A 288,358-nucleotide genomic window follows, 5' to 3' on the forward strand; every position below is an offset into this window, starting at 1 on the left:
ATGGAAATTATTATATAGGAGAATGAAAGAGTGTTTTAAACTTGCTGGGAGACTTTGGTAGTTTGGGAAGTTGTAGCCTAGATTAATGAGAAAGAAAAATAATATTTTAAGAGAAACAGTATTCACAAGGTTAAATATCTTGAAATATGAAAAAAAATATATTAAAATAGTACTTTCTTTGTTGACAGACTCACATAAGTCAGTAAATTAACATACAGAATTGGTAATAATATGTTAACACTGAATAGTGAACCCAAGGTTAGAATGCTTATATTTTTTATCACATACAGTATACTGTATTTCTTTTTCCTTCTCTTCTTCTTAACCTTAACCTCTAACATTGTCTGGTTTGGAATATATTACAATCTTTCTCCATGGAAGAACTGCACATGGAATCTATAAATATAAATTGTTGCTGCAACATACAGCTTATTGGTGCAACTAGCTGTAAAAGAAATGGATAATCTACCCTTATAGTATGCCAAAACAACTCAGATATAGATTGTCAGATTCTCTTAAAACACAGAAAAATGCTATCTTTCAGTTCTGCTTCAATATATGTGAGGTATTTCTACTACCTATCCTCTGAAGAGGGTCATTTTATATATAGGTTTATTCTGAGGCTATCTGGATCATTTTAACTTCCTTTTTTATTTTATTATTGTGAGCTGCTAAGAGCTGTTGGAACTGGATGGTATAGAAGTCCTTGTAATAAATGAATAAAAAAGTATAATAAATGGCAATCTAGAAAACAAGTTGACATAGGACTACCTTTGTATCACTCAGCACTTTCAAATGTTTAGTTGTTTGCTGTTTCAGCATAAAGCTACTGTTGGGAGGAAAATGCCTCCTGATGTGGATTCTTCCAGCGGGGAAACAACACTTTGAGGAATAAATGAAATAACAAGGCAGAGCTGCTGGAAAGAGGTCTTTTAATGGCAAGAAACCAAGATGAGTGACATTCAGCAAAGTTTCTTGGCTAGCTAAAAAGACTGATATTCAAATGTGATTGTTATCTTACAGCCCATGTTACATATGTCAGATACTGACCCAACGATGTTCAGAAAACAGGTTTTGTATCAGAACCATGTCATCTGAATTAGAGAAGGAAAAACTTCTCTCTCCAATTACTTTGCTTTTGAAATCCACACAACCCCCATATATTAATGTAAGTTGAAGTTTTATATCTTTTAATATTTTAGGTGAAAAATTTTTTTAGAATAAAAATAGATAAAGAATGTAGTATTATCCTGTTTACTACCCACAGAAGCCAGTGTACTGTATACTTATCCTGCAGAAAAATAAAAATAACGTTTAGGCTACATCTAAGATATGTAATACAATATATTTGATTCTCACATGTATTGTGTGCAAATGTATATATCTTGTTTTTCCATGCCTCTTGAGATTTCATACAATAAGTGTAGATTAAAAGGCACCTTCTAGCAAAATGGCTGAATTTGTGCAATTCATTGTTTTTTTCATTTTTTGCTCCTAAACCTAAAGAAGTATTAGATCTTTGGAAATCAAATTAGTTTAAGCCTAACATAAGAATGTATGTGCTGGTACCTGAAATCTTTCGGCTTTTAATATCGTTGGTTTTTTAAACTATTTCTCCACAGGAATTCTAAATTCCTCAGAATACTCCATTTGCTGATTTCTTGTCATGCATATGATTTTTCTCTTCCCATGTTCTGCAAGTTTCACAAAAAATGCATTTTAATACCAGAAAATGTATTATTCCAGGTTTATTAGCATAGGAATTAATTTAACAATGCCCTATTTTTAATAAAATATAATATTTAATATTAAAAACAGTTCTAAAACAAAATAGAAACAGATCAGGAAACATTAAGAAAAAGCTCATAAAGTGGAAAATGTATGTTGTGTTTTGGGTATTGGGTATGTCAGGGGAATATCAGGGGATATGTCAGGGAGGAAAATATAATTACCTAAATGAGCAAATAGCATGGCATAGATAACAATACGATCATTTTCACTTCCCGAATCCTCTCATTCCATCTTAGAATGTAGTTAAAGATTAATTAGATGATATTAAGAGGTTCCTTTCTGCTTTGAAAATGGGAATATGTTTTACAGTTGAATTGCACACAATGATAAATAATCTCTATAAATTAATTTAATGCCCATATCAAAATTTAGAAACAAGTCTCTACTCTCTAAAGTCTTATATTTATGACCAACACAACAAATTAATGACTCAACAAGACCATCAGGATAAAGTTATAAAGGAATTATAGCTAGAATATCAGATCTTTAGTTTAGAAGTTTCAGCAAAGAAAATTGAACAATTTGGAAGCTAAAATAGGACTAGTAAAAAAGAATTACGCAAAACCATTTTAAAGTTGTTTAATTAAAACCATACCTGAGAATTTTGGTATAAGACAATCTGGAAAGAGAAATCGAACATTTATTAAGACTGATTCTGACCTGACATAGATGATAATCTAGATAATCTTTAGATATGCAGGAAATTTACAAAAAAAAGTCTTGAGCAATTTGATGGAGAAAATTGTCATCGTATATAGTTGTTAATTGTCATATTTAAGAAAAAAGTAATGCTGATAATAAAAATAAGTGAAATTCCCTTAAAACATTTGGATATTATAACTGAGATTTTGCCAGCTATACTTAGGAAGACAAGAAACCTGAGATGTTTTACAACAGTTCCTCTGGATAAAAAAGATTAAAGGCAGATGGGCTACTTTATTAACTTTGTGGATGCAGGCAAAACTTTTGTGTACTCTGTTGAACATGCTAAGAGTCCTTATCTATAATAGCACAGAAGAATGAAGATAAAGGTTCAATAACTGGACTACTGAGCTGGTAACTCTTCACAAGTTTATTATGAATTGTTAACATGGATCAGATCAAAATATTGGGGAAAACATGTATATGTTTCAAAAGACACACATTAAAATGATCATATAAATCTGTTGAAATGTAATCATTAATTTAAACTATGTGGCTTTGGATAGAAGGAGAAAAATTGAATAAATATAAAAATATTACCATGGATGCTAGAGAAACAAATTCAGGATGATGAACAAAGATTCATACTAGTATAGTTTTAGACTGAATCTGGAACAATAATAGTTATTTCAATTTATGTTCCAAATGATAATAAAACAAACTTGTATGACAAGATCTTTTGAATCACTTCTTGAAGGAGATATCTTAATCATTAGAGATCTGAATGTGATTTTTTTCCATGCATTATAAAGTCATTTTATCTAAGAGAATATTTAAAATATTTTAATGTATATGTTACTGATATTGTCAGTCCTCCCAGATAAACCAGAAAAAAACAGGATTAAATTAATGAATTCTACTTTGTTGTAAGGCTACATGAACAGAATCTTGCAGGTCTGAAAGCAGAAATTGCCTGCTGGCACTTTTAATTCCTTGGTCCTTTAGGAATCCTATTTTTTTTTAATCTGATCATTAAACCACTATTGACTAATTGTCTCCTAGGCAACATCTCTTCCCCTATTCCCTGAGATCATTCATACATTCCATTACAGTTTTCTTCCTGGATGCATAGAAATAGAGAGATAGCACACTTATAATTTTTTTCCATTTATAAAACTTGAAGGATAGATATGGATTAGATTTCTAACCCACTGTTAATCAGTTTTATAGACATGGAGGTGGCAACTCTTGCTTATACAGATCATAATCTAATAATTACAAGATTGAATAGAGGAACTTCCAGATCAAAAGGATAGAGACTCAATAAACTAACATCATTATAATAGTATATCAAATTGAAACGTTACCAGGAATTAAGCAGCTTCTTCTCAATAAACTAAACCTCTGATCTCTCCTTGTCTACAGTATGAGATGTTAATAAAACATTTATAAGAGGTTAAATTATTTCTCTCACATGAAATAGAAAGAATCGCCATATAAAAAAACATAACAATACATTACTGAAAGATCTGAAACAATTAGAATCCAGGAATAAACTCAACACAATTACAGTTTTATAACATGTGATAAATACAGAATCATTATATAGTGAGTGTGAACAAAATATACAAAAAGCTGAATTTTACCAAATAGAAATACAGACAATAAAGCAGATAAATTGTTGGCCAATTAATTGTATAAGGAACAGGCAACATATATTTGGGATAAAATCAAAAATGTTCCTACAACAAAAGTTATTTGTTAACTAGTATTCCAAATAATAGAAACAATGACTATTTATGAGATAAATATAAACAATTGAAAGCCCAAAAGTGGTTCTGATCTTTCTTGATACAGAAAAAGCTTTAGATAATTTAGAAGCGCACCAACGTGCCTACCGTCCCTGTCCTATTGTTTCTCTTAATGGCCTTTCATAATTGCAGTTTGGAAAAAAAAAGAAGAATCGTGGCCACTTTTGTTCACATCGACATAACAGTATTTAATAAAGAACAAAAAGACAAGAGTAGATTATCATTTATCATAATGCACTATCCTGAAAGGACAAGTCAAGGTGCCTTTGCCTTTCTTTGTGTCCTTGTGCCACCACTGAGTGCAGTACTCAGTGCCTCGATATCTACCTTCCTAATGTTGAGTGGATGGTTACCTTCTACAGCATTTGTTTGCAATATTCCTCTTCGCTGAGTCTCCTAGGTTGACTACACGACTTTCTGTGCTAAGTATATCTCAAAATTTATCTCTGAAGAGCAATATTTATCTTAAATTTCCTATTTTTCATCTCCCTCTTCTCCCCAGGAAGTTGAGAAAATGAGCAAAATTGATGCAAATTTGTCTCCTCTGAGAAGCAGGAAAATAATTCTGATTTTAGGAATCTGGAGGCCCAGTATTAACAGTTAGCATTGCCAGAAGAAACTAAGATTAAGTCACAAAATGAGATAAGGGGCTCTTTAGCAGCCAAAGTGGAAGAGGGAGGACAAGGATCCTTGTCCGTGTGGAGGAGAGGGGAGGACAAGGATCCTTCAGAGTGAAATAGAAAGATCACATTATATAATGTAAGACGAAGAAATGAAATCGAATTTAGAGAAAAGGATATTAAAGGTGTGGTGTTGTAGTGCAACAGCACGCTGACAACAAGAAGACAGAGATATATGTGTTCTGCTGACATAAAGACACAGATCAATCCTGGAGAAACAGGTAAAAAAAAGAAAAGGAAGCAGTGTAGGAAAAGAGCTTAAGGAAATAAAAGCAGTTATATTTAAAGTGGGACTTTTACAGGGAAAGGAAGAAAGAGATTTTTTTAAATGAGGTAGTTTAAGAAAGCAGCATGGCAATAAGGGCAAAAGATTTGAATAAGGCAGATGTCTCCAAACTTGGCAACTTTAAGACTTATGGAATTCACTCCCAGAATTCTCCAGCCAACATAGCTGGGGGTTGAAGTCCACAAGTCTTAAAGTTGCCAAGTTTGGGGACCCCTGGAATAAGGAGAGCAAGTTACAAAGGTTTGCTCTTGACTAAGAGGAAAGGAGATAATGCTCAAAGCTTTTCCCCTGCTGTATGCACTGATGGCAGACCTGTCTGCAGCCAGAATTCCAAGGAGGCAAGGTATCAGCTGGTGAAAGGATTGAAGCAAAGAGAGTAATCAATCATGGTTGGAACAATTCATGAGAAGCCAAACTGGGATTTGGATCAGGACCAGCAATGAAGAGGCCAAAGAGGGATAAAATGGAATCCAGAAGAAAGGATAGGAAACAGTTTTGTCAGATTCTTGCAAGATAATCAAAGGTGTTAAATGGTGTGGATATATTCAAGAAGCTAAAACATTCTAGGTTTTGGAATAATGCAGAATGAGAAAGATTACACTTTCCCAGTTGACCTCTCAAGAATGAGGCTAGGATAGATATATTTCCATTTCCATTTCAGTAGCTACAGTTTTATTATCTTATATTTGTATCTTTGAAAAAAAAAAATTACTTTTATTTTAATGTAAGTGGTTAAAGATTATCTGTTTCCAGCCTTTGTTCCAAAATTCTGGAAAGGTGAGCTTTGTTGATTGTCCATTATTGCAAAAACTTCAGGAGGGTTAGAATTAGGGTTAGGGTATTATCCCTTCGATTCCTTGCTTGTGAATATTTAGCAGCAGGTTTTGGATAGCAATTTTAAAAAGAATCTTCTGGGGGTCTCAGAACTGGGCATTTCTTCCCTTCAAAGCAGTTTATCAAACTTAAAACTGGCTTCCTGGAAACCCACTCACCCCTCAACAAACTATGTTAGACTCAGTCACTATCCATGCAGCAACATCTCTGAATGCATAATCTATTAGTAAAGAGATGATCTGAACATGCAGTCTCGTTCCAGTGAATGAAGAATTTAGCAAGCTCCATTTTGTTCTCAAGTAAACCTGAATGTATCCTAAGCAAAGAAATAATACTGAAGTAAAAATCTTTGAAAATCCCACCAGAAGTATTCACAAATGTCATCATGGCAAAATGGCAATCACAACCATGTCATCAAAACCCCATCCCTTTGTCATATGTTTTACACATGTATTGTGTTAGATCTGGAGGAGTGGGCGCAATAACAGAGACGAGGCATCTATAGTGACTCAACTCAACTCTTTAATAGTGACTTCAGAACAGAGCAACAACTAGGGCAGCAGCAGCTCTTTCATAGAGCTGGCTGCTGTCACAACAACCAATGAAATTGAAATAACCGCTCTAACAGCGTCCAATCAGCGACGGCCCGTTGTCAGCCAATCAGGTCAGCCAGAATCGGCCAATCACGATTCGCTTATCCGCGGGCCAATCAGAAGTGCAGGATTACAAGCCTGCTGCTGAAGTAAGCTAGTATAGTTATTGACGAATGAGTTTATTTAGTTCGTAACACCCCTCCCCCCTAGGTTCCGTCTGAGGGGTGGGGTGACGTATTCTCATAAGTAGGCAGGCCGTTTCACCTGTCTATTCGATTTTCACTGTTCCAATGGTCTCTGCTCTGGCGCTGGCTCCGGTGAGCTGTTTGTAGAACCGGGTGGCGAAAACGGTTCCACTATTCCGCTCAGGGACTCAGGGCTGTCCTCTCTGTTGTCATCCGGGTTCCCTGGACTTGCTTCTATGGCCGGGCTGCTTTGTGGCGAAACAATCACCCGGCTCGGTCCACCTCCGGAAGGTGAGTATCCCATGGTTGGTTGTGCAGACTGCTGGGCATCAGTTAGTGGGTCATCTGCTATTTCTATTTCGGCCCCCTCGATTTCCCTTCCCCCCCCCCCAGTTTGAGATTCAGGGGTTGAGATAGGGTTAGGTGCCAATTGGGAACGAAGTTGGTCTATATGGCGCTTCCATAATTTCCCATCGCTAGTTTGTAGACGGTAAGATCTGGGGCCCGTAATTTGAGTTATAGTAGCGGGGACCCACAATGGATCACCCGAGAAGTTTTTCGCAAAGACTAAGTCGCCTACCTTGAACGCACGACACTTGCTGCTGGAACCACAAGGTTTTTCTGGCGTGTAGGTTGGGTGTAGGCGATCGAGGTGTGAGCGAAGTTTCCGGCCCATCAGAAGTTCGGTCGGGGTTCTGTTTGTGATGCTGTGCGGGGTGATGTGTTGGAGGAGAAGCATTCTGGTTACTTTGTCGTCAATGTCTCCATGTTCCATCTTGTGCAAGGTCTTTTTTATGAATTGGACCATGCGCTCAGCCCTGCCATTGGCCGCAGGGTGAGCCGGCGAAGTTAAGGCATGGCGGATGCCCCGGTCGGCTAGGTACTGTTCAAATGCTAGGGCAGTGAATTGGGGACCGTTATCTGAGACTAAAACGTCAGGCAATCCATGCGTAGCGAATAGTCTATTTAATTTTTTAACGATGGCTTCTGTGGTGGTGCTCTTCATTTTGTGGACTTCGAGCCAGTTGGAATAGGCATCCACAGTTATGAGAAAAGTGTGTCCCTTGGTGGGTCCCGCAAAGTCAATGTGGATGCGGGACCAGGGACCACAAGGTGCGTCCCATTCAGTTGGAGGTGCCTTCAGTGGGGCAGCGCGGATTTCCTGGCATTTGTTGCATGTGGCCACACAGGCTTCTATCTGTTTATCGATACCTGGCCACCACGCGTAACTTCTTGCCAATGCCTTCATTCGCACGATGCCTGGATGACCATCATGCAACAGTTTAAGAACTGTATGTTGTAATTTTTCTGGAATGACGACTCTGTCTCCCCACAAGATGCAGCCCTTCTGGGAAAACAGTTCTGTCTGCCGGTGTTTGAAAGGCGCGAAGATGTTGTTGGGTTCGTTGTCAGGCCAACCTCGTTCCACCCAGCTGAGGACTCGAGCAAATACAGGATCCTTTTTTGTTTCCGCAGCGATGTCTCGTGCAGTCAGGGGTGGTGCAGGGAGAGTTTCGATTTGGAGTGCAGTTAAAGTTGGAGCTGGATCGTCTATGGCTTCCGGTAGCGGAGAACGACTCAAGGCGTCAGCGTGGGGAATGGCTTTCCCCGGGCGGTGTTGCAGTTGATAATCGTATGCGGCTAGAAACTCTGACCAACGGGTCATTCTGGGTGATAGGATGTGGGGAGTTGGTTTGTCTCCCGCTAAAATGCCAAGCAATGGCTTGTGATCGGTTATTATGGTAAACGGTCTGCCATATACATATTCATGGAAGCGTTTAATAGCGGATACAATAGCAAGAGCCTCTTTATCGAGTTGGCTGTAGTTTCTTTCAGTCTTCGATAAAGTTCATGAAAAGAAAGCAATAGGTGCTTCATTTCTGTTTGGTAGGACATGACTTAAGATGGCTCCTACCCCAAACAGTGAAGCGTCGCAGGTGACAGTTAAAGGCAAAGTCTCGTTATACTGCATTAATACAGCATCTGAGGTTAAGAGATCTTTTACTTGCTGGAATGCTCATTCTTCCCGATGTCCCCAGACCCAGGAAGCCTTCTTGTCGAGTAGTCTATGTAGGGGCTCAGCTACAGTCGCCTTTTGGGGCAAGAAGATGTTATAAAAGTTAATGAGTCCTAGGAAGGCTTGGAGGTCTGTTTTATTCCTGGGTCTTGGGGCGTTTTTTATTGCAGTTACTTTTTTTCCAGTGGGATGGATTCCCTTTTTGTAAATAAGGTACCCCAGGAATTCAACCCTCTCAGTACAAAGTTGACACTTGTCTTTTTTTACTTTCAAACCGGTGTTTTTGAATTTCTGAAGAACCGTTCTGAGTCGTTTCTCTAATACGTCTTTAGTGGGGACAGCTATCAATACGTCATCGAAATAAGGCACGACTCCTTTTATGCCTTGTAGCAGTCTCTCCATCAGGCTTTGGAAAATGCCTGGTGCTACACTCACTCCGAACTGGAGTCTATTACATTTAAACGCACCTCTGTGCGTGACTATAGTCTGGGCCTCAGCAGTTTCTGCATCTACGGGTAGTTGCTGGTATGCCTGGGCGAGGTCCAATTTTGCAAATATTTTTCCGCCACCCAGGGAGTGAAGAAGATGTTGGACCACAGGTACCGGGTAAGCGCTCTGCTGAAGCGCGTGATTTAGGGTAGCCCGGTAATCCCCACAAATTCTTATCAATCCATCAGGCTTTATGGGAGTTACAATCGGGGTTTCCCAACGGGCGTGATCGATCGGTTCTAACACCCCCTGAGCTATTAATTTGTCCAATTGTTCATCAATCTTTGGCTTGAGTGCGAAAGGCACTCGACGAGGCTTAAGGCGGATGGGCTCAACATCGGGGTTGAGGCTAAACGATATGGGGGATCCCTTGTACTTGCCTAGCTTCTCGGTGAACACGTCCTGGAATTCCTGGACGAGGGCCGCTTCCCAATCGCTGTTCCCGGTCTGGTGAATGCCAGCTAGTTCAATTCCCAGTGGAGCGAACCACTGTAACCCCAACAATCTGGGTCGGTCTCGATCGACAATGGTAATAGGCAGAGTTGTGGTGTGGTCCCTGAAGGACACCTGGACGTGGCGGGAACCGGCAATGGGAATCCTGTTTCCCTGGTAGTCCCTTAATATGATTTTTTGGGTGCTGAGGTCCTGGTGACGGATGTCAGGGATCAGCTGTTTGAAGGTTTTCCATGAGACCATTGATAGGGACGATCCCGAGTCTACTTCCATTACGCATGGACGATTCTCAATGGCGACCTTCACTCGGACCTTTCTTGCATCCAAGGATGATGCGTGACCAATGGTAATGGTTTGATGCGCCTCTTCTCGCCTAGCTGACGCAGCAGGCGCTCGATTTCTGTAGTGATAGTGGTTCCATTGGTGATTCAGACGGTCCCGATTTACAGGTGGGCTGCCCGTTGTTCTTCGGATTGGGCTTGACGCTCGCTTGCTTCTGCAAACCTTTGCGATGTGGCCCCTCTTTCCACAGGAACGGCAGAGTGCGTCGAGGAATTTGCAGTTCGATCGCGGGTGATTGGCCCAGCAACCGGTGCATTGACGTGCAGGTTTCTGGCTCTTCTGGTCTCGCTGGTCGCGCTCTGACCTGAGTCGGTTGACCTCTTCTTCCTCACTATCAGACGAGGATTTGAGGTCTTCATGGTGAGCCGTTGTTGAATGCCTCTCAGAAAAAGGCGTAGTATCACTGGCGAGTTGGCGGAGCGGTGCGTTGGTGCGGCGCATTGGAGCGGCCGACTTCCTGGTTGCTTCTGCTGCAGTAGCGTCGGTGATGACATCTGCGAGGCCGATCTCCCTTTAGCCATGATCTTGCTCTGCGCAGTGTGGTCATCTAATCCCAGAACTATGCGGTCTCTCATGGCTTCCTCGAGGTTTGCGAAACCACAGAGGCCTCCCAGGTTCTGGAGGTCCGCGATGAAGTCCCCAACGCTCTCGTTTTTCCGTTGGTCCCTCTGGTAAAATTTGTGCCTTCGGATAAGCGTTGGTACTGCGGATGCATAATGGGCTCGGAGGATCGGTGCGAGGGTATCCCAATCCATTGTCTTAACTTCCGCTGGTTTAGCAAGTGCCTTAGCCATTTTAAAAACGGCAGGCCCGCAATGGGTCAGGAAGATCGCTCGTTTCTTGCCAGGCGCAGCGTCTTTCAGATTGTTGGTCTCCAGGAACATCTGGAACCTGTCTATATACGAGTCCCAGTCTTCGTTAGCCGGGTCAAATGGAGTGGGTGGTATGGCGCCGCTGGCCATCTTGCCGTTGTTGGCGCGCTCTTAGCCACGTGCTCTGTTCGGTACTCAGCGAGTGCTCAGTCAGCTCTATCGTCTCCGCATCCCATCCTCGTCGCCAGTGTTAGATCTGGATGAGTGGGCGCAATAACGGAGACGAGGCATCTATAGTGACTCAACTCAACTCTTTAATAGTGACTTCAGAACAGAGCAACAACTAGGGCAGCAGCAGCTCTTTCATAGAGCTGGCTGCTGTCACAACAACCAATGAAATTGAATTAACCGCTCTAACAGCGTCCAATCAGCGACGGCCCGTTGTCAGCCAATCAGGTCAGCCAGAATCGGCCAATCACGATTCGCTTATCCACGGGCCAATCAGAAGTGCAGGATTACAAGCCTGCTGCTGAAGTAAGCTAGTATAGTTATTGACGAATGAGTTTATCTAGTTCGTAACATATTGCATCTTAAAAAGTGGTGAGATTTCAACCTGTCATTGGGAATGTTATTTTGATTTTTCCTGACTCCAGTAGATGCCTGCAGATTAAGAAAAATTAACACCAAATACATACTTGGTACACAATGTATAACTGTTTCCTGTTTTCCAGATAGTCCACAAGCACTGTTTATAATGAATTCTCTTTATTAGTACATTTTAAGCATCAAGTAATAATGTCTAACATTACCTCTTTAACAATTAAAATTGCCTTGTTAATTCAGTAATATTTAAAAATTAAAAAAAAATCTGGCACCAATTAATCAAAAGATTTTTTTTAATCCACCATGCAGCAGTTTTTAGAACTTTAAAACTGTTTAATCCACAAAGCAGAAAAAGGAAAGCCATTTTCAGCATTTTTAGGATCCTGTATTTGCCTTTTTTTTTTTTTTGGTCCCACTGCTGTCAACTGAAATGCTGAGATGGGGCGGACCGGAGGAGGGAGCAGGAGTTGGACTTAATTTATGAGGAGAATGAATAAAACTAAACATCTTTTAGAGCAGCTGTTAAGCTCAAACCAACAGAGAGACGAAATAAGTTTTAAGGAACTTTTATTATTTTCCCTTATCTATTAGTTTCACATTCTAGGAAAATTGTATGTTTAAATCCTACTTTGGATCCTTTTTTAAAAATTGTACCATTAAATTATTGTATTAAATTCCATTTTTTGTTACCACTTTGTAGGCATGGTTCAAAGTCCATGCAGAGTCCAGGTAGGGAGACGGGGAGAGTTAGCCATTTTGATTAGAGGGCTCTTGAAAACAATTTGAGAGCTGTAAAAATCACTAGCCTTTCTTTTAGCTTTTCCATGGCTTTTAACCATCCAGATAGCTGCTTTGTCTTCACAATTGCAACTACCGACTTCCCCTTCAGGTTTTCAGACTTACTTCACTTGCACCAATTGCTGAAGTTACTCTGCTTTGACCTTTCTAATTTCTAGCTATCTTTGTGCTCTGGAAGAGATGTTACATTGCTACATTCCATGATTAAAGCCAAGGCCCCATGAGAGTGTCTGACTCAGAGCAGAAATGCCAAAGTCAAGGAAACATTGATTTTAAGCACAAGGTCCTATACCTAATCAAATATTGGTAATCTCAGCCACTGACCTTTTCTTGTATGAGCAAATTTATGTGTAGCTAATCCCTGGCATCCTTATCACCTGATGTGCATGGCTGCTGCCTTTAACATAATTGCTTGATCATTTTAGATCATTAATTTTGGCATGATTAAATTTTGGTCTGAACAAATCTAAGAAAATTATTTTCTATATTCTATTTACAACATATTCAAACATTATAACAAGCTAATGGGGAAAAAAAGAAAAACTTGTGTAAATTGAAATACTTTCTTCCATGTTCTGAATATAATCAGAACATGGACTTTTGATACGATGCCATTGTAAAGTACAGTTTTTCTTAAAAAGCTCTACAGTGAATTATACAAGCAGAATAGCAGATGCTGATAATACTGATATTTTAAAATTATTTGGCCTTTTTTTTTTGCAAGGAGTAGGCATTTTAGTTTTTCCTGAGAGATTATAATAAATATTACACATGTTGAGATGTGCATTTTTCAGTGAGAATAAGTAGGGAAAATGGAAGTCACCATCTTTTCTTGAAATATACATTTTAATTTATTGACAGAATGAAAGAAGAAAGCAGATGATTCCTAACCAAAATATCTTACTTTAGAACAGCTTTCCCTAACACTGGCAACTTTAAGATGTGTGGACTTCAGCTTCTCAGGCTACCTGGGCAATTGTAGGAATTTGTGTTTATATATAATAAACTTGTTGAAGGAAACATTTAAAAAAGAACCATAAAGGATTATCTGACAATACTTTTGTTCTTCTTCACTTTCAGAGGTTTATCAGTCATCTACTACAAATAGCAGCCATATTGTTGCATCATGGTCAGACAAACTATAGGTAAGTCCTCACTTAATGATGGCTATTGAGGCCAGAATATTCATTGTTAAATGATGCATTCATAAAGCATGAAGTCATTGCACTGCTTCACGATGGAAATTGTTTCCAGTTCAAGTTGGATAGCCATGGTAAGCAATAAATAGAGAAAAACAAAATTAACTCTTGTGTTATAGGCATGTAAACTCACTGACCATGTGTGTAGGAAATGACCAGAATGAACCTGAGAGTGAAATGCATCATTGGTTAGGAATCGCTATGTTCCCACAAGAGATCTCATCCCCATCTTCAAAAAGGGAGACCCCAGCCTAGTTTAAAATTACCGACCAATCTCCTTATGCTGCATCACCTGTAAAGTCATGGAATCAATTATTAACCAATCCATTATCCTCCACTTAGAGACAAACAACCTCCAATAAACAATTTGGTTTCAGAAAAAAACTATCCTGTAATCTGCAACTCTTACACTGCAAAAACATATGGACTACACAACTCGTTCAGGGCAAAACAATAGACGCAATCTACATAGACTTCTGTAAAGCCTATGATTCAGTGGTACATGACAAACTACTCCTAAAACTAAAATTTTATGGTATCTCTGGATGCTAGCTGCATAACTGGATAGAAGCATTCCTGTCAAACAGACAACAAATGGTCAAAATTGGGAGTGTCCTATCAATTTCTGTACCTGTCAATAGTGGTGTCCCCCAAGGCAGTGTTCTAGAACCAACTCTCTTCATACTCTACATAAATGACCTCTCTGATCATATTAAGAGCAACTGCGCTCTCTTCTCTGATGATGTAAAGCTGTTCAATACCACAGACAATACTGCTACCCTTCAAAAAGATCTTGACTATGTATCAGAATGGCCAAACAAATGGCAACTTCAAATCTCAACAAATAAATGTTCTGTCTTACAAAATTGGCAAAAAAAATTCAGAAAATAAAATACAAGCTGAATAGTCAAGACCTTGTTGATGATCCAAACTCTGTAAAGGACCTTGGAATATTCATCTCTAATGATCTAAGTACTAGAGCCCACTGTAACTACATAGCCAAAAAGGCATTAAGAGTTGTTAACCTAATCCTACGTAGCTTCTTCTCTGGTAATATCACACTACTAACTAGAGCATGCAAAACATTTGCAAGACCAATTCTTGAATACAGCTCATCAGTCTGGAACCCACATTATGTATCTGATATTAGCACAGTTGAGAAAGTCCAGAAATATTTCACAAGAAGAGTTCTCCACTCCTCTACTTGTTGCAGAATACCTTATGCCACCAGACTCAAAATTCTAGACCTAGAAAACCTAGAACTACGCCGCCTTTGGTCTGATCTAAGTATAGTATATCAAATCATACATTGCAATGTCCTACTGTCAATGAATACTTCAGCTTCAACCAAAACAATACAACAGCACACAATAGATACAAACTCAAGGTTAATCGCACCAAACTTGATTGCAGGAAATACGACTTCAGCAACAGAGTGGTCAATGTTTGGAATACTCTACCTGACTCTGTGGTTTCTTCCCCAAACCCCAAAAACTTTAACCTTAGACTGTCTACTATTGACCTCACCCCTTTCCTAAGAGGTCTGTAGGTGGCATGCATAAGCGCACCAACGTGCCTACCGTCCTCGTCCTATTCTTACTTTTATTTTTCTTATATGTACCCATTTCATGTATTCATAACTATGTATATACTTATACCTATTATCTTGTAAGCGATTGACAAATCAAATCAATAAATAAATAAAGTTCAGTCCCCCTTGAATTCCATTGACTCTTAACTAGCATCAATTTGCCTTGACCATTAATAGAGCAGATTTTTCTGTATAGGTAGCATGTAATATCGGTAAACCTGAAGTAATTTGAACTAAACTCCTGTTCCTGTTTACTTACACCTGTTTGCTAGCATTCAAAAATATCCTATTCCTGTATTGTGCTATTTCATATTCTTATAATATCACTTAGGCCTACAGAATGTCTTTATCTATGGTAGAATATAATAAACTTGCCTCAGACATAGATGAAAATGCTATTCTGAAAATTAGTAAAGGAAGAGTTTGCAAATGGAGTATAATTAAAATAGAATCGTACTCTAAGCTTTAATTTAAGAGAACAACAAAAATAATATATTCTTTAAAAAGATTGGGGAAATTAATTTATTGTAGTCTTTGATTATGTAAATTCTCCCAAGGAACATGAAAATTTGCTACATTATGGAGTTCAAAATAGTTTTATTTTTTTAAGGCATGTTATATGAAATAAATCATGTGTATGATTTTATTGTATTTTATTTTGTACATGATTAATTTTATTTAAAGAAATAAATCTACATTTAGTCATGCATGGGTACTTTGGAAATTTCTTGGAAACTTTACCTATGAATTTTTATGAAGATTTTTTTAACCATAAATAATTACACAGGAGGTTGAAATGATTAGTAAAGATCTATTAAATTTAAGAAGAAAAAGACACATACAGAAACACTTTCAAACTTTCTGCAGAGAAAGTATTCAAAGTTTAAATCTAGAAATGTATTTATGTGCTTATGGAAATCAGTTCTAGTAAATTCTGAATATCAAAGTTAAAAATGGTATCTCCGATGGAATCAAAAAGAAGTGAAGAAATACCTTTTCTGACTTTTTTTTTTTTTTTGCAGTTGTTGACGTTAAGAAATTGCTGAGCCTATTGCTTTTTAGGATGTTCCCATACTTTAAATGCAATTCTTATCATGTGTAGTAATACCAGGCTCACAAATTCTGCAAAAATCCAAAAATGCCATCCTATTATTTTCCTGTCAAGGATGGAAAAAAAATTAGGAAGGATAAATGGATGTTTATTCAATTTGCAGCTGCCAATGATAAATGTATATGAACTATTCTCAGATCAAGAAAAAGTTTGTCAATATAAATTATATGAACAAAGTTCTAACTGTTCCTTCTGACTACTTTAGCAGTTGATCATTTTCTTCAGATGTTGTCATCTCCCTAGGTGCTTATATATTTCATGGGCAAGAATAGATCTGCATTCACAAAGGAACAAGCTTTAGTCATTGCAGGGAAGGTGGAATTCAGAGATTATCTGCCCAGAATGGCTGCAATTAAGAGAAAAGATACTTGGAAAAGTAACATTGGAAAAGTAACAAAAGAATGAAATATTTTGGGAAATATTCAAAAAGCAGAATATTATATTTCCCTAAAGAAATGGAGAAATATGCTCTTAAAGACAGAAAGCAGCCCCCAGTCTTTCTTAATAGCCCACAGCAGATGCCAGCACTTAAGGAGATAAAGAACTTATTTGAAGAGAAAACCAACTATCTAGATAGATCTATTCATAACCAAAGCAAATAATGCTGGCAGAAATCCATTCAAAACAGTCATTTCCAAACTCCTTGCAGCAAAGTTTGACAGTTAACAAAGACAGAATGGTAGGATTAGAAAGCAGCCCCTTACTGAAGATCCAACACAAGACAAAAGTCATTAGCCACAATAGGAATTGCCCAACACCTTTTCAGAACACAAGCACCTTCATTGTTCCACCCCGAGAAGAGCTCAAACTTCAAAGTTACAGAAACCATCCAAAGATCCATCCATTCATTCAACCATTTTGTCAGCTGCACCAGAACCACAAACCCTGGTGGTTCTGTTCCTCAGTAAACTTACTTTTCAATCAGCCTCCAGCCTCTATGTTGTTTCCAGCGTCTTTCCCCCAACTTGAAACTGAACCAGATGGATTTAACTTCCAACAATGGTATCTCAAATAAATGAAAAAGGGAAATGATAAAGGAGGCCTCCAAAGCTAGAATAGTTTTTTTTAATCAATTTTCTGAATAATTGGCTTAGGTCTATATTAAGATTTCTATCCTGTGATCAAAATGTACACTCTGCTTTTTGGACCTGTGGGGTCAATTGTGCTTTTCAAATGGCAAAGTTTTAACTTGGTGGGAAGGGTTTCCATTGCAGGGCTGAGCAGAGAGAGACAAAAGTGTCCTTACAATGCAATTCATGCTTGGGTGCTACAAAGCATGCTATTGAATGGAACAAAATAAATAAATATATAATAAAGGGATGTTTGGCTTGTGAGCAGTTGATTAGTATGCAGAAAGTTGTTGCTTAATTGCAAGGAATGAAGGTAGTGAACTTTACATTTATATCAGTGCATAAATACTGTATGCTATACGAATATTAACAATTGCATGTCAGAATATAAGAACTGAACACATGTACCATCTGTAATTATACACAAAATGTGGTGCTTTCTCCTATATATGTATGGTTTTGGTCTAGTGGTTAAAGAACCAGACTAGAAAGTGACTGTGAGTCCTATCTTATCCATGAAAGCCAGCTAGGTGATCTTGGGCCAATCACTCTCTCTCTCCCAGTCCAGTGGGGCCCTCTGAGCTTGATTGTTTTCTTGCAGGCATTTTATTACCAAACTAGGTAACACCATCAGTGCTGGGATTAGCACATCAGTGCGAGGTCTGTATATTTTAACTGTGAGCTACAAATATTGTCTTCTATTGATATTCACAGGTTTTGGTGAGGAAAGATTCTGCTGGCTATTTATGTGACAGAAGTACTGTATCTATGCTGCTATATAATGAAGGCACATGTTTCTGTACATTCTCATCAGAGACTCAATTACATTGTACCTTCATCTACCTGCTTTTTACAATAATCCAACAGTACTGCTATCGTTAGAAGTGAAATCCTTTATATGTCTAGTCAAAAGTAAATCCCATTATACACAGTATTACTCACTAGTAATCATGTAACAGTTTTAATCTCCTTTTCTTAATTATATTCCTTTCTTCATTCTCAGTACTTCTTTTAACTGAGAAAGTATGAATGGTTGAATCCATAATTATCTAAAAATGATTTCTTGTAACATTAATTAAAAAATTACCTTTTATTATAATGTGATTCTTCCTTTCCTTCCATCCTAGCTATACAGTAATTTAAGACTATTGAAGTAGGGCGAAGAAATGGTATGCATTAGACATCATGCAAATGCAAATGTTACTACACTATTTTTTCAAATATTATTAAACTTTGCCCTTGTAGACTGTATTTTCTGGAAGTTACTGTAAAGTTTAAGAGCTGTTCATGCCCACTTTAATTGTACAAACTTACCTAAAACACCACTGAACTCAACAAAAGTTATTTTTATGGTATGATAATCCAAATTTTGTAATAAATCTATATTTGATATCCATAAAAGCTAAAATACTTTCAGAGGTTTGGTTGCACTTGAAACTCCTTCCACCCATCTTACCCTGAAAACATTTCTTGAAAGCATAAGCTACATTTTTTCCCAACAAAAAGTATTATCACAAAGCTGTATTTTGGAGTTTTTAATGTTGCTTAATGTTCCTAAACAGGCTATAGTGGACTCATCAAGCTTTAAAACCCAGGTTTTTTGGACCAAATCACTTTCCTTCTAAAGAAGCTGTTATGGAGTAAATTATCTTCAGAAAGTTCACATTCTGTTAAAGCTAGGTATAACAATTAAGAGCACTGTTTTTCTCTGTGATCCCATTGGTGTTTTTTTTTTAACATTTCAGAATTTAGATTCTAGTTTTGCCTGTTTTATCATCTTGTGGTTCTTGAAGAATCACTAAGGCCAGGAGAAAGTCCATCAGTATTATTAGAGGTTCTGGGAAATAGCAGAAGATTGATCACATATATTTTATTCAAAAAGGCTAGTGCCTGCAGGCAGTACAATATAGATCACTGTTGCTGAAGTATGTGGTAGACAAAAAGAAACAGGTTGATCTCTCTCCCTTGTTACAGATAGTTATGATGAAATCATTTAGATTGAATATGAGGTAAAGTTATAATATGAAAACATCTGATGAAAAAGCTAGCAGCTCTTCCACATTCAAAATTAGCATTAAACCCTCAAAACTTTTAAAACTGAAACTGAATTATTGACATCTTGTGAGATATCAAAATCTAGGGGCTCTTGGGATTTTGTGAGATTCTGGAAACAATGCCACTTTTTATGAGACTTTGCAATCTAATCAGTTTCTGAATATTTGTGAACAATTTATTTTTATTTCAGTTGCCAACCGTGCTCTAACTAATTCAGAAGAGATAGGACACAGAAACATCAATCCATGCCCCTTCGGCTATATATCTACATTTGCATATTGCTGTAAAATGTGAATAATAAATAGGAGTCCTGTGCTTCTGAAATGGTGGTCTTTTAGAAAATAAAGGACAAGGGATTTTAACTGACAAGTGTAATGTTTCATTGTAGATTAGTGAATCTGTCTCTCCCTCTTTATAAAATGTAATGCATGCTCTTGGGAAAGGAGCAAATAGATAAATTGAAGAGCTAATTAAAGGGAACCGCGAAAGAAGCTATTCTATGTTGCCTGTAGAGTTCTACTGTTCCATGTTTATTATAACCATGATGGGCTTCATTACTTGTACTCTCTTGGCTCTTATCTTCTAAATGTAATCAAAATCTCTTCATATTGATTCTTAGAACTCATTAGAATAACATCAACAAAAGAGGTTTATGTACAGGAATTTCACTCAGGTAAATATTTTGATTCCCAAATAAAAATGGCAAGCCATGTTGTTACTTAATTTTGAAACATCTAAGCACAGTTGGACTTTCTATGGAATACTTGAAGCTAACATTTGGTTGTCATTTATTCTTGGCTTAAACCAAGCTAACAATCAGAACATAGGCATCTTCCTAGATTCCTCGTGTCTAATTACTTCAAATAAAAAGTTTCCTCCTGAGAGGAACTTTCATTCTGTATTTGACAGGTAGAAATTAGTTGCCTAATGATATGGAATTGTTCTGCAAATTGAAGGAATTAAGTGAGCTTTTTTAATTTGGACTCCTTCTAAATTACATTTTAATTTGGATTCTAATGTGATGAGGTGGATGGTGTGAGGAAACTTAATTTGGATTTTCTTCTTTTTTCTAATTTGATATTGCCCTTTCCCCAGATTTCATATGTCTCTTTTATTTCCTTTGATATTTACCTAGTCTCAAAGCTATCATGCTTACGTGTGCAACCTGTTTAGTACATTGTTGCAGGATGCGGTAAAATCTGTGCAGTTTTGTGATTTATGCCTGTAATTAATTATAATGTGAGTTAATCCAATCCATGGGGCCTGGACAAAAAGGGGCATGCCATAACCGAGACAAAATGAGTAAAACAGCTCTACAAAGTCATTTAACAGAAGAATGATTTCTGGGTTTATAAATGTGAATTATTATATCTTCTGTTTATTTATTATAAATATGGAACAACTGTATTACATTTGCATCTATAACTAAGAAAATTCACATTTCCCAGATTACTATAGCCTTCTTTTTTATAAATAGTTATTTTTTTCAAATATGGCAGCACAATTCTTGGAGAAAAATATCTGTAAATGTATGTGATAAAATGTGTACATAAGATCAATTTAATCAGAAAACAGATATCCATTTAAAAAAACAACACAGATTAAAATGGTAACAGAATAAAATACCCTTTAGATTAGGAATCGTCTATTTTATCCACTCTAATTGTTATGACCAGGCAACTCACTTCTGGAGAAACCTGCTTAATTTTTCAATGAAGCTGTTTCAAATTTTACACTTGCAATCCAGTGAACTTTAGTTGAGCTTGCTATACATGGATGGACGGATGGAATTGGTCTTGAATGACTGTGGCCGCATCCAGCTTTAAGGTTATCTTCTTAATCCATCATCATGATCCATTTAATTTTAAATTTCAAAAGAAAGAGATAGAGACAGAGTCACAGGTTCCTGGCTAGAAACCGGGAGACTGTGAGTTCTACTCCTGCCTTAAATATGAAAGGTAGCTGGATAACCTTGGGCCAGTCACTCTCTCCATCCAACCCTCTTTATAAGGTTGTTGTTGTGGATGAAATGGGAGAAAGGAAGAGTATCGTGTATGCTTGCCCCTTGAATTATTTATAAAAATATTAAATGTGGGATAAAAATCTAATAAATAAATAAATACTTGCTTTGCTTGACTCCAGCAAGGCCTTTTGTAGCATAATTACAAAATTACAGTATATTTTGGATTGAAAATGTTTTTGCTTCAAAATCATTATTGATTGTGGCATGTTTTCAAGCTGGCAAGGGGCAAATATACCAAAAATAAAACTTACAGCTCATCTTAAGCTTGGCTTTATTCAAAATATGATTTAATATTGAATATTATGAGCATTTTATGAGCAATTTAATTCAAACTATAATTATTTCTATTATTTCTATATATTACTTATTTATTTATTGTACTTACACTCCTTGATGATCAACCTGCTGCTGGCTCTTTTCTTTCTTCTGCAGGAAGTGTCCTCCTTACATTTATAGAATCATAAAGTAACAAATAGATGATGTTTTATTTTGTTTACTTTATATGCCCATTATTATGTCAAGCAGTTTTCCAACATGCTTCATTTTGGTCCTCTTGTGCAATCATAAAAGCGTCTGCTCCTCCCTTTCCCCTTCCTCTCTCCCCCTCTTCCTCTTCCTCATGAAAATTCCTGTTTTCAGTTTCAACTTTCAAGTTTCAAAGCCATTTAGCAAGCTGGCCAAGTAACTAAATTCAATTACAAATGGCTATAGTGTGATAATCACCCCCTTACTCTAGTTTATTTAATGTGCTTGTTTTCTACCTGGAGCATCAGACAACTATTTTCATTTTCTCCTCCCCCCCCCCTCCCCCCCCCCAAAAAAATTATTGGACTATTTTATGGAAGCACAATGTGTTACTCCTGAGAGAGCCTTGTTCTGGCCAAAAGCGTGTTATGTGCATGCTGTCAACAAACCCTGTATTAATGTTCTCTATCATTGCTTCACCACATACTAAAATGTTTGAAATGCTTCAATTTGTTTCCTGCGTGAAAGCCTTTCAAGAACTTGATTACTTTTCAGTGTGCAACAATAAAAAAGCAGTGTGATAAACCTTTACTTTTAAACAGAACCCTTTATTCACAGCTGCAGTGGAAAGGTGTTGCAGATTAAAGAACTATTATTGTGATCATACATTTTTCTGTCTTCTGATAAAGGCTTGTAATGTATTAAAAGCCCACTGTGTTTATTAATACTGTTTGAGATGGCCTGAAATCTTTGTCTGTATGTGAATTCAGAGCCTATCACTCAGTTGGCTACTTTCAGATGTATAATGGGGTGTCCTGGGAGGTGGAGACACTTAGATATTATTTTGTTTTTATTTTGTGTCCTGAGATCAAGTTTGTGTCCATTAATTCTTCAGAACGTTTGTCCTGTTTGTCCTCTGTAGATTCCACAGGGCATTGCTGTCAGATGATAGAATATATCATATTTGAAGAAGAGCATATGAAAGCACTCCTAATCTTGAATTTAGTGGAGAAATGGGAAATAATGGTTCATTTTAGAAAAAAAAATTGCCTTTTATGAATACTAGTGTAAGTGTATTATATTCTGTGTGTACAATTTGGAGGAAAAAGATCATTCATTCTCTTGCAGAAAGTGCTGGGGCAGGGGACATGGTGGGGAGGAATGACTAGCTTGCAAATCTATCTTTAGGTCTCTTTCTTCCCATTGAACAATGAAATTAATTGACTGCTGCAATTTTCTGCCTTGGACCTGGCAGATTTCCCAGGTGGGAGAAAAAACTGTTTGTGATGTACAGTGGGTCCATTTTCATTTTAGTTTTTGTGTCCAAAGCCACAACCATTTAATGTTATTTTCATTTTAATTGCATTTGTTTCATTTCATCTTTGCTTCAGTTATCTAATCTGGTGTTTCACCTGTTTTTTCCATTGATTTCAATGGTTTCTGGCACCTGTGACTTTTGGGTCTTGGTCCAAATGATCCGAAATATTCTAACTTGCATTACCTGCCAAGATTGGACTGTGTAAAAGAAAAGTGAAAGATGGTGTGCACTCACATTAGTTTACCTAAATTATGTTAATATAAAAAGGGAATATTGTTAATAGCAATAATAATAATAATAATAACAACAACAACAACAACAACATTGTGATAATGTATTAGCTGAATTGCAGTTAATAGAGCTAAGTACCTATGAAGTGCCTTATATTACTGCAGAGCAAAATTGTATTTCCCACAGCTAGTTTTTGTTTTATTACTATGGCTTTCATAAGTAATATTGTTACTTCATCTTTTTAAGAATGTATTGGATAAATTATTCATCCAGGCAATTATTTGGGGTGGGGGTGATTAAGAGGGGGTTAATTAATTAAATACTGGTAGATACTTCCTTTCTTGCTCTTGCTTTTTCTTACATTTTCTGTAAGAATGAGGTTCTGCAATTTTAAAACTTAGTTAATTCCACACTTACCAACAACGATAGCAAAGTCATAGTTCCAAATGCAAGTGCAGTGTGGTTTACCAATAAAAGAAAATGGGCACAATAGTCAGTGAATGATAAAATGTAGTCACAAAATATTTGCTTGTTACAGCTGCTGTTTGTATGGCAAACATGCAGTAGGTCCATTTGCAAGTTCAAATATGTAAAACATTCATATTAAGTCAAATTATGGATACAAAACAGGTATATTAAGGAAAATTCATAAACATACATACCATTTTTCATTCAGACCTTTTTTGGGATGGAGGGACAGATAAGGAAAAGTCAAACCTGACCCTTTGGGGCTTGGCTGGACTTGCTTTCCCAATTTCTCCTCATTAACTCCTAATAAGAGATTTTGTGTGGTTTCTCCCTGTCTTTCTGGTGAAGAATATGTGAAAAGACATATGAACCAGATTAGACTGAGTATTGATTCAGTCTAACATCATGTATTGATTGATGTCTCCAGAGCACATGGGTGTGCAACAGGGTGGTTGATGTATAGCAATGGCATTAACACAGTCAATACAGCATTGTCTACCAGTGATAGTCAGTTGTCTATCCTTTCTAATTTACCTTTGGATTACACAGGATTGAAAATACATTTTCAGGCTGCATTTAGCTATCAGCCAAGCAAAGTAGACACATATACTGGCCGATCTCCCACAGCTAAAACTACCATTGTCTACTCTTTGATTAAACTTTTCTCCACAGCAATAGGAAGAAATAATAGCATGAATAACATAACTGACATTTCCACTAATTATGAGTAGAAATCACTCCAAGTGAAATGGAAAACTTTCTGAATTTATGAAAGAAAAAAGAAGGCTGGGTATAAAAAAAATAAATTACAGCTACTCAATATAAAGTTTGTTCCATGATAGCACTTGGAATAATAAAAAACAGTCTGGCTGCTTCAGATCTTCTATAGGGAAAGCACAGCACAGGTTGTCAAAAAAAATGATGCCATCAAAGAATTCTAGTTGTACTGAAATCCTTTTGGAAATAAAAAGAGCATGTACGAAGGATCCAAGGATGCAATTTCCTATAGTTTTCAGCAGGGACCTTTCCAATAAAATGTCACATGAAAGAAAACACTGTCCTTTTTACTTCTGTTAAATCTTTTTCCTGTTCAGAAACAGAGAACTCAAGAATTTGAAGGGATACCAAGGGACAACAAGACAGCAGTTTCATTCTAATGTGAATTTTTTTAAGGTTGCAAAGGTTCATACTGCTAGAGCTGTATTCTGATAGGGCCTATAACACATTGGATTTGAAAGCAAAAAAGTGCTTTAGAGAGCACAGAACTACACACAGAACAATTGTATGCAACTCTTTAAAACACCAGTATCGACTTCTGGTTTGAGCCTCTTCGGTGACAGACCAAAATCCACAACTGTGCGTAGTTTCGATCTATGCTCGCTGCTGGAGCACCCCGAGCCGTCTGGTTTTGGGGCTAAGCCACCCCGTAGAGGTGGTGAAGAGGGAGGATACTGCCAGCAGGGTCAAGGAGAGTCGCATCTCTCCTCTCCAGCTGCATCTCTCCTCTCCAGCTGGCCATTACTCCCTTTCCCGAAGGCGGTTGCAGCAGTGGTCAGAAATGGCCACCTCAAAGAAGAACTCGGCCAGAAAAGAATGTGCAGGAGGAAGATAAGAAGTGAAAGTTTTGGCTGACTCGGTAGAACTGAAAAAGCAACAACATAAGGTACCCTAGAATTTGAACTATAAAGAATAACATTGCTCCCAAAGTAGATTTTGAAGCGGCGAATGAGAGAGGGAAGAGAAAGGATTTGGTTTTTTTTCTTTCCTTCCCCATATTGACAACTAAGAGATTTAAGTAAGAAACTGAAAAAATCCACTTTGACATTAACAGGCATTTAAGATGAAAATAAAATGTCAAAGGGATAATAAAGACTTCTGGATTTTCAAAAACTTTTAAAAGAAGGAAAGGAGAGAAACGGAAAAAAAAATAAAAGGGTGGGATCTGGAAAAATGGAGGAGACCACCTGGAAGTAAAAGGAATTAACAGTAAAACTTTAACAAGATTCCTAAAAGATACATTCCAACTGAAACTTTGTAATAAGATAATAGAACCACAGGAAGAGAAAGTGGAAAAAAGAAGCAAGAAGAAACAGCTTTGGATTATTTGGATTACTTGGTGATTTTTGGATTTTTGGTTATTGGCTCAAAGGACTAAAATCAATTGGGTGGTTGTTTAAAAGTTTTTAAAAAGGAAGAATTGAAAATGGAACTTAAAAAACCTAAAGAAGATGCACAGGATGGAAGAAGGTTTTTTGGCTTCGTATTTCAATTTTTAGAAATGGAGATCCTGAACTATGAGAAACAACAAGAAATGCCTGTAGAACAAGAAGGGCAGAACAAAAAAGAAGCCATCTTCAATGACCAAGTAATTCTATTTGGAGGAAAAAAAGGAAAGGGGGGAAAGAGAGTGAAAAATTTAAGATTTGAAAAAACAACAACAAAAAAGAATAGTTTGAAAAATAATTACAATATTAGGAAGAAACAGAAAGAGGATTACAGAAGAGAGAATTAGAATTAGAGAGACAAGGGGTCAAAAAGGGAAGGGAGAAGAAGAGGGGAAGAGGGAAAGGAAAAGAAGTGATAAAGGACAGAAACAGGATACAGAGAAACAGGAAAACATACAAGGATTAAAGGTATAAGTCTATTTAGAAAACATAGAGATAATGGATGAAAACTTAATTGAAAGAGGGATTCTGCAAGGGTACATAAGATAGTATTGTTATATTAGAAATAGAAATGAACTTAGAAAATATGGAACAAGTGTGATTAAAATGATAGATAAAATACTCATTGTAATGTAATGTAATGTTTGTTAATAAATAAATGAAATAGAGAATGAGAGAATGAAATTAGGAAAGGATGGGAACATTTTAATTATTATTAATGAGTTATAAAAATTTAAGTGAAGAGGAATATGAAAGAAATATGAAAAAAATATGCAAATATTATAAGTGTTCCTAAGGAAGTATGATATCTCATTGAAAAGAAATGTTAAAAATTATAACTAACATTAATGATAGAGCTGAACTGGAATAGAATAAGTATTTTATTTATTATCGTTATATATATATTTTCTCTTTAAGAACTTAGTGTGTATTTTAAGAATGTACCAAGCAGAATTCGACTGGAAGTTATGTGTTATATTGAATGTTATAATTGTAAAGGCATAAATTGAAGTTTAAATAAGAATTGAATGGACAAAAATTAAAAGATATAAAGGTGTCATACTCCAATCAGTAACTACAGGGGAAATTTTTTTTAATGAGAAAAGAAAATATGAAATTGAAACAAGACAAACAAAAGTATAAATATAATGATTAGAAAGATATTGAAACTTAGAAATATATATATATATATATATATATATATATATATATATATATATATATATATATATATATATATAACTAAGGGAAGGGAAAAATTATTGAGAAAATGTTAAAATAGTGATAAGATATGGAATAGAACACAAAGATATGGAATAGAACACAAAGATGAATATGAAATTGATTTTGTGTCTATATGGAGAAGTGATAACCCAGGACCATGCTATTCTCAAAAAAAGATATTTTATTTGTATTAAAACCCAAATAAAACTTTTACAAAAAAACCTCACTAGTATCAAAGATGCAGATGCTTTAAAGCATGGGTGTCAAACTCATGATTCCATGGTATCACATGATGTATTGTGACTTTTTCCCCCTTTGCTAAACTGGGGTTAGGGGTGGCTAGCGCATGATGCATCCAGCCCATGGGCCACAAGTTTGACACCCCTGCTTTAAAGAGATGCAGACAGGTGCTTTGAGATATTCCTGTTTGCTTCAGAACACATTTTGGCTTTCAAGGGCAATGTACCACACATCTTAATATACTTAAACTAAACTAAACACTGAACTAAACTAAATTTGCATAAAGTCAAACCCCTAGCCCCTAGGGGAATAATACCCTGATACTATATATATCAGAACTTCGTAGCTGACAACTTTTTAACCACATGCAGACTTCTCAGCTCTTTCTTTGTAACTTCCAATTCTTCCACAAATCCTGAGAGTGCATTTTTCTGCAAGCGCAGGATCCAGTTATTTCATTGGTTGCAACATTCATCAACTGAGCAGGTTTTTGTTGAAGCCTGATGTCATGGGTTCAGGGAGAAACACTGGTTCAAAGTCACCCAGCTGGCTTTCATACATCAAGTGGAGCTAGAACTCACAGGCTCCTGTTTTCTAGCCTACTGCTTTAACCACTAGACCAAACTGGGTTTATCTACATAACTGTATTTATATCTACATCTCTTCATCATTTATATCTATATCCAGTAGTTTATTTGGTCAATAACCAGAAAAACAAAATACCAAAGTAAACTCATCTAGATGAGATAGCAAACTAGCGCAACAAAGATAAAATAACACATAAAATGTGATATGCACTGCCACAGTAGTGCATTAATTACCTATGCAAGTGTAAATCTAACATACTACAGACTATGAAGTACAATATATGTCATCTAAATACAAGATAGTGTGTGTTTCATGTATGTTGAATGACAAGCAAATCCTACAACTAACTATATTTCATGTGAAGGTATGAACTGTCACTCCACTGCTGTCACATGAAATGATAAATTGTCCTTCGCTGAAGGCCTTCAAAGTGAAATTGGGTGGTAATCTGTCAGAGATGTTCTAATGCAGTGTTTATCAACCCTGACATCTTGAAGACATGTGGACTTCAACTCCCGGAATTTTCCAACCACTTGGCTGGGAATTCTGGGAGTTGGTTCACACATCTTCAAGTTTCCAAAGTTAACAGACATTGTTCTAGTGTAATCTGCACTTAGAAAGGAATTACACTACATGACCCATAAAGTGACTTCTAATGTTGTGATTACATACGAGGTGGATATGTCACATTATTTTATAACCATTTTTGAACTTTAGAATTGTACTTGATATCAGAATTATATTAAATGATAGTTTCTTTTCTGGTGTTTAAAATGCAAATGAGCAAGTATGACTTTTTATATTGCAATATTTCTTTTTCTAGCCACACTGCTGTTGGGAAGCAGGATTATAGCTCTGTGGAAAATAGACTTCTTGTATTTTGTTAATTTATAGTCAGACTCAAAGGAGATAGTCTTCTGCTATATTGTCAGTTATATTGTTGTTGTCAGCTCATGCAAAATATTATGCTATTTAACTGCTGCTAAGCCTATTTTGAGCCTGAAAGGACTCATAATTCCCATTCAATGACAATACTGGCATTTTGCTGTCTTCTTTAATCCAGGCTTTGAAGCCATTATCTTGCAATGCAAACTTAAAACACCCACAAAAAAACCATATTCTTTTAGCATGGAAATCTCCTGGATTATAGAGGAAACAGTTTTTAACTGCATGAATAGGATTAGGTATCCATCATTCTTGTCCTAAACAATTTAATCAACCTAGTAAAATTCAGCAATAAACAATTTATTTTATTTTATAAAATCAAAACAATACCAGCAATGAGTATTAACTAGAAGAACTGATGCATTAATGGTTGCACTCTGATTATCATCAATATCAGTATCATAATCTTTTAATCTATTATCATTTGGGAATGAATATGTTTCACCACCAAATATTGAGCACCAATAGTATTTGTATAGATGCCCTTTTAGGAACCCCAACCTCCTCTTTTTTTGTATCTGACCATTCCTGATATCCCTTCCCAGTCAAATCAACTACATGTTGCTTTCTTATTTCAAAAAATCATCCAGTTTTGGGACAGAATCAAACTCCATTACAGATTTTCTTTTCAAGTAGTGTGTCAAACAAAGAGAAATGTCAATTTCATATTGAAATATATAATATTATATACAACTAATATTTCTGAGTAAAAGTGAATCATAAAATATGTAGCTTTCAGGAAAAGGGAACTTTAGAAAGCACATATTCAAGAAAATTCAGTACAAAAAAGATACTTTACTAGAATGGTTACTACTATGTGTACCAGGGGAAATTATGTGAATTTTGTTTTATTGCTTAAAAAAAATGGTACAAATTTGATGGAATAAAGGAATACCTGAATGAAACCTCATTACATTCTCATAGATAACATTGTGACTGATATGCACATCTATGGTCATCCAGCTTTCCTTTCCCAGGACCATTAGAAAAAGAAAACATTAAGGCTTTTCCAGTTTTTCAGCTTTTCCTAACTTTTATCCATTACTTGAACAACATAGTAATAGTATAAAACAGTATATTCATCAAGAACATTTGAAATTGCCTTTCATATGAAACCAAGATGCTCTCTGACTCAAAGTGTAAGGGATTAGCAGTAAGTGTGCCAGTTGTACTGTAGATATATTCACCATGATTATTTCATGATGCACCCTTCCTTAAGGGGAAGCTTTTGTAAACATTTCACTAAAATATTCCTTGATCAAAATGGCATGTTCAAACTACCCAACAAAGCAGATTTTGTTGGTAAATTAGTAAATTTATTTAGTCAATTTTTATATACAGTATTCTAAATGTCCAATATGACACTAGAAGAACTTTTGTGACTACTCACCTATTGCCTTTAGGGTTGACCTTTCTAACTTGCTATATATTTTTACATTACTTTCTTTAAAAGATTCCCATCAATTTATGACACCCTAAAAGGGTAAGCTGTATATGACTTTCATGAATAAAACTAGTATGACTTCCTTCATTATGAGTAATTGTGTTTACTATTTTTATCCCATTTTTTATCTTCTCCATATAAGCAAAATCAGACCACTTTGAAAGTTCTCCTAGTGTTCTTGCATTTTCCAGGCAGAGCAGGATTTTTCCAGATCCTCAGATCTTCATGTCAAATATGGAGGGAGGGCACTGAATTTAGGAAAAGCATATTGGAAAGAAATGCCAGTTCCTGGCAACTCTTAGAGAGCAGGGGTGAAGCTGGTGCAGAAATACCTGGAACCCAGTTGGCTTCTGTACTAATGAAACAAAGCTTTTGTCTCCAAGGAAACACTTCCTCCCACCTCTTCCTGCATGGGATCCAAGCTTCCTGGCTTTACAACTTCTATTTTTGTGTAATACTGGAATTCAACATACCATCCACAAGTTTTCTTAAAACCATGAACCTATTCAGAACAGTTAGACAGATGAGAGAGAGAAATGCGAAGACAGAAATGGAGATGGATACAGACAGATTGATCTTTGTCCATGACGATTTATCACTAACAAGGTCATTCAGCTCTTGCAACGGTGCCCCCATTGCCACTGTAACTGAGTCTATTTACCTTGCTGCTGATCACCCACTTCTCTTTTCTTTACTCATTTATCAGTGTTAGACTTTTCTTCAAAGAGCATAATGTGTCCAAAGTATATAATTTGGGTATAGTCCTTTTCGGGAGTTTTCTCCAACACCAACACTCAAAAGTGCCAATATTCTTCCTATCTTGGAACCTGGCACCTGAATATCTTTTCCAATGTCTCCATTTTATCCTCATTGTCATTGGTAAAGTTGGTTGTTGTCTTTGTTGTAATTAATTTGGTTTACTTTATATTTTATTTTAATCCTCCCAATGTAGAAAAGTTTAGCAGAAGGTCTGTAAATTTGTATCTCTTTCACTTGTCTAAAAGAGATACTTTGCATGTTTCTTATTGGTTGGACCGGTGTCTTCTGGGTTCTCTCCCTCAGTCACGTGTTCACCATGGGAGCCCCAGGAGCACTACTCAAAAAGCCAGTGCTAGCACATTGCGTTCAATGTGCATTCCATATTATGTGCCTGCTTGCTGTCTTGTAATCCCTTCCTCTCCTGTGAATGTTAATACGAACATTAATTCCTTGCTTGCTAATTATCCCAGCATTGAGGTCAGCATTCCAAAAGGCTGGGAAATGAGGAAAAGGGAAAGCACGGTCATTTCCCACTTAGCATCCAAGTTGCCAGTCCCAATTGTGGTCATTAAATGAAAACCCACATATTATTCCAAGCGAGTAATGTAATAAAAGCATCAATATCAGAGCCAGAAATCCAAATAAAAGAATAATTGGTACCCCACCTTCCCTCTGGCCTTTTGGAAAAGCTCATAAACATGAACAAAGCAATTCCTGCCACAGCCATAATATTTGGTAATTACAGGCTGTGGTGCAATTCTGCAGAACTCATCCTCTTTCACATTCTCAGCACGTGAGCTTGCAGAATCTATTTGTAAGAGTGAAATCAAGGAAGATAAATGCCTGACTTTGTTCCACCAGGTCACATTCCATGCAGATATTCAACCTCCTAAAAACCACATCCCTAGATGTGGAATGGAAGCAATTAGCAGATTCTAAGCATCTTTAACCCTTCTGTGTTTAACAAATGGTCTTCTAACAACAATTGGTTGATTTACTTCTTTTTCTGCCATACATTTACCTTCAGCAGAAACACTACGTGCATATTAATTTAGCTTAAATTTATTCATAACAATATCAGCCATTCCTGGAAATAATTTCTTTTACATTTCTTCTCACAGCTACCTCACAAACACTCTCTCTTCCCCCTGGTTTGACTCCCGCACAAATACAGCACTTGCTACCTTTGGTTTTTGATAAAAGTATGATAATAGTTGCTAATAATGCATATTAAATTATATTAAACCAAAAGAGTAGCAAAAGCATTTAGATGCCACAGTCCTTTCTTTTGCTGATATAAAGCTTAATAAAGCTCCATAAAAAGATTTACAAATTCTTTATTTGCTTAACAATGTAGCAATCTTACCCAGCTTTCACTACATAACAGGCAAGTTATGATTTGAATTGTAAAGTATCTTCTGATATCTATTTCATTAAGGAATATGTACTGATAATCAGCAGAGGGCTGAAATAGGCCTTCAGGAAAAAAAAATTCAGTAGTCTTTGCCATTAATTACACTGAATATTACTATCATTTAGGAATATTGATTAAAAAAAATCCACTCCAGAAATATTACTTCATTTGTGTTTGTGCTTTTGATAGAATTCAAGAGATCCTTAAATCAATTGATTGTTCCTTGTTTCCTGCGTCCACCCAGCTCACATATATTCTTTTGTGATATATTTGGCAATGTTGTAGCAATGGTAAGGCAGACTTTTTTGAAGGAGGGGTTGGAAAAACATGAATAACAATACCTTCTAAGGCTTCAATATGATACAATTGCTTTTTCATAATTGGCACTGATAATGTAAAAAGTGTTTGTTTAATCTAGGCCAAAACAATATTAGCAAATAAGATGTAATTTAACTTCTGGGAATAAGACTCAGAAAACTGATATCACTTGGAAATTAGAATCTCTTCACCTTCCACTTCAGATAGGAAGACATCTGGGCATTTAAATGTAAAACAAACAAATGTTAAATGATATAATGCACAATACATATTCATGATGGATAGCTTCTCAGAAACACTTTTTAATTGTGTATCATTAAAAAAAAAAGTCTGATTGGATGCTTTTAGGTCAGGATAGTCTAAGTGTAAAAAGCTAAGAAGAAAATCTGTATCAATAGATTATATTTCAAATTTTATAAAGAAGAGGTATTCTCATCTCATCTGAAATTACTCTGCATTGTAAATCTGATAGTAGTTTACACTAGTAGGTTTACATTCCAGTTGAACATCTTATGATATATAGTCATGTATTGGCATTCTTTTTTTTTTCCAAAAGTGTTACACAAATGAACCAGAACTTGCTAAAAATAAGGAAAATAGAAGGAATCAATAAAATACTGCTGATTGTGAAGAAATTGGTGAAAGTCAATATTCTGTGGCTATTCTGTCTCAGTATTTTTCCATAAGACAAATCCTGCTCAGCACGTATACCTCTCAGAGCAAAGTTCACTAAGCTGACAGGAAAAGAACTGACAGGAAGAAGCTAAAGTTGATAAGATTAGTTTCACTGAGGTCTGTGTCAGATAAAAGATGTGTATTCGGTAAAACATGTTTATCAGTCAGAAAGTTCGTTACTTGTATCACGTAGCCTGGACTCAAAGATAAAGTTTGTAACTTCTTTGTCTTTCTGTAATCCCTCACCCCCCTTCTTTGATTCAGCACAATAAAAGAGGACAGCGTAGAGCAAGCTAGCAGCCTGAACAATCCATCTGTCTCAGGCTCAGCTGGGACAATTCCATCTGCCCCAGGCGATGCGCTGCCTCACCTAAAGAAATATTCGTCTTGTGTTCTTTTTTCTTTTCGCTTTTGCAATCACTTTTAAACTCACCCTGGATAGGGTCCTGCTTTTGCCAAACTTCGCCCTTGCGAGGGCTTCTCTGTATCTCACTCTTGCGAGGGTCCCGTTCTGAGAGGAATTCAGCAATCAACCAGAAGATCGAAACAACAGACCGGTCGCTCAACGCGACAGCTGGGGGCTCGTCCGGGATCCCTTGATTCATCCGGGATCTCTTCGACTTTCTGGTTCCAAGGTGTGACTTCTGGCTAGAGGTGCATCGCCTTCACTCCCATTGCTACGCACCTGGCATAGGTTTCGTATGAATCGTAAGTAATGGGCTCCTCACTTTCTCAAGTTTCGTCAGGGCACAGGGACGAACTTTATAGTCTAGTGAAGAAGGCTAATTCCTTTCAGAAAATTAATGGTACAACTGTGTACCCAATTTCGAAGAAATCTTTAAATAAATTTATAATTTATAAAATTATAAATTTTTATAAATTTTTAAATTATAAATTTTTATAAATTATAAAATTGAGGCACACTGTCCAGCCTATCCATCTGCTGGAACTCTTAGCCATTCTCAATGGGAAAAATTAGGAAAATATTTACATGAAATTCCCAGAGCTCCCATGGATATACTTATCTCTTGGAGAGCAATAATGGCTGCTTTAACAATTGTTTATCCTTCTTTTAGTCTTCCTGAAACATCTTTTTCTCCTGTTTCCTCTGATTCCCCTTCTTCTCATTCAAAAACTTCTACAATTTCTTCCTTACCACCTCCATATCCTGACACTTCTTCCCCTCCTCCCCCTCCTCCCTACAACCCACCTCACATTCCTGATGTTAACCCTATCAACTCCACTGATTCTCCTGCCTCCTTGCCTGTTCGTAATACCTTTCAGAAGGCACTGATTAAAGGATTCTTTTCTCTGACATCTTCTCAACTTGCTGCTTGGCACAATGACTATCGCTTAGCAGTTCAATCTGTTGCAACAGCTGGCCTTCCTCAAGCTGTTACCCTGGACCATCTTCTTTGTCAGGGAGCCATCCTGTACTCCACAGGATGAGATTCAGATGGGGGCAGGGGGTTATCCCATCATGAGAAAGGTCCTTCTCAACCTTCTTTGTCTTTTAACAAAATTCTTCAAGGACCCCACAGATTTTTCATTCTTATTCTCAGTGTGTTCCATCTTAGAACAAATCATTTAACTGTCTTTTATAACTTCTCTGTTGTGTCTGTTCAACCTGTGGGGCCGTGATCTTATGTCTCAACTTAACACAAAACTCATTATTGATTAATGGAATCTTTTGCTAAAACTCTACCATGTGTCAATACTATGTAAATAATGTCTTGCTACTCTATTATTCTGCTTTTCCACAATTTCTGATGTACTTGAGAAGACAAGAGTGGGAAGCTAAGATTGTTTATTGCACGTAGATTTGATGATAAAGATGAAGGAAGGAAATGGAAGTAGGAAGGAGAGAGATGGTTTGTGGATGTGTTGTTTGGAGGAAGGAAAGAGGCTTTGACAAATTGAGAAGGATGTGTATGTCTGTGAATGCAATGAGGGAATTCTGGATGTTTGTTTGAAAGTAAACAAGAAAGTAGCAAAGAAAAAAGAAATGAGAGGCGACCCCTAGTGGGCTGCTCTTTTCAGAGAACATAGATTGATTCCACCAAAATATCAGAGAAAGGGAGGGGCAATACCAGCCCATCGCTTTTCTGAGTAAAACTCTCTGTATCTGTCTTCTCAACCCACCTTGGTTCAACTTCAGCAATATCTGGGTACCATAAACTGGGCCCGACCTTTCCTGTCTTTAACCACCTTCTCTTGCTATTCTTTCCACTCATCAACTACTGACTGCAATAATTGTTCAAATATCCAATGCAAAAAATCTTCATATCTTGGAATGGTTACATCTACCACACACTCCAAAAACATCCATTTTTACTAGAGCAGCACAAATGGCTTCTCTTATAGAAAAAGGGCGTAAGAGAACCAAAGCTCTAATGGGAATGGATATTTTTACATTGTATATTCCTTTTAAGATCACTCAATGGGAACCTCTTTTTCAGACTTCCACAACACTGCAGGATGCGTTGGAAGATTGGTGTGGCCAAGTGTCGTGCCACCTTCCCTCTGATTCACGACTGCAGGTGTTGAGGACAGTTCCTTTTGTTTTACAATCACCTTTTGTCCAACAGCCATTGAAGGAAGGCTTAACTGTCTTTACTGATGGTTCAAAAAATATTGGAGCATGTACATGGTATGAAAATGCTCAATGGCATAAACGCTTAACTACTTCACAATCATCAGCACAACAAGCTGAATTAGCTGCTTTCCTATTGGCGTTGTCTCTTTTTTCACAACAATCTTTAAATGTAATATCTGATAGTATGTATGTTACTCAGATGGTTGCTCATATTTTTGATGCATATATTTCTCTTGTTACCCCTCCCTCTCTAATGAAACTTTTTTTACAGCTTCAGACACTGCTGAAAAAGCGAGGAAACCTTTATTTGTAGCCCATATCAGAAGTCATCAGCAATTGCCTGGATTCCTAGCAGAAGGCAATCACATGGCAGATGAGGCTTGTAAAATTATGGCCTCCTCTCCCCTTCTCCAACAGCTTTCACCTGGGGAGAGTCATGATTATTTTCATCAAAACAGGAAAGCCCTGGTGCGACAATTTGGAATTACATATCAAGAAGCCACGGCAATAATTCAACAATGTCCAACATGTAGCTTGCAGGCCAAAGGTATCCCTGAAGGCGTTAATCCTAGGGGTACTCAAGCCTGTGATACATGGCAAATGGATGTCACTCATTATCCTCCCTTTGCTCCCTGGAAATACATTCATGTATCAGTAGATACTTATTCAGGGTTTATTATAGCAACATTGCAAAGAGGAGAGGCTACAAAAAATGTTATTAATCACTGTATTCGATCATTCGTAACGTTGGGATGTCCAAAAATTCTCAAAACAGATAATGGTCCTGCTTATGTCAGTTCTCCCTTTGCTGAGTTTTGTCATAAGTGGGCCATCACACATAAGTTTGGCTTACCCTTCAACAGCCAAGGGCAAGCGATTGTGGAGAGATCGCACCTAACTTTGAAACAAGCCCTTGATCGGCATTTGGGGAAAAAAGGCTCAGGCCCCCCGAACCTCCCAACGTTGCAAAATATCTTAAATGTTTGTCTGTACACTCTTAACTTTCTCAATCTTACTGGCTCTCCTCCCTCCACAGCGGCTTCTCGCCACTTCACCAAGCCAGTAGTTCCCTCTTCCCGTCCTCTTGTTTATTTCAGACAGCTTCCAGATCCTGCGTGGAAAGGTCCTGCACAGCTCATTACCTGGGGAAAAGGTTACGCTGCTGTTCAACTTCCTGATCAAGTGCTTTGGGTTCCTGCTCGCTGTGTCAGACCTTACCATGGCAAACCTGACTCTAACCCTAATCTTTCTTCTGATATCAATACTTCCTGTCTTTTCTCAATTTAAGGCATCTCCTGATGCTATTTTTGCTTTCCTTGCTGACACTGTTACCTTTATTTTTAAAGATAATCTTCTTTCTGCATGTAATTATGTTTTCCAACACAATGGTAGTTTTCTTTCTCCTACTTCTGACATAACTATTTACTATTACTATTCTCCTTGTTTAATGTTTTTAACTATACATGTTACTCCACTTACTATAGGTTCTTATTCTTGCTTAGGATTTTTCCACAATCACACCTATTTCAATCACACTGTTCTATTGCTTTCCACTTCTTCAGTGGCATCTCCTCCACTATCCTCTGCTTTACTTACGTTGTCATCTCAAGCTCATTCTGAGACAACTTTTCCTGGAGATAAACTACGCTGGCATCTTCGTTGCTGCTTTCCACCCTGTGATGTCACCAACTGCATTTGGCATCATTCATCTTCCTGGGTTCCTGATCGCTACAAACCACCTGTCGTGCGAAGACGTCACCTCATCCATGATGACATCCATCGCAAGACTACAGCTCTCATTCGAGCTCGCCATCTTGGGTATCCTGCCTTCATCACTGACAACTCCATCTCTAAGCAGTCTGCATCTCATGCTGTTCCAAGATTTGGCTATCATTGCACTCCTCGAAGCATACAATCATCTTCTACAAATGAACATCAACCTCAAACTTACACCTGGACTATCCTTGATTTTCAAGGAAAAATTTTAAACACCACCACTAATTATACTAGATGGCCATGGTTTCCTCAGCTTTTCATGGATTTTGCTGAAATGGGGACAGGAGTAGAAAAATTTGCAGACAAAAAATTGCAAGCTGATACATGGGACAAGCAAGGCTCCTGTTCTCCAGCACCTGCTGACAACTTTAGATTATATTTTTGTCCTGCTCATAGTACTGATACTTCTCATTCTGCCTGTGGTGGGGTAGTTGACAGATATTGTAAAAAATGGAGTTGTGTCCACAGGTCATATCTGGTGGGAAACACCTACCAAAAATGACTATATTCATATTACCCGTGCTCAAGCACATCTTCCCTGCTCTCAATGGCCTTGTTGTGGACAGAGAATAAATCCACTCAGAATCACTTTTACTGTACAAGGAAAGACACTTGCAAGAAAACAATGGATGGTTGGGTTCACTTGGGGAGGACGTCAGTGGGATGGTCAAGGAGATGAAGGGAATATTTTTACAATTCGTCTTTCTATATCTATGTCTCATTATGATGTTGGTCCCAATCACAATTTGAAATCAACCTTTCTACAAAAACCCAATATTCAGGTGAATCCATTAGTACAGTTGGTCAATTCTTCTTACACATTGCTAGCAACTACACTTAATGATTCATCTAAAACTGATAGTTTGAATACACTTGACAATGAAGTTAACAATACTCAAAAAACAGTTAGCTTTCTCACATCTATCATTGAATCAAAAGACCTTGTCAAAAAACCTTTGCTGGAATGGTACTCTGACCAAGAGTCAGAGGAAGAAATAGACACTAATAACTCCTTTTCTCCCAAAGAAGTTTTGTTAACTCTGCCAAGTCATGATTTGGGGGATGAGGACTTTTCCTCGTATGAGTTGGTTCTGCAAGGCACCAACAAACCGAAGGGTTTGTTGCCACCTTATGGGACTACTCAAGAGGAGAAAGGACTCTACCTAGAATCATGAGCACAAAAAATAAAGAAAAGGAGGAATTGTGGCTATTCTGTCTCAGTATTTTTCCATAAGACAAATCCTGCTCAGCACGTATACCTCTCAGAGCAAAGTTCACTAAGCTGACAGGAAAAGAACTGACAGGAAGAAGCTAAAGTTGATAAGATTAGTTTCACTGAGGTCTGTGTCAGATAAAAGATGTGTATTCGGTAAAACATGTTTATCAGTCAGAAAGTTCGTTACTTGTATCACGTAGCCTGGACTCAAAGATAAAGTTTGTAACTTCTTTGTCTTTCTGTAATCCCTCACCCCCCTTCTTTGATTCAGCACAATAAAAGAGGACAGCGTAGAGCAAGCTAGCAGCCTGAACAATCCATCTGTCTCAGGCTCAGCTGAGACAATTCCATCTGCCCCAGGCGATGCGCTGCCTCACCTAAAGAAATCTTCGTCTTGTGTTCTTTTTTCTTTTCGCTTTTGCAATCACTTTTAAACTCACCCTGGATAGGGTCCTGCTTTTGCCCAAACTTCGCCCTTGCGAGGGCTTCTCTGTATCTCACTCTTGCGAGGGTCCCGTTCTGAGAGGAATTCAGCAATCAACCAGAAGATCTAAACAACAGACCGGTCGCTCAACGCGACAATATTCAAACCAACAGTTTAAAGAAATTTAAATTAAATAATACCAGTTCTTGGGAACACTATTCCACATTCTCAATCTTTGGCTTTTCCATGTTCTAGATAGCTTCTATTCCATAGAAGGTGTCTGTTTGCATTCTTTTGCATGTACATCTACATGAAATTAGGAATCCTGATAATATACAGTATGCTGTTATGTAGAAGAAATTGCTAAGGGGCCTCTTTCATCTAAGTCATATTTCTTCAATTGTGTTAGGCATAATACAACAAAGTACTCCCCTATAGTGACACAGTACTGTCTGGATTATCATTTTTAAAAAAGCAATACAATAATTTTAAGATACTAGTTTACTTTTATTCTACTGAAATATTTAGCATAATGGAAAAGTACATATAAATATTTTTAAAAAACTTATTCAAAGACCTTGAAATAAAAGAAAGAGAGGAGATGTAATTTCTTCTCCATTTTAAAAACTGTTTTCATTATTGCTTCCAATGGGAGGAAAATGAATAAGCACATCTCAGTTTTGACATAATTACTTTGTCAGAATAAGTGGGGAAAGAGAAAGAGAGTGAGGGCCACTCTTATTTTATTTGTTTGTGTGTGTGTGTGTGTGTGTGTGTGTGTGTGTGTGTGTGTGTGTGTTTGTTTATTTATTTAGTCAAGCGATTATTAGATAACAGGTATAAGTATAAACATGGTTATGAATACATGAAATGGATATGAATAAGAAAAAAAAGAAACAATAGGACAGGGACGGTAGGCACGTTGGTGCACTTATGCACGCCCCCTACAGACCTCTTAGGAAAGGGGTGAGGTCAATAGTAGACAGTCTAACCTTAAAGTTTTGGGGGTTTGGGGAAGAAACCACAGTCAGGTAGAGTATTCCAGACCTTGCTGAAGTCGTATTTCCTGCAATCAAGTTTGGTGCAGTTAACCTTGAGTTTGTATCTATTGTATGCTCTTGTATTGTTATGGTTGAAGCTGAAGTATTCATTGACAGGTAAGACATTGCAATGTCTTTTATGTACTATACTTAGATCAAACTGAAGGCGGCGTAGTTCTAGGTTTTCTAGGTCTAAAATTTCAAGTCTGGTGGCATAAGGTATTCTGCTACGAATAGAGGAGTGGAGAACTCTTCTTGTGAAATATAATAGGACTCTTGCAAAGTGAAAGCCTCTTTTAGTGTATCATGCAATATATGTGACATATCTCCTTGTGATGTTGTCTGACTTCACCATTTAAATATCAGAGACGCTCTACCTGGAGTTATCCAGAATAATACTTTTTTTAAAAAAATCTGTCCTCACCATCTCTGCTTCAGAATCATAACAAAAATTCAAATGATGAAAAGTCTGTCTGTCTGTCTGTCTGTCTGTCTGTCTAAGGAATTTTAATTTTAATCTTGGCAATAGTTCATCTTAACACAGAATAACTAATTTTGACAGGGAATTAATTCATTCATGCATAATCACGATCAAAATCCAAGTTAAAAGAAAAAGGCACACAAATAGCTAGCTATACAGCAGTACATTCATCTGATGTTGATCTGGGTTGATAAAGACCATAAAAGATATAAACATGGCTCAACTGCAGCTTTAGGATAGTTTGGGGTAATGGCATTTTCTTCTTTCAGGAAGCAGAGTTTCTGGGTTTATTTCCCAAAGGATGATTTGAGGCAGCAGCCTTTGTTTTCTCTCTCTCTCTGGAAAAGTCTGCAGAAAGTATGGCAGAGTTTCAGACAGACTGGCATGAACCTAATGCTAATCCTTCCAAATCTAACCTAAAATTAAATTGGGCATATGTTGACCTCAGAATCTGAAATTTAAGGCAAGTGGGCATGCACAGAGAACCAGTTTAAATGAATTTCTCTTTCTCATGAGACTGCTGCAGTCTTAAAGGTCATTTCATGCAAACACTAACCTGCTTTATTCCTGAGTCACCCTTTTTCTGAAAAGAATTCTCTAAAAATTGTTTCAACAAGAGAAAACAATAAAGAATAATATACAAGGAGGAGGGATTGGAGGGTTTAGCAGAATGCAAGGGAGTTAAAAAGAAAAATGAAAGCCATGAAAAGAATCCATACAACAGATAGATTTTATCACTCACACGCAATAGGAAGCTGCATCTAATGTATAAAAATTGCAGATAACAAGAAGCCTGGGAAGCTGGTTGACATTTGTGACAGAAATCTGCCCTGCAGTCTAGTTTGAAAAGAAAGGATTGCTTGCTGAGCTTTCTTCATTACTTGGGTATCTGGTGTCTGTGGTATGTGCGTTAAATAGGGAAAGATTAGCCTGTTTTCATTCTATATCATTTTTCACACGTGTTCAGTCCATTGTTTAGTACATCCTTTTAACTTGTTTCTCTATTGGCCTGCATTTTAAAATCAAACAAAATGTTATTTATATAAATTTATATAAATGTGCATTTGGTATACATTTTATCATACTCAATAAACTATGCTGCTGATATGAGAAAATGTGTATGGCAAAATTTAAAAAGGGAAGAAATAAATACATAATCATTCCAATCAGGCGGTGTGAATCAAATTTATCCAATTACAAAATACAGACTGAACAAAATTCAGCAGTCTCTCTTGCTGTGTGGGGTAGTTAGTAAAACTTAATTGCTTGTGCATACAAAACAATGAAGTTATTTATACTTTAGTTAGCATATTCCTTCTGTTCTTTCCTGCTTAACCCTTTATTTATTTGACTGATTTTTATACTGCCTTTATTATTGTTTATAAATAATTCAAGGCGACAAACATATTCTCTTCCTCCTATTTTTCCCCCCACAAAAATAATGTCGGATGAGTTGGGCTGAAAGAGAATGGCCCAAACTCACATAGCTGTTTTTGCATATCTAAAACGGGACTGGTTCCTAGGCCAACACTTTAACCATAGAGTAAATTGACTCTCAGTGATATTTAGTTCTACTTCCAGGGCAGTGCCTGTTAATTGGATGACCCAATACCTACCCAAAGTGACTCCCTTGATCTGAATGGATCACTGCTGAAGCCCCCCATTTGACTCCTCCAGGCCTCTTGCAGGAATCTGCCGTCCTCTAACTGATTATTGTGCAGATTTTGATTGTGCTGCTGGCCAAAGTAGACATGATCATAATATTTAAACTTGAGTGCTGGCCCAGTTCCACATAATAAAGTGAAGAAGTCTATCTTTAGCATAAACGAGTTACAGAATTTGCTGTATATTTCAGTGGAAGCACACATGTTGGAAATTGACAGCTGGTGCTTGAATCCCATATCTCTTAGATTGATGGCTTCAAAATTCAGGATACTCTTTTTAGCTGATTAGTAGAATGCTTGTCTGCCTGCCTTACCTGACATGTGTCTGTCTACTTCGTTCACCTAATCTATTGGATCTGTTTTTCCTCCTTCACTTCTACTTTCACCTCTAAGAGTTCAGACATTCCATTTTATTGTTGTAACATATTCTGATTTTAGTAACCGTGGAGAGGAATGAAAACTACAAGCAAAAAACCCTATCCAATACATCCATGAATATTTTTCTAAAATTCTCTACTACTTTAAAAGATATGTGGATGCAAATTGGCTTTTTTCAGAGTACTAGATTTTTTTTCCTCTCCCTGTTTGACACTCCTGTAATAAATGCTGACATTTGGGGATGTGCAAAATATGACACAGAGCTATGGCTACATATTTTGTCGGTGTGCGCTCACTCTAAAACCCACTAAATTCAATGGGCCTTAAGTACTGTAGATAAGTAAAGGATTGTAATTGCATTGTAATTTTTAATCTTCAGATTTGTCCAGAGATGCAACTTGTCAGTTTGTATTAGATTTTACAAAAATCCAAACAATGGAGCCTTACTAACATTCTACTCTTTGTTCTTCCATCTGCCTGTTTACAAAAACACTGACATTTCAGAATTGAAATGGCTTTAAAAGTATAAGGACACTTCTTAAGACAATAGAAACATGAAACTTGTTTTGTTAAAAAAAAAAATCCTATAGTGATATGCAAATTATGGTGGCAGCTCTCATTCCCCCCTCTACCACCATCTCTCTCTTTTAAGATATCAATAAACAGCTTGCACAGAGTGTAAAAAAAAAAGTACCTGCCTATTGCTTGCTAAAATAAAAGAAAGGCTCTAGCTCTAGGCAGCAAGAGCCAATTTAATTGTGTCTTCAAGCTGCAGAGGGGAAGGGGTCACTGACAAATTATCGTTGCCTTTCAACAGTTCTTCCAAAATTATTTGCTTGATTATCAACAGGAAGGATGGCTGGATGGATAGATGGATGGAAGGAAGGAAGGAAGGAAGGAAGGAAGGAAGGAAGGAAGGAAGGAAGGAAGGAAGGAAGGAAGGAAGGAAGAAAGAAAGGAAGGAAAAATTTTCAGTATTGAATATTTAATGGGAATATGTATCATTTTATTCAGTTGTGATAATTTTATCCAGTACCATACTTAAGACAAATCTTGTGTTATTTATAATACTTTTACTGCCATACAAATAGTGTCCGTTGCTTACCCAATTAGTAATAGAAATTGGATGAACTATAGATACAGTAAATCAAAGGTTGGTCCTAAGTAATAACATCTTCTGATTTATTTGAGCCCAAGAGGAATTAAAATGTAGTAGACCTTTTTGGACACAAGAATTGTCAAAGGATGTTTCTATTGTGAACCATTTCATGTTTCTATTGTGAACCATTCAGACAATGTTATGTTAGATAACATTTTTATGAGAAAATGTTATTTCATATTTCTATCAGAGGCTCTAGTCTAAAACAGTTTTTAAAGCTGAGCAAGCAAGTTCCTGGTTCATCTGTTACCGCATGGAAGAGGACAACATAATTATAATAGAATAGAATAGAATAGAATAGAATAGAATAGAATAGAATAGAATAGAATAGAATAGAATGGAATGGAATGGAATGGAATGGAATGGAATGGAATGGAATGGAGTGGAGTGGAGTGGAGTGGAGTGGAGTGGAGTGGAGTGGAGTGGAGTGGAGTGGAGTGGAACGGAACGGAACAGAACAGAACAGAACAGAACAGAACAGAACAGAACAGAACAGAATAGAATAGAATAGAATAGAATAGAATAGAATAACAGAGTTGGAAGGGACCTTGAAGGTCTTCTAGTCCAACCCCCTGCCTAGGCAGAAAACTCTACATCACTTCAGACAAATGGTTGTCCAACATCTTTTTAAAAACTTCCAGTATTGGAGCATTCACAACTTCTGGAGGCAAGCTGTTCCACTGATTAATTGTTCTAACTGTCAGGAAATTTCTCCTTAGTTCTAAGTTGCTTCTATCCTTGATTAGTTTCCACCCATTGCTTCTTGTCCTACCCTCAGGTGCTTTGGAGAATAGCTTGATTCCCTCTTCTCATGCAGCTCCTGAGATATTGAAACACTGCCATCATGTCTCCCCTAGTCTTTCTTTTCATTAGACTAGACATACCCAGTTCCTGCAACCATTCTTCATATGTTTTAGCCTCCAGTACCCTAATCATCTTTCTTGCTCTTCTCTGCACTCTTTCTAGAGTCTCAACATCTTTTTTACATTGTGGCGACCAAAATTGAATGTAGTATTCCAAGTGTGGCCTTACCAAGGCATTATAAAGTGGTATAAACACTTCACGTGATCTTGATTCTATCCCTCTCTTTATGCAGCCTAGAACTGTGTTGGCTTTTTTGGCAGGTGCTGCACACTGCTTGTCTAAGCATTGTCTAAGCATTGTCTAATAGTCTAAGCATTCATACGACAGGCATCATTCCCAACTTCCTCTATTTTTTAAACAGTATTTTTTTAAAAAGTAATCTCTGTTTTAGAGATTTTCTGAATGTGAGAGGGCGTTTGAATTTAGCACAACTCTCAACATGATATCTGATTTTATTTTATCAAGAGTCCTGGGGCACAAAGAAAGCTGTATCTGAATTCAGATTAATATGATTAACCTTTCTTTAAGGTATAGAATGTATGGAAATTTAGTAGGGCCAATGTAACATGAGGACACAGGGCAAGTATAGCCAATTTGTAATCTACATATGACCCCAGAACCCACCTACAGACTGCAGAGCATTCCCATACTGCATCATTAATATCCAGTAGAAAATTGGCAAATTATTTAATGCTGACCTTTTTGAATGCTTCTAACTCTCTAACTCTTTCTTCACATTTACTGATACTGTTCAGTACTGTAGAGGATAGACTCAATTCCAATCTATAGCTGTGTATTTTATCCAGGGAAACATTAATTGTTGAAGGAATTAAATATAACCATGCATAAATATTGTATTTTACTTCAAAGGAAAACCAGTTTTTAAAATTGTCTTTTTTTTTAAAAAAAAAAAAAAGTAAGATATTCTTAATGTCATTGACAATATGATAATTATAACATATAGTGATATATTGACTTTTCTAAGAGGGTTACTTTTAAGTTATAGTCATGATCCTTTTAAGTAAACATGACACTGTATATTGATATATATTTGGTTTGGAAGTATTACTGTTTTGGACAGGAAAGCTGTGCAGAGAGTGGTCAGGATGGCAAAAGAGATTATTTGAAGTTCACTTCCTTCTATCCAGGACATAGCATAGAAGCGCTGCTTGACCAGGTTTGGTAGTATTGTCAGGGATGCCACACATCTTCTCCATGACCAATTTTCTTTGTTACCTTCTGGGAGGAGGCTTTGTGATATCTGAAGCAGAACAATTAGATTCTGTAATAGCTTTGTATCATATAGTATCAACCTTGTTAACTCTCAAGACTCTTTTTTTCCGCTATGTATTCAAAATGAGCTGTGATTCATATAAATATCTATATATACACGTGTGTGTGTATGCATATATATGTATATATACAGCAAATGTATATGTATGTGTATGTATTTGTTGTATGGGTAGAATTTCATTTTAAGCGCATATATATATTTATTTCTAATATAATTAATTTGCTTCATTTTCTTTAACCTACTGTATTTTTATAAAGAGGATGCATATTTCATTACACTTGTCCATATAAAGTCTATGTTTATAAGCAATCCACTCATAGATGGCAAGAGTAATCAGGTCTTCAATCCAGTGAGTGAGTGGAGCCATATATTTGTCTTTCCAATGCTGTGGTTTATTGGCTATACCCAGTTTCCCTGAAAATACAAACTACCCTGAAAGTAAGTCCTAGCTTGATTTTTACACGTGTGCCCAATATAAGACCTCCCCTCCCCAAATAAGCCCTAATTAACATCCCACCCACTCCAGAGTAAAAATTAAGCTAGGGTGGGGGTGGGAGGTGGAGCTGCCCTACTACTTACCTTCGGACAGTTGTAGCCAGGCCTTACACACCCCAACCCCTGCCTTGCTGACCCATTTCTTCTGTAGCCTGCAAGACTGGCAAGGCTTTCCTGAAGGCCTCTGTTACTGATAGCAAAGCTCTGGATCGATCCAGAGCTCTGTTATTGGCTGCAGTAGCCTTCAGGAAAGCCTTGTTGGCTGCAGAAGAAGAAGTCCCTGAAGGCCTCTGACAGTGAAAAGGAGGCCGGGAGTGATGCATGCAAGTGAGGTTAGTCAGTGGATGACATCCCCCGAAAATAAGACCTGCTGCCTTTTTTGGTGGGAAAAAATATAAGACAGGGTCTTATTTTCAGGGAAACACTGTAGTAAAAGCATGGGAATCATTTTACTTTATCTAGTTGTCCAATTCCATGTAGCAGGTATTGAAGAGAGTTTATTTATTTATTTATCATATTTAGATGGCTGTTGTTCTCACAAAAATACTCTAGTATCAGTGTACAAAAAACATAAAAAATAATAATTAAAAAATATAAACAGTTAAAATAAAAAATACAAAAATTTAAAATATGTGAAGTTTAGCTTTTGTCACACATTCATATTTATATAGTTCACTATTTTCTCCCAGAACTTAGTAGATATTTGACATTGTAAAAAATTTATCCTTATTGTCCTCAACAATATCCTTATTATCCAATAGAATCCTAACTTATTTCTTTTCTATACAAATGTAGTGGAATCCAATAAATTCTAAACACTTGTTGTTGCTCCTGTTGTATGGGTCATAGTTTTAAGGTCCATTGACACTCTTGCTATAGAAGGTAAGACACTGTCTCATTGTGTAGGCATTATAGAAACTGCCAGAATCTCCAATGACTTTCCTTGTGGGAAGCCAGCAAAGAATATTGGATATTATTACAGTGTGTCTATGGTTTGCTGCTATTTCATAATCATGAGTCAGACATCAAGCACTCAGATTATAGTCACATGACCACAGGAATGCTGCAATCTCCAGAATTCTGGTAACCAGTTGTAAGTGTCTTTCATTAGCACTGTCATAACTTTGAACAATTGCTGAATGAATGGTCATAGTCCAAGAACCGCATATAATAAATAATTGACACCTATCACCTTCCTTATGAAGTAGAAGGATGCTATTTCAAAAAAAAATTCAAACTTTCTGTCACTTGCAAAGGAAATGAAAGTCATATAGCAAGGTTCAATATACTTAAAGCAAATATTTCACTTCAAGAAGGCTGACATATTTTTTCTGTTAACTTTAAGGTATATTATCAGTTCTAAAAGACATTATGATTTTTTTCATCAATCAATTTCCACTTGGAGAAAACTCTCTGCTTTTAAATTAGTATTGGTTTGCACATTAGTTTTTCCATTTACATAGCTTCCCACTCAATATGCAACCCAGGGCAGTACAGATAATTAAAAGCAACAAACAGTGACCAATGAAACATAATACATAATAAAACATTTTGTTATCATAGGCAGCTCAAACAACCAGAAGCAATCGATTAAGACACATCACAAAATCTCCTGACTCAATGCTTGGCAGAAAAGCCAGATCTTTGGAGCATCCAGAAGCCAGCCAGAAGTCAAGGGCATCTGGATGGGTTGTTGCACAAAGACACATCTGCTTAGGTAATGGAATTTGGTGGGGGTGCCAATCCTGTCAGATCTTATTGGACATGCAGAGATCATCAGAAACAAATCCATTCTGTGCCATACAGTACCTTACAGGTAATAGCCAACACTTTGAATTGCATCCTGGAGCTGACTGACAATCAGTGTATTTCACAAAGTAATGGTGTTACATGGATATACTGATGTATATCTATAACTACAAGTGCAACTGCATTTTGAACTAGGTGTAGGTTGTGAGTGGTCTTCAAGGAAAATCCCATGAAAATTGGATTACAGTCTTTCAGAGAAGAGATGATCAAAGCATGAGTGAGCATGAGTATGGCCTTTTAATTCATTGGCATAGTTGGATGGATAGATAGATTTGTACACAGGGTCTCCAACAGGGGTGGGATTCAAATTTTTAACAACTGGTTCTGTGGGCATGGCTTAGTTGGTAGGTGTGGCTTCGTGGTCATGTGACTAGTTGGCCGTGGCCAACTCAATGTCACTCACATTGAAGGGTGCTTCTCCTCGCCTGGCTTTTCGTGACTGTGGGGATGCTGCAACGGTCATAAGTGTAAAACATGGTCAATGAACTAAATGAACTGTTGTAAGTCAAGGATTACCTGTACAAAAATACAAAAAGCTTCTTTGCTTGCAAAAAGCTGCCCTAAATACCAATCATTAAATTAAAAATACCTGCAAGCCGGATTTACAAATCAGGCAGGGTGCCAGAACACCCTGAGGAATTAAAATAGTTAAAATGCAATGATAACTATCAGCAGCCAACTCTTACTCATAAAATGAAACCTAGAGGTCATTTAAGCTCTCCAGAAAGAGCACACCCAGGAAAAGCAATCCTTAGAACCATTTGCACCACTTAAAGATACCAGCTGGTCTCACTCACCTCACAAGATATCCTAAGGAAATCATCCAGATTTAAGGAAAGGTCACATGCCCTCCAGAAAGGCAGTAAAAAAATCACTGCCAAGCTTGCATCCTGCCTCTTGGAAGTACACCCCATAAGAACAAGTGCCAGATACCACTAAAGCAGTGAAGGAAGACCTCCCCCTCCCCAGATAGAAAAAGAAACCATGAGGCAGGAAAAAATTCAAACACAATACAAATAATTAAATCACAACAGTAGCTGTTGCTTGTTAAACCAATTACCAGAACAAATAGACACAGGAATTAGCCAGATTTCTCAACCCAGTTTATTTTCAGGAACAGAGATTAACTTTTTTCCTTCCAAACAAAGCTGAATAGGGAAAATTATCCCATCAATAAGCACAGGATTAAACATCACCAAGGACAGAATTAAACTTTACCAAAAACCAATTTTAGACCAAAACTCAGAAAGGGTTTGTAAACTCACATTTGAATGTCAATCTTTCTAGCTAGCCAAGAAGCCTTGCTGAATGTCACTCATCTTGGTTCATCATTAAAAGCTCCTTTTGGGTTATTCAATTATTTCTTCAAAGTGCTGATTATTACATGTGACTGGAAGTATATCCAGGGGAGTATCTCCTCCCAACAGCAATGTAAAAAGCTTAAAATAACCCTTCCCCTTTAAGATAGTTTTAAAAAAAAACCTCCTTCAGAGACAGTAAGTCTAGGCATACTGCCAAGAATGTAGTAAGGGTGGAAAAAAACAAAAGGATATTTCTTCTAACTACTGGTTCTCTGAACTGCTTAGAAAGTTAACGGGTTCTATAGAATCAGTCAGAACCGGTAGAATCCCATCCCAGGTCTCCAAGCCATAGCTGTTATCTGCTTTTGAAAGAATGAGCTGCAAAGTTGTGTACCATGTCTATCTGGAAATGCAAAAATAAGAAAACCCCATATCCGGACAGCTGCCAAAATTCATAGACACCCATTTTGCTTAGAATTCCTGGCTTTATTTTACAGTTCCCCACAGCTTCCTGAAACTAATTTTTTTAAAAAACCTCAAGAGCTTTTGCTTCATAAGCTACAGGTTGAGATACAGAACTCGGTATCATCAGCATGCCAAACATGCCATGACCTAATGACCTCAGTGTTAAACAAGATCCAGAGAGATATCCAATTCTCAAAGCAAGGGCAAAGAGCTAAACCTCTGCCTCTATCAATGCCCACTGGAATTGGTCATGGAGAGGGGAAAACCACTCTATTACTGTGCATCACACTCCCAGTTGCCACAGCCAGTCCAGAAGGACATCATGACTAATAGCACTGAAGACAACTAATAACTTAAAATGTTAGTATGAGAAATCTTTGCAAAATGTGTTTGATTAGATAACACTCAGATCCCTTAGATCTTAAAGATATTTTATAAGCACTAATCCATTTTATATATCAAGCTGTTTTTATCCTTTGATTTTAAGCTATCCTATTTCCTTTATTTGCTTATAGAAAATGGCAATTAAGGCCAAACTGTATATTACATTTAGTGTTTGTTATATTCTCTTTAACTAATTATAAATTCATGGAGAGACATTGCTATTAGGTTTATAGTGCATAGAAAAGGGAGATTTTCTGTTCTATCCTAGCAACAATTGGAATGAAAAAGAATACAAGCTTTAAAAAAATGTCACATTGATGTCAGTGAGAATTCTTTTTGCGGCAGTCAAACTATAGGTTAATTGTTATTAGCTATTAGATCTGATCTCTGAAGGAGCACTTCCCTTTGTTGAGCAAAGTGTGTCTCAATGTACATTCATGAGGTAAAGCAGAGCTGGTTTACCTGTGTTGCTTTAGCTCATGTGTCACATATGATCCTTGACATCAAAACAGCATGTCTTCATTGCCTTCATGAAGAACTTCACTGCTTAGGGAGATGGTCTATGAGAAAACGCTTCTCCTTAAGATAGATTCAAGGCCATTTGCACATGTCTAATAGTAATGTTTTTGAACTCTGAGCTAATGGCAAAGACACAATGCGGACTGGATGAGAGGGCTTTAATCTTTTTCTTGGCCCAAATACAGATCAGAAGGCCTATAAACTATATCATCAAAATATGATTTATTTCATGTAGGTTGCTTGAAATAGTGATTTCATGTTACACATGGAAGCCTAACTTCTGCACTAATCCATAACTGGCTTTTACTTATACATTGCATATAAAGTATAGCTCTTACCAAAAAAAAGGCTGAAAAATTATTTGAAGTGGTGATGGATCCTGGCAAAATATAATAAAGATGACAAGAGGAATTCATTTTTTTTCCAAATTGATTTTCAGCTTCCTGGCATTAGAATCCCACAAAACACAATGATTAAAGAAGATTATTCAAGCTGAAACACAATGGTATCTCAGGGTTCCAAGCAACATAGAAAACCCTCATTTGAGCAAAATTCAGGCATTATTTACAATGGTGCCATTCTAGTTCTTCCAGTTATATTAATGCACATTGTGTTAGTGACTTCTAGATTTCATATTGATGGTTCGTTGTAGCTGCTGAACAGCACTTCATCAAAGATACCTGTAACCAAATATATGTATGTATGTATGTATGTATGTATGTATGTATGTATGTATGTACTGTATATTCTGGAAGAGTTCATATATATCACACACACCAAAGAATACACCAAAATTGCTGGCATCTGCTTAAATCCAAGACTTGCAGAGTCTACTGATTATGTCCCTCTCTATCATACCATCCCTGATCTCTTCCTGTCCCAGGAATGGCTCCCTGGAATTTTTTCTCTATATATTATTTGATTATCATTTGAAATACAGCACTCTAAATATTTGTGGCATTGCTCATTGGAATTAAGCCGTCTTATTAACTCTGTTGTAATGATTTCTGATTAAATTATGGCTTTATTTGGCTCCTGATTTTCGAAATAAGTTTGACAAGATAAAGAGTTTGTGACTTGCAAGAGCAGCTCTGCTTTCAATCACTTCCAGAGGCAGCACTGATAAGGCAATTGGTAACCTTCTGAGGTCCAGCAAAAGTCCCGTTTATCAATTTTAGACTGGAGGGTGAACATGCAACTCTTCAATATTTATTTTCAAGAAAGAGAACAAAAAAATCATTCTTTCCACAAAAGATTTTCAAGTTCTGTTCACAAAGCCAGTTTCTTCTATGTTATTTTTCAGTTGCCTTAGCTTAGAGAATGCATCAATATGATTCCTACAACTACTACAATGAAATTATTCTATTGGCATCATTGGCAAAATATATTTGAGGTATCCAAGGAGGAGCAAGTTTTTGAATTCAATGGCTGGGCAATAGTACCCCACTTCTGAAGTTGAACCAGGAATTCATCCATGATCCCATCTTGATGAGGTACTTCATTTTGTAGATGTGTATCACTGCATTTTAGTTGATTCCGAACAAAGCCACTCTTTCCAGGTTGCAGCTCAGAAAATAGAAGCGGGATCCACTTACCTTTCACTTTCACTTTTTGTTGAAACCTCAACAAAAAGAAATAACTCTTTTCAGAATCTATGGGGCTCTAACAAGCAGCATAACCCTAAAGAGGAAAGCTGCCAACAAAAAGACTTTTGTTAGGATTAAATATTATCTGTCATTAATTTACGACAATTAATTAAGGTAACCTCAGTTACTCATTGATATGCATACAATAAATTTATCTTATAGTGTATCATGCTATGTACAGTTACACTATCATCTAAATGAGTATCTAGTCTGATAGCCTTACTCAGTTTAGAGCAGGTAAACTGGTTAGCAACAGTCTCCCAGTCTCACTTTTCAGAATCTTAAGTCCAGGTAGAATGAAACAAAGATTCCAGTTCCCAACCAGCAGCTGAGGTAGTATGTTATTGAAAGATGCTATTACCATCAGAAGCTGCTGAAAGATCTAGAGCTTCATTTCACACCACCTCCTTCTCTTGCATAAGTTGTCCATTGGAAAAACCAATGATGGTTTTATCCATGTCAAATTAAATAGGTTCGGATCATCATATGAAGTAAATAGACAGATTCAAAGAAAAAGAGTTGCTAAAACACATTCTGATTACTGATCAACTACTATCCCTTATTTCTGGATTGTTAGCCCAGACTATGAGTCTACTGTAATATGTTGAGGTGCCAAATGAGCTGCACAACAAACCACCAAAGAAGGACTGAATCCAAAAGGGAGAAGGCTCTATTTAAGATTAATCAATGGAATCAAAGCATCTTTCCCTACACCCTTTTGATGCTCACAACCTTTCTCCCTCCTTTGCCTGCATGCATCCAGTTTTATTTTCCTCTTGCAACATATACTCCTCCAAGCTTTCCCTCAGTCTTTCTCTGCTCCTTTTAGTTAAACTATGCCAAGCTGTAGACAGATGACAACCATTTTTATGCTAGAAATGCAAGACTTTCATATTGGCTGACAGAGTGCATCAGTTGATTATATCTCTAAAATATTGCTTGCTAAGGAAACTAAAAAATGGGTACAGATGGGCTCATTTAGATAGAGTTTCATTTGTGTGTTATAATATTTAATATTGCTAACTACTGAGAAATAAACCTGCCTGTTTATGATGACACATGCTTAATTTTAATCACTTAACATTTTCAGAGATTCTATGTACATTAATTATAATATTTAAGTAAATAAACATCCATTTAACTGCTGTTTGAATGTCTCAAAAGAATAGTTTGCTTTAAAATTTTGCTAAAAAAGAGAGAACCATGCATTGAGTACACAATAATGACACAATGCTATCTCAGTTTAAGTGCCATAAAGCAAGAAAATGCAAACAGAGCAATTCCTGCTTTCTCAAGAGAATGCAAAAGCTGTAGATTGACATTATGCCGAAATTATAATATATAGGGCCTAACAATGGTGGCTAGAGCCAATTGCATAAAATTGTTTTCAGTTCATATCTCTGAAAAGTATGCATGCTTTTCAACATATTAATATACTCAAATAATTAATTTCAAATGGGATCCTGTCATTGTGTGCATGTTACCACTAGGCAAGCTCTTTATCAATACTGGCTTATTGGTTGTTGAAAGAATCTTTTTCATTTCTCAACTGGAATAATGGCACATAGAAATTACCTTGGGAGTCAGGAGAAAGAGGCATAGATTAGATGATGGTCAGAAAAGTGGCAGCTGTGTCCACAGAAAGAAAGAAGAGTACAGCAAATATCTTAGAACGGAACATCCCTAGTTTCTTGGACTGAAAAGGCAAGAGGGGAGATATGTACTTTCAGAGTTGCAAGATTTGGTTAATGTAACCTTTAGACAGAGCTAGTGCTTCTGAGTGTACTTCTTGACTGGACAACCTAAAAGGCTGACAGATGGCCAAGAGATAGAAGTATATACATATTTTATCACTTGGCAATCCAACTGCACAGGTACTATGCTGGCACACAATGATAATTTGTCACTTGTTCAAAGAGAGTCATGTAGAAGTAAACAACTAATGCCCTCTAAATTCACAGATGTAGTTTCTTAATATCCAGGATATTTCTTTTCCTGAGACAAAGTGTCAAATGGAATTTCTTCATTCCATGCCCAGAAGCTAAATAAATGGATCATTAAAACAATGTTGCTAACAGGGTGGTGATGTACAGGGTAAAATCTTATTCCTACAACAAGTGGAAAGAAATTATATTCCTATTCAGAGGGGGAAATGAGTATGCATCATTTGATGATCAGACGGAAGCAACTTTCCAATTAGGCTTTGAATATGCAGTTATTGTGTCTCTTTCATATAATTAGAGGTAGAAGGGATCAGAATCAGATTTAGGCACAAGATAAATAAGTTTTATTTTAGGATCCCAAAGTCTGAAGGAAACTCTTAGCATTTGAGATTTTGCTTTGATTTATTGAAGTATTCTTACAACTTCACTCTGCTGAACATCTAAATCCTGCCGTATGCCTCAGGATATTTACCCTTATAGTAGGGTGTTTTTTTTTTTACTATTATCCTTCTAATCTTTCCTTATTACCTTCCACTATTGGTATCTTATGATTATACTACTTTGTTATTCATTGTTTGTGTATACATTTAGAATTTATGCAGCAGAGACAAATTCATAGTGAGTCCAATAACACTTGGCTCATAAAGAATATTGTTTGTATATTGTATTGTATTTAAGGTCTTACTAAATGAAGCCCCCCTGTTTGGATCTCATTAACCCCATTCATTGTTTAAGATATGTACTTTTTGTTTAAAGAATGCCTTTCTCTACCCAACCATAGGTTTGTTATGCATCATAGATTCATTCTTGCCATATTCAGTTGTTAAAACAGCCTTATTCTTTTTTTAACTTTTACAAACAGACCCATACAATGTTCCATCATTTAGGTCGGTGTCCCTCAACCTCAGCAACTTGAAGATGTATGGACTTTCATTTGCAGAATTCCCTCCAGCATGTTAGTGTGTGAATTCTAGGAGTAGAAGTCCATGTATCTTCACATTGCTAAGGTTGAAAAACACTGGTTTAGTATGTCTAAATCTGGTCATTTGATGGGTTCCAGGAATCATTAGGTTATATAACTGTTATCTCCTGCTTCTCTCATTCACTTTCTCTTCTCTTTCTTTTAAGAACCATAATCATTCAGAGGGGGATGAACAGAAAAATATCTTACTTCTTTACACACACGACTGGGAAAATGTGTGCCTGAGGTACAGTGGTTCAAAAGCAAAGAATATACTCTATGTAACCCTCTTTTTTCTTACAGTATTTACCAAGTATTTTCAAGACTTAGTTACAACTAATAAACAGGGAAACTCAACTGCTTTGATTGACTCAGTTATATAACTGATTTGTTATGAACTTGGGTGGACTTGATGCCTGGGCTGTTGGGTTGATAATAATTGGATTTAAAAACCAATTGCCAACCATAGTCACGTGCAATATATTAATTTTCAATCCATACATAAGAGGTGAGCAATAAGAATAAGGACAAGTCTCTATGTTCAGTTACTTTGAGTCCAGGAAAAAGAAGACGATCAAAATGCACTGCTTCCCTCAAAAAAGTTCTGAATTCTCAGTTATAATTTGCTTTAGGATCTCCTGATTCATGGTGAATTCAGAAATAAACATGTACTACATTTTTGCTTTTTCTTGGAAGAAGAATCATACTGGCTTGCCATTGCTGCCTTCTGGGACTATTTTAGATTATCCAGTTTAGCCAAGTAATTCGAAGTTGTCTCCCATCCAGATATTAACCAAATTTAACTCTAATTATGTTTTTAAGTTAATTGCCAAATAGAGCTTTCCATCCACTGTGGACAATGTGTCGTAGAGTATAGAACTAATCAAATAAAATACAGGGCAATTACTTCTGTAGCAATGGAATTTTTGAAGTCACTCTGGGTATGTTTTGATAGAGTAGCCAGACAAGATCTCATCTTCCTTTTACATCACTTGTAGTATATAGAACGATTGAAGTTAGGAAGAATTCAGCGGTATTTTCTTCTTTATATCTGTCTCTATACCTGCAGCAATCAATTAAAGAATCACCATTCTTCTCTTTCTCCTCACTGAACAATTGACATTTGTAGTGGAAAACTTTTGAAATGCCTTTTACAATTATTTTAGTACTTCCACTCATATTACATTGAACTCCAGAGTGTTAAATTATTTCCATTTTGCTGTGTTTGTGAAATTTAAAAAGTAAAAAGGTACTACTTCGAGTAAATTGCATTAAAATCAATGGCTACAGATGTAAGAATGATATAACTGAGTTGCTTTTGCTGACTAAAGACCTTTCCTCTTTTCTGATTACATCAGTTTAGCCTTGAATCTGAATAACACTTCCATGTTCATGATTAGAAAGGGAGAAAGTTCCTCATTGTCATATTAAACTTTAGTTTTTTGTTTACTCTGGAATATAGTAACCACTTTATGTCTTATGTGGGATTTTGCTTGCAGCTTAGAGTAGTGATGTGGAATTTTTACATATGTTAGTGTCATTATTTTAGAGCTCTATTTGGACTTTTTGCTGACAATTGGATTGGAAAAAACATTACTATAATGAAGTTATTGAGTTATGGAATGAAAAGTTTAAATTTGTTAATTAAGAGGCTGTGAAGAGGTTATTTTGTTGCAATGCATTATTGCTAGAAGAACTACAACAGCAGAAAACTCCAATACCATCTAATATTTTACCAGGTAAAAGACAGACTTCTATCTCTATCATGATGGTGGAGATACCCCATATCCTATAATTTCTGCCTGGAAAATATTGGTTGATTGACCAAAACATTGGTTGATTGTTTGGTTATGACATATAATATGTTAATTTTTTCTTTCAATTAGCACAATTTGCATGCTGTCTATTCATATGAACTTTTGTCTACTTGAGTACCTTTTGTTATTGCCAATGCATTTCTTGGGAGTCAACGCACTTCCTAGGCACTTTCAGTTAAATCAGATGAAAATGTCATGAAATAGTTTCTCCTATGAACCATTTTCAAGTGATGCAAGCAAAAAATATAAGATGTGGAGAAATACATAATAGTATGTAATCTGAGAAATAAAGAGTATCAGACAGATGGAGACAGCAATACAGCAACATTAACCATCTCATAATTATTAAGTAAAGCACACTCAGAATAAAATAAAAAAAAACCTAAAGTCTCTTTCATGTCTGAAGATAACCTTTCATATATCAGAGAACAGTTTTTTACAAGGAGTACCGCAAACACAAATTGAATCTTCTTACATCCAGTAGATAGCATTAGATGAGATGGGAACAGTAAGACCAACTATATGTTTAGAAGAAAATAAAACTGCTTAAACAATGCAACAAAGCTGGACAGAAGAAAATGGAATTTGCTTAATTTTTAATTAACAAAATAAACTTCACTGGCCAAAGAGAATTTGTTTCCAGTACAGCTTTTCCCAATCATGTTTACTGTTAAAACATAGGTTTTGATGAATTGTTTAAAGGAGTATAGGCTGCCTTGAAGCATCTGTTTGCACATATTTATAGGATATACACCATAGTGTGAAATGGTCTTTAAATCTTTTGTTCTGACTCTCAGAAAACATTTCTATGAATGCAATACTGGTTTTAATCATTAAGCAGACGCTGTAAGCCATATGCTCCAGGTGCCAAGCAATTTTGTGGAGATCCTTCTCAAGGGGAAAGGCTTGGAACTAATTATAATAAAGAGAACATCAAGTCTAATTGTTCAGTTGAAGTTGGATTGCATAATTTCCACTCATTCTCTAATGAATAATACATAATACATTTATATAATAATACATTTAAATGGAAACTACACAAGGAAACTTGGGGGGGGGGTAACGTACAAGTATTTTGAAAATTGTACATTGACTACTTGCTGCTCTTTTAAAAGAAAGCAACTTACCTTTGTGTCTGCTCTACACAATATCCTAAGGAGCAGGACAGACATTATTATTGTTGGGTTTCCTGTCTCTTACATAATATGCCACATGATGGTGTTCTGAGGTTATCCAAGCCTTCCCCAATCTCTAGATCTGCCATAACCTGAATTTCCAGTTTCATCATCTTGGCAAGGAATTCTGTTTCGTTGGGCTCTCAATCTTTCTAACTGGACCAAGTTGAACAGGGGATGATTTTTTTACTCTAGTTTCTGAGGGTTATAAGAACACATCCAGGGAAAAGCTAAAATCATAAAAGGAGCCAGAAATATTTGGCCTTTTTGTTTGGCTTCCTGTTTTAAGGGGGGGGGTTATTTTTTTTAAATGAAGAGAAGAGAGAGATATTAAGTTTTGTGGTGGGTTAATATAAATATTTTAGCCCCTTACCAAGAAATTAGGCTTAATCTGTACTGAATTTCAATGATGTGATATGGGATCTTTTGGAAGTCCCCAAAAACCTAGGAAAAATAAAGAGAGAAAGAGTGCATTTCAGGGTTTACCAATTCCTGAAGTTAAAGAAATGCTAGATGTCACAGAGGAGAAAGTTGCATCAAACATATATGTGGCTTAGACCCTTTATTACATTGGGTCACTCAAAGGAACTGCTGTCTGAAATTATTGTTGTGAACAGATAAAATGTTGAAGGGAACCATTCAGAGGCCATAGTGAGATGGATTTGCAGTGACAGAAGTATATTGGGGCTTTATGCTGCTAGGCCTGCTAGGCAGAGCAGGTTATTGAAGAATACATAGTTGAGATAAACATTTTGTGTATAATAATATATTCATTAAAATGTACTCTCATAAACAGGCTCCAATTATGGAATATTTTATTTAAGTAGGGAAAGTCAAAAGTTGGTTAAAGAACAATAACTTAGCAATCTCACTTTCTAACTGCTTTCTGAAATTGCCTATGAAGCATCTTAAAACAGAGAGTTTCAGAATGACACAAGCTTAACAACTTAAAGAATTTGAAATAAATAACAAAAGCTAAATAAGATTTTAATCTAAGAAAATTACAAATTGACTAAGGATCCAAATAAATTTGTAATATTGAAACTTTTACAATAAGATTTTGTAATTAATCATAAAAAACAAACAGCTTCTCATGGGAAATAGATCTGTTTTGATTTTTGTAACAAAAATAAATAATTTATTTTTAAAAAAATTGACCTTAGTAAAAGACTAAATATTTTAGGCAGAGGAGGGAAAATAGAAGCCTACTATTTGTGTTAATAAATTGGAGCCTACAAAAATAACACAAAATGCTATCACATTGAAAATATTACAATAGCCTTTTCAAGAATGGAGACAGAAATTAGTAGCCCCAATATCAAGCATTGTCAATCATGATTGTTGCCTCTATAGATAGACAATGTCCAAAACATGTTATTGCACAAATATATGGGACAAATATACAGCAGATGGTACAAAAAGTGGATTTACAAATATCATACCAAAAGAATGATTTGGAAAAGGATGTCTCATATGATATACCAAAAAAAAAAAAAAACCTGGCTGATGTTTAAAAACTCAAAAAGAAAGACAAATGTTAAACCAAGAAAATGGCCCAAATTCTCATTAGATTTATAAATGTGATTTCTTAAAGACATGAAGAACTCTGTGGAGTGGGATAAAGAAAAGTAAAAATAAATCAAATTCTATAATAATATTTGAATGAACTAAAGATTAAAGCTGTTAGGAATATAAAATTAGTTTATTTGATCAAGATTAGAACAAGATATATTGTTACTTTGGCAACCCTTTATGGACTTTTGCTGATACCAGGATCGAAAAGATGATGACATTTTTTTTATTGCTTATTGCCATTGAGCTAGAACCAATTAACTACATTTCCTACAGAAATATCACTTTGAACAGTGTCTTTCAAACAATGCAACCATGTCTTGGAATTCAATAACCACACTGACTGAAACCTACCTGTATTTGTTTTCTGTATAACACTTCTCGCCCTGAATAGAATCAGGATTGATAGAGCTATATATGTTTTATGAACCTATGCACATGTTTAAAATAATAAAATGCACAACTGTAACTATATGTATGTCCAACCAGCTGTTCCATGATTATCAAGTTGCGTAGTAAGAGAAGGAAATGTTGAAATTATTGAAGCAAGTAACACGATCCACTTGGTGACAATTTGGTGCTGGTACTGGTCCTCTTTTGTTCATTCAGTGGTCTTTTGGCCACCTTTCTTGATACAGCTCTGAGTTTATAATAAGTTTAAGCCTCAGTTCATTACATGGTTGATTCAGGCAGCAGGGCTGTCTATGAGTACTTTAATAAACAGCTGTTTTTCAGTGTACAAGTCAATCATTTTCCCTCCATCAATTCATAGAAGGCACACATGTGCAAAGCAAAAGTATTTGGATTTGTTGAATCCATGTAAGTAAATTCTGTGTTTTGAGAGCTTGGTTGTTAGACCTCTGATTTTAGGGGCCGTGATGGCACAGCAGTTAGAATGCAGTATTGCAGACAAATTCTGATTGCCAGCAGTTCAGCAGTTTGAAACCAGCTCAACCTTGACTCAACCTTCCATCCTTTCTGAGGTAAGTAAAATGAAGACCCAGATTGTTGAGGCCAATAGGCTGACTCTGTAAACTCCTTAGAGAGGGCTGTAAAGCATTGTGAAGCAGTATATATAAGTCTAAGTGCTATTGCTACTGCTATTTTACCCACACTTCACATGGCAAGAAATTCATATTATGTTATCATGGTCATTAAAATTATTTCTATATAAGTAAAGCTATGTATGTGAAATATGATGTATTTATCTGAGTTCAGTAAAATGAGAGAAAAGTGTCTCTGAATTTTAAACTTGTGCAATGTCTCAGGGGGATTATTTGTTTTGACAATGATTCAAGTGAGGCATTATTCTGAAGTTGTTTTCCAAAGCAAGCACACATGTGCTTCTGAAAATTACATGGCTTTTTGTTGTTTTTAGCTTTTTGTATAATTTTAATTTTGTATTTTTTATATATTAAATTTTTGGGTATCCCATCTTCCTTATGCTGGTCTACTACTATACATTAATACCTGGCCATATTGCTTTGGTTTGTCTGATTTCTGAGGCCTCCTCTAGCAATTACAATTTTCAGCTCCTGAAGGCACAGACTTATTGGGATCACTAGAACAGGTTTCTATGTGCCCTTTGCAAGGCATGTGTAGAAACCCTTTTTATTTAATAAAAGTGCTAAATGAAATTTCATAGTGCATCAATATTCACTGCATCCATGACACCGAATCCTTCATCAATGCAAATTATAGCTCTTTTGCATATCCCTACTAAAGGTGAAAGTCAATATTCTAGATTTAGAAACTAAAGGTGTAGCTGTTTGACGCATCTCAATTGTGTTGGAGTTCAACTAATAGATTTGTCAGCCTAACTTTCAAAGAATCAACTGAGAATTAATACAGAATTATTATTCTTTTTTCTTTCTATTTGTAATTTTCTGATTGATGTTTCTCGCCCAAATGAAATCTTCCACTTTCATTTAAAATGTTTAAAGATATCTTCACAAGTATAATAAAAATATTCAAGGTGATGAAAGACCAGGAATATGATGATGTTCTTGTAATTATTGCAGAGCTTGCAGGTACAAACCATCTGGCAGAACTGTTAATAGCAGCCTGTTCTATGAGTGTGTTAAGTTTGTGAAAAGCTTTCAGAGGCAGCTCTCATTTATATTCCCAGCTATCTTTGCAAAGGTCAGACTCATCAATAAACAAAGGCAAAGGATCTATATGTTTATTCACACATTGGCCGCATTAGAAAAGCCATTTTGAAATGTTTAAGCAATTAACAAGGCTTTTGCACTTTGATATTCTGAACCATTACAATTTTTAGATAATACGAAGATGAAAATCTAATGGCATTTTTTTTATACATGTTCCAAAAGCCCAATTCATGTGAGTTAAAACAATTTAGAATTTATCTTTGTCTACATCCACTTGAAGGAGGAAATGTATATGCCAACAAGCCTGTACAGTTCTCTCTGGGTATTTTTGTATATATCTAGACAATCCATGACCTATTTTGTCATCGTTTCAGAGTTATTTCCTTACTTAAACAGAATTACCTTCTGTCCTCGTCCCTCTTCCCTAATATGCCTAAAATAATGTTAAATATTGTTAAATTTTACTATTATTATACATAAAAACTGTCAAAATTCTATGGAAAAGTTTCATATTTTTGAACTGTCATCATTCTTCCTCCTCCAATTTTCTCCAGAAGTAACTTTCTGAGGGTGCTGAAAGTTGTGCTTTGCATTCCTCTGTGTGTGTGTTTGTGTGTTGACCTCTTTGCACAGTGGGTGTGGCCCAATACCAAGCTCACACAGAGCTAGTAGAAATGGCGTAAGTAACCATTGAAGCACAACATGCAAAAAGTCTGAAGTGTTTATTAAAACCAGATGATCTATAGTTTATTTCCTTGTAGAACCTTGTGTTTTTCCTTCAGACAAAGAAATGAAAAGCAATTTTCACAGCTAAAAATTACCTTTCCACAGAGGCTCAGCTGCAATTCTGTTATCTTTATTTTTCCTGGAGGCACAGACTTCCTTTTTTTTATGAAGATGAAGGGGAGAAAATCACTATAAGACCATTTTTACCTTCTATCACATTGTGTTTCATTTTGATGCATGTGAAGTCACTGAATCCCTGTTGATTACCTAGTCCTCTTCACAGAAGCTCATTAGTTTTCTCTTGAGTGTATTGACTATTCTCTGGTATTTATGGCAATCATTTAGACACCCAGGACAGCTTTGCCCCATATATCCACACTATCAAATAATCCTTGTATTTGTTTGAGTAAAACATTTGTAATCATGACTGATGCTTGTTTAACAGCCCTAGAAACTTAAGTACTCCATGACTTCATAGACTGAACAATTCTATGGTACACTTAGAAATGATAAGAATATAGGGGTAGTTGGTTATTACTATTATTATTATTATTATTATTATTATTATTATTATTATTATTATTATTATTATTATTATTATTATTATTATTATTATTATACTCATCTACTTTCACCAATCTTCTGAAGTTTATATTTGTTATTATCCATCCTTTTTTAAAAAAGTGAAAACCATTTTGTGGTTTTTTAAAAAAAAGATATATAAATATCAACTATGGTACCTTTATTTTATGGTCCTCTGCTGCCTCCCCCATTAAATTTTTATCTTACAGGATTCCTTTGAACAAGGCATGCTGCACAGGAGATACATATGAAGGCTGCTAGTGTCCTCTGATGCAGGCATCAGAAAGGACAGTCATATGTCTGTCCCAGTACATTTATGCTGAGAATAATTGCTCTAAATGGCATGTTAGAAAATAGTGGACAGATTTCAAAACCTAGTGTCCCCATGTCCCCACCTGCAAGACAATCTGTCATTAAGGCCAAAGACATTTCTAAATATGTTGAGCTAACATGTCTCCAAATGAACAGAGATGACAATTAAATTTGGTGTTCCTATTGTTTTATCTGGGCTTGTTCAGCAAGATTGATTTTTTTTACAATATAGGAATTACTATATGTTAGGAGCTATAATTTCTCAAGGCCACAACCAACAGACATCTTCACAATTTCCAAAATTGAAAAACACAAGGCAAGATGTTAATTGAACTATGGAAAAATAAGAAAAAGAGTCATTATATTTAAATTAGTACCTGAAGGATTCATATTTGATGGAGTGAAGACAGTCAATTGCTTAATATAGTATCATCCTAGTGAACAATAAAGTTTCTTATCTAGCTATGGTGGATCAGGTATTTTGGTTATTTTCACTGAGTTTTGAATCATGGACTTGAAAGTTGTTAGTGTATAGGAATCTGGAAAAAAAAACCTAAATATCTATGCATAGTTTGCCCACTATGTGCTACACCATAATTTAGAACTATATTTGGTAAAATAACATATGGGGGGAAAATATATATTCTGATTGAGAAAGAAGTTCCCTGAGGATGGGCTCTAGCACAATTCCAAAAGTTTGGAAGACTAAACCTCTGGTCCTGGTGACCAATCCAGATTGGATCCTGCAGGGGAAAAATATTTGCAGAGACTACAGAGCTTGTGGATTCTCAAACAGTAGGTGTCATGATCATTTACTTTGTATTTGTATTTACATAGCCTTCTGATAATAAATATTTTAGCAGTAATGTAACTGCTAAAGCTGGATGCTATCCAAAAGACGCCACGGTTTCTTTCCTTGCACAGAACTGTAAATATTTTGCTATTAATATTGATGGAAATGTAAACCAAACTGAAAATGCAAGGTAATTCTAATTTGCATTTGTTGTATCTTGATTTGTCATTAGAGAAAAAATTCCTCAGCACTCGGCCCAAGGTAGAAGCTCTGTAACTTGATCAAAAGCTGGATAAGATGGGAATATATAAACACCATTGAAAATGACACTTGCATTTTAACTAGACCAATTTAATATAAACCTATTTATTGAAGTTCCTTTTCAGAAAGGAATGTGCAATAAGCTGAGAAAATGAGGAAAAATGAATTAATTATTGTTATTAAGCTAAGATGATGTAGACTTCAGAATTTGGTCTCCCAAGATTCTTCAAATAACAAGAACATCGTGTATTCTATTTGTTGTTATTTATTTATTTATTTCCATTTATATGGCCACCTACCTTAGACAAGTGGCTCTGGGTAGCTCATAACAATTAAAACTGGCAGAAAATACATACAGGAGATTACAAAATAAATATGCCATCTTGAACCAAGATTAAAATCAATCACCATCAATACAACCACTTCATGGTCCCCAATTGATACTCCAACCCCGTACCCAGGAGCAAATCCATATCTCCAGGGTTTTGTGAAAGGCCAACAGGGTTGGGGCCATTCTGATCTCTGAGAGATGTTGATATATGGGGCAGGCACCACAACAGAAAAGTCTCATTTCCTGACTCCTACTCTTTAAGGGATAAGACCTGTAACATGATTCTTCTGAGAAATCTGATAAGATGGGGAAGGAGGGAGATACTTCAGATGAAATCAGTTTTCCTATTCTAAAACAGCTGGTTTTTATTATATTTGAGGCCTGTGTCCATGTGTTCACTGGACTTTCTGAGCAGGTTCAGTTAATTGCTGGACCAAACAGTCTATTTTTATCATTACACAAAAATCGGCATGACTTCAGATGTAATCAAAATAAACTTGTTTCAATACAGCTCATAGAGAACAAGTAGATCTTCCACATCAAAATGGGATGTTAATTCTATCTTTAGTGTTCATTCACCCTGGGTAACAGATGAGACAAATCTCTGTGTTTTGTATTATTTTAGCTGTCATGGCTTTCAAATATGAACAACGCAGTGTAATATGTACATATATACACAGTAAAATGTTTAGGGAGGCTTATAAACCAATTTGCCCCTTAATTATTTTGCTAAGCTATTTTTCTATTTAAAGCTACAGTGGAAATATTGTAATGAAATCTGTTGCATATTCTTTCCATCCTGTTTTTTCTTTTTCTTTTTTCTTTTTTTGGCTCTGAATTTACTTCACCCTATGCTGAATACCTTTATGTGTTTCCCTATGTAATAATTCAGAAGAATTAGTAGATATTTTAATTAGGTTTTACTAAAGATATAAGAAAAGCCAAGCTGGTGTAGCAGTTAAGGCACCAGGCTAGAATCTGGGAGACCATGAATTTAGACATGCCTTAGGCATGAAGATAGCTGAGTGACCTTAGCTCAGTCAGTCTCTCTCAGCTCTAGGAAGCAAACCACTTACCAAAGTCTTCCCAAAAAAACAGGGCAGATTGTCCAGGTAGTCACCAGCAGTTAGTATTGACTCCAAGACATTATACACATACCTACATACATATAGTCAAATTACAGATCCAGGTACTGTCCTAAAGTAAATTTTAAAAAATGTGGTGTCAAGGAGAGATCATTGCCTGAAATACAATTATATATCCCTTGATTGCTTGCAACAAAATCTATTGCCTTTGTTATTTGTTGTTTCTGGGTTTTTTAATTATATCCTTCTCAACATGCCAGATGTTCCTTGATGGTTTAAGTCTCAGTTTCACAAGCATTCAGATTCTATTTGGCAAAAATATGTATACACTTTAACAATAGCAATAGCACTTAGACTTATATACTACTTTATAGTACTTTACAGCCCTCTCTAAGTGGTTTTTCAGAGTCAGCATATTGCCCCTGGCAATCTGAATCCTCACTTTACCCACCTCGGAGGATGGAAGGCTGAGTCAACCTTGAGCCTGGTGGGATTTGAACTGCCAAATTGCAGTTGAGAAGTGACCTGCAGTACAGTGCTCTAATCACTGCACCACCAAGATTCTTACCTATTTTATTTCAAATTATTTCCCCAAGTTTTGTCTACTATTCAGATAAAGCATTTCAACATATTCCTGCTAAAATGGCAGCTATTCAGAGAGACTTAACAAGTAATTAATCAGAAATTGCAATTTGCTCATAAAATCCTTGGGATAAGTTTTCACCTTTTCTTTAAAGTATTGTCATAACTTTGCATTGCAGTATTCATTTGGTCTACTGCGGTTTACCCAGTATTACACTCTTCTGAAGGATTGAATCTTCAGTTCCCAGATGCAGCTATACCTTGTGTTTTTTTCGTAGGGTTCACTAGACCCAGACTTTGCAGCACCATCTGTCACACTTTTTGAAAGCCTGAGCTAAAATTTTATTTTTATTAAATTTGATAAACTAAATATCTTCACTGGATACATTTTTATTTTAATTGTCCATACAATTCCTTGCTCAGTTTAATTTATATTTACATTTACTTTACTTTATAGAATTTAAATGTAAACAGATTGCTTGAGTTTTTAACTTAGGTTTTTCTTTTTCTTATTCATCACATAAAAATTGTGACTTTGTAGATTGGGTAAGTGTTAATTGATTCCCACAGTTTCTTCCATGTTCAGTTTGAGTCTTAGTTGAAGATACAAAATGATGACCACTGCTGAGAATGGTAGGAAATCAAAACAAAATTGAAAATAGAACACTAATAACACTTACAATATTGAAGTCTACCCATGAGAAATAGCTGGTTCCTTTTTCTTTTTCTCTAGGGAAAAAATGACATGAATTGGCCTCCCTGTGCTCCTTCTTTGCCTATAAATAGAATAGAGAAATTAGAGATCCATTCTTCAAACCCTTTATTGATATTTTGAATAACAAGGTCTTCATTTATATTACTTAATAAGAAATGGTAATGTTAGGAAGCTTCTTTATACTTGTTGAGTAATTAGCATGTAATTTATGAATCTTATGTATCCTTGTTTTATTATACAGTAGAATCAAAAACCACTGAAGCAAATATGGAAAGATGCATAATAACTCCAATATGAAAGTGTAATTTGTAATTATTCTATTCATTCCTAAAGTGAATTGGAACGTTTATGTTCCATCAGTAAGCTTAAGTCAGCATATGTAAGGAGAAATGTAAGATATTGCACATGCTTCTTACATCCAAGAATAGAATATCAAGAAGGCCATGCCCGGTAACTCAATAAAATGTTAATTCAAATATAAACAAAAGCCAGTTTCTTATGCAGTAGTTCAGGAGTAAAACAAAGGATTCTAATTTAAAAAGTTAGGCCTGAAGTCCAACAAATTGCTAACTAATCGTTATATGGAATGCATTGTTGTTGCTCTAAAATATTAGGATTCTTTGACTTTGCATCTGTTTATGCATTTCTGCTGATGAATCACTGTAAATAACATGAATAGAAATTTTTCATAATTTAATATCATCCTCTGATATACAAATATTACCATATGTGTTTGCTTCTTAGTGTTCACTCTGTGGAACATTCTTTCCTTTCCTTTGTCTTATATTCAGCTTTTCTACTATACAACCTGTAAAAGACAAATGATTATTGTTCTTTCATTTCGTTCCCAGTTTGGCTGTCTATGGACATGGTAAAATTATAAAGGGAGCGTTTGAGTATAGCTTTAGTACCAAAGTAATACCAACCTTCTCAACATAGCATTCCTTTGAATACATCATATTCTATCACATATAAGCAGGCCAACACACTGCAGCTGTTTCTGAAGTTAACAAGTTAATAAATAGGTCTGTGTTCAAATGTATACAGGTAGTCCTTAACTTATGACCCCCAACTGAACCCAAAATTTCAGTTGCTAAGCAAGATAGTGAGTTTTGCCTTTATTGCCACAATGGTTAAATGAATAACTGCAGTTGTTAAGTTGTTAAATTAAATTATCATGGCTGTTAAATGAATATGGTTTCCCCATTGATTTTGCTTGTCAGAGAGTTGGAAAAGGTGATCACATGACCTTGGGGCACCACAATCATTATAAATACATGCCAGTTGCCAAGCAACCAAATATTGATCATGTGACCATGGGGAAGCTGGAACAGTTGTTTGCGTTAAAAAGTCACTTTTTTCAGTGCTGTTGTAACTTTGAACGACACTAAATAAATAGGCTCTTAGATTGGCTCTTAAATAATCAGATGCAGAATATAAACATTTACTAAATGCCATTTCTGGCATAGGTCTTCAGATCATAACTGCATTGGTAAGCCATGTGAAGTCCATAATTTATCTATTGCCAAGAGTGGCCTCTTGCTATTTCCTGGGTGATACAGTAATAAATATGCATTGGAATTTGGGGTTTGAAGCCATATGCTATATTAAAATATACCAGGCAGCTTATAATTAGAGACAAATGGAAGAGAGGCATAATCCAATTTATTTGGTCATATTTATTGATGATGGTGATAATATTGAGGTTCGGGAGAGAGATAGAGTTCTTACACAACAAATAGGAAGACTGCAATTCTAAATCTGCAGAAATTGGTTTGGGAAGGAGGGAGGGAGGAAGGGAGGAAGGGAGGGAGGGAGGAAAGAAGGAAGGCTAAATCTACTCACAGTTCCCTTGGGACAAAAATCTGGTGGTTTATCATATGCAAGACGTTTTGTAATACAGCTGCCCCAAATATTAATGTCAGCTGTTTATAATTAATGATGCCACTTGCAAACTTAGTTGTGTTTATTGGAGAGTGAATTGTCCTAAAGGTATATGCACAATAGCATATGGTAATAGATAAGTTTTAGTATGCTCCTGTTTAATTTTGCACTGGCGCTTGTTGATATCTGTGGTGTGACATGTTACAGGGTGCTAAAGTACAACCAGAGAAACCTTAGGCAATGCTACAGCAGAGTTATAGGATGTGAAGCTGCCCTTAGCTATATCTGTCCTGCTTAATCTTGTTATGAAATTGTCTCATAAATATGCTAAACGTGACTGGGTGGGGGGGCAGGAAAAAAAAGAGGAGTAGAGCAGAGTTGCAGAATTATTTACAATTATTTACAATATTTACAATTTAAATATTGTCACCCCAATGCATATTAAAATTAATGACTTCTAGCCAAAGCCAAGGAATAAGAAATAATCCTTTTTTTAACAAAATGGGAGCAAAATATATCCTGAAGTCTTTAGGCTTGTATTAGTGCTACTATACAAACTATGTGGTTTTATTGCTGGCTAAAATGCAGACATCTAGAAAAAGTTGGCCTCATTAAAACCATTTTGCACAGAAACTACAGTATATGCAATATTTTTTATATACATTGATGTTCTTTGCATTCTCTTTTTAAATAGTAATTTTATTAAAGATTATGATTACAACAGAAAAAAACTAACACAAATTGAAAAAACATTAAAAGATGAAAAAGAAAAGAAGATGCAGAAAATAAAGGGGGAAATGCAAAATAGAGAAATAAGGGAAAAATCAAAAGAAAAAGAAAATAAATACATGAAGAAATGATTTCCCCCTTCATCACCAATATAAACAATTTTATAACACCACTTTTTTAAAAAACACAACAAATGAACTCTTCTTCCCTCCTATCTTGTATCTGTAAGCAAATCCTTTAAGCCTTCTAATTTCAGTCCTGATCTCAGGAAAAGTCCACTAAGAGTTACCAAAGATTACAATACAGTAGTCCTCAACTTACAATCATTCCTTTAGCAACTGTTCAAAGATGCAACAGCAATGAAAAGAAATGACTTATGACTTGACTACACACTTTGAATTGTCACAGCATCAACATGTGTTCAAAATTTGGGTGTTTGGCAACCAACAGATATTTGCAATGGTTGTAGCCTCCTATAAAACCTCTAGTTTAGTCTGTTTGTAACATTCTCAAATTAAAGTTTTAATCACCCTGTTGCTGTTTACTAAAAAAAATAAAGTTCTTAAACTAATAGTTAAAACTTATTTCACTAAGGATTGAAGGAAGCTCATCTGGAGCTGTGAAATCAGTTGACCCAAAGGTTTCTAATAGCTAAAAAGCAGCTAACAAGCAATTTTGAAAATTAGCCGGGTTAAGTGTTGCCTAGTTTGGTTAATGAAACATCTGCAAGAAACAACCAGGCTCAGAGACCACCAAGGATGCCTCATTTCAACCCTTTACTGGATTTTGAAAAGTGATTAGGGAAAAAAAAAGAATGCAAACTTAGCATCCTTTCAAATGCCCTGATTATATATTTTTTTTAAAAAGATATGTGCCAGCCTTCAGACAAAAGGATAAGTCAGTGAAATAAATTTTGGTATGGTAGAAAGAAAGAAATCTATATTCCTTTATTATTTTATGCATAGATGAAGGTAAAACTAAATAGTTATATAGATATACATCTGCCTCACATATATTTATTTGAGTTTGAATCTCAATGGGATTACCTATTGGAGAGTATTCACATTGACCAGTGGATGCTAATATTTTTTTTCTGAGGATAGAAGAGACATTCAAAATATGCATATTCATTAAAGAGCTTGGAGTGTTTGTCCAAAGAATATGCAGATTTGCTGAAATGTCCCTGAAGAATGTAAATTTTGCAATCACAATGCAAAGAATCCCATCACACATTTTTAAAGGAACTGAGTTTTAAGATCTATCAAAAATGGATTCCTCCATGGCATGGGCAATTGCATTGAATCAAATTAGCTAGCATCTGTCTTCCTCTAGTTTAAATCACACCATCCACTCATACAGTCAACTTGTTCATAAGAAGTGCATCTTTTTTTTAACATAAATCATTCAAAATCAGGAACCAACAAATCAAAGTTTTGAAGGACTGCTTTGCTTCAATAGTGCTTTAAGTGAAGCACCTCTTCACACATACTTTGTGAAGCAAGGCAAATTCCAGTTTCTAAAAAATAAAAAGAAGTTGCTGAGTTGCTTCCCTTTACAACACTTAAGGGGCTTTCTCTGGTACTTCCAGCTTCTGGAAGTGCGAGAAAAGATCCCAAAGCAATATGAAGCACCTCAGACCAAATACTTTTGCCTTCACTGTACAAAATACTCACTGTACAAACTGTGGTGGCCTCACATAGGCTTAGCAGCATGTAGATTTTAAAAGAGCCAACATGGTGGATGTTTATGTTCTAAAATCCTGTATTGGATAACTGTACACCAGGAATAATGACATATGGGAAATAAGAATTCCATTTCTGGTTTCTGGAGGACATTACACTAACAACTCTATACTTCAATGAGAGTTGCATATCATAATGGCATACAGGAAAAGTTGCAAATGAAAACAAATATAAAGTGGTTCATATTCCACAAGGCCTGCTGGGATAATTAGATCTGAAAGATAGTTGAGATATGCACAGGCTTACTGGTGCATGTAAACATGCCAACAGAAACAGAATATGCTAAGTTTTCTTAAATTATTCTTTTAAACTTATTCTATTTCCAACATGTGGAGAGGAGGAGATTAGATTAGCGGAGAGGAGAAGAGAGGAGAAGAAAGGAGAGGAGAAAAGAAGAGAGGAGAGTTGAAGAGAGGAGAGGAGAAGAAAGGGGAGAAAATCCATTTGTCTCTTTGCTTCCTTCCTTCCACTATGAACCTGAAATAAATCTGAATAAATTCACTTTTACTTTTGATATGCAATCCCAGATCAGGTCATTATTACAGTTATTCTGTATGGGAAGAGAATATATTTGATTTTGGGGAAAAAACAGTTTCATTCACAGAAAACCTTGACTCGAATGACTCCTGCTTTTGGAAACTGAAATGAATGAAACTAGTGAAGAACAACTTACTATAGGATGATAGTCCAAACTTTAGAATTTGATTTGGTTTGTGATAAAACACTCCAGTAATCTTTTTCTTGAAAAGATACCAAAGGACAGAAAAAACCTCGAAGTGCTCAGTAAGTCATAAAATAGCAACTGACTCAAATGTGACAGATTATAAAAATGAAAGATTGTATGGTATGAAGAATCTGTTGCAGCTTGAATTCTGTGATATAATAAACTGGTGCTGAATCTTTTACTATCCATCGGTACTATCTGTCACTGGTTTCATATCTGTGAGATTCAAGCGTGGAAAGTTGACACTGGAGTAGGAAGACAAGGGTTTATAACAGTTTATTCATTTATTTCTTTAAAAAAAACATATATGTTGACTTTAATAGTAAATGGATCAATCAGAAAGTCATTATAAACTACATTTTATTCACAGAGAATAAATGAAAAATTAAATCTAAATATGTTAATGCAAGACAATTTTCAAGACAAAAACATTGAGCTAGGAAAAATGTAGAACTGACTGTGCTTATTTTGTCCAGATTTTCTTTTCTGACATAAACCTGAAGTCACAAGAGATATCTTCCGCAGGAGATTTACTGATTCAGACACTACTCAAATTACAGCTTAACCAGAGAAGGCTTTCATTTCCTGTATCTTATGATGGTGGTGCTCTTTACCTTTTTAAAAAGGAACATGATTTGGCCACCTAAATCAACCCACTGCTTTATTTGACACATAAGCATGGCCATTGAATTGGTGCAGCTCCAAATTTTAATTGGTGCTGGCAGTCCAATCCTAGTGATCTTTTCAAGTTCCAATAATTTTATCCTGGCCACTTGGATTCCTAAATAGAAGTGTCATTGTACCCGAAAGCCTCTTCCATGGTTCTAAAGTACTTGGGAATCCACACAAGTAAAGCGAGTACATCTTCAGTCTTTGATGTCTTTGATGGAAGGCTTCAGTGATGACAGCAATGATATAAAATGGGGATAATAAAGACTATAACACCATTCTGTTTACTCTCATTATTAATTTGCAGATGAACATCTAACAGGACTATAATAATTATATTGAACATATTATTTGTCTGCCTCTGCAAGATAAGATCCTGTCTTTTCTGTTAACTGTAGAAGAAAAGTGACAAAGATGACAAAACCATCTGCTAAACATTGCAAATTCCCTCTGGTCTGTTATAAAAGTACTCCATCAACAACACTATTGCTATGTTTTTCCATAGCTAAATATTTTATATATCAACTGTTAGAATATTCAATTTTTTAATAATTAAAAAAAATGCCTGAATGCAATTAAAATTCCTGATCCAAGTTGAGAATCAATTGTTCTAGAAAAGTAAGCATCTAAAAGTAATAAATAGAAAAAGACTTTGAGATACTAACAGCTGTGCAGGAAAATGCATAGAGGATGATTTGATCATTGAGATTTAGATGTTACAACATGAAATAGGAAGCAAAAAGAGCTTGTGTGTTGTGAGGAAAGGAAGCTTGGATAAACCACTGAGCCAACCTGAAACACTTCCCGTCCCCATTTTCCCAACCAAAATTCAGTACAGCTCATGTTTTTTCCCCAAAAGACCCCCCCCCCCAAAAAGATAGAGAGGAGATATTCTTCTTCCTCGGATCATTGAATGCCACTTTGCACAGTCAGCTGCATTTCCAGGGTGCAGCCCGCAGCTTGCATATATTTGTTGATGTTTTGCCACCTCTGTTTTGGATGCCCACAAGGTCGCTGGCCATTGACTTCCAGTTGGTAGGCAGTCTTGGCAAGGGTAGAAGGTGCTGATGTCAGGACATGTCCATACCAGTGAAGGCAGCCTTCTCTATAGTTGGTGCCACACCAAAATGTTGTCGAATGGTGTCATTTGTGATGTTGTCAAGAAGGGAAATGCCTGATATCCAATGGAGCATTTGCATTTCCATGGCATGGAGATAGCTTTTGGTCCCTGTTGTTGCTGTCCAGCATTCAGTGCCATACAGTGCAATAGGGTGGATAGTTGTCTTGTAAATCTTAGATTTAAGACGGGTTGGCATTTGTCTGTCACATAGCACATCAGTGAGTTCTCGAAGAAACTTGAGAGGAGATGGGATCTTTCACACTTCACTCACAAGCATCCATGGCAGCATTGCAGCTGTCTGGCAAATTGAGCCATACCATGCCATTTTTGGATACATCTCTACATCCATACCCCACCAAGCCTTTGTCACCTTTGAAAAGTAACAAATATTATAGCCGGGCAAAAGGGCTCTCGGCCAACCACAACTTGCAATAAGCAGCATATCCTGGTAGGATTCCTACTTTGAGCTTGGCTTGAGAGCCCAGCTGGAATACTCAAAAGTAACATTGCCTAAGAGCAGAACTTGGGGTTAGGCCTGGAGGAGAGCTTGGAGCTTAGCCTGGAGCATGGCATCAGCCCAAAAAGGAGAAACTACATTTCCAATTAGTAAAATATTTTTGGAGGTATATTTTGGATTATATGCCATTTTACAGACTTTGATGTGTTGATGTGGCTATATCAATTTGAAAGGCTTAGGAAAATGGAATTAATCCAGAGCAACATCCTACTGTTAGGAAAGATTTATATCCTAATAAAGTCTGCTCTGCTATAGTGTCTCCAAACCTTGGAAAACAAAGAACTCTCACATGTGTGTGGTTGTACATGTGTTTTGTGAATATGTGAAGATGAGCCATAAGACTTGTCTGCTTAAATCCAAGGGCAGGTAAAAATAACCTTCAAATTCTTTGAAATGTAAAATACTGCATGTTCATATAGAATATGTGTCTAGAGACAGAGAAAGGTCAGCAGAAAGAAGACTGATATCATTGCTATTTTATGCCAGGTTTTTTTTAATGCATAGCTTTTGTGATATGGGCAGAACCAATGTTTTGCTGAGATTCTGTTTTCTTGTTGGTTTTACCATTCTCCCTCAAATTCACTTTAAAAAAGTAGTAAATCTTCATGACTGATGTGTTGGCCTTTTGCTTTAGTTAAAAAAGAGTCAAGATGAAAGTATATGAAAGTGCTCTGTTTTTCATGGTATAACTGTCTCATCAGAAACCTGCTGATTCCTGATCTTCCCACATTTGACTTAAATTCCATTTTGATGGAACTCTTTTTGATATCTTTGTTCTTATCAAGAAGATGATCAGCCATGGAGGCTGTAAAGCAAGAAAAAGATAGGCAGAGGCAAAAACATAATAAGTTCTACTAGATAGATTGAAAGTATTGCCCTTCCTATAAGCTTATCCAAAATAAATTCTAAAGCACTGCAAAGGGGGGAAAATGAGAACTAAAATTGTTTTGATAGAGAAGAAATTGGAGACAGATTTCAGCAAAGAAATTAGTAGAGACAGACGACCCTCTTTGCCTGCATTTCTCTTTAACTGTTGTTGGTAAATAGAGATCAGGTTTGATATTTGTAGCAAAGTGTTAATACAGGTCTCTCTCTCTCTCTCTCTCTCTCCCCTCCCTCCCTCCCCCCTCCTTCCCTCCCTCCCTCCCTCTCCTTCTCTCTCTCCATCCCTCTCTCCCTCTCTCCCCCTCCCCTCTCTCTTAAAATCTTCTCAAGTGCACTTTCATTATTAGAGGTTATTAAACCTCCCATGAAAAAATATATGAGAAATTGTGTGGGATGCAATTGTTAGGAAACAATTCATCATGCTTGATACATTCTTCAAAAAGAAACTCTGGCTGTCTCTAATCTTATAGCTGAATATATTTTTTCCGATTTCTGCACTCTGCTAAAAAGCACCTAAATTAGTACTAATAAGGAAAATTTTCTAATTTACCCATGGATAAGATACATGGTCTCAAGTTTCTAAGGAGTGGGAATCACCATTAGCCATGCATAACTACTTTCTTTTTTTCCTAAGGGTTTTTCTTGTTTTGTTTAGATTGTTTTTCTATAGCAGCATTTGTGTTAGCAGCTGGGTTATTGCTTTGCATTAAACTAAGGCATTATGGAAGAGAGAAGGTTTTTTCCCCTATGAGCATGAAAAACACAACAATTATGATTAGCACTGAGGGAAGTCTGCCCAGTTCTAGGGTAACCATGTGAATCATTGAATTATGACGCTTTCTGTACTGAAGCAAAGTTCTCTCGCTCTGCAGTTCCAGTGACAAAGCCATAATCACTTTGAGCCATACTGTCTTAACTGCACTGGAACAGAACTGAGAAATCCCAATAGATACATTATGCTTTCCCGCACTACAGATAGTACTTTGGCACATAATTTGCAGGTACAACCATTCATTAGAAACTAGACTATCATATTTGAGAAAACAGTCTTATAATTGCTGACATATAGAAATAAAACAGAGATGAGACCTCTCCACCTGTTTTTGTGAAATACAGTAAAGTTGGAAAGTCCAAACTGCTCATATACTATATCTCCAATATATGGCTAAGAGGGAACACACAGAGAGACAGTTAAACACAGCTTTACAGTTATTTTTACACACATTTGAAGTCGCCAGCAGATAATGTCTAGAACAGCTTCAGCTCCAGTTTTTAAAAAAGCACAAGGTCCTATAAAATATACCCTGTATTAACCTTCCATAAGAAATATTGCTCAGATGAATTTTAAATCAAGTTACAAACAATAACTAGCTTATGCATCATATTAAATGTTTATGTGCAATAATCTGCAAGCCTAAAGATTATGTTCAATAATGGTGCTTCATGTGCTCCTGTCAAATGATACAAATTGTATCATCATGACTGATGAATATTTTTCTCATGGTGGCTCCTGTGTTCTTAATGGTCTTTTTGAAGTCTTCACAATTTTTATTTTAAAATAATAGACTTGTAATAACAGATGCGTGCTTCTAATAATCTAAATTGCACACTTGAGGAAGGGAGAGTTCTATCATTAAAATATCCTCTTTTTTAAAAAAAATGTTCTGTATTATTCTTTTTGTTAAATTAAATCAGACTGAAGCTTGAAGAGTTCTTAGACTTAGACACAACTATGTCATTTTCCTGAAGACAACAATGAAAGTGGCTTGTTTCTGCTTTCTTCAACTTCCCACTGTTTCTTGCAGAATTGCCTGGGATAGTCTGAACCCCTTAAAAGCTTTGAAACCTTTAAAAGATTGGTCAGTTGTTGGTTCTGCAGAGACACTTTCTATTGTAATTACTACATTTTAATTATGTAGTCTAATATTGGTTTCTATTTTTATGCTGTGTGGGCTTCTTGGAGCAAATTAATAGATGGGTAACCACAGAAATTGCTAAGCGTATAAAACACAACTCCCTTTTCTTTAATGGAAAAATTTTCCATGCTACAGATAATGTTAAATTATTATTCCTAAATGTTACATCTGAAACAGTCAACGTGAATAAACGCAACTAAAACAGTTTCCTGGAATCCAGGGACATGGCCTGGTGACAATAGCATAGCCAAAAAGATATCTCTAAAACAAATGGAGCAACCCAAAGTTTACAAAGATAAAAGGAGAGAAAAGGTGGAGGCAGAAAAATGGGGGGGGGGGGGAGTTCATTTGACATTAAAATGTAATAATAAAAAATAGGTTATCCCATGTTTACAATTCTATTTAAAGTTTAAAATATCGTTTATACAGTATTCACCACAGGATAAATCCCTATTTTACAATATAAGATTCCAAATATCCCTAGGATATTCAAACTTAATTATATAAATCCTACCATAAAACAATAATCAATAGTCTATTTAGATATGCAATTATTAAATCAATCATGGAAACTGTTTGTTGCTGTGAATTGTAAGCTGCTTCATTCTTTCTTCAAAAAACAATAGCAATGGGGTACCTCCATTTCAGCATTTATTTTCAATTGTTATGATAACTCTAGTATAAAAATGGAGATTCTTCCAGCAACCTTGAAACCATAAAGTAAATCCTCTTTAGTCTGTCTGCCACTCCTGTAATTGAGCAAAGTTTTCCATACTGTTATTCTGAGATAAGGAGCAGTAAAATAACAGTGAAGGTCTTCTGTGTGGCTATCAGACCCTCTATGGAACTCTTCTCATTTTTTCCCTCCCAAAAATCTGCCAATTAATTAATAAAAGCTTCCTAGTATTATTCTCCTGCTTAGGTCAAATTTATTCATTTTGCTTAAGTATAGTTCTTGATCAGATCAGAATTTTGGGTCCGTAAACCCTGTATTTATTGTTCAAAACTGGGCAAAGTTATTCCATATTAAACAAATATCCTGAATATGAGTATGTGTTTACTTATTGTATTTGTAAAATACAGGTTTGTATATAAACTAATAATCAAAAGGTTTACCACAATTATTCACTTACAGAAGAACTCCATGCACTAAGCCGTTGGCATGGAAGGGTCCTTGAAAATAGGAAGGTTTTATTGATATTTCTAAGAACAAGATCAAGAAATGAAAATATCTTCTGACTCTTTGAAAAGGGTAACGTATTCCATAATATGGACCTGTTGCAAACAAGGCCCATCACCTCACACTTTAAAGAACCATGGCAATATCCTTTAAGGAAATATTCAGAATATTCAGATACAAGGTAGAAGTATTTTTCAGAAGGTTATTATATTAGCAAAAGACCAAGGTTAATTCGTCTCAGCTCCCACAGGGTATAAGAAGAAGCTAGAACACAAACAGGCTAGCAAAGTTCTGTTACTATAGTTTATCTCAATAAAGCATAGTTCTGGTCTTCTTGTACAGCTTTTTCCTAGTCTGGTCCATCTTACAGGATTGGTACATACATTCCACAAACCTTATAAGGAGAAGTAACTCTCATCAGGCCTCCTCTAAATATTGGAACTGACTGAGTTCAATTTGTGACAATTTACATAAACATTAATTTCATATTAAATGTGCAAAGTAAGTATCAGAGAGATCCATATTTTTTCAGCAACAGCATCACAAGCAGATGCCAGAAGTGACTTTTGTAGAAACTTAGAGTTGCTTGGGTAAGCACTTCCGGAGAAGATACTATATGGGCATTTCTTTAAGGTTAAGCCAATAATTAAAGACTAGTTTGTAAAGGTCTCACATCCATAAATAGGTATCAATTTTCGATAATAGCTAATAGCTCTGAAAATCTATTCTCTTCTCATAGCCAAACAGGCCATGGAAAGCAAAGACAAATTTTCAGCAGAAGTTCTATTTCAAGGGCAATGTTAAACATCACTGAAAGTACAAGCTTTTTGGATATTAATCCTGAAAAGTCCAAAACAGAACAACACATGCTAAGATACATAAGGAAAAAGGAAGACAGGTTATTCCTATACTGCTCCTTGTGAAAGAAAAAAAAATCAATCACCAGAAACTAATATCCTTATTTTAAACTAGACCAAAAATACCCGATTGACTCTTCCATTGCCATTTCAGCCCTTATGTGAAGAAATTTATCCATCCATAACTAGACTAAAAAAAACAGACACCCCAAAAGCCTAAAATTGCTTTCATTAGAAAGGCTATAATAACAGGATCTGTTCCCCCCTCCCACTTTTATCTTTTTGAGAAAAAAGGAATAGTTTTTTGTAAAGGTTTCTCCTTTTATGAGTTTAAGCTATATTTATCTGTTTGTTGCCTAGATAATGGATCTTCCATTTCTCCATTAAATTCATCCTCTATACTTTCTACAGATACAAAATCTCTTGATCTATCATACCAAGGATATAGAGAGATTTTGTTTCACTTTTTTACTTTTGTATGTACCACCTATGCTCTATGAATAAGTTACAGAAATTATCTTTGATTCCAACTAGGGCTAGAAAAACGGGCAGAAATCCTGAAGGTTCACTTTCAGTCACTGTTAAAAGTGATGACTATAGTAAGCCGAATGAATCAGTAGTCTCCCAGTACAAAGGCAGCTTCCTGTGATTCCTATAAGTGAAGCCAATAGATTTTATTTATTTATTTGATTTGCCAATTGTTTACAAGATAATAAGTATAAGTGTATACATAGTTGTGAATACATGAAATGGGTACATATAAGAAAAATAAAAGAAGAATAAGAGAAACAATAGGACAGGGACGGTAGGCACGTTGGTGCGCTTATGCACGCCCCCTACAGACCTCTTAGGAAAGGGGTGAGGTCAATAGTAGACAGTCTAAGGTTAAAGTTTTTGGGGTTTGGGGAAGAAACTACAGAGTCAGGTAGAGTATTCCAGACATTGACCACTCTGTTGCTGAAGTTGTATTTCCTGCAATCAAGTTTGGTGCGGTTAACCTTGAGTTTGTATCTATTGTGTGCTCTTGTGTTGTTATGGTTGAAGCTGAAGTATTCATTGACAGGTAGGACATTGCAATGTATGATTTTATATACCATGCTTAAATCAGACCGAAGACGGCGTAATTCAAGGTTTTCTAGTTCTAGAATTTCAAGTCTGGTGGCATAAGGTATTCTACAACGAGTAGAGGAGTGGAGAACTCTTCTTGTGAAATATTTCTGGACTTTCTCAATTGTGCTAATATCAGATATGTAGTGTGGGTTCCAGACTGATGAACTGTATTTGAGTATTGGTCTAGCAAATGTTTTGTATGCTCTGGTTAGTAGTGTGATATTACCAGAGAAAAAGCTACGTAGGATTAGGTTAACAACTCTTAATGCCTTTTTGGCTATGTAGTTGCAGTGGGCTCTAGCACTTAGATCATTAGAGGTGAGTATTCCAAGGTCCTTTACAGAGCTTGGGTCATCAACAAGATCTTGACTATTCAGCTTGTATTTTATTTTCTGATTTTTTTTGCCAATATGTAAGACAGAGCATTTATTTGTTGAGATTTGAAGTTGCCATTTGTTTGACCATTCTGATACATAGTCAAGATCTTTTTGTAGAGTAGCAGTATTGTCTGTGGTATTGAACAGCTTTATATCATCAGCGAAAAGAACGCAATTGCTCTTAATATGATCACAGAGGTCATTTATGTAGAGTATGAAGAGAGTTGGTCCTAGAACACTGCCTTGGGGGACACCACTATTGACAGGTACAGAATTTGATAGGATGTAATAAAGATGTAATAAATCGATTGAACCTCAAAAACAAACCACAACCAGTCTTGGAAAAGGCAGCAGGTTCTACTCTCCATTTTATGAACAGAAACAATCAGAGCCAAGTGTTAAAGTGAAATAACATAAAATGTGGACAATCCCAAAACCTATAAATATAAACTACAAATCCAAGCATAGCATGGAAACAGTACTAGTAAGTTATGCTGTTTAGATACCAGATCAGAAATGCAACTTCAGCCTCCTACTATTTCTTACTAATCTAAACTTCCTGTTGAAACAAAGTTATCAAGCCAACTAGCCTCAAGAATATTTTAAAAAGAAAAAGAAAGAAGGAAAACTAACCAACAACATTAACAATTGGAAAAGATCTTGCAGTGTTTCAAGGAATTCTTGATCTTTTCTTATCAAAAGGGAATTTTTCGACTAATTTTTTTCCACAAAATTATCTTCAATATAAGTTTTCACAAAAAGCCAACATTTTTGTGAGAAGAATCACGAAAGTTGAAAATTAGTCAATTAAAATTATAATACAGTAAATGAAATGGGCATTTCAAAAGAAAGTTTTGCAGGCATTAACATCAATCAAAATAATAGATATTTGGATATGTGGGGAGGAAATGACACAGTTTTAATAAAAATTAAAAGGAAGCTTAAAGAAAATAAAATGTTTTATGGTGCTTAACTTTTACTTTATTTACAGTCAAAGCAGAAGTAGAAAGTAAATGCTTTTATGATAGAGAAGCTTTAAAGTACAGGACTGTGACAAAGACATTGAAGTAGATGAAAGGAAATTACATTCTCAGCTTAATAATTCAACATATCCTTGCAAAGCATGATATCTAGATCAAAACATATATTTTATTTAGAAAAATACTGCAGGAAAAAAAGCAGCAGACAGAGGCTATGTAGAATAAATACAGAACTCCAGAGCACATTCTAATGACTGCATCATTCAAACATTGCTTTCCAATTTTTAATAAAGTTGTTTAGAAGATATTCCTTTTCTTAGACTGATAGTAGTGCTGTTGGAGCTTGCCAATTATAGTTCAGTCCAGCTCATGCCTTTAGAAGGAGGCAATGCAGCTCCTGCAGAGAATATCCTCTTGCAAATAATCTGATGCCTATCATATCATGAGGCCTTAATGATCATTGATGGCAGACAAATGATAAAAGTTGTAGCTATTTTTTTTTGTTCTCATTCATCTTTGTCCAGAACAACAAGTGGGACTCCTGTGTGTTCCATCTGTGGATCACTATGCTCATCTACTGGAAACAAAGAGTTAGGTAATTTCTTAAACAAGAACTGGCTTCTTGGAGCTGAGATTTTGGCTAAAAATAACTTACTTTTATTGCAAAGTGGATAGCCTATAATAAGGGATGAGACAGAAGGAGAATTAAAACCTAATAAAGGTAGTCCTAACTAAATAATCAAAATATAAATAAATAAGGCTTCATTTCTTCTCTGGACATTCATCTGGGAATGGCATTTTCCTTTGCAATAAACCAGGAATTCCAAGATGACCCGGTTTTCATATTTCAAAGAGTTTTTTAACAAACTTGAATTGTCGAATAAGTAGGTGAGAAGTTCAACCAAACACCCAAATCAACTTAAAGTTGCTCAAGTCCAAGAACTGTACCTCTGAGTACAATAACCCTTTCCTTATCCATAATGACATTTTAGAAGAGCTACTTTAATGGTTTCTGAAATTGATGATCTCCCTATTTGAGTAGCGCATTGGGCCATTTTTGGAACATATTATTCTGCTGTCATTGAATGCCTGAATATTTTTCAGTATGCTTGATGCCTGTTGTCTAATACCATATAGTGCCATTATCCCAAATCCTATCTATCTTTTCAATGGGAAAGACTTCTTCCATTAGACTGACACTATACTGGATTCAGACCCTGTTTTAAAAACTGAATCCTAATGAAAGCATGTCAGTTATACCAAGAATAGAAAACCTACAACCACTGCTATCACCTATTCTCCTCCTCCTCCTTTTCCCTCTCTTCCTGTGGTCCCCAAACCATCCCTCTATCTATGCCATAAAATTTTGCCACCTTCCCCCAAACCCCCATTTTGAAAAATGAAGCATATGAGCATTATTGCATCAGCCCTAAAACAGGCTAAACTCATTTTGAACTCAAGGGGAAAGTATCCAGCCCTTTCGCTAGAAAAACCAATGCTTATGTGATACTATGAATTTAACCCATAGTTGTTTAATTAGATGTGTTGCTGAAATGTTTGTCTATGCCTGTATGTCTGTGATTATTTTTCCTCAGGAATTACCTGAAGTGGGACATGACCTTTTCTCCACATTGCTTGCTAAGGATGATAAGATTTAGACAGCTGTGCAAAAAGAAATAATCAGCCACTGCCACTTTTGTTTTGTTGTTGTTGTTTTGAATGAAACACAAACTAAGGATACCATAGAACAAGCAGTGGGAGTTGAAATCTGTAAATTAACATTTTAAAATGCTTTCATTTTCTGGAACTCTATCAATGGTCCACTTTGTTTTCTCAAATAGTGTTATTTGTGAATTATCTTAAATATTCAAAGCATTGTAGCTTCCAGTTAGTTCGGAGGAAGTGTTACATCCCAAGTGATATTTTACTGATTTAAAAATATTTCAATAGCTATTATAATATTGAAGATATATGAAAATGTTAACTTCATAGGAAAACACCAGTTATAAAAAGCCATCAGCAAAATACATGATTAGTCTCTTTCTGTTCCTTTCTCTGGTTTCTGTATTTGTTTTGCATATATGAAACAACTATCAGTTGCAAGAGGGAATTTTTCTCCGACACACATCAGATTAAGTTCTTAGATCTGAGAATCTTAGCAACAGAACAAATATTCAATAACAGCAGCAAAAACAAAAAAGCAGTGCAATTTTATGTATTCAAATACAGCATTTGCCAAACTACAATAGATTAATAAAGCCAAATATAATATACAAACTTGCATAAACCTATAAAATGTGTTACAAACCTGGTACAAATCTATTTCTGTACTCTGCAATATGGTAGATTCATATATCATTATGATTTCATATAACCTTTAAACAGTATTATAAATCTTTTTTTAATACTGTTGGGATTTTTAAAAAAAATATAATTATGCCCATAAGGCAATACCAGATTTTCAGTGCTATTTATGGCTTCAGGGACCATTAATTGCTCATAGAATATATAGCATAAGAGACTCTCATCATCTGAGATGTAAATCATCCACAAAAGTATCTTAAAAGTTAGCAACATATCTTGTAAGCTGAATATTGTTGGTACTCATTGCATGCACCCACATAAAACAAACACCTTTGCAGAAGACTCTAATGTTGGAAAAGGGGGAAAGAAAAAGGAGAACAACCAGCACCAAGATAGGTGGGATTAGTTACACTGGTGGAAGACTTGAAATACCAGGTTAGGGCGAATGGTCATGGATAAAAATCTATTGAGATTCAACACCAACTTGATAGTACATAATCAATCAATTACACACATAATGGGTATACATTCAAATTTGTTCTACATAAATCCATAGCACGTTGAATAGTTATGAGCCAGTATACTATGGACTTTTTTATGATGAACTTCTGCAGAGAGATGAAAACTTATGTCTGGAAGTTAAAAAAAGGGGGGGGGAGATCTGCCCTTATAGGATTATGTCATTATAGTATACTTTGTTTTCGGTCTATTCTGTTTTTAATTTCTATTTCTACTGTACAAGTAAATAAATAATTTGTTCCACTGAATGGTCATACTTTTATTCATTTTAACATAACTGTGAGGAGATATTCCTGTCTTTCTATTCACTTTTTTTACTTATTGATTGTCTCTTTTGAATGGTATGTTGTTTAGGTCTATGCCTAATTATGTTGTTGATGGTTAATTTGTCAGAGTGCAGTGCTTCCAGGAATTCTCTAGAGTTTTTGGACTTGACTTGGTCTAGGATGCTCACAATTTCCCAGTTGAAATTGTGGATAAGTTTGTCCATGTGTTGTGAAATTAAGCAGATTTCATCCTGTCTTCTGATTGCTAGTTTGTGTTCATGGATATGCTCTGCTAGTCTTTGCCTGTTTGTTCTAGATAGTAGCTGTTACAGTCCTTATACTATATGTTGTAAATGACTCCTATTTTTTCTTCTTTTGGGAATGCTGGTCTTTTGGTTTACTTAGGATGTTTTGGAATGTTTTAATTTGTTGTATTTTATAATGATGCCATGTAGTTGTAATAGTTTGTTGGCTTCTGAGATGTTTTTGATGAATGACCATGTTATCTTTTTCACAGCTTGTGTTGGTTGTGCTATGATGGGTTGAACGGCCAGGAACATTGATAAAGTTGCATGGATATCTATTTTGTTGGAAGTTGTATAAATTATTAGTTTCCTTTTTCTGATATTCAAAATTGTATGGTGTGTTTGTACTCATCTAAGTAGTGTTCTTTCATAGCTTCTCTAGTGGGAGGTTGGGTTGTTATTTGGTAGTGAAGCAGTTGGTGTGGATGGTTTTTTCAAAAGATTTGTATTTCTATTTTGCCATCACTGTTTCTGCCAATGAGGATCCTGGCATGTTGTAATTTTTTTCTTCCCTTTTAAATTGTATTCCTTTAATGATGCTGTTGATGGTTTCATGTGTGTGTGCTTCTTTTTTATTATGACAAAGGTGTCATATATAAACTGGATCCATATTTTGGGTTGTATGCATGGGAGTGCTATTGATTCCAGGTATTGCATTATGGCCTTTGTTATGAGTCTTGAAAGCAGTGATCCCATGAGTGTTCCTTTGATTTGTTGATATATTTATCCATTAAATTGAAAATATGTGGTTAGGCAGAGTTGATAAATCCATGATTCTGGGTGTTCAATCTTGGTGTATTTGGTAAGGTCAGGTAATTTGGGTAATGAAACATCAGCAAGACTAAGGCCAGAGAGTGCCAAGGCCCCTCATTTCAACACTGAGCTACAATTATTATTCTCTATTGGAATCTTGAATTTGATAAACATCAGGTACATTTTATGTAGGACTTTTCTGTACTATAGAATTCCCTGGGTTCAGTTCACATAATTTAACAGTAATTTGTTTCTCCTGATGCTTGTTCCTTTCTTTTACTCATATAACTAAGGATGGATTAAAAAACATTTTCTATTTTGGTAATTGCTTTCATTATAAAACTATTCTTGCTGTTAGTTTTTCCTAATATTGAGTGAGCCTGAAAGTAGGCCACATTAGGAAACACATATCACAAGGATACTGGAACTCTGTTTTATTGTTATAGATATAATAACAGAATTGTGAAAACTTTCCAAGGTTTCTTTCTGTCCATTCTCATACTATACAGAATCAAGGCATTATTATTTTTAGTATCTTTCTCAGAACTAAGTCTTTGTTTGCTTTCATTTTTACTCTCAGTTCTATTAATGCATCTTCATTCCTTCATCAATATTGTCTCAGCATTCTTCTATATTATTTATTCAGTTGAAATCTGATTTCATATAATTGCTTGTAATCTAAAAATGCCAGTAAAACTTTCCCCAAAATTATTCCATTGTTATAAAACAGTTCAGAGGCATTTGGAATCAAAAGAAGAATAAAAAAAGAATAAAAATTATTGTGTTCAGGCCCTGACTTCATCTAAGTAATTGCAAAAATAATATTTATTTATTTTTATTTATTTATTTGATTTGCCAATTGTTTACAAGATAATAAGTATAAGTGTATACATAGTTGTGAATACATGAAATGGGTACATATAAGAAAAATAAAAGAATAAGAGAAACAATAGGACAGGGACGGTAGGCACGATGGTGCGCTTATGCACGCCCCCTACAGACCTCTTAGGAAAGGGGTGAGGTCAATAGTAGACAGTCTAAGGTTAAAGTTTTTGGGGTTTGGGGAAGAGACTACAGAGTCGGGTAGAGTATTCCAGACATTGACCACTCTATTGCTGAAGTCGTATTTCCTGCAATCAAGTTTGGTGCGGTTTACTTTGAGTTTGTATCTATTGTGTGCTCTTGTGTTGTTATGGTTGAAGCTGAAGTATTCATTGACAGGTAGGACATTGCAATGTATGATTTTATATACCATGCTTAAGTCAGACCGAAGACGGCGTAATTCAAGGTTTTCTAGTTTTAGAATTTCAAGTCTGGTGGCATAAGGTATTCTACAACGAGTAGAAGAGTGGAGAACTCTTCTTGTGAAATATTTCTGGACTTTCTCAATTGTGCTAATATCAGATACGTAATGAGGGTTCCAGACTGATGAACTGTATTCGAGTATTGGTCTAGCAAATGTTTTGTATGCTCTGGTTAGTAGTGTGATATTACCAGAGAAAAAACTACGTAGGATTAGGTTAACAACTCTTAATGCCTTTTTGGCTATGTAGTTGCAGTGGGCTCTAGCACTTAGATCATTAGAGGTGAGTATTCCAAGGTCCTTTACAGAGCTTGGGTCATCAACAAGATCTTGACTATTCAGCTTGTATTTTATTTTCTGATTTTTTTTGCCAATATGTAAGACAGAGCATTTATTTGTTGAGATTTGAAGTTGCCATTTGTTTGACCATTCTGATACATAGTCAAGATCTTTTTGTAGGGTAGCAGTATTGTCTGTGGTATTGAACAGCTTTACATCATCAGCGAAGAGAACGCAATTGCTCTTAATATGATCACAGAGGTCGTTTATGTAGAGTATGAAGAGAGTTGGTCCTAGAACACTGCCCTGGGGGACACCACTATTGACAGGTACTGGATTTGATAGGACGCTCCCGATTTTGACCATTTGTTGTCTGTTTGACAGGAATGCTTCTATCCAGTTATTCAGTTGTCCAGAGATACCATAGGATTTTATTTTTAGGAGTAGTTTGTCATGTACCACTGAATCAAAGGCTTTACAGAAGTCTATGTAGATTGCATCTATTGCTTTGCCCTGGTCGAGTTGTGTCGTCCATATGTTTTTGCAGTATAAGAGTTGCAGATTACAGGATAGTTTTTTTCTGAAACCAAATTGTTTATTGGAGAGTAGGTTGTTTGTCTCTAAGTGGAGGATGATGGATTGGTTAATAATTGATTCCATGACTTTACAGGTGACGCAGCATAAGGAGATTGGCCTGTAATTTTCAACTAGGCTTGGGTCTCCCTTTTTGAAGATGGGGATGACTGTGGCTTGTGACCATAGGTTAGGCAAGGAGCTGGTCCTGAAAGATTTTTCAAAGATTATGCTTAGAGGTTTGGCTATGGCAGTGGATAGCTTTCTTAAGAAGTAGGCACATATTCCATCCGGTCCAATAGATAGAGATGGTTTTAGATTGCGTAGTGATTTTTCGACATTGTCTTCTGTGAAATGGATATGTATTAGATCATTGTTGTTATCTGTGGTACGGCTAGGAAATACTGGGCATGATCCATTGCTGTTTACAAATACTGAGCCGAAGAATGTGTTAAAGATGTTGGCTTTAATGGTGTCGTCGTTGCAGTCTTTACCATCAGGTCCTATCAAGGGAGGGGAGGGATGGACCTTGAGTCTTTTAGTTTGTTGTTTACAAAATTGTAAAAAAGCACGGGTGGAATTGGTGCTTAGAAGGTTTTCCTCTTGTTTAATGTGATAATTGGTGCATTCGGTCTTTATCTGGTGGCATAAATTTTTGAATCGGTTTTTGAAATTGGCAACGTGACCAGATTTGTTTTTCCGCCAGAGTGATCTCTTTTTGGATTGAAGTTTCCTTATTGATATGGGTAATCTGCTTTTTTGTTTTGTTTTGGGAGTTGTTGTTGGAACATATAGTTTGATGACTCTTTTGACTTCAAGTAAAAATATGTTGTAATGGTCTTCAACGGTATTGCATCCAGTGAATAGAGATTGCCAATCAAGGGATGAGAGATCGTTGTCTATAAGATCATAGTTGCCTTTTTGAAGTTACAATAGGGGATTACATCATTGTGGTGATTTTTGTGTGGACGTATGTTGAGACAAAAGTCAATCATATTGTGGTCACTACTGGAAAAGGGTTCTTTAGTTTGTATTCCGTAAATTAAGTTCAAACTGTTGCAGAAGATGAGATCGAGGCAGTTGTTTAGTCTAGTGTTGTTGATTACTAGTTGTTCCAGTCCCAGATTTGTAATAGCATTGTAGAAGGTTGTGTGTATGATTTCAGTTGTACAATCAGTTAGGGTCCAGTCAATATGAGGTAGATTGAAATCACCAAGAAGGATAAAAGGGTATGGGCAGGATGCAGCCCATGTTAGTAATGTATTTAGCTTGTTTACATGTTCGATGTCATAATCAGGTGCTCTGTAACATAGTAAGAATCGAATTGTGATATTTGAGGATAGTTCACAGATGATGGTTTCAGGAAGGGCAAGCTCCTGGGTAACTTAGATATTTTTTAGATGTAAGGATTTTTTATAGAATATAGCAACACCACCTCCTCGACGATTTTCACGATCTGATCGGTAAACATGATAGTCTCTTACTGTGGTAATGGAGTCAGGGAGAGATGCATTGAGCCATGTTTCACAGACAAATATAATGTCGAAGTTAGCCATATTTAGGAGGAAGAGAAATTCAGGTATTTTATTCACGAGGCTTCTTGCATTGAGTAGTTTGCATTTAAGGCCGGCAGTAGTTGGAATTGAGGTAGTTGGGGCGTGCGTGCCTAGTCTTGGGTGATGGTGGATGGGTTGAGGTAGGGTTGTGGTTGAGGGTAAAAGCTGAGTATTGGGTTGCGTGGCTTACTTTTGATACAGTCAGCATGGTAGTCAATGTACAGGTCCTTCTCTCCATTGTCTAGACGGTTTTTGAGTTCGATGCGGAGTACACGGGAGCGGGCACGTTGCTGTATGGTTAGGTCAGGGCGGCAACGGAGGTTCTTATGGTTGGTGTTGGTTTTGGCAAGTGAGTTTATAGTATAAATGAATTTACATTTGCTTGATTCATTTTTGCAAATGACCCTGCACAAGCGTGGGGCCACAGAGCCGTGTCTATTTTTGAGCTCTCGGTCGATGCGGGAAATGTCAAGTATTTCATCAGCGGAGATGGTTGATGCTTGATAATCTCTGATGATGTTTCAGACAGTTGTGATGTCATCATTGACATTGATGTCTTCTAGACCAAATAAGATGGCGTTTGGACGTTTCCGTTCACGCTCAACGGCTTCTCTGATGAGGATTGGGATATCAATATTTGTCTGGGTTGTGTTTATTTGTGGATTGGGTTTTGGATTGGATTGTGGTTGTTTGGTAGAGATGTGGTTTGTAGCTATTGGATGTTCAGGTTTTTGCGTTGTGTCTTTTTTTTCAAGGTTGGATATTCTTTCTTTTACGGCGTCCAGGGATGCTACTATGATGTTGAGGGATGTTTTAATGGTTTCGATGGTAGGGGATGTTTCAATGGTTTCGATGGTATCAACTCTTTCAGACAGATCCAGTTTGGGTCTGCATGATTTGCAGAAATATGGAAACTCATTGGATGATTTTAGGTATTGAATCATCTGCTCAGGTAATCCCAAGCAGTCATGATGAATGTATTTTTTACACAGAGAACATTTGATGGAGTTTTCATTATCCTTTAGATTTTTGTAGCATTTAAGGCATGTGCAGGAGTCTTGTGGTTCATTGGTGGGGATCATCTTCTCTTTAGGCTGTGGTTTGACGTAGGATTTTCTTTTTGGCATGATAGGATTGTTAAAATAGTACGTTGATTGAATTAATTAAAGGAACAATTTTGGGTAATCTATATAGCCAATATTACATCAAACAATCAATTGCAGTAATCTCTCAAGTCAGATAATATTCCTGAGCAACAATCAGCCTGATCAATTAATTATTCTAATCACTAATCAATTAATTACACTAATCATTAATCACACTGTTCATTTAAATTCACTAAATCAATGATTTTGCTATTCAATTAAATTACATGAATTTTGATCTTTTAAACTAGTCAGTAATCACACTATTTGCACTAAACACTCTAATCACACTAATCAATTAAAAACAATAAATCAGTTAAACCATTAATAAAATATTTTATAGAAATTGATTATCTAATCGTTGATATAAGTGATGAGGTAGAAAAGTTGTAAGATTTGAGGTAATGAGGTAGTATTAAGAGTCTGCAAGGAACGGGTTAATTGTTTAACTGGCAGCTGAATGGGAGGAATTTATCGCTGTTTGAATAGCAGATCACTATTACTCTGTGAACAGGAAGTTGTAACACAAAGTTCCAAGGGTTTTTATCTGAGTGAAGGAAAGATTGAACAGCTCACAGGAAACTATTTGTTTTTGTTTTCCCTTGATGAATGAGATTTCTGGGCCCCTCCTAGTTAACTGAATACTCTTTCAAAGTTTGTTGCTTTTAAGAGAGAGAGGCACGTCTTGCACTGGTAAATTCAAACAGTTTATATTTTTACTGTGTAGACTCAGATTTGTATTGAGCATTCACTCCTGGCTTTAATATACCTCTGCTTCTATCACTCTTGGAGTCCGGATTAGCAATTTGGCGAGGAGAAAAGAGGGAAGAGGGAAATGGGGGCGGCAGGGTAGCAGCGGCAGCGGCAGCGGTGTCACCTCCGACTTTTTCCCTCCCTCGCTGCTCGTCGTCGGTTAAACCAAAAAGTTCCAAACCAAGGGCTGGATAGCAAAACAGAGCTGTTGGTTCTTGCTGGGACTGGTCTTCCTAGGTTTGGGAATTATAGATTATGTTCTTAAATAAATAGCTAGACAATTGCTATGATGGAACAAATGTTAGCAATATATTATTCTACAAGCCACTCTTAGGCCCTATAAACTTCTTTCTTAAACAGATGGTGCCTCTTGTATAGGAGTCTGTATTTAAAAATACAGGTTCTAATCAGCCTCTCAATGAAATCACTGCTTCACCATCATCCATCTTTTCCTCTTCAGACAATGAATCTTTCAGAGGCTCTACCTGTCTTCAAGTATCAGAACAGCTGTCTTCATGTATCTGAAGATCTGTCATGTAGAAGATAAGGTAGAATTGTGCTGCCAGAAGACAGTACAAGAAGCAATGGACTTAAATTGCAAAGAAATAGATTTCAGTTGGATATCATGAAAAAAATCTTAACAGGAAAATCTGTTCACAATGAAAGGTTCCATGTGAGGTGGCAAATACTTGTTCACTGGAGTTATTTAAGCAGAAATGTTATAGCTATTATCAGGAATCTTGCAGTAGCAGATTCTTCACTGAACTAAGGATTAGATTAGATATTCTCCAAATTCCTTCCCAATCCTTATTCCATTATTGCATCTTTTGAACTTGAAGACAATATAGAATAGGTCACAGTCTTCTCTGTGACATTTCTTTAATTGCTGAAAGAGTGCCAGCCCTTTTTCCAAAACTAAAACTTATTATCTTTCTTGACCCTATTCCAATTTTTCTAAAACTTTCATAAAATATGGTGTCCAATTACATATACCCAGGATTGAAAACAATAAGTCTACAGATCATTTCAGGCACTATTTCATGTGGAACACTAATCTATTGTTGCTTAGGTTATCTGACCTTCCTAGCCCTCTGCTAACAATGTTTTAATGTTGTCTGCAGCAGGAGAATCTTTTGTTTGTTTCTTATTGTAACTTTAAGTTGCTTCTGAACAATAATGTTCAGAAGTGGCTCAAGTAGACACTTCCTTGATTCATTGGAGTATAAAGTTGTGGGGTGATACAGTATAATCAGATTTACAAGATTTTGTTATTATAACCAATAATACTGTACTTCCTGTAGAGTTGCTTTTCTGGTCTAGCCTACCTAATGGGGATTGACATCTTCTACGCTCTTAGTTATGATCACTGATATCATCTGCAAATCTAATAATTATTCAGTTCATTATGTCACCTATTCTTAAAAAAGAATGAGGCTCAGAGCCAAATCTAGCTATCCAAATTGATACTTTTTAATGATTGACCCAGTTTAATGAAGAACCACTGATGAACTTGCTTTGATTACTATTGTGAAGTTGTTTGTGGATTTATCTAATATTCATTTGTTTTTAGATCCTCCCATATTGTATTGTTTTATCCAGGAGTGGGATTCAATTTTTTTTAACAACCAATTCTGTGGGTGTGGTTTAGTTGGTGGGTGTGGCTTGGTGGTCATGTGACTGGGTGGGCATGGCCAACTCACCATCACTCATGTCAAGGGGCACTTCTCCTCACCTGGCCTCTCATGACAGTGGGGATGCTGCAATGGTCATAAGTGTGAAAAATGGTCATAAGTCACTTTTTTCAGTGCCATTGTAACTTTGAATGGTCACTAAATGAATTGTTGTAACTCAAGGATTACCTGTACAAAAATACAGAAAGCTTCTTTGCTTGCAAAAAGCTGCCCTAAATACCAATCATTAGATTAAAAAATACCTGCAAGCAAGAGTTACAAATCAGGCAGGGTGCCAGAGCAACTTGAGGAATGAAAATAGTTAAAAAGCAGAGATAACTATCAAGCAGCCAACTCTTGCTCATAAAGTGAAACCTAGAGGTCATTTAAGCTCTCCAGAAAGAGCACACCCAGGAAAAGCAATCCTTAGAACCATTTGCACCACTTAAAGATACCAGCTGATCTCACTCACCTCACAAGATATCCTAAGGAAATCATCCAGATTTAAGGAAAGGTCACATGCCCCACAGAAAGGCAGTAAAAAAAATCTGTGCCAAGCTTGCATCTTGCCTTTTGGAAGTGCACCCCAAAAGGAAATTGCCAGATACCACTAAAGCAATGAAGGAAGACCCCCTCCCCAGATAGAAAAAGAAACCATGAGGCAGGAAAAAATTCAAATACAATACAAATAATTAAATCACAAGAGTAGCTGTTGCTTGTGGAAGCTGAATAGGGAAAATTATCCCATCAATAAACACAGGATTAAATGTCACCAAGCACAGAATTAACCTTTACCAAAAACTAGTTTTAGACCAAAACTCAGAAAGGGTATGTAAATTCACATTTGAATGTCAATCTTTCTAGCTAGCCAAGAAGCCTTGCTGAATGTCACTCATCTTGGTTCCCTGTCATTAAAAGCTTCTTTCTGTTGATGATGTAATTTTTTTTAATCATTTACCCTTTTTTCCTTTTTGTTTTTCTTCCCTTCCCTAAAGTGTGTGTGTGTTGTTTGTATATTTTAACTGAAAAAATTAATAAAGTTTATTTTTTAAAAAAGCTTCTTTCTGACAGCTCTGCTTCATTATTCAATTATTTCTTCAAAGTGCTTATTGTCCAGGGAAGTATTTCCTCCCAATAGCTGTAAAAATCTTAAAACAACCCTTCCCCTTTAAGAAAGCCAAGCATCAGAAGCTCCGGAGACAGGAAGTCTAGGCGTACTGGCAAGTATATAATAAGGGTGGAAAAAAACAAAAGGAGATTGCTTCTAACTACCGGTTCTCTGAACTGTTTAGAAAGTTAACAAGGGGTTCTATAGAACTGGTCAAAACGGTAGAATCCCACTCTTGGTTTTATCTCCAACTCACTATCTGCTACAGATTTTAGTAAATATCAGTCTTGACTCATTAAACAGCTCTGTATATGTCCAATTGAGCATGCCAGTTGCAAATTTTTGAATACTAAATATGAATGCATTTTTAGCTTCCTCAAGTTCTTATTGTTCCAATTCAGGTTCCTATCACTGACACTTTGTGATTTAAAAAAATACACAGATAAAATCTATTTATGTATTTACTTATTTAATTTTTATGCCAGCCATCTCCCCTATAAGGTGTATATATTTTCATATGCATTTCTCCATAATTTGTCATTATTTGTGCAGTATAGTGCATTTTTATAGTATAAGCATTTTTAAATGTGTATTGCATTATACCATTTATAAAAAATGTGTATATCAGTGGTGGGATTCCATTTTTTTTACTACTGGTTCTGTGGACATGCTTGGTGGGTGTGGGAGGGGAAGGATACTGTAAAATCTCCAGTCAGAAGTGGTATTTGCCAGTTCTCTGAACTACTCACAATTTCCGCTACCAGTTCTTCAGAACTGGTCAGAATCTGCTGAATACCACCTCTGGTGAGTATAATATATAATATAAAGTATAATATAAAGGCATTCTACTTATACAAAAATTCAGCAAGTTTGAATTTAGTGAGTTCATATCAAAATATGAATAGGTTTTTTCCTCTTTCCAGTTAGTAGACACATGTGATCTGTATCACAGTGGCAAGCTAATTACTAGTTATGCTTGGAATGAATGAGTCTGATAACATATTTATCAAATGCAGTGTCTAAAGTTGAAGGGATGCTTGTAAATTTGCTATCCTACCCAAGGCGCTTCACAAACATCCAAATTATTATGTCTTATTCAATTTTGCCCTTTTTCTTTACAAATTGATATGTATCCTTATACTATGTTATAATCTTTTGAAATATTTATAACAAATAATTTTCAGGTCTATGACTAAAAATTCCAAAACAGATTCATCCAGCTATATTTATTTTTGATAAAAGTTCCATCTGTGATTCATATAAAAATAGAAAATCCTAATACAAATGAAGCTGATTATTTCTCTCTTTTATATGTCAGGTCATCACTACTTATACTCCAGACCTCCAGATAAGCTTGTTTATTCCCATTATAGGTTATTCTTTTCATTATTCCTAGCGCACAGAGGGCATTCAGTAGAAGGAAGAAATAGCTTAAATTTTAATGAGCTAGTAAGATGCGTTAGCCCTCTGGCAAAAATATGTGAAGAAATATGCACATTCTTCCCAGAAGCAATAATGCTGGGAAGCTTGTTCACACAGAAAAAAGAAAGGAAAAGTGAGAAAGTGGGAGTCAACGGACCACTTAATTTAAATGGCCAAATGATGTATAGTGATTTACTAGTATATATTTTTCAGGAAACTAACTACTTCTGAAACGGCCACTCCTACCATTAGAGAAAGTGCAGTACAGTTGTTGCCTCAGGCAGTCGAATTAATAAAACTGTATGTGTCTGACTTCTTCTGAGCTGTCATGGCATCTTGCTGTATTCAGGGGCAGTAAATTTTGAAGTGTGGTAGCAGTGGTAAAATGAGATTCAATTACTATTGGCTAAGTTTTGCACATAGATGTAAGCGAAAGGCAAGGTTCTTTGTTCTCCTTTGTTTCAAGCAGTAAAATCTCATTCGTCTGGTACATTTCTACCTATACCTAAAATTGTTCTCAGAGAACTTTTCCTGTATTTCTTCTCAACCTAAGATATAGTGACAGGCCCTTCAAGTTTATTTACCCCCACCTCAGAATTGCCTTCCCATAAGATATTCCAGGCACAAACTTTGCCTTTCTGGTGCTAGGCTTGTTATTTTGTCTTCCTATATATATATAAATATTTTGATATAGTAATAGTTTAAATTTACAAAACTTTTTAGAGTTTTAATTTTAAAACCTGTTTGAGAGCCACTTTGGTGTAGTAGTTAAGGCACAAGGCTAGAAGCCAGGAGACTGTGAGTTATAGTTTAGACATGAAAACAGCTGGGTGACTTTCAGCCTGTCACTAAGTCACATGGTTGTTGCTGTGGAGAAAGTAGAAAGAGAAAGGAATATTGTGTGTATTTGTCACTTTGGGTTATTTATAAAAATAATAAAGACATGACATGAATACATTTTATATGTAATTTGAGCATTTATCTAGTATGTTTTAATTATTATTTTAGATTCAATACGTTAATAATATGTTTTTAAAGGATTGGCAGTTTCTGTACAAGAGGTTCAGTTTCTAGCGAGATAGGATAAAAATGCAATCAGTCAAAATAATTTTGAAGGGCAGGAGACAAATACTCAAAGTAAATAGAACAAAACCCCAACTCATAGTATAATCAGTTTGCCTTCCCAGTTTCTCCTCTGTCTCCAGGAAAACTGAATATGTTTGATTTGAATACTTACATGATTTACAAGTCAGTCCTATGGTCTTGATTGGATATGTTTCCAACTGAGTATGAATTCAATTGCAGCTTTGTTCAACTTCTTATATGCATTCTGTATTATCTATTTCTAATTTGCTAAGATTCTAAACTTGTTAGGTTTTTTTTTCACCTCTATGAATGAACTAACAGCCATGAATTATAAGACCATACATAGTCTATCATCTACTCTGACTTTTTCAGTCCAAAGCAGCTTTCTTCAGCCTAGCTTTCTCTCATAAATCCTAATCCAAAATATTTGGGATACTACATCAGGGAAGAATAATCTAAAATGCAAATGATATCCTGCATATTTAAAACAGTATGTAAATTCACACACATGTTTTTCACATGTTTTATTTTTACATTGACAGCAAGGCCCAAATAATCAATTTGAATGAGCACTTGATAGATTTATCTAGTAAAAGTAATAATTTGTGTTTGGAACTCTGTTTTTTTTATAATAAAACAAATAAATAAATAAATAAAAATTGATTTAATAATCAATAAACTAAACTAACTATAAAATGTATCACTTTGTTTCATATTTGAAAACATATTTTGTCTTAGATTTGACATAAATGATGCATAAAAATTAGAAATGTCACATAGGAAAGCCCTACCAAAGAAATGGAAGTTCCAGGGAATGGAAAGATGCTGCTATTGACATGGGTCTACTCTACAAGAACTGCAACCTATAGCAGCCCATATACATATAAATGTCCCATGCCATAGTATAGTATAGTAAACATGCCATAGTATAATAAACATTTTATTTCTATCATGAAAACATTTATTTATCAATTTAAGAGTTTGTTAGTTGTTTATACAATTTTAGGCCACATGCCTCCATAATTCTGTGCAACTTACCCTTAAAAATAAAATCATCCCAAGCCTACTTACTAATCTTACATAGTATTTTAGCAAGTACAGTTCAGCTTCCTAGGTTGCTGCAGAGAGAAGAAAACTTAACTTCCTGTTTATCATTTCACAAAAGGCTTTCATTCAGCATTGATATTTGTAATGGTAGCCTTCATCTTTATGGGAGGTCTTTTTTATTTTCTGACAGAGGGTGGTAGCAATTGTTCTGTCAGAGAACCATGTTGAGTTCTCCAGCTTTCACCAATAAAAGTTAGCCACATTAGGAGATCATTTTGTTTTTCTATCACTGAATTCATGCTGGTATCCTGAATTTGATACTTATGACCATCCATGTGGATACTTTCAGGAACATCCAAGTATTTCCAAGAATACTTCTCCTCTCTATGTGGGACCCATAAATATTCTTTGGGAGAAAAAAAATGGAGTAATTATGAACACTTTATTCGTGGGTAGACAAGCCTCTCTCCATTACCAAGGACAAAGTCAATTGTGTGACTAGGATGGTCTGCTGATAAAGTTCCTTGTGGTTGACTGCACCCAATATAGCAGCTATTTTTGGAAACAATCAATTATATGCTACCAAATTCTAGATATGCCCACTGCCCCACAAAATGGGGGGGGGCTGGGGAATGACTTAATGTGTTCTCCAATGAATTCCCAAGCCAGTCTTCCAAATACATTACTCTCTAGCAGCATTTTCAGATTACAGATAATAAAATTAAAGTGAAAGCTTAGTTATTTAATTTCACCAACTGACTTGCTTATTATTTATTTATTTAGTAGCCTGTTCGACATTTCTCCAGAAACTATACCAAACTACCAGTCAGCAAAACTCAATAGGTATTAACAGTGCTATAAAGTGCTTGTTTGATTCTAATTAATTTTGTGTTTGTTTGTTTTTTTTCGTTTCTGCTTACCTAGGATTTTCATAGGCCAGTACATGTCACACATCCAAGGTAAATCAGACAGGAAACATAACTAGATGAATTAATTTTACTCTATTATAAGCTACATTAAAAGAATCTCCTCATTTGTAACTTCCCGATCAATTAGGGCAAGCCCTTCCTAAGTTTCTTTCTCTGACAGTAAGCCATTGTGAGGTCTCTTGTTCCTAGGCAGAATTTCTTCCCTTCCTCCCATAAGGTCAATCTTGAGTATACCATTACAGTGCAAAAGATTTGTTTATATTCCATCCATTGCATGCAAAAACTTGTGGTTAAGAAGTCAATGATATACAGAATTTCTTATTTTGATTGACAAGAGTTTCAATGAAAGTCTTATAATTAGTTCCCTAGTACCTTGTCATGGCTGGTCTCCCTCATATACACAAACAGGTATTGTTAACTATGCTCAGTTTTGTGAATAATAATCTAAAAAGAGAGGACTACACACCTTTTTCATCAATTGGATTTATTGTGCAAAAATATAAAACATAACTTTTTTTATAATAAAGCAATTAAAGCCATACCATCTTCATGTTTTAGCTTAATTTCTATTTCATAGCATAATATTTTAAAGCAGGCAGAAATAAATGTTTGACAATGACATAAAAATAGATTTTTATGTAATTTATTTTTTTAATTCTGGGATAAAGAAGCAAGAATCTTGAATGTCCTACTTAAATAAGCCTAACGAAAAGTTATGCTATTTCTAGCAAAGAAAAGGATAAAAAAGAGCTGCTGTTATTTAAAACAACAAAAATAATAATGACATTCAAAAAGGATAAAAGTTATATACATTACAAAGAAATGCCTGGCCCTGAGAAAGGTCAAGCAATAGATAAAGAGTACTTATCATGGACATATAAAATACCAATCTATTAAGACAAAAGTGCTAATTAAAATATTCATTTAAAACAAAATAAAAGTAAAGTGATGTTGATGAGAGTTCATGGGGGATTTAGGATCATTAATAGCATTGCAAACCAAGCAAAGAAATGAATGAGCTCCGTGTATGCAGTAGTGTAGTCCATATTACCTTATTTATGATTTCTTCATTTACTTAATTACAGAAACCAACCTTCTCTTTATTATTTTCTGTCAGAAAATAATCACCTGTTTCAGGAGTAGTCATCCCAAAAATATTGAATTAAAACAACATCAATTCCTCACAGCTGAGATTTCTGACACCTGGATTCCAGAACATGTGGACATAAAACAAACTACTTCCATTATTAAAAATAATCTCAAGAACTCTTAGGGAAGAGCTTTCCTGACTCTATTCCTCCCAACCAAATTATCTACATTTCACTGTCTCTTGTTCCTCTGGAATGCACCCCTTCCTCTTGGGAATCCAGGCTACATTCCACCACATGAAAATTATGCAAAGAATTAAATTGCAAATAAATCTATCTTCAAACTTTGTTTCATATCTGCTCATGGGCAGCAATTTTTTAGAAGCTCCAATGCTAGATACAAGAATAAATAGCTCTCTTAATAACATATTAGAATTAGAATTAGAATTCTTTTATTGGCCAAGTGTGATTGGACACACAAGGAATTTGTCTTGGTGCAAATGCTCTCAGTGTACATAAAAGAAAAGATACATTCGTCAAGAGTTTAGAATCATAAGGTACAACACTTAATAATAGTCATAGGGTACAATAAGCAATGAAAACATACTAGGAAACAGTCAATATATATAATTCATAAGGATACAAGTTACAGTCATACAGTTACAAGTAGGAGGGGATTGGTGATGAGAAGAGTAATAGTAATAGTAATGCAGACTTTGTAAATAGTTAAACAGTGTTGAGGGAATTATTTATTTAGCAGAGTGATGGCATTCAGGAAAAAAACTGTTCTTGTGTCTAGTTGTTCTGGTGTGCAGTGCTCTATAGCATCGTTTTGAGGGAAGGAGCTGAAACAGTTTATGTCCGGGATGTGAGGGGTCTGTAAATATTTTCATAGCCCTCTTTTTCACTCATGCAGTATACAGGTCCTCAATTGAAGGCAGGTTGGTAGTAATTGTTTTTTCTGCAGTCCAAATTATCCTCTGATGTCTGTGTCTGTCCTGTTGGGTTGCAGAACCAAACCAGACAGTTATAGAGGTGCAGATGATAGACTCAATAATTCCTCTGTAGAACTGTATCAGCAGCTCCTTGGGCAGTTTGAGCTTTCTGAGTTGGTGCAGAAAAGAACATTCTTTATTGTGTGTTTTTGGGTGACGTTTTTGATGCTAGGTGTCCATTTTAGGTCATGTGATATAATAGAACCTAGAAATGTGAAGGACTCTACTGTTGATACTATGTTGTTTAGCATTGTAAGAGGTGGTAGTATGGGAGGGTTTCTTCTAAAATCTACCACCATTTCTACGGTTTTGAGTGTGTTCAGTCCAGATTGTTCCAGTTACACCACGAAGCAAGCTGTACAACCTCCTATCTTATGCAGATTCGTCATTGTCTCGAATGAAACCAATCACTTTTGTGTCATCTGCAAACTTCAGTATTTTAACAGATGGGTCATTTGAGATGTAGTCACAGTAAAAAGAAAAGTGGAGAAAGCACATAGCCTTGGGGGGGTGGGGCTGTGCTAATTGTACAGGTATCCAGTGTGATTCTGCCTAGCTTCACCTGTTGTTCCTGTCTTTTAGGAAGCTTGTGATCCACTTACAAGTGTGTTTAGGTAATGCTAGCTGGTTTAATTTAGTTAGAAGAATGTCTGGAATGATGGTATTGAATGCAGAACTGAAGTCTACAAAGAGGACCATTGCCTAAGTATTTGGAGATTCAAGGTGTTGTAGGATGTAGTGCAGAGCCATATTAACAGCACCATCTGTTAAGTATGAAGCATGGGCATAGAAACGGAGACGAAACTGCTTCTTGTGAACTTCAGCTCTTTATTTAAAGCATGATAACAGAGACAAAAAAACCCCGGATAGCAGCCGCCCTTTTATAGAGTGACTGCTATCCGGATGACCAATGGATGTTGTTATCGGGTCTGAACCTCGTCCAATGGGACTCGGCCTGCCAACAGCCAGTCAGATTGCTCGGAATTAACCAATCATAACTTGCCATTATAAGGGCCAATAGGAAGTGCAGGATTACGATCCTGCTATGCAAATGAATCTTTATTAATTACATTTCTTTAGTTCACAACACCCCTCCCCCCTGGGTTCCGTTTGACGGCCATGGTGATGTAATCTCGCAGGTATGCAGGTTGTTTTACCTGCCTAGTTGATTTCCGCTGTTCCACCGGTTTTTGTTTAAAGTTTGGTTCCGGTGGAACGCAAGGCTCGTTTCCGCCCGGGGTTGCTTCCGCGATGCTATCAGAGTCCCTTAAGTCCATTCCTGGATCGGGCGGGCCTGTTTCCGCTATGGTGTTCCTCTGCGAGGAGGATGGCCCCAATCCCGGACTTTCTTCAGGTGGCGCGAGTACTCGGTTTAGCGGCCACCTGTCCTCGATTACGTCATCGTCTACATGGCCCTCATCCCCCTCGGCACTCCCTCCCCCCTGAGTTTGGAAGTCCGGAGGGTCGCGGATATTTGGTTGTAAACGAGATCAAAGTTGGTCTATGTGGCGTTTCCATATCTTGCCGTCTGTCGTCTTAAGGCGGTAAGATCTAGGGCCAGTGAGGTAGACTACGGTGGCAGGGACCCACAACGGTTCGCCGGAAAAGTTTTTAGCATATACCAAGTCGCCTACCTTGAATTGGCGATACGTTCTGCTGGATCCGCAAGGTTTCTCTGGCGCATAAGATGGGTGTAATCGGTCGAGGTGGGAGCGAAGCTTCTGCCCCATTAAAAGTTAGGCTGGAGTCTTGTTGGTGACACTGTGGGGGGTAATGTGTTCTAGTAAGAGTATTTTGTTCAATCTAGCGTCGATGTCCCCCGGATCCATTTTTTGGAGTGTCCTTTTAAGGAATTGAACCATCCGTTCCACTCTACCGTTTGCCGCAGGGTGAGCCAGCGAAGTTAAGGCATGGCGGATGCCTCGGTCCGCCAAGTATTGTTCAAAGGTGAGAGCAGTAAATTGGGGTCCGTTGTCGGAAACTAGAACGTCCGGGAAACCGTGTGTTGCAAATAATTTATCGAGTTTTTTAATAATGGAGTCAGTAGTCGTGCTTTTCATCTTGTGGATTTCGAGCCAGTTAGAGTAAGCATCCACGGTTAGGAGAAAAGTGTGTCCCTTCATAGGTCCCGTGAAATCAATGTGGATGCGGGACCACGGGCCTTGAGGCGTTTCCCATTCAGTGGGGGTTGCTCTCGGTGGGGCATTGCTGACCTCTTGGCAGTTTCTACACGTGGTTACCCAGGCTTCAATTTGTTTATCGATGCCTGGCCACCACGCGTAGCTTCGAGCGAGAGCCTTCATGCGGACGATGCCCGGATGTCCTTCGTGGAGGGTTTGCAACACGAGTCGCTGTAGTCTCTCTGGCACGACGACTCTATCTCCCCATAGGATGCAGCCCTTCTGGGAGAATAGTTCCATTTGGCGGTTTTTGAACGGTGCAAAAGTGGCGGGAGTTTCTTCGACTGGCCAGCCGCGTTCGACCCAACTGAGAACTTTTGCGAGGATAGCGTCCCGTTTTGTGTCGGCAGCGATATCCCTTGCTGTTAGTGGCGGCGAGTTGAGGGTTTCAATTTGCAGCGTATTGAGGGTCGGAGCTGGGTCGCTGACGGTTTCTGGAAGTGGGGAACGGCTCAAAGCGTCAGTGTGGGGAATGGCTTTCCCTGGGCGATGCTCTGGTACGTAGTTGTAGGCTGCTAGGAATTCTGACCAGCGAGTCATTCTAGGTGATAATATATGCGGCGTTGGTTTATCACCTGCTAAAATGCCAAGTAAGGCTTGTGGTCTGTGACTAGAGTAAAGGGCCGCCCGTAGACATATTCGTGAAATCGTTTCACGGCCGATACAATAGCAAGAGCCTCTTTGTCAAGTTGGCTATAGTTTCGTTCAGCCTTTGATAACGTGCGGGAAAAGTAAGCAATAGGAGCCTCATTCCCATTCTCAACCCCAAATGGTGATGCGTCGGAAGTAATATTTAATGGCAAAGTCTCGTTGTACTGCATTAGCACAGCGTCGGAAGTTAATAAGTCTTTAACCTTTCTAAAAGAATGTTCTTCTCTGTTACCCCAAACCCAAATAGCTTTCTTGTCGAGAAGTCGATGTAAGGGTTCAGCTACAGTTGCCTTGTGAGGCAAGAAGATGTTATAAAAATTGATGAGTCCCAAGAAGGCCTGGAGATCAGCCTTATTTTTAGGTCTTGGGGCGTTTTTAATTGCTTTGAGTTTGGTCTCGATGGGGTGGATTCCTTGTTTATCGAGGAGATACCCAAGAAACTCCACCCACTCAGTACACAGTTGACACTTATTTTTTTTCACCTTGAGGCCGGCGTCTTTGAATCTATGTAGAACTAGTTTGAGACGTCGTTCGAGCTCTTCTTTATTAGGGGCCGCAATTAAAACATCATCAAAATACGGCACAACCCCCTTTATGCCTTGCAAAAGTCTCTCCATTAGACTCTGAAATATCCCGGGAGCTACACTCACTCCGAACTGGAGTCTGTTGCATTTAAAGGCACCTCGATGTGTAACGATAGTCTGTGCCTCTGCGGTTTCCGTATCAACGGGTAGTTGTTGATACGCTTGCACTAAGTCTAACTTTGCGAAGATCTTCCCGCCCCCCAGGGAGTGGAGAAGATGTTGAACCACCGGCACCAGATAAGCGCTCTGTTGGAGTGCGTGGTTCAGGGTGGCGCGGTAGTCTCCACAAATTCTGATCGACCCATCCGGTTTGATGGGGGTTACGATTGGCATCTCCCATCGGGCATGGTCAATAGGCTCCAACACCCCTTGGGCTATTAACTTATCAAGTTGCTCGTCGATCTTGGGTTTAAGGGCGAATGGTACCGGACGAGGCTTAAAGCGGATAGGGGCTATTTCTGGGTTGAGGTTAAATGATATAGGGGTCCCTTTGTACTTGCCTAAGTTGTCCGAAAAGACGTCCTGGAATTCCTGGACGATGCCTTCTTCCCAGTCGTTGCTCTGGGCATGGTGAATGCCGGCTAACTCAATCCCTAGTGGGGTGAACCATTGTAGGCCTAGCAAACTGGGCCGGTTGCCATCGACAACAGTCAATGGGAGTGCTGCACTATGATTTTTGAAAGTTACTCGGACTTGAGTCAAGCCAGCTACTGGAATCATGTTCCCCTGGTAATCCCTGAGGACGATCCTCTGGGTGCTGAGGTCCTGACGGCGGATGGTCGGGATGAGTTGTTTGAGGGTCTTCCAGGAGACCATCGAGAGGGACGATCCCGAATCGACTTCCATCTGGCAAGGTTGGTTTTCTATGGCGACTCTCACTCGGATTTTCTGAGCGTCTAGTAGCGAAGCGTGGCCGATGGTTGTTGTTTGGTGTGCCTCTTCCCATTTTGCTTGAAGAGCCGGTGCTCTGTTTCTGTAGGAGTGGTTGTTTTCTTGGTTACCCAAGCGATGCCGGTTTACAAGAACGTTTCTTGCGGGTTGTCGGAGGGTGTTCTCCCTTCGGCTTGGGTTGGACTCTCTCTTGCTTCTGCAGGCCCATGCGATGTGGCCTCTCTTCCCACAGGCGTGGCAGAGTGCGTAGCGGAATTTGCAGTTGCTTCTCCTATGGTTGGCTCCACAACTTTGGCAGAGTGCGTAGCGGAATTTGCATTTGTGCGGAGTCCTTAGAATTCGTGGACTCTGATTGTCCCGAATCCTGATGACTTCTTCTTCATCACTCTTCAGTTTACGATTCTTGGTTGCCAGAAACTTCTCTAAGCCTGGTGAAGTGTCACGGGTGAGTTGACGAGGCGGTGCGTGGTTGCGGTGCCTTCGAGCAGCCGACTTCCTGGTTTCTTCTGCTGCAGTAGCATAGGTGACGGCCTTTGGAAAGCTGATGTTGTCTTTCTCCATAGGCCTTCTATGCCCGTGTTGTGCATCTAATCCCGGAACTGGGCAGCTATGGCTTTTCTGTTGTTCCCTCTGGTAACACTCGCATCTTTGGGCCAGTGTTGATGCTGTGGATGCATAATGAGCCTGAAGGAGGGGTGCGAGGGTGTCCCAACCCATTTCTGTTACTTCAGCCGGTTTTGCGATTGCTTTAGCCACCCGGAATACGGCAGGCCCGCAGTACGTCAAAAACACCGCTCTTTTCTTGCTGGTGGACACGTCCTCTAAATTGTTGGTTTCCAAGAATATCTGGAAACGTTCCATATACGACTCCCAGTCTTCTTTGTCTGGGTCAAAAGGAGCGGGTGGTATAGCGCCGCCTGACATCCTGTCGATGTAGGTGCGCTCTCAGCCACGTGCTTCGGTTGGTGCTCTGTAGGGTTTAGCCAGCTCTATTGTCTCCGTATCCCATCCTCGTCGCCAGTGTTAAGTATGAAGCATGGGCGTAGAAACGGAGACGAAACTGCTTCTTGTGAACTTCAGCTCTTTATTTAAAGCATGATAACAGAGACAAAAAAAAACCCGGATAGCGGCCACCCTTTTATAGAGTGACTGCTATCCAGATGACCAATGGATGTTGTTATCGGGTCTGAACCTCGTCCAATGGGACTCGGCCCGCCAACAGCCAGTCAGATTGCTCGGAATTAACCAATCATAACTTGCCATTATAAGGGCCAATAGGAAGTGCAGGATTACGATCCTGCTATGCAAATGAATCTTTATTAATTACATTTCTTTAGTTCACAACACCATCTATTGATCTATTTGTTTGGTATGCAAACTGCATGGGATCTAACAGCGGATCGTGATGGTTTTCAGGTGGGACAGCACGAGCAACTATCAAGGTTGACTCAGACTTCCAGCCTTCTGAGGTTGGTAAAATGAGGACCCAGATTGTTGAGGGCAGTATGCTGATTCTGTAAAACTGCTTGGAGAGGGCTGTAAAGTACTATGAAGTGGTATATAAGTCTAAGTGGTATTGCTCTATGAAGTACCAGGATCTGTTTGTGCTAGTGGATTTATGCTAGTGCTGTTTTTTTCTTATCTAGTCATTAGTCAATTTCTGTCCTGGTTTACATAACTTATTTAATCTTGTGAATCTGAGTTCATTACGACATACTCTTCCCAAATCAAACATCAAAATAAATGAACACAAATTCTAGAAATATGAATAACTCCAATAATGTTAGAGTTATACTGTGACTATACATGGTCGTAATGACTGATAGCCTTAATAAGTTTATACTACCTGAATTTGCATAATTCTTCTTTAAAACTGCCTAGTTTTTCACTATATCTTATAGTATATTGAACATTAAAGCTTATGAATATCCCCAATAGATAATATCAAGAGATAACAAGCAGTATTTCATGTGTAGCTATATCTAGATAGTCTAAATTGTCTAATGTCATACTGTACAGAAACCTACACAAAAAAAAGGAAAGAGAGTTATTTGCCATTTTTGTTGGTTGATCCTGCTGATTATCTTTGCAGTTGGCACAGTTGAAAGGTGAGAGCACATGTGGGAAATTATGTTGCTCTAGGATCAAGTCAGAGAAAAGATACAATTAAAAAGACAAGCATGTGGCAGCCAGAATAATTCAGAGTGTGGAAAATTAAATGCCTGTTAACAGTTCCCTGACAGGCATTAACAATAAGCATGAATTAAATAATTACAGATTTGCTATTAAAGTTATTCACAGAAAATGTATTATGACATCCCTAAAGTAATCTATGTTTAGACAGATTTTCTTCTTTCCACTTAATATTTGTGATTCACTTTGTCATAAACACATTTCTGATTATGAGAGAGACTATGATTTCTGTTTGTCACTTTAAGTTCAGTAAGAGTGTTTTTTGAAAGGTATGCTTAGAATTTCACTCTTAGAGATATTTGTTCATGTTTGTAATTTATTCACATAGAGATGTTTTCCCCAATTCACCAAATAATCGAGTTAACACTCCATATTAAACACAGAATGGAGGCAATAATTGAGTAAGTGGTGCTGTTAAATAACTAAATTGCCATAAAATATCCCTAAGTATCTCTTGCACTGAAATTAAGATTTATGTTAATATATTTTAATCACTTGAAGGTTAATTTTAAACTTATTGTCAGTGATAAATATTTCTTACTTGTAAACATTAAATAGCAAAAGACCCATAGCTTGCTGTAACCTGCTTTAATAAAAAAAGATCATTGTAGTGTCTCCAACATGCTTTAAGTGATTTTTTTTTTCTAACACAGACTTTTTGAATATGTAAAGCACTCATAATTTTATCATTTCTTCTCACAATGTATGCTAGACTGAACTCTAGCATGAACGTGAAAAAACAGTATGTTAATGCCATGGCTGCATGCAGTGGTATTGCTCCCTATTCCTATGATTTCTCCATCTTTAATTAGAAAGGCAATAGAAGTTTTATTACCTACTTCCACAAAATGCTGACAAAATGATACCTATTCATTTTGCATAGGTATTCCTACTGGATGGCAAATACCTTGAAAAAGAAGTTCTCTTAATTCTGATTCAAAATATGGTAATAATTAACAGATCAAAGACATTTTTTAGAAAATGAATGTACAATGTCATAAAGGCCAGAAGTGTTCATTGATCATTATTAAGTTACAAGTTCTTCCTTGGCCAGGAAATTCTGACATCACATTTGTCATTTGTTCTAAATTTAGAATTTTAATTAGTAGATCACCAGACTCATTAAATCAGCTTCAGCAAAAATATTATTTTCAGAAATAATAGCTAGGTTAAAATAATCAACACTGCCTATTTCTTAAACTGCTAAGGAGAAAACATTATGCTAAACAAAGAGGACAAGGAGAAAAAGCAGAAAAACAAGATTTGACACAATGGCAGCTTTTTATATTCTTAGAACTGTCATTTGAATTTCATTCCCTTGAATATATTCCTTTCACCAAATACATATTTTAAGACAGCCTTTTCACTTTCTAATTCATATTAAAAGTGGTTTTTTACTGACTTTGAAAAACTGCATATTATGATATGCTTATTATTACACTTTTTTCTTTTTTAACATTGAACATTGCTGATTAGATATTTGTATCTTTAGAGAGATTCTAGGCAGCAGGGATAGTTAGATTTTTAAAATAAAAGAGACAACATCAAGACTTTTAGGTAAAGCATTCAAAATGTAGTAATATTCACATTTGTGATCCGTGAACTATGTCACATTAAGAAATTTATAGGAAGCCACTCTGGCAAACCAGTGAAGCAAATCTTGGACAGATGGTTTCTTATGAATGTGAAGCATTTAATTCACTTCTCATATCTCTAAAAGAGATTTTCTAGCAGTCATGATGGATTAAAATAGCTCTAGTGCTATACTGTTCTGAAACTGGATAATTATCTTCATAATATATCTGCTAGAATTCTCACCACATTCTTTTCAATGTTTAAAAGAATTCTTACTTTCAACCTACAAGGTTAAAGCATTGCAATAAAATATGGTGGCAATGAAAATATGCCCCAATTATGTCTCTGTGATAGTAAAATAATGAAATGGACAAAAGTTGCTCCTATGATTGTGTCAGTGTTGTTGCCTATTATAATTGCTTCAAGCCAAAAGGATTGAATATAAAAGGTGCTCATATCATGCAGAGAATCTAAATAATTTACATTAGAGTCTTTAACACATTTCAGGCCCTGTTGTCAGTACTTGATGGAACACTTCAGACATAATAAGCCTTGGCTTTATTATATACCTTAATTGTATACTTGACAATTAGTGCACCAGAAGCTCAAGACATGTTCTAAGAAGGTCAGAATTTTGACATGGAAAGTGCCTTGTTGAAAAGGTCAGCTGATTATTTTTGAATTTAATGATATGTATTGCTGGGAGTAGAATGTACCTAGCTACCAGTGTCTAATTAAAACTAATAGCAGCTTTGTAAGACCAGATCATTTGTAAATATAGAGCTACTTTTATCCTTAGGAAACCCTTTGACTTGCAGAAAAAGAAAACAAAGATGATGGAGAGAAAAAGTGAACAGTTGTCTTGATGAGAAAGCATCATCCAAGAACTTATCATCTCATCACTAGGAAGCACAATAGATGACAAAATGAGTTTGGATGAAAAATATCAATTTCTGTAATAAGACAGCGGTATTTTAATTGCTATAACCACTCAGTGATTAGACTAAATGCACCACATCTTTCATCTGGCTCCATAAAACATAATTTGGAAATGACTGTTTGAACCTTCCTTTCAGCAGTCCCTCTGAGTGATTTTAAAAAATACATAATTCTGGTGCTTTAAAATTAGGCACAGATCAGTGAATCCAAAACATATTCATTTTTCAGTTACTGTGTGTGTGATCTAGTCGGTAAGTCAAGAAAGGATTTTTCCAGTTATACAGTTATACTTGAAATAAAACCCAGCTGTGCTAGTTTGGCTTCATAAACTTGTTTTCCTCCTTTCAAAACTCTTCATAGAAAAAGGGCAAACAATGCTATCAGACAGATAGACTCTTTCTTTTCTTTTACTGCTATGAAATATTGATTTATTTACTGCTCACATTTCCTTTTGGGTTTGTTTTTTTGCTGGTCTTTTAAAAATTAATACTAGAATCAACAGTACAGTGGTCACAATTGGGACCAGACTTCTGGTTATAAGTCATTATAATTGCAACTGGAGGCATCCACATGAATAGATCCAATTTTACATTTTTTATGATGGCCATTAAGCAAATCTCTGTGATCATTAAGCAAGTGCTGCAGTTGTAGTGTAAACCCGTTCTGCCAAATGGACTTTTTTTTTGTCCCCCAATTATGGCCATGTGACCATGCGGTAATCTGTCGTAAAGGTGATCTGCTTGCCCAATGCCTGAAATGCAGTCACATTACCACATGGAGGGGGGGAAATGACATTTTATAATGGCTTTACAAGCCATAAAGTACCCCATCATAATTCTAAATGGTCGTTAAGCAGCACAGCAGTTCATAAGTTGAGGACCACTTATAATACACAAGGATTTGGAACCACAGAGTCATCCACAAGGCTGCCATATCTAGTGAGCTTCACAAGGCCAAATGATCACTTGATGACTGTAAAATGAGGTAGAACATGCCTCTTATAGTTGCCTACATTTTGACAGATATGGCATCCCTACTAAATTAGGCTTTCAGATCAAACTCTTTAAAGTTTTTTTTCCTATGCATAGCTGAACAGTCTTCTCTCCATTTCTCTTTTTAGTGTTTTATCATCTTTATTTTTTACTTTTCATTCCTATTTTACATATTCTAAGTTGTATCTTTTGGAGAATATTTACTTAATGTTGTGTAATACAATGGAGTATTTTTCCCCTTTCTCTCTTTCTTTCTTTGTTATCTCTGTTTTGTACTAGTTTGTATTAGTTTTATCTTTTCTTTAAAACTTTGAATAAAATTTATTTTTTAAAATGCAATAAGAGAGCCAAAGCCTTATAGATATTCAAAAGGTAGCCTATTAAATACTATTTTTCCTTTTTTCAAAAATAAGAACTGATGCGTTATTGTTGTTTCTTCCTTCTAAAGAAAACTTCAAAGTGTGTGTATGTTTAGGTGTGTGTATAATTGCCCTAAATGGAGTAGTAAGAGAAAGATGAAAAGACGGTAAAGAAAGTAAGCAAGGAAACGCTGTCCTTTTGATGAGAAAAATGCATTATATATTAACAGTATATTGGTAAGAATGGTTTTATGAATTTAAAAGTTATAATTTTGAAAAATATATAATACCCAGTTATGACATCAGAGCTAAATAGGAACAAAGATTCTACATATGCCATCTCTCAAACTTACCCACGGTTATAGTACAGAAAACCTATAATGTTCTGCCTTAAGCTTCAAATGCTTCTTTGGCTGATTCAACCTTCGAACAAGATGGAGATGATTATATCCAAGATATGGTTCCTCTTTCCATATTTGTTTACAAAAAAATCAAAAGATGTATATAATTTTTATCTTTTTTCTTCTGAATCTTTCTGCACAAAGTGAAATGATGGGATTCAATGTTCCTTTAGGTAGAACACTGGAAATAGAATTATGCTAATTGGTACAGTCTAATATTCGGTATAAACTGACTTTATTTTTTTGGAAGCACCCCTTGGTTTGATAATAAAATAATTTTTCATCTTTCTTTAAGTAAAATTTTACTAGAAATTTAAATAAAGAATAAACACTAAGAAGAACTTATATAGAAAGAAAGGGGGGGGGAGAAAGAAAAGAAAAGAAATTGAAAAGAAAAAAGGATTCTAAAAAAGCATTTTCCAATTTTGTTTTACAGCAGTTTTACATATAATTATAAATTTACTTTATGGTTATTTACATTTTGTCTATAATCTATTATTTTTATCTTTTTCATAAGCATATGGCACTTCTTTTTTTCCCTGTTTTCCACAAAAAGTCAATAAGGAGTTTCTAATCATCTTAGGTAATGTCCCATTTCTAATTCAAACAGTAATTGTGCCCTTTTTCTAATTCAAGTTCCATCATGCTCACTATCCATTCCTCCATTATGAATACACTTTTCATCTTAACATTTAATGTGCCAAATAAAAGAGAGAAAGAGATGGAGAGAAACAGAGAGATGGGTTGGATAAGTCAAGTTGAGTTGACAGAATTCTGAAATAATTATGGATCTTCACTCCTAATTTTTCTATTTTGCTATAGTGCCTGGCATCACCACCTTCTTTAGAGAATACTAAATTTTTCCCTTTATCCATGTTTTATTTTTTATGCTTGTATATTGAATCAAAATATTGCACCTGCCAGAAGATGTCAAGTATTAGCATAGCATGAAAATCAAGCCTTCACTTCAAACAAGAAAGAAAAAAGATTTTCCACATTCCTCTGACAACACATATTGCTTAGATATTTATTCAACTAAGTGTATTTTTTACTTCTGACTTAGTTCCTTCATTATGTTTTTTTTAATTACAAACAAACATTCCAATTATTGTTCACTTTTTACTTGGCACATAAAGTAAATGATTAAGATTAAAGATTCAACAAAAAGGGACTTAAGTGAATCATTTAATATACTGAATGTTGAATAAGATAGAGTAAACAAAGCCAAGAAAAGGAAAATAAATTGTAACTTTTTAAATTAATCTAAAGATGCATCCTGCTAAAATGCACTGTTTTTATCATAAGCAATTGTGATATTCTGTAAACATCCTACAGTGAGTAAACCAAAAGATTAGCAGCCCCAGAAGAAAAAACAGGAGTCATCTACAACATACAAGGACTGTAACAGCCATGATGTAGGACAAATAGGCAGAAGACTAGCAGAACACGACCAGCAATCAGAAGATATGATGAAAACTCCTTAATTTCACAACACATGAACACATGTTACAATATTTTCAACTGGGAAACTATGAGCATCCTACACCAAAATCACAAGAGAATTCCTGAAAGCCTGGCACTCAGACAATTAGCCATCAAAAGGCAGATAGAGATAAACAACATCTACATTCTATTCAAAAGAGACAATCAAAAAGCCAAAAAGGAAACAAAAAGACCAAAATGCTTTGCCAGCAATCAAAACCAGAGGTGGTATTCAGCAGGTTCTAACCAGTTCTGGAGAACTGGTAGAGGAAATTTTGAGTAGTTCAGAGAACCAGCAAATACCACCTCTGACAGGACATTTTACAGTATCCTTCCCCTGCTATGCCCAGCAAGCCACACTGACAGAACCAATAGTAAAAAAAAATTGAAACCCACTACTGATCAACACCCACATAAACAGAAATTAACACCAAGATTAATACAAGAAATAAACAATAATCCAATCAAGGAACTATGAAACAAGCTAACAATAAAAAACAGTCTAATCAAGGAACCACTAAAAACACTCTCACCAATACTGACAGGGCAAGCCACGAAAGAGAAAAAAAACCCAGTCCCTTCTAGCATTGAATTCTTCAGAGCAAGTTCAGTAAGAAATGCCAACTCTAAAACAAAATGGGTTATTGCTTCAATTCTTGTTGTTCTGAACCCTTCATCAGCAGTTTGAGTAACCAAAAGATGTTTCTATGCATGTTGTTCATTCCAAGCTTACTTCCAATTCTTCCAATCAGTTACTGAAACTACTAGCAAGGTTTTGGGAGGACAAAAGATTCTCTTCTGCAAAGAGAATCATATCACCTCGCTGTTGCAAAACATCTACTCAAGGTAAAGCACAGACAGTCAACTGCTAGATAATAGGATCCCTCAAACCTTTCATTCCAAGAATTCCTTGCTTTATAAGCTTGTTGTTTTCAAAACAAAGGTACAATAAGCAATATTCCTCTAAGTATGAACCATATATAAAGTTTTGTTTTGATTAAACAGTATTGCATATCCTGGCTGAGATTCCAATGCTAATATCTGCTTCTCCTTCTCTTTAATAAAATTGCATGCAGTAAGATGAAAAAATGGCATGTTCTTCCTTCTGGGAGGTCTTGACATGCTAGTAAGGAATGCAACCATGGTGATGAAGAAGAAATAGAGACAGTCAAATGAATTGCAATCTTGCCTGATACCTGGCTTTCCAATAGTCCTGCTCTCCATCAAATCTTCCCAAAGTCTATAGATAAATTTTAAGATTCCATCATAACCTAAAACAAACCATTTTTTGAATGACCTTGCTAAGCACTTTCCATATAAAACATTAAAATATTACGGTTAGGTGTTTTGTGCTTTATAGGTATAGAAGTAATGCTAAAATGCTGCTGATTCTCAGTCATGTGCAAATCCAATCTCGCAGCCCATGGGATGCATAGATCTGGTCCACAGGGCCACCCTGGAAACAGCAAAGGACTGGCCCGCAGTGCCTCTGCCAGTGAAAATGGAGCTCGGGAGGCCTGCAGGTGATCCTCACGAGTTCCGTTTTTTTCTGGGAGATGGTTGCAGGAGACCATTGCAGCCAAAAACAGAACTCGGGAGTCCATTTTCACTGGCAGAGCACTCAGGCCACCATAGACTCCCCTGACATGAATGACATCAAGCTGGCCAAGCCCACCCTGGCCATGCTCCCCACTACCTCTGAGGTCAAACACAACTCTGATGTGGTCCTCAATGAAATCGAGTTTGACACCTCTGATCTAGAACCATCCATAATAGCAAGCTACACAAATGGTGTCTGCCTGGACTCATTGTTTAAGTGGGGTCTTATATCTACCCGTCAGTGTGACTGTGGTGCTCCTCGACAAAATATCCATCACATTGTGTCCAAATGTCCATCAAGAGCTTACACCAGCCCAATGTCTGATTTTTTTCAACATAGACCACCTTGTCCTTGAATGGCTGGATGGAGTGCACTTTAACATTTGAGCTACTATAAGTCCATGTATTTGTCATATGCTAAATAAATAAATAAACTACACAAATTATATCACCAAGAATTATGCTGATATGTCAAGAAGTTTCAAGAGGTATTGGTAGGAAAGAATGGGCCCTAGATGCCCCTCTCAACACGATAGATAAGACTCAAGTACAATACAGGTTGTTGATTTGGTTGCTATGCATATATGTAAAGATTCAGGTGTTATATAGTAGATGACATTGTGTGCTGTCTTAAACACTCTAAATAGGCAGTTTAGCCATTCCTATCAGTAATCATGATTCTGTGGTCATCCCCTTTAGAATAATCACATCAAGAGTCTCTGTGACTTATCTGGAGAGTTCTTAAACAGATTTGTTTCTCTGCTAACAGTTTCTTTCCAAGGGCAAAGGTCAGGAGCTATGAAATTACTTTTTTTTAAGTTACCACTCTTTGCAGTAAAATGGCTGTGTCTGCACAGTATTAATTTTGTGGCTGGCTGTGAATTGGTGCCCTAAAATAATGGACTAAAAGTTCATTCCTAGCTTCATTTTATGAATGTATTATTGTCACATCATGTAATTACAATCATTCACAGTGTGAACATGGGTCTGAATAGTAAATTGTCCTGAAAACAGACTTCTCTTGTGAATTTATGAATTTTTGCAAGCTTACCTCTCATAATGATTAATATTGTATCACTATTCACTTGCAGTTCATTCAGCAGTGCAACCACCATATCTTCAGCCCCCAGAAGTGAAAAAAGCATCTAATGTACAGTTGGAAATAAAATCTTATGACAACCTAATTAATGGATATTGTTCCTTTTAGAATGAAGATGCAGAAAACTATAAAAAATTGCTGTAAGATTCAGCCTCCAATACTATTAAAGCTGAAGCAAAAACATGTTCTGAAAAGTAAATCATGTCCTTTCATTTTCAGTTTTTCTCACTTACCTCAGTAATAGTTTTTAATAATAAGAAAACCAATGTCTATAGATAAAGGTCATATTCACTGATGATTTCTAATTCAATCTTCTATAGATTTATAAAGAATAAATACCAATTACATTTGCTGTTTTACTCACAGCGCAGTATAAGCATGCATTTTTTAATCAGAAAAAAATTCATCGTGTAATGAACAACTCTAAGTGTTTGTTGTGAAAAGGATGAAGCAATTGATCATTTGATCAGTGGCTGAAGCAAAATTTAACAAACTGATTCTAAGCAGCATCAAAATTTGTCATTGGAAGCTTTGCCAATTAAGATCTAGATTGAAATATAGCAAGAACTGGAACAATCAAGTTGAGAAGATTTTGGAAAATAAGCAGATTAAGATTTTATGGGACTTTAAGATCAAAACAGAGAGACATCTCGTATAGAACATGCCTGATATACAATCTTTGAAAAGAAGAAAGTTTGTCTGGTTCATTGATGTTGCTAGTTTCTTAGTTTCCCAGGTAAATCAGACAAGGAATATGACTAGATGGGCTAATTCTACTTTCTGTAAGGCTGTATTATTAGAATTTTGCAAGTATGAATATACCAATCTTCCACTTCCACTTTTAACAACTTGATCAATAAGAGCAGACTTTCCAAAGTTTCTTCCTCTGACCATAAAGCCACTGCCCTTCTGTCTGATTAATTCCTAGGAAACATCTCTTACCCTCATCCCTCAAGAACTTTGTCACATACCATTATACCACTGGGTGATACTAGGATTGAAGAAAAGCTATAAAAAAAATAAAATATTGGCACTTCCAAATTGAAGTTGAACATTTATGGAAAAAGAAATCCACTGTTATACTAATCATGACCATAACCCTTAGATCAATATCACTGTCTTGAAATTTTGAATTTATCAAACCTAAACACCCTAATTTTACCAAAGGAAAAGAAGTCTTGCTTGGAACTGCCTGTATCCTCAGATGAAAATTTAATCATTCTTTAATCATTCTTGACTAGGACTTGAATTATTAAATCTTCAGCAGTCTTGAACTATGAATTCAATTATATCTTACCAAGATAATAATGCTAATATAATAATATCAATGATAATAATAATATCATATTTATTATAAAATGTATAATGCTAGAATAATATTATAATAATAAGAACTACTATCCAAAGGAGACATGGTAAGGCAAAGTATTACATGGCTAGTACACTAAAAAAAAATAGCAAGCAAAGACCTGGCAATGGCTAAGAGTAGGACAATTGAAGAAAGAGACAGAAGGCCTAATTGTGGTTGCACAAGACCAAGCCTTAAGAAGAAATGCATACAAAGCCAGAATCTAGAAGATAGCAACAGATAGTCAAGTGCTGTCTCTGCAAAGAAGTTGAAGAAAAAGTGGATGACTTAGTTTGAAGATTACACAGACTGACCACAAACAATGGAATAGCAAAGTAACAACAATGGTCCATGGAAATATCTGTAAGAAATGCCATTTGCTTGTGAGCAAGAACTGGTGCGACTACAAATAGGCAAAATAACAGAAGATAAAAACCTAAAAAGTGTCCTAAAATTTCAGAATTCAAATAAATAAGCAGCTGCCGTTTAACATCCCAGATTTAACATTTGTTGGTAAGAAAGGTTTTTAAAAAGTCTAGATAGCGGATGTGTTTTTACCTGGAATAGCAGAACAGAAGGAAAAGAACTGGAGAAAATCACAAAATGAAAGACTTGCAAAATAGAAGTAGGATGTTTGTGGCAAAAAAAACCAAGGATGGTACCAGTAGCAACAGGTGCCTTGGGTACAATCCCAAAACATCTGGAGTTTCACTTGAACATCATTGACATTGATAACATTACTATCAGTCAATGGCAAAAAGCAATTTTACTTGAACCAACTTTCATCCTGTGGTGATAACTTTAACAACAACATCTGTCTAGTCAAAATCCTTGGGAAGGATTTAATAAATGGATAAAATGCCACTTCCAGTCTAAATATCTGGCTTACTGTGCGACCATCCATAATAATTGTTTTTAATACTTAGTGATATAATCCTGCTCTGTCTCAATAAACTAATCTCTGATATTTTCTATTTTTCTTCATTCATATCATATCCTTCTGGTGAGGGGGGACCATGAATCTGTACAAGGTACAACAAAGACATCTCTCTAACACTTACAATTTTGCAACCTTCAAAGAAGCACTGCATTAAAAGAAAATATATTTTTAGTCTGAACATACTTTGAAGCTATTTTCATATAGAAACCAAGATAACCAACTTCATTAAAATTAATAGGTTCAGAATACGTTCTATTTAATATAGAATTTGCCCTTGTCCTAAATAAAGTTATTGGGATGCAGCAAAAAAAAAGCCACTTGTAAATTGATGTTCCAAGAATTAGGACTTAATTGTTTTTCTAAATCAGAGAAGAAATAATGAAATGGTTTAGTTACTAGAAAGAGTGGACACAAATATTGTAGGAGAGTCAACTTCAAAGCTTAACTGTTAGTTGTTTGTTGTGTGAAAAAGTAGGACTTCTAAAAGAAATCTTCTCTGGCCCCATAATTTATCTCTGAGAATTGGGAAAAGTGAAAAAGTAGGGAACAATGAATATAATGCTGTGTGTGTGTGTGTGTGTGTGTGTGTGTGTGTGTGTGTGTGATAGAAAGATTGAGATTAAAGTATGTTGCAGCGAGTTTTCAGGGACATGTGACACATGTGAAAAGGAAGTGAGTTTTCATTTGACAGTCATGGTCATCACCTTGACATTGTTGACAAACACATAGACACATACAGATGCCTGTGTCATTTTCATTCACATGGTATGCCTCCAGGATGAGGCGAGCATACTTGACTTCTCCTTTCTGATATACTATCATACCGAAGTTTACCCCTTTATTTCATTAATAGATCAGAAAGTATTGGAGTCTTATTTTTTAAAAAGATCAGATGTAAGGAAAAGTGAAACTGATAGATTTGTCTTTCACCATTTTAGGGTGATCAGCTCTATTCTTGGTACAAAATGTTGGGTGACATAGGAAGATGACTAAGGAAGCACTGTCCTCTGTTATGCATATGCCAAGAAGCTGCAAAACTAAAGATGCTTGATGGCACATAATGAAATCAAACTACATAATGAAATCAAACTATATAGGACGATTCGGTAGCCACGTTCTCCATCCCTTGAAAAAATTGATGAGCTCCAAGGACGGTAATCCCTTCCTCATGATCTAAAAGCCCTTAAATAAGAGTGGAGGGGGTACGCCATTTTAACTAGGACGAGCCCCGCAGACAAAGAAGACTCCTAATACTACCTCATCACCTCAAAACTTACAACTTTTCTACCTCATCACCTATATCAACGATTAGATAATCAATTTCTATAAAATATTTTATTAATGGTTTAATTGATTTATTGTTTTTAACTGATTAGTGTGATTAGAGTGTTTAGTACAAATAGTATGATTACTGACTAGTTTAAAAGACCAAAATTCATGCAATTTAATTGAATAGTAAAATCTTTGATTTAGTGGATTTAAATGAACAGTGTGAGTAATGATTAGTGTAAATAATTGACTAGTGATTAGAGTAATTAATTGACCAGGCTGATTGTTGCTTAGGAATATTATCTGACTTGAGAGATTACTACAATAGATTGTTTGATATTGTTTGATGTAATATTGACTATATAGATTACCCTAAATTGTTCATTTAATTAATTCAATCAACGTACTATTTTACCAATATTACCATGCCAAAAAGAAAATCCTACCTCAAACCACAACTCAATGAGAAGACAATCCCCACCAATGAACTACAAGACTCCTGCACCAATGAACTTTAAGACTCCTGCACATGCCTTAAATGCTGCAAAAATCTAAAAGATAATAAATACTCCATCAAATGTTCTCTGTGTAAAAAAATACACCCACCATGACTGCTTGGGATTACCTGAGCAAATGATTCGATACCTAGAATCATCCAATGAGTTTCCATATTTCTGCAAATTATGCATATCCAAACTAGATCTGTCTAAAAGAGATGATACCGCAAAACCATCAAAACATCCCCAAACATTGAAACCATTGAAACATCCTCAACCATCGAAACCATTAAAACATCCCTCAACACCATATTAGCATCCCTGGACGCCGTAAAAGAAAGAATAACCAACCTTGAAAAAAAAGACACAACACAAAAACCTGAACATCAAATAGCCACAAACCACATCTCCACCCAACAACCACAATCCAATCCAAAACCCAATCCACAAATAAACGCAACCCAGACAAATATTGATATCCCAATCCTCATCAGAGAAGCTGTTGAGCGTGAACGGAAACGTCCAAACGCCATCTTATTTGGACTAGAAGACAGCATTGTCAATGATGACATCACAACTGTCCAAACATCATCAGAGATTACCAAGCATCAACCATCTCCGGTGATGAAATACTTGACATTTCCGCATTGACCGAGAGCTCAAAAATAGAGACGGCTCTGTGGCTCCCACGCTTGTGCAGGATCATTTGCAAAAATGAATCAAGCAAACGTAAACTCATTTACACTATAAACTCACTTGCCAAAACCAACACCAACCACAAAAACCTCCGTTGCCGCCCTGACTTAACCATACAGCAACGTGCCCGCTCCCGTGCACTCCGCATCGAACTCAAAACCCGTCTAGACAATGGAGAGAAGGACCTGTACATTGACTACCATGCTGACTGTATCAAAAGTAAGACACGTAACCCAATACCCAACTTTTACCCTCAACCACCACCCTACCTCAACCACCTACCACCACCCACCATCACCCAAAACTACCCACCACCCACCATCACCCAAGACTAGGCACGCACGCCCCAACTACCTCAATCCCAACTGCTGCCGGACTTAAATGCAAACTACTCAATGCAAGAAGCCTCGTGAATAAAATACCTGAATTTCTCATCCTCTTAAATATGGCTAACTTCGACATTATATTTGTCTGTGAAACATGGCTCAATGCATCTCTCCTGACTCCATTACCACAGTAAGAGACTATCATGTTTACCGATCAGATCGTGAAAATCGTCGAGAGGTGGTGTTGCTATATTCTATAAAAATCCTTACATCTAAAAAATATCCAAGTAACCCAGGAGCTTGCCCTTCCTGAAACTATCATCTGTGAACTATCCTTAAATATCACAATTCGATTCTTACTATGTTACAGAGCACCTGATTATGACATCGAACATGTAAACAAGCTAAATACACTACTAACATGGGCTACATCCTGCCCATACCCTTTTATCTTTCTTGGAGATTTCAATCTACCTCATATTGACTGGACCCTAAATAATTGTACAACTGAAATCATACACAAAACCTTCTACAATGCTATTACAAATCTAGGTCTTGAACAACTAGTAACCAACAACACTAGACTGAACAACTGCCTCGATCTCATCTTCTGCAATAGTTTGAATTTAATTTACCGAATACAAACCAAAGAACCCTTTTCCAGTAGTGACCACAATATGATTGACTTTTGCCTCAACATACGTCCACACAAAAATCACCACAATGATGTCATCCCTAATTGTAACTTCAAAAAAGGCAACTATGATCTTATAGATAACGATCTCTCATCCCTCGATTGGCAATCTCTATTCACTGGATGCAATACTGTTGAAGACCATTACAACATATTTTTACTTGAAGTCAAAAGAGTCATCAAACTATATGTTCCAACAACAACTCCAAAACAAAACAAAAAAGCAGATTACCCATATCAATAAGGAAACTTCAATCCAAAAAGAGATCACTCTGGCGGAAAAACAAATCTGGTCACGTTGCTAATTTCAAAAACCGATACAAAAATTTATGCCACCAGATAAAGACCGAATGCACCAATTACCACATTAAACAAGAGGAAAACCTTCTAAGCACCAATTCCACCCGTGCTTTTTACAATTTTGTAAACAACAAACTAAAGACTCAAGGTCCATCCCTCCCTTGATAGGACCTGATGGTAAAGACTGCAGCGACGACACCATTAAAGCCAACATCTTTAACACATTCTTCGCTCAGTGTTTGTAAACAGTAATGGATCATGCCCAATGTTTCCTAGCCGTACCACAGATAACAATAATGATCTAATACATATCGATTTTACAGTAGACAACGTTGAAAAGCACTACGCAACCTAAAACAATCTCTATCTATTGGACCGGATGGAATATGTGCCTACTTCTTAAGAAAGATATCCACTGCCATAGCCAAACCTCTAAGCATAATCTTTGAAAAATCTTTCAGAACCAGCTCCTTGCCCAACCTATGGTTACAAGCCACAGTCATCCCCATCTTCAAAAAGGAGACCCAAGCCTAGTTGAAAATTACAGACCAATCTCCTTATGCTGCGTCACCTGTAAAGTCATGGAATCAATTATTAACCAATCCATCATCCTCCATTTAGAGACAAACAACCTACTCTCCAATAAACAATTTGGTTTCAGAAAAAAACTATCCTGTAATCTGCAACTCTTACACTGCAAAAACATATGGACTACACAACTCGACCAGGGCAAAGCAATAGACGCAATCTACATAGACTTCTGCAAAGCCTTTGATTCAGTGGTACACGACAAACTACTCCTAAAAATAAAATCTTATGGTATCTCTGGACAACTGAATAACTGGATAGAAGCATTCCTGTCAAACAGACAACAAATGGTCAAAATTGGGAACGCCCTATCAAATCCAGTACCTGTCAATAGTGGTGTTCCCCAAGGCAGTGTTCTAGGACCAACTCTCTTCATAATCTACATAAACGACCTTTGTGATCATATCAAGAGCAATTGCGTTCTCTTCGCTGATGATGTAAAGCTGTTCAATACCACAGACAATACTACTACCCTACAAAAGATCTAGACTATGTATCTGAATGGTCTAACATATGGCAACTTCAAATCTCAACAAATAAATGCTCTGTCTTACATATTGGTAAAAAAATCAGAAAATAAAATACAAGCTGAATAGTCAAGATCTTGTTGATGACCCAAGCTCTGTAAAGGACCTGGGAATACTCACCTCTAATGATCTAAGTGCTAGAGCCCACTGCAACTACATAGCCAAAAAGGCATTAAGAGTTGTTAACCTAATCCTACGTTGCTTTTTCTCTGGTAATATCTCATTACTAACCAGAGCATACAAAACATTTGCTAGACCAATACTCGAATACAGTTCATCAGTCTGGAATCCTTATCACGTATGTGATATTAACACAATTGAGAAAGTCCAGAAGTATTTCACAAGAAGAGTTCTCCACTCTTCTACCCGTTGTAGAATACCTTATGCCACCAGACTCGAAATTCTAAAACTAGAAAACCTCGAATTACGCCGTCTTGGGTCCGACTTAAGCATGGTATATAAAATCATACATTGCAATATCCTACCTGTCAATGAATACTTCAGCTTTAACCATAACAACACAAGAGCACACAACAGATACAAACTCAAAGTAAACCGCACCAAACTTGATTGCAGGAAATACGACTTCAGCAATAGAGTGGTCAATGTCTGGAATACTCTACCCGACTCTGTAGTCTCTTCCCAAACCCCAAAAACTTTAACCTTAGACTGTCTACTATTGACCTCACCCCTTTCCTAAGAGGTCTGTAGGGGCGTGCATAAGCGCACCAACGTGCCTACCGTCCCTGTCCTATTGTTTCTCTTATTCTTTTTATTTTCTTATATGTACCCATTTCATATATTCACAACTATGTATACACTTGTACTTATTATCTTGTAAACAATTGACAAATCAAATAAATAAATAAATAAATAAATAAACCCTAACCCTCACAAAAATCATCATAATGACGGGATCCCCAATTATAACTTTAAAAAAGCCAACTATGATCTTACAGACAACGATCACTCATCTCTTGATTGGCAAATTCTATTCACTGGATGCAATACTGCGAAGACCATTACAACATTTAGTTTAGTTTAGTTTATTGTCATTGCACCTTGTACAATGAAATCAAACACCATCTTCAGTGCACATCATGACCATGAAAATAAACACAAAGACACATACTTCACCCTCCACACATTGAACAAAAACCCCCAACACTGCACCAATACTGCACTATACAGCAGAATTCAAAAGAGCTACTGCCCTGGGATAAAAGCTGTTTTTCAGCCTATTTGTCCTTGTTTTTATTATTCTGTGTCATCTGCCAGATGGTAATAGTTCAAAAAAAGGGTTCCCAGGATGAGATGGATCTTTGAGAATGTTTTGAACTTTCTTAAGGCAACGGGAGCTATAAAGCTCTTCCAAAGAGGAGAGAGGGCAACCAATGATCTTCTGGGCAATGACATTAACCCTCTGGAGTGCTTTCTTATCTGCCACTGTGCAATTGGCAAACCATGCAAAGGTGCAGTATTATTAAAAACATATTTTTACTTGAACTCAAAAGAGTCATCAAATTATATGTACGAATAACAACTCCCAAAGCTAGAAAAAACAAATTACCTATAACAATAAGCTCCAATCCCCCAAAAATCCCTTTGGCGGGAAAACAAATCTGGCCATGTTGCCAAGTTTAAAAGTCGATAAAAAAAATTATGCCACCAGATAAAGACTGAATGCACCAATTATCACATTAAACAAGAGGAAAAGCTACGCACAAATTCTACCCATGCTTTCTATAATTTTGTAAACAACAAAATTGTTTACAAAAGACACAAGGTCCCTCCCATCCATAAAAGGACCTAATGTTAAAGACTGTAATGATGAAACATTAAAGTCAACCTCTTTAACACATTCTTCGGCTCAGTCTTTGTAAACAACAGTGGATTGTGCCCAATATTTCCTAGTCAAACCACAGACAACTACAATGATCTAATACATATCAATTTTACAGAAGATAATGTTGAAAAAGCATTACATAATCTAAAACCATCTCTTTCTATCGGACGGACTATGTGCCTACTTCTTTAAAAAGCTATCCACTGCCAGAGCCAAACCTCTAAGCATAATCTTTGAAAAATCTTTCAGGACCAGCTCCTTGCCAAACCTATGGTCACTAGCCACGGTCATCCCCATCTTCAAAAAAGGAGACCCCAGCCTAGTTGAAAATTACAGACCAATCTCTTTATGCTGCATCCCCTGTAAAGTCATGGAATCGGTTATGAACCAATCCATTATCCTCCACTTAGAGACAAACAACCTACTCTCTAACAAACAATTTGGTTTCAGAAAAAAACTATCCAGTAATCTGCAATTCCTACACTGCAAAAATATATGGACTACACAACTCAATCAGGGCAAAGCAATAGATGCTATATACATGGACTTCTGTAAAGCCTTTGATTCAGTAGTACATGACAAACTATTTCTAAAACTAAAATCTTATGGTATCTCCAGACACTTGCATAACTGGATAGCTGCAACAAATGGTCAAAATAGGAAGAGCTCTATCAAATCCTGTACCTGTCAACAGTGCTATCCCCCAAGACAATGGCCTAGGACCAACTCTCTTTATACTCCACATAAATGGCCTCTGTGATCATATCAACACCAGTGACAATACTGCTACCCTTCAAAAAGACCTCGACTCTGTGTCAGAATGGTCAAACAAATGGCAACTTCAAATCTCAACAAACAAATGCTCTGTCTTACATATTGGTAAAATAAATCAGAAAATAAAATACAAGCTGAATAGTCAAGACCTTGTTGATGACCCACACTATGTCAAGGACCTTGGAGTGCTCATCTCTAATTATCTAAGTGCTAGAGCCCACTGTAACTACAGTGCCAAAAAGGCATTAAGAGTTGTTAACCTAATCCTACATAGCTTTCTCTCTGGTACTATCACACTACTAACTACAGCATACAAAACATTTGCTAGACCAATACTTGAATACAGCTCATCAGTCTGGAACCCGCACTACATATCAGATATTAATACAGTCGAGAAAATTCAGAAATATTTCACAAGAAGAGTTCTCCACTCCTCTACTCGTAACATAATACCTTATGTCACCAGACTTGAAATTTTAGACCTAGACAACCTAGAACTATGCCACCTTCGGTCCAACCTAAGTGTAGTAAATAAAATTATCTATTGCAGTCCTACCTGTCAATGAATACTTCAGCTTCAACCACAACAATACAAGAGCACACAATAGATACAAACTCAAGGTCAACTGCACCAAACTTGATTGCAGGAAATACGACTTCAGCAACAGAGTGGTCAATGTCTGGAATACACTACCTGACTCTCTGGTTTTTTTCCCAAACCCCAAAAACTTTAACCTTAGTTTGTCTACTATTGACCTCACTCCTTTCCTAAGAGGTCTGTAGGGGACGTGCATAAGCACTCCAACGTGCCTACCTTCCCTGTCCTGATGTTTCTTTTTATTTGTATCAATTTCATGTATTCATAACCATATTTATACTTATATCTGTTATGTAATACTTGCTTAATAAAATAAATAAATAAAATATATAGGCTTCCATAAAACTTTCATGAATAAACAAAAAAAAAAAAAAGAATCAGAAGAAAGCAAAAGTAAACATGCATCCCACTACTGTGAGAAAACTGAAGTATAGTAGAATAAATATGGGCTGAGGGCACAGCTACTGACATAATCTAGTATTAGGAGACAATGATCGCATTATCATTTGAAGCCAGTATGCATGAGCATTTTTCTCATACAAGGAATACAAGGAACTAACTCCTGCAATAAATCACATTTTCTCATTGTAACAAGTCTAATATGTATGAGGTCAAATGCATCCTAGCAGACTACACAAAATGCTTTTCCATCTCAAGAGGCACAAGTGCTATATTATTCACTGAGTTTAATCCATCTTTCTCCGTTTCTGAATTTTAAAAATTTAAATGCAATGCTTGACACATAGCACTGTGTAGCCATGAAAGCAGAGCTGTGTTTGTAATCCAATTGTTAGATTCCCTGGAATAACTCAAGTTGAATTTAGTCAATAATTTTAGGCTTCCGCTAGCCTGCTGTTTTTTGTGATGTATTGATCCAGATGTGGATCAAATCTTCCATCTTCCCTTAGCTTGGCTACATATTTTTCAATATGTATTTTAGTCTACCAGCTAAATTTATCTTATACAAACATGCCAAGCCAAATATGCCAAAACATGTTGTATGTTCCTGTTATGTTACTCATAAAAATGTGGAGCCTAACAGGGAGAAAATGGTGCCCCCAATTCCAAATCACATATCTGATTAAATATTCAGGTATCCAACCCTAATTTTTAAGTGCTCAGCATTTAATGACTCCTAAATGGACATATGTTATACTTTTTCTCACATTTATACAAACAAATTATTTCCATTCTGTGTGTGAAGTCATTAAAAGCAGGTAAATGGAATGCTAAACCAGCTGCCTATCTTTGTATACAATGAAATTCCCCACCACTGTTAGGTATAACATTGATACCAAATATGGTTTGGGTGAATAAATATATAAAACTTAGATATCATGGTTTAAGTGCTTATCACTTTAAGCACAATGTTGCAGGCAATTAGCCGATTAAGGGTGCGGTTAGAAGTTACAATATAAGGAAGCATTAGAAGCTGGAAATCTTACTGTGACTAACTGTGAATACTGTTTGTACTGTGCCTGTGACCGAGATGATCCTGTCTGCTACTGTTTGCTGATTTACTGCGGAATTCAACTGTTCTACTGTTTGAGCGTCTTGCTGAATATCCAGCGTTTGTTTCTCTGGAGAGAGGCACCGGAGGAGGAGAAGATATCTTTATCGGCTGATAAAGATATTGTAAGGACTCTTAACTTGGACTGTAATAGTGAGTCTTACTGGATGGAAATATAGTGAATGACAAATGGACTGAATGACAATGCTTTAAACTCTAAATGGATTAAAAACTATTTAAACTACAAACAGTGTGTTCAGTGTGTGTATACTCTGGGGCCCTTCCACTCTCGTTTGGCTGCCTGGCTTGACTACTGCTGCAATACTCTGCTAGGGGTTAATCCCCAAACACTAACATTGGTTATGGGCCCAGCAGCATAGTCTAACTAACCAGGATATAGCAGAGAGAGTTGGTGTGAGTTGCACATTACTGTAAAAACAAACTGTTTTAATTAGTTTAAAATAGTCAAAATATCTGAAGAGTAATGGCACAAGTAAATTTGTCACAACTGTCCATGATATCCAGGCTGGATGGAACAAACTATGTTTCATGGTCAATGAAATGTAGTTTACTTCTACGCAGAGAAGGTTTGTGGGACATTATAGCAAACCCACCAGATGTGAGTAGCTGGGATCCTGCTGATGATGATGATAATGAAAAGTTACAAGACTTTAAACTGAAAAATGAGCAGGCTTTATGCATCATAGGACTGACTCTCTGTGATCAGCAGCTTGTCCATATTCGTGGAGAAGAAAATGCTGCAAGCTGCTGGGAGAACCTCAGGAAGATTTATGTTCGGGACAGTGTAGGAGCACATATAAATCTTACACGGAAGCTTTTTCGAACGCATCTTCAGAGGAATGGAGATATGTTAGTTCATTTAAACTGTATGAAGAGCATTTTTCAAGAATTGCATGAAAAAGAGCTTATATTTAATGAACTGCAACAAGTCTACATCATATTATCTTCATTAGATCAAAGCTATGATGACTATGTGACTTCGTTAGAGGTATTGCCAAAAGAAAGCCTCTCATTAACCGACATAACAGGCAGACTATTAGAAGAAACCAGAAGAAGGCGTGAGCGTGACGAGCTGAGAGAAGATAAGAAAGAAGAGAAATTATCTTCAAAGCTTGAAAGAAACCAGCTTAGCAAAATACAGCACATGGAAGAAAAAAATTTATTTTCAACAGCATACACAATAAAAAAATGTTTTAATTGTGGAGGAAGAAGACATTTGGCAAGTTTCTGCAAAAAGGGAAAAAGCCAGAATGTAAAAAAGCCAAAGAAAGCATTTGAACTAGCCATGTTTAGCAACTCTGATGTGAAGAATGATCTATGGGTGGTTGACAGTGGCGCATCCCACTGCATCACAAGAGATAAGACAAAATTTATAAAAATGTCTACAAGCTCTCAACATATATCTCTTGCTAATGGCTGGAATCTGAAAGCGAAAGGTGAAGGTCTTGCACATTGTCCGTGCATAAACCAGGATATAAAAATGTTGTATGTACCGCAACTAAAGTTTAATTTGCTTTCAGTAAGGGTATTAGATAAATTAGGTTATGTAATTACTTTTAAGGATAATAATTGCATAATTGAAAAAGATAACAAAAGGGTAACTGCAGATTTAAATGGAACATTATATGTCTTAGATAATAGTAAGAAAGGGGAGGCACAGACTGTATTCAATAATATAAAGCCTCATAATGAATGTATCCATTTATTGCATAGGCGTTTGGGGCATGTAAATTTTAAAATGCTAAAATGTACAGTTGAGTTATCTGAAGGAATAAGGCTAAAACCTTGTGATAAATATTTGCGTTGTAATGTTTGCTGTGAAGATAAGAGCAAAGTATTGCCTGCAAATAGGCTAAATGGTTTCAAAACAAAAGAACCTTTAGAAGTAGTATTTGCAGACATAATAGGTCCAAAGAAACCCAGTATGGGGGGTGCTAGATATATACTGAGCATAATGGACCATTATTCTAGATATGGGTTTTGCTATTTAATGAAAAGCAAAACTGAAACATATCAACATTTTTTCAATTGGCTTAAGTTTGCTGAAAGAAAGTCTAAACGGCAACTGACAACCCTGGTGACAGATAATGGTACGGAATTTATTAATAACAAATTCCAGAACAGACTTAAGGTAGCTGGAATAGAGCATAAGAAGTCTGCTCCATACAGGCCAGAACATAACGCTTTTATTGAAAGAAGAGGCCAAACACTACAGGCAATGTTTAGAACAATGTTAAATGATTCTGGGTTACCTGATTATTTGTGGGGGGAGGCTACAATGTGTGCTAATAACATATTGAACAACGTTGTTAACACAACAACAGGTGAAATACCATTCACCAGGTGGCATGGCAGGAAACCTGACCTAAGTTACCTGCACACATTTGGTGCACCAGCATGGGTGCATATTCCTGCACAACTCAGAAAAAAAGGGCAACATAGAGCTAAACGATTTTTCTTCGTTGGTTATCAGGCAAACCATAGGGCATATAGATTTTGGGAGAAAGGCACATCTAAAGTGTTATGTAGTGCTAGTGCCCAATTTCTAGAACATGAAGGATGGGAGAAATTAGAACAGGATGCCAATAAAGATGTAATTATTGAATCCTATAGAAATCCCATTAGTTATCCCTGTAACTTTAAAAATAAAGTAAAGAGACAAATACAGGATGAAATAGTGCCCATAAAGGAAGAAACAGATTCAATAGCTGAACAGGATGAGGAAGATGAACAGGTAGTAGTTCAACAAAGTCCTCCTGTAAGCCCTGTAATTCCCAGAAGAACTACACGTGTATCTAGACCGCCTGATAGGTACCAGGCTAACACAGTGTGCCAGATTAATCAAGTTCCTAATTCTGTAGAAGAAATAAAAAGTATCCTACTAAGGAAAAAGAAAGTTGGTATGCAGCAATGAATAAGGAACTGAATTCATTAAGAGATATATGAAAGTGTATGAGAATGCCAAATTACCTGTAGGTAAGAAGTCCATTGGCTGCAAATGGATATTTAAGGTAAAAACAGATAAAGATGGTAATTTAATCCATAAGGCAAGGTTAGTAGCCCAAGGTTTTAGGCAGAATGCCAATGACTACGATGAGGTGTTTGCACCTAGTCTTAAGGCAGCAACCTTGAGGGCAGCTTTAGTGTGGGCAGCTAGTAAAAACTATATAGTTAACCATCTAGATGTGGAAACTGCTTACTTGCACACCCCATTAAAACATACTATTATATGAAAAAACCTGTTGGTATTAAAAGTGAAAATAAGAATAATAATGATTGTTGGTTGTTAAAGAAAAGCCTCTATGGTCTTAAACAATCAGGCTATGAATGGAACCAGTATATTGTAAAGGAACTAAACAATATAGGATTTAAAGCCGATCCATGTCTGTTTAAGAGGGAGACAAATGGGAAAGTATCATTATTATTGTTGTTCACTAATGATATTGCATTGATAACTGAAACTAATGATGAAGCAAATAAAATAATAGCATCATTAGGAAAGAGAATAAAGATCAAGCAATTAGGGGAGATAAAGAAATATCTCGGTTTAAATATAAAGAAAACACGGAAAGGTTTTAAGATATCTCAGGAAGATAAGATAAGCAAATTGCTAAAAGATTATAAGATGGAGCTTTGTAAGCCGGCTAAGACTCCAATGAGTCAGGAGTTTAGCAACACTGATGAACAAAGCCCGGAGTTTGATAAGGTGATTTATCAATCTTTAATTGGTAGTTTGACTTATATAAGTAATTGGTCTAGACCAGATATTTCGTACTGTGTGAATCAGTTGGCTAGATTCAATTCTGCACCGTGTGAAAGACACTGGATTGCAGCTAAGAGGATATTAAGATATCTTAAAAAGGCAATGAATTATTCATTGTATTTAGAGCCAAAAGGTGATTTAATTCTGAGTGCATATGCAGATGCTAGTTTTGCATCAGAAAGAGACACTAGAAAGTCGACTTCAGGAACAGCCATAATGCTGGGTAAGACATTAATAGGCTGGAAGTCAATAAGACAACAGCATATAAGTTTGTCTACTATGGAGGCAGAATTCTCCTGTTTATCTCTGTTATGTACAGAATTAATAATGTATAAACAAATGTTAATTGATATAGGTATAACTGTGGATTATCCTATAATTATACATGAAGATAATCAGGCAGCAATTCAAATGGCCACAAATATTGCAGTAAAAACAAGGAGCAAACATACAGATCTAAGATACCTAAACGTGAGACAATCTGTAAGAAGTAAGATGATTCAGCTAGAGTACTGTATGTCGGAGGACAATTTAGCTGATAATTTTACTAAAGCCCAAGGTGCCAGTAAGCACCAGGAGAGTTGTGAAAACTATGGGATTAGATTGTAAGGTATTATATATTTATTTCACCCAAAAGGGGAGTATGTTAGGTATAACATTGATACCAAATATGGTTTGGGTGAATAAATATATAAAACTTAGATATCATGGTTTAAGTGCTTATCACTTTAAGCACAATGTTGCAGGCAATTAGCCGATTAAGGGTGCGGTTAGAAGTTACAATATAAGGAAGCATTAGAAGCTGGAAATCTTACTGTGACTAACTGTGAATACTGTTTGTACTGTGCCTGTGACCGAGATGATCCTGTCTGCTACTGTTTGCTGATTTACTGCGGAATTCAACTGTTCTACTGTTTGAGCGTCTTGCTGAATATCCAGCATTTGTTTCTCTGGAGAGAGGCACCGGAGGAGGAGAAGATATCTTTATCGGCTGATAAAGATATTGTAAGGACTCTTAACTTGGACTGTAATAGTGAGTCTTACTGGATGGAAATATATGACAAATGGACTGAATGACAATGCTTTAAACTCTAAATGGATTAAAAACTATTTAAACTACAAACAGTGTTTGTGTTCAGTGTGTGTATACTCTGGGGCCCTTCCACTCTCGTTTGGCTGCCTGGCTTGACTACTGCTGCAATACTCTGCTAGGGGTTAATCCCCAAACACTAACAACCACATCCCACCAGTGGTTATTGGAATGCCTTGTTTCAGCTAGAAGTGGACACAAAAGAAGTCAGTAATGTATATCCAAAGGGCAGGTTGATGGATCCCTATTCATTCTTTTTCAGACTATCAAAGGGTCCTATTTGCTCTGTCCATCTATTCAAAAGTGGTAAGAAACAGTTTTTATTTACAATTTATCAAATTGGCTTTGGGGGCTGTGTTCAATGCACAGTTTTCTCACATTCTAGCATGCTGTAGAGATATGTTTTCAGAGCCATTAGAATATCAGAGTCCTTGTCCAAAGGATTACAGCCTTACTCAAAAGTCTGACTCTGATATATCTCCATTCTATGATGAATAATGTTTATTTTCAGAATAAAAAATTTATGAATGGATTTTGAGATGTGAAAACATCAACCTCTTTCTTCATAAGGATAGAAAAACACTGAATTAACATTAAATAACAATCCATTCAGATTATTCATTCTGCGCAGTATATTCACCAAAAAAATTAATCAAACATGTGTATTTTAATATATTTCATGACTTCTTGTTGGTTTTGAGTAATAGCAAAATATCCTCAGATCTCAGTGAGGAACTGTCTTGAGATAAAGACCAAAATATTACCTTATTGGTTTAATTAAAAGCAAGCATATCTGCATGTTTCACTGCCTTTGTTTAGAAATCAGCAGGATACATTTTAATAAATTCTGTAATTATAATCAAGGATCTACTAGACTGTTACATGCTAAGTATGTTATTTAAAAAAATAACTAGAAATGAGAGGCATAATGATGTCAAGTTAAAGAACAGTGCCTATTGCATATTTTCCTGTCTCTGTAAAGTTCCAGGAAAGACTATAGCCTTTGTACACAGAAGAGTCTCATTTTTCCATTTCTGTTTTTTAATAGATTTTTTAAAACTGCCAGTAATCCTAGAAAAATCTTACCTTTCAGAGATATAAAGGAGATCTATCAGAAATTAATATAGCAAGGACTAACAAAATAAACAAAATACAATAGCATTCTTTTTACTCTGTATAAACATGTTTAACAATACACTCTAAACATTGTGAGAAGTGCATCTAGAAAATAACATTTTTGAAAACTGCATTAAAAAAGAGAAATTATAGTTAGAGGCTTCTTTTTAAAAAACATTAAACCATGAAAATTTATTTCAGAGAAGTATCAGGGATTTATGTAACAAAACACAATCAAGAAAATTTGCATTTAAAAATTGTTTCTTGGCAAATAATAGTTTGTTCTTCAGGCAAAATTGCATACAATAGTTCCATAGATTAGAGAAAGTGAAAATAAGAAAGGATATGTCTTTATGGATTTAAAATTAAATGGGACTTTAAGTTAAAACTAAAATATAAATATAAATATTAAAATATACAGCAACAGTGAAAACTACTCAGTTTATGCTGAACTGCTTTTATTGAATATATTCCTCATTTTTTTATTCTTTTATATCAGGACATATATTACAATAATATTAACATTTATAGGTTTACTTAGTTGAACTATTCTCATGGTATTAAGAAAAGGAGATCACTTCTGGTTCGGGTTTCTTTGGTGACGGACCAAAATCCGCGATTGTGCACGGTTTTGATCCGTGCTTGCCACTGGAGCGCCCTGAGCCACCCAGATTCAGGGCTGAAGCCACCCCGTAGAGGTGGTGAAGAAGGGGGAGCCGTCAGTGGGGTTGAGGAGAGCCGCATGTCCCCTCCTCGGCTGGCCATTACTCCTTTCCCAAAGGCAGTTGCAGTGGTTGTCAGAAATGGCCACCTCAAAGAAGAACCCAACCGGACAAGATTGTGCAGGAGGAAGTTTAAAAGAGAAAGTTTGACTGACTGGGTTGAATGGAGAACATCTATTTAAGGTACCTGAAACCTGAATTTTAAAGACTAATACTATTCCTAAAAAAGATCTTAAGCGGCGAAAGAAAAGGGAAAGGAAACAGAATTGGCTTTTTTTCCTCTCACATTGACAGTTTTAACTGACTTGGAATGTTAAGAAGAAGAGATTCAAATAAGAAATTGATACTACATTAATAGGCATTAATAGGCTATTTCTACATTAATAGGCTATTTCTAGCTGAAAATAAAGCGTCAAAGGGATAAAGATTCTTGGGTAATTTAAAAATTTTATTTAAAAAAAAAGAAAGCAGAGAAGGGAAAAAGGAAACAAGAGGGTGGACTCTGGAAAATGGAGGAGACCACCTGGAATATAAAAAAATTGATAGTGGAATTTTAACAAGGCTTGCAAAAGGTACATTGTAGCGAAACTTTGTTACATGATAACAAAACCCCTGGAAAGAGGAAGTGAGAAAAGAAGCAAGAAACAGTTTTGGATTATTGGATGATTCCTGGAATTTTGAATGGATGATCCTAATGAAACAAAATAAAATCAATTGAGGGTTGTTTAAAATTTTTTTAAATGGCATCACTCCTAGAAGAGTTAAAAATGAGACTTAAAGAACAAAAAGAAGCACAAGATGGAAGAGGATCTTTTGGCTTCGTATTTCAATTTTTAGAAATGGAGATTTTGAACTATGAAAAACAACAAGAAACGCTGGCAGAACAAGAAGGGCGGGATAAAGAAGAAGCCATCTTTAATGACCAAGCAACTTTAAACAGAGTAAAAAAGGGAAAGGGGGGAAAGGGAGTGAAAAACTTAAGCATTGAAGCAACAACCAAAAAAAAAGTGAGTAATTTGAAAAGCAATCATAATATCAGGAAGAAGCAGAAGGGAGGATCACAGAAGGGAGAATCAGATAGAAAAGGGAATAAAAAGGGGAGGGAGAAGAAGAGAGGGAAGAGAGAAAGGAAAAGAAGCTACAAAGGACAGAAACAAGATATAAAGGTACAGGAAAAGCATACAAGAATTAAAGGTATGAACCTATTTAAAAGACACAGAGACAATGGTTAAAATTTAACTTAAGGAGAGGATTCTGCAAGGGTGCATGGGATAAAATATGTTATTATATTAGAAATAGAAAAGGGTTAGAAAATATGTTTAGATGATAGAAAAAAAATGTATTGATGTGTAATGGAATATTTGTTTGTAAAGAGAATAAGGCTCTCAATAATTTAAAAAGAAAGTTAAAAAACCTGAAAAGAAACATGGAAGATTTTTATCAGTTGACAAGATGAATATGAATAAGAATAATAATTTTATTGACTACTGTTAATAACTATTGTTTTGTTTTTTATTTAAAGACAGTAATAAGTAAAATATGAAATATAGATGATTAAAGTGAAAGACAACTGATATTACTAGGTAATGTTTGTTAAAAGAAATAGAAATGTAAAAGATTGTTATTAATATTAATGGCAAAGCTGTACTTGAATAGAATAATTATTCCATTTACTATTGTTATACGTATATACACAGACATATATACCTCAGAAAACAGACATATATACATATATACTTTTTTCTTTTAAGAATTTAGTGTGTATTTTTAAGGGAATGTACCAAGCAGAATTCAATTGAAAATAGGTATGTGTTATAACTGTAAAGGTGTAACTTAAATTTTTAAACAAGATTTGAAAAAAATATACAAAGGTGTTATACTCTAGTCTAGTAATTACAGGGGAAAATATGTTTTATGAGAAAAGATAATATGAAACTGTAAACAGGACAGACGAATGTATAAAAACATTGATTAGAAAGATTTTAAAAATTAGAAAAAGATAGTAATTGAATTAAGAAAGGAATGAGATAATTTAAAATAAGACTATAGCAAGTAAAGAAAGGGAATAGCTATTGAAAAAATTGTGAAAATAGTTATAAGATATGGTTTAGAATGTGTAAGATAAATATGTATTGAGTTTATGTCTGTGTGGAGAAGTGATAACCCGGGGTCACGCTGTTCTCAAAAAAAGATATTTTATTTGTATTTATATGTTTTGTGAAAACTTAAATAAAACTTTTATTAAAAAAAAAGAAAAGGAGATCAAGGAGATCTAAGGGAGAAGTTGTATGCTTTTTTTCTGCCAACCTTTTCTACCAAGGTTATGCAACATGATTTGAGTCATTATGCTGTAACCTTGATTCTTTATTAGCAACTTTTAGCTGGCTGCTTTCATATTTGCATTTATTCATCAAAATGCAACTATGAAAAATGCAATTCCATAATATGGAAATATTTATCACACATTTGGTAAACATCTTCCCCAATTATGATCTCGGTATCAAAAGGGATTTAATACTAGGATGTACTCTTAAAAAGGCCTCCTGAAATCTAGGTATAATCTACTTGATTCATTATAGATAAGGAACTCCAAAGACAGTACTGGCAATATAATGGGATTATGTTTAGCTTTATTGACCTGATTGATAGCTTTGTCCTTAAAGGCAAGCTTTCAAATGATATATCTGGTGAGCTCACTTATGGATTAGGGCAGGGGTCTTCAAATTTGACAGCTTTAAGCAGAGGTGGGATTCAAATTTTTAACAATCAGTTCTGTGGGCGTGGCTTAGGTGGTGGGCATGGCTTGGTGGTCATGTTATTGGCTGGGTGTGGCCAACTCAATATCACTCACATCGAGGCACGCATCTCCTCGCCTGGCCTCTCATGACTGTGGGGATGCTGCAATAGTTATAAGGGTGAAAAATGGTCATAAGTCACTTTTTTCAGTGCCATTGTAACTTTGAATGATCATTCCACACAAGCAAAGTACCAGCAAAGGAGGGGGGGAAAACTCCAGAGACGTTCCTGGGACAGGAAGTCCACTCCTGCCAAGAATGTAATAAGGGTTAACGGAGAGGCAGTTTCTGTAAGCAACACCAGAATGTTTCCTTCCTGCCTTCCTTAAGGGTTAGGCCAGTAATTTCTTCTAACAACCAGTTCTCCAAACTGCTTAGAATGTTAACAACCAATTCTAGCAAATAGGTGAGAACTGGTAGAATCCCACCCCTGGCTTTAAGGCTTGTGGACTTCAACTCCCAGAATTCCTCCTCCAGTCATGTTAGCTCAGGAATTCTGGGAGTTGAAGTCTACAAACCTTAAACTTGCCAAGTTTAAAGACCCTTGGATTAGGGTAAACATCAAATGTTTCATTTTGTTGTTTCATGACACCTTCTTAAAGCAATGAATTATATAACAATGAATAATCATCTAGATCAGTGTTTCTCAATCCTGGCAACTTTAAGATTTCTGGGATTTCAACTCTCGGAATTCCCTAGCCACCATAGCAGATTGGAGAATTTTGTGAGTTGATTCCACCTATCTTAATGTTGCCAATGTTGAGAAATACCGATATAGATAATAACTAGCCTATGATGTTGCTTTTGAAATCCTGTGAAAATCTGCTTCTGCAAAACAACAGCCAATGTTTGAGATCCTCTGGTTCTCACTCCAACACCCCAACATCCTTTTATATTTTTTTGTGGTCCTGGATATTGGTCCAACCCTCTGGAATAAGGTTTTTTAATTGGTGTTTGTTTACATAAAATTTCTCTGACAAGCTTTCAATATTCTGTTATGTTATTCTACTAGCAATAACATTCTTTCCAGAAATCCATGGGTTTCTTGTATTCTGAGTTTACCAGCCTTGCAGAGCTAGGTAACTTTGGCAAACAATATGGAAAATCTTGAAGCCACCCAACCAAGAAGTATTTTGTCCAGTGCTGGGAGAAAAACTAAGAAAGGGCCCACCTTTGTTGAAGTAAATCATGTCATCTCCACAGCATAAATCACTTTATTGAATGAATCTAAGTAATGTCATACAGACACAGAAAATGTGAAGATCCCAAAAGCAGTTTAGTTACAAAAATCTTGAAGGCATTTATGTGGATTTTTGAGAGCATCTCTATCCATTTATATGAAATTTTTTCTCAATTTTCAGGCAATAAAATAATTATAAACAAGTATTTCTATACATAGCTATTAAATAGCAACTTTTGAAGCAAATCTGATTTCTTGTTAAGCAACTTTAAATTATGTGCTGAAATAAGTTTTAATCAGGCAGGGGGTGTTTATTTCCTTGTACTGAAAAATTCTGATCTATTTGTTTTATAATTTCATTTACTTATTTTTCCTATTTTATCATTGCTATATGTCCTGACCACTATTTTTACAGGACCTTGGGGTATAAGTGTAAGAGATGGATGTAAAAATACATTCCTATTAAGTGAACAGCTAAGGATCATGCTGGTGAAATATTAATAAACCTTGCTAAAGAGAATCAGACTTGGATGTGGCCATTTTAAATTGATGTACTATATTCTACTTGATCATACAGTATATTGGCTGCTATTATGGGCATCTCATTTTAAGAAAGAAGGAAAGAGATTAGAACAGCCACAAAAAAGGCAATAATTAGAGAGGAAATTAGTCTTGGGAGGAGAGTTTAAGAAAATAGGTTTGTTTATCCTGAAGAAGAAAAGTTTGGGAAAAGATCAGATAGCTACATAGAAGAACAGCCAAACCAATACCAAGAAATTTTTCTAACTGGATGGGTTCTAGAAGACCCAGACAGCCATCTGTCAGAATGCTTTAAAATAAGTTTCTACACTGAGTAGGGAGGTGGACAATAACCTAAAGTATTACTTTTTAACCTTAGCAACGTTAAGATACATAGACTTCACAGATCTTTAAATTGTCAAGGTTGAGAAACAATGTCCTAAACAGTCATTTTTAACTCTATGATGTATGAAATTTCAGAAGAAAAGTAAGGAATCTCTTGAATCCTACATTATGAGGATGCTCATTTTACTATATTCCAGTTTTCATTTAATAGCTTTACAACAAATAACAATACCTGTGATGACCTGGGGTGTGGCACATAAGCAACACAGTCAAATAATCAGTAGGAGTCCCTTTATTAGCTCCAACTTTGCCCCCAATGTCCTGGTTACCTTCAGGCTGGAGAAAAACTCTCCCAGTCTTTGACTGCAGAGAATCAAATCCAAAGTATGGTCAACAAAAACTGTAACTATAAGTTCAATCAAGGCAAAATTTATGCCACCAGATAAAGACTGAATGCACCAATTAGCACATTAAACAAGAGGAAAACCTTCTATACACCAATTCTACCTGTGCTTTTTACAATTTTGTAAACAGCAAACTAAAAGAGTCAAGGTCTATCCCACCCCTGAAAGGACCTAATGGTAAAGACTGCAACAATGACACCATTAAAGCCAACCTCTTTAACACATTCTTTGGGTCAGTATTTGTAAACAGCAATGGATCATGCCCAGTATTTCCTAGTCGAGCCACAGACAACCAGAATGATCTAATAATACATATTGATCTTACAGAAGACAATATTGAAAAAGCACTACATAATCTAAAACCATCTCTATCTATTGGACTGGACAGAATATGTGCCTACTTCTTTAAAAAGCTATCCACTGCCAGAGCCGAACCTCTAAGGATAGTTTTTGAAAAATCTTTCAGGACCAGCTCCTTGCCAAACCTATGGTCATTAGCCACGGTCATCCCCATCTTCAAAAAGGGAGACCCCAGCCTAGTTGAAAATTACACACCAATCTCTTTATGCTGCGTCCCCTGTAAAGTCATGGAATCGGTTATTAACCAATCCATTATCCTCCACTTAGAGACAAACAACCTACTCTCTAATAAACAATTTGGTTTCAGAAAAAAACTATCCTGTAATCTGCAACTCTTACACTGCAAAAACATATGGACTACACAACTCGATCAGGGCAAAGCAATAGACACAATCTACATAGACTTCTCTAAAGCCTTTGATTCAGTGGTACATGACAAACTACTACTAAAACTAAAATCTTATGGTATCTCTGGACACCTGCATAACTGGATAGCTGCTTTCCTGTCAAACAGACAACAAATGGTCAAAATTGGGAGCATCATATCAAATTTTGTACCTGTCAACAGTGGTGTCCCCCAAGGCAGTGTTCTAGGACCAACTCTTTTCATACTCTACATAAATGACCTCTGTGATCATATTAAGAGCAACTACATTCTCTTCGCTGATGATGTAAAGCTATTCAACACCACAGACAATACTGCTACCCTTCAAAAAGACCTCAACTATGTATTGGAATGGTCAAACAAATGGCAATGTCAAATCTCAACAAATAAATGCTGTGACTTACATATTGGCAAAAACATCAGAAAATAAAATACAAGATGAATAGTCAAGACCTTGTTGATGATCCAAACTCTGTCAAGGACTTTGGAATACTCATCTCTAATGATCTAAGTGCTAGGGCCCACTGTAACTACATAGCCAAAAATGCACTAAGAGTTGTTAACCTAATCTTACGTAGCTTTTTCTCTAGTAATATCACACTACTAACTAGAGCATACAAAACATTTGCTAGACCAATACTTGAATACAGCTCATCAGTATGGAACCCGCATTATGTATCTGATATTAATACAGTTGAGAAAGTCCACAAATATTTCACAAGAGGAGTTCTCCACTCCTCTACTCATTGCAGAATACCTTATGCCACCAGACTTGACATTCTAGACCTAGAAAACCTAGAACTATGCCGCCTTCGGTCCAATCTAAGTATAATATATAAAATCATACATTGCAATGCCCTACCTGTCAATGAATACTTCAGCTTCAACCATAACAATACAAAGCACACAATAGATACAAACTCAAGGTAAACTGCACCAAACTTGAATGCAGGAAACACGACTTCAGCAACAGAGTGGTCAATGTCTGGAATACTGTACCGGACACTGTGGTTTCTTCTCCAAATCCCAAAAACTTTAACCTGAGACTGTCTACTATTGACCTCACCCCTTTCCTAAGAGGTCTGTAGGGGGCGTGCATAAGTGCACCAATGTGCCTACTGTCCCTGTCCTATTGTTTCTTTTTATTTTTCTTATATGTATCCATTTCATGTATTCATAACTATGGTTATACTTATACCTGTTATCTTATAATCGCTTGACGAAATAAATAAATAAATAAATAATAAAAAGAGATAATTAGTTCAGCAGGGCAGGAACAAGATTTCCAGATGTGAAGGCACGGCAATAACTCAACACAGTTGGAAAGATGCCAGGAACACAGATAATGTAAGCAATGTCAACACAATATAAACTCACATTTGCTCCCAGCAGACGCCACATTCAGCATGCATCTCTTTTAAACTCCCTACCCAGGTGTGGCTAATGAAAGGAATCAGGGTCCTTTCCTCCCCTGTAAGGCACACAACCCACATTGCTCTCATCTCCATTCCTCCCTTTATACCCTAGGATGAAGAGGGGTGAGCCTGGGTCTTCCTCTGAACTCCCTCTCCCTTGTTCTATCTCTCTCCTACTCTGTCCAGTCAGACTTTGCCCTTCCCCAGTTTCCTCCACAGCCTATGGAGCCATACTCCCACTCCCTTCAACTGTTCATCTTACTCCTCAGATTCAGACTCGGACAGTGGCATGACAATACCAGTTCAAAAAAAGAATACAGAGGTGCCTTTCCAAACTACATCATCATCATCATCATTGTTTGGGAATCCTCCTGGCTTTCTGGAGATTCAGAAAGGCACTTCCAAAACTGATTAAAACAATGGTACGTTTGCTGAGTTGGCAATCCAGGAATAGAAAAGCAAAATTTGATATCCTTTTAGAAATAATGAAAAATGTGCTGAAAGAAAATAGGTTTGATTCAGAAGAAAGCCACAGATAATCTAGCATACATGAATGATAATTTTCACATTCCAGCCTAAAGTAAAGGTCAATTCGCTTGCAGTTAAAAGTGGTGAGATCACCCGACATTTAATTTGACTGCTTGCCTAAGTGAGCCAGCTATATATGAATGGAGTTATTTTTCCTTTGTCACATAGGCTTTATATGTGTGTGTGTGTATATATATATATATATATACGTACTGCTTCTGTTACTTAATGAGAAACTGAAGACCATACAAAGTGTGTGTGTGTGTGTGTGTGTGTGTGTGTGTGTGTGTGTGTGTATATGTATATATATATATATATATATATATATATATATATATATATATATATATATATATATATATATATATGGATCTTTGGTTATTCGGGTTTTCTCCCGTAAGTTTCAAAGTATCTAGGCAACGTTTCCGAGGTCCCACTCGCCATCTTCAGGCTGGTGCTTTAAAATTTTGTTAAAAATTGCAAGCACTGGCACTAAGCCGAAAGCACCAGCCTGAAGATGGCGAGTGGGACCTCGCCAAACGCTGCTCAGATACTTTGAATCTTACGCGGAGAAAACCCGAATAACCAAAGATCCACATACAAATACCACAGAACCTCAGAAAACATATATATATATATATATATATATATATATATATATATATATATATATATATATATATATATATATATATATATATATATATATATATATATGGATCTTTGGTTATTCGGGTTTTCTCCTGTGTAAGATTGGAAGTATCTAGGCAACGTTTCGATGAAGTCTCATTCATCATCTTCAGGCTTGTGTCTTCCACTCTGTGCTTCTCAGAGTGATGTGAGCTTGCAACTGCTTCTTCCTTTTAACTGCTAGTGTGGGTGTGACTTAATTGGGTAGGGGCTTGGCTGTGTTCTGATTGGGTGGGGGTGTGTTCTCATTGGTAGGGGGATTGGCTGTGTTCTGATTGGTTGGGGGGTTGGCTGTGTTCTGATTGGCTGGAGGTGTGTTCTGTTCAGGTGGGGGCTTGGTTGTGCTCAGGTTAGTCTTAGTTGCTGGGGGATTTGAGCTGGTAAGCTGTGATCTTGCTGTTTGGCTTCGAGTTCGTGGTCATGCTGCATCTTCATGGTGGGGGTCAGTTCGCTTCATGTATGGCTCGGAGGGGTTTGAAGTGGGTAGTGATGCAGCTGCAGTGCGGCTTCTGGTCCGTGGTCGTGTCTCATCTTCTGTGTGGGTGTGAGTCTGCTTTTTACGTTATTTCTGCACAAACAGAAAAATATCCACCATCCTAAGAAACCCTAAAGACAAAATCGAGTTAGAAAACCAAGGAGTATATGAAATCCCGTGCACCGCCTGCCCCACCACATATATTGGACAAACTAACAGAAGAATAAGTGCACGCATTGAAGAACATAAGAACTCAATCAAAAAAGAAGAACCGACCTCTTACCTGGTCCAACACCTCAAAGCCACAGGACATGAGATTGACTTTAAAAATACCAGAACTATCGCCAAAACCGAACACTCCAACAACAGAATAATCAGAGAAGCCATAGAGATAGAAAAACGCCCACACAGCATGAATAAAAGAGATGACACCTCCCGCCTACCAGCCATTTGGAAACCCACCCTCATGAACAGACGAGTACCTAACATGAAGAATGGCACCAGACTCACACCCACCAGAGCCACACAAGATGCCACCACCACACTTCCACGTAAAAAGCAGACTCACACCCACACAGAAGATGAGACACGACCACAGACCAGAAGCCGCACTGCAGATGCATCACTACCCACTTCAAACCCCTCCGAGCCATACATGAAGCGAACTGACCCCCACCATGAAGATGCAGCACGACCACGAACTCGAAGCCAAACAGCAAGATCACAGCTCACCAGCTCAAATCCCCCAGCAACTAAGACTAACCTGAGCACAACCAAGCCCCCACCTGAACAGAACACACCTCCAGCCAATCAGAACACAGCCAACCCCCAACCAATCAGAACACAGCCAACCCCTACCAATGAGAACACACCCCACCCAATCAGAACACAGCCAAGCCCCCACCCAATCAAGTCACACCCCCACTAGCAGTTAAAAGGAAGAAGCAGCTGCAAGCTCACATCACTCTGAGAAGCACAGAGTGGAAGACACAAGCCTGAAGATGATGAATGAGACTTCATCGAAACGTTGCCTAGATACTTCCAATCTTACGCGGGAGAAAACCCGAATAACCAAAGATCCATATATATGAGCCATTGAATTGCCATCTCAAAATTTACAGCTGAGTTCTTTATATTCCTCTTCATTTCCTGCTTACTTCACTTTTAGGCAAATAGAAAAAAAGGAGGGCTTTTATCTGTTGCATATTTCTTACAATATGTATGATATTAGGCACAGATTGTAATGGAGAGAAAATAGCAAGGTCTTTCATTTTCAATAACTACAAAATGCAATTAGAGAAACTTCAGAGAGAATCTTGAAAAAACATTCTGTTGAGGGAAATTATAGGAAAATTATCCATCCTTATTGTAATTTTACAGATGCTGGCAGACGCTATTCAATGTTTCTATTAGGACTATCTGTGAAATTTCCACCCATAGAATCACACATATATCAAATGCTACAGATTGACTCTCATTGAACTCTCATAAAACAGCTTGATTTTAGATTAGTATCTGGAATAAACTGGTCAGTGGTGGGCGGTGGGGTACATGATCCATCAGAAGATTCTCCAGCCTGTCTTAGCCAATTCCAGATAAATACATTTCACACTCTTCACTTCTCATATTTTAAAGTAGGATGACTTGCTTGACAATTGAATTCAAGACATGGAATCAGAGAATGTACATAACATTGAAGAAGTGACTATGGAATTAAAAAAACACAATGAAGTTACAAATATTTCTTGATTATCACCTAACTCAATAATTGCAAGAATATCATCCTTCATAGAATGGCCAAGTGTGATTGGATGCACAAAGAATTTGTCTTTGATGCATACGCTCTCACTGTACATAAAAATACATTTATCAAGAATCATAAGTTACATAAAGATACATTAAAATACATTCATCAAGAATAATAAAATACATCACTTGGTTATAGTCAGAGGATACTAAATAAGCAATCAACTCATACTAGGAAACTAAATAAAACAAATCATAAAGATACAAGCAACAAGGTTATAGTCATAAATGGGAGGAGATAGGTAATAGGAAAGACGAGAATAATAATAATATAGTTTAAGTAAATAGTTTGACAATATTGTGGGATTAACCATATTGTTCTCACTATAAAATGTACGTTAGCTTTAGAGGAAGAAAACAAGAAAAAAAATCTTCCTCTACCTCCCAGCATCCATTTGGTATCCATCTGGCTAATGTCCTTACAGCAAACAGCAAACAGCCTGGTCAACTTCAACATGTTATCATAGACCCAGCTCCACTCCATTTCACCCACCACTGGTGAACTGAGCTGAGCTGTTACTGCCGCCAGGAAACGCTGGAGCCTTTGCTGCCAAGCAGCAGATTGGCAGTTGGACCAGCCTCCTGCAATACCACTGATCGGCTGTTCTAGGTGACAGGCTAGCCACTGCCACCGCCTACCACCATCTGTTTGCCACAGCCCATTTGCCACCATCGTTCACCGCTCTGCCGATCACTGTCATATGTTTGCCGCCATGCGTTAGCCGCTGATTATCACTGCCTGTTCACTGCCACCTATCAGCAGTGAACAGGCAGCAGCAAATGGATGGCAGCGATTGGGTGATGGTAAACAGGTGGTGGCAAACGCCCGGTGGCAAACAGCCAGTGGTGATTGGCGGCAGTGGTGAATGGACAGCAGCAAATAGGTGGCACTAGGCAGTGGCGGTGATGGCAATCCCCTCCACCTAGAACAGCTGATTGGTGGTATTCCGGGAGTCCAATCCAACTGCCAATCAGCTGCTCAGCTGCTAAGGGTCCAGCATTTCCCGGCAGCGCATCAACCACCCTCCCCTGCCGCAATATTCACTCTATAAGATGCACAGGCATTTCCACCCACTTTGGGGGGGAAATGTGTCTTTTAGCGTGAAAAATACAGTAGTTGTTTAGCAGAGTGATGGCATTCAGGAAAAAAATGTCCTTGTGTCTAGTAGTTCTGGTGTGCAGTGCCTTATAGCATTGTTTTGAAGGTAGCAGTTGAAACAATTTATGTCCAGGATGTGAGAGGTCTGTAGATAGTTTCATAGCCTTCTTTTTGACTTGTGCAGTATACAGGTCTTCAATGGAAGGCAGGTTGGTAGCAATTGTTTTTTCTGCAGTTCTCATTATCCATTAAGTCTATCTGTCTTATTTGGTTGCCAAGAAACTTTCTTCTCATTTGAAATAAGTTATAAATTATCTTACATCAAAATAAATAGGAAATGATAGAACAAAATATGGAAACTTTCACATTTTTCACTACTCAAAAATTTTGTGCACAGCCATAATTACAAAAGGAATAATTTCCCAGTGGATTTCAATGAAATAAAAACACAAGGAAATCATTTGAAAAAAATATAACTGATACTTAACTTGTGTTATGAGGGAACATGCATCATCCATAATGGTGCAGTAGTTAGACTGCAGTACTTCAGGCTACTTCTGCTGACTGCCGGCTGACTGCAATTTTGCAGTTCGAAACTCACCAAGCTCAAGGTTGATTCAGCCTTCTATCCTTCCGAGGCCAGTAAAATGAGGACCCAGATTGTTGGGGACAATATGCTGACTCTGTAGCTGCTTAGAGAAGACTGTAAAGCACTGTGAAGCAGTATATAAGTCTAAGTGCTATTGCTATTTGCCTTGCAATTGAAAATGCTTTTTTTAGGATTGTGATTTCATTGTAATTCAAGGTTCCTTTATAATATATATAAAGGTACTAAACACTTTGGGAACATTCAAAGAACTGCCTCACTGCTGTAGACTTAATTGCTACAGTATAATTATCAGAAGAAGCCCTATTGCTTCTAGTAGCTCCTTCGAGGCAGCTTTTTTTGTAGTGGTATCTTTACTCTAGAAAGGTCTTTCATCTTTTAAAGGCCATGATGAGTTTTTCAGAAATAGACTGGGCAACCATTGACTGGGATAAGATCTCCTGCAGGAGATCTTGAGCAGGGGGTTGGAATAGAAGACAGATAAGATCCTTTGAGTCTAGGTTCTGTGTTGTTTAATGTACTGCTGGCACATCTTCTAGATATTTCCAAAGTCACATTTTCTCATATGGGTTTCAAAAGTAGGTTTTCTTTCTTTCTTTCTTTCTTTCTTTCTTTCTTTCTTTCTTTCTTTCTTTCTTTCTTTCTTTCTTTCTTTCTTTCTTTCTTTCTTTCTTCATCGCTCCTTTTTACTATATGTGTTTTACATTGTTTTTAAGTTACAAAATCTAAAAAGTACAAGAATAACAAACTACTTTCATGCTTTTATATAAGATGTCTCATAAATATTAATACTAGCCCACTGCTTTTGTTCTTGTTTCAAACATGATATTTCATGTTGTTCCCAGAGAAAAACTTCCTATAATATTAAAAGCTTAACATATTTTAAATAGTGTTCTTCTTAGTATCTTTGGTCTAAAAATAATTTATTTTGAACAAAAATGATAAAACTGTGTGCAATGGACATGTTAAATGCCAAGGATTTAATCTCTCATAAAAAATATACGGTCCCTGTCCTTACAGAAAAGAGAAATGGATAGACTTTTTTCCATTATTCTGTTCATTTTTGTTGTTATTCAGAATCCATTAAGAAAGAATCTTTTACAATTTTGTCTAGATTAACCTTTACAATCTTTTTGATTGCCTATACTAATAAGACAACTCTTTATAACGTTACTTATATCCAATAATGGGCTCAAGTAATGGTATTCCAAAAATGACTCTTCTACAGTATGTATAAATACACATAATTAGCTTTTGAGAAGCACTTTTCTCTTTTAATTTTCTTATTGAGAGCATTTTATAATTGAGTCAGACACCCTCTGTTGTGCCTGAATACAGCTTCAATTGAAAGCCTCCTTCAGTCCTGTTCAGCTTCAGTGTTGACCATTAGAGAAAGATGGATGGCAGCAGTTCTCAAATATACTTTGACCATGTTGTCTGATGAGATATTTTGTATGCCTGAGCAATTCAAAACTCCTGGCATTGGATAAAGTTCTTCTTTGATATGAGTCCTGACCAAGTCAGCCTGTGGGATGCTGCTGCTGATTTTGGTGGTGTGTCCCTCAGGCAACTAACTGAGTGATAGTGTTTTGGGAACTGCATTGCTAATTGTAAATGATTGTTAGAAGTGGAGGATGGCATGTGTAAAAATCATGTGGGTTGGAAGATGCGGGAGACTTCTGGATGCATAAAGAGTGGAGACTCTAGAGTTCTGGTTTTACAGTCTTTATTATTGCCACTATGGCTGTTTATAGAAGCCTCAGAAGCACCAGCAACTGCTCAGGTTATTTCCCGGGACTGGTGCTGTTGGACAGATCAATGTCATTATGATCACATGGTTTAAGTTACTGCAATAGGGAGTGGCTGGTTAAAGACTGAATTGATGAGATTCTACCATCTGAGTCATGAGGTCTGGTGGCTTTGGATTTCCATGTTGGGAAATCTCTGTGGGGTTTTTTTACTATTAGATGGGTATTTTCCAGTCTTATAGTTGGCAGACACCAGGATACCCATTTTCTAAAAATTTTATTCAGCTTATTCTACACATATTTGGGCCATGTTACTATTGATGGGAGACAGTGAGAGACTTGCTGCAAGACTGCTGACTTTTACTTGCTTAGTTGGGAAATTTTTAGGAATGAGTTGGTAAACAAAGGGTTTGAGTGAATGTGAATTATTTGTGAATAGTCATGGGAATGTTTGAGGTAGAGACACCATTTTGAATAGTCAAGAAAAGGAGTCCTGTTCAATCCCCACATGAATAGAATCCCAATAGTAATGGATTAAGATAATCTGGTGAGCTTTATTGATGAAAAGACATCTCAACATTTTAAATCTAATGGTAAATCCTTACTCCAAGATTATAATTTCATCATGTGAGCCAGGTGGCTGGATTGTTAGAAATATTAAATCCTGGAAGCAGCAGACCTGGTTTGCTTTTACCAAAACCTGGTTCAATGAGAGTGGCAATGTTGCCTTATTCAAAATGTACCAACTGGGTACAGGAACATTCAGCAAGCTCAATGCCAAGGTCAGTGGGAGAAGGACAAAATCATAAGGAACACTTTACTTTGATCAGGGAGTCTGCTACTAAGACAGTGAGCTGTGGTGCCTGTATATTACACTGAGTTAGAGAGAAAAGCTTAGGGCTGCTACTAGTATGGTAGTTTACATTCTAAGTCTGATGTTCATCATTTCAAACACATTCTTTGTAATTTGAAAATGAAACATTATTTTGTTTTTGATACGATGGTCCATTTACTGAAAGTTTAAATTAGCATTCTCTCAACTGATTGAAGTAAGTCTTTTTTCAATCAATTTCTATTTAAATTTTATTTATTGTATGAATGTTTCATTCATGCAAAAAAATAAGTCCAACCTAGAATTGTTAAGTCTAGTAATGTGGGAAATCTGTGATTCTCCAATGAGAGAGAAAGATTATGTAAACATTCCTTCATATTTCTTTGCAATATATGCATTGTTTCAGATACTTTTTTGTTGCTGCTATTATTTCTCAATTAAAAAAACAGTCTCTTAAAGAAGTTGACATCAGAAAATACAAGCTGAACAGTATAGCTTAATATATTCTACCCAGGCAGGCTAATAATTGAACTCAGCTAATAATTATTTTTCCAGATTTCCTGGGAAGGGCTATGGATTGTTGTTAATATCTCTTACATGTGAAGTTCAGCTCTAAGATCTTTTCCAGAGTTGGATGATCACTGCCAAACACATCACCAGGGAAAAGCCCCAAGCTTCAGATATTAACAATAACATTTAAGGTGAATTGATATTAGCAGGTTTTGAACTCTAAATATTCCTGTGTCAAAAAGTTTCACTTATTTGTTTTGATGCCACAGTGTGGTTTGTATTTTGAATTATACCCATTTAAAGTTATGTTTGTGTTGATTCTTTGTATTATATGTTTAAGTATATATGGTGAGTTGCTATACATACAGTTTGAAAGAAAAGTAGGGAAAAGAAAAGTGGTAAAACAGATTATTGTAAGGCTTTGGAGAAAGAGTTTTTCCCTGAATACTAATAAAACAATGATTTTCCAATGTAGTTTTCAAGAGAGGAAATCCAACATTTTCCTTTATTCATTAATTATTTCTATGCAAAGATAAACTTTGTGCTTTCGCGAATGATATTTAGATTTCAGTTCAAAAGATACTTGATCAATCTCCCCTTCTAAGATTGGAAAAAGTCTCAGTTTTCTCCTATGAAATTTCTGAGGTTAAAGAATTCTGTTTTTCAAAGGAATAGGAGGAATAGGAAGTGTAGTGAAGATAAATAAAGCACATATGGAGAAGCTTTAAATTGGAAGGGTTCCATCACACATAAAAAAAGGCTGTCCAATTATTTAAAAAATCTAATAAGTTATTTCTGATTATAATACCAGGAGGTATTTTTGTTTACTTTTTATGTATAAAAACATAAAGCAATGTTTCCCCTTCTTTGTTTGTTCTGCCAGCTGATTTCCAGATGTTTTATTCTTGGGCATTTCAATTTAAGCATAGTAAAGTTTATGATAAGAAGCGGGTGTTCCCTTCCTTGCCAGATTTTCTCTTGAACTGAGCTTCTTTAGCCCAGTGTTCAGATAGGAGAATATCCAACACACTAGAAATCATAGACTCCTTTGTCATTCATCCAATCTACATGCTTTGGAAACTGGACCATACCCAATCCTTTCCACGCCCAAGCAGGCAAACTTCTGCTTTCAGTACATCTTCTGCAGGTTCACATTTAAGCACGCTGCTCTGAAGCCTCTCCTCACTCTGAGCCCTAGAATAAGCTGAAGCAAAGAGGTTACATGGCAATAGGTTACAGTAGCTTCAAGAAAAGGCAAGTCTGGCTTTGTTATATCTATAGCAGAACAGCTGTTAGACAGGATGCCAAAGGCTAATTGTCTTTTGTAAACTAGAGGAGACTGATTTGGGCAAAACAATTTGTTTTATTAATGATTTTAATGGATCTTGTTGGATGCAAGAAATACAAGATCAGCAATTTGCATAAGTGAAATGAGAAGTTGATTCCCAAGACAGGATTTCACAAAGGCGGTTTTTGAAAAGCTCTGCCAATTGTTTCCTGTCTTTATTAAAGCCTTTATTAAAGCCTTCAAATGTTTTATGGAAGTCTCACTTATTGTTTGGTCTGCTTTAATGTGTAAATCTATGGAATCCACTTATGGTCATGCTTTTACTTTATATGATTCTACTGAAATATAATGCCCAGAACAGAAAAGCAAAGCAAGTAAAAATATAGCATTAGAAGAACAGTCTAAAATTAATTCTCTCTTCACAGCTTCTATTGTATGTATGGAGAAACATTACAAAAAAAAATCTCACATTGTAATTTAAAATAAATAGAAACTGTTGACAAATTTGCCTGATTAGGGTATGGATAATTCTTTGTTGAAGGGGAGAGAAGAGTAAAATGGAACTGGAAAAGGAAAAGAAAAAGAAATTGACTTACTTGAGTTCATAAAATCTTATCCCAACTTTCTTTAACATGAATCCCTCCAGATGTGTGAAGCTCCAACTCTTCTCATGACTGATCAGCTATGGTTCCACATTGCTCAGATTAGTGGGTGAGTTGGAAATTTATTATGACATTTTGTGACAGATGCCACTGGTAGTTTATTCTACAACAACCAAATAATTAATCTGAGCTGAAAATAATTTATTGATAGTACAAACAGCCAACTGCTAACAATAAAGTTATGTATGCTAACTCTAAACCAAAGGTCTAAAGCAGTGGTCCCCAACCTTTGTGGCTTGAGGGGGAGGGGAACTAGTCTGTGCAAGTGGCAGGCCAGCACATCCATGCACACACATGCAGCCCTTGTGCAAGTAGTGGGCTGGCATGTGCACACATAGCTCAATTTGCAGAAGTGGTGGACTGGCATGCACACACATGAATCCCCACCATCCCACCACTCATACAAGTTGAGCTGTATGCATGCTCTGGCCAACCACTCACGTGCTCCATTTCTGAATATGCCATGGCTCAGTAGTGGGCTATGGTTCAGGGATTGGGTCCTTCTGGTCTAAAGGATGGTAAGAAAAAAGAGGTCATAGTCAAAATGCCACCAAAAGAATTAATCTCCAAGAAAATCATCCAGGTAGATTAGTGAAGCCATAGCAGATCAACTGATCCTCCCTGATTCTATGAAGACATATCCAGCTTCTGGGGATCACCCCAAAAAAAGAGATGAAGTCAGTACATATATTTGGACTAAAAATTGCACCTTAATATAAGCTATTATTTTCACTCAAATATTCTTCCATTGTTCAAGCATGATATTATATCCAAAGTTCTTTGCCCATTGAATCATGCTACCAGTATGCTTTATATGGTCATTCTCCAAGTTCAATTTCAATAACAATTTATAAATCTAAATAAACATAAATATGTTCATCACTATCACACTTTAGGATTTCCAATTCATTTTTCACAAAATCAAATCTATTGCTCTTTTTGTCTAGTTTCAATTGTAAATCTTTCAATTGTAAATATGTAAACCAATGGCAAACACATTATTCTGATTCCAACATTTATTTTAACCTTATCATATAATATCATACCATAAATAGCCATGCCATCCAAATCTTAATTCATGGCGCTCAACCTTGAGTAATCACTCACTTTGGAGAGTCACCCAGGAAAAAGTGCTTTCTGAAACCAACTGTCAATGAACAAAAAATCATGCTATGTTGGAAAAATCTATTGATTGATTATGTGCACCCAAGTTGTTGCCAATGTCTAGAAACTACATAGATTTTCTGCATGACAATTTGACAGCAAAGAATTAGAAATTTTATATTATCTCTTAGTTACAATCTAGTGGTAGCCCACATTTTTGCAGCGTTGATGCAGCAAAAACTACATTTTATGAGTGACTAAAATCAAATCTCCACTATCATTACATTATTAAAGCCGAGGGAACATACTTCATAACTATTATGAATCTTCAAGACCCTAAAGAAAAATAAAAGATGTCTAGTGAGAAGAAATTTGCAGAGTCATCCGAATAAAGGTGCAATATTATGCCCACTCAACTGGAAATAAGTTCAATGGCCTTCAGCAGAACATAGTGCACTTCTATATCACTTACCTTTCCATTCAGCAATCTCTCACAAGCAGTTTGAAACCATCCATGCTTACCTACATTTTTACAAGCTCAATTTGTTAAGAACACACACTAACCAACATGTTCCCTGTAGAAATAGATGAGTAGGAGAATGTGAAAAAAGGTACCAAGTGTTCTGAACTGCTGCTTGTAGAACAAAAGTCTTTCATCATTACTCCAAAAAATCAGGAAAGAAAATATGTTGCTATTACTCCCTCCTTAAATCCCTATATTTTGCTCATAGTATTCATTTATCAACTTACATACGCAGTAATCCTAAGCAACTACTTTGGAGCCAGCACCAGATTTGGTAGAGAGATTTCAGCATAATTTAGAACAAGATTTCTAATGTGAGCATAAATATAAACCTATGAAGTCCTTGGTGCTCCTGAGCATGGTTTGCTTGCATACATTTCACTACCCAACTGGGAACATCATCAGTACTAGGGAATTTGAAGTTTATACTGTTTATATACAGTAGCCCTTGCCTTGCATTGTTGCTGTGGGTATGCTTTTTTCTTTGGTAATTCCTTGATTAGGGATTTTTTTTCTGTTTATTTATCTAGTCTCAATCCCTTCTTATCAGAGTGTTGGCTGCTGGAGAGAATCAGTTTTAGTTCTTTCATTTTCCTCTTAGCTTTTTGTTTTCTCTTTTGAGTGGTGTATAAATGTGGCTTAACCCTATGTTTCTTCTGAGGATTGTTTTGCCTGAGTGACAAGTTTCTAGGAATTCCCTAGTGGTATTGGATTTAGCTTGGTCTAGGATGCTCACAGTTTTCCAGTTGAAACTGTGGTTGGGTCTGTCCATGTGTGGTGAAATTGAAGACTTTTTAGGATTTCTTCTGACTGCTTCTTGATATCCATAGATGCACTTTGCTAGTCTCCTGCTGTCTGCCTTACATAGTATCTGTTGCAGTGCTTGCACTGCATATTGTAGATGAGTACTGTTTCTTCTACTAGGACTACTGGGTCTTTTGGCTTTCTTTGGAGGCTTTGGTGGGTTTGTGTGCTACAATAATACCCTGTGATTGTAAAATACACTGCTCAAAAAAACATAAAGGGAACACCTAAACAACACAATGTAACTCCAAGTCAATCACACTTCTGTGAAATCAAACTGTCCACTTAGGTAGCAACACTGATTGACAATGCTGTTGTGCAAATGGAATAGACAACAGGTGGAAAGCATAGGCAGTTAGCAAGACATCCCCAATAAAGGAGTGGTTCTGCAGGTGGTGATCATAGACCACTTCTCAGTTCCTATGCTTTCTGGCTGATGGTTTGGTCACTTTTGAATGCTGGCGGTGCTTTCACTCTAGTGGTAGCATGAGACGGAGTCTACAACCCACACAAGTGGCTCAGGTAGTGCAGCTCATCCAGGATGGCACATCAATGCCAGCTGTGGCAAGAAGGTTTGCGTAGTGTCCAGAGCATGGAGGCTCTACCAGGAGACAGGCCAGTACAGCAGGAAACATGATGAGGCCGTAGGAGGGCAACAACCCAGCATCAGGACCGCTACCTCCACCTTTGTGCAAGAAGGGACAGGAGGAGCACTGCCAGAGCACTGCAAAATGACCTCCAGCAGGCCACAAATGTGCATGTGGCTGCTCGAACGGTCAGAAACAGACTCCATGAGGGTGGTATGAGGGCCTGACATCCACAGGTGGGGGTTGTGCTTACAGCCCAACACCGTGCAGGACATTTGGCATTTGCCAGAGAACACCGAGATTGGCAAATTCGCTACGGGCACCCTGTGCTCTTCATGGATGAAAGCAGGTTCACACCGAGCACATGTGACAGATGTGACAGGGTCTTGAGATGCCATGGAGAACGTTCTGCTGCCTGCAACATCCTCCAGCATGACCGGTCTGGCAGTGGGTCAGTAATGGTGTGGGGTGGCATTTCTTTAGGGGGCTGCACAGCCCTCCATGTGCTCACCAGAGGTAGCCTGACTGCCATTAGGTACCGAGATGAGATCCTCAGACCCCTTGTGAGACCATATGCTGGTGCAGTTGGCCCTGGATTCCTCCTAATGCACAACAATGCTAGACCTCATGTGGCTGGAGTGTGTCAGCAGTTCCTGAAAGACGAAGGCATTGATGCTATGGACTGGCCCACCCATTCCAATTGAGCACATCTGGGACATCATGTCTCGCTCCATCCACCCACACCACATTGCACCATAGACTGTCCAGGAGTTGGGGGATGCCTTAGTCCAGGTGTGGGAGGAGATCCCTCAGGATACCATCCGCCATCTCATCAGGAGCATGCCCAGGCATTTTAGGGAAGTCATATAGGCACATGGAGGCCACACACACTACTGAGCCTCATTTTGACTTGTTTTAAGGACATTACATCAAAGTTGGATCAGCCTGTAGTGTTTTGTTTTGTTTTTCACTTTAATTTTGAGTGCAACTCCAAATCCAGACCTCCATGGGTTGCTAAATTTGATTTCCATTGATAATTTTTGTGTGATTTTGGTGTCAGCACATTCAACTATGTAATGAACAAAGTATTTAATAAGAATATTTTATTCATTCAGATCTAGGATGTCTTATTTTTGTGTTCCCTTTATTTTTTTTGAGCAGTGTATTTTTTAATGTATGGCAGTGTTGTCATTTTCATAGCAATGATAGTTGTGTTGTAGCGAGTTGAATGTTCAGGCACTTTTTGATAAAGTTGTAGGGGTAACCATTTTGTTGGAAGATGTTATATAAGCAATCCGCTTCCCTTTTTTGTTCTGCATTTGTGCTTGCCTGAGTAATGTTCCTCCACAGCTCTTCTTGTAGGAGGTTGGGTTGTTACTTTAGTAATGGAACACTTGGTTAGTGTGGATGGTTTTTTGATAAACTTGTCTTTCTAATTTTATACTATACCCTTTGCTAATGAGGATATCCAGGAAGGGTAGTCTGTTTCTTCTTCTTCTTCTTTTCTTCTTCCTTTGTGAATTTTATTCCTTTGAAAATATTGTTCATTGTTCCATATGAGTTCTCTAATTGTTGACTATATACTGAATCCATACTTTAAATTGTGTTCGTAGAAGTGCTATAGTTCTAAATGCTGCATTAAGGTCTCTACTATAAGTCCTGAGAGAGCTGTTCCCATGGTATTCCTCTGATCTGTTGTTCATTTGACCATCAATTAAAAATAAATAGTCAGATAGAGATTGATGAGGTCCAATGGTTATGGGTATTTTGGTATATTTGATTAGGTCAGGTTTGTGCTGTGTAATATTGTTGCCATGGTTTCTTTGACTAGTTCTATGTATATGGATTTAAAGAACGTGATTATAACATAATCTTATTTTCTTCTATTGTTAAATCTTTATTGAAAGCACTGTAGTGGCCATTTGATAGTATATTCATTTTTCTCTGCATTTCCAATCATTTTGTAAGTTCTTTGCCAATGTTGTATGTTGGGTTAATGATACAGTTGGTTAATGATACAGTTGGATGAAGAAGCATGTCAGAATTGTGTGTTTTGGGATGTCCATAGAGATGTGGATAGATGGGTCCACTGTTTGTCAACCACTGCTGTTCTTGGTTTATGTTTTGATCTTTCTTGATTAGGTTGTAAGGTTGTCTAGTTTCTGTATTTGGTTGGTGACCACTGAGATATAGATGTCTTTGTCTTCCAGTGACTTTTTGTATGTATTGTGGTTTGGCCTTTGTCTGCCAAATTCTTCTGGTCTGATTGTTTGCCTCATATTTTCTTGGGTCTCTGTAGCAAGTCCTGTAGTTTTAAATGCTACTCCCAAAGCTGCCAAGAATTCTAAATGATTAGCATCATCTATGTTATAGTTGAGGCCTTTCTGGGAGAAAATATGTTGTGTGGTGGATAATGGGAAGCTGAATATATTGACTATCCATTTGGGTTTAATTACTCCTTTGTTTGAACAATTTGGTTTGGAGATTTGTTTTCCTTTTTTAGCTTGTCTTAGAGATGTAGTCTTGAATATGGCTGTCAGCATTTTTTGTGTCTTCTGAGGTCATAGTTTCTTCCAATTTTTCCTTGAGGTTATGCTAGGATTTGTTTAGTTTGATAGTTGTTTAATCAGACAAATACAGGCAGAGCAAACTACTGCATATAAACAGAGAGAAAACCCTATTCCTTGTATTGAAAATGTTACCTAGTCAGGTGAAAAAATTTCTGCAAGAAAACCAGAAAGCTCAGAGAGGCACCAAGAACTCCAAAGTTCAACACTGAGCTTCATATAGTTTCTTCTATCTATATAAATCAACCAAATCATAATGTGTTTTTTTTACATTCCTCAATAGTTCTAGAAAATGTTCATGGGGGTGGGATTATCTCTGTTATTAATATAAAAGTTTCAGTAGAAAGGAAATATTTGAAGACAAGTGTGCAAAGCATCAGCAATAATAATTAGTGACAGAAAAATCTATAAATTCAGCCAAGTCTGTTCATTAAAAGCAAGAAAAGAATACCAATTTCTTATTATATTCATTGCTGAAGTCATTTAGACAAGATCAAAGCCTGAAGAAAGAAAAACCTATATTAAAGGCTTTACTGACAGCAATTCATTAAAAAACATAAATTAGCACTCCAGTTCACCTCCTCTATTTTATATACACTATTGATTTTCATCGGATAATAAAGAAAAAACTCACTGTCTCATAAAAATCAATTGTCAGAGATTATTCATATGTTTCATATGATCACACTTAATTGTTGCTAAATAAGGGCAGCTTCTTATGCTACCTTGAATCTATCAATTTCCAACTATAAGAGATCATAGCAGACATACTAGGTGGATTACTACAGACATACTACTAGGATTTACAACAGTATCCTAATTCAGATATCACACATTCTGAGATTTTACATTTTAAGGATATTAAGGAGGTAGAGACAAATACTGTATCCCGCCTCTCTTAATTACCTGACATATATGTGGAAACTATTTGTAACAAAACATCAGCAAATGTTTTCAGTCATCCAGGTAGAGTTGTCTGGATAACTGAAGCACGGCAATTGTACTTATTTTTTTTGTTGGGTTGAGAAGTTTTGCTGCTTATCCTAGCAGCTTCCTCAATCAGGTTCATTGAGATATTGCTGCACATTTTGAGGAAGAAACCCTGAGTCTGGTACAAGAGGTTGGTGCAGGAGGAAAACATTCCAATGACTCTCTACCAGTTTGATCTAGCTGAGGAAGCTGCTTAGATGAGCAGCAAAACATTTCAAACCAATAAGAAAATAGCTCCACTTTCCAGCAACCAGGCCATGCAAACAAGCGAATTCCCATCTGCAATACGGAAGCAGCACATAAAACCATGGCCTTTCTAGTCTGTGGAAAAACTTTTCTCCACAAAAGAGATCACTGGTGCCCAAAAGGTTGAGGGCCACTGCCCTGGAGCATTTGATCCAGGAGAGAAGGAGGGAGGGAGGGAGGGAGGGAGGGACAACAAGTCTATCTTTCAGCCTCTATCCCCCTCCCCCGCCCTCTCATTTTGTAAGCATTTTTGTTATGTTAAAGAAATAAAATCATTTTATTTTATATACCATTCATTCAAACTGTAAGAAACTAATTAAATGGATTGAGACATGGAACTTCTGCAGACTTTTAATTCTTCTACCAGATATTCATTTTAGGTGATAGTGAAAGATTTATGCTGGAACTTTAAACTGAAAAATATTTGTATAATAGCACAGAAAAAAAACACCTAAATCAACCAATAGGGAATATACTATTTCATATCTATCAGCTCAGAACAACAGATGAGATCTAATAAATATAACCAATAGACAGCAGGGACAGATAAAGAATCACAAAGAGAATAAAAGCATTGCAGCAATTCAATCTCTACCTCCCACTCCAGCACAATACAACTCCAGTAATATTAAGTCTTGTCTACTGTTTCTTTTCAACAAGGAGATTTTTCTTGGATTGAAGCTATAGTAATTTCTTGTAATGGATAGTGTTTAACTAAAGTGTGCTTTGTCTGACTGATAGGAAAGTTTTGAATAATATTCTTTCTCACTGATTGAAATATATGCATACAAACAGTATGTACATACCAATCATACAATTTCCTTTTAAGATGTACAGTATTATTAAAAGCACAGAAAAACAGCAAGCACTATATGCTAAAGGCATGCTATGACAAAAGTAAGGGTAAATATAGATAAATTTAATTAACTCCAAGATAATTTCTATACTTTTTATAACTTTCTGTTTTTAAAACTCAACCTTATTTTTAATACACCCATATTTTGTTCCTTATTCATTCATTTATTTTAAAAGACTTATATAGCTGCTCATTTTGTAACAAAAACTCAAAGTGATAGACAGCCAACAAACAACAGAAACCCCCAAACCGTAAAACAAAAATCAATAACAATTTAAGTTATCTTGGGGTTTCACTTACCAATATATCCACCTGCCATCTTGTTGACCCCAACATTTACAGGTGCTCTTCAATTTACAATCACAATTGGAATCAGAATTTTCATTGTAATTTATTGGGGTCAAGTCAAGTGGGGCCCAATTTTATGACATTTTACAGGGGTCATTAAGTGAATCACCACAGTCATTGAATGAATTATGTGATTGTTAAGTGAATCTAGCTTCCCCAATGGGTTTTTTTCTATAAATTGGCAAAACAACCTTGCAAATTGTGAACTCAGGATTCTGCAACCAATTATAAATATTACCTGGTTGCCAAGGACCCACATTAGAATCACATGACCAGGGGATGGTGTGATGGTCATAAGTGTGAGTACAGGTTTATAGACTACCTATATAATAAGAACTAAACCTTCAAGGCTTTACAGAAGGCAAATAGTTGATAACTTCTGTATCTTAATAAGAAAGATTATTTACTAAAATAATATTTGATTTTTTTTTTACTTTCTGAAAATATAAATTTTCTATGCCAATTTTGTTGTTGTTATTATTGCTCTTGTAACACAAGCTGAGCAGCTGTTCAAAACCTTTCATTCTATACATCTGTTAGGCATAAGAAAGAGGACCTTTTTCTGACAGAAAGCCTATGTACAGATAAATATTTAAACATGGAGATAAATATTTAAATTTACTTCCATACTTTTAATGGAAAAATTGCTTTTTTAATTTAAAACAAGATGTATATTCTAGTTTCACTCATTTATAAACTATTAATGTTTTAATTTGCATTCTCATCAGAAGAACAGGAGACAAATTACTACTTTTTTCCAGACTTTGAAATGTTCCTTAATTAAGTACTGCTTATCATTGCATTACGTGTTATCTAAGTTGGAGGTACAAAACCAGTGGCAGTGACTCAGGTCCTCATGTCTTACTTAATACAATTTGGTGGTATGGATAAGAAAATAAACAATTTACATTTGGTCCTATTTTTCTCAACCTTGGCAACTTTGAAACATGCAAACTCTGTCTCTCATGGCTAGGGAATTCTAGGAGTTGAAGTCCACATGTCTTAAAGTTGTCAAGGTTGAGAAACACTACTCTATTCTCGCTTTGTCCCAAGCAGTATTTCTTAAAAGAATGGCCCTAAGACCAAATGTGTTATGCTTTGGAGGAAACACCACTTGAAGCATCCATACTTCAAGAAAAATGGAAACTACATTTTACCTTCCATCATCTGATCTAGAACAGCGGTCACCAACTGGTGAGCTGTGGCTCATTGATGGGCTGTGAGAAAATTTTGGTGGGCCGCAGAGAAATCTCACCGCCAGAGCACCCCCCCCAAAGCAATTAATCCAGGTTGCACAGAAACACAAGACTGTGCCACCCACATGGTCCACGGGAACCCTCCCCGCCCATTCACTCCTTACCTGGCAAACTTGCCTACTATATTGCTATTTTTCCTTTTTCTGACCATCATTTGTTCTGCTGTGCTGGGAGATTTAGATTAGCTAGGAAGCAGGAAATGGTTGGATTTCTTGCTTTCTAGCTAGTCGTTAGATCTTCGGCTCTGCTTTTAAGCACAGCCGAACCTCCCTTAGGACTGAAGGTTCTATTATTCAGTACAGACTCACAGCAAGTAAATTTGAGAGACTGAGCTAGCCGATGGCAGATAATAGATCACTGAATGATTCTGTGAGCAACTCAATCTGCCTGCCTGCTTTGCCTAATTTTGGGTAAAAGTTGCTCTTTTTTTATAAAAAAAAGTTCAATATTTATATAAATATTTATAATATTTACATACAACCCATGCCCAGCCAGTCACATGACCACCAAGCCACACCCACAAATTAGGCCACACCCACAGAACAGGTTAGTGGTCCCTGGGATTTGAAATTATGAGTTTGGTGGTCCCTGAGGTCCAAAAGGTTGGTGACCCTTGCTTTTGAATTCCCTGCAAGATCCCAGGGAAAATTGTAGGGGGTGCAGCCCAAGAATCAAGTTAAAGAAAGAGCAGAAATACTGTAGATAGCAAATTTTGACCACTATATCCAATAAAGCCTTGGCAGTAGCTTAAACAATAAGAATTTATAGTTAGGGTCACAATTTACAAACTATAATGTGATTTGCATGCATCCATTATTGCATAGTATGCTGTGAGAATCAGACTTTATGGATAGTTTAAAAAGCCATAGTTTAAAAAATCCTAGCTCAGTGTCATGTGTAGACAAAACCATATTTTAATATTGTATGATAGTGTTTTGAACCTTGGCCATTTTAAGATGAGTAGACTTCATCTCTCAGAGGCTGAAAGGTTGAAATGGAAAATCCTGAGTCACACTGTTATATGAACATTGCATTATTTGTTGACTAATTCTCTGGTTGCATTTAAGTACTATTGTTTATGCAAACTCATATCCCAAAATGAAACTGATAAGCCATCATTTATCTGACTTCATTCATCTATTCCTTTATTAGTTCATTCTAGTCCATGGGTGCCAAACTTGCGGTATCACATTGCCGTCATTGCCGTTTGTCCCCTTCATAGAGTTGGGGGAGGTGTGGCCTGTACATGACACATCCGGCCCATGGGCGCTAGTTTGATACCCCTGTTCTAGACTCATAGCTTTTGTTTTTAATCAGTGAATGTCCTCCAGTCATCAGCTTATTATTCTTCTCGCTACACATTTTACCACAACACTGAAATATCAGACAAATGAGGCTTGGGTTTCTATAATGGAAATTGCATATTCATAGTATCTCTAAATCGGTTGAATAGAGTGTTATTAATTAATCAATAAAATAACCTCAGTTTCATTTCTGATTTGAAATAAGAATTTTGTCTGGTTAAGGTAATAAGCTACTTGACCTCACTAAGTAGATTTGTATTGTGCCTCAGTTTTCTGCTAACTCAAAACCATGAAAGCAGATTTTCCCTTGGTGGTGTTAATTCACTTGCATTGTCAATATCACTTGGAGCTGAATGAACCTGAAACTCCTGGGATATTTCTGTAAAGGGAAAGTATCCTTCAGAAAGTTGAATTATATCTGTGGGACTCCATTACTTCTCCAACTTACCTACCAGATGGCTGCTCTGTTTTATTATGGATTATCTCTTAATTGAAACATCAAAACACTTCAAAGGAATACATAATGGTACCTATGCTCCAGAGCTATAAGCCATATGCTTAATTCTATGGTACAGTACTAATGTTTTCTGTTGCTTTCTTCTGTTACCATTGTTACATTCTGAAAAAGCTAATAAAGTAGAGGTTTTTTCAGACAAAATTCCTAGCATTTAGAAAGTTAATACTTCAACTTATTGGCAGAGCACAATATTTTTATGTAATTTTATTTTTTTTAATCAAAGAACAAACAGCATATGTTCTTCATTGTCCAGAGGCTATTGCTGCATAAAAATCACACTCATAGCAAAAACATGGGCCTTCTGTGTTTATAGTCCTACATGATGAGATGCCTTATTTTCTCTTTATTTATGAATGCAGGGAAGGTAGAGCTAGGCAATCACCTCTATTCACTTTCCACATAAAAGCTAAAAGAACTTTTTAAACCGTTTAAACTCACAAACAACCAAAGCAAAAGCAGATTAACTGAATTCAGTGCACACTATATTTGTTTGTTTTCTTGCTTGCTTTTACCCCCATCTATCTGCAGTATTGTAACCCCTAAAATGGTAAAGGAATTTGTGTCTCTTCCCTTTCCCTCACTAACATTTTCATTGGGGTTAGGATGGGACAAGAAAGGCTTCTGTGGGCCAGTACACCACAGGGTTGCGCGTTGAGTCCCTGACTCTATATTCTCTATGTGCATGACTGAATTCCCACTCATGCTAGTAATACTATTGCTAAATTTGCAGATGATACAACAGTGGTGGGACTCATCTCTGGGGTGGGGGATGAGTCTGCCTACCGAGATAAGGTGGATCGGTTGCTTTCATGGTGGGGAGACAATAACTTGGTCCTCAACACCAATAAGACCAAGTAGCTTATAGTGGATTATAGAAGGAACAGATCAGACATCCAGCCCTTGCTTATCAATGGAGACCGAGTGGAGCAAGTGGCCAGTTTTAAGTTCTGGGTGTTACCATAAAAGAGGACCTGACCTCACATTGCAGCACTGGTCAAAAGGGCCCAGCAGAGATTATACTACCTGAAACTTCTCAGAAAACAACAACTGGATGAAAAACTGCTGGTGACCTTCTACCGCTGCACCATAGAGAGCATTTTAACATACTGCACCTCTGTATGGTTTGCCAATTGCACAGTGGCAGATAGGAAAGCACTCCAGAGGGTTAACGTCATAGCCCCGAAGATTATTGCTTGCCCTCTCCCCTCTTTGGAAGAGCTTTATAGCTCCTGCTGCCTTAAGAAAGTTCAAAACATTCTCAAAGATCCATCTCATCCTGGGAACCCTTTTTTTGAACTAATACCATCTGGCAGATGGTACAGAATATTAAAAACAAGCACAAATAGGGTGAAGAACAGCTTTTATCCCAGGGCAGTAGCTCTTTTGAATTTTGCTGTATAGTGCAGTATTGGTGCAGTGTTGGGGGTTTTTCGTTCAATGTGTGGAGGGTGAAGTATGTGTGTTTGTGTTTATTTTCGTGGTCCTTATGTGCACTGAAGATGGTGTTTGATTTCATTGTACGAGGTACAATTACAATAAAGTAAACTAAACTAAACTAAACTAAAACAACAGCGCTCCCACTTTGCATGCTTAAGTCAGGGAGGGGGGACCCAATATTACTCTATATTCATTTATTGGTGCCAATTAATTAACAATAAGAGTCAGCAATAAGAGACAAATCTTTACACAAAATTAAAACCTAATTTCTTTTATTATTTCTTTTAGTCACAGTTGCTAATGCTAAATTGGATTGTTCCAATTATTCAATTGTGAGAAACAGAAAGAAGAATGTATGCCTTTCTGTGATTCTGTGTTATACATATACTCCTATTCAAATTATTGTATCTCTCTTTAATTATATTTTTGTAGATGCTTATTTGAGTGTGGAATTTTACTGCCACCCGCTGTCAATTATTCAAATGCTTATAGAATTTATGCCTTAACTAAGCAGTATATTCAAGAATATGTGGGGTGTGTCCTTTTTTTCTCTCTCACTCCTCCTTCCACAGCAAAGCAAAGAATTTTTTAGAATAACAATTAGAAACTTGGCACCTGTAATGTGTCAGAGCTGCTATGTTATAATTCAAAGAATGTGTCTGAGTCAAACCATGTCTTTCTTTTTCTTCTTTTGTATTTGCAGTAGTTGAAAAGCTATTGTCTCTGCATTTTGATGCCTCTGCTAATAAATGTGCCTGTAACCAAATATCTTTAATCAAGATTCTGTGTAAGACCTCTGTAAACTTGGGGCTCTTGTTCTTGGCTTATTCAAGAACAAGAAACCAGTGACTCCTTGAAAATCTAGCCTTAGAAATAATCAAATAATTGTTAAATCCTCTCTTCTTGCTGTTGTTTCTTTGGATTTTTATCACATGATGAAAGTGGGTTTTTTCATCTTGAGGAAAGCAACATTGTTATCTAATAGGACTTTTTGTCATGTGGATTGCTCTTGCCTATATACTGATGTTGATTTTTCATACCAAAAAGATGCATCAAACCTTAATGTTTTGTTCTACATCTTTTGTTGTTCTGTTTAATTAGAAACAGTGGACATTGGGACAGAACAGGTTTCACTGAGACTATTGTACTTCCAGGAGAGAAAAATTCTGCAAACAAGGACAGCTAATAGAAGTTTGACAGGAGAGTTCAGTGAAGGAGTTGAAAGGGTAGGTCTCTAATGAATCACCTCACTAAGTTGACAGTATATCCTTGTATTCTGTCTGGTAATAATTTGTTATATATTTCCAGCAAGAACAAGTATACAGCAATGCTAGAAGAAGAAAATGTAAGAGGATTGCAGGAACAAGCAGCCACACTTCAGTTTTATGAAGATTCATTAGAAGGCTACAACAGAGGCTGACAGAAGCAGCAGTTCTCTACAAGAGAAACATATAAAGAGCAAAGCCAGCAAAGGAGAATGATAACAAAAAATATTTTGTTGAAAACTTGGAAATCACTTTCTGGCTTGTGCTGGAGGGGGAGGCAGTGTGTTTCAGGCTCTGAGTCTCTTAGGAAGATGTGAGATTGCAGTGAACAGAAGACAAGAAGGTTAAGAACTGGGGGAATGCAAATATAACTTGAAAGAGGTCACAAATAAAATAAGTGGAAAAAAAATAACTAAACTGGGGTTGGATAAACCATTTAATTAAAAAATCAGAATGAATATTAACTCATAAAGATTATGAACCATTGTCCTTATGTTAATACTCAGAAGAAGGAAAATAAGCAAGCTGAGCTTGAATTCATATTATAGGACAGTAAAATGATGTCCTAGATATAACTGAGATCTGGTGGGATTATTCATATAATTGGAATAAGTGAACCTAAGGATACAATATTTTTGAAACAAAACCATAACCAAAAGGACTAAAAAAATAGGACTAATATTATATGTTTCAAAGTATCCACATAAGCACAGAAATGCAAGGGAAATCATTCTGCCATTATTCTTGAAAGTCTCTGAGATAGCAATTTTATCTCAGAGGCTTTCTTAAGAAGAAATAAACTTTCACCATTGTTGGCATCTGCTGCTGACCATTAATAAAGAAGAAAGCAAATTGTTGATATTTCAAAAAAAAAAATTAAGTAGTAACAGTGATTATCTTGACATCTTTGTGGGAACAATCTCGGTCAAAAATGGAAATCTCAGTAAATTCCTGGCCTTTGATGCTGACAACTTCATCGTTCCATGTATCAGAAAGATGGAGTACTGACAGGACAGTAGTACATCTTCAAAGGATCTCTTTTTCAGATTTTAACAACTGGACAATCTCATAAAGAGAAGACATTCTGCTAACACTAAGGTGGAAGCTAAATTCCCACACTAATACAGAAAATGATTCTTTAGCTGTGAAGAAGTTATCTGCAAATGTCAGATGAAATCCAGCCCTGTGTTGTAAGTCAAAGTATAGCATATAGAAATGGAGGTAGCTATTTCTTTCCTCACTTCACTTTTGATGCTGTCTCCTCCATACACAGATTTCCTATTATTACGATGAAGGGTGCTCCACAAATCATTGTCATGTGAGCCCATTTTTGCATACAGATAGTCATGAGCAATTAAGGTACAGGGACTAAGGCAAAGACTAAAAAGTAAACTTGTGACAAAAGCTAAGGCAAATATAAGATTAGAAAAAAGCTAACCTCAATCCCTGATCTATCCAGGTATTATAGTATCAATAACAAGAGTAGATGTGTTAGAACTGCAAAGTGCATTGAGAAACACCTCCCCCAAAAAACCATTATTATTAGCAATAATTAGGTACTCTTTCTATGAACATGTCAAAAAGCCACTTCCAGAATGTTAGTATGCACACAGGGATACCCCATCATGTGTCCTCTACTAAAGTTAGCTATTTTGTTCAATATCCCCTGTACGATGTAGCAATGCCACTCCCTGCCTGAATGTGTCCTATGTGTTGCTGCCAATTCTGCCATCTTAGTTTTAAGCCATGTGATCCTAGATTAAGGGTGTCAAACTCGTGGCATCACATTGTTGTCACATGATGTATCACGACTTTTTCCCCCTTCGTGGAACCAGGAATGGGCATGGCCAGCATGTGACACATCCGGCCCACGGGCCACGAGTTTGACACCCCTGTCTTAGATAGTCCACCATAATATTCCCTTCCTGAATGATGCAGTGAAGACCTATCAACTTCGTTACCACATAATCACTTTCTCCTGTTGTGATGAGATGTGTGGTGAATAGCTTTATGCAGAGTTTACTATGCATTAGCCACAGGAATCAACTATCCCAGAGGTTTTGTAAAAGAACATGCTAACATAAATCATAGATAACAATCATATCAGATGAGGACTGATATAATTAGAAGAATTATATTTGTAAGAGATATCTCTCTTTTATTCATATAATCTTTGCTCTTCCAGCATAAGCCATATTATGTACAAATAGCTTCTTATGTTAACCATTTTCTTCCTGTGATGTTCATTTTCCCTATTTATTCTAGTTTGCTTTTTATAACTTAATAATGAAAAAACCCTGTGGGAATAGGAGTCAATAGTTAGGCACAGTTGTTTCATCTTCTCAAATTGGCCTTTATTGATTCTCACTTAGAAAGTCAGAAAAGATCACAGGTAGGTGTTTAGTGAGCTTTTCATCATCAAATCCATTAGCACTAAACTCTGGCTACTACTAATGAATCACTAGCATGGCATTATAACCAGTCAGAATGATGACAGAAGCTATACTTCAATATCATGGAGAAGATTTCCAACTCAAGTTGCACTGAAAAAGTGAAATCCCAGCCAGTTGTGTGGAGCTTCCCAGGAGCTATTCTAGGAGATTGTGCTCCAGCACTTACAGCATGACCAGTATGTGCCAAGTGAATTAAATTATTTCCCCTTCCCTTTACAAAAAGCCTTTGAATTCATCTTAAATACGTGAAAAGCCTACATTTCCCAATAAATGTCATACCTTGAATAATTTTAGTCTAATCACCTTCTAAAGATTTTGCTCTGCTTGAATAATGAAAAAAAGTGATATAAAAATGGTATGAAACTAGTATGCCCCAGGACATGTTGCATTAAGTGTAATTACATGTGCTTCAGCAGCTGCAGCAATGTGCTGTGAGAAAAACTTTTAAGGTGACATAAGTTAATTGCACAAGTTCTAACAGAAGAAAACAGAGTGGGGTGGAGAAGGAAGGGAGGAAGGAAGTTGGTTGGTCTTAATTTTTCAAGCTGGAGAATGTAAAAATCCTCTAAAAGTAGTAAATAGGGAACACATTTTATAATCAAGAAGGAATAGAGACTGTTATCTTTCTCTAGGCATAAAGTAACTTCCTTACCATGAGAGAAAACATCTCATGCACAGCAGTCTTATGATGTATCAGCATATAAAATAGGGCAACCATCTGTAAGATAAATCATGGTATTTCTTTAGTGATATTGATCAACATGGTATTACTCAGAGGGAGGGAGAAAGGAAAAGTAATCTTCAGTCTCTAGCATTAATGACAGCATCATAGATTTATAATCAGTGGGCTTCAGAAGAAATCTCAGATTCTGTTATCTTTTCCCTGTGGAATATGCAAAACTGTGAAAAAGACTTTTGCACTGACATTTCTTTAATGAATACAATGCTCTCTGCCTCAAGCAGTGTGAGGACTATAAGAAGAGAAGACAGCTTGTCTGGAGCTACTCTCTCTCTATAGCTAAGCTTTTAGATGGTATATTCTTATAACAAAAAGTTGGAAAAGAATAATTAAACTCTCAAAAATGTATCTGCAACACATGCATGTACATGCACATTTTTGGAAAAAGGGAATGTGACATGGACATATTGGTTTTAAGAAAGACAAATAAAAGTATATTTCTTTTTAACCAACTTAAATTTAATTTCTCTGAAGAGAAATTGTCCTTATTTGTAAGCAGAATATTTTTTTAAAAAGACAACACTAGTGCTTTAAAAGGTGACACTAGTTCACCTGCAAATGTTATACTTTTCTGAATAAATGTGGCTTGCTGAAAAAATGCTGAAAAAAGACATTCTGACCAGGATTACTCAAGTTAGGTTAGAAAGGTGAAAATAATGAGAGTATCTACTCAACAAAACAAATACAGATCAATCATGATGATGCAAAGGACACAAGGACCATACACAAGCCCAAGGACACAGAGTTCCCAGAAGGTCCCTGTGAAACAGGTAAATATTTTCATTGTAAATGTTTGTAGCTAGGAACCCATTGGTTAAATGATTATGTGCCATCAGGTGGTGTTAACTGTTAGCATATTTTTTTCTCCATGACAATCTGTTCCTAATCTAGTTTTTTAGGTCTTCCAATGGCACACACATTGTCACTGTAACTGAGTCCAATTTCCTTACTTATTGTCTCCTATTTCCTTCCACCTTTTCCAACATTACAGCCTTCTGTCAAGAACTTGGTTTTTGCATAATTGCTTTCTTGGCAGTCCATAATATTCTCAGGAGTTGTTTTTTCAACATCAAAGTACAAAAGTATCAATATTCTGCTTCTTCAAAGTCCAACTTTCATTTCCATAAAGCATCCCAGAAAATATAAGCTTGCATGATTTGTGTAAAGCCATATTACTTTCGAAAGATCCTGCAACATCAGAATCAAAAGCTTCCCGATTGAAGACCTTTATATGCAATATCTGATTGCCCACAGCACCAACATAATTAATACGTGAAGAGATTGTCAAAATAAAAAGTATATGTAGTATATTATATAGGTATGGAGCAGTGACCAGATAAAATATAATTCTAAATCAGAAAGAACAGCAGATGATTACTACTTTATCTTGATTAAACTTTGGATATTTAATGAATGTTAATGAAATTATAAACATAATGAATTGAACCAGCATGAAATCTACAGAAACAATCTCCTGAAATCTATATTCAATGTTCATGAAAGCAGAAATCTTTCTTTCTTGAGGGTCATCTCTGGTCAGCCATCATTGAAGTCTTGATTATTATCAAGCATATTTTCCTCTTTTGGGGGGAGGGGAAACTTCATTCAGTGATTCAAAATGAATTCACACACATATCAGGAGATGTGATTTTTTTTTTCAACCTTTTTCCCAACTTTGGGAAGGAATGAGATTGTAATTTCCTTTCTTTTCCTAACTTTTTTTTAAATATCCTACAATGTTGTTCCTTTTCTCATGGTACTGCCAACGTTTGTGCTGACCTAACACATTAATAGAAATGTATTTAGTCAAGAATCTACAAGATCCTGAATTTCATCCACATGTCCTTTTTTCATGATCAGGACTTTATTTCTATATGCATTGTTATTTACAAAGAAGGACATTATTTTTACTGATTTTCATCAGAGCTGTTTAGCCAAACACACAGTACACATGTGCATGCACACAAAAGAAAGGGAGATTTGACAGAAATCACCTTCCCCATCTTTCATTAGGTCAAAAGCCCTGTGAGAATGAAAAAATACCTTCTAAATGTAATCCATTGTCAACTTTTTATAAATATGTTACTCACATCATCTTATTAGAAAATTAATAATAACACAGCAGCAAATTTCCTTGCAGGCATTCAGGATGAGGGGGAGAGAAAATTATTCTGAAAATTCATTTCAGATTTCTCCTTTTATTGCTTATCAAGGGACATTATAGAATCTTGTTACCTCAATAGAAAAGAACAATATTTTATAAAAAGAAAATGGAAATATTTCTGTGTTGATTCATTCAGAAAAAAATCTACTGACTGCATTTAGATATTTACATACCTTTGTATGGGAAATTCTTAATAATCTGTCATTCTCAATAGGATGTACTGGTTACTTCTTCTCTAACACTAATTCAGTCTCTGCTCTGATTCTGGCTTTAATTTAACCCTGGTTTCTCATTACAAAATATATTTATAGTAACATGGATAATCTGGTTTCTTGATTAGTGTACACAGGAGCTAGTAAACACAGCTGTTCATAAAGGTACAATTCATCTCATTTCATCTTAATTGATTTTCCAAGTCCCCTTTTATTTGTATAGCTCAGCAAAGTCTTTAATTTCAAATGTTTCAAAGTGGGAGATCAGAAGATATTTGTTTGTAGTATATTGCTCAGTCATTCAATTTTTACAAGTGAAATACTAGAAATGTTAAATAGGGCATATGGCATAAAAGATATTATAAAATAATCTTCAGAATAACCAAGTAAATAGGTCCTATGCCTTTTGTTTTAAATCATTCACTGGGACTTAGAGACAAGGTTTAATTTAAACTAAGACATTCCTGGAAGATATCTGTAATTCCTTTATCCTAATTTCAAACTAAAATGGATAATTTGCAGTCATTCAGTGCAGCTCTACATGTGAGTTCTGGCTTCTAACATAAAGGAGGAGAGGGAACAATTAAAAAGTCAAGATTTTGGCTGTAGCAAAGCCCTACGCCTTTTGTTGCATTTTGTTGCATAATACATGTGGACAAGGGTGGGCTTTACTCATATGATCAGGGCCACCATCTTGATTTTTTAAAATCCCATTTACTCCACAAACCCTTCTACAACATAACTTATTAGTTTTGATCCTATTTGCTATGTGATGACAAAATATTATTTATACTCATTGCTACTAAAATATCCTGAGCCTGTTTATCTCTAATGAATACAACACTGACATTAAAATGTGACATGATGACAAACAGGTGGACAGGGTTGTAAAAATCTTGAAATATTTTTACTAAATAAGATGAGAAACCAAAGTGTGAATAACTAGAGCGAATACAGATAATCAAATAATGACCTAAGTCAGTGCTTCTTGTATGGCATATTTTCATCCATTTCTAAGTAGTGGAGAATTTTATAGAGTTATCAAATTGAGTTGTTCCAAGCTCCATAAACCAACCATGTCACAAAAATTGTGTCTGTAACCATATGTAAACTACAGCCACAAAAAAAAAAACTGCCAATAATATATTAAAGAAAATATAATTGTGATTGTTTATCTCAATTGGGTAATATTCTGGTTTCCCAGAATAGGATTTATGCAGTCAAATCACAAACCCCTAGCATACAACTTTTGAGGCAAAAATTCACCATTGTTGTCTTAGAACAGTTCTAGATTCTGCTCATAACTAACACATAACTAACTAACTTTAAAACAGGTGTGTCACAATGTAAATGTACACAATTTACTTTAGGTTTAAAACAATTTTTAAAATCACCTCAATTTCTTCCACTCTCTAGAGCAAACCCCATCCCTACTTTTGCTGTGGCTAATATACTAAAATTTTGCTTAAAATATTTTCCCTGAATTTAAGATGTCTACAAAATCTGAGAGAGAGAGATTCTCGCCATTTTGAAAGGATGCTGATGTTTTAATCAAAACAATTACAAAAAGATTGCTGGTAGAATTGTTAACACAGACTTAATGATTTTTTAACAAAGACTAAACTTTTCAGTAAAAGTGTCTGCCATGAAAATATTGGCCTTTAACAGACACAACTGCTTTTAGTAAATGTTTCCATTGCTTTTTTTCCCCTTCTATGCCCCATTCATTCCCACTGATCATCTATAAAAGCTCCCACAATTTTTTACCCAATCTTTGTCCTAAATACTGGTCAACTTATTTCTTTTTTTTTAATTTAGCCAATTGTACTCTACCAAATGACATGGCACTGCTACATATGATCCAAAACTTTAATTTATTTCAGGTTTTCTCAATTTGGTATCTTTGGTGGGCAATATTTACTGGAAATTCTGGAAGAATTTTATTTTGTTTGGTTTTCTCAAACATACACTTGCACCATAGCTATAACTCCAAAAATAGTTGGCTCGGAATTATGTAAAGCTTAATAAACCAATAATAAACCAATAGATTTAAAACTGATAGGACAGTTTAAATTATAAAATGGAATTAAAAAAAGAAAAGTGTAAATATATTTCATAAATAATTTCAATCTGATTTTTTTCTGGGAATTCTGGTACTTGCACTCCTAACACATCTGGAATGGATCAGATAACTTAGGTTATAAGTTACTAAAATAAAGTTTAGCAATTATAACAGTATTATTGTTTAGGGCTGCTTAGTGAACTTTGGAGGACCTTTGCCAAGCAATAGATTCCTTTGTAACTTATGTCAAGCATTTAAAAGGGATGGCTTATATGAGATAACATGATTCTAATGACCCATAACAACTGGAGAAAAAGTAAAAGCAGAATCTCATAGGCCACACTGAGGGAGGGAAAGATGATATGAGGATATGTTTGTAGATCTAAAAAAAAAAAAATCCCAGGATAATAGCATTTCTCCCAGTTCTCTTATTACTGACATAATAAATATAGACCAATCTGACTTTGCTTGTGCAAAAATGCCAGCATGTACATCCTAAATAAAGCCTGCTTTGTAACCTATCTCAAGAGTTACCTTAAGATGTTACAGGAAAGAGTAAGGGGACAAAGGGTTGCTAGTGAAAAAGTAGAGGCAAGGAACTAATTCCTCTCATTGACTGTTTTGGAAACAAAGTGAACATGTGAATGTAACATCCAAGGCAAGTAGAAATTAATTTAGGGGTACCATTCCTTTGTCTCCAAGTATCTATTAAAGCCAGATTATCCAACAAATGAAAAAAAAAAGAGTTTGATAATTTCCTAAACTTCATTTAACTTTCTTTTCAAGTTCTACCAACTACTGATTTCATGTAGAGATCTGTGAAAACATCCTAGTATAGATTGATCTTAATTGTGTTATCTGTGTAAATGTTCCATTTATTTTATTTGATACAATTTTGGCATATTTTGCTTTGTTTGTATTTGTGCTTGGCTTTAAACATTTACTGCTGTTGTTGTTCCATCATGCCATAGATGGAGATCTGATTCTGGGTTACAAGGTCAAAGTAGCAAGAATTAATGGGAAGAAATTAACTTAGCATAATGGTATTTACTCACATCAGCCACATAGATCAAATGATACACAATAATGCAAGATACAAAACAGAAGGATACAAATTGAAGATATCTTCAGCAGCATTATTTCTTTTTGCTATAATTATTAGAAATCTGCCAATATCCTTCTAACCAACAAATTACAATTCAGTAATTATGGATATAACAATCATTCCTAGTTATTATGAAGGCTATTATTGTTGTTATTGTTAATTTGATTTGGAGACCAGTTAACTCCTCTGAGATTCTGGGTGGCTTACAATTACAAATTCAATTTGCTTCTGTAGTATAAAGCTCTAAATCAACTATTAGAATTAATACAGCTCAAAACTATATTTCTATTGCCTGATTGCAAAACAGTTTTCAACAGTAGTTCCTCTATCCCTGTAGCTATAGTAGAAATGGCACCCACCATCACAATATATTGATTTTCTTACTTGTCAACACAAACATACACATATTCTTTTGGAACGAAAGACCAAAGGGCATAATGTGGAATGGTATATTAGATGGCAGGAGCTCAATTTTAAATAGAACTAAAACATGATTTACGGTGGTTTTATGTTTCCCTAAAGTCTATAAATGAAAGATCTGGGAACTAGCTTTACATATTAATGCTTGTGTTATAGCTTTGAGACACTGGGTAACATAGATCCATGCTGGACTTTGTTCTTGTTGCTGTTAATCTCACTCTGCAGTTGCCAAAGGGTAAGTATAGCACATGTATCATAGAAGTAATATTGAAGGCTTCTTGGTACAATTTGTAATTTTTAAAGAAAAGAAGCTTCTAAAGAGGAAAAACAGTGTTCATTCAAAAGCCTTGTGGGTATGCGCCATTCAGATAAGGGAGTCAGTGTAGGAATGAAATATGATGAGATCTCACTGGTCCAGGAGAGCATAACCTATGTGCAAGTTGTTTAACAGAGAAAATCTGTTGGGTTTTCCTTTCATAAAAATTTTAAAAAGATAAATAATCCATTGTGTGCCTGGACTTTAATCTGAGTGTTGTACCTATGTTTATCCAGTGAAATCTAATTGTTTATATCAAATACACAAGTTATTGTTCCTGGCCCATATGTGCTCCCACTCTAAAATTTAGGTGTGTAATTGTAATAATGCAATAGAATATTAAATATATTCAGAGCAACAGTACAGATCAGATCATATATTATTATAAGTGATATAACTGTTATTACAATTAAATCATTTATTCTTTATCTGCCAACAACTCTATCCTGATTTACTCCTTTATGAGTGAGCCATTAGCATGCCACTGAAATGTCAAGTGAGGCCCTCAGCCCAAAACAGATTGCTCTCCCAAAACAGTTTTTTCTTCACAATATTTATTTTATTTTATTTAGAAAGTTAAAATACAAGTTCAAAAAAATAGGAAAAAAGACATTTTACAAAACAAAACAAAAGTAGATAAAACATTTTAAAATGTGCATCACAACCCCCACCCCCCACCCCCGTTGAATATTGATAAATATATTGCAACTATCATATAATGCAAAGCAGGCCTACAATACAGAATGGAAACTAATGGTAATCTTTAAAAAAAATATATGTTAAGAGGCCCAGAAACTGCACAAAAGTTTTTCTAAAACTAACTCCCTTTTAAATTAAAAGTTTCATAAATTTTAGAAAATATTTAATTTGTCTTTACGACTTTCTTGTAGATTATCCTAAGTGATTATAAACTTTTAAAATGCTGATAGTAGTGAGATGTTTATTTGGCATCCTTGTTCGGACATTCAAAGAAATTGAAGCCTCAGAGGCCATTAAAGTGTCCAAACTAATCAAAAATCATAACAAATACTTTAACTGCATGTGTTTGAATACTATATTGTTATGCATGCAAACTCAAAACAATGTAGGAGCCAAGCTTTCCTATAGTTGTAAAAATGCAGGTAAATTCCTGAAAGATTTATTCCATTTCAAAAATCATCCATTGCTCAATAGATAAGTATACATTTATAGAATATACACTTATGTCGAAATCCAAAACTGAGGATTAACTTTGTCGTAATTGATACAACAATTATGTCCATGAAAGCTCTAATTGTATTGTGTTAGTAATATTTTTATATTATTATTTGTTTAATTAATGTATGCAACACCTGTTTGCCAACAACTGAGGGTGGTTCACAAAGTAGAACCACAGAAAATGTATCAATAAAACAATACAACAATAAAGATAAAGGAGCAAAAAGATGTCAAAACCGGACATTTCATTATTTCAAGCTAAAGCCAATAGATTATCAATTTTCTCTTCCCTGTTTCCAATAAATCTACTTCATAAATATCAACGCATACTACATCTTCAGAGCATATTATTTATGCAGTTCTGACAAAGTTAAAAGGTAACATTTCAAAATGTGATTAAAACCCACCTTTATTTTTCTTCCCTTTCTAAATGTCTCTACTCTGTTCTCATTCTTTTCTCTTTTAGCGGTATAGACTATTATGTTACCAAATAATTTTATTTCAAGGCATCCCAAATAGTTCACACATTGGTCTTTTTTTATTTGGAAAAAAGTCTATATATTTCACTTGTTTCTTTCTTTCTTTTTTTCTTTTTTCTTTTTTTTTTTTTGAAAATTTTATTTGGGTTTTCACAAAAAAAAATACAAATAAAACATCTTTTTTTGAAAATAGCATTGTCCCGGGTTACACTTCTTCATACAGACACAAACTCAATTTCATGCTCAGTTTTTATGTTCTATTCTATATCTTATTACTGTTTTACATTTTCTACATAGTTTTTCTCCTCTCTAAACTTTCTCAATTTCATTTTAATTATCTCATATCAATTCAAATCATTATATTTATACTTTTTCTGTCCTGTTTCAATTTCATATTTTCTTTTCGCATTAAACAAATTTTCTCCTGTTGTTACTAATTTGAGTATGACACCTTTATATATTTTAATTTTATCCATTCAACTCTTATTTAAGCTTCAATATATACCTTGAGGTTATAACATTCAATATAATACATAACTTCCAATCAAATTCTGCTTGGTACATTCTTTTCACCCATTATCTCTAAATAGGCCCTGTTTCTCCATATCTTGTTTCTGTCCTTTATAACTTATTTTCCTTTCCTTCTTCCCTCTCTTCTTCTCCCTCCCCTTTTTTACCCCCTTGTCTCTCTAGTTCTAATTCTCTCTTCTGTATTCCTCTCTTCTGTTGCTTTCTAATATTATACTTATTTTTCAAGTTATTATTCCTTTTCTTGGTTGTTTTTTCAAATCTTAAACTTTTCATTCTCTTTCCCCCCTTTCCTTTTTTCCCCCACATAAAATTACTTGTTTATTAAAGATGGCTTCTTATTTGTCCCAGCTATAAGTATTTTATTCATTTACAAACAAGATTATTATTTTTTTGCAAAAATTCAGGTTTCCCTTTAATTAGAGCATAAAATATATCAAAGCTTCCCAACTGTTCCCATTCTTAAGTATCCAAATTATATAATACCTCTCAATTTCCAAAATGTGTTTCCTGACTATATAATTAGAATAAAGTCCTCTAGCACAGGGATCCCCAACCTTTTCGGCGCCGCGACCCGGTTCCGACATCAGCTGGGCGCCGCGGCCCGGTACCGGCGTCAACTGGGCGCCGCCATCTTTTTTATGACCAAAAGGCGCTTCCGGTGACATCACCGGAGCGCGCTGTTCAGTCATAAAAGATGGCGGCGCGCCCTTCGCTTCTGGTGAGCTTTTCGGGTGAAATGGCTTTCTACCGGAAAAGCTCACGAGCGCTAAGCGCCGCCATCTTTTTATGACGAAACAGCGCTTCCGGTGAGCTTTTTCTACCCGGAAAAGCTCACCAGAAGCGCTTTTTACCCAAAAAAAGATGGCGGCGCCCAGCAACCAGCTATGACCCGGTGAAGGGTTGTTCCAGCGGCCCGTACGGATCCGCGGACCAGATTGGGGACCCCTGCTCTAGCAATTTCTACTGACATGAAATTGGTCAATCCACTTCAGCAAGATCTAGCTAATGCTTAGATGGAAACATACCGGAAATCCCAGGGCTGTATCTTCAATTGAAATTGAAAATTAACCACTAAAGAAGAAAAAAAGCAAATTTATTCCTTCATATTTATTAATTAATTTATCTAATTTATTTAAATTTTTAATTGCACTAATACATTTTTTCTTAGCTTTCTTCACTTTCTCTGGAATTTTTATTGCCATGCTCATCTTGGTGGTGCAGTGATTAGAATACAGTATTGCAGACAAATTCCACCCACAGCCAGGAGTTTGAGCCTGACTGGCTCAAAGTTGACTCAGCTGTCTATCCTTCCAAGGGCAGTAAAATGAGGACTCAGATTGTTGGAGCCAAATATGCTGACTCTAGTATAAACCACATAACGTGTGCTGTAAAGCACTATGGAGCTTTATATAAGTGCTATTGCTGTATTTGCTTAACAAGTATAAGAAGATATTTTATCTGTCTCCAAATCATTAGCCCTCTCCTTTTATTTACTACCTGTTTGTAATTACTATCTGATTCAGTTCTATTGTAGTTTTGTAACAAATTATTAATTTCCAAATAATGTTTATTTGCCTTTTATGCTCATCAGATGTATATCCTCACAACTTAAAATTAGATTCATGGTATCCCTACTTATTCTTAAGGATGTTTCATTTGTACTGTTTTCTTGAAAAAAAAAGTTCTTCAACCCTGGATTAGTCATTGCTTTCTGCTACATTCTAGCAGAGTATATAATTAAACTACCAATTCTAAGTAAGTGGAATAATATCCTCTAATTTAAATGTAATAATCCCTGGAGTGTGATGCAATATAAAAATGGCTACAATTTTGTTGCAGATTAGGAAAAGTTTTAGATATCTACATAAAGTCTATCCTACTATGAAATTTATATACAGTATATGGATAAAATAGATAAAATGGATATGCTTTTGTTGCAGGGTTCATAATAGTCCATGTGTCAAGCCTACCCCAGCCAGAGGGTAGGAAAGAAAGACCCTTGACTCCATTTGGTTTGAAGTGTTGGGTTATTTTACTAAAGTCAGGCTAGAACTAAATTTCCCCTGTAAAATTATACAAGTTTTTCCCCTCAAAGTCCTATGCCAGTCTAAGTATTTTGGGAACATTCAATGTTTGGAGCAATTAGCATCCCATTCCCAAGCATCTCCAATCTCTCAATGCCCTATCTATGGATTCATGGCTGTGTCTTAAATTTAGAAGCTTTATTGTGGCTAACCTTTTTGGGCTCCTGTGCAACCCCCCTCCCACACTCTTACCTGCACTGCACCTCACAGCTGATTTTTTGGCTGGTTTGAGGCCTTTTTCGGCCTTTCAGGTCAAATAATAGGCCCGTTTTGTCACTTCCAGTTTTACAAGAAGTGATGAAATGGGACTATTATTCGTCCTGAAAAGCCTTGCAGAGGCTTTTTTCAAGCCTCTGGGAGGCCAAAAAAAGGCCTCAAACCAGCCGAAAAATCAGCTGTGAGATGTGCACATGCGCAGTGAGGTAAATTTGCCTTCTACTCACGTGCCGGCACAAATGGCTCTGCGTGCCACTTGTAGCACACGTGCCATAGGTTCACCATCACGACTTTAATGCATCAATATTAAACTCCCCTCCTATTATAAAATTATCAATATTGCTTTTTTTCCTATTCATAATTTTTTACTTGAGTCTGATTAGGAACATATACAGATGCTGGAGTTGATGTTTTATTATCAAATTCCCCGTCTGTAAATATATACAGTATCTACGACTCCTTCCCCCATCTTTTAAAATCTTTTCAACCTTGAAATTTAGGCCAGTTTTAAAAAGAATGGCTACTCACTCTTGACTGCAAAAAAGTTTCATTTCATATCTGTCTTTCAACCTATTGTTATTGTATATGTTTCTTGTAACAGCAACATGAGGTTTAAATATTCTAACATAGTTAAGAATCGTTTTCCTCTTAATAGGATCTCTTTAATTATTTTCTATATGGTCTGTGGGGAGAGGTGACTTACTGAGATTCCTTCTCTCCTTGAACATCTAATAAGCACCCTATTTTAATTACAATAATTCTTTAGCCATTGTTTTACCTACATTATTGTTTGATATAGTTCTTTTCTTTTTCCCTTTTCTCTAAACCTGAAGGTTCAAAAAGAGTAAAACAGTCAATATAATTTCTGTTACTCCAGAGCTCAATGCTGCGTTCTTATCTAATCTTCCACTTGTATTGAGTCTGCTTTCCAAAGTTTCAAAGAAAAATCATAGATTCCTTCATCTCTTGTTAAACAGCTCTGCCAAGAAGCTCTGCATCTCAGTCAAACTGGTAACAATTTTTTGTTATGGCACAGAAATAATTAAAGAAAGGAAAGGAAATTTGTATCGAATCTCATTCTGCATAGGTTTTCTCTGAATGGTTTGAATGCCTTTCTTCGCAGTAATAGAGCTACACTGGTACCATGGAAAAACAATATTTTCTCATAGTCCCATTTAATCTCTAGTTCATTTGTTTTTCTTAGAATTTTGTCTGTTATATCTGAGTTCACAAATATAAGTAAAACCTCTCTAGATTTCAGTGTGTTCTTAGGAGAATAAACCCAATGAGAATGTGCAATATCTTTATCCATTAAGTTCATATCACAGCGCACTTTGTTTATTTTGGAGATAAATAGTCTAATTGTGTGCTCCGCTTTTCTCTGCCACTCCTATAATCCTTAAATTATTTCTCCTGCTACGATCCTGTAAATCTGCCAACTCAATCTTTATTTCAGAAATACTTTTCTGAGCCTTGTTGATCTCAAGAGTCTTATTTGTAGCCATATTGCGAGCATTGCTGTCTGTCTGAGCAATATCTGCTATTACCATGACATTTCTTAAATTGTTTATTCATTTACTCTGACATACCTGCCAAGTCTTTAGATACTCCCACAGCAGATTTGTCCTGTTCTGTTTTCATTTCTGTTTAAAACTGTTTTGTTAATTGTTCAATTACTTCCATATCAGATCCCTATAGCAATGCCTCCATTGCTTCTTCTTCATTGTGGGGAGGCTCTTCAACAGTGTCTTCCAAATAGGATTCAATCCCCTTTGCTTTGCACAGGATTTCTTCCCTTGACATCCTGCTTTGATTATCTCACTATTAGATAAAATATTGACTAAAGAAAACTGTATTTACAAAACCAGTTGGATCAGGAGAAGAGTGGAAAATTCAGCATGCCATCCTCATGTCTAGCCATACATCCCATAATAATATTGTAATAGTGTAATAACTTGTGTTCTATTTTTATTAGCTTATCTTTGTGAATATCCCTTATCTCCAGAAACAAGGGAAAATGTCATTGAAGATCTATTAAAACCTTGTAGAACAATGGTGCTTGGCCCCTCTACATCATGGTAAACATTGCTGGAAAATGCTAACCAGTAAGAGTTTCACAAACTATTCATAAAAGCTCAAAGGTTACCAGAAGGTAGACCTGTTCCTTTTTTCCCACTGCCTTGGCAAATTCAGATCACTTGGCTGTCTAGCTCCAGAAATTAAAATGTATTTTACTTTTCTTTCTGCTCCATTAAAAATGCATTGCAATGAATAATATAGGAGGGTTGTGTATTAAAGTAAAGTGTCTGTGCCCCCATTTATATGTTTGTTCTTCAGCACAGATCCTTTGAGGGAAATTTATTGAGGGGAGGATGGAAAAAAATGACCAGTAATTTAATTTTTTTAATAAGCATTAGTGGCAAATAAACGACAGGAGTGCTTTGCATCACTAAAGAAAAGAAATAGAAAGAAATAGAAATTTATCATAGAAAAGAATTTTAACCATACTGAGTCTTTAAGAGTACATATTAATTTACTTTTCAAAGAATGACCATAAGAGCTAAAAGCTAAAAAGCTAATCTCGAGATAAGGTGCTTCTACATTTAGTGTGTATGAATTTTTTTTTTTAAAAAAAAATTAAGTTTGTATTTTTAAATTATCTCTAATGATCTAAGTGCTAGAGCCCACTGCAATTACATAGCCAAAAAGGCATTAAGAGTTGTTAAACTAATCCTACATAGCTTTTTCTTTGGTAATACTGTACTACTTACTAGAGCATATGAAACATTTACTAGACCAATTCTCGAATACAGCTCATCAGTCTGGAACCCGCATTGCTTATCAGATATTAATACAGTTGAGAAAGTCCAGTGATATTTCACAAGAAGAATCCTCCACTTGTCTACCCACAACAGAATACTTATGCCACCAGAGTTGAAATTTTAGGCTTAGACAACCTAGAACTACTCCACCTTTGGTCCAACCTGAGCGTAGTACATAAAATTACCTATTGCAATGTCCTACCCATCAATGACTACTTCAGCTTCAACCACAACAATACAAGAGCACACAATAGATACAAACTCAAGGTAAACCGCATCAAACTCGATTGCAGGAAATACGACTTCAGCAACAGAGTGGTCAATGTCTGGAATACACCACCTGACTCTGTGGTTTCTTCCCCAAACCCCAAAAAATTTAACCTTAGAGTGTCTACTGTTGACCTCACCCCATTCCTAAGAGGTCTGTAAGGGCCATGTATAAATGCTCCAATGTGCCTACCATCTCTGTCCTAATGTTCCTTTTTATTCATATCCATTTCATGTATTCATAATCATGTTTAATGCTTATACATGTTATCTAATTCATGCTTGACAAAATAAAAAAATAAAACTTCAAAAAGATATTTTTATTTATTTCATAAATACCAAATATGGAAACAACTGGTCGTGATGTTAATTTTTAGATTAATTAAATAGATAATGTCTTTAAAAGGGAAATAATGAAGAGATGACCATGCAAGACCTCTATCCATGAAAGCGATGTCACAGCAGAAGAGTCTCAGATGTTCTTAGGACTTTAATGGATTGTACATGCTATTATTTTATATTTATACTCTTTAAGCAGTTTAAATGTTTAGTTTTATTAATTATGTACCTCAATACAAAACATTTAAAAATAACCCAGGTAAAATACAAATGGAACCAGGGGTGGGATTCTACCAGTTCTCACCTATTCTCTAGAACCGGTTGTTAACATTCTAAGCAGTTCGGAGAACCGGTTGTTAGAAGAAATTACTGGCCTAATCCTGTAAAGAAGGCAGGAAGGAAACATTCTGGTGTTGGTTACAGAAACTGCCTCTCCATTAACCCTTATTACATTCTTGGCAGGACTAGACTTCCTGTCTCAGGAACTTCTCTGGAGTTTTTTTCCCCTCCTTTGCTGGTACTTTGCTTGTGTGGAGTGACCATTCAAAGTTACAATGGCACCGAAAAAAGTGACTTATGACCATTTTTTACACTTACGACTGTTGCAGCATCCCCACAGTCATGAGGGGAGGCCATCCCGACAGTCATGAGGGGAGGCCATCCCCACAGTCATGAGGGGAGGCCAGGTGAGGAGATGCGTGCCTCGATGTGAATGATATTGAGTGGGCCACGGCCAGCCAATAATATGACCACCAAGCCACACCCACCAACTTAGCACGTCCACAGAACCAGTTGTTAAAAAAATTGAATCCCACCCTGAATGGAACCCAAGTGAATTCCACTGCATTTAAGAAAATTCATTTTGAGCAATGAGAAACAGAAACATTTCTTGCACTCTTTAAAAGACTCTGACCCTCTATTTCAATCATATTCTTCAAAGTGATCTCTGACAAATATTTTATAACAATATCAAAATAAAATAGACAGAATTAAAACTCAGCAGAACATGGCCAGGAACTTATATAAAATGCAATAACTGCAAGCTAGTAACAACAGCAGCAGCAAATTTCAATTAATGAAAAATAGGTCAATATTATGAAAGAGTAATTAAAATAGAGGGTGTTTTTTACTATAATCTGTCCAATCAGATCCTAGGCCAGTTGATAAAGGAAGGAGCTCCACAAATGAAATGACTGGCAGCCATCCATCCAATTGTGGATGCCAGCAGTATACAAAATCCACACCTGCTGATTAAAATCACAGGCAGGTTTTTGAGGAGAGATTGTATACTACCAGAAAGCTATACTAAGCCATAATAAGAAGCACCATTTTGGGACTGCTCAAAATAAACATTCAAAACAAAAGAAGATTAGCTCTTATTATTCTATTATTAAGGGTTTTTCCCCCCAAAAGCCCATACTGTTTTATAAATTATAGTATAATTAATAAACAAAATAATAATAAACACCTGCTTAATAATAGTATATATACAGACTATAATAGTAGTCTGTGGTATTGAACAGCTTTACATCATCAGCGAAGAGAACGTAGTTGCTCTTAATGTGATCACAGAGGTCATTTATGTAGAGTATGAAGAGAGCTGGTCCTAGAACACTGCCTTGGGGGACACCACTATTGACAGGTACAGAATTTGATAGGACGCTCCCAATTTTGACCATATGTTGTCTGTTTGACAGGAATGCTTCTATCCAGTTATGCAGCTCTTGTCCAGAGATACCATAAGATTTTAGTTTTAGGACTAGTTTGTCGTGTACCACTGAATCAAAGGCTTTAAGGAAGTCTATGTAGATTGTGTCTATTGTTTTGTCCTGATCGAGTTGTGTAGTCCATATGTTTTTGCAGTGTAAGAGTTGCAGATTACAGGATAGTTTTTTTCTGAAACCAAATTGTTTATTAGAGTGTAGGTTGTTTGTCTCTAAGTGGAGGATAATGGATTGGTTTATAATTGATTCCATGACTTTACAGGTGACGCAGCATAAGGAGATTGGTCTGTAATTTTCAACTAGGCTGGGGTCTCCCTTTTTGAAGATGGGTATGACTGTGGCTTGTGACCATAGGTTAGGCAAGGAGCTTAGAGGTTCTGCTATGGCAGTGGATAGCTTTTTTAAGAAGTAGGCACATATTCCATCCGGTCCAATAGATAGGGATGGTTTTAGATTGCGTAGTGCTTTTTCAACATTGTCTTCTGTAAAATTGATGTGTATTAGATCATTGTAGTTGTCTGTGGTTCAGCTAGGAAATACTGGACATGATCCATTGCTGTTTACAAATACTGAGCCAAAGAATGTGTTAAAGAGGTTGGCTTTAATGGTGTTGTCGTTGCAGTCTTTACCATTAGGTCCTATCAGGGATGGGATGGACCTTGAGTCTTTTAGTTTGTTGTTTACAAAATTGTAAAAAGTGCAGGTAGAATTGGTGCCTAGAAGGTTTTCCTCTTGTTTAATGTCATAATTGGTGCATTCAGTCTTTATCTGGTGGCATAAACTTTTGTATGGCTTTTGAAGTTGGCAACGTGACCAGATTTGTTTTTCCGCCAGAGTGATCTCTTTTTGGATTGAAGTTTCCTTATTGTTATGGGTAGTCTGTTTTTTGTTTTTTGTTTTGGGAGTTGTTATTGGTACATATAGTTTGATGACTCAAAAGAGTAAAAATGATGACTTCAAGTAAAAATACGTTGTAATGGTCTTCAACAGTATTGCATCCAGTGAATAGAAATTGCCAATCAAGGGATGAGAGATCGTTGTCTATAACAGGGATCCCCAACCTTTTCGACGCCATGCGCCCGGTTCCGACATCAGCTGGGCGCCATGCCCGGTACCGGCAAGCAACTGGGCGCCGCCATCTTTTATGACGAAACAGCGCTCGGTGACGTCACGAGCGCAGCTCCATAAAAGATGGCGGCGCTTAGCGCTGGTGAGCTTTTTCGGGTAGAAATGGCTTTCTACCCGGAAAAGCTCACCGAGCGCTGGCGCCGCCATCTTTTTATGACGAAACAGCGCTTCCGGTGAGCTTTCCAAAAAAGATGGCGGCGCCCAGCAACCAGCGGCCCGGTAAGGCTTGTTCCATGCGTTCGTACGGTCCGCTGACCGGCGTTGGGGACCCCTGGTCTATAAGATCATAGTTGCCTTTTTTAAAGTTATAATTGGGTTATTGTGTTGATTTTTGTGTGGGCATATGTTGAGACAAAAGTCAATCATGTTATGGTCACTTACATTTCTTGGTCTTTTCTAAAACCAGCTTGTAGTATCTGGCATCTCCCTTTCCATGGAGGGCTTTAATTCATATTGGATGAGCCTAAGCATTATTTTATTTGAATGTGAAATTAAGGATTTTGCAGGAGGAATATTTAACTCTGCTATATAATTATTCATAGTCATAGTAGGTTCCTAACTACCATTAGGGCAGGGAGGAGGAAAGCAATAGTTAATAGTGACTAATTCTGTTCCACATCACACAATCCATATCCACTCACATGACCTTTCTTATTCACACCTCGCACACCTGTTTCCAGCCTCTAGAATAGGGATATTAAACTCCTGGCCCGCAGGCCAGATGCATCATGTGCTGGCCACGCCCACACCCAGTTTAGTGAAGGGGGGGAAAGTCCTGATACATCACGTGACACCACTGTGACAATATGAGTTTGACATTCCTGCTCTAGATTAATGTTTCTGTTCTCAAGCCAAGCAGCCTGTCTTACAACCCTCCACCCCAGTGGCCCCCAACCTTTTTCGAACCAGGGACCGGTTTCACAATTATTTATTCTTCCACGGACCGGTACCAGAGTAACGTGAGACTCCACTGCCATCAGGATGGCTCTTCGTTCGAAGCCGCCCCCCCCCCTTCGACGAAACTAAGGCGCGAGCACCCAAACACCACTTTCCAACTGAAAAACCGGAAGCACTTTCCAACCAAAAACCCGGAAGCAACCGAAAACCCGGAAGCGCTGTCGAAACAAGATGGCGACGCCCAAGCTTTGCAGCCTTGTAAAAAATGATCCACAGACCGGTACTGGTCCGGGGACCGGTGCTCCACCCCACAGTAGTCCTTCTATTGGCTCATCAAAGCCTACAGAGCCATACACAAAAGTAATCCTATTATCCACATATAAGTAATGCTTGAGCAGGGTCCACAGGATTGTCTGAGATGCTACACATCCTCTTCATGACTTGTTTTCCTTGTTACCTTCTGGGAGGAGGCTTTGTGGTATCCAAAATAGAACTAGATTCAGTCACAGTTTTGTTCTATGTAGCATCAACCTTGTGAAACTTCAAGTTTCCTCTTTCTGCTATGTATTCAAAATGGACAGTGATTGTGTGTGTGTGTGTGTGTGTGTGTGTGTGTGTGTGTAGCATGTGCATATGTGTGTTATGTATATGGGTAGATATATACTTGATTTTGAGAGCAGGCAATAGAATTTCATTTTTAATATGAGCCACAAAAAATTAAAATAAAGGTTATCTTATCTATCCTATCTTATTCACTTGGTATATTTCGTTCTGTGCAGTCTCTCCTTAGCTCAAATTCTATTTCTTAATACAGAGGTTTCTTCCTGTCCACCTGTGGCCTGGAATTTGGTTTTGACTTTCTTGCTTTCTTCAAGCAATTGAACTCCTTAACCCAGGAGTGTCAAAGTCGTGTCATCACATTGTCATCATGTGATGTATCATGACTTTTCCCTCTTCGCTTAACCAGGGGTGGGCATGGCCAGTGCATGATGCATCCAGCCAGTGGGCCACGAGTTTGACACCCCCGTTCTAGCCTCTCTAAAATTTTGGGAGCTGAATTTAAAGGTGCTCAGGTTAAGAAATGCTGTTATAACCATACCTTACTTTGATGGTAGTTCTACAATTCTAATGCATACTTATTTCACCTACCCCCCCTTTTTTTTCACCTGTTCCTTACATCCCCATACTTCCATTTCATTTTGTCCTATTTTATAGTCTTGCCTTTGGGGAACAAAAGATTTGGCCCAGTGGTGGGATTCAAATTGTTTTACCACTGGTTCGGTGGGCATGGCTTGATGGGCATGCTTTGCGTGTGCACACATGACTTGCGCGCATGTGTGGTAAACACACGCTTTGCACACGTGCAGAGGCTTTCCTAGTGACCTTCTCCTGCACTCCCGTATTCTTCCTGTGACTTCAACAGCTGATGCGTGGCAATCTGCTGTGCCACTCAATGCAGCTGAGCTTCAAAAGCAGGAAATAAAAGTCAGTATGGAGCTGGAGTGGGTAGGTGGGCCCAGCAGCTGATCATCGGAGCAAACCGGTTCACTCCCAGATGATCTTCAAAGCTACTGGCTCGGCCAAATCCAGCTGAACCAGTAGAATATCACCCCTGATTTGGCTTTATATTAGCTAGAAATGGCAGATATATATGGCTGCTCCATTCCCAATCCTCAGAAGAGGTGGAGAAAGGAGAAGGAGAAAAACATATGATTCATTTATCTGCTTTCCCTCTTCTGCAAACCCTCTGTAACATTATCTGCCCTATTGTGGGAGGCTGAGAGAGCTAAATCTGTCTTCAGATCAAATTTAGTTAAATATAGATAAATGTTTATTAAGTCATTAATGTTTATTAAAGTCCAGACACATCTAAAATCAGATTGTTGCCCACACTGAATAAAAATCTTCAAGATACAAAAGAGGCTTTTTATTACATTAGCAGTGTTGTTTGTGTATCTTGCTCATTACTATGGTATCTGGGGTACCCTTTCTTCCCAATCTTCCAGAAACACTGAACAATGCTTTGTTGTATGTTCATTGTTTTAATTCTCCATGTTTCCTTATGGGAGTGCTGTACCATATTAAAATAGCATTTCAGTTGAAGGGCTGGTTCACATATTACTGTGGGTTAGTTTTTCACTCATGGGAGCTATTTGGTGACCAACAGCATGATTCTAGAGTTAGTCACCCAGACGCTTAGCCATAATTTCTGCCATCTCTCAATAAAAACATTTCAGAAAGTGTTCCTGGGTGAGTATAAATAACTCCTATGAATGAAAAAAAAACAGCCCCTAAGTCATGTATGAATTGACCAAAGAGTTATATTTCCTAGGAATATCTTACATATTCCCCACTCCCCTCTACGTCTTCAAACAGACTAGGCCACCCAGAATTTCTACTCCTGGGAGCCATTTGTTCCTATCAGTATTCTTAAATTCACATTACAGATTCTTCCCAGGGTTGAGCTGCAATTTCTCCTAGTCTTGTGAAATAATTTGGAGAATATTTTTTTAAAACAATTTATTTAATATCACTTAATTCTTGGAGCACAACACTGTCTACTGCATTGTTCTGATTATTTTTTCTGGCTGATTTCTATGATTTGCACATTGAAAAGGGGAGAATAACATGGTTAAAGCTCTCGGTGGGTCACTGTTAAGCAGTAAAGTAACTGAAGTCAAATCTTGGAATAAGTTCCAGGTGGTTGCATCTTTTAAGTTCAATAAAGAATGACTGCAGTGATAGGAAATTGATTGTCTCTTTTCTGGAAAAAAATAAAATATTCTGTATTATAGTCTGGTGCTAATCAACAGCACCACCTTCTGTTTGCAAAAGCTATAGAAGGCTATTTTTACTTCTTTTTCACATTAGATCATCCAATTACCGTATTTCATTATTTCTCAGTTTTTATTTGTATACCTGACTTGTTTGTGTGATGTGCAAACATGAATCTGGCCATAATAAATAATCAAAATGGCATTCGTACATTAAATATAACCATTGATTTATCCAATTACATTTTGAATGCTATGCTAATACTCACAAAATTTATCTATAGGACAAGCATAATAGAGTGATAAATAAATATCTATATCAAGATAATTTGATATTTATCTATCTATTTTAAAGAAAAGATGGTTACATTAATACAATTGCCATTAAAAACTATGCTTGTTTATTTATGACAGCCAAGATCTCCACATATAGCCTTGCATTACTAACACCTTCACTTACTATTATACAATTTATATGATGGGTTTCTTGAAATTTTAACTAATGCCATGATCAACTTGCCATGGCAAACTTTCCACAGCCAACTTGCCACAACCAACTTGTCGTGGCCAGTTTGCTTTGGGATAACTTGCCAAAGCTGACAAGAGTTACGCTAATATCAAAGAAATAGTGGAATAGAATAATTAAAGAAAGGACACAAAAGGAGAGACAGAATAAAATGTAATGGTAAATGATAAAAATTAAAATAATAAAATAATAAATAAATAAATGTTAATTTATTTTAAATAATTAAATAGAATTGTTATATTGTCCTACAGCAAGTTTTGCCATGGCGAGTTCACCAAGGCAAGTTGCCCTGCAGTGAACTGGCCATGGCAAGTTGGCCACAGTGAGTTGGTTGTGGGAAATTGTCCCATTCCAGTGTCTATCTACAGAGATACAATGCTGAGGTCAAATCATCTTTTTTTTTTTCTTTTGTCAATCAGGTGCAGAGACTACTAAATTATTTTTGAGGAAATTTGCATGATTGATATCTTGAAAGCAGCTTGGAACCATACAGCTCTTTTTGATCCATTTTATGACCAGGTGGAGGGGTTTCTTGAGGTATCGTGGTATTGTGGGTGGCTGACAGAATAGAGGGAAGATCCCCTACCCTCATGTAACCTGTTCTCTTGGTTTTTAGTTTCTTATTTGATCTTTTTAATTCTAATCATTTTGTATTATCTGTTTTATTCATTTAACATTTTGTAAGCTGCCCAGAGTGATGCAATGGTGAGATTGGTGTAATATAAATTTAGTAAGTGAATAAATAATTTTTAATCTAATTTAGGCCATCCATCCATCTATCTAAATGACTCATACTCTTGCCGTTTTAGAAGTAAACAAGGAACTCCTGTTTAGCAGGAGAAGTGGCCTATGTAGGAATGAGAAAAAAATTATTAAATTTCTGACTTCAATAAAAGTTTTTAAAGTTCAACACTGTGCTCTTAATTCACCAGGTTTAAGACAATATACATGTGCTACTGCTTGTTCATGCTAAAAGACAATGTTTAGGAATGAAATTGAGATTTATTTTAAGTGATGAACCTTTTACCTTTAAATAGGTGCATGAAACATAAAAAAATATTACAAGTCGTACCTGTAAAAAGTCTCTTTTCTACATTATTACCATCTGCTTCATAAAAGTGGCCACCATCATTTTAAATTTTGCTTTAGCTTTAACTGTACCAAACCTTAGACCCATCGTGAGTGCAGGAGGGGAATAAAGTAATCATTTCTAATAATACTTTGTTGCAATATTATGATTTTAGCAAACTCTAAATAACTTTGCTATCTGAAACAAAACTAGATAAAAGCGGTCATCCCATCACAGTCAGCCTTTTATCTCATTGGCTGCTCATTAACATCAATTTTGTACCAAATTAGCACTTCTCATTTACTGCACATTTTGTTGCCATGCTGCCAATACTTTATTTCATAGCTTCTTTGCTGTCACTACATTAAACAGAACTTGCTATGTTACTTAGAGTCTGTGTTACTCAAAATGTGCCAGCAAGCAGAAAGTAACTTTACAACATGAGGCCCAGTATCAGAAGGATAGCAACTAGGGGATTATTTTTCTCTTTTAAGTTCTTAATTGCTGGTGAAGCCAACTTGTCTTTGTTTTAGAAAGAAGTATCTGCAAGATATTTTTATGGGTGTCATATCCATGATTCTGGCATTTGTAATGCACGGGAGCTATGACAATGATTGGGAAAACTAAATACCAAGCTATTTAAACTATTTGCTTATTCGGGTTCATTTCTGTCAAGCAATAGCAATAGCACTTAGACTTATATACCACTTCACAGTGCTTTATAGCAATTTGTAGCATATTTGCCCCCAACAATCTCTTTGGGTCTTCATGGGTCCTCATTTTACCCACTTCAGAAGGATGGAAGGCTGAGTCAAATGGAAGGCTGAGTCAACCTTGAGCCTTGTAAGGTTTGAACTGCCAAATTTCAGGTAGCCGGCAGTCAGAAGTAGCTTGCAGTATTGCATTTTAACAACTGAGCCACCAAAGTCACGAAGCCATTTGTGTTCTTCATCTTGATTTTAGTGTAGTTAATTTCAAATGACTTAGATCTACAAATTCACTCAGGATTTATCTACAGAATTTTGGAGAGTCTGTACAGTCCAATTTTTGATATTGAAAGCAACATTATATCACCAGCATATAAACAAAAGAAATTTCACAATTTCCAGTTCATTGTGGAAAAGCAGGAATCTCTACTTCGTCTTTAGCAGGACTTAGCTTGAGCTATATTTTATAGCTATAATCAGGGGTGGGCTGCTGGGGATTCGCAGGGGTTTGGAAGAGCCTCTAGCTAAGATTCTGTGGGCTGGTGGGCTGGGCTGGCCCTGCCCACCTGCTCCACCCTTCCCAGGAGTCCCTATGTGGCCCACCATGGTGCAGGAGGCTGACTAGGCCATGCCCATCATGACCACACCCATCCAGTAACCGGGCAGAGAACCCTTTGCTAAAAATTTTGAAGTCCACCTGGAAGAGCATGTTGTCATCAGAAATATCTTTTTTTTCTCAGAATAATAGGTCTCATCAGCTTTCTTTACCTTAATCAGTTCTATAAGATAGAGCCCTCAATGATGAATGAATAATATCTTTGTCTTTCATATATAAAAGAAATCAGGTAATTATGCTGTAATTCATTTGAGGGTTGCAATAATGGTTGCAAAACAAATGCAAAATCTTCTGTCATGGGAAGAATTAAATTTTGCATACAGATTTGCTGGATTTAGGACAGGCTTCAGTATATTGGATCATGTTTTATATTGAAGCATTTGATTTGGAAGTTGTCTGGAAAATCTATCCAGCAGCCTTTAGGTGATATTCATTGATTCACATCCAGTGTTTGATTTAATGAGTAGATAAATGAATATGAAATGTTTTGTACAAAATATGTCCCTAATTTCTGATTCTAACATCTTGACAAGTATACCTAACAATAGAAACCAGCTCTGAATGTACATGTAAATTCATTACTTTGTACTGAAGTACTGGAGTTCTGTAAAAAATATATATATATAGTTGGGTAAACTTTATAATAATAATTTTTAAAAGGACATATTTTGAAATTGGTCACTTTTTTTTAGCAAAAGAGCAATAGAACCCATTTTGTTACAGAGAAATAATCACGAATATCAGAACAAAATTAGAATTTTACTTCTAAACATGAAAAGAAAGTCTGAAAGAAAAGATTGGTTTATTATTGATTATGTGCCATCAAGACATTACAACTCCTAGTGACTACATAGATATATTTTCTCCATTATGTTCTGTCCCTAACTTGGTCTTTCAGCTCTTCCAATAGTGCAGTTACCACCACTATATCTGAAGCCATCCATCTTTTCCATGTCTTTGCATAATATGTTCAAAGTAGGATAATTTGAGCATAATCATTTGTAGTTCAAGTGAGAACTCTGAGTTGATTGATGATCCATTTGTTTCCTTGGCTGTCCAGGGTATTTTCAAGAGTCTTCTCTCCAACACCAAAGTTCAAATGCATCAATACTCTTATTAACCTGCTTCTTGAAAGCTTCAGGTTCCATGGAGTGTCACAGGAACTACTATGATTTGCATGGTTCTAATATCTGTAGCTAAAGACACATCACATTATTAGAATATCTTTTCTATGGCCTTCATGGCTGCTGTACCAAGGGTTAATCTGTGGTATATGTCTTCACTGCTTGTTTCTTAAAGGTTAATCCTAGTAGACAGAAGCTATTTACCACTTTGGTATCTTTAATGCCAATTTTAAAACTAATTATTCTACCTGTTGTCATTAGTTTGGACTTTTTCATATTTAATTTTAGTCACACTTTTCACTGCACTTGTTAATGTTTAGTACTGGAACTGGGAGATTAAGAGTAATAGTAATAGCCTTTATTGTCATTGTACAACATATATACAACAAAATTGGTTTAGCCTCTACTGGTGCAATCCATAGCAGAAAACACAAGACAACATGGATAGTATAAAAAATAATGCCTATATTATTGGGGAGTAATAATATTATTGGGGAGCAATTGGGGGAGGAAAACTAATCATACATTTCCATATGTAAATGGAGTGATTGTGGTTGTGTTTGACAGCCCATGGGTAGAAGCTGTTTTTAAACCTGTTTGTCTGGCTGGCTGTGCTTTGATATCTTCTGCCCTATGGTAAAAGTGAAAAGAGATTCTAATCCACACTATGATTATAATTCTAAGAAATTAATGTGCAAGACAAAGAATAAATAAAAGATTGAGGCTTGTCAATTTCCATTCTGTGATTCTGAACCCTCTGACAGAAATATCCATTGAATCCAGACTCAGCATCAAAATAATGTAACATGATAAAAGCTCCACCCCTTATGTACTGAGTTGGTGGAGAACCAGGATGGTGCAATGGTTAGAATGCAGTATTGCAGGCTAATTCCACTGACTGTTGTTTACCAGCAGTTCAGCGGTTCAAATCTCACTCAGGGTTGACTCAGCCTTCCATCCTTTCAAGGTCATAAAATGAGAACCCATGAGGGGCAACGTGCTGACTCTATATACCACTTCGAAAGGGCTGTAAAGCACTGTGAAGTGGTACATAAGTCTAAATGCTATTGCTATTTACATGCAGTGTCACAATGCAGTATAAAAAGAGCAGAATTTGCATAATAATACTGTGACCTAGACATTTCCCTATCTTCCCTCCTAGATTCCTAGGCCCTTTGATGTCCTTTTAAGTGGGCAGGATACTGAAGCACTACTTAAATTAAAGGCTGGTATAATACAAAGTGACCACCCAAAGAAAATCTTACTGCAAGTTCTGCATTGATTGTTTTACTGGTTCATAAAAGGGAGGGAATACTGCAGATAATTTTGTTCCTATTCTCCCATACAGAAGCATCTACATTATTATTTCCTCAAATGTTTGCCATGATTGCAGGAAATTTTATTTTACTCATAGCTGCAACTGGCTCGGAAGGTTTATAAAGCTATTTTTGAAATAGTCCCTAAGGTAGTGGAAATGGTGGGCGCAGTTGGATTTATATATTAATAAACCTGTCACTTTCTGCATTCAATTCCCATTATTAAGGCCCTAGAATAACATTTGTAACATTGTCATTTTCCTCATACATTAACCCTTCTTCAAATGGCTGTTGCTGTCATTAGCACCTGATGGGGCTGTCTTGCCTGGCTGATGTTATTAATAAGAACATAAAGCATACTTTCTCCAAATTACCTCAGTTCCTCCATACTGCATAGTTTCTAAAACAAAGTGAGAAGGAGTCTATTTCTAAAGGGAAAAAAACAGGCAGTACAAATTCTTCCATTGCCCAGAGATTAAAGCAAAGCTTTAATAAGCAGATGGTGACTTCTGTGAATAGGCCTGCCTATAGTGATTTATTAAAGTGGTTCTTACTTTAAGTTAATACTTGATAAGCTTTGAGGCTTTGGGTCTGTGAGCATTCCTTTGTGAATTATTTGTATCAAAGGCCACATGCAGCAGATCTGGAAAGTAGACTAGGTGTATGAGTTCAGGGTGGATACAGTCTTTATAATATTAAAGTTGTAGGATATGAAAATGTCTCTACAGACAAAATTCTGCTCAAGCATTTTAACTCTGTTCAAACAGTCATGATATTCGACTGTTCTTAAAAATTTGCCCTGCTTTCACCTCCATCCTCTGCTGGTCTCATCTTTTGGCCACCTTTCTATTGGCTCTCGTATTATTACTTTTCTTATAGAGCCATCAGTTATTGTTTGCTAGATTGAAAAATCTGGATAACCACTACATGGAAGCAGACTTTTCTGCCATGCAATGGTCATCCAGATTTTTTTGCAGCAGGAAAACATAAGACAGAGTTGGGAAGTGAGGCTAAAGATGGCTGTGGCTTTATTAGTTCCCCTGAGCCTTAAAGTAAACGGATACAACTGAAAAGCTAAAAGATAACATTGAATCGGGAAGAAACTTCTAATTCAAGGAGCTTTTGTTTGTGTAAATGTAAACAAGTTCAGCTAAATTTTTCTGTCAGGATTTATGAATTCTTTCATGAGTATCCATCCGATAATTAAATGCTTTAATGTCCCTGAAGTTTTTGGACTGATATTATTGTCTGTCATTTTCATGTTCTCTGCACATGGTTAGTGATTTACTTAGTTCTTTATTCCTGTGCAGTACAGAATCTCATGACATTAGAATGTTTCCAAACAAGAGCAGGCTGTTAAACCTTGCATAGTCACTCAGCCTTCCTACGTGAATTGCTCCAAACTTACTCAGAGATTATTTTTAAAATTCTGCCTGTGATTATAGAGGTGTAATAGGATTATTTTCTCCAACAGTGATGGTTTTCACAGGAGCCTAGTTAAACTGGAATGGGAGCTTTCACACCTCTTTTTAAAAAAAAATTAATAAAGTTTAATTTACCATTAATGCCTGTTATATTATTTTGACTCCCAAGGCGGAAGGAAACAGCTTTTCCCCTGACTCAAGCTCACATTATAGCAATAGAAGATAGTGCTTCAAAAATCTATTTCATTTTTGTTCTTATTTTTTTTTTATTTGCCACTTTGGACTGTGGAATACCTTTTTATCCCATACATTAGGGTTAGGGGAAAGAGTATCCTTTCAGCAGATGAATGGGGGGTAGCAAAAGTATTACAAAGCAGATGAGGCTAAGTAAAACCCAAGTATTCCTGGGGAGGGAAAGTTGAGAGCCATAAATTCTTACTTTTCAGGCTCAGCCTTTAGCATGAGCCTCAGCGGCGCAGTGATTAGAAGGCAGTACTGCAAGCTACTTCTGCTGCAGCCAGCTGCCTGCAATTTGGTAGATCGACTCTCAGCAGGCTCAAGGTTGACTCAGCCTTCCATACTTCCAAGGTGGGTGAAATGAGGACCCAAATTGTTGGGAGCAATATGCTAACTCTGTAAACTGCTTAGAGAGGGCTGTAAAGCACTATAAAGTGGTATATAAAGTGCTATTGCTATTAAAACTACAACATTGCTCTTTCTTATTAGAGAGTTATTTTTTAATTGAGGTGTGTCTGTGTCTATGTTTGTGTGTAAAATCTTTATCATTACTATTTTCCTGTCTTTCATAATGTCCTTGCTTAGGGATTGTATCTTTCTTTCTTTTTTTAGAGTATTATAAAGGCCATCCTGACTGCACAGATAGTTAAAGTGAATACCCGTGAGGGAATAAACAAAGAGGTATTTTAAGTCAATCAAGTGAGTGAAGGTAGCAAGTACAGTGACCCCTATCAGCTCAATGTTACCAACTTGAACATAAAGGTTCAAACAATGCCCTGATTCTCTTCTTCTTTTCTTTTCCAGTTCTCATTTATTTGGATAAAAGATGAATTGCCTTTGGATTTTCATTCAAAATAGAATTTTGGTAGCCAGGGTGTATGCATGAATATTCAGTCTTTAGCACTCTAGTCACCTCACTTGCAGTCTGCAGATTCCCTGGTCATCCATCTTTGAATAAAGTCACAAGGGAAGCTCTCATAAATTCAAAAAAGACTTTGGAGTGATGGAAAAAATGTAACTGAAAACCATATCAGAAGAAGTGTCCTTGACCACCTCAATAAAAAGCACTCCCCTCCCCCCGAAAAAAGAAATTCAGTCAAAAATCTCAAGCATCTTCAATGTAAGAGAGAAAAATAGAAGTGTTTTTGAAAGGAGCAAGGGAAGAAATGTTTTAAGAAATTGCAATACTCAGAAATTGCATGATACTCATCATAAGAGGGTCCTTGTGTTGCTTGTGCCTGTTTATTCTATTTGTGCTATTTAGATTTGAAATAGTTTTGTTTTTCTTATGGCTAGCAGGCTAAAGACCTAATGATTAAGGTAGGGAGGATTGGTGAACAATGTTCACACGTTCTTGTAGTAAAGGATCATATCCTGTGCATATCCTGGTTATGTTGGGTAGCCACACCATTCTTTCCCATATCCTTCCAGCTCTACTTATATGGTATATTTGTGCTTCTAACTCTGTTGGGATTTTATCAGATATGCATCCTAAACTATATTCTATCCACATGGAATATAATTTAGGATGCATATCTTATGATGCATTTCACATCTCTGTACATTCTTTCTTCATCCTTTTTATATTGATTGCCCTTATACCTGTGTTTCTTCTTTCTTCTAACCCTCTTGAAATTACCTAGGTGGGCAATTAAACTTTCTGGCAAGGTCTTTGAATCATTATGTTCTTTCATCAGAAAAAGAATCACTTATGCTGGAAATATTTCTGGCTAATCCCATCAATTAATTTTTTAATTGCTCATAACTGGTACTATATCATTATCATGTATAACAAAGAGATGGAAGGCTATAAGTCATTTTTATATTTACCTATTAAATTTCTAGACAACCACAATTTGTAAGACTTTTGGTGGTTCACAACATAATCAATAAATTATTAAAATATCCACAGTATACAATAAAGCAAATGCTAAATATCAATAATTAATTTAAAATTAAACTAAAATTTCTTTAAAATAATCAACATTAGGATACATAAATAATCAATTAAACCACAAAAACTTCTGGAAAGAGATCTATATCAGGTCAGGATGTTGTATAACACAGGGGCCATAATGGAGAAACACTACCTCTTTATTTTTCTCATTTCATGGAAGATATATTACTAGTAGTACATGTTCTATGGACCTGCACTATGAAGTATATATTTGGGATCTGTTGAGGTAATTCCCCGTTAGGTGAATGAGCGCATACAGGGAGACGTATTTGAGAGAAGTGTTTGAATAATATACACACAGTACACAGATACACTGTACAGTAAATGTAGGTTTTTACTTCCAGAAAGGTTTAAGCAAAGTCCAAAATAGGCAGTCCAAAGTCATTCACAGGTAAATCAGTCAGTTTTTCAATCCAGGGATAATTCAATAACAAAGTCCAATGTCAAAAAAAAAACAAAAAACAGTTCAGTATCAGACTTACATCAAATCCAGAAATATCAGTCAATTAGGAAAAATGGAGCAACGGCAATACTTTCCAACAGAAGGAAACAGAGATACACTCACACTCTCTTCTGAGACTCATACTAAGACTAAAATAACCCAGATTTCTGGCTCCATCTTATGACCCTTTGAGTAACTACACCCAATTGCAGTGTTTAGCATGCTCTTAAAGAGACAGTATTAAAATGTCTATCCTGGTTTATATATTTCTAACCCAAATACCTGTTAGGTGACTTATATTCCTAACATTCTCCCCTTTTGGGTAAGACAATATATACAACCTTACATTCTAAGTCCATAACCTTCACAGCTAGCCTTATGCTTTATAGAGCCTTGGGCCTTTGTAAAATGATCTGCTATATTGTTTTCTGACATACAGTATTCTAGCTTAATCATCTTACTTTGCAAATATTGTCTCACATTTAAATATCTTAAATCTGTGTGTTTCGCTCTTGTTTTAACAGCAATATTTGAAGCCATCTGTATTGCTGATAAATGTTCCTATCAAAAATAGGACTTTGAACATCACTATGGCTAAACTCCTGGTTCATTGGTGTCTTAGCTGGCTTACAAAGTTCCATTTTAAAACTTTTTAGTAATTGGTTAATTTTATCTGCCTGTGAGATTTTATATCCTCCCCTAGTTCTATCTATCTTTAAACCAAGATATTGTTTGATTTCTCCTAACTGTTTTATCTTAAATTTCTTTTCTAATAGTGAAATTATCTCAGTAGCTTCTTGTTCAGTTTTGGTGATTAATGCTATGTCATCAGTAAATAATAGCAACAAATTACACCATTATTTTCTCTTTTAAACAAACATGGATCAGCCATGCCAGCTACAAAACCTATCTTAGTTAATTCTTTAACTATACATTGGTTCCACTCATATCCTGATTGCTTCAAACCATAAAGACTCTTTTTCAATCTCCAGCAATCATTATTATCAGTATTATCATTTTTGAGACCTAAAGGTTTCTTTAAATATATAGTGTGTCGCAACGGTGCATGCAGATATGCTGTCTCTACATCCAAATGATTTACAATATATTTCTCCTTAGCTGCCCACACTAATGCTGCTCTTAATGTAGTAGTCTTCAGACTAGGTGCAAACACCTCATCATAGTCATTTGCTGTCTGATTGAACCCTTGTGCTACTAACCTGGCTTTATGGGTAACAGTCCCATCTACACCTGTCTTCAGTTTATATATCCATTTACATCCTATGGCATGTTTACCTGGTGGTAACTTAACATTTTCGTATACCTCCAGTCTTTTTAATGATTCCAGTTCCTTATCCATTGCTTTCTGCCAAGCAGCCTGATCCTTAGCAGGATACATTTTCAATTCATTATAATTACTTGGAACTGTATTCACTTGGCATACAACACTAGCCTGATATCTATCAGGTGGTCGTGTTACTCGGGTTGAACTTCTTGGTAATACAGGGCTTACTGGTGGACTTTCCTGTGCCATCTGCTCCTGTTCTTCTATTTCTTCCTGTGCCTGTTCTACTACTTCCTCCTGTTCTTCCTCTTTAATGGCTATTTGTTGTTTACTGATATCATCTTTAGGGCCTATTTGGGTGTCAATAACAATATCATTGCTGGATTCCTGTTCCAGTTTATCCAATCCAACATGCTCAAGAAATTTTGCACTAGCACTACAATAAACATGAGCTGTGCCTTGATCCCAGAATCTAAATGATCTATGGTTGGCCTCATAACCCACAAAAAATAACTTCTTAGCTCTATGTTGCCCTTTCAGTCTTACTTGTGAGGGAATATGCACCCATGCTGGAGCTCCAAATGTGTGTAAATAACTTATATTTGGTTTTCTGCCATGCCAACGAGTGAATGGCAATTCTCCAGTTGTTGTATTAACTACATTGTTCAAAACATGATTGCTACACATTATGGCTTCACCCCACAGTGTTTCAGGTAAACCTGAATCAGATAACATAGTGTGAGCCATGGCTTGTAATGTTTGCCCTCTTCGTTCTATAAATGAGTTATGTTGTGGTCTGTAAGGTGCAGAACATTTATGCTCAACACCAGCCAATTTCAGCATTGTTTGACATAAGACATAAGAATTTATTTGTCATTACACTCGCAAGAGGGTGCAACGAAATGAGGTGCTCTTCCACAAGTAAAACTGGACAAACACCACTAAAAAAGAAAAAGAAAAAAATTAAACTAAACACAACCAACCATACAATAATCTCTATACAATTTAAAAGTGTAAATACCCCACTACTCTCAGCCATTAAACTCCACAAAAATCTTATGACCCCGCATTCAAACTCAAAACTGCACTTGGATAAAAACTGTTCTTAAATCTGGTCGTCCTTGTTCTTAATACCCTAAATCTCCTTCTCGATGGTAATAGTTCAAAGAGCTGATGTCCCAGATGAGAGGAGTCATTCAATATGTTAAGTATCTTCCTCCTACATCTATTCCTATATAGTTCTTCCAAAGAGGGGAATGAGCAGCCAATGATGTTTTGGGCCGTCTTGATCACCCTCTGAATTGCCTTTTTCTCTGCCACTGTGCAGCTCAAGAACCATACACAGAGACAGTAGGATAATATACTCTCAATTGAACTCCGATAGAAGGTAGTCAATAGACTCTCAGCCAGTTGTTGTTTCCTAAGAATCCTTAGTAAATACAACCGTTGTTGTGCCTTCTTAATTAAAGCAGCGGTGTTTGCACTCCAGGTCAGGTCATTTGCAATGATGGTCCCGAGAAACTTACATTCAACCACCTGTTCCACACGAACTCCCTCTATATACAGTGGCTGAATGTCTGCTCTTTTTTTCCTATAGTCCACTATAACCTCCTTAGTCTTCTTAATATTAAATAGAAGATTATTATTTTTGCACCAGCGGGATAGCTGTAATACCTCATCCCGATATGCAGACTCATCATCCCCAGAAATGAGTCCTACAAGCGTAGTATCGTCTTTCATTATCCTATTGTTGGGATGTTTATTTGTGCAATCAGATGAATAGATGGAGAACAGTAGTGGACTAAGGACACAACCTTGTGGAGTGCCAATGCTAAGTGTCCTGACAGTAGAAGTATAATCATTCAGTTTAACTCTTTGTGGACGATTTGTTAAAAAATCCAATATCCATAAACAAATAGAATCTGGAAAATCTAGATCTTTGAGCTTGGCTATTAATCTGTGCGGTATGATGGTATTGAAAGCAGAACTAAAGTCTGCGAACAACATTCTTACATAATTCCCCGGTGTTTCCAAATGGGATAAGGCCATGTGAAGCACAGTAATAATTGCATCCTCGGTTGATCTATTTTCTTTGTAAGCAAACTGAAGCCCATCAAAGGAATCGGGAAGGCAGGAGATAATATAATTTCGAACTAGCTGCTCAAAGCACTTCATTAAGATGGAAGTTAGTGCCACCGGCCTATAGTCGCTCGGACCATTTGTAGGCAACTTTTTAGGCAGTGGAACGATGGTGGAAGCCTTGAGACACACAGGAACCACACATTGTGTCAAGGATCGATTAAAAATTTCGGTCCATACCCCAGCTAACTGATCAGCACAATCTTTTACCACCCGACCAGGAATTGAGTCGGGCCCAGCTGACTTTCTGGAATTAACCACCTTCATTGTCTGCCTCACATCCTGCTCATTCACAATGAAGGGGAGGCTCTGCTGAGTAAATGATGGCAAAGGGACAGTTTTTTGATGGATCTCAAATCGAGCAAAAAAGTTGTTCAACTCCTCAACCACCACCACACTACAATCCGAAGAAACTTTTTTTGCTTTATAGTTCGTTAGTTGTTGAACCCCCTGCCAAACCTGCCTCATGTTATTACTGAGAAAGCAATCTTCAATTCTCCTCTTATATTCGGCCTTAGCTTGCTTAATGCCTCTCCTTAAGTTCGTTCTTGCAGCACTATAATCTAGATCATTCCCAGACTTAAAAGCCTTATTTCTTGCGTACAACAAGCGTCTAACCCTCCCGGTCATCCAAGGTTTTTGATTAGGATAAACCCGGATTCGTTTATCCACCGTGACAGTATCAATACAGTGTGCCATATACCCTAACACCGCAGCCGTGTGATCGTCGAGATCAGGATGATCAAAAACTTCCCAGTTTGTCTGTTTGAAGCAGTCCTTTAGCTGCTCCATAGCTCCCTCTGGCCAGCTTTTCACCGTCTTGACTACCGACCCTGCCTGTTTTCTCAGAGGAATATACTCCGGGGCTAAAAGCAGGGACAAGTGATCCGACTGGCCCAGATGTGGTAATTGTAATACCCTGTATCCATTTACAATATTCGTGTAGACTCTATCCAAGGTGTTCGACCCCCTAGTGGCACACCTTATATGTTGATAGAATTTAGGGAGACCACACGAAGATCCACATGATTAAAATCTCCTGCAATAATGTATACAGCATCTGGAAATTTGCTTTGCAAGTTGCCAATTTCATCACCCAGGAAGCCCAGAGCCAAATCTACATTTGCATCCGGCGGAATGTAAACAGCAAGAATAATAACAATGCTGAATTCCCGTGGAAGATAGAAGGGTCTGCATCTAACAGACAGATATTCCAGCTCCAAAGAGCAGTGACGTGTTATAACCTCTGAGTTTGTACACCAAGTCTCTCTAACAAACATACACACTCCACCTCCTCTGCACTTCCCCACATTTCTGTCTCTGTCTAGATGATGTAATAAAAAACCGTCCATCTCAATGACAATGTCCAGAATAGTGGGATTCAACCAGGTTTCGGTGATTAACAACACACAACAGCTTTTCACGAACTTGCTTGAAGAGACCTGTAACCTTAAATCATCCATCTTGTTTACCACGGATCTGGCATTAGTCAGAAAGAGACTTGGGAGCGGAAGCTGCTTCATTTGTTTTTGCAGCCTGTATAAAACACCAGCCCTGCAGCCTCTTTTCTTCCCCCTCTCCCTTCGTCTTCTTTTCCTTCTCACCCTCTCTCCCACCGGAGCCACAAACCACGGAGAGCCGGGGAGCCTTGCAATCTCTGACGGTATGTTATGTTTCCAAACAAACTTAGCTGTTATCTCTTGTTTGCTTTGTAATCCAATCTTCACAAGCTCACAATTGCTATAGAGTATGTTCACCCCGCAGGAGGTGTTCACAATACAGGATAATCCACACAAAAACATCCATAAAAAACACCAAGTCGAAGAGCACTGAGCTGCAGCATGTGAATGCGCGGCCATCTTAACTTTGGAATCTTTTGTTAACAAATTCAGTCCCATTATCAGTAACCAAAGTAATTAATTTACTTTTCATTTTTCTCTCAGCAAACCTTAGCCAGTTAAAGAAATGATGGAATGTTTCTGTTTTGTTTTTCATGAGATAGCAGAAACCGTATCGTGAGTAATGGTCCATAATACTCAAAATATAACAGGCACCTCCTAAACTTGGTTTCTTAGGACCAAACACAAACTCTAAAGGTTCTTTGGTCTTAAACCCATTTAGTCTGTTTGCAGGAGTAACCTTACTTTTCTCCTGACTACAAGCATTACAGTGTAAATACTTGCTACAGGGTTTCAATTTTACTCCCTCTGACAAATCAACGGTTTGTTTGAGCATTTTGAAATTAATGTGCCCTAAACGTCTATGTAGTAAATGTATACATTCATCATGTGGCTTAACGTTGTTATAAACTGAGTTAGCCATCTTCAACTGGTCATCATGTATCACATATAAATCATTCACTAAATTAGCAGTAACACTTTTACCCTCTTTCTCTATTATACAGTTATCTTCCCTAACGGTTACTACACAACCAAGATTAACTAAAGCCCTTACTGATAGCAAATTAAATTTCAGTTTAGGTACATATAACATAGTTAAATGTTCGTGTATACAAAAACAATATGCAGTACCTTCACCTGATGCTTTCATCTTCCATCCATTTGCCAATGATACATGTTGTTTACTCGTGGACATCTTTATAAACCTTTTTTTATCTTTAGTAATACATTGCGATGCTCCACTATCAACAACCCACAAATCATTGTTTACAGTTGAATTGCTAGACATAGCTAAACTAACATTCTTCTTAGCCTTCTGGTGTTTGCCAGTATTCTGTCCTTTTCTTTTCTTACAGAATTTAGCTATATGTCCTCTAGCCCCACAAAAAAAACATTTCCTAACAGTATAGGCAGTTGAAGATAAATCCTCTTCTTGTGGTTGTTCCTTCCTCAGTTGGTTTCTATCCAGCCGTCTTCTTGCTTCTTCTAACAATCTTCCAGTTATGTCAGTCAATGTCAGTTTATCTCTGGGCAGGACTTCCAGTGAAGATACATAATCATCATAACTTTCATCCAACGAGGAAAGAATGATGTAAACTTGATGCAGTTCTGAAAATATCAGTTCTTTTTCATGTAGCTCTCGACAAGTTCTTTTCATGAAGTTTAAATGAGCTAACATATCTCCACCTTTCAGAAGACGTGCTCTAAACAGTTTACATGTAAGATGTATGTGTGCACCTACACTGTCACGAACATAAATCTTCTTCAAATTTTCCCAACACCTAGCAGCAGACTCTTCTCCACGAATATGGACTAGCTGCTGGTCACTCAGTGTTAGTCCAATTATACAAAAAGCTCGTTCGTTGTTCTGTTTAAACTCAGCAAGCTTCTTGACATCATCCTCATTAGCTGGATCCCAAGCATTTACATCCGGTGGGTCTTGAACTACATTCCATAAATCTTCTCTGCACAGAAGTAGACTGCACTTTGTTGATGGTCAGGCTGGCTAAGAATTCTGGGAACTGGCCATAGAACAGCGAAAGCTATTTTAGACAAAGCATTCTTGGTGGAGACCATAATCAGAAGACATCATTTAACAGGCAAAATTTAAGTTTGAAGAAAATGCCCTAATAGATCAGGAAGTTGAAGTCAAGTTTGTTCTGCAAAGAACTTTACATAGTTCTCCATGCAGTTAATTAACTGCACAATAGGCCTTTGATGTTCTAAAATGTCCACAGAGTCTCCTAATTATTCTGTCTGTACATACTAAATTATGATAATGTGAGGTGTATTCATCAAGGGGTTTTTTTTTTCTGGGAAGGACAAGAAGTGATTAATGAATTTCATTCAGTGGAGTGGAAGGAGGGGAAGACCATGGCCATGTTCTTGTCAACTCCTAGTCAAATTATCTTTTTAGCTGGTGACTTCCTTAGTTGCTGGGCACAAAAATACTTGGCTTATTCCCACTTCACATACATGTATCTTTTTAATTACCTGCAGATGGTTCTTCCTAGGTCAGGACCAAACCCTTAATTAACATGCCGTTTTCCTTGCCTATGGTAAAGATGTCACCATGGGTTGAGGTATCATCAGTATGCCAATGATACTCAACTGTATATATCCACTGTAGGTGACCCAAGTGATGCTGTCACTACTCTTTCATGGTGCTTGGAGAGTCTGGGGCCTGGATGAGGGAATAATAGTCTTTGGATGAAACCAAATGTCTTGGGGTGCATAGAGCTTCAAGATCAAAGATTTTGATAGCTTTAGTTTTGGATGCGGTAGCACTACCCCATACAGTCCCAGTTTAAAATTTGGGGGTTCTCCTGCTCAAAGAGTATGTGGTAGTCATAGCCAGAAGACTCTTTGCACAGCTTTGGATTATGCACCAGTTGCAGTCTTTACTAGAACAGGAATCCCTGCACTCAGTATTCAAGCCCTGGTAATCTCACCCTTGGACTACTGCAATGCACTCTGCATGGGGCTATACTTGAAGAGCATTTGGAAGCTTCAACTGGGGCAGAACACCATTCTTTGGGGTTCATGTTACACCACTGTTCTGTGAGCTGAACTGACTGCCAGTGAGCTTCCAGGTATAACTCAAGATGTTGGCTATTACCCATAAAGCCCTGCATGTCATGGGTCTAGATTACTTGAGGAACCTCTCATCCCTATGGGACAGGCACACTCTACCCTTGCTGACAGAGAAAGTGTGCTGTGGATAGTATAGCAGTAGCATTTTAGACTTATATGCCACCCTATAGTGCTTTATTGCACTCTCTGGGTAGCTCACAAAGTCAGTATTATTTGCATATTTTCCCCAAAATCTAAGTCCTCATTTTACTGATCTCAGAAGGATGGATCTGTCAGGATCAAACTCCAGGCTATCAGCAGAGTTGTTTGCAATACTGCACTTAACCACTGTGCCATCAAGGAATTCCAGATGGCCTGACCCTTTGGAATATTTACCCCCTGAGATGAAATTGGCTCCCACCCTTCTGGCCTTATGCAATATCCTGAAGACCTGGCTGTGCTGCTGTCCCAAGGTAGGATCATCATGCTGGAGGTGGTTGATGGTCCAACAATAGATTACCTGGACAGAAACAGCCCTACATTTGGATTATTTAGGTCAAAATACAAATCATATAAAATTTGCCCAGCTGAAGCATATTTGGAAATGGACATCAACAATGGGAAGAATTAATGCTCCCCAGGAAAATGCATCCTTAGGTGGAGGTAATTCAATCCTTTAAATCCATTAAATCCATCATTTATAAATGTAAAGCTTGCTGTTCTAAATTATCCATTACAATTTATGGCACTGTTACATGGTAGATTTGGGCTAAGATACTTGATTTGGCAACTCTCTAAATGTCACTAATTCACTGCAACTCGTTAATCATTCTGTTCCTAACCCCCAAACACCATTTAGCAAAACAGAAAACATTGTGCGTGGAGTAAAGTTATGTCAGTTCTTTGCCCCAAAGTAATCTTTCTGTATTTTCTGCGGAACTCAGACAATATAATCTAGTAATAAGATTCCAGGCCTGCAAAGCAATATTGCTGAATGTTTTGATTTCTCCATTAGATTGAATTGGTTAGTACTGATCAGTACTTTTATTTTAACACATGAATGAAGAAGTTTAAAAGGAAGCCTGGAATAAAAGATTGCCCCAAATATACTTTTTAATAGAGCTTCCTTGAGGAAAAATAGTGCAATTTATTCTTTTTTGATTATGTGTGCTTTATCAAACCCTTGGCAAATTTCTAGGTAATTGACTTTTTGTTCCTGTTTAAATACCAGAGGGTATAACATAACCTGAATTATGAAACAAAACATTACATTTTATTTTTGCATCAGGATATTTTAATGAGAGGAAGAAAAGGCTTATTTAGAATGGCAATAAATATGCAGAGTTCCACAGCTAAGACAAACATTTCAATAAATAACTTAATTGAACAGTGCATATTTAGTGATTGAAATCCGATTACTTTGTAACTTAATTTGTGTACTGCTTGACTGTTCTGCTGTTTCAAGCAATTTAACATTGTTGGCAGTACATGAAGATAGAATGTTAAACAGAAACTAGTGCATGGTGATTTTTTTTTATTCATAGTAAGAATTCTAATAGTAATGACAATAGTAGTTGTTTTCAGCATGCCGTACTACATGAGATACTGTCATTATTTGAAAACTGTAAATAAGCTTAAGTATAGAGAATGGGGTCCAAGCTGAGATAGCAGACACATGTGTAGCTTTGAGTGTGCACGTGAAGCATTTGCACAAAGCTATTTGGGGAATTTATTAATATGTACCTTTTTAAGATGGATACATTGCCATTTTAGCAGAAACAGTACTATTGGCATCAAAGAGAGCATTAAATTTTGCAATGGTGGAGAGCTATAAGTCTTTAGAAAGAGGGGAAGCTGAAATAAGCACTCAGGACAACTATCAAGGTGAATGTGGACAATTGCAACATATCTATGCATCAGAAAGCAACCCAAGAATCAGGCAACAGCCACCCAGTATTTTATTTCCTAACAGTGCCCATGAGGTTTATGTCTGAATCTCTGAATCCTTGTTAGAAATATAGGTTAGGCTTCAGGTTGCTGCTTTGAAGCAAGCAGCTTCTCTTCTCATTTGAAATAATTAAAAAAAGCTAAAATGAGTAGGACAAGAAGCTTGGCACACATCAAGGCATAAACAATGGGTTACATCATTACAATATGTCATGGGCAAATTAAATATTAGAACAAAGTGGAGAAACTGTGGCTTTGCAGAAGGTGCCAATCAATCTACAATTTCCAGGATTCCTCACTAGGCTGGTTGGAACTATTAAGAAGATCAAAAGTTCCCTACCTTTATAAAGAATTCCCATTTTCTATTCTGTAATCCATGTCTTGCAAAGCTAGGTAGTACCCAGTACCTCGGTGGAGGCTGAGAGAATATGAGAGCTGTAAGATCCAGTTTCAAATCACTTCAGTGCTGAACAAAAAAATCTGCAAAAGCCTTTTACCTTGACATTTAACCTGTGTATGCTAACTAAAATCTCTGATCCCCCTTTGACTAGTTTGATGCTATGTGCTTTACCACTCTGTTTCTATCTATACAAATAGAAGAACCTATTTGTATATGAACTTGGGCTGAATTTGTTTACAGTATATATGGCTGGGGAATTATGGAAGTTGAAATCTACGTATCTTAAAGTTCCTGGGTTACGCACTGAGACAAAGAGGACAAGGGACTTCTAGAAGAAGGAAGAATTGACAAACATGGCCTCCATTCCTTTCCATCTGCAGGGGCCCTCACAGCATTTGCCTCACTTCCATGAATGGGATAACTTATTGTACACACAACATAAAATAATATAGAACAGTGATTCACGTTTATTCCTACTGCTCCAATGTCTTTTTAAGTGTCCATTTTATTTTGTTAGATTTTGAATATAAATTATACCTTGCAGCAAGTCTTCCACTCAATACTTTACAAGATTCCTTAAACTGTATAAAATATATGAATGTGAGATGAACCTAGTCCATTTTTAATTAACGTTCCCATTTTTCTATTAAAATGTTTTCACATGGGATCCATCAGAATGCTTTATCCCACATATTTTATCTATTTTATTAGAATTTTTTTTTATCCTGTTATTACTTTATAAGTCACTCAAGGCAACCAATAAACATAATAGTCCTTCCTTCTTCTATTTTCTCCACAACAATAATCCTGTGAGGTAGACTGGGCTGAGAAGTGACTAGAAATTCCATTCTCTTGGTTTCTAGGCCAGCACTTAATCACCATACCAAACTGACTATATGAGTAGCTAGTGAGTTAATAGTGAATTATGCAAACCCAAGAACTGTAGGGGAGAAATGCATGAGATTTTCTACCCTTAGTTTATCTGAGCCTGAAAATGACCTGAAATGTTTCATTTATTTATTAATAAGAGTTATATAGTCACCCCTTCAGCACATAACTCAGGTCAGAATAAATCATCCAAAATGACAATTATGAGCATATAAAAATGATGTAATCTACCAGTGGTTTTATGTGTGTGTGTGTGTGTGTGTGTGTGTGTGTGTGTATATGTATATATGTGTGTGTGTGTGTGTGTGTGTATATATGTATATATATATATATATATATATATATATATATATATATATATATATATATATATATATATATATATATATATATGTATATATATATGGTGTTCGGCTTGGTTCGGGTATTTTCCCACGTCATTGTAGTTCTTTTAAAGTTGTAGCAACGTTTCAGCATAATCTCATCTTCCATCATCAGGCTTCTGTATTGTGTCCGTCTGTGGGTCAGACTTTTACAGTGGTTTCAGATTTAAATTTGGGGCAGCCTATTGCTGTGCCAGAATGGTTTTTTCTTCATCCTGATTGGTTGGGAGTCTTGGTCTGTGTTTATTGGTCTCGGAGTTTGCTGTGTTCTGCTTGATGGGTGTCTCTGATATCTTCTGTCTGTTTTTTGGCTCTTTTTGTATCTTGATTGGCTGGCAGCATTGTGTTACTTTAATGGAGGCCTTTAGTGCAGCTTGGCTTTGGGTAAATGGATGGCTATCATTAGTTAGGAAGCTGGGTTTCATCTGGGTGCCTGGTTGGGGTGTGTTTGAGCTGGAGGTATCAGGGGGGGTCTGTTTGTGCCCAGGTGTTTGCCTGGCTTGTGGTGTGGAGATTTTTTTGTTTGTGAGTGCAGGCTTCCAAATGATTGACAGCCTGGTGGAATCATCTCTTCTGTTCATGCTTTCTGGTCTTTTTTCAATCTCTATGGCTTCTCTGATGACTCTGTGGCTAGGGTTTTCCATAGTGGCCAGGGTTTTGGTGCCATTGAAGTTGATGCTATGACCTGTAGCTTCCATGTGTTGGACTAGTGAGGAAGTGTGTTCCAGCAATAGGCTGCCCCAAATTTAAATCTGAAACCACTGTAAAAGTCTGACCCACAGACGGACACAATACAGAAGCCTGATGATGGCAGATGAGATTCTGCTGAAACGTTGCTACAACTTTAAAAGAACTACAATGACGTGGGAAAATACCCGAACCAAGCCGAACACCATACATGTAAGTACCCGCGAAAACTTAAGAAAATATATATATATATATATATATATATATATATATATATATATATATATATATATATATATATATATATATATACACACACACACACACACACACACACACACACACACACACATATGGATCTTTGGTTATTCGGGTTTTCTCCCACTGCCTAAACAACAGGGTCTAAATTGCACTGACCCTATCAGAATTTACAGGATAGGAAGAAGTGATAGGAGATGAATGATTCCGCAAATAATCTGGACTGCACCATGAGGCAATAAATAGATGAGGGGAAAATTATTTAAACATAGTTTTAAACTTCATTGAAATCCAAGATATTCAGGATCATCTGATTGTGAACCAACACTGCAAGGCATATCCTTAGAGTTACTTATACATTTGTTCTCACCATGTGATCTGCTGAGCAGATCTTCATCTTCATGAATAACAGTAACATGGATATCTCAGTTATTTGAACTTACATTTCATTCATATTATTATTTTTTGGATTGTAGTTTTTTGATACTTTTTTTGCATCTTATGTTTTATTTCTTGGTTTGTCTGAGAGATGCCCAGCATGGCTGCTGTTAGTTGAGCAGCATATGGATTATTTAAATTAAGTAGATATGTAAATAAATGGCTTCTAAACACTTGCTGAAACTATGGGGACTTAGGAAGCATGCCTGCTCTTTCTTATAGAATAGCATATCTCCAGAGACTTGGATGGCCCTTCTGCTGTCAGTGTTTCATAAAGGACCATAGTAAAGATTTGATAGCTAGGCTCCTGTGTGAACCCATTGTGATATTGTATTTTTAGTCATTCAAGGTATAATGTGCCTTTTTAAAATATTTGGTTTGTTATCTGTTATTTTAAACTGATTGTTAGCCACTCAGAGTTCTGTTTTGAATGGGCAGCTATTTAATTAATTGATTAATTAATTAATACTTTAAATGGTGTAGGTGTTCCTTTAATCTATAAAGATAAAGGTAAAGGTTCCCCTTGCACCTGCATGCCAGTAGTTTCTGGCTCTAGCGGCAGTGCTCATCTCTGTTAGAAAGCTGAAGAGCCAGCGCTGTCCGAAGACGTCTCTGTGGTCATGTGGCTGGCATGACTAAATACCAAAGGCGCACGGAACGCTGTTACCTTCCCACTAAAGTGGTCCCTATTTTTCTACTTGCATTTTTACATGCTTTTGAACTGCTAGGTTGGCAGAAGCTGGGACAACTAACAGGAGCTCACTCCATTACACAGTGCTAGGGATTCAAACCACTGACCTTCTGACCTTTCTGGTCAACAAGCTCAGCATCTTAGCCACTGATAGTCATCTCTTAATCAGTGTGAACATTCCCTTGCCTCTCTCTACTTCAAATCCCATAGTAAAACATCATGCAGCACTTTGAAGGTTTGAGAGTGTCACTTGTGGGTATATCTCTACACTTGTTTATGCATTAACTATGTATTTACTAATTAAGGTAGGTTCAAAGATACACATACATGCTCTATCAGCCCTGAAAGCAGGACCATATAATATATGACATTCTGCCACAGATTCCACTGGGAATAATGTGACATTTCAATCTTGGTGAATCCATGGTGACATGAACAACATTACAAGAACAATAAAGTTAGCATTTGAAGTTGCTATGGGAATGGTGAATGGGAGTGAATTTATTTCATTCACTTATAAAGTAACCATGGCAGCACATGCTATCCACAAAAATACTCTCTCTCCCACAGTGCTTTCTGGAATGATCATGTAAACCCGTACTATCATATTGTTGCATGATTGTGTCAGGAAACACTGCAGGAGTAACACTATATATGTGATGTGTCCCAACTTTCAGAGTTTTAATAAAGGGCAGGGGAGGGGGGATTAAAAGATGAATATATTCTAGCTATCTTGTTCAGGAAATAAATTAATCAGGCTAATTTTCTGGGAAGATTTAATTTAAAATCTATAGAGGAATCAGTCTTCAAAAGAATACTGTAGAATGGAATGGAAGGGAAGGGAAGGGAATGGAAGGGAATGGAATGGAATGGAATAGAATAGAATAGAATAGAATAGAATAGAATAGAATAGAATAGAATAGAATAGAATAGAATTATTTATTGGCCAAGTGTGATTGGATACACAAGAAATGTGTTTTGGTGGATATGGCTGGTCAGCTGTTTTCCTTAATCCACATGTTTGCTAATGATTAATACCTAATTGTTTAGTGATATGTGGAGCACAAATGTTTTGGGAAAACAGTCCTGTTTTAAGTCTAAAACCATATCTATGATTGAAAAGGTAGCATTCAGCAGCATTGAAAAAGGGCAATATGCTTGGGAAGATGGAAGGAATTGCTTTATTATGTCATGATGATCTTTAGCCTGGAAGTTTCCTAGAAAGGCCTGTTGTCTTTCAAGCAGCCTGCTGTGGGGTGAGGATGGGAGTGCTTGTCAGCAAAAAGAAAATACTGGGAAGTAATGGAGGAATTCAGGAATAACTCACCAGATAATCTGTGGGGAAACCCAGGTTTAAGAACACAATATGTTCTTTACATCCCAGCTAATTTTCTTGTTACACTATCCATCCTGGGGAAACACTTTCTGGTTTGGCAGCCCTGGAGACTATCCACAGCAAGGTTAAAGGACTGATAATGGAATGCGCCTAAATCCATAACTGAGGGGAGAATTAACTTCCTGTGTTTTTCAGCATGAATAAACTTTTCCCTCTACTGCTAAGGAATAAAGTCAGGTTTTAGTTTTGATGATAAGGTAAAGGTTCCCTTGACCATACATGATAGATGTTTCTGGCTCTAGGGGGCGGTGCTCATCTCTGTTACAAAGACAAAGAGCCAGCGCTGTCCAAAGACATCTCTGTGGTCATGTGGCCAGCATGACTAAATGCCAAAGGTGTACGGAACACTGTTACCTTCCCATCAAAGTGGTCTCTATTTTTCTACTTGCATTTTATATGCTTCTGATCTGCTAGGTTGGCAGAAGCTGGGACAAGTAATGGGAACTCATTCCGTTATGCGGTGCTAGGGATTCGAACCACCAAACTGCCAATCTTTCTGAGACATTTGCCATTATTGGAGGAAACACCAATGAGCACTCAAACTTAGATAAGCATGGAAGCATGCACAATTTTTTCTAACTTTGCTATTCTGTCAGCTCATACCAGCCAACCCTTAAACAGTGGGGCTAAAAAGAAACAGTCTGACAGTATTCAATGCTCTTTCTGCTTCTCTTCTGCTTCTCTTTCTCATTCTCTTTCTCCCTCCCTCCCTTCCTCTCTCTGCTTCCTTCTCTCCTTCTGTCAGTGTGGGTGAGCTTCAGTGGTGGGATTCAAAAAAATTTACTACCAGTTCTATGGGTATGGCTTGGTGGGTGTGGCTTGATGGGCATGGCAGGGGAAGGATACTGCAAAATCCCCATTCCCTCCCCACTCCACTAACCTGTTTTCCAGCTCCCTTCTCCTGTGCAGGGCAACAAAAAGAAGAACCAGCCGATCAGCTGAGACTCAGGAAGCAGAGAATATATGGGGGTGCGGCCAGTCAGAGGTGGTATTTGCCGATTGTCCGAACTATTCAAAATTTCCACTGCTGGTTCTCCAGAACTAGTCAGAACCTGCTGAATATGACCTCTGGTGTGCTTGTGTGAATCTTTGTGTGTAGAGATTTTTTAAAGAGCTTTTATCAGTATATATAAGGAATTTCAGTATTTTTTTTTAAAAAAAATCTACTTTAGAGTGGGTTAAGTACAACCATTACTTCTTTACAAAAGAATACATACATTGCTATGAGTTATGAGCTTCAATATTTATTTATAATATACTTTGGAGAAGTTACAGATACAAAACTAGATATACTAAGGAGTAGTGTAGAGAAAACTATGTGGAAATGAAAGTTGTATTTAAAACTACCGTATATACTCGAGTATAAGTCGACCCGAATATAAGCCGAGGCACCTAATTTTACACAAAAAAAACTGGGAAAACTTATTGACTCGAGTATAAGCCGAGGGTGGGAAATGCAGCAGCTACTGGTAAATTTCAAAAATAAAAATAATTAATTTGGGAAACGATCTCACTATCATGAAAGGTTTAATTGATTCACTAACCCAAAAGAAGAAGATGATGATGACAGCGGGAGGCAGGAGTCACTCTCTTCCCCTCCCTCGGAGGCCCCTGAGTCAGGAGTCACTACCGCCGGCGCGGCCCCAGTCCCGCCGCCTCGGGAAGGGAAAGGCAAAGCGCTTTTTGCCTTTCCTTCCCAGCTGGGGCTGTTGGGAGTCGCTGCCGCCGGAGGCCGTGACTCCACACCATTTTTTTCAGAGGAAAATCTGACTCGAGTATAAGCCGAGGGGGATTTTTTCAGCACAAAAAATGGGCTGAAAAACTAGGCTTATACTCAAGTATATACAGTACATAAGTAAATAGAAATTTGCAAAAGATAATGAATACTGATTTCCACCTACAATATGTAAAAAAATATGAAGCAGAATAGATTACAAAAGTTCTAATAACATGAGACTAATCCATATATTTCTACTTGGAAAAGTAGAGTCTCATATGGATTCTGGCAAATTTGTTGCTCGCATATTGGATATATATTCTTGGTGTACGAATGGCTACATCATTGTTTATTTTTATCTTCAAAAGGTAAATCTAGTGGGCATTTACTTTGGGGCAACACTTCTATGCTACAGTGATTTTGTGTTGGCACATACCAAGTTATGAAGTTCTAGTATAATTATGCTTTTACTAAGTATGCCATAACAAGTAAATTAATATTTTATCACAATAACTCCTAGCATTAATAATGAAATTAGTGCCACAGTAAACACAATAGAATCTGAGTAATTACTATGAGTAATATGAGCTAATAGTTAAAGCTAATAGTGTACAACCCCCAATATACCACAATTGCAGTTCAGCGGCAGCTTAAAGAGAATTTAAATCCTTTCTGAGAGTTTTAAATTAAATAAATGACTAAATAAGGGTAAATGAAAAGCTCTCTGTATGTTTTGTGGGTCTTGGTACCATAAAAGACCATTTGCGGCTTACCTTACAAAAGTAGGGCAATTACTACCAAGAAAAATAGCGGACCTTCATGCATTCTGGTTATAGTTACAAATCAAATATCCCATTCCAGGTCCATTCATGAAATCCAAAATACTTGAGCAAGCAGACTGGCTTAATTAGGCAGGATAGACAATAACTCATTAATCTTATTCAAGCATTCTCCTGGGGTCTTAACTCCTTTTTATGCCTTAGAAATAGATCATATGTTCTGTTAGTTTAAGTCTTAAAAAGGCAGTGCTCAGTGCCATGACCTTGGAAATGAGAGAGATGACAGAAACCAGACAGCCGTCTTTCCTTCCAAGTGAGAATGGAATGGTCTAAAGCAGAGGCCTCCAAACTTGGCAACTTGAAGCCCTGTGGACTTCAATTCCCAGAATTCTGGGAATTGAAGTCCACAAGGCTTCAAGTTGCCAAGTTTGGGGACCCCTGGTCTAAAGGAATACAGATATAATAAACAACGTTGTTGATGGTATGTGCTAAAATTATCTAAAAGGATTCTGCTAGTGTGAAAAGAAACAGAAAGGTTCTAATAGTTTATCAGAAGTGTAAGAGCCACTTTCTTTTATTTTTCTAAGGGTAACAAATCAAGCATAAATAACCTTCAGTTGTTTCAACTGGAGTACTGTGTCTCCCACAGTTTCTTGGCAAGTAGCTGGGTGGTCATTGGAACATGTTCCAAAAAATGTATGTATGTTGCATCTATCTTGGATCATTTTTGTTTCCTTATTTAAAGGAAAAAAATGCATTTTTTTTCACACCACCAACACACATGACAAAGATGGGGCTGTATAAATGATTTGGCCCAGGGGTGGGATTCAAATTTTTTAACAACCGGTTCTGTGGGTGTGGCTTAGTTGGTGGGTGTGGCTTGGTGGTCATGTGACTGGGTGGACATGGTTTGGTGGTCATGTTATTCACCTGGCATCTCATGACTGTGGGGATGCTACAACAGTCATAAGTGTGAAAAATGGTCATAAGTCACTTTTTTCAGTGCCATTGTAACTTTGAATGGTCACTCCACACAAGCAAAGTACCAGCAAAGGACGGGAAAAAAAACTCCAGAGACGTTCCTGAGACAGGAAGTCTAGTCCTGCCAAGAATGTAATAAGGGTTAACAGAGAGGCAGTTTCTGTAAGCAACACCAGAATGTTTCCTTCCTGTCTTCCTTACAGGATTAGGCCAGGAATTTCTTCTAACAACCAAACTGCTTAGAATGTTAACAACCGGTTCTAGCGAATCGGTGTGAACTGGCAGAATCCCACCCCTGATTTGCCCTTTATGAGCAGTCTCCTGGCGTCCTGTCCCAAAACTTCCATAGTAAATATGAAGGCTTGTTGGGGGGGGGCACTGTTCTGCTGCTTTATCGGTGCTCCTTTGAAGAGGTCTGTTTGCATTCACATGAACAAGAATACATTTCTAGTTTGCACTGATAAGTATTCATATTCAGCATAGAAAGATTTGAACTGCAGGAATGATAATGCATTTTTATGCTCTGAGCCCTTTTATTTATTTATATTTCCTATTTTAATTTCCTTTTTCTAAACTGCCCATCTTCAAAGAGGACCTCTGGGAGAGTATACAATATTGCAAATCAGAAGGGCCTAAACAAAAACTTTTTCTTGTTGGTATGGTTCCAAATAGGCTTTATATGGAAAGAAAAGTAAGTATATGCATTTCTATGCTTGGGGGGGAGAAATTATCAATGAAAGTGTGTGTGTGTGTGTGTGTGTGTGTGTGTGTGTGTGTGTGTGTGTGTGTAAAAGAGAGAGATTTGTCACCAAAATTGTCCTTTTTCCAAAAAAAAAAAGGATAAATCATCATATATCAGAAAAATATAGTCCCAAAGCAAACTTCATACAAACAACAGAGACTAACTATGCCCCTTTTGGATCTTTCTTGGATGCTGAGCAGTGGATTAAATTGTTAGTCCTCAATTTTTTTACTTCCATTTTCAGGGTTTTGTCTTTCTCTATACTGTCTCTTATTTTTCCTGTTTTATGGCCAAGTTCCAATGATTTAGTTGAAATGCTGACTTGGAACTTTCATTTGCCCATTATTATTTTTTATTTTTTTTATTTGTCAATTTCTTACAAGATAATAGGTATAAATAAAAACATAGTTATGAATACATGGATACCTATAAGAAAAATTAAAAATTAAAAAATATAAAAAAATATAAAAGAAACAATAGGACAGGGACAGTAGGCACTTTGGTGCACTTATGCACACCTCCTACAGACCTCTTAGGAAAGGGGTGAGGTCAATAGTAGACAGTCTAGGGTTAAAGTTTGGGGTTTGGGGAAGAAACCACAGAGTCAGGTAGAGTATTCCAAACATTGACCACTCTGTTGCTGAAGTCGTATTTCCTGCAATCAAGTTGGTGCGATTAACCTTGAGTTTGTATCTATTTGCTCTTGTGTTGTTATGGTTGAAGCTGAAGTATTCATTGACTGGTAGGACATTGTAATGTATGATTTTATATACTATACTTAGATCGGACTGAAGGCAGTGTAGTTCTAGATTTTCTAGGTCTAGAATTTCAAGTCTGGCGGCATAAGGTATTCTGCAATGAGTAGAGAAGTGGAGAACTTTTTTTGTGAATATTTCTGGACTTTCTCAACTGTGTTAATATCAGATATGTAATGTGGGTTCCAGACTGATGAGCTGTATTCGAGTATTGGTCTAGCAAATGTTTTGTATGCTCTAGTTAGTAGTGTAATATTACCAGAGAAAAAGCTACGTAAGATTAGTTGTTAAAACTCTTAACACCTTTTTGGCTATGTAGTTACAGTGGGCTCTAGCACTTAGGTCATTTGAGATGAGTACTCCAAGATCCTTGACAGAGTTTGGATCATCAACAAGGTCTTGACTATTCAGCTTGTATTTTATTTTCTGATTTTTTTTTGCCAATATGTAGGACATTTATTTGTTGAGATTTGAAGTTGCAATTTGCTTGACCATTTTGATACATAGTCAAGGTCTTTTTGAAGGGTAGCAGTATTGTCTGTGGTGTTGATTAGCTTTACATCATCAGCGAAGAGAACGCAGTTGCTCTTGATATGATCACAGAGGTCATTTATGTAGAGTATGAAAAGAGTTGGTCCTAGAACACTGTCTTGGGGGACACCACTGTTGACAGGTACAGAAATTGGTAGGACACTCCCAATTTTGACCATTTGTTGTCTGTTTGACAGGAATGCTTCTATCCAGTTATGCAGGTGTCCAGAGATACCATAAGATTTTAGTTTTAGTAGTAGTTTGTCATGTACCACTGAATCAAAGGCTTTACAGAAGTCGATGTAGATTGCGTCTATTGCTTTGCCCTGATTGAGTTGTGTAGTCCATATGTTTTTGCAGTGTAAGAGTTGCAGATTACAGGATAGTTTTTTCCTAAAACCAAATTGTTTATTAGAGAGTAGGTTGTTTGTTTCTAAGTGGAGAATGATGGATTGGTTAATAATTGATTCCATGACTTTACAGGTGATGCAGCATAAGGAGATTGGTCTGTAATTTTCAACTAGGCTGGGGTCTCCCTTTTGAAGATGGGGATGACCGTGGCTTGTGACCATAGTTTTGGCAAGGAGCTGGTCCTGAAAGATTTTTCAAAGATTATGCTTAGAGGTTCGGCTATTGCAGTGGGTAGCTTTTTTAAGAAGTAGGCACATATTCCGCCCGATCCAATAGATAGAGATGGTTTTAGATTGCGTAGTGCTTTTTCAACATTGTCTTCTGTAAAATCGATATGTATTAGATCATTGTAGTTGTCTGTGGTTCAACTAGGAAATACTGGGCATGATCCATTGCTGTTTACAAATACTGAGCCAAAGAATGTGTTAAAGATGTTGGCTTTAATAGTGTCGTTGTTGCAGTCTTTACCATTAGTTCCTTTCAGGGGTGGGATGGACCTTGAGTCTTTTAGTTTGTTGTTTACAAAATTGTAGAAAGCGCGGGTGGAAAGTTGTGTTGTCATGTTTTCTCTCTTCAATTTCCAATATTGTTTTTAGCAATTTGACAATGTATTTCTGTTATGTTGTTAGTAATAATATTTTAAAGCAAGAATTATTATCCAGCAATGAAAATTTTAAATTTCTTAGACAACTGCACAATATTTAAAGTTTATTTTGAAATTTAATTCACTTGCTTTGTTTTTCCAAAGTATGCTTATCAAAAATTGCCCTAATAATGTATGCAAGAGCACACTTGTCTTTGAAATTGTTCCTAGCTTTCTTGCTATGAGCTTGGGTCACACATGAATGTTTGTAGAATGGTAATTCTAATGGAATTCAATGTTCACATGAAATGAAAGGAAACTAATAAGGAAGTAAAATGCCTGTTATTTGTTCTTAATTTTTTTAAAATGTTACAACTGCTCACTGAGGTAGAAAACAACTTTGTATAGCTTAAGTAAAACAAATAGGTTGGGAATACTGAATAAATCACAAATAAACAATGGCTGAGGTTAGTTCATTTCTTGAAAATTCTACAAAGAGTTCTCACATGCAAACAATATGGAGGGATATAGATCACCATTGTTCAATTAGGAAGCAGATGCATTTGTTGTCTGGAATAACAAATTCTTGGAAGTTTCATTTGGCCACTAGTCTCTCTGCATTTAATAAAATCTGCAAACAAACCCTTTTTGCAAGACTTTAATTATTCAATTAAAATCAATAGTAGAAGTTAAATACTAACTTGGGTAGAAGGGCAAGGTCTAAATTAAATATATAAATGAGTCAGTTTTGCCGGGATATAAATAACCAACCTGAGTCTAAGGGACTTAGTTTCATACTCATTTTCCCATTCCCCTGAAAAGTTTAGAAGCTAGCTTATCCATATTACAAAAATTCCCACAGCACCAGCTTGGCATGAAGATAAGTGCTATATTTAAGCCAGCGAGCTGAACTATGACAACTACATGGTGCACCCATTTGAAACCATTTTCTAAAATTGGACTGTCAGTCAAACCAATAAAATGATGCTTTAATGGATCCTTGGATAAGGAAACCACTGAAATAGTTCTATTGGTGAATGTGAATGAAATGTTCCTCAAGTGGAAATCTAATCTATACAATGAGTAGTGAAGCAGATTTATAATCACAATATAAAGATTTGTGTAAGAAAATGTCTGATAGGGGGGTGCAAAGGCTAACACCTAGCTAACTATATCCTACCAAGAGGAGAGTCAGAGATCAAGAACTCCACATTGTGCATGTCTGGGAACAAGAAGGAACTTCTGCAGTGTGTTGCTCTTCTTTGGATTCTGCATTCCTGGGGATTTTGTGATGTATTTCTTAGTGACAGTACCAGGCTGACCTTTTTTGTGGGTTCAGAAACCAAGCTGGTCTGGTTAGTAACTTAATGGAAAACCACCAGGAATTCCAGGGCTAAAACTTGAGAAAATTACTTGAAAGACAGCATGCCATTGCCGACTCTAAACTTCATTGAGATATCCATGTAATACAGAATACAGAATTACAGAATTGGAAGGGACCCTGGAGGTGTTCTGGTCCAACCCCTCTTTTAAGCAGGAGATCCTATACTATTCCAGACAAATGGCTGTTCAGTCTCTTCTGGAAAAAACCTCCAGTGATGGAGTACCACAAGTTCTTCTTTTTGTTTAATGAAGTTTTATTGAGTTTTAACAAAGCAAATAAAACATCTTATGGTTCCAGGTTATCACATTTCCATACAGACACAATTTAATATGCATATTCATCTTATGTATTCAACTTCATATCTTATTACTCTTTTTCCAACTTCTCACTATTTCTCCCTTTACTTCTCTTAATTTTCTTTTATGGTTATCTCATTTTCTTCTTCTTGTATTTCTTTTACCTAAATTTCTATATCTTTTTATTCATTGTGCTTATACTTTCGTCTGTCTTGTTTACAATTTCATATGTTCTCTTCCAACATTCTTAAAAAGCAAAATTCCCCCTGTGATTGCCAATCGAAGTGCAACACCTTTACATTTATTGTTATTATCATATGAAATCTTATTAAACACTGAATTTGTGCATTCTAAAATTATAACATTCAAATTTCTAATATCTATTTTATATCATGTAAATCTCATCATTCAGATTCTGCTTGGTACTTCCCCTTGAAAATGTAAAAAGAAAAATTCTAAAAATATAGCAAAGGAATATATATATATATATATATATATATATATATATATATATATATATATATATATATATATATATATATATATATATATACACACACACACACACACATTAGTGTTCTGTCACAACACATTAGTAAACAAAATAGTTATTCAAAATCATTCTAGTACTGGTATGAACCTTGTAAATCTTTCACATTTCTTTTCAATATCTATCAATCTTTGAGAACAATTGAAATGTTTCCCTCCCTTCTTCATTATTACTTAACTGTTAATAAGCATACCGTTGGATAAGTCATACAGTTTTATCTTATAAATTATTTACTATTAATAAGCAAAATAATTATTCAAATTCATTCTCATAACTGGTATAAATTTCCTTATAAAACTTTCACATTTCTTTTCAATATTTTATCAATCTTTAGAAACAATTGCAATGTTTCCCTCTCTTCTTTATTATTGCATTAATTATAAATAAACATACCATTACATAACAATACAGTTTTATCTCATAGATTATTTACTTATTTCATTTCTAACTCATTACAGTATTCTACTGTCACAACACTATCTTTTGTACCTTTGCAGAATCCTCACTTTTAACTTAATTTAACCATTGTCTCTGTGTTTTCTAGCTGAGCAAATACCTTTAATCCTAGTACATTTCCCCTTTTTCTTTATTTCCTGTTTTTGTCCCTCATAAGTTTTTTCCCTTTCTAGCTTTCCCCCATTTTTCTCATCCCTTTTTTTATACCCTTCTCTCTCTAATTTTCCCTTCTGTAGTTTTCTTTTCTGCTTCTCCTTGCTGTTATACTTCTTTTTCAGACTATTTTTCTTTTTGGCTGTTCCCTTTGATCTCAAACTTTTAACTCCTTTCCCCCTTTTTCCCCTTTTTACCACACTTTGCATTATTTGATCATTGAAAATGGCTTCTTCTTTGTCCCGCCCTTCTTCTTGTTCTTGAAGCTTTTCCTTTTGCTTTTCATAGTTCAGGATCTCCATTTCAAAAAATTCAAATACGAAGCCAAAGGATCTTCCTCCCCTTTCTGCATCTTCTTTCTGTTTTTTAAGACTCATCTTCAATTCCTCCAGGAGTGATGACATTTTAAACACTTTTGAACAACCACCCGATTGACTTTAAGTAAAAACAGAAAAAGAAAGAAAAAAAACCAATGACAAAAACTTTTTTTTTCAAATCACCAAACGATCCCAGACTGTTCCTTCTTGTATCTTTCCTTTACTTTTACTTTCCATGGGTTACTGTATCTTTTAATAAGATTTCAGTTACAATGTATCCTTGGGAGTCGTTACAAAGTTTCACTGTTAATTCTCTTTATTTTTCCAGGTGGCACTCCATTTTTCCATTATTCCAAGTCCCACCCTTTCGCCTCCACTTCTTCTTTTTAGGGCTTTAAAATGACCAAGAAAAAAAATCTTTATTCTCCTTTTGACACTTAGATTTCAGCTTAAGGTTGCCGATTAGTGTCAAAATAGATTAATATAAATTTCTTTCCATACCATTTGTAATTGTCAATATAAAGGTAAAAAAGGGGTTTTTAACCTCCTTTTCTCTCTCCTTCACCACTTAAAGATCTTCTTTCAGAAGTATCCCTCTAGGTACTTTTAGATTCAGGGTACCTTGCTTAGATGTTCTCTGTTGTTTAGCCCGGTTTGTCCGGCTTTCCTCTTTGTCTTCCTCCTGCACAATCTTATCCAGTCGGGTTCTTCTTTGAGGTGGCCATTTCTGACCACCGCTGCAACCGCCTTTGGGAAAGGGAGTTTAGACCAGCCAAGGAGGAGAGATGCTAGCAATCTCCCCACTCTTTACCACCTCTACCACCTCTATATTTCACCTTTCTCCTTAAGTTCTAGGTTGGATCTGTCCTTAATAAGTTTCCATGTGTTACTTCTATCATTAGGAGTCCTGATGACATTGAAGACTTTACTATTATACTCTTAGATAAAGGTAACCATGTGTAGGGGACACTGGATGGACAAAAGCAAAATGGAATTCACCAACACTGAATCTGACTAGGTATAACCCTCAATATCAACCTGAGAGTTTCTCTCCTCCTTGTCTTGCTTTGTCTTCACTTATGCTCAACTTTATTAATTACTACTTCTTTTGTCAAATTAAAAGTTGCTAGCAACTTTTGAAGTTGCATTGGAGGTTTCAACCCAAAATTAGAGAAAACTCTGATATTAGCAGAAAGATACCATTGATAAAATCACCACAATTACTTCATTAAAAGTCGATGACAATATCAGGTCTAAGTCCCTCCCCCACCACCAAAAAAAATAATAAAAACAAAAGAGCCATTTTGAAAAGATATCAGGAGGAACAGTTCATTAAAAAAGGAGTATCCAGTATGTCCAGCTTACCGGTATATAAGTAAATGATGAAATTTCCAGTAAAGATTTTCAAAACTCTGCAATGTAACTGCAAGCATATCATAGATCAGTGATGGCTAACCTTTTTACCCCCTGTGCATGCGCCCCCCCCCGCACATGCACACGCATCCCCGTGCATCGGGGGGGCATATGTGTGGCAGAGACCTGAAGACCAGCTGGCTGGCAGGAGGTGTGCACACATGCGCAGCAGAGCTGAGCTGAGCTGGGCCAATGGCTCATGTGCTCACAGAGAGGGCCCTGTGTGCCCCCTCCAGCATGCGTGCCATAGATTCACCATCACGGTCATAGATTATCTTGAGACAGTAGAGTCTTCAGGAGGGAGGGATCAAAAAATTCAAGATGACAAAACATGATTGCATAACTGAAGCCCCACCCCTTTGTATTTGTGTACATTGTACTCATTGTACCCGAAAGCCATCACTCTGCTAAACAAATAATTCCCTCAACACTGTTCAACTATTTACAAAGTGTACTTTTACTGTTAATCTTCTCATCACTCCTTATCATCCATCCCCTCCCACTTGTGATTGTAGGACTGTAACTTTGTTGCTTGTATCTGTATGATTTATATTGACTGTTTCCTAGTATGATTTGATTGTTGATTAAACCCTATGACTATCATTAAGTGTTGTATGTTATGATTTTTGATTCTTAATGAATGTACCTTTTCTTTATGTATACTGAGAGTATTTACACCAAGACAAATTCTTGTGCGTCCAATCACACTTGGCCAATATTCTATTCTATTCTATTCTATTCTATTCTATTCTATTTCTATTCTATTCTATTCTATTCTATGCTACTCTACTCTACTCTACTCTACTCTACTCTATTCATATAAAAATGGGTGGGGTTTTAATTGCATGATCACGACAGATAGCTTGAGGTTATATTTTTTAATATTAGTGGCTTCTCTTCCCCTTTCCAACCATCAATCAATTTATGATTGATACACGGAGAATAGTATGTTCAAGTAATGCAAAACTTGAAATATTGTTTCAATGTTTCTACTTTCACAGAGGAGATTCTTGCAATGTTTCAGATGCAATTCCCACATAAAACAAATTATATTTAATAATTGAAAAAGAATGCTTAGTTCCTCTTAGTCAAAATGTACTCACGTATTAGGATAGACTGGCAACCTGAAATACTGGGGAAAGTAACTGTTTTTCTTGCTATCTATTTAGACCAGGGGTGGGTAAACATTTTGGCTCGGGGGGCACCGCCGGTCGCCCTCCTCAAGCAGCTGTCGCCCACCGGGCTTCCCTCTGCCGCGCTCGGCTCGGGGCCAGGCGCGAGCGCCCGCGAGTTAAAGAAGCCGAAAGTTGCTGGGAAGTTGCTCAGGTGCTGGGAGCAGGCTTTTAAAGTGCCGCCCAAGCAAAGTTTAAGCAGCCCGCCCGCCCGCCGGGCGGAACCCTTCCCGCTCCTCGGCGGGAAGACGCTCCAGCCTGCAAACTTTGCCTTTGCAAAGTTTAAGCCTGGAGCCCGGAAAAAAAGGGGATCAGCGGGGACTCACCTTCGAGAGGTCGCACTCGAAGGTGATTTCGAACTCCCAGCCGAGGCCTTTGCAAATTTCTTTTCTTTCCTACCCCTAGATCGCTCCGCACTGTTTTGCAGCTTTGGGGGCCACGCGGCACAGGGCAATACGCCACACCCAGCGATTTTTTTCAGGGGCGGGCCGGATTGGACAGACCAATGGCAATGATTTTTTTTCAGGGGCGGGCCGCATTGGACAGACCAACGGGCCGGATGTGGCCCCCGGCCGTAGTTTGCCCACCCCTGATTTAGACCAAAAATGAAATATTTATTATTGGTTCAAATAAACTCTTCTTGAATTGATAGTTTTATTCTATGACCACATGATGGCAGTATATTCCATAAATTGTTTTGTTAAGGGCTAAAATGTAATCAACCTTAAATGTTCTTCTGAGTTACCAAATTTTTGGAGTTCGGTTTACAATATGAATTAACTATTTAAATATGTACAAAAGTACAAAAATAGATAATTTAAATGATAAATGCTAAATTATTATCTACTTTCTTTCACTTTCTTTTTACAAACATCCTGACCAAATAAGAGATTCATCAAGGTACATCTGCAACATAGATTTATATTTCAAGAACCCTAGACTAGGGAACAAGCATATTGCTCACTTCTCCTCCTGTCTCTTCCCATTTCCCATCTCATTTAATTTAACAATTCTGATGATGTTTTTTTTTAATCTTACAAATAACATCATGCAGAAATATAACATGTTATTCCATACAGATTTTAGCTTTCAATATGCTTAAATATTTTTAAAATATTTTTTTCTTAACTGTTTCACTTTAATAGAAGCAACTTTTGGTTTCTTGGTTTTTTTAATTAATGATATATATTCTTTTAGATTCCCTAAGGGATAGGTGTTTATGGTGCCTAAAGGACGTGTGTGATTTGGGATGGTTCTTTATCAGATAGTATGGAGGGAGGGGGAGGGAGGGAGAGAGGGAGAGGGAGAGGGAGAGGGAGAGGGAGAGGGAGAGGGAGAGGGAGGGGAGAGGGAGAGAGAGAGAGAGAGAGAGAGAGAGAGAGAGAGAGAGAGAGCATCTACATTCCTTTCAAGTTTCATCAAAGTCTGTTAATGTTTACACACCTTCATGCAAATTCTTAGGCATGGAGGACTTTGAAACTATCAGTACAGATCTCATAACAAAGAGATTCAATTAACTATGTAGAGAAGCTCCTTCACAACCTTCTCCTTCTCCTCTTAAGAAAGTTGAAATATATCAAATATTTGTAGCACTTTTTCTCTTACAGCCACATCTCGACACATACCAGTCTGAAAGCAACTCTAGATTCCATGACATCAAGCAGTATCAAAAAAAAATTAAATTGATTGTAGCTTATTCATTTTATGAATCTCTTCTCGTGGACCACTCCAATGAGAGCAGGCTGTGAAAATCATAGTGTGGATCCATTTTCTCATTGCAGACCTTTGTCAATTTTTTGCTTACTTTCATCATTCTGGCTACTGCGTTTCAGATCCTGGTATAGAAACCCTTGCTTAGCAGGTTTGCAAATTTTCTTTAAACAAAAAGATTAGTAACATTAATTATTGTGTTTTCTCTATTTCCATTTAATATTTACCCCTAGAGCAAAGCAACCAAAGGCCCAGGCTGCTATGATTCTTTCTTTCTTTCTTTCTTTCTTTCTTTCTTTCTTTCTTTCTTTCTTTCTTTCTTTCTTTCTTTCTTTCTTTCTTTCTTTCTTTCTTTTTATTTCTTTCCTTCTTGTTCATTCATTCATTCATTTTGTATTGTAAGAATTGTAGAACTTGAAACAGGGAAGTAATTTGGGCTATTTGGTCTCAGTATTTTTAGCAGAAATAAAGACAATGTTAGGTCACCTGCAGACAGTTTATGAGAACTTGGGAGTAAAAATGATGATGACATGTAAATGCCCTCCCTCAATTGCTCTTGTTCTTCTTGTCTTTCTGGCTGTTGAACAGGCTACTCTGACACTAAAATTACTATCAAAAGAGGAATCTTTATTATATAGCACTTAAGGAATGAGGTCTCTGTTATTTATGGTCTAAGCTGTAATGAATGTCTATGAATATTTTAGTGGTATCACAATTACTCAGAGAATGTGCTGCAAAGAAAGAGTTGTAATCCAGGTGCCAAAACTAAAAAATATTTTGCTGGGATTAGTATCTCACTGAGGGGACAATGGAGTTATTTCCCCACACACACACACATACACACACACTTTTTCCCTTTCTTCTTTTTTGCAAGCTTAAAAATAGGAAGGTAAGTGGAAAAGAGCAGTGAAGGTAAGAAGGCAGAGAATTTAAGAAGCAAGAATATCAGAGGCAGAATACCTGAAAATCATAGCAAACTGATGGTCAACAAAATGTATTCTGAATCATTGTGTTTTGTTGTCTTTTTAAAAATATACAGTGCACATTAATATGAAAAACCAATGACACTAGAGATTATAAAAATGGTAAACTAATTCAGTTTGACATATTAAGATTTGAACTTGATTCACAGCAAGGTTTCAGTAGTCTTATAATTCTTTCCATAAAATTATTAATTCAGTTGACAGATGGATGGATGGATGGAGAGAGAGATGATAGAGATATAGATAAGATTCTCTTTCTAAGTATCACCTTTAATTAATACTGTATTTTGAATTGAATTGTGCATAATTCTATTTTAATTTACACAAGGGCCATGGGACCCTTTCATTTTCCATCACATACTGACATCTTGTGGCCAGTTATTGCTATATAAGCATAATTACCCTGATAAAATTACTCATCAGATTATAATAGGAGAAGAGCAAAATCTTTATCTCTCCAGATACCATGGAACAATGCCTTCTGTCTTTCTTCATCACTGATTTTGCTGTCTTTGCAAATAAATAGTTTAGCAGAACAACTCTGGAGTGCTCCAAGTTCCATGGCTTTCTTTTAGGATATTCTTAATTATAGGATTCAAAACACAAAGATAGGCAAAGCTGGCATTTATCTGTTTATTTATTGAATTTGTATGCCACTATCTTATGGTTCCTTTAAAACTGCTACCAAATCTTTCTACATGCAGTGAATATTCCTCCCAAAAAATATCTGTATTTATGTATTTGGAGATCTGTAAGTGAAGACTGGGAAGTTTATAAAATGTAATGTTCTGCAAAGAAAGACTTGGAAATATTTCTTATAGACAGCTGGATATGAAATAGTTTCTGAAGCAAAAACAAAAACAGCCTGAAGGGTATTGTGCCTGTTCTTCTGACTCACACAAGTACGTACACAGAGTTTCATTTTCCTGGGATAGCAAAATACTTCTGAAGAAAATTTTGGCAGTTCTTGGATGGCGCTCCCATGCTGATACTTCATAAATGTGATCCAACCCTGCCTGGAAGGGAACATTTCAGTTAGTGCACTGATTCAGCTTCCAGTAGCATTCTGTTCTCAGGTTCCCAACACAGCCTTTCAGCCACTCATTCATTGCCTTTCTCATACAGTCTATTTTGCCCAGAACTGGTGCCAGGATGTCATATTTTAATAAGCAAGTAAAGTCCAATAATGGGGTTGACCAATAAATGTTTATTAATATCATTAAAAAACAACCTCGAGAGATTTATCTGAATATTTCACCTTTAACGTGAATCCTAAATGAGAAATTCATTTTTCTCTGCAGCCTAAAGATACTTCGTCCTAAAGATTCTATGCAGCACTTTTTATATTTGGTAGCTGAATCTATAAGTATATGGATAAGCTCCATTTTAGCCCAAAGTTAAATGGATATCTTGCATCCAATCAGAAATGGGTTACATGAATGTTTCAGCTAAAAGGAAACCAATCCAGCCACAGGACCTTAAGAGCTCAGTTTTACCCACATAGCTTCCTTTCAGTAAAAGGGAAATTGCAAACTGTAATTTGAGGTACACCACAAGTGGGAAATCAATGAGGTGCCTATGTGCTCTTTCTGCCTGGCCTTTTACCAACATAAGTTCTTCACTGCTTCCTGATTACAGGAACAGATAACATTGTCCTTTTCCCATTCCTGATGGATTATGTGCCATCAAGTGAGCGTCAGTTCTTAGCAATCCCAGAGATAGATCTCCACCTCCTAGCCCATTGCAAATGTATCCTGCACCCTTGTTTTCCAACTTCAATTCAATGCTATCCAAAAAAAAATCCAAGCTGTGCTAAGCACTTCAGAAAGTCATAGTCCCAAAGGTGCTTTTTCAACAGGCAACTGGACCTTCTGGTTTTTCTTTGAAGACTTTTTCCTTCTCATCCAAGAAGCTTCTTCAGTTCTGAGAGAAGTAGCTGAAGAAGCTTCTTGGATGAGAAGTGAAAGGTCTTCAAAGAAAAACCAGAAAGTCCAATTGCTTCTTGAAAAAGCACCTTTGGGACAACCATGACCTGAACAAATGAGAATCTCCATAGGCAGAAAGTCATAGCAATTCCAGTTCTGATTAGCTGCGATGCCTGCACACACCCTTCCTTTGTTCTAGTAACCGCACATGACATTGTGCAACCTATTCATCCTGGTCTGCCAGGCTGCTATGTTCTCTACTGGTCGGCAATTGCTTTTTTTTTTTAATGTAATTTTGTAATTCATCCAACAATGGCTCATTAAATCAGTGAACTATCTTCTCCCTAGAAACTCATGGTCTATTCAACCTATCAACTATCTCCCTTTCTATTCCTCTCCAGGCTTCTTTTCCATTCTGCCCACAATACTGCAGAGCTTGTCTTCCTCCATCCTACTTTTTAACAACAATAGTAACATAGTAAATGTTCCTGCTTTCTTTGCATGAAGCCAAGTTATCTATTCTTCCTTGCTATAAAATTTCCATAGACCTACTACACACACACACACACAAATCATAGGAATGTTCCTCTGCTCCTACCTGTTCCTTTATTGACCTGATTACTGTATCATCAGAGCAATAATGGTACCACATGGAGAGAGAAAAATGTGTTGATGTTGAAGAAGATAATGTGGGAAGGAGGTTGAGATGTATGCATGTGTGCAAACATCTGAAAAGCAAAGGAAAGTAGGCTAGTGAAGATAGAACAGTCCCTAAAAGGAAAAGGCAGGCAATGCAAATCAGTCCGTACAGGATCCAGCAAGCAAGGCTTGTCTTCCTTGCCCAGAATCAAGGGATGACCAGTCAGGTCCTGTATTGACCCACCCCACAGCAATCCAGAATGGTATTTCTTCAGTTGGTGTAAGAAACAGCAGGGAGCAGTCAGGAGATAAACAGCTTAAGTTCCAGGGCAGAACTGCCCAAAGACAGTAGCATGGAATCACACAACTGCAAATACGTGGTATGCAGACACCAATTTCTATCAGCACAGGAAAATGTCAGTTTTCTTTTTAGAGCAAGCATCTTTTTCTAATCACGTTTGCTTACTGGGGTATTTTAAAAAAACCTGAAGCTCATAATTGAATACCGTATTTGCCGGCGTATAAGACAACTTTTTTGCCCTGAAAAACATGCCTCCAAGTGGGGGTCGTCTTATACGCCGGGTCGCCTTATACGCCGGCAAATAGTAATTGGGAAGCACTGCGGCTGCCCGCGGCTGAGGCACTTTTGAGCACCGTGGAAACGAATCCGTGAAGCCGAAAGGAGCAGCCAGCCTTCAGGCCGATGTAGGCGGGCCTCCTTCTCCCAGCTCCCAAAGAAACGAGGCGCTCAGCGGCCTCCGCCGCACCGCCCGGCTCCGCTTGCACCGCCCGGCCTCCGCCGCACCGCCCGCCTCCGCCGCACCGCCCGGCCTCCGCTCGCACCGCCCGGCCTCCGCTCGCACCGCCTGGCCTCCGCCGCACCGCCCGGCCTCCGCCCGGCCTCCACTCGCACTACCCGGCCTCCGCCGCACCGCCCGCCTCCGCCTGCACCGCCCGGCCTCCGCTTAGGTATCCGGCTGGGGCTGTCAGTTGTTACCGCTGGCGCGGCTCACGCGCTCCAGTCCCGCGTGCCTCGGGAAGGGAAAGGCAAAACCAGGAGCCGCCGCTGCCGCGCAAAGCGCCACCGCGGCTCTTCCTTTTGCCTTCCCTTCCCGAGGCAACACAGGACTGGAGCCGCACGGAGTCGCGCCAGTGGTAACAACTCCTGACAGCTCCAGCCGGATACCCGAGCGGAGCCCAGGCGGTGCGAGCGAAGGCCACTGAGCGCCTGCTTCCTTGGGAGCTGGGAGAAGGAGGCCCGCCACATCGGCCTGAAGGCTGGCTACTCCTTTCGGCTTCACGGGATTCGCTTTCCACGGTGCACAAAAGTGCCTCAAAAAAAAAAGTGCAAAAGTGGAAGGTGTGCGGAAGAGGGGTAGTCTTATACGGCGAGTATATAACAAACTCTATATTTTGAGTGGAAATGTTGGGGGTCGTCTTAGACGCCCAGTCGCCTTATACGCCGGCAAATACAGTATGTCTGTGTTGTCCTGTTATATATTTCCTACATTTTGCATCTTACTTTTCCATATATATTATACTGAAGACTGTCCAAAAGCCATAACAAAATTATTATAAATAATAAATAATATTATTAACTTATTTAAATAACACTTGAGGCCATATCATAATACAAAACATGAATAAAAACCATCTGCAACGTAACTAAAAACAAAAATTCAAATCACCATCCTTATAGAGTACTCTGATATACAAATGTGGCTCTCAATTAATCTGTTTCATTTAAAGAAGAGACCATTTTATATTAATATTTGGGTTCACACATAAAATATGTTGCTCTAGACTCCAGGTCTCAGTGAGGCATCCATTTTAAATAGGTTTTAAGATAATGATAACTTTGGGATGCAATTCAAGATTCTGGTTCTCACTTGTAAAACCTTCTGAACTTAGCTATCTGAGGAATCACCTATAGCCAGTTGTCTCTGCCTACCCAGGACAGTTTAATACTATAAATTATTTGCATATATACATATTATCACCTAATTTGTTTCTTCCATCCTCAATTGCAATAGTTTTTGCTGCAAGACTGAATATTAGCAAGTCTGATCTGGGTCCACTGAGTCTGTATTCAAGGGCTCAACAGATGCTCCAGGTGTTAATGAACTCAAGCTGTCCCTCTCATTTACTAAATACTGAGAGTGCCAATTTCCTTCCTTCCTTCCTTTCTTAAAAAACATAGTTTGTGTCTCAGTTGAACTAAAATTCTTCCATCTGTCGAATTTTCCAGGTGTCACCATTTGCCTTTATCAGCTAATCAATTCTTAGCCTTTTGGCTAAGATTAAATGTACCTAACATTAAATAAGAATTAAATAAGAATTGAAAATGTTCTGTGTCATAAAACAAGACCAATAAAATATGGAGACAGTAATCCTGAGAAACAATTAATACTTTAAGAATCAGAGGATTATTTCATGAGTAATTTGAAACATGAAGTACATAGTACAACAATATTTCAGTAAGATAATACTTACATCAACAACCCATTGCAATGAGGCCCAGAAATAGTAGCTAGGTCCAGCAAGGAATAGCTACCATCAGTGGCCAAGATTTGGGATCCAGTTCTCGCTTTTATATTCTTCTTCAGACAGCCCTCCCAGTGAAATAGAATTTTACCAGAGTCTTACCCTGTTCCCTCATACTGACCGTCAGTTAGCACATGTACATATGAAATCTCTTACCGTCTGCTACTTTCAGTTCCCTATTTCTCAGTGTCCTGAATATTCTAAAATAGTTCTAAAATCAATTATCTTGCAGATACATGTTTTGCAAAGTGGCAGATTGCAAATATTTCACTATGCTTGCAAAATCTGCTTAGCCAATGTTTTAATATATTGTTAATATGAGGCCTTTAATTAGGAAAAGGCCTAAACCAACTTAAGAGCCAAATTCATTGGTGGGAGTCAATTTTTTTTAGTACTGGTTCTGTGGGTGTGGCTTGGTGGGCGTGGCAGGGGACGGATACTGTAAAATCTCCAGTCAGAAGTGGTATTTGCCGGTTCTCCAAACTACTCAAAATTTCCGCTACACGTTCTCCAGAACTGGTCAGAATCTGCTGAATTCCACCTCTGGCCTAATTGTCTTTTCCTCTCATCTGGAAGTATTTGCAAGAAGGTAAGAATGGAAGCAGCAGCAAAATACTTAAGAAAAGCAGGTAGAAATCCCATGGATTAAAACCATTTTTGCTGCCTGTTAAAAAATGAGGGAGCAGAAGACTCATTGGAGGTGGGGAAATTCAACTGGAAAAAAATGAACCTTGAACTGAGCCCAGAGCCATAGCTGGGAATCAGCCACGCTGGCAAAATGTTTTGCAATCTAAAACTTTATAGATGTACTGAGATAACACTTAGAATTCCCAGCCAGGGTAACATATGAGAATTTGAGGAATTGTAGTCCCAACATGTCTGAAAGGTGCCAGGTTAGGAAAAACTTGTTTAGTAGATCAAATCACTTGGCTATAGAAGCAAAAAAACAAAACAAAAAGGCTTTTTGAAACAACTGTGAAGACTGACTGCAAAGAAACTCTTCCACACAGTATGTTAATGTAATAACATCAGTTACTATTTAGCCTACAATCTGAGTTATTTTATAGTTATTGAGAATAAATATTTCTTGATTATCAAAACCCAGCAAAGATCCTGAAGAAAATCCTGAAAATATGAATCTATTGCAACAGGGTTTGTAGGGATTGTAACAACATTTGGAACAGGCCTCCATCTAGATTTAGATCATCCGATGCTTGCAAGCAGGACTATTTTAATTGTTATTCCTCCACAAACTGAAATAAAAAGTTACTTAAATCTATGCATTCAAAACAGACTTGGAGCCAGGAATACACTGGTTGAGTGCAAAATTCTGAGTTGGTAAAAAGGAGAAAGATTAATGACATGGCTAAACAAGCTTTAGCAAAGATATCCATGCTAATTGAGCAGATGCATATTAATCAAATGGGCTCCTCCCTTTTACATTTGATAAAGTTACTTTAATCTCTCTCTTTCATTTCTATTTTTCTTGCTGAGGTCTGCAAAAAGTAAAAAATCCCTACCTGATTTGATATGTTGTCCATGCATTTCTGTCTTTAAGTTTGTATAAGAACCTTTGAAAATAGTAACATTTTGGAGTTGTTATTTTTAAGAAATCTTGAGAAAGTATCCTTCATGTGGCAGTGACTAGGATTTAGTGCTTTTTGGAGTTTGTTTCAACTTGTCAGCAAATGAGTCATGTTGAAATATTATTTTGCAATCGTCAGAATGTTAGTAGTGCAGTCACTTGGACAGATAAAACATGTTTGAACAACCTCATGAATCTTTTTTCTAATAGCAGGGTTGAATCACACTAAACATGAAGAATCATGTACCATATCTGCATTTTCAAACATGTTTTGTGGGAAGTATGTGCAGCTCTGCAATAATGTCAAAACTTCTGCAAGAGGAGGGTGTTCTTTTCTGTAGTTTTGGCTACCTAAACTAGTAGGACCAGTTTCTCTGCCAGAGACCAACTTTGGCAAAAGAAAAACTAGAATGTTTATCTTTCTTAGAGACCATAATGCATTGTCTAGAATCTATAGCCCTCCTATGCTTACAACCCAAAGTACATAGATACCTCAATAAAAAAGACCATCTAGAGAAAACACACAAAATCAGAAGTGTCAAACTCATTTCATCACAGTGGTGTCACATGACATATCATGACTTTTTTTTCTTCGCTAAACTGGGCATGGGCATGGCCAGCGCATGACTCATCTAGCCCGTGGGCCGCAAATTTGACACCCCTGCGCAAAATCAACATTTTCTAAACAATAAAACAGAAAAGAGAAGAAGACAACACCATGCAACCTTCCTGGCTACCCTCAGCAGCAGCAGCAGCAGCAGCAGTGATGGCAAATTAAAAACACAGGTCTCTCGTAAAACTATCCACACCATCCAAGTGCTCTACTACCAAAGTAACAACCCAACCTCCCATAAGAGAAGCTCTGTTCATATTAGCACAAACACACTGTAGCAACCCTGCTCATTAGAAAAATGAAACAGGAAGACATAACCTACATGTTCTAACCTAGACTTCCCAAGATCATGAAGCAGACTCCTCGTCCAATAAAACCCCTTTTACTTATGTTAAAGTGAATTCCTCTCCAGCAAAGTCCCGGCAAACAGTCTTTCATGAGATTTCACAACTACAGACCTTTATCAGGCTTGGAGAGTTGCCAGGCCAATATCTTCCAAATGCCATGCTGTAACAGCAATTACTTGGCAAGAAGTCAGGAACAGATCTCCACTCTAATGAATTGAACTAATTGTCTCCTGCAAACACCACTCCCCTTTCACTCCTCTTTATTCCCTATGGGAGGAGGCATTCACTGTCCACCTGGGCCTTTACTCCCAAGTCAATCCTTGTTCCTTAAGTGTTCCCTTTTCCTGGCAGCTCTGCGCATGCGCATATTGGGAACAGGCTCCAACTGTTCTGCCCCACTGATCTCCAACTCTAAAGGCAGCTGATAACTGTCAGATGGCCCTGGCCTTCCCCAGACTCCAGGACTGGCCCATGTTCCTTCTCAACCTCCTCACTGTCTGGGTCTGCTGCCCTAACACTACATATAATCCCAATATTAACTAAGAGATGGAGACAGAGGGAGGGAGGAAGAGAGAGAGGGAGGGAAGGAGAGTGAGAGAGAGAGAGTGCAGAATATACAGGGGTCCGTCAACTATTGCTATTGATTCACCAATCAACTCAAGTGTGATACTTTCCCACTGGAGCCCCAAACCAACTGGCAGAACCAAGCTCTTGTGCAAGTCAGAAGGATAGGAGCCCATCTCACCTCAAGGGGCAAGATGTTCCAAAGGGCCACAGCAAGTTGTTTTTTTTTCTCATGTCCCACCAGTCAGAATTTCCTGACCGATGGGGTTTGCATTTGGGAAATAATTGGAAAATAACCCTAAAAATCAGACACCAAAACATAAGAAAAGTAATGTTGTATATGCAACCCAGTGCAGAAAAGCATGTTCAGATCTCTACATTGGAGAAACCAAGCAGCCTTTACACAAGGGGATGGCCCGGCGCAGGGGAAGCAGCACCTCGGGACCAGAATCAGCAATATATATTCCTGTAAAAGAAAAAGGACACTCTTGTAGACAATAATGTTCACATTTTGGACAGAGAAGATAGATGGTTTGAGGAAGGAGTGAAGGAATCTATTTATGCCAAAGTAGAAAATCCTTCCCTCAATAAGGGTGAAGGCCTCCAATCTGCCCCTCATTTTTTGGCTGCTTTTTCATCAATCCCAAAGATTGATTAAGACACCTTCAAAGGTTCACCAGAGAAGTCCAACTTATTGACCTACTTAGGATAAAGGATTTAGGAATTGGAACATTTACATTCCAATGACTCTCTGTCTACTCACTTAATGAGCATATTCAGATTAGGTGAAAAATGAAACTCCCTGGAAGACATCACCCCTAACCAACTAACCAACTTGCTGAGACTGAAGAAGCTACTTGTATTAGCAGCAAAACATTTCAAAGCAACAAGAAAAGAAGTCCAGTTGCCATGACTCAACTTCCAGACAACTCTACCTGGATGACTGAAAATTTTCATCAACAACAAAGGAGTATGTGAGGTGTTTGCAGTCTTTGAACTTATTTTCTGGTTTAACTTTAATCAAAGGTGCTTAAAAGATAGACAATAAAATTGGCACAATTCTAGCTGTCCAAATTGAAGAATAGGATTGCAATTTCATATAAATCTTGCAAGAATTTAAGTTGAATTTATACACTTGCCTTTTCTTTAAAATGTCACTTCTTTGCCACTAAGGCAAAAGGAAGCTGGTATTTTCCCATTTTATATCCATCTCATGCACAAAGCTAGACTGATGTCCAAGCTAATCTCACTTCAGTGCTAATTGACAACTATCATAGTATTGCTGAGCAGACTACAATCAACATACAACTTCCAGTGACTGCCTCTCCTCCCCAATCATCCATTGTCCCTTGGGACAAATAATTCACTCCACCTATTGGTAGAGCTAAATTAATAACTAAAGGAATGTGGGTTGATGCATGAAATGACATTTCTATGTAACTGCAGTTACAAACACTACTATGCGACTTTCCTGTTTGTTCAGCATGAAAGCTATGATGAAAAGTTAAATGCTTGAGAATAATGGTGGATACATATTTGGGAGTCCCTCAAAAAAGTTATTGTATAATTCATATATAGTGCAAATATTGTACTTATAACTTCAAACATAGCAGGCAAAGGTTATGTACGTAGATCTTTAATTTAATTTTATGCAGCCTTTAATTTCAAAATTCATATGCCAAACATATTATCATGATTGTCATAAGGTTCATCTGTCCTTTCACTCGCAATATATTTGTGTAAAACAAAAGAGGAATGGAAAAAGAGAGGAGGACAGTGTCCTTATCCACTTAAAATCTGGATTAGAATTGCTCACATTCCAATTAGTTTCTTTGCCTTTTCAAGCCATTTATGCTGAATAGTTAGCCATGTTTGCGTTGAATAAAGCTTTTTAATTTTTCATGGTTCTGCTAATAGAAACATCTACTTGAGGCTGTGTTTGAAAGCAACTTAGTGCTTGGACTTGGATAGAATATGGCAGTTCAGAATCTCATTGGAGTTATACAAATATAGCTTATGGTTCAACATGTTCTCTCAACATATTTAAATGCTTTATATATCACCTGAGATCTGCTAGAGATCTTGGCTTAAAGCACCTGCTTTATTTTATTTTGGAAAAGTGTTGCCTAGGTAAGAGCAGCATGAAGATTTGACAAGAAAATGGAGTTCACTGGGTGTTTTATTATGCTCCTGTGTACATAAATGAATAAAAAAACTATATACTGCTGCTGCTTAGATTCTAGATAATTTCTCCAAGACAGTAGAATTATGCCTTCCATATCTAATTAAAAACCAGTACCTTGCCTGCCAACCTACAAAGGCTAACTTCTCAATTTGCCAAATCTGGCACCAAAACAATGCAATGATTAAATATTACGATATCTGCTAATGACAGGACAATAGCTCCAGGAGTCTTTGCAACAATACTTTGTTCTTAGCCTTCTTCCTTGATTAGGTAGCTCTGCAGAAAGTAATATTTTCTTTTTACTGATCAAGCTATTTCTTTTTCAGTACAAAATGAGGTTTAAGGAAGAGAAAGGCAAAAAATATCATCCTGTCCTTTACTATGCTATACAAAAGTCAAATTAACAATTTATTATAAACACATTATCATTTTTATCTCTTTAAAGCAGGACCTATGGTCCTTTTATGACTTGTAGACTTCCACTTCCAGAATTCCTGAGCCAGTTCACAGGTCATAAAGGGGCCATCGCCCCCATCCCTGCTTTAAAGGAACATTGGTATAGAGAATGAAGACCTTCCAAAACCTAGGAAGAACTTAAAGAAAACTAAGATGAAGGTAGTAATTGGTCAAGTTTTAATTCCTGTCCCTTTAATTTGCTTAGATTTTCCTTTGTGAAATAATGTAGGAGAAATTACAGTTACCAATGAATTATGGGAGGTATCTGGATGTTAATCCATATATGTATTTCCATTTGCTATGTAGATTTTTTTCTCCACAATTCATGAATGATACTAGAGTATGTTCAAAAGGAAAATAATTAATCAGGGTAAGTCCTAAGTACAGAGTATGCAATTATTTAGTTAACTGTAGCATGTACATTTTTTTCTTTTCACATTCAATTGTGTGCAGTTCTCAGAAACTACCAGGAAAATTCTTGCAGCTTTTTTTGCAAGGTTTTTGTAGAAGTTGTTTGCATCCTCCCAAAGACTGAGAGAAAGTGACTGGCCCAAGGTGACCCAACTAGAATCCAGTCTCCAAATTTCTAGCCCAATGCTTTAACCACTATACCAAATTGGCTCTTTTGTTCAATGCTCAGCCAATGTATTTAAAACACAAACATTTTTATTTAGGGTACATTTTCCCCCCAGATTATTATAGGCCACATTTTAATTATGCTTTCCAACCCTGTTTTAGTCAGGGTTGAAAAAGTATCTTAAACCTATTTTTAATTACCTATAACTAGCAATCAGATATATATTGCTGACTGAAAAAGAAAACAAACATGAAACAAAAAAAGGAAAGGAAAACCTGAAATTATTTATTGCAATCATCTTTTAACAAAATTTAACATTTTAAACAAAACTTAACAATTAAATCTTTTGACTTCACCTCTTTTCTTAGGATGAAGGATGAAGATTGCATTTTGGCCAAAAAGATGAACTAATTTCAGGTAACTAAATTGCCAGCAATATGTTCTCAGTGAGCAGAACCATTTTACTGCATTCATATTGACTTTGATTCTGGTGCTTGTCTGGTGTTTTCCCAATAAATGCATGGAAAAATATACATATAGTCCCTCGAAATTACCTTATAAGGACTATTTGTGAAACAAATGGGTTAGCCCCTTCACTAGACAAGAGATTTCTCTCAAAAGCAAATTCCAAAGTAATTAAAATAACCCACGTTTATCATCTTGCTGCACCATAACAGGAAAATGATTCCTCAGTTATGATAACTGACTCCTTAAATCTTAGTAAAATTTATGAATGAATGAATAAATAAATAAATATCAGTTCAGATATTCACCCAGAGTTCTCTTTTTTTCTTGCATTTCCTTTAGGATAATTAAAATGACAAAAGAAATGGTTTTCTCTAGCTGTATCAGCTGAAACTGTGTAAGATAATAAAACTGTGCAACCGCCTATGAACTGATCAGATTGCAGTAATTAGCTAATCTGAGCTGTATCCGTTTATGTTGTGATTAATTCAATATTTATTGGCGGGGAAAAGTCCAAGCAATAATGATTTTCAGTGACCTGGGAGAATGTGATATTTCAAAGCATAGCATATCAAACTCCCGTGAAATAGGACAGGAATAAAATAACTTAGAAAAATACCTTAGTAAAAATGTACATTGTGCTTTTAATCTTATTTGCATTACAATTTTTTTACAGATGGATTTTACTGTATCATTTTATATAAATTTGGCTAAACGCAAATACAATATAGCTGATATACAATAATGAGATATAATCCTTGATAAATCAAGGATGAAATACGATTGACAGAAATTGCTATGGAGTAATTGATGAAGATTGTAATTTAAAAATGTTTCTGTGTAGGAATCAAACCCTGTAACAGTTGAGAACCATTCTGGCTCTATTCTTAATCTACCATCACTGAAGTTGACAAAATCCATACAATCAGAAAGTTCTAGAAAAGGTTTACATTATGGACTCTGTGCTTGGATTTTTCACTCATCAACTCACATGTAAAAACTGTTTCTGCATGTTCTTCTCTGTCAAATGCTTTTTGATTGACAATGGTATTCAAAGCGCATCATAGTTATTATATAACTGAGCAACTTTGCAACACTTGTAAAGGATATTGACTGTTAATTGTTTTTCTGCATTGTAGAAAATGGTAAAACTTGAGCAATAAATAAGCTCCAGCTAAACCTCAAACTATATCTATTCTTGCCAGTGAACATCAGTTAGAACATAAAAGAAATAAGCAGGTTTTACAGAAGTTATCTTTATTTTTACACAAAGGACATTGTATTGTTCATGTAAAAATAATTTTACGATATGAAATTATACAGTATGTTTAAACAACTAAAAACTACTTAGAAACAGTTGCAAAAAACACCAAATCATTTTAAATTGGAAGATACTTTGCTGGTAAATTGTGATACTTTTAACTATATTTTTGTAATTTAATACACAAAATTTCAACTTCACATTTAAGATTTAAACAAGCATTATTTCAATCTTTACCTCTTTCCAAATGAGAGATTAAAGACTACTACAACTTTTAACATTCTTTTAAAGGGAGATTTCTCTTATTAATCTGCCAAAAATGCATATGTCCCATTCTAGCCTGATCTGTATGTCTCAGCATTGCTGTATGGGGGAAAAAATGGATAACAACCAACAACTGTCTTTTAGAAAGAGATTTACCTGCTATTGACCTCTGATAAAAAGTCCTAGTTCTAAAAAAATACACACACCCTAATATCTTTGCACTCCATAGAATGAAGAAGTCTTAATAATATCATAATTAAAAGATTTGCTAGTACAGGAAGTCCGATTTATGACCACAATTGAGCCCATTTCTGTTGTTAAATGAGACATTTGTTAAGTGAGTTTTGTCCCATTTTACAACCTTTGTTGCCACAGTTGTTAAGTGAATCATTGCAGTTGATAAGTTAGTAACCTGGTTCTTAACTGAATCTGGCTTCCCCATTGACTCTGCTTCTCAGGTCACAAAAGGTAATCGCATTACCACTGCAACGATCATAAATCTGAGACAGTTGTCAAGCATCTGAATTTGGATCCCATGATCATGAGGATGCTGCAAAGGTTGTAACTATGAAAAAAGGGTCATAAGTCACATTTTTCAGTACCATTGTAACTCTGGTCACTAAATGAACAGTTGTAAGTTGAGGACTGCCTGTACTAGGCAGGTATAAAAAGAGGAAAACAGAGAAAACCCATGTCTAAGCTACTTAAAAGCCAGAAATTATAATAATGCATGTACAAAACTTTGCCTGAACATTCAAAGCACCTCAAATACAGTGCAATACTAAGTATTATCCCTATATTACAACCACAGTGTTCAGAAATGAACAACTTGGCTTAAGCCAAGGGCCAATTTTATGACCAAGAAAGCTTAACTGAAGATGTCTCAGCCCATTACATGATTTTAGCAATACAGCATGTGTTCTTATCAGTTTTATTTATACCAAGTCTGATTTTGAATTTCTATTTTATATTTCATACTTAGTACATTCTTTTCTTTCTTCTTTTCTTAATTACAGCCATAGGATTTTACAATGACCATAATTTTTAAACTGACAAAAATTGAACTTCAGTTTCACTAAACTACTGGTAACACAGACACTGACAAAAGTTTGATAAGGAGGAATAAATTTAAATCTAATTGCTATTTTATGACAATGTAACATTCTTTAGAATATACATTGTTCTGGAGGGTTTTATTTTTATAATAGTTACGAAGAGAATACATTTAAATTATAAATGTCATATATCTGGAAGGAAGGGAAAGGAGCAGAAGATGGAAAACCACAACTACCCTCAATGGTTATAGTCATATAACAGTTAAAATTTATATGGAGTACTACAGAGCCACCAAATACTGCACCCTCCAGTTATATTGGACTAGAATTCACAGAATTCCCATCCAGCATTTTTGCTTAAATGATGCATATGTTAAGCAAATAACTAAGGTGACTTTAGTTTTTTTTTAAAAAAGTTTTCAAAACTTACAAAGTAGCTCATTCTCTATTATTTCTAGAAAAATAGTTAAGAATGAAGCCTTGATTAAGTCAATTTTTCTTGCTTGTATTTAATCTTTTAAAGTTCACACTATTAAATTTCAGAAATTGGCAAGGCATTTAGTAAAACATTGATCCATAATTTATTTCCTACTTTTCTAAGATATTTCTTTTAATATTTAAGATATTATGTGCATTAAAAAAAACATTTTGTGCTTTTATATCCAATTATATCAGAGCTGGTCATTTCCTATTGATGCACTTAAATGTTCATATCAGGAATACAACCGAAACTACTATTAGTAACAACAGCAATAGCAGCAACAACACTTTTCTCTGAAACAATTCATATTCAGTAGTACATATAGCCTATCAGAACTTTATCTCTTATTAAAAGATCTGTAAAATGTATATGGACTCAATTATATTTAAAGTACCTTAATTGTAATTAATTAGGTAAATGAGTTATAACGTTTTCCAATTATTTACTTTAAGGAAGACTAGATTCAGCTCCATGTTGAGGCTATACCTGTGAAGATAAAAGCTTCAGTCTCCAAAAAAGTACCTTCAAATACTATATACTTCGTGCCAATTTTTATGATTATAGATTTCTAGCACCTTATGTATTTCTCCAATTCTTTAAGTATAGGTACACAAATATCACGAATCTATATTACACCAGGATAATAAGGACCATGTTAGTTCATGCATGAAAATTGCAAAGCATGATTCATTACATAAAATGGAGAGTCAGCATACATTGTGCCTTAAACAGTTTTGTTTTTGATGACAGAAAACAAAATGCAGTGCTGATATTAGTAGTTCTTCCACCCCCAAGTTTTACCTCTGCTTATGATGTGATTAAAAACTACACTAAAGGAATAGCAGTAGTCCTCGGGTAAACAAGGCAAATAACACTTTGCCATTAAACACTTGCGGAAAATTGTTGCCTTTGCACTTTTTATATTCACTTCTATGCTTGTATCTGCAATATTAGTAAATACATCCCTTTATTTACTGTACTGTTAAGATTAAACCATTAAACCATTTCTGCTTTTCATTCTGTATATTGTCTAATCAAAAAGATTTATTTAACACAGACATTTCATTGTATATAAGCAATTTCTTTGTTAAAATATCTTTATTAGTCAAAAGAACAACATCCATATAAAAGAGTAAAGCAAAGGCTTAGGGGGAAAACCAAACTTTGCCAAAGTACCCTTGCCAACCCTCAATCCAAACCCTAAAAAAAGATGATAAAGCCCAATTATTCTCAGTGATCATAAAACACTGGGTGTTTGCTAAGGAGAAAAACAGAGGAAAGCTAGAGGTTATAAGACTAGAAAGGAAGGTGTTACAGAAAAAAATGGCATCTTGTTTTGAAAACAGAATCTTTGTTTTCATAAGGTGCAAGTAATTAATAACTGCAATCCTTTGCCATTTCTCTCTATAAAGCTAAAGATTTAACTAAATTAAAGAAAGCTTGCTGACATCCAAGCAAAAATACCATAGCTAGCTTAAAGCGCAATACCTAAAAGTAAGAAATAAAGAACTTAGTTTTCCTACAGTCAATTTCCCCAGTGGAGAAAGATGTGGCAGAGCACCCAAAATTCCTAGGCATCATGGTTGAAACCTGAAAACCATGGGAGTAGCAGCCCCAAATAATCCCCATGAAATCTAGAAAAATAATAAAATGAGAATCTGTTGCATTTGGGAAGCAAGTTAATTATAGATTGACATGACAGCTAAAGAGAGTCTAAAACAAAATAGAATGCAGCACATGAAGTTTAGATATAGAAACCTTAGTCCTGACAAACCTAATGTTAGGATGTACTTTTGATTAGCCACACCCATTACAGGAAAAACAAGAAACATGAATCTGGTGTATTCAAGATTTGAAACAGCTATTCTGCATAGCAGTGATGATTTTCCACCCTGTCATCTATCTCTTCACGCAGGTTTCTGCTAATGTCCTAAACTTTGGTTCCAACTGATCTAAAAAGTCAAGTGCCTCTTCTTCTTGCTGATCAGTACAGCAGCCTACAGAGCCCGCTGGCGATCCTCTTCCTTCATAGTTATATGAAAGAATATAGTCATCAGAATGCTTATGCTCTTCGTCCTGCCCACACAGATATACTTTCTGCACAGGAAAAAGAAAAAAAAGGTCATTTGTTTCCTTAAACTAGCCACAACATATGCCATAAAATAAATTTCATTGATTTACCTTTTAATGTTTAATTTTTAATCAGAGTGTGTCCTCTAATGGGTTCCTATATATAAAAAATGCACATGATTGGTCTATATCATTCAATCTATGAAGACTATAACAAAAAGAATCAGATTTCTACTGATCACAAATATACAATTTAGCATTTCTAAAGCAATTGCTAATAAAATTAAATATTATTTGTGTATAAATTAGTAATGAAACACTAGTGGATTATATTGGCTTAGATTTATTATTGACATGTGTACCTAGCCCTTCGGCAACAAGGACTCTCACATTTTTAAAAATCACTTGTTTGAGTCAAAGAAAGAAGAACCAACAGTATGACAGGTGGGAACAAAACAAAGCAAACAGATATTATAAATCCCAAGCCCAAATAAACAATCTTTCTAAACAATATGGTAATTTATAAACAAAGCAAAAAAATATTTCACCTAAATCCAGAGACAAGAAGACAATTAAAAAGAATATTCTATAAACAGTAGAAAATTCTCTATTCAGAGAATTCAGTGAGATCCCAAATAATTTGTCACTCACAGATTTAGACAGTTGCATGCTGAAGAAATTGGTTAGCAGCCTTACCTCAGTCAGACGAGGGAATGTGTAATTCTGCCATTCTGAATAATTGTATTTGTACGTATCCATCATGGACTGCCCATATCCTCTTCCAGATTCTATAGTATGATGCCCTGCTCCTTTGTGAGATTCCAAGGTGTGCTGTGCTCCTCCCCTAATCGATTCCATGGTCTGGTGTCCTCCTTTGACCATTTCAAAACTTTCCTGTCCCCCAGTTTTTACTCCAGAAACAACCCCTTGATCAGATGTAACTATGTTTCCTGTTTTCACAGGAAGTATGTTCGGATCCTGAAAGGGGAAAAATGGCAAAGTTTTTTTTTTAGAATGTTTGAAGAGAAAGCAATGAAGATTTAGATGTTATTTTACAGCTGGTTTAAATATTAGAAGAACTGTAGAAACAAAAAATACAAACTTTTCCAAGATATTCTATTTACAACATGTAGATTTACTATGTGACCAATTTATTAAGTATCCCTGAAGTTGCATAATTGCAAGTAACTGTAATTTGTTTATCTTCATCACCCTTGTGTATGACAGAATTTGGAGAGTTCTGTGATATTAAGATTAAATTATTACATCTCATTTCTACCAGGCTGCATAGATACTTGAAGTCATCATATACACCCCATGATAGAATACCAACTTTAATTCAAAAATCATAATCCAGTGGAAACTGAGATTACATTTTTCTCAATGCCATATACATTAAGAAAACCATTTATCTAATGACCAAAAATGAAAATGTTGCTCAGCATGGCCAATTCTATTTAAAACAGGGCAGTTTGTTTATTAGAAAGTAACATCTTTGCATTATTCTTGAGCTGTTAAAATAATTCTATTGAAATAGTAGACTCCCATGCAATATAAGAATCTTGTTGACACTCGGAATATAAGAATTAAATGAAAAGATCTGCTTTTCAAATTAAAGCCATGATCATTTTAAAAAAAGAAGCCTGATATTAACGGGAATATTACAAAATATTTTGTTGAATCCCACCCACAAAGCTTTGGCTTTCCCTTCCAGGAACTGTAAAGAATGAGAAAGATCACATCATAGCTGACATTGCCACCAATCTCCAAGATCCTTAGGAAGAACCCAAGCTTGCATCTGTAGTGTCACAAAAGTTGTGGTTGTTACTATTGTTATTATTATTATTATGTTTAAGGGGAAGTTTAAGATTTTTTTTTCCTCCATTGCAAATTTCTCTATTTCAAAAAAGGATTCAGAATTTGGGAAGGCTATTTATACGCAGCTGAAGTTTAAGTAATTTTAAAAAAATATTTCCACTCTTTCAGTGTTATCTTTTTCACTTTACCCTTTCCCACATTGCCCTGTGACTGACATGCATCTTTCTTTTAACACCTGGACAAGAGGCTACTTAGACAAGCTGGACTATTCTTGCAAGCTGTGCCCTATTCTTGCAAGCTGTGAGATATCAAAATTCCAGCTTTAACTCCAATCAGATAATTATTTTCTTCTTTTGTCTTAAGCAGCATCAGTGACTACTAGACAATCCTCATTATTATCTAACCTGCAATGCTTACTCTGGTGGTGGAGGGTGAAAGAGTAGTTGCAGGGCTGTAAAGTAAAGCTAGAAAGCTATAATCAATAGGGATAATTTAAGTAAGTATGATATCATTTATTACAGTCCTGACACTTGTTTTAATAGCCACCTGCTTTGGTATCCATCCTACACATTCTAAATTAATCATCAATACAAGAATTTCAAAAAAGGGCACAAGTACTGGCACCGATTGCAACCTCTCTAGCCAAGCATCATAATGTTACTTACCATCACTTCTTCTCCAGGTGCTTCAGTATTAGATATGATTAAATTCTGATTGGCTAAATCATCATAAACATGCTTAGTACCAGCCATGGGTGCACCACCAAAACATCCACAAAGCGTGATCAGAATTACTACAGGAGGACAAAAAACAGTGATATTATAATGAGATTATAATAATGAGATTATCAGCACATTTAATTGTTAGTAATATTAATTACATCTATTGTACTATCCATCAAAAATAGTGAAAATCAACTACTGTTTCCCTCTAATACAGCCATTTCACTTTTTAATTCTCTTAAGTTTCCAGAAGCTGCATGCTATCTATCATCATGTCAAATTCTAAAAGCAATAAACTTGTAGCTTATTATTTGCCACAGCAAATAAGAAAGCTTTATTTGTAGTTCTCCTATTATTCAAACTATGACGGGAAGACAAAAAGAGAGCTGTTCCATCAAAAAACATTGTACATTAATGTGGTCTACCTACCCTAGAACAAGAATTTCTGTATAGCAGAGATCTATAGCTGGCTGGAGAATTCTGGGAGTTGAAGTCCACAAATCTTAAATTGCCAAGTTTGGGGGCCCCTGCTCTATAGAATGAATGGAACCACCTTCCCGCACTTTTCCAAGGCGTGGGAGCAAACTGAGCGAGTTTGGCAAAGAGGTAGAGGAAAGATGCAGGCTGAGACTTGCTGATGCATTCAATATACAAGAAAATTTACTGTTTCAACATTTGGCTGGCCCACAGAGACTCCTAATTTGGAATCATTTGTTCTAACAAAATGCTTGCAGTTGATTTAAATGTGGGGAGGGGGGAGAGACTCTTAAGCTTCTAAATAAAAAAAAATACCATTGGGAACATGGCCGATTATGTGTCGCATTATATAATTGCATTTTGTTTCAACAACCTTCAATACATGGATAATTTAAAATCTATCTTCATGATCAATCCAAATTCAGTAGCATTTTAAATAAATAGTGGTTGGCCCTGATTTATAGTGCTTCTAGTACAATAAAGGTAAAGGCTTATATAAGAAATCCTAAAGCTTTTTCAGCAGAAAATTGCTCAACTGTGAAGTACAGTAGATGGTGAAACTGTTATTAACGTTATTTAAATCTCTGGCCTGTTTAAATATGAATCCATTATTTTTTTTTAATTTTACAAATATGTAAATTATTTTGTTATATGTTGATGTAAAGGAAAGAGTGAGAGAAGAAGACTGGGATAATTATGCAATAAATGCAGCCTTCTTAAACAGCAAAACCGATTCCCCTGCAGCCCTAGCTTAGGTACACCACACTGACCTCCCTGCATTCGGATAGGACAGAGACATGCAAAACCAGGGTACAGTATTGGAGCATCTAAATAGATTGAAATACCGTCACAATATCTTTACTTGCTTCAAATATTTCAATGGACAAATTTATATATGAATGAATTCTACATAAATCAGCAAACTTGATTTGCAAACTTAAGGTGTCAAAAGCATTTCATAATTCAGTACCTCAGTTTTCTAGTCAAAAAAGAGGAAAAAGTAAACTTACACAACAGCAGCAGTGATCCCAAAATCATAGCAAGGATGGCCCAAATACCAAGAGTGACATCTGAGGACTTATGTGGTTCAATCGATTTTGGTGGGTAAATACAATCTCGAGGAACTGTACAATCACACAGTGTAACTTTGATTTCAGAAATCCCAGAGTTGCCTTCATTATCAGATACTCTAATAGGAATTATGTACTGGCCATAGCTTAAAGCATCAGATGGTTCCAAATATACTGATCTGTCTGCAAAAAAAAATAATATTAAAAATGAATGGAGTGAATATTATTTCAAATGTATTAGGTCAACTGTAAAAGATTCCGATTTTAGAAATGAGCACCTACCATCATTTTCAGTTAATCTCCAGTTTGGGGTCTCTTTTTCAAGAATGGAAAAAGTAAAAGGAACTGTGTGAGGATCTATGTCAGCATCCACAGCAGTAAGACAAATTGGTTTTCTATCTCTGCATATTGTATACTCTTTAGGAACAATGACTGGGTAATTATCGTTCTCATCGAGTAGATTAACTATAACTGTTCCAGTGCCTGTTTTGCCACCTAAAAAAATATAAGCAATTTTAGAAATAAATGAGAGGCTCTTGTATTCCTGGGTTCCCCTATCCAAGTATAATCCAAATCTAACCATGATTAGCTGGTGAGTTAACTGCAAGTTTAAACAAAGGAAAAGCTAAATCCAGGAATGAATACCACAACTAAAAATTTCACAAGGCTTTTCAGGTTGACTTTTCAATTTTGCATATGCTCACTAGCATTAGGAAAGGTATGACTTTTGCAATCAATCAATTTAAGAATACATTGGCTTCATTCGCAATATAAGGAAGATATTTTCACAGGGAAGACTGGGAATATTATGCAAATCCCAAGAGAAGGCCATACACTATATAATGTAAACAAGGTGACATTAACAAATGTATTAACACAACAGCTGTCTGTATGGTAGCTCCTCCAAATCAAGTAAATTAACACCTGCTTATTTGCCCAATATTTTGTGCCCTTTATAATGTTAAAGTTTTTCCAAAATAACATTAATAATCATTTTCTATATATTGCTTTTAATTTTCTTTTACACTGCACTAAGACATTTGTTTGTGAGCTAGGCAACCATGTACATATGGCATAAAATAAATAAATGAATAAACAAATACTATGAACCTGAACATTTTTTAAACTATTTGGGATTATTTCAAATATATGCATGGAACTTAGATCTTTGCTATGCATTTTTACACTGAGGGCAGATTCTCTTTCTTTAAATGAATGAGGAGGAAGCATTGTACAGGTAGTCCTCAACTTACAATGGCATTGAAAAAAATAACTTACAACCGGTCCTCACACTTATGACTATCGCAGCGTCTCCACGGTTGCATGAACACATGCTTGACAGTTGGCATGTATTTACAATAGCTGCAATGTCCCAGTATCATGTGATCACCATTTGCAAACTTGTCAGCCAGTTTCCAACAAGCAAAGTCAACAGGGGAAGCCAGGCTCACTTAATGACCAAGATTCACTTAACAATAGCAATAGCACTTAGACTCATATTCACAGTGTTTTACAGCTATCTTTAAGCGGTTTACAAAGTCTGCATATTGGCCCCAACAATCTGAGTCTTCATTTTATCAATCTCGGAAGATGGAAGTCTGAATCAACCTTGAGCCAATGAGAATCGAACTGCTGAGCTGCTGGCAGTTGGCAGTCAGCAGAATTAGCCTGCAATAATGAATGTTAACCCTGCACCACCATGCCAATCATGGCAAAAAGGTAATAAAGTTGGGTACAACTCACTTAGCAGCCACCTTGCTTAACAACACAAATTCTGGTCCCTATTGTGGCCATAATTACATATACTGTCAAAGACTACCTAAACTGGGAATGCCAGATGATAGCAACCAGTATAAGTATACAGGGATAGAAAATTTGGTGGTAATGAAAGAACTGGTGCCACTGCTTATTAAATCCTTTTGACTTTCACTTCACAAGCCTAAGTTTTGATTTGGAAGTGTGCACATGTGAGTAAATTAGTATCTTTTATTCCACTTAACTACATCACTTAGCAATGGAGTTAACAGTCCCGGTTTGCAGTTTGTAAGGACTATTTATATATCCAATATATTTGCAAAGTAAACTTATATGCTGCTTTACTTTTATGTTTCAATCTCATCAATACTCCTGGCATTTCTTTAAGGGAGGATCTTGCATAGGAAGTCATAATAAACATATAGCAGAAAGTGACTTAAAACATATATGATTTGAGGCATTTCTACTCACTTCGGTCTACTGCAGCAACTGTTACATTACATTGATATAACTGTAAATCTGGTGCATCCCTGTCTAACATTTTAGTGGTGCTGATCTGACCGTCATTATTCATGGTGATCCAGTTACATGGGTCCTTTATTATTTTGTAACTGCAAAGAACAAAAATAACATGTTAGAAACAAAAATTTGAAATGTATTCTTCATAGTATCCTAGATATCTTTAAACAGTTTGCAAAACAGGCTAATGCAAATGTATCATTACATCAGTTCCACAGAATAGCTAATTCAGGAGAATATTTTTATGATTATATAGGCAGAAAAACAATTATTTTGCATCTTTGTCTCAAATATTCATGAAGCAGAACAACAAATTTCCTAAATTTGACCCACCCCACTAGTATTTGGGAAATATGTTAATAGGAAAAATAAGACAATCAGATCTCTGAAGCTATATATACCAACAGCAATAGAAGTGCACATATAATTTCACCAATAGGATGAGGATGGAACAGCATCCTTATCTGAAAATGAGGTTTCTAATGCAGGGTTTTAAGGGTACCCTAATCCCAAGCATACCATATTTGTGCAACCAAATGTGAAAATTTCTGATATTTAAAAAAATAATGTGGGGAATCAAGGTTTCAATCATACACATCATTTTGACAGCACTAACCCCCATCCTCCTGCTCTGGAAGGAAAATTATCCCATTTTAACTCTTACATTTTCTCCCAATCCCCCTCTCCCATCCTAAATTGAATTTTGGATCATGGAAGGCTGTTAGATAATCTGAAGGATGAACATGGAAGCAGTTTGGTCTCTTCGAAGTTTGCTAATTCAATTATCATTCTTAACACAAACCCAAAACTCCTCGGTCACATCCTGTAATCTCACTAGCTTTCCAGCAATAACAAACCCTTCCAGTCGTCCAGCTGCATCAGAAATTTGCCAATCTCTGCTCTAGGCTTATAATTCCTTAACAGCAAAATGTGCCCATAATCCATAACAAACAGGACAAGAAAGTGAATTAAGTCACAAAATACAATACCGTATGTCTTCATTATTTCCGGTCTCTGGATCACTTGCGGAGTAATGGCCAACCACTGTTCCAGCTTTCAAACATTCTTTTATATCCAAAATATATATTTTAGGATGGAATTCAGGCCCTTCATCCACATCTCGTACTTTAACAACAACAACACAAGTACTTGTAGAAATTGGTCCCGAATTTGGTGCTAATACATAAGGTACTTCATTATTCACAACAATTTCTAATCTTCTCTCCTTGGTCTTTTCATAGTCCAGTCCCTAGAAAATATATTACAAGATTTGCTACAAGTTAGTAGAGTTCCATTCTAAGTTATAATCATGGAAGTACAAACCAGCATTTTTTTAAAAAAAAAGCAATTTCCTGTTTAGCAACAATTTGAGGTGTAAGAAAGACAGGAAGCAAAGTCAAATCTCTCTCTTCTTTTTTTTCCCAATTATAAATTCTGTTGAAGAAAAAATGTCCATCTCTATGCTTCTGTTAATACAACAAACTCAGAACAAACAACAACACAGAATCTCTAACAGTGCTAATCTAGAATGCCATTAATTTTTTAAAAATTATCCTCATCTCATTTGACTTTAATGAATAATTTTCAGATCAGGCCCATGCAAAATAACTGTTACACCATCACACTAATCATTGAGTGTTTTTTAAAAAAGCTTAAATGCTTCTGATTCTATCTCTTTGGCATTGTTGCAAAGAGATAGAATCACATTGCAATTGTTTTATAATAAAAAAACATTTCATCAATAAAAATATTTTATTTGGCTCCAAGAAGCCATTTAAATTAGGAATAAGAGAGAGCTTGGGTAACTTTAATGCCCTGGATAAAACAAATAGAACCTGTAACAAAACAGGATAGCATAAAGGGAGTTCCATTTATGATTCCTTTTCTCCAGTCTAGTTCCATGGCCGCCAAGCAAGTTCAGGTTTGGTTTTTTATTATTTCTTTGCATTTCTGCAAACCTGCTCCTATTTCTTGGGCATAGCTTTGTGTCATGAAAATGATAGGAGTCATGGCATTGGAAAACCAATATAAGGTATTCAGCCGTGAAATTGGAATAGCGTAAAGAAAAACAGAGTGTATTCAAATGTTCATAAAATAAAAACTACATCAACTTTATAATAAAAATAGTGAGAAAACTAAAATATGTAGTCAATACAGCAAACACAACTACCTGGAAAAACTCAATACTGAAAAATTATTGCAACTGTAACTTTTAAGGAAAACTATACAACTACAGTGTTAGCAGTGTTAAAGTATCATGAAAACCACTGCCACTTTCAATACTGGAAAATAGGACTGCAATTCCCAATAGAACTTGAAGTAAAGGTGGAAATATATATCCTGTAACATTTTGCATAATCCTTTTCCTTATTACCTTTTTAATACATAAGGTACCAGTATTTGAATCCTGGTTTGTTTCAATTTTAAAAGAACCATCTTCATTTCCCTTTACAATACTGAAAGTAGCATGCCACGCTGGAGTTCCCTGTATGTCTTTGTCTATCACTCCAATTTTCGTTACTTCTGCATTAACTGTGTTTTCAGGTATAAATACTTCATACTGAAATTAACAAAAATGTTCATAGATTAATTTCATTATACAAAGTTTAAAAGTATTACTCAATCAATCAATCAATTTTATTACAGTAATAGATCAGAGACCAGAACAAATAAAAGCACTCAGTGAATATCCAGTTAAAAACTCTAGAAAATAAATAAAATCTATATTAAAATCCAATCTGTGAATTACACATGGCCTAACTGTACTAAACTGTGATGCCTGTAGTCAAATAAATACTAAAATGCAAAGGAATAAGCAGTGCAAAAGGCTTGCCATGTTTGTTGTATAAAATAGCCATGATGGATTAGACACGTGTTTCTGATGAATCCCCAGTGCTGCTGCACAGAATCTAACCACCTGCGCTGTAGTTATGGACTGTTCACCCTTAAGCAGCCACTGGAGAGTGTGTCAGAACAGCCAGGATACTAGCAATTATTATTCTAAAATGCAATAATCCCAAACAGCACTTTATTTGCTTTTGTGCATAATAATACAGACTACATCTAAATCAAAAGACTATGAATTCTGGTCCTGCTTTACGTACAAAGCCAGGTGGGTAACCCAGCATCATTCACTCTTTCTAAGACCTAGGAAGAATACCAGAGCAAATTACTACTGAAATCTTGCAACAACAAAAAACACTGCAGAGACTTCTCCAGGTTATTGCCAGGAATCAAACAATGGCTTGAAGGAAAATAAACAAACAAACAAACAAACAAACAAGCTTTCCCAATTACACACTCCCCTCCTTTAGTTAGCTCTATTAATTATCTCAAATTTTAGTTTTGTTATATATTATTTGTAGATTAAGCCATTTCAAACTAAACATGGAAGTGGTTTTGGGGGAAATCATTTGTTTTCTCTGCAACCAAGAGGACAGGAATCATGGCTTAATAAATAAGTTAACTTGTAGGTTTCCTTGGGACAATCCTTTCATGTCAAGTTTTTCTAGCATGGCCAGTTTACAAATTAAAAAACAATTCAATAATCATATCAATATTTGAGTTCCATGCACAGATTTCAACTGTGCTTATTTATCTGTCAAAAATAAATTCGGGGAGGGGATTGAAAGGAATTAGAAAACAAAAAGCTCAATGGAACAATTCCCTGCACCATCCCCTTATTAGGTACAGAGTATACATTCCCATAGATACAAAAGGGAAGGGAGAGAGAACACAATTGGATTTGCAAGATCATTTTATCATAGCCAATCTAAACTAGTCTTTACTCCTCTATAGAACTTATTTCTTGGCTTCATAAAGTTGCCATAAAATTGCAAGTCTGGCTGTGCTCCCCCTCCTCTCTATTTTATACCTGTGGAAATTAGGGAGATATTGGTCCAAGGTGTTTGCATCCAGTACGCTTTCTACATGTGCCAGACATAATGTATGTTTTCCTTCACATCTCTTTGGATGAAATGGATCTTTCCGCTCTTCCTCAAAACTATTCTTTTTACTCTCTATACTAGGCTAACCATATAGGGATAGATTAAAACATGCAGGTTTAGATTCATAATTAATAAATATATACACAATATGACATATGTATATGTAATGAAAAACATTAAACAAAATTAGTTTGAACATGTCAGACCTACCACACCATGTTCGCACATTGGTGCATGATCATTTACATCACCAACTTCAATTACAACTGTTGCAGTGTTGCATAAACCAAAACTCTGGCCTCCCATATCTCTTGCTTCCAGTAATACCGTGTATCTATCTATTTTCTGAAAGAGAGCATTGTAGACATCAATATTGTTTATTCATTCTTAAAAACCAAATGAATTACATACAATTTATAAATATATAGAGTAATGAATCACAAGGGTTTTTTAAAAACTATGACTATTTTAGAAGTCATTATAGAAGAGGTCAAGTTGGGTAAGGCTGCAATGATTTTTATATATTTTTATATATTGTTGCACTGCCAATTACATACCAATGACAATTTCTGTGAATTTCAGAAATCTGTTTAAAATACATCTGACTAAACGTAAGTATGGCAGAAAGAGAAAAATTGCTTTTACCAATGTATTATTAAGGGGCATGCTCTTCTTCTATTCACTCTGTGGAATGAATAGCCTTACAACACACAGAGGGAAAGGTCCTCTTTTAACATTGTAATTATCTCAAAAGTATAAGCTGTCAATATGGCAAATCACCATCTTCTTCCTCAAACCACTTACTATTGGGAATTTCTTCTTCCAATTCTATGCCCTTGGCTAGCAACTGACTTACCAACACATTTCCAAGCTTCCATTTGCTTCCCATACTCTCTTTGAAAGTGCAGCCCAGAGAATTTGCATTCTCTTTGACTGTACTTCAGATACAAATATTTTATCCACCATCTTTCAGTCAAGTCAAGATAAAGGACACAAATCCAATTTTGTTAGCATCATCAATCAAACCTGTAGCATGCTTAAGAATTTGGTGGTTCAAATTGGCTCCATGATCAATAAAACTTTTGTTACAAAGAAACTGTACATTCCTTAAAACCATTTCAGGTCTATAGTTGAAAGGAAAGATTCTGGTTCCACACCCTCTTTAAAAGTTGTCCCTGAAAATTGCAAAGGTAAAGAATAACAACATTAGGTTTCAGGGGGAGGGAATTACCTCTCTATCCAAAGATGGGGTTTGCAAAGTAATATCACCAGTATCTGCTTGTACAGTAAATAAAGAGCCACCTTTAAATGAAGCAGGAGTTTGCCCCACAATTTTGTATTTCAGTTTAGTGTGCAGGGTGCCAGGTTCATCTCTGTCTGTTGCAGTCATTTTCCCAATGAAGGTTCCTACATGGAAAAAAAAATGCAGTGGTCTACCATAATATGCTTCTTCCAGGATTATTAGAGAGTTAGCTTCCAAATAGTATTGTATATATGCTACTTATCAAGTAATACTTAAATTAATACAATAAGGACATTTCTGGTTGCCTTTAAGTTGCCCTCTTTTCTATGATTTCTCATCAATCCAGTCTTGCTCGTTTTACTACAGCTGTGATTTATCATACTGCATGAAATTGGTCACATTTTCATCAACAACACTTAAATTTAAAACTACTAAAAGAATTTTTGGGGAAATTATTTATTCAAGTACAAGCATATAATGTTTAATGAAGATTATATCCATTTGTGATTGTCAATTTTGCTGCAATGTTACAGTGGATTCTTAAAAACAAATAAAAATAAAAATATTCAGCAAATTAATAAGAAGTTTGATTTCACTGTTGACATTTAGCGCAATGCTCGAAACATATGATATAAATAGAAACTTTCATGTTCTAACCCTAACCTTAAATAACAGAAGCTTCCTTAGTTTTTTATTAATTGAGTCAGAAAAAGATTCAATAATGTATCAAACTGACCCAAATCATCAGAAACAAAATTCTATTGAGCAGGGGTTTCAAACTGACAGACCATGCCCACCCCAGCCCCGCGAAGGGAAAAAAGATAATGAAACATCATGTGACAGCAATGTGACATCATGTATTTGACACCCGTGCTATTGAGGATCCAAGGAACTTCAAAGCAGTAGAGGACAATAGTCTCTGAGCAAAAAAGTGAATCAGATATTAAGATGAAGATATTTTCAAGATAGAAATGGTCATCTGTGAACTGTTTCCAAGATAGAGAATTTTACCTTGAAATTCCAATGTAGAGAATTGTATGGCTTCATTCCACATAAAAAATATTAATAGCTATATGTAATTTGTATACTTTTATTTATTAAACAATCCAATTCCAAAGAGTTGATGTAATCATTCTTTTAGAAACCAGGTTCAGTTACTATTCACTCTTCATTGGCTGAATCTTATCCATTAAACTGCAGTCCCAAAAAGGGATTAAATTGTTAACAGAATATAAAAATAAAATGTTCTCAAATTATATGTATGCTTACCAGATCTGCTATTCTCTAAAACAATAAAAGTAACTGTATCAGGATTAAAAATTGGAGGATTATCATTATCATCCTCAATTCGGATTAAATGTACAAGTGGAATCTCTGGTGTATAGCCATCTAATGTCGTTGCATAGCAAATTATCTGTAAAAAAGAAACTATTTTAATTTGTTGTCTATGCAGAGTTGATTTTCTTTGCTGATCTATTTTAACAATTAACATGATATACTATTACAATCCTTGCACATTAGTATTTATTGAGTTACATATTTAATTTGCACACAAACAGATTTCCATAACTCTGGGCAGTTCACAAACTAAAAAGCAGCAGAAAAAATATAACCCATTCCCCCATCACTGTCATGAAGTCAACTCAGAAGGTCATGCCAGTGATAACAAAAACCACTGAGAGATCGAGAAGCATATAAATGTACCATCTTGGCTCTACCATAGGACATCTAGAGTGCAACCAAAACTGTCTTATTACTAAATCCCAGCCTGAAATCTCACTGAAATAGGTATAATCTGCTTCCTCCAGAAACTTAAGGACAACCACTTTCTCAACAACTTTCAACAGAATTAAAAGGCTGGAGTTTGGACAGTATTTATTGAGAACCATTGAATCCAAGGGCAGCTTCTTGAGGAGAACATGCAAGACCTTTTCTTTCAAGGCAGTAGATACCATCCCCTCTCTGTTAAAGAGACTGGCGCCTCAGCAAGGACCCAAATACAGGTCATCTCCCTGATCACTTTTATGATGAAAGGACTCTGATTCAAGACACTGGTAGCTGAGCTGACAGCACAGAGAACCCTATCTACTTCCTCAGGTGTCAACAGCTGAAGCGTATCCTAGATCGCATCACCGAACCATGTCAGAGTATATTTGAATGATGTTGTCCATCAGATAGCCTGAATAATTCTTACAGTGGCCCAACAGATGTTCCCAGGGACCTTCCCTTCCAACAGAGATCAAGGGATCTTAATCAGAGCTGCTGAATGGCAATCAGCAAATGCAATCAGGGTGGAGAAGTAATAATAGCTTAGCAGCCTGGTCCTTCTTGAAACGTACTAGTATGATTAACCTTAAACAGAGTCTCCCAAGAGATGAAACTGCTTTTCTGAGTTTCATAAAATCTAAATTTTCTAATAATTAGCAATATGAGCAAGTCGTACTTAAGACCACTCCTCAGCATTCCAAGTTTCTTTATGTCCACATAATCATGTGATGGTGATCCAGGTGCTCAGCTTGTAATTATGAGGTTGGAGCATCCAGCAGTCACTCTGACCTCTTTTTTTGCAGGATCAATGGGGAAATTGTAATGGTGACCATGTGACATTCTTGCTTAATGACCCATGGTGATGCACTTAACAATAACAACTAGAACTGCTGGAATTGCCACAGTTAAGTGATTTGGTCACATGATATTGCACTTTACAATCACATTAATTAGCCAGTCCCAATTGCTATCATGAACTGAGGGCAAACCTGCATTTTAGAAAATGATAAAATTATCATTCTTACCTGAAATTCCTCATACTCCTCCCGATCTATTGGGCAAGTAACAAAGAGATTTCCAGTTTCTTTTTCAATGTAAAAAAAATTCAGTGGTGGTTGATCCACACCAGGACCACCAATGGAATAGGTAATGTTGTATTTTTGAGCTGTATCAGAAGATAGCTATAAAAAAAAGTGGGAGGGAAAAGGAAAACATTACCATGTCCTACATCCCAGAACTGAAGTAAAACAATCCTCCCCTCCACAGAAAATATCTAAACATTTAAAAAGTATTTAATATATATGCCAAAAGATGATAATATAGTCCTTCAGATGTTGCTGAATTGTAACATCCCATTTCTCATTGTTTCAGATAGCAGTTAAAATGAATAGGAGTTGGAATTGAATATCTAAAGGGCTACATATTGCCCACATGTATTAATTATATATTGTTTGCTTTGATGTACATTAAGAAGGCAAATATAAATATATAATATGGTTTTAAGGATATTTAAATATTATATATACTGCAAATAGTTGTACAGAGAAGGGGATAGTTAGAGGTAAATATCTATAATTTCCTATTTTTCCAAATAACTTTTCCTTGCTTCCCCTTTTTAGTACTTATAAATAATAAATAATAATACAGAAGGTGGTATTGAGTTCAAAGATATAGACTTTTTCATATTACAAAACAATTCAATGCACTTTGCAATTTTTAATCAATATTATATTAAACATCAACTGTATAAGCAAGTGTGTGTGTGTGTGTGTGTGTGTGTGTAAATTAAACACTGATATACATTTGCTATTTGGAAGGTTTAATCTACTTTAACCATTACAGCAATAGCAGTACACCTATCAAAACACACCTCGAAAATTACAAAGATTATTGATGATTTAGATTGTAAACAAACTAGTCTTGCTGCTCAACTTTCCTTTATTGTGTTTGAGAACTATGTCAAACTAGATATTTACCACAAATATCAGGAAAATAATTTAAAAATCAATCTCTTATAAAAGCTCTTAGAAATCTCAGTAGGCACTACACATACAGCAACTAATCACATTAGAAACTGCAAAATCAATTTACATTATTGTGCTGTTCAATCAGTATTTGAACAAGGAGATGAAGTCTGTCAATAGCTTCAACTCATAAAATGTGAGTCAGATATAACTAGTATTTATTTAACAAGGACACATGAAACAAGGTGTCATAACTCTTGGGGAAAAAAGCATATATTTCAAAAGCATATATCCTCAAAAGCAGAATTTCTTTAATTGGAAATAGAGTGGTAAGCAAATTGGTAATTTTATTCTTTCATTACAGAGTTTGGATACACCAGTCTTCTAGAAAGGTGTTGCCAAAATAAAAAAGGAAATTAAAAACCAGATTTGTATCATACTGTGGTAACATTGAAACAACTTGAATAACAAAGTGAGTAAGTTATATCAGCAACTATCTGTACAACTTTTTATGTAATTTGCCGTTTGAGCAATGATGAGCAAGTTATTACTAATATTTGTGTACATGAGACTAGTTGGATTACATATAGGTTGCTAATAGTACATATTCCTACTTAAAATAGGAAAAGGAAGCTTATTAACTTACCTGCTGAATTTGCATTGGGAAAGGTCCCAGTGAATTTTCCATTATACTGGTTGGTACAGGAGCCCATCTTCGTTTACTGCGTCTAAGAACTATTTCTCCTGTTTTGTGTGTCTAAGTTCAAAAGATATACAAATAAGCAATAGCAATATATTTGCTAAATGTGTAATTTATTCTAGTATTTTCAGCTGACTTCTTCACTTATATTTTTCAGTGGCCCAAATATACTTTTTTCATGGAATGTCTTTACTATCATCATTCTTTCTCCAACACAACAATTCTAACAAGATAAACTAAGAATTTATCTTTCATCTATAGCTAAAGGGATGCTAAAAAAATTCTGTTAAGAGTTATATATTCTAATGACAACTTACAGGAACTGCTAGGCAATCAAAAGAAGCCATATAGCGCTGTCTCTATTATTATTCTTTGTTTAATGTGCTTTTGATACATCATACATTCACACATTGCCAAAATCACAGAAGGAACCTCATGTCAACAGACTCTCACTTCATTTCATCCGTCAAAACTCCTAGAAGAATGTTTTGATGTCAAGCATTTTAACTAATTCAAATTTCCACAATATGATCTATCCCCATCAGTGATTGGCCAATGTTGATTAATCTAAAAGTTACTAAGTTTGGAAGAGCTGATTTACATATGAATGAGGATAGAGAAGCCAAAAATCAGGATTGTCTTAGAATCTGTTACAGTCAATTAACTTTCATAACACCTAATTCCAAACCACTTACTTTTGGAGAATGTGACAGTAAATCAACATGGATTTGCTTTTGTTGACTATTCTGCAAATGCTTGAGTAATATGGTGAATGTTTTCTTTCCAGAAGGCAAAGAAACTGCATTTGTGGTAAATATAGAACCATTTTCCAGAACTATGAAATCAGGGTCACTGGTACTGATCAGGTGAGGAGTTCTAAGACACCTTTTCAGGTTTACTAACAAAAAAATGAAAAGAAAGTTGTAAAGAATTGTTCTCAAAGACTAAAGATACATGTATATACCCTAAACTTTTTACACTGTGTACGTAAGTGCATTAAATAAATCAGAGTATAGCAAAACTCTGATGTAATCCCCATAGAAAATATATGTGTAAATCTAAAATTAAATAAACTGGCCAAATGTCACAAGATTATCCTCTCTATAACTCTACCTTTTATTTTTTAAATGTATTGGCACCCAGAACTTGAAAAAGGTAGGAAGATGGGATTGGAAAGCATATCATATACATAATACATTTGACCATCGATAAATAGTTAGACATACAAAGAAAAAACTTAAGGAATCCAGCTTTAAATGTCTATTTTCACCTATTTAGCTTGGCTTAATTTATCTCTAAATAATAAATCTTAAATTATCATGATGTCTGGTTAGATACTGCTCAGAGATACTAAGTGGAGCAAATGAATTGCAGAAAATAAATAAAATGGTTGTTGGTATTCCAAATATATGCCAAGATAGAAGGAAGTAAATATATAGCTAGCTCCCTTTAATTTAGGTAAAAATTGTAATTTTAGTACACTTTCTTCCAAGCTGACATTTGGTCTGTTCATTAGTGTATTTTTTAAAGTTAGAATCCTAATATCTTGCTGAGTTTGCCTAACTCACTCTTTAATAAGCATATTTAATATCCTAATACTCTTTAATCAGGAAAATTCTCTTTCGAATACAATATGGCTTACTTGAAAAAAATCTTGGTATAGGGAGGAAGAGGGGACAAAAACAACCACAAATATTAGATTCTAATTATTATATTTAAGAAACTTGCCATTTTCTCACCTTGGCCAATTAGTGTGTCTGGATTTAGTTTTGGAGGCACATTTAGGGTAACCTTTTTACAAGCTTCACAAGATAAACTTAATACCTAGATGGGGACAAAAGAATTTGCATTCAATTTATTGCAGAATTATAAATAATGGAAATAAATTGCACATCCCTGCTGCAATTTGCCAATTATTCAAAATAGTAAACATGAATTATGAAGCATTTATAAACAAGAGAAAATCTAGTCTTATTTTTCCATATAAAAGAATTTGATGCATACTACATCACCATACATAGAAATTTCCAACACTATGCAGAAAATAGATAAAAAATATATCTAATGTATTACAAGTAAAAATTGCAACATGTCAGAAGCAGAAAAAATTAATAAGACTCCATGATACTCTCATCCTACATATTCTTATGAAGCAGAATGGAAGATCACACAGAAAGTATGTATACATTTAGCAGAAGTCCCCTAACTCCAAGTTTGCTTAATGTAACAATATTGTGCAAAACCACAAAGTTACTGAAACAAGAAACTAGCTATGTTCCCATATACAAGGGTGGATATGGAAAATGACAGATGGTGTAAGATAACAGAGTAATCAAATGTATTTCTCCTTTTCTATATATATATGTTATTCTCCTTTTTTGGTAAAACTTAATAAAAGGAACGCCCCGGCCTAGTCTGAGGTCATATAAAAGTGATGCCTCAGGAAGAGCCAGGGGTTCAGAATTTGCCATGCTAATGCTCTGAACCTTGTGCACAAATAAAACCTGTATTCTCCAACCTTTCGTGGTGTCATGTCCTGATTTGGAAGCAGGATTTGCTGCAACACTTTATTTTATGTATTTATTTATTTTAGATAATTTATATAGCTGCCAATAATGTATTAAAAGAAATTTAAAAAAGTAAAAAATAATAAAATGAAATCCCCACACCTTTCAAAGTTTAATAACATTGTTATAATACATGAAGATAGAGACGTTTTATAAAGCATCATTACTTGCAGAAACAGTTGCACAAAATTATGTTTCCATTACAGAAAGGAATGCTTTAATTTCCATCAATTACTAGGGACTACAAACAACATCACAATGACATTCCACTGACTTCATAGGGAAAATTAATTTAGGATAACATAGTACAGGCAAAGTAACCATGTATATAGTACGTTTGGGCAAACAGTGAAATCAGTCAATATTCAAGCAACACATCGCACATCGAGGGACATAATGCAAGGCACAAAAAATAACAAGGCCTTATTCTTCAATAGATTTGGAAGAATATACTCAATTCTTAGTTGAACCAGAACTAATTTTTCAATTTCCTTTAGGGGAGTCTTGCCTACAATATAACTCATTTGAACAGAACCATTGCTTGGGGTTAAAGAGCCTGTAGACTGGGCGTTGGTAGAAGTTACCGTGAACGCCCTTTCTACCTATGCTGCGAGAGAGCCCAGGATGGGTTGACTCCTTCCTATGATGTCATAGCTGAGTCTGTACTAAGATATAAAAGCCAGCCCCCGGGAGAGACCCCAGCTTTGGCGAAGATATTTGACAGACTGAAAGGTGTCTCTGAAAGCCCAAAATAAATACAGAAATATGTCTTACCCTCTCCGGACGAATCAAGGGAGGGGCTGGGTGCGGCTTTGCTCCGCATTAGGAAGGCTTCTCACTGGGTGGTCTAATGCATCAAGAAAGACACCAACACAGGTTCTATCTTGGGTGAGCTGCCCCGATCACAAGTTCGGGAAGCTCTTTTATTAAAAACACATAGTGATACGTCACAAGCAGTGAATTCTATCCAATCATTATGTTACATGAGTAGAAATATTAGTGCACACATAGTAACATCCAATCACAGTTACATGGTCAGTTTGAAAGGTACAAAGTAGCAAATCAGCATTTGCAGTCCAGTTATTAGCCCATGATGACGTTTTGTTGATTGATGTTCTCTGTTCCTGGTACGCTTTCAGCCTACGTGAGGCCTTGAGGCCTGGTATGTACCGAAGCTGATTTATTACTGCAGCTGGGCTCTCTCGCAGCATAGATAGAAAGGGCATTCACGGTAACTTCTACCGACACCCATTCTCCTCCATGCTGCATCAAGACCCCAGGATGGGATATACCAAAGCTTGCATGTCCACGGGCGGGTCCTCGTCTGGCTCATCACACCAACTGTGGAACCACTTGTTGAAGAACCCATCTGCCGATGGCTGCAGTCGCCGAGGCAAAAGCATCCAGATGGTAGTGTCTGATGAAAGGACACGGGGATGTCCACGTGGCCACACAACAAATCTCCTCCAAGGATGCTTGGGTCGCCCAGGCAGCAGAAGTGGCCGCGCTTCTGGTAGTGTGCTGTCAGACCTCGGGGAACCGGAAGGGCCACAGCTTTGTAGGCCTGCTCAATGCAAGACCTGACCCACCTGCTAATAGTAGAAGAGGCCTTGTGCCCCAAGTGAGAAGGGAAAAAGGAAACAAACATGGCTTCCGACTTCCTGAAGGAGGAAGTGCGCTTAATGTATATTCTAAGGGCCCTTCTTATGTCTAGTGTGTGCCACTGCCGCTCTAAGTCATGGTGTGGGAGAGGACAGAAGTCAGGCAAAACAATGTCCTGGGACTGTGAAACCAGGACCTTTGGAATAAATGAGGGGTCCAGACGAAGAACAACCCTATCATTGTGAAAGGAACAAAGGTCCTGTCTGATGGAAAGAGCAGCAAGCTCGGAAACCCTCCTGGCAGAAGTGATGGCAACAAGGAACACTACCTTCAGAGTCAGGAAATGGAGAGACACTGTTCTAAGGGGTTCAAAGGGGGGCTTTGTAAGGGCATTAAGGACCAAATGAAGGTCCCAGGAAGGATACCTGTGAAACACCGGACAATGCAGGTTGGAAGCCCCTTTCGAAAACCTCCCAACTGAAGTGTGATGGGATAAGGAAGGAAACAAACCCCATGAAAGGATTGAGGAGAGGGCCGCAACCTGCCTGTGTAAGGTGTTGGGAGCCAAACCTTTCTCCAGCCCATGCTGAAGGAAGCTAAGAACTTCTGCCAACTGGGCTAAAGCAGGAGAAAGACCCTCCCTGAGGCACCATCAGGAAAAAGCCTTCCAGGTGGCATCATAGATGCGCCTTGTAGAAGGTTTGCCAGAAGCCAGGATAGTGAGGATGACCCCTTCTGGAAGATCAGCCTCCTCTAGCCACTGCCGCTCAAGTGCCACATGGTCAGCTTGAACCACTGGGGCTCTGGGTGGAGCAGGGCCCCCTGGTGAAGGGAGATTAGATGGGCTGGGATCCTCCAAGGAGAAGCCACTGATCGGCTGACCAGGTCCGCAAACCAGGGCCTCCTTGGCCAATAGGGTGCCAGGAGGAGGAGCTCCGCACGTTCCTCCAACATTTTCCAAATTACTGCCAGAATGATGGGAAGCGGGGGGAAAGCATAGAGGAGACCCTTGGGCCATCTGCACCGAAGAGCATTGGTCCCCTCCGCTCCCTGGCAAGGAAACCTGGTGAAGAATCTGGTGACTTGGGCCTTTTGAGGAGTGGAGAAAAGATCCACCTCTGGTGTTCCGAATCTGAGGGAAAGATCCCTGAATAGAGACGGAGGAATGGACCATTCTGCCTGGTCGACTAGGCTCCTGCTGAGCCAGTCAGCCTGGGAGTTGTCGACCCCGGAGATGTGGTCCTCCGAGATCGATAAGAGGTATTTCTCTGCCCATAACCCCAGCCGTAGATCCTCTCTCATGAGGGCTTTGGAAACCATCCCCCCTTGCCGGTTGACATGAGCCTTTGCGGCCATGTTGTCCGTAAGGACTAGAACATGAGAGCCGGTCACTGATTGCCTGAAATGCTTGAGAGCCAGAAAAATAGCTCTGAGCTCTAGCCAATTTATGGGAAGGGTCTGTTCCGATCTGGACCAAACGCCCTGAGCTAGCTGGCCCTGCATATGGGAACCCCAACCCAGGAGGCTGGCATCGGTGGTTATCACTAGCCTGTCTGGTTCCCTGAACAGGAGTCCCCTCCAGATAGATGGGGAATGCCACCAGTTGAGAGATCTCCGGATTTGTGGCAGGAGTGGGACCTTGATGGATGAGTGGCTGGTTCCTGCTTGTTGGTAGGGAAGCAGGAACCATTGGAGGGCTCGGGTGTGGAGTTGAGCCCACAGGACGATGCCAATACAGGAAACCATCTTCCCCAGAAGTTTGGACAGCAGCGACAGGGGGACAATTTGATGTTGCTGGATCTGGCTGATGATCTCTGCAAGGCTCTTTCCACGAGCTGGGGACAGGAAAACCTGGCACGACATGGTATTGATGACTGCTCCCAAGTGTTGCAATTTGGTTGTAGGAGAGAGCTGGCTCTTTTTGGTGTTGATGGAAAATCCGTGGCTCTGGAGACATGACAGGGTAATTTGCAAATCCCGATGGGCCGCAGGGATGGAAGAGGAAAGAATCAAAATGTCATCCAAGTAGCATTGGATCCTCACTGGAATAGAACACAGAGATGCCACCAATGCTGCCAGAACCTTTGTGAAGACCCTTGGAGCCGATGAGAGGCCGAAGGGAAGTGCTCGATACTGGTAATGGGTATTCTAATAACAGAAACAGAGAAACTGGCGATGATGTGGCCAAATTGGGATGTGGAGGTAAGCCTCAGTGAGATCAATGGAAGAGAGGAGGTCGCCCTCTCGAACGCTCTCTAAAATAGAATGCAGAGTCTGAATTTTAAATCGCCTGTATTTTACAAATTGGTTGAGAAATTTTAGATCAAGGATGGCTCGCCATCCCCCTGAGGCTTTGGGAACGATGAAAAGGCGAGAGTAAAGCCCACATCCTCATTGAGACGGGGGAACAGGTTGAATAGCCGTGATTTCAAGAAGGTGCTGAATGGCCTGATTCATGAGGGCTTGCCTGGAAATGTCCCGAGACACAGGACAGATCAAAAAAAAATTGGGGGGTGGGGTTAGGAAGTCCAATTGTAACCCTGACCTAATAGTGCTGAGCACCCAGGCGTCCATCGTTGACTCCTCCCATTTGGAGGCAAAGAAGGCTAGGAAACCTCCGATGGGTGGGGAGAACAAGGGATTACTTAGAGCGACGGAAGGAACTACCCCCTGGAAAGGGCCGTTTACCAGCAGAAGGTTGTTGCCTGCCAGATGTTTCCACCCGTTGGTCTTGGCATTGGGAGTATGGCCTGTGAGAGCGGGTGAAGCGAGATGAGGTCTCCGCTCGGAAGGCAGGAGGGTGATAAGGAGCAGGGTGATAGTCGGCTTTCTTCCCAGAGGAAGAGAGAATTTTACGTTTATCTCTGGTTTCGATGAGATAAGGTTCCAGATCATCGCCAAAAAGCTTATTGCCTGCGAAAGGAACTGAAGCCAGCTTCCATTTTCGGCGTGACTCCGCCTGACAATTTCGGAGCCATAAAAGTCTTCTTGCTGCTACAGAAGATGCCATGGCCTTGGATGCAAATTTGGCGGAATTGAGAGTGGCATCTGCAGTGAATTCTGCTGCTGCAATAATCTTATTAAGGTCTTGGTGAGACTGAAGGTCAGAAGCAGGCAATCTATTCTGGAGTTGGCGCAGCCACTGTATGGATGCCCTGGTGAAGAAGGCTGCTGCTGTTGAAGCTCGAACAGCCCAAGCAGCAGCCTGGTGATTGCGCTTGAGGGTCTGTTCGGGGTCTGTTCGGAACGTTTATCATCCGGTTTCAGGATATCTTCTGGCTCCGTGGGAGTGCCAGAAGATGAGAACAAGGCCAGAACCAGAATGTCAACAGAAGGCACTGCCAGGGCATTGTCCAGAGCTGCGCTGACATTGTAGAAACGCTTATCTAGAGCTATGACGCTTATCTAGAGCTATCTACGCTTATCTAGAGCTACTCAGCTATGATGTCATAGGAAGGTGTCAACCCATCCTGGGCTCTCGATGCAGCATGGAAGAGAATTCCTCAGCTACATTATGACATCCAGAATACCACCATCATGCCCCAATTCAAATATACTTATTTTATGGCCCTGGTTTAAGGAACAAAGGAGAGATACAAATATCTAAATCAGCACCAAAGGTTCAACGAACTCTCATAGTAAGCATTAGCTTATTCCTTTTTTAAAAAAAGGTAAATCTGTCAATTGCTACAAACAGAACAAAAAAACTGATCATCTTGCTCAAAAGTCTTTTTTCGTGCCTTTATTTTTGTTAAAAAAAACTGTTAAATATTGTATTGTCAACTACTGGCAAATATTGTATTGTCAACTATACATTGTAAGAGTCCTCTGCTTTTGTTTAGATGTCTTCTTCCTATGTGGTATAATAATTCTTAATAGCCAATGTGTTGATCATTCAATATTTTGCATGTTAACAGTCTGTTCATGTTTACCCTGGATGCAATAATAACAAGAAAATATAAAGTGCATGGATTAATGTTGCAACTGAAGTGGAATGGCCAGTGGAGAAGGTTGCCAGGAATTGTAGTTCAGCAATGAGTGAAAGGTTGCAAGTTCCCCATATCTGCTCTAAATCAGTAGTTCTCAAAGTGTGGTCTAGGGACCAATGGCCCCATGAAGTCAAATGCGTAATTATTTTTAAAAAATACTACGTTTTAACTAATACAGTAAGTATTGATATAACTCACGTAAACCAAAGCTCTTTAAGGTCCTCAATCATCAAACTGTTTGAGGACCATTGTTCTAAATCAAAGTTGCCAATTATAGCGAATAAAAATAGTTGTAATGCTTTAAACAGGGTTTCCAGGGAAGTTTCTCAAGATGCTTTTTTGGAAGAATATTAATACAGTAAATCATAATTAGATCTAGGAGGTCACTCTGTTATGAGTGCCTATAAAGCTATAGTTAACAAAATGGATATAAACAAGCATTCCAAAGTAAATTGCAATCACTATATAGGCACAGACCTCTCATCAATAATGAAGGTAGCCCTCACTTAATAACACTAATTAGTACCAGAAATTCAGTTAAGCAACATGGTCGTAAGTCAAAAACCCATGACAACACAGTTTACCGATGGCAATTCTGGCAGTCCCAGCTGCCACTAAGCCAGGGCCATGCATATTATTAAGCAAGGGTGTCATGTGTCTGTGACTTCCTGCCAGTTTCACCATTGTCTCTGTTTGTCAGAAGGTGGCATGGAAAATTGCAAATCACAAACAGATGACTTTGGGATGCTGTTACAGCTGTAAGTATGAGAGCCAGTCATAACTATCACCTATTTAGCATTTTCGCAAGTACAAATGGTCAAGAGCCAGCTGTTTCTTCCACGATAAAATGCTCTTAGAATTAGAAATTTAGAATTCCCTTGAGGAAATAACTGATAGCTGAAGAAAAGATAAAGAAGCTTCTTAGATGAAAAGTGAAATGTCTTAAAAGAAAAACCAGAAAGTCCAATTACCTCTTGAAAAAGCACTTTGGGACAACCATGACCTGAATGACAGAATCTCCATGGACAGAATCTCCATGGACATGAATGCTCCATGGACAGGAATGCACCAGTGAGCCAATCCACTGAAAAGTGTGAAATGTATGGAGAAAAGATGGAGGAAAGATCAACAGCATTCTTCTTTTTTCCAAAAAGATAAGTCTGTAAAGTGCGTGTGTGTGTATGTGTGTGTGTATGTATATACACACACACATACATATACATACACTCACATGCTTCTTCAAGTCAGTCTTGACTTTTAAGGACTGCAGGGACAAGTTCCTGCAGTTTTCATGGCAACATTTTCAGACATGGTTTGCTACTTTTTAGGGCTGTGACAGAAAGATCACGCAGTTGTCTTCATGCCCAAGGCAGGACTAATGCTCTAAGCCTTAAGGGGTTGTTCTAAAAAGAACAAACTAACCCTCAAGAGACCGAAAACTGAGGCAATATAATCATACACTGAAATGGAATCTACAGCACATATGAAGAAGTATCTTTAGGCTTTTCTATATAGGATTGTAGAGATGCAGCCCCAACAAGTGTAGCAAGACAATAGCAAACATTTTGTTGTACAACCAAGAGTTGCGTCCCAGCATGTTGAGCAGTTGCAGTAGAAGGTCATGAGATATCCTATGCAGTTAAGTTAAGCCAGGTGTTGTTGTTTTTTTGTTTGTTTTTTTTTTGCTATAGTCACTCACAAAGACCAAGGGACCACCAAGGATATTGGTAGGGCAAAATAGAAAATATAGATAATGAGCACCACCATCAGGAATCAAGGGATTACAATTCTGCATTCTTTATGCAGCCAATTATTGTATGGAAAGAGTAGCAAGGTACAATATTCATGCTATTTTAGGGACTATTAAAATGACTGCAATAGCACACATTTATGAAGCAGTGAGCTCTAGTTTAATATTCTCAGTTTTTATTAGCTTATTATATATTAAAACAAAGTAAAATGTTAAACGTTTGTATATTATTTTCTATTCCTACATAAAGTAGTTTTTTCCTTAAACATTTATTAATTACTCAATGCTAAAGAGGGATTCAGGAGATACAGCTCTAACTAAAAGTGAATCCTTCAATCCAGTTCTTTGTGTTATAATAAAATTATAAAGTCTGGGAGGGGAAGAAGTGCAAATTGAATGCAATGGGAAAAAGGATGTTTGCCACTAAGACCAAGCCTTTTGTTCCTAAAAGCTTCTTGAACAGATGATTCGTCCACTCTACTTAAATATATCCAATAAATGGTGGCACTTTATATTTCTGATTAACTGGTCCTATTGTCCTTATCGTAGGAAGGTTCTTTTTAATATTAAAGAGGAACGACTTTCTGTAAATTAAATTCATTATTCTTAGTCCTAAACTCTGAATGAAAGAGAATGATTTTTGATCTTTTCTGTATAACATCCCTTCAGGTATTTGAGAATGCTGTTCTATCTCTCCTCAATCTTCTCAGCTGAAAACTAAACATGTCAACTCCGTTCATCTTTTTTCATATAACTTTAGTTTCCCATTTTTTATTATCTTTTTGTCCTTTTATAAACCCATTTGTTTATCTAAATCCTTCTTAAAAGGTTATGTCCAAAAATGATATTGTACTTGAGATGGGCTATGCTCCCTGATTTGGAAACTCTTTAAGGAAGAATCTCTTTTGAGTCCAGTTTCTTCATGAAAGTATCTGTGCAATTTTGTTGTGAAGAACAGGGAAACATTTGCCTTTATCTGGTTTTGGTTTTGACTATATTATTATTATTAATTATTATTATTATTATTATTATTATTATTATTATTATTATTATTATTATTATATTTTTTGCTTGCCAGTCTAATTCTGCATTGTTATTTTGAGGTCTCCCATCAAGCATAAACAAAGTCCAATTTTGCTTAGTTTTTCAACATTATCTGAAGACATAAAATGTACTGCTGCAAACACAAATGTCAGCAAATCAGTTACAAGCAGTATTTAATATAAAAGTTCACATTTCTCATTAATTAGAGCAAAGAGGTTTCACCAACATTCTTGGAATGTTGCCAAGTATTGAATTTTAAATCCAAGAGCACACTATTATTTCATTAAATACCATTAACTCAAATTACTACTTTGTTTAGAATATAAAATGCTATCAGTAGCAAAATATATTAAATGGCTACAAAAAGAAAGCACCTTAACATAAAAAGAAAACAAAGTATTTTATCACCTTGAAGGGGGAATAAATGAATGGTTTATTTATTTGTTTATTAGATTTTTATCCTGTGAGATGAGCTGGGTTGAGAGACAATAACTGATCATCCAACTGACTTCCGTATCTAAGAAAGGATTGAAACTCATAGTCTCTTATCTAGAATAACTAGATACAGATAAACTAGATGCATATAGTTAAATGCAATAATCAGTGTTTTAATAAAAAATTATTCATTGTTTTTATTGCATTAAATGTTCATTAAAATAAGTTGTCTATGAAGTTAGAGTAAGCAACTGCATTGTTTCTTATGTCATAAGAATAATATAAGAATTTCACATTTATATTTAAGTTTTAACAATAAGCATAGTTTGATCATTCTAATTAAGAATGTACTATGAACTAAAAATTATATTCTATTAATGTTCTCTTATTAATTTTCTGATAATTTTCAACCAGTCATTTTTACCACCATTTTCGTTACCTAGTAGTGATTGTTGGAAAAAAGATTGAGTATAGCATAAATGCAAATATCATAATTACCTGTTACTCATAATAAATTTAAAGTATATGATCTAGGAATACAACTATAACAGAATTATGCAATAAAATGTACATTTAAACATTATTCTTAGCAAGAAGCAGGCAGCAACCTTGCTCATATATGGACTGTCAGATTGGAAAAGTCACCAATCAGTAAAAAGAGTTTAGATTTAGTAAAATAATTATTACATTCATGTTTTTATCAGAAATAAAAACAGGTCTCTTTGAACAATGAATTATTAATTTATTTGATTTACAGCAGCTGCCAACTCAAAAGTATGTGATGGTATACAATAAATCAAGCAATATTTCCTGCCCAAATAGCCACACATTAAAACTCTTGCCTCTTTGAAGAATCCAAAAGGAAGATAATAATTAAACAACTAAAGAAACACCACTCAATCCACTCAACTCAACTAGACAAAGAAACCAGGTCTTAACAGCTTAAAAGCAGAACTGGGCCCTGTCATATATGGGTGGAGTAATCATTCCAGAATATGGAGTCTCCAACCTTGGCAACTTTAAGCCTGGAGAACTTCAACTCCCAGAATTCCCCAGCCAGCAAAGATGAAGTCCTCCAGGCTTAAAGTTGCCAAGGTTGGAGACCCCTGTCCCAGAATATGGGGGAGCCAACTAATTGAATTGTCAAACTATGCTTACTCTCAAAAGTTAAACAGAGATATGAAATTCTGGAGTTTATTTTTACGACATAAGCAATCACACCCAGTTTAAGTGAGTTAATTGTATTTTTAAGTTCTGCTTCTTATTAGAAATAAATATAAGTGAAATGTACTAATCGCTTTTCAAAATTCATTACTATTTGAGCTTATTATGATTGCCATATATTTCTTGAATTTATCTGTAGTTCAGGTATTTTGTTCAATTCTATCTTGAACAAAGGGAGTTTTACTCTCTCTCTCTCTCTCTCTCTCTCTCTCTCTCTGTGTGTGTGTGTGTGTGTGTGTGTGAGAGAGAAGAAGAGAGAGAGAGAGAGAGAGAGAGAGAGAGAGAGAGAGAGAGAGAGAGATCTCCAGGGAAATAAGTATATATATTCCCAAGAGAGAGAGAGAGAGAGAGAGAGAGAGAGAGAGAGAGAGAGAGAGAGATCTCCAGGGAAATCAGTATATATATTCCCAAAGTAGTACTCTAAAATTATAACACTACGATGCATTTCTCTTATATCTCACAATTTTTCATATTTAAATAAAAAGATGCTGGTTATTAAAACAATATGTTAGAAATTATTAGACATTGCTGAAAGAAAGAAAAAATATTCCAAAACAGGGGAATTAAATAAGAACCCAGTTCTCTTCTCTCCAGAGACAGAATATTTCCTTGGGTTTCAACAGAGTATGCAAGCAAATTAACCATTTTATTGCTATAAACAGGTAAATAGTTGCTTTCAAATAGGAAACACATTATTTCTTGAGAACCCTAGACAACGAAACAAATAAACTGTAGTGCAGCAAAGTCTGCAAAAGGTAAATGCCACTCTTTCAAAATTATATCCACCCTAAAAGATGATGCCTTTCCAAGGCATGAAATATGCAATATTTGGTTCTATATTCTCTTTATTTGCATTATTTCTTCTCCCCACGACTCAGAAGCCGCTTAAAATACAACTTTTTAAAGATCTCCTACTCGCTTATCCACCCCTCAACCTCTGCATCAGGTTAAGGAAGATAGAGACAAACTTTTATTTATCATCTTTTGTTTCGGAAGGGAGGAGTGTGAAGTAGCCTTGGACCGCCACCTTAATTGAACGCTTGGTGTGGTTTGATCCTCCCAAAAGTCGATGCCCTTCTTTAAAACCGGCCATATTTTGCTATTTAATCGGCAAGGTGAAAGACGACCCCTTCCTCCCAACCCTCTTACTTCGCTGCCCTTCTTCACAATTTCATTTATATGATTTCCCCCTCCCCCCCCCCCCGCCCCTTTCTTGCACGCGCAGGCGAAAAAAAGTGAAAGCAAAAAGTTAAGTCTTTAAGGTTTTGCCTTTGACTGTGTAAGACATTTTCTTTTAAAAAGAAAAAGAAAACAAAACATAACAGCATTTCTCCCCCAGTGTATGCCAGGCGTAAACCCTTGGTCTCTCCAAAGGAACTTTCCACCGCGCCAGGGCGCACCCCGACACAGGCGCTCCTCCTAGCAAACACTTCCACACCGGGGCAAACTTAAAGTCTTTGCCACGCGGGCGCAAATCTCTCAAGGTCCCGCGTGGGCCAGCGATGGCTTCGTGGCTTTCGGCCTGCCATTCTCGCGACCTTGTTGCCTCCACTCACTCGGGAAGGCGACCCCTCCTCCCCTCCCAGGAGAGCTCCACTCACCAGGAGGCTGAGGAGGAGCTGGAAGAAAGCGGCTCCAAGCGGGCCCTCTCCGTGCCTTGTTCTTGCCGGCGGGATCATGTCCGGAGGCTTGGCGGTTTGGCGGGAATTGCGGCCACTGGGCTGCGCGCCGAACTCCTGACGACTCTGACCAGGTGAGTCTGAGGTTCCTCCGCCCGGCTCCCCGGCTGCAGCTCCAAGGGCGGCCCTAATGAAGAGCAGGAGGAGGAGGAGACGACGACGACTTTGTTTTCTCTGCCTTTCTTGGTTCGCTTAGGCTCCAGCTGGCGGCTCCTCCCGTCCGCAGTAGGATTTCGCTCCTAGCCAGGGTGGGGCCAACGGAGGGAGGAAGGTTAGTACTAGCAACGGCACCTTTGAGATAGGCTAATTAGTTTCCCTCGTTCTTTCTTTCTATTTGACTAGGGAATGGAGCCCCAACCCCGCCCGGTTTTGGGAAGGTAGGAAAAAAGCTGGGACATGCCCTGTCCGGCTGTTTCGTCCCTGACTGCATGCGCACAGGAATGTGTGAGATCGGGGTAGGCGAACCAGAAAGGCGGCGACTCCTTCAACTTCGTCACCTCTTAGTAATTGCCTTTGCCTTCGGGTGGCCTTACTCTCTTTAGACAAGTCTGCTTGCAGCGTTATAGCTTCGAAACGAGGCCCTCGAAAGGACTCCGCTCCCTGAAAAGGAATTGCAAGCACTGAATATATTTGTTCCTAAATCCCAGTTGGCTGAGGGCGCTGTTAACCTCCTTCCGCTTTTTCAAGTAGCAAGTTCGATGATTTTAATTTCTCTTTGCCTCTGTCGTCCGGCAACTCAAGGATTGTCTCACCAATGGTCGTTATTTCTTTTTTTCTGTGCAACCACGAGTCAAATATACGCTGTTCTTTCAGAACCTGTTGATCACTAGAATTTGGAATTTTACAGAAGAAACCATCTCTGCCCGGAACAAGGTCTTCTTCAAAACAAATCCATTTAAGGTACACAATGGGGTCAGTGTGTTGACTAACACAATGGTGCCTGAGAAACTATTAAAAACATTTTAGCATTTGAAATTGTGGCAGAATAACCACTGACCTATTTGAAATTCAAAGTTAAACATACATATTGTCAGCCCTTCAAATTACTTCAGACAGGAAACCAAAAACATGAGCACTTACACCACCTTTACTCTAAGGTTATAGCAATAGAATATTTAAGTCTGAAGCACCCCCTTTGTTTACTTTCCAGAAAACTAGGCAGGGTCCCCTCAGACACACTTTCTTCCTGCCCATTCTTCCTTTGGACCCAAGATTTCTCTTATCAAATTATTGTTTAGGCTGCTGTTCAAATATCCTCATTTCCCAAGATTATTTTTGCAGTTCATTACAATATAGAAGTGTTTTGTGAGCTACATATTGTGAGTTTACTACATATTGTGAGTTTACTTTTCAAAAGTATTAGTGTCTGAATGAATCACAACCTTATCACACCCCAAAGATTAATTACTGTGAAGACTCCTTCAGTCCCATTTTCTAATCAACTTTAAATGATACCAACATGTAACCAACATTAAATGCAATTAAATAAATATTAAATAAATGGAACTCCAACATCATTACTGGATTTGTATTTCCATGAATGTATGTTGATATTAATTGCAAAATAGTTTCACTAGCATATTTTTCAGATAACAATAGCAATATATACCACTTCATCATATTTTACAGCCGCCTCTAAGCAATTTACAGTCAGCATATCATCTGGCTCCTCATTTTACCCATGTCGGATAAATATAATTGGTAATACTCCAATTCTATCTCTACATTCTATTAGTGTAGAAGTATATTTTGAAGTAATAGAGAAAAGATTTAACATGTCCATTTTTGAGAGCATTGAACAACATGATACATTGTTCTAATTTTAAACATTTTGTAACAAATAGAAAAAAATGGACAAACCTAATAATCAAGGTGCAGATCTAGTAGATTTGTACTAAACCATTGCTCTAAAAGACCTATACAAGTTAAATATTTTATTGGAAACTATTTTATACTTTTGAACGATAAGCCATAAGGTATATACTTCTTTTGTTGATATTGGTCCAGAACTGTATTTTAGAAGTGGCTCATACTATAGTTAGAATATATAGTTAGAATTCAGGGTGGAGAGACTTGTCCGAACCTTCGCCATGTTGATTATGGGACTTAAGAAGGTACACATTTGCTGTTAATGCTCTCAAACATATACAGTAGAATACCGCAAAAAAAAACAAAAAAAAAAAAAAAAACAACCACCTTCTGCTATTCATATAAAAAGCAATAATGGAAAAGTATAGGTGAAGGGTATGAACTCAATGTTGGAAAGGCTTTCCTTAGCCCAGTCATCCTTATAAAAAGAATTTAATTGAAGGGCTGAGAAAGGTATTTTAATTGCCATGCATTCCACCTCATTTTCACTCTACCTCTCATATAGACAAATACATATAGACTGTATTTGGTAAACTGTCTTAATAGCTGATTTGACTTTATGAATTAACCATTTTATAATAAAGTAAATCAATAGTGAACTATTCCTTTATATTCCCCAAATCCCTCCCAAAATCCAACATTTACTGTTGACGTCAATTTTGTTTACAAAATACCTTTCCCTTTCCAAAAACTTTTTTCAACATATTGTTTGAAATTTAGTTAATATGTTTCCTGCAATAAGAGATATCATTGCTACAAAAATTGTCATATTTTGTCCTATATGAAGTTACAAGCACCTTAAAATTATTTTTAAAGGCATGTAAATTAAAAAGTTTGGTACTTCCATAACATTTGATATATTAATCTCTTGTATAGCATGCTTGCAAATCTCATCCCACTCTGCTGAAAAAAAAATAGATAAACCTGTTCTAGTTTTATTTATAATCAGGTTATGTCAAAATTAAATATTTTAAAAATCTTGTACCACAGTCAGATATTCAGTTGGACTGGATCGTCTCATTCTATTGCTTTGAATCAAGGACCAAAATCATAGCAAGTATTCTCTGCATATTATTTAATTAGTGCTTTATTTTATAATTATATTTCTACTAATAAATAGTAATCTATTTCAGTAAATAAAATGTGATAACTAACAAAGTATGTATTCGGGCTATTCTTGAAAATGACTTTATTGATGAAATAGAAATAAGTCTATTTTATTCTGATTCAGAGTAATCCAAATACATAGCATAAGAGGTGTAGTGGCACAGTGGTTAGAATGCAGTACTGCAGACTACTGCTGCTGACTGCCAGCACTTTTTCACCAGCTCAAGGTTGACTCAGCCTTCCATCCTTCCGAGGTCAGTAAAATGAGGACCCAGGTTGTGGGGGGCAATATGTTCTGTAAACTGCTTAGAGAGAGCTCTAAAGCATTGTGAAGCAGTATATAGATCTAAGTGTTACTACTATCGCTATATAAACATAAGGCATTGGACTCAGTATACCTTCTTACCTGTCATGGCTTTTTAGCCCACTATTTCCGTTTCGTTTTCTGCATCCATGTATTCATACTTTATTGTATTTATGCATGTTTATATGTGAACTGAAAGTAGATATCTGAAATCTACAAGTAATCTTCATTTTTCTTCCTTCATGCTATGCTTACATGAAGCTGTGTGTTAAATAAAATGCTTAATTTATCTAGCAATAAATATATTCAATATCAATATTTAGCTTAATGATCACTACAGTTAAGTTCAAACATACTAAGGACAGATAGTATAATCAGTATACTTCAGCATAATCATCAGCTTCATTGAATGGATAAAAATTATATGTAGGAGTTTGGAAGAAAGTGATAATATAGTATAAAATATGTGGTCTACCACTAGACTGACAGGTTCTAAAACAGTAGAGATATAGTAGCACTTGTGTTTATATAAGTATTATAAGTGTGAATTTTGTGCATGCTGATTTCTGCCATTATTCCTGAAAGGAGCTTACAACTTTTTAACCTTTTAAAGAGTCAACTTTAATGAGCACAAATTGAAAAATATATAATTTTGTATATAATTAAGTCTAATATGTCATTGAAGTAACCATCAGCTTATCAGTGTTGATATATTAATACATCTAATAATAGTTTGGCAGCCTTTGATCATTTTCATTTCATTGCAGGAAAATCTATAAAAACTGGATGGAAATGCATATATTCATGCAAACATTTTATGAAAAGCAAAACATCCCCCAAAAATCTTATGGAGAGACAGCAGGTTAAGCAATATATTAACTAAATTTGAATGTCTATAGAATTTATTAAATGGGCCAAGTACAAAAATTTATAGGATTTATTAAATGCCTCAAATATGAGATCAAGTGGCCTTGAATCTAAATTGGAGATTATTATTTTTTTCATCTTCTTCAACATAAAGATACTGGACAAAAATGCTCAGTTTCTCCTTTGACTAATTGTACTTTTATAGCCAGTATTTGCTATCAGACAAAATAATAAAGCAAATGGCTTGTCTCACAATTAATTAAAATATAAGTTAATATACAGGTATTCCTCAACATGACCACAGTTGGAACCATCTTAAGATGAGGACCCACATAACCAGTCCTGATTTTGTGACATTTTTTGTGGCAGTCATTAAGTGAATCACTACAGTTGTTAAGCAAATCAACAACTTCTGAATTGGCATTTTTTTTGCTGAAAGTTAACCAAAAATGCCAGGAAAAATAATGCAAATCGCACTATCCCTGCTGACCATGGGATTTTCATAAAAGCAAGCCAGGCCCATTGTAATTTCAAATGGTTGTTAAACAACTGGTCATAAATCAAGGACTTCCTGTATGTTGATAACATTGCATTGCTTAATTTCTGAATATCAAACTTCAGATCTGGCCTTGATGTATTTCAGATAGATGAGATGCTGAATTTTATGACAACTGGATTAGGTCAAAATTTATGCCAATAGCCAAAGATTTGTTTTTCAATATAATAAAAAATATACATTTTCTATATGTATTGAATATATTATTCTTATAGCATAGTGATATTTCTCAAAGCACATTAAATATGAGTACAATCTTAAAGAGGTTTATCAAAGTAATGCATATATCATATTTTGCACACACACACACACACACACACACACACACACACACACACACACACACACAGAGTACATGCATATATAGAAGACATTTTTGAAAACCCAGTATATTGTTCCATAAATTTCTATGAGGTTCTTCAATTCTGAAGATATCTTTGAAAATGCTGTAAGTATAAGTTAAGGATGAAGATTTAAGTTTTCCAAATCCTGAAGTACATTTTTTTTCTACACTTGAGTTTTTCAAATCCTGAAGTACATTTTTTCTACACTTTGCATATCACCATTTACCTCAAAAGGGAATAATGGATTGGGCATGGAAACACTTGTATTTTAAATTATAATGAACAAAATGGTTATTTAAGGATGTAAAAATAAACATTTAAATTTGTAATTGAATTATTCACATAAATCAGTATCTGTAGGAGAGTTCAAATCCTTAATATTTTAAATCATTTTTCCATTGTAGTCTGTTTAAAATAATTCTTAAAAATTCCAAAATATCCCATAAAGAATGAATTGATAGACACAACTGTGGGGAATAAATTCTTTTAACATTCTATTACAGTTCATTAGAACTTCTCAAGACCGTTCATTCATTTCAATGGAAACTGCAAAGGGGAATTTCCTAGTTGAAGTCAGCTGATTTTCAGGAATAGTTTAAAGGCAATCCTTCTGTACAAAAACTTCAACTAATGTCCGGAATGGAGGCTCTGGCTGGTTTAAAAAACTTAGTTTCTCTTCTTCTGACTCTCCTGTACAGATACTTAGAGTACCAGTTGGTGAGTCTTTGCCTTCGTAATTATATGTGTGTAAATACTCTTTAGCCAGGTTATATTCTTCCTCTTGTCCACAAAGAAATACCATCTGGGCAAAAAACAATAAAAGTATAATCATTTTTTTTAAATATATGTATGATGCAAAAATAAGTTATCTTCTAATTGTCTGTTACCTCTTTGTCATATATATCATACATACTATATTTCATACACATCATAAAATGGATATTTTTTTTATAAAAATATCTTTTTTGGAAGAACGTGCTGTTTTATTTGAAAGAATACAGCTATCATTGTAATTACATCTTAAGGTGCTGGTCTTAAATTCCAGCATTAAGTTTTTCAAGATAAATATTGGAAGCATGTTAACAGCTTTTCCCCCCATATAGTATATTCTAGATGTATTATCTTTAAGTCTCATATTCCCTATAGCTGTGAGAATTGATGTAAATGTGTGTGTTACCAGAATGGGAAAACATGGGTTAAGATTGCGGCAAAATCTGGAAAATTGTGCTGATTTTCATCACGCTTCCTACCTCTTGCTTGATTAGCTGCTCATATTTTAGATAGTTGATATACTGTTTTTATATCAATGGTATAATATTGTTGTTATTTGTAAAGTACCTTGCCACCCACTTTGGATTATTTTTAAGAACTGCGATACAAAGTAGTACCTTAATGGGATAAGACCAATATGTTCTTTCCAGCTCTGTAATACTCAAAACTAGAAAATTATACACTGTTAGAAATTTGTGTCAGAACACTTACTTCAGATAAGCGAGGGTTAGTGAACGTCTGCCATTCTGTACAGAAATCTCTGAATGAATTCCTTAAAGAAGGCGCACAGTTTTGTAAAGATAGTGCCACATGATTCACTTTTCCTCCCTTGATTAATTCTGATGTGGAATGCCATCCTCTTTTTCCTGTTTCCAAATCTTTCTTTCCAGTTTTTACTACGTCTGTATTCGTATTTATGAATTCATTCATTGTTGACATGGGAATGATATTTAAATTCTGGAATATGGAGAATAACAATAGAATTTCTGAAGAAAAAACATTTTAGAAAAAAAAAATCCTGAACAGTCTGTACCCAGATCTAATTGTATATTCCAGAGTGCTTACTGGCTGAATAATAATCCACTTGTCCTCTGTCATCCATTTCTTCACAATGTTTACCCATTGCCTACACTCAGGATTCATGATGTAACTTTATAGCTAGTACATCCCAGCCAGTGTGGTCAGCCATATAATGTTCCAGTTAACTTACTATTCTGATCATATGAAACTTCAATATGTAGGGTTTTTTGTACTCTGAAATTGGTGGATTTCTTGCAGCCATTTTATGTCTGCAAGAAAACCACCAAGCTCAGAGAGCACCAAAAACCCTATATCTTGAAGTTTCGTAAGATCAAAATAATAAGTTAAGAGGACCACTATATGGTTAACCCCACTGGCTGGGTTGTACTGGGTATAAACTTAAATAAACTAAGTAACATAGTCACTATATTGATGTATGTTTTATCTAGTTTGATAATGAAATTTCTGCAAGCAATCATCAAGTTCAGAGAGCACCAAACACCTCACAGTTCATTCCTGAGTCATAAATATTCTCTTATGTCAGAATATCAAAATATTCAGAATATTTATCTTTTCTGGATTCAGCCAGAGCAGGGTTTTTTTAATGGAAAATTTATACTTCTAAACATTTAAATAGAAAAGAATGATGGTAGATAATATGTTCCCATGTACAAAAATGCCATAGTGTTTAGCTTTAAACATATGAGCACATCACAATCCCCCAATTTACTGATACAAATGAAGTGTATTTTGCTTTCTAAAACAATGAGACAGTATATTTTGCTCTTTCTCATAATCTATCCAAATAAATCTGTTACATTTGCTACTATACAAGGCAAGGTGTTGCTTACTGTATTTCTTGATGCTTCAATGTTTGATCTTATGTTTCCTTCACCTGGTGCCTCAGTGTTTGGTCTTGTGTTTCCTTCACCTGGTGCCTCAGTGTTTGGTCTTGTGTTTCCTTCACCTGGTGCCTCAGTGTTTGATCTTGTTAAATTCTCAAATGTTAAATCAGGTTCTTCCCGAGGTGTGTGATGTTTTCTGTAGAGCCAAAGTCCAAAAGGTGCACCAAAGCCTGCTGCAAGAAGAAAAATACAGAAAACAAGATGGCTTATTTATGTGATTTAAATAAATATATGAAATTACAATTTATTAAATAATGAAATTAAGTTGGGTTTAATTTTATAAAAGAGAGGAGGCATGGATAAGACAAAAAAAGCTTTAAAGAAAGAATTTATTTGGAAACAATTGCTATATAGGCTATATAGCTAATAGGTAGGAAATAAGGAGCTATTTCCTACCCCCTCCATTAGGATATAGGATTTCTCCTATATTTAACTCCTCATTTAGCAACCAAATTCTGGTCCAATCAAGTTGTTAGCAATATGTGTTAATAAATGAACATGTGACTGAAAGCTACACAGCAAAGAACTTGCTTGCTGCCATCTCATTTAAATAAAGTCTTCATACAGCTACATGTCACTTTCTCTCTGCCTTGCATGATTAAGCACACAAAATTTTGTCAGAAATATATGCATTAGTTGGAAAATGGTTTTTTATAACCTAAAGATAATTGAGGTGTTTGCTAGGCAAGGACTGAATGTAGTGTGACCCTTCACAGTTCATGTTGCTTCTTCTAGACATGCACATACTTACATAGCATTGCTAATGAACCCATGACCATTGCGGGAATGCTCCAGGCTCCTAAAAGACTTGATGCAGCTGGAGTGCGCTCTACTTGAATGTCTGAAGGAGAATAACCCATTGATATGTTTGTGGCGGATTTGGAGCAGTTACTTGGAATTGCGCAGTCACAATAATGAACTAATATTTCACTTTTTCTGATGCTTTCTCCATTACATATTCTGAGAAGAATATAATGGTACCCATAGTCTATATCTTCAACTAGAGAAAGCAGTGCTGATGCATCTATGAAAGAAATAATTCAAAACCACAAATTACACTTCATATGATAGTCACATCATATTAGTCACAATGTATTTTGTAGATATTAAAAACCAAAAACATACCATCATTTGGAGTTAACTTCCATTTTAAGTCCATTGGTTTCTCTATTTCAAAATGAAAAGGTATAGTGGACATCGGCAAATCAATGTCACTGGCGTTTATACAGATTGGTTTTTTATCTTTACAGATGACATAGTGTTTACTGGTACTCACTGGGTAATTGTTCTCAATAGCAAGTTTTATCACAATTATCCCATTTCCTGTTTTACCACCTAGGGAAATCAGAATGCTTAGTTTTAATACAGTAATGAGAGTAACTTGATCAAACCATATAACATTACAAAAATATTTTTCTGTGAAAGCTAAATAAAACATCTTATTGGTTTCACAAACTATCCTAATTCATAATCCATAGGAAGAAAGCCATTGTAACAGATTAATGGAGTTGGAGGGGACCCTAGTTCTAATCCAACCCCCTACTCAAGCAAGAGACCCCATAGCATTCCAGAAAAATGACCGTCCAATCTCTTCTTCAAAAAAGTGATTTTGGAAGTTATGGGAGCATCCATAACTTCTGGAGGCAAGCTATTACACCAATTGTTCTTGTCAGGAAATTTCTCCTTAGCTCTAGGTTGGAGCTCACTTTGATATATTTATGTTACTTCTTGCCTTGCCTTCAGGTGCTTTGGAGAAGAAAGTGTTCCCCTCTTCTTTATGACAGCCTGTCAAATATTGGAAGACTGCTATCATTGTCATCCCTAGTCCTTCTCTTTATTAGACTAGACATGCCTAGTTCCTGCCTCCTAACCATCTTTGTTACTCTTCTTTGCACTCTTTCTGGAGTCTCAACTTCTTTTCTGTATCACAGTGACCAAAACTGGATGCTGTATTCTAAGTCTAGTCTTACCAAAGCAGTAGCAATACCTCATGTGATCTTGATACTATTCCTTTGTTGATTCAGTCTAGGACTGTATTGGCTTTTTTGACAGCTACAGCACACATCCACAGAATTGTAATGTAGTTTGTTAAACTATAGAATTATGCATTGTTAACAGAATTAATTACTGCCAAATATATGTGTTGCCCAAATTCTCAGAAGAAAAGTGCAATAAGTATCTAATAAATGCAAAAGTAAGTTAAATAACAATCAGCTCATGGTTTTCTACTTGGTAGACGAGGTCCTGCAGAGACTACAGGGTAGAGTGGACAAGGATCTATTCTGCTGATTCTATTCCACTATAGGACAATATAATTCAGGCTCTACACCTAAAAAGATGGATTTTGAAGAAAAATGTCAATCATCCCAAGTAAATATTGCAAAACAATCCAAAGGAGATTGGTCTAAAAAGAGATATACAGTTAATGCATTTCAAATATTAGACAAGTCTACTTAGGGCCTTAGATCAAGGTTGCAAAAATTTGAGGGATCATAAGATTACAATAAAAAAATATTTTAATATAGCCATCAGTATCTGATCATTTTTTTGTAAGCCACATCAGGTAGCTTTATGCATGTAGCAAAAATACTAACATTTCACAATATTTGATACTCACTTTGATCAATTGCAGATACCGTTACATTGCATTGACTGTATTCTATGTTTTTTGAATCTCTTTCTAAAATGTCAGTTGTTTTGAGGTTTCCTATTTCATCAATGGTGATCCAACCACATTGGTCCTTTATTATTCTGTAACTGTTAAGAATAAATATTTTAACAAGATTATGTACCTCAAATTTATTCCAACAATGTAAGTTAATTATAATTGCTTTATGTTACACACAATATATAAATAAACCAAACAATATAATAATTTTGTACCTTAAGGGTTTGTTTCCAGTTTCTGGATCCATTGCTTGGTAATTACCAACCATTGTGCCAACCAACATGCGTTCATTTATGTATAGAATGTATTCACAAGATTCAAATACAGGTCCTTCATCCTGATCCTTAATTTTGACCACAATGCTCACCATAGTTGTTGGAAGAGCTCTTGAATTGGGAGGTGAAACATAAGGTGCTTCATTGTTTACAACAATTTCTAATCTTCTCTCGTG

At 36.5% G+C, this 288,358-nt stretch overlaps 2 protein-coding genes and 3 long non-coding RNA genes across 7 annotated transcripts in view; all 5 read right to left on the reverse strand.

The window, feature by feature from the left end:
- Nucleotides 1-52,984: 52,984 nt before the first annotated feature.
- On the reverse strand, nucleotides 52,985-68,178 carry LOC148131456 (uncharacterized). 2 transcript variants are annotated; one of them, XR_015748375.1, is made up of 4 exons: nucleotides 68,082-68,178; nucleotides 59,420-59,490; nucleotides 54,726-54,846; nucleotides 52,985-53,070 (listed from the first exon to the last, which is right to left on the reverse strand). It is a non-coding gene; the product is annotated as an uncharacterized LOC148131456 (long non-coding RNA). The 2 variants fall into 2 exon arrangements; XR_015748376.1 differs by having other exon boundaries at nucleotides 52,991-53,197.
- Nucleotides 68,179-68,843: 665 nt separating this feature from the next.
- LOC148131457 (uncharacterized) lies at nucleotides 68,844-172,544 on the reverse strand. The gene is made up of 3 exons (XR_015748374.1): nucleotides 172,459-172,544; nucleotides 170,035-170,100; nucleotides 68,844-68,924 (listed from the first exon to the last, which is right to left on the reverse strand). It is a non-coding gene; the product is annotated as an uncharacterized LOC148131457 (long non-coding RNA).
- A 57,441-nt stretch (nucleotides 172,545-229,985) lies between these two features.
- Nucleotides 229,986-236,976, reverse strand: LOC148131458 (uncharacterized). The gene is made up of 3 exons (XR_015748886.1): nucleotides 236,822-236,976; nucleotides 232,717-232,846; nucleotides 229,986-231,209 (listed from the first exon to the last, which is right to left on the reverse strand). It is a non-coding gene; the product is annotated as an uncharacterized LOC148131458 (long non-coding RNA).
- Nucleotides 236,977-246,233: 9,257 nt separating this feature from the next.
- LOC113413825 (desmocollin-2-like) lies at nucleotides 246,234-277,937 on the reverse strand. Of its 2 annotated transcripts, XM_026670374.2 has the most exons (17): nucleotides 277,419-277,937; nucleotides 264,946-265,030; nucleotides 263,902-264,104; nucleotides 263,153-263,263; nucleotides 261,568-261,723; nucleotides 260,045-260,189; nucleotides 258,764-258,939; nucleotides 257,743-257,877; nucleotides 255,960-256,145; nucleotides 254,575-254,834; nucleotides 253,538-253,677; nucleotides 251,594-251,806; nucleotides 251,252-251,494; nucleotides 249,708-249,835; nucleotides 247,921-248,202; nucleotides 247,336-247,381; nucleotides 246,234-247,251 (listed from the first exon to the last, which is right to left on the reverse strand). In XM_026670374.2, exons 1-16 carry the CDS (start codon nucleotides 277,494-277,496, stop codon nucleotides 247,346-247,348), a joined length of 2,577 nt encoding a protein of 858 aa, XP_026526159.2. In that variant the 5' UTR covers nucleotides 277,497-277,937; the 3' UTR covers nucleotides 246,234-247,251; nucleotides 247,336-247,345. The 2 variants fall into 2 exon arrangements, with proteins under 2 accessions (XP_026526159.2, XP_026526157.2); XM_026670372.2 differs by lacking the exon at nucleotides 247,336-247,381.
- A 4,656-nt stretch (nucleotides 277,938-282,593) lies between these two features.
- Nucleotides 282,594-288,358, reverse strand: part of LOC113413765 (desmocollin-1-like) — a 22,813-nt gene continuing 17,048 nt past the window's right edge. Inside the window, exons 10-17 of the mRNA XM_087961663.1 lie at nucleotides 288,123-288,358; nucleotides 287,857-287,996; nucleotides 286,365-286,574; nucleotides 285,991-286,263; nucleotides 285,186-285,412; nucleotides 284,026-284,271; nucleotides 282,751-283,345; nucleotides 282,594-282,711 (exon numbers count right to left, since the gene is read on the reverse strand). The exon at nucleotides 288,123-288,358 is cut by the window's right edge and continues 21 nt beyond it. Of these exons, the coding sequence (XP_087817789.1) occupies nucleotides 283,139-283,345; nucleotides 284,026-284,271; nucleotides 285,186-285,412; nucleotides 285,991-286,263; nucleotides 286,365-286,574; nucleotides 287,857-287,996; nucleotides 288,123-288,358 (1,539 nt within the window). The 3' untranslated portion in view covers nucleotides 282,594-282,711; nucleotides 282,751-283,138. The remainder of the gene's footprint in view (nucleotides 282,712-282,750; nucleotides 283,346-284,025; nucleotides 284,272-285,185; nucleotides 285,413-285,990; nucleotides 286,264-286,364; nucleotides 286,575-287,856; nucleotides 287,997-288,122) is intronic.

This window comes from Notechis scutatus, chromosome 3, assembly GCF_049901735.1.
Source record: "Notechis scutatus isolate UNSWTSFEM ecotype Mainland chromosome 3, rNotScu1.2, whole genome shotgun sequence".
In the NCBI taxonomy this organism is placed as follows: domain Eukaryota; kingdom Metazoa; phylum Chordata; class Lepidosauria; order Squamata; family Elapidae; genus Notechis; species Notechis scutatus.

Coding starts and splice junctions, on each gene's coding strand:
- LOC113413825 (XM_026670372.2), bottom strand. CDS start 277,496: ATGATCCCGCCGGCAAGAACAAGGCACGGAGAGGGCCCGCTTGGAGCC. Junction 253,678..254,574: donor GGAAATAATGAAGACATACG/GTATTGTATTTT, acceptor TGTTCTTTGCAG/TTACAAAATAATAAAGGACC. Junction 251,495..251,593: donor GAGATTAACTGAAAATGATG/GTAGGTGCTCAT, acceptor TTTTTTTTGCAG/ACAGATCAGTATATTTGGAA.